At 36.4% G+C, this 288,358-nt stretch overlaps 3 protein-coding genes and 1 long non-coding RNA gene across 14 annotated transcripts; 2 read left to right on the top strand and 2 right to left on the bottom strand.

Annotated features, from left to right (window-relative positions):
• Window positions 1–96,851: 96,851 nt before the first annotated feature.
• On the top strand, window positions 96,852–167,488 carry STEAP3 (STEAP3 metalloreductase). 3 transcript variants are annotated; one of them, XM_074301838.1, is made up of 5 exons: window positions 96,852–97,440; window positions 150,812–151,311; window positions 153,507–154,034; window positions 156,502–156,666; window positions 164,521–167,488. In XM_074301838.1, exons 1-5 carry the CDS (start codon window positions 97,323–97,325, stop codon window positions 164,791–164,793), a joined length of 1,584 nt encoding a protein of 527 aa, XP_074157939.1. In that variant the 5' UTR covers window positions 96,852–97,322; the 3' UTR covers window positions 164,794–167,488. The 3 variants fall into 3 exon arrangements, with proteins under 3 accessions (XP_074157939.1, XP_074157941.1, XP_074157942.1); XM_074301840.1 differs by lacking the exon at window positions 96,852–97,440 and adding an exon at window positions 109,632–109,829; XM_074301841.1 differs by lacking the exon at window positions 96,852–97,440 and adding an exon at window positions 109,836–109,972.
• LOC141561794 (uncharacterized) lies at window positions 135,132–146,461 on the bottom strand. Its single transcript, XR_012488162.1, has 2 exons — window positions 145,729–146,461; window positions 135,132–136,041 (listed from the first exon to the last, which is right to left on the bottom strand). It is a non-coding gene; the product is annotated as an uncharacterized LOC141561794 (long non-coding RNA).
• An 11,738-nt stretch (window positions 167,489–179,226) lies between the features above and the next one.
• On the bottom strand, window positions 179,227–262,568 carry C3H2orf76 (chromosome 3 C2orf76 homolog). 9 transcript variants are annotated; one of them, XM_074301828.1, is made up of 7 exons: window positions 262,337–262,568; window positions 238,477–238,631; window positions 230,241–230,291; window positions 216,383–216,420; window positions 210,193–210,286; window positions 195,061–195,171; window positions 179,227–180,991 (listed from the first exon to the last, which is right to left on the bottom strand). In XM_074301828.1, exons 1-6 carry the CDS (start codon window positions 262,561–262,563, stop codon window positions 195,095–195,097), a joined length of 642 nt encoding a protein of 213 aa, XP_074157929.1. In that variant the 5' UTR covers window positions 262,564–262,568; the 3' UTR covers window positions 179,227–180,991; window positions 195,061–195,094. The 9 variants fall into 9 exon arrangements, with proteins under 9 accessions (XP_074157929.1, XP_074157934.1, XP_074157931.1 ...); XM_074301833.1 differs by having other exon boundaries at window positions 179,232–180,991; window positions 210,205–210,286; XM_074301830.1 differs by lacking the exon at window positions 179,227–180,991 and adding an exon at window positions 180,998–182,773.
• DBI (diazepam binding inhibitor, acyl-CoA binding protein) lies at window positions 262,550–268,702 on the top strand. Its single transcript, XM_074301837.1, has 4 exons — window positions 262,550–262,739; window positions 263,932–264,049; window positions 267,268–267,330; window positions 268,375–268,702. The coding sequence occupies exons 1-4, from the start codon at window positions 262,731–262,733 to the stop codon at window positions 268,446–268,448; spliced, it is 264 nt and encodes an 87-aa protein (XP_074157938.1). The 5' UTR covers window positions 262,550–262,730; the 3' UTR covers window positions 268,449–268,702.
• The last annotated feature ends 19,656 nt before the right edge of the window (window positions 268,703–288,358 follow it).

Raw genomic sequence — 288,358 nt, 5'->3', positions numbered from 1 at the left:
ATGACCAGCATGCTAGATGGAAGGGGAGAAAGAAGGGTTTCCAGGACAGCCAAGGGTTTCCCCTTGATATCCAAGAGAGCTATCAAGATAGAATTATTTCTATCTGCCAATCCTCTGAGCCAAAGGCATAACAGGGTCAACACAAATGCTACTTTTCTGGTCACTCTTCAGGGGGAAGGTAGCCCTTTCTCAAAGTTCTCTCTCTCCACCAAATAATGGTTACACAAAGAACAATAATAACTAATAATGAACAAGTAATAATTAGAGAAATTCCACTAATTAGAATAAACCAAAGAATATACCAATGAATAAAATAAGGTCTCAGCCTTAGGAGAGAGGAGAGAGGAAAAAGGACCAGAGAATGTTCAGTTCACAGAAATCTATCAAATCTCAAACAAGTCCTGGGATGTGATGGGGTTGACTTCCCTATGCACATCACTCATGCTAAATAAAGTCTTTCTCTCTTTCCCCTACCTCCCCAGAGCTCCATAAGTGTCTGGAATCAGTCACTAGCACAGGCAGTCAGTATCACACTCCATATTTTCTCTGCCTATTAGGAGTCACAAGTCTCTTTGCCTTTTCAACAAATAACACTGGGAAGTATTACCCCTACCCCATCCAGGTGAGTACCAGGTCATAGAAATAATATATAACAAAAGACCTGCAGCACAATTCTGATCCCACACTTTGCAACCACTTTCCAGACCCAGGGAGTACATGAGTTGTTCAGAACCACAGTTTGGGAAAGCACACTGTCAATTGTGTTTGGTGCCCAAAGCCACTTCAGATGTGACTAGATAGAGGAGTGTACTCAGCTCAGAAAGTGACCCACAAACACAGGAGGGTCAGTCTTTAGAGGAAAACTCAGGAATACAGGACCTGAGATCTGAAGGATTTATTAAGAGACAGAGGTCACACAGAGGACGTAGGAGAAGTCAAAACTCCCCCTGACATCTTGTCCCATCTCTGTCAAAGACCCCTTGCAACTTCTCAGTACTTACAACTTGCCAAATAAGGAAAAGTGATCTCAATGACTGGCCCAGAGAAGTAGGGACCTGTTGATGCTATGCTGCTGTGACGTCTCTCTAACCCTGGCACCTCTCTTATGATGATCAATTCTGATGGACATGGCTCTTTTCAACAATGAGATGATTCAGGCCAGTTCCATTGGTTTTGTGATGGAGAGAGCCATCTGTACACAAAGAGAGGACTGTGAGAACTAAGTATCACAACACATTATTTTCACCTTTTTGTTGTTTACTGCATTTTATTTTGTTTTTCTCATTTTTTTCCTTTTGATCTGATTTTTTTGTGCAGAATGATATTTGTGGAAATATGTATAGAGGAATTGCACATGTTTAACACATATTGGATTACTTGCCATCTAGAGGAGGGAGTGCCATCTAGGAGGGGAAGAGAGAAAGGAAAAAAATTTGGAATATAAGGTTTTGCAATTATGAATATTGAAAGTTATCTATGCATATATTTTGAAAATAAAAAGTTTTAATAATAAATAAATAAAAAGAAATATAGGTTTAAAAAAAGAACATATTCAGAATTGAACTAGCCTAGCACTCAAGATCTAGTGTTTTCTCCATACCCAATCAATCTATTCATCTGTTCAAAGAATCTTAGCTCTCAAAGCTGAAAGGAACCTTAGAGAAACCTTTTTTCTCACTTTGGTCCAGTCCCTGTGCATTAGCTAAGTAAGATATAATTATCTCCTTCTTAAAAATGCAGCCCTTGAGTGCTTAAGAAGGCTCAGTTGCTACCCTCAAGATGTTTACAGAGTAATACTCATGGAACAAGTAGAGAACAGTACAAGACAGAATGTTATCAAATGTCCTAATGAGTAAATAGTATAGATGTTTTCTGAATTAAGAGCATGGAGTGAGCAGATGTAGATGGTAATAGTCAGAGAAGACTTCATAGAAACCAAATGATAAATAAGTGCCTTGCAAACTTTAAAGTATTGCATAAATGTAGGTCACACTTGATATTATCATCTCCCCTTGATATTATAATTATCTAGTCCTTTGCTGCTTTCATGACTTAACTCACATGATCTATATGCCTTCTTTAGAGGCATTTAGTGGCACAGTAGACAGAGCACCCCGCCCAGAGTAAGAACTGAGTTCAAATCTGTCCTCAAGACATTTACTGGCTGTGTGAACCTGGGCAAGTCACTTACTCTGCATCTGCCTCAGTTTTCTCAACTGTAAAATGGCTATAATAATAGCAGCTTACCTCCCAAAGTGGATGTGAAAATTAAATGTGAAGGTATGTGTAAGGCATTTAGCAGGTGATATATAAATATTGATTCCTTTAGCTTTCTCCATACCCAGAAGCATTTTTCATTCTTTCCTCAAGATCCACCTCAGATATAAAGTCTTCTCTAAAGCTTTACCTGCTTCTTGAAGGGGGACAATTCATCTTTATATTCCCAGTCCTTGGCATTGTGTTTATAATAGGCATTTAATCACTGTAAAGCAGTACTCCCATACTCCTTCTGAACTTTGGGCTTGTTTCATCTTCATGAGAAAGGGCCAATTAGGATGGTAGCCTCAGACTCTTACCTTGGTCCTAGGCTTGGCAGTCTGTACTTCTTTCTACCTTCTTATTAATATAGGAGAAGAAAAAGGCTTGGGGCGTGAAAACTAGAGATGTCCAAACTCCAGAACTGTAAGGTAGTTTTAAGTAATAGTCATTACCTGGTTTACAGCCTATCCTTTAAAGACTGAAAATTGGGATTCATTTAGAATGCTCACCAAAAGCTAGAAGGAGGTGCCTGAGCAGGAAGGGCAAAGGAAGAAGGAAAGTATGCGTTCCTGGATCAGGAAAAGAAATCCTAAGAAAAGACTCTGAGAGCCTCAGCCACCTGGAAGGACCCTATTCCCTGTTCTAAAGAATAAAGACTCTTCTGCTAAGGAGATGAGAGACCACAACAACCAAGATCCTTAGAAACAAAAGAAGTAAGATTTTTTGTTGGTTCCTAGGCAAGCATTTCCTTTCCTTTCTAAGAAAACATCTGGCTACAAGTTGATAGAGGCTGAACGCTCCTGCTCTTTCCTTGAGGAAAAGAAAGCCACGAATTTCAGCAACAGACAGTCTAGCAAAGCAGAGTCTGGCAGAGACTGAGTTCTGTGAGGCAGCAAAGGGCAGCTACCTAGCCTGGCATAGTATGCATTGGAGACTGCCAACAAGGCAGACCAGTAGGGAGCAGGCTCAGTGGAGGCGTTATTATCCCTAGATATCAAAAGCCCTGTGATGTGGAAGCATGAGTTTCTTCTCTATGCGGGCTCTTGGCCATAAATCCTCCCTATATGGCATGTATATTTGTAGGAGAGCAAAGGATTTATGAGGGAAATATTTCATTATCATTTTTATACCCTACCATTTCTTTAAATATATTTGCTTTTAATTAATTATATCCTCTGACTATTAAAAGTGAAAACAGGAGTGGGAAAAGGGAGGAAAGCTCATAAGCCATGGTTTTAGGGGATGTTTACCTACAAATAGCCTTGAACCTGGTATAATCATCTCCTAGAGGACCCACCAGGAGATTTGAAGGGTTCCCCAGGCAATATATAAGTGTTTATTGAATTAGGTTGTATTACATGTAAATGAATGGAAGAGATATGTCCTGAGTCATGAAGGCTAGCATGATATCAATTGGCAGACTAGACAGCAGAAGGCATGAGCAAGGGTAGAGAAGCAGAAATGAAAATGGAGTATAGTGTGATGGCATGTAAGGGGGACAGTGAGGAGACAGACCTGACTGGAACAGAGAATGAGGCAGCTGGGCAGGAGGGGGAGAGAGACAAGGGAACAGTAGGGGATCAGGCTGTCTAGGTCAAACTGTCTAGGTCAGGTTGGCCACACTGTGAAGGGCTTTGGACTAATTGCTTACTCAGTCAAGAGGAAGAAAGGAAATAGCTAATGTGACCAAAGCCAAGAAACGAATGAGCCTCAGTGAGCCTTTGTCAAATTCAGGGTGAATCCTTGCCCTCATTAACAATGGAACATGGAGATGAACCTCTGCAGAAGAGAGTGGAAGATTTCATGCTCAGGAAAACTTTGCCTGGCTAATCTGGTAACCTTTCAGTCCAAAGAAACATTCATACTTCAGCAGGTTTAGTGAGTGGAGTTATTGGAGTTGTGAGTTTGAAGGTGGGAAGATGAAGAAGAAACAAACATATGCAATATGCTTGGCAATGTGGTAAACACTTTGCAAATATCTCTTTAATTTTCACAATTTTGGTAGGTAGATACTATTATTATCCCTACTTTATAGTTTAAAAAACTGCAGCAGATAGAGTGACCTGTTTAGGGGCTAGTAAATGTCTAATGCCAGATTTAGAGTCAGGTCTTCCTAGCTTCTAGCCCAACACTCTATCCACTATGCCACCTGGCTGAGAAAGAGGTGAGCCATTCAGATCCATGGACAGATTAATGAGGGGGTAGCATGCCCTCATTGGTAGTCTTATAGCTTGCATGCTATTAATCTGAAGTTCCCAGGGGTTCACATTTCAGACACAAAGGCAAAAACATTACAAAGAATATTAGCCTGCATTTTTGTGCTTTGTATTTTCACTCTTACTATTGAATTTCAATTTTATAACTCATCTTTAACATGGCCTATATCATGGGTTCTTAAATGGGAATACACAGACCTCCAAGATATCTGTGGATAGATTTCAGGGAGTCCAGGAACTTGGATGGGGAAAAAAATGACATTTTTATTTTCATTAACTTCTAGCAAAAACTTAACATCTCTTTCAATTATGATTTTTAAAGTATTTTGAGAAGTATAAGAATAAATTGCCAAAGCAATTCATGACACAAAAAAGGTCAAGAAATGTCCTAAGATGACCTCCACAAGTTTCAAGTTATGATAGTCTATCCTTAGATGTGAATCAATTTGACAAATGCAGAAAACTAAGGTCTGAAGAAATAAAAGATATTTATTCTACCTGGAAAATCATCTGGCCCAACTTCCTTACTTAAGAGATGAAAAAACTAAGGTCCAAAGAAATTATCAATTTGCCCAAAGTCACATGGATCATAGATATCATTGATGATTAGAATTCAGGTTTTCTGATTCGAAAATTAAAGCTTTCCTTTATATCATGCTGACTCCTGCCAAATTCCCAGTCTAGTGATACTCTGAGATATCAAAGCCTACATCCCCGTATTCACCTCCCAATCTCCATTCTTTTTTATCTTCCCTAGAAGATCTCTTAAATATGATAGACTTTTGAGTGTTCCCTCTCTGGAATAGACTCGTTTCTGGGATCAGGGACCTTTGGATCTTTCCCTCCATGTTATACTGCTATCATCATTTTTCTGAACTTGCCTCCACTCTCCCTTAGGCAAGGTTTCTTTCCTCCTCTCTCTCTCCTGATTCTGCCTATTTACAGAAGGTTCCATGAATGGAAAACTCTTCTCTGTCCCCAAGTTCATTCCCTGATAGCCAGTTGTTACAAATCCAGTTTTGTTTCTTATGAGATAGACACCTTCTGACTTATACCATAGGGCTTTACCCAAAAGCTTCTTTTGCAAGTGATCAGAGAGGATAGGCATTGGATGGAATCCAGGTAATTCTACTTATGTAACGTGGAGGTTGGGACTATGAGGAAGGCATGGACATCGAATAGGGGCCCAAGGGATCTCTTCAGAGAAGTAGTGGAGAGAACCTGACAGCACAGGTTAATCTTGGTTTAACCAGTTATGACTTAAAAATACAGTTTGCCTATGCTCAAAAAGTTATCGGACTCTTTGACCCAGCAGTGTTACTACTGGGCTTATATCCCAAAGAGATCTTAAAGAAGGGAAAGGGACCTGTATGTGCAAGAATGTTTGTGGCAGCCCTCTTTGTGGTGTCCAGAAACTGGAAACTGGGTGGATGCCCCTCAATTGGAGATTGGCTGAAAAAATTGTGGTATATGAATATTATGGAATATTATTGTTCTGTAAGAAATGACCAGCAGGATGATTTCAGAAAGTCCTGGAGAGACTTACATGAACTGATGCTGAGTGAAATGAGCAGGACCAGGAGATCATTATATACTTCAACAACAGTACTATATGAGGATCAATTCTGATGGACGTGGCCATCTCCAACAATGAGATGAACCAAATCAGTTCCAATAGAGCAGTAATGAACTGAACCAGCTACACCCAGCGAAAGAACTCTGGGAGTTGACTATGAACCACTACATAGAATTCCCAATCCCTCTATTTTTTGTCTGCCTACATTTTTTATTTCCTTCACAGGCTAATTGAACACTATTTCAAAGTCCAATTCCTTTTGTATAGCAAAACAACTGTTTGAACATGTATACATATATTGTATTTAATTTAATTTATACTTTATACTTTAACATATTTAACATTGGCCAACCTGCCATGGGGGGGGGGGGAAGAAGGGAAAAAATTAGAACAAAAGGTATGACAATTGTCAATGTTGTAAAATTACCCATGCATATATGGTAAATAAAAACTATTAATAAAAAAAGAGGAAGTTTAAAAAAAAATACAGTTCACCCCTACAGATAAATTGGGTGGGCAAGTCTTGTCTTTAGAGAAGGATTTTTCATTTTGCAAAGGAATTTGCAACATAGTTCCTTTAAATAAAAAGTACCTTCATTCAATTAAAACAGACGACTTCTAAAAATGTGATTTTTCCAGAACACACTTCTATGGAATCATAAGTAGTTGAAACTGGAAAAGACTTTATTATAATTTTTTAAAATTTTTAGCTTATACATGTACATTTATTCTTTACATATTTCCATATGAATCATGGTGAGAGAGAGAAATCATAATAAAAAAGAAAAACTAGGAGAAAAATACAGAAGGGGAGAAAAGATGAAAATAGTATGCTTCAACAAGAATTCAGTTTCCATAGTTCTTTCTTTGGATAGGATGGCATTTTCCATCCAAAGTTTATTGGAATTTTCTTGGATCACTGAATTAATGAAAAGAGCTAAATCTATTATAGCTAATTATCATACAATCTTGCTGTTATTGTGTATAATATTTTCCTGGTTCTGTTCAATTCATATAAAACTTTTCAGGCTTTTCTAAAATCAGTCTGTTCATTATTTCTTTTTTTTTTTTTTTTAAATAATAGCTTGTAGATACAAAATTAGTTTTCAGCACTCATCCTTGAAAAACCTTGTATTTCAATTTTTTTTCCCCCTTGAGGCTGGGGTTAAGTGACTTGCCCAGGGTCACACAGCTAGGAAGTGTTAAGTGTCTGAGACCACATTTGAACTCAGGTCCTCCTGAATTCAGGGCTGGTGTTCTATCCGCTATGCCACCTAGCAGCTCTGTGTTTCAACTTTTTTTTCCAACCTCCTTACCTTTCCTCTCTCCTAGACAGCAAGTCTAGGATTATAGATTAAACATGTGCAGTGCTTCTAAACATTTTTCCACGTATCATGCAGCACAAGAAAAATCGGGTTAAAAGGGGAAAAAATGAGAAAGAAAACAAACAAGCAAGCAAACAACAACAAAGATGAAAATACTATGTTCTGCTCCACATTCAGTTTCCATAGTTATCTTTCTGGATATAGATATTTCTATCACAAGTCAACATAGAGCATTGTTTGTGTCGTGGACTTCTGACAGTCTGATGAAGTCTATGAAACCCTTTTCATAATAATGCATAACATAAAATACAGGATTACAAAGGAAACCAATTAGATCGAAATAGTGTTCTAATTTTCCCCATCCAAGTTCACACACCTCCTGAAATGTATCCAAAGACTCCTTCCTCCACAGGTCTCAGATTAAGAACCCCCAATTTAGTCTAATCCCCTTCCCAAAATAGTAATCTCTATTATGACATCCTTGACAAATAGTCACCTGTTAGGATTACTAGGTGAGAACTCAGGTTGTCTGGACAGTGACAAGATGAGAATTCAGATTGTCTGGACAATTACAAGGTGAGAACTCAGGTTGACTTGACAGTTCTCTGGCTCAGACCTTTGGTTTGGGCCTTTAAAGGGAATTTACACCTTAGGAATTCTAAGAGGAGCAAGCTCATTGGTTGGAGTACTTCTTCCCAGAAGCCCTTGCATTATCCCATGCCCATTCTCTGGGAGGATAAAAAAGGACAGCACTCCAGAGATAGGAGAAGTCTCTGCTCTACATCAGGCTTGACGGGGCTCTCTGCAGGAAGGGAAGTCACTTCTCTGGACAAGAGTTAACGGCAACTGCCTGGAGACAACGGTTCTCTACAGGAAGAAGAATCTGTCTGAGAGATTTGAGTAGACACAGCAGATCTCTTCCCAGAGAGCCATCCGGCAGCTTCTGGAGACGACAGCTCGCTACAGATATATGCATAAAGATGCTATCTGCATCCTGAGAAAGAATTGATAAAAATATGCATAGCATAATTTTATTCACACACATTAAGGAAGAAAAAAAAGAAATTTAGGTAATAAAATTTAAGTGATAATTGTGTTGTATATTTAAAAGGAATAGCAAGTTATGCATAGTAGATTTGCATTTCATATGCAATCATTTTTATTATGCTATTATGGAATGTCACCCAGTCTGTTTCTTGTACCTGTGGTGGGAAACTCACTATTTAACAAGGCAATTGTGGTCATTGTTTGAAAGACACATTATTATCTTTTTTTACTCTGAGCTGAAATTTGCTTCCCAGTTACTTCTATGTAGTTCTTGAAGGTTGAATAATTTGGGACTATTTATGACCCCATTTGAGGTTTTATTGGCAAAAATACTAGAGTGGTTTGTCATTTCCTTCTCTAGCTCATTTTACACATGAGGAACTGAGCACAACAGGATCAAGTGACTTGTTCAAGGTCATACAACCAGTTAGAGTCTGAGACCAAATTTGAACTCAAGAATATGAGTGCTTGACTTCAGGCTCAGTACGTTTACGTTTCATCACCTAGGTGTTTCCATGCATTAGTCTTAATTCTGCTACTTAGAATAAATCTAATTTCTTTCCTATATTACAGGTCTTCCAACATGCAACCATGTCTTCTCTTCTCCAAATGAAACATCTCTAATTCTTCCATTCATTCTTCATACAAGTGATCTAGATCTTTTAGTGTCCTCATCTCTCTTTAGTCGCACACATATAGAAATTGAAACTGATTGTGGAAATGACTTTTGAAAGAAGCTACTCTTTCTAGGAACATAAGCAAAATCAGAGTCAGAAAACATGAAATTTCCTCATTTTATCTCCTTTGTGGCTACTACATGACCAGTGTTGTAGTTGTCACATGAGAAAAAGCCAGAAGATTTCAAAATGTTAGATCAAACATTTCTATTATTATATAACCGTAAATTCCCATTAGTTTACTTCACTTCTCCCATTAGATTGTAAATTTCTTGAGAGTATGGACTTTTTTGCCTCTTTTTGTGTCCTTAATGCATAGTACAGTGCCTAGAACATAGTAAGCACTAAAAAGTATATTTATTGATTGACTGACTTTTAAATTAAGTGCCCAGCCCAGAATCTCTGTTATGCTTTGACTTTTACTATACATATGATCCCTTTAGATCTGGATTCAGTCCCTGAAATGTTAGCAAGTAAAATAATCATTCCCTATGTCCATAATTCCCAATGTTTTTATGCCTTTTAAAATAAATAATGTTATGAATCCCCAGGGTAATTTAATATACTATTCATATATTCTGCAATTATTTATTACTTAAGGTGCCATTATAGAATTTTCAGCTCAAACCCCTTGAATTATCACCATGAAGCTCCAAAAGGGTCTCTAAAGCCTAAATGTGAGCCACTGCTCTTCAACCAATGTCTTTCTTCAACTCTGAAGCAGAGGTAAGACCAGTCTTCAGAAAATTTGTATCTTCCCACCTCTCAGATTAACTAAAATGACAGAAAAAGATAACAATAAATGTTGAAGGGGATGTGAGAAAACTGGGACACAGATACATTGTTGGTGGAGTTGTGAACTGATCCAACCATTCTGAAGAACAATTTGGGATTATGCCCAAAGAGCTATCAAATTGTGCATACCCTTTGATCTAGCCATTTCTCCAGTGGGCCTATATCCCAAAGAGCTCACAAAAAAGGGAAAAGGACCCACATGAGCAAAAATGTTTGTGGCAACTCTTTTTGTAGTGGCAAGGAATTGGAAACTGAGGGGATGCCCATCAACTGGAGAATAGCTGAATAAATTGTGGTATATGAATATAATGGAATATTATTGTTCTGTAAGAAAGAATCAGCAAGATGATTTCAGAAAGGCCTGGAGAGACTTACATAAGTTACACAAACTGATGCTAAATGAAGTGAGTAGTGAGAAGAGAACACTGTACACATCAACAAGAAGTGTATGTAATGATCAACTCTGATGGACTTGGCTCTTTTCAGCAACAAGGTGATTCAAGCCAATTCCTATAGAATGGATTTCCTGCCTCTGCTACTAGTTCTTGTGTAATTTTGGGCCAATCATTTCATTACTGTGGTTTTCAACTTCTTCGTTTGGAAAAAAGAAGGGTTAGACTAAATGACCACTTCTAAAGCCCCTTCCAGGTCTAAGTTTAAGTATAATCCAATAATTGACTTTAGCTGCTGGTGAGAAGTGGAACAACAGGTTGAAATCAGTCCCTCACCACAACCATCAACCATTGTCTTTGTAATTTTGTAAAGTCCCCAGGAAGATTTGAAAGGATATAGAGGAATCATTAGGAGTAAAAATATTTTTTGTTTGTCCTTTTTTGGCAGAGGGGATATTTGTTTTGTTTTTGCTTTGTTTTGCACCATTGCTCAAATAATTATTTATATTGCAAAATTCCAAAAATGCAAAAAAAAAAAAAAAAAAAAAAAAGTAGTTAGAAAGATAGACTAATTTGCTGACTTAGTAAAGTTCACTAGAGTCCTTGAAATTTTCTCTACTCCCCACTAGGGACCAAAATCACTATACTCCTTTCTTCTCTCCCCCAGAGTGTCTTCAGTCTGCCCATGAAAGTCCTGCAAGGAGTGAATATCTCATCAATTCAATGAACATAGGATATAGAACTTAGAGCAGCTAGGTAGTACAATGCATAGAGCATCTGCCTAAAGTTGGGAAACTCATCTTCCTGAATTCAAATCTTAACCCTCTTTGCCACTTCTCATCTGTAAAATGAACTGGAGAAGAAAACAGCAAATAGCAAACTCCTCCAGTATCTTTGCCAATGAAAATCCCAAATAAGAGTCGACAAGACTATATACAACCAAACAACAAAGGATAAGATACTTTTCATAATTCAAGGCTTCCACAGTCTTTCAGAATGGATACTCCCTCAACCAGGGCAGATCCTCTCATCAATCCACATCATCTCATCATGAAAAGCAATATTTCTTCATATATTTCCAGAAATTCAAAAACTCTCCATGTGAGTACTGAGAAGTGTTTACAGGTGGTCTAAAAATGATATCAATCTACAAACAATTTAAAATCTCTGCTTTGTGTCAAACACTGTGTGATTCCTACAGAGGATGCAAAGTGAAATAGTTTCAGCTCTGGAAAAGCTTATACTCTAATAAGGAGATGTTTTATATGTAAATAGGTATATACACAACACATACTAACCAATTACAAGGTAACTTTAAAGGAAAAAGTACTATTAGATGGGATAGGAAAGGCATAAGCATTTATTAAGTGCCTACTGTGTGCTGGGCACTGTGCTAAAAATTTTACAAATATTACCCACAATCTTGAGAGGTGAATGCTTTTATTGTTCCCATTTTGTAGTCAAGGATACTGAGACAGACCAGGTTTGATTGAACTGTCAGTATCACACAGCTAGTAGATGTCTGAAGCTATATTTGAACTCAAGTCTTTCTGGCTCCAAGCCCAGTATTCTACCCATAGGACCACCTTGCTGTCTCACATGAGGGACTATGAGATGCCTCAGGTGGAATTTGAATTGATCCTAAAAGGAAAAGAGGAATTCTAAAAAATGAAGAGTGAAAATATTCCAGACATGGGATCCATGACGAAGATATGGAGTTGGGAAATGGAAGGTTATACATGAGAAAGCACAGTTGTGCCAGAATAGCAAGATAATAGAGTTCACAGAGAAGAATAATGTATAAAGTGACAGGGAAGGTAAGAAGAAGCCATTTTAAAAAGAAATGTTTTAAATGTCAAACAAAGGAGTTTCTATTTGATCCTAGGTAATAGGGAGGCACTGGAGCTTATTGGTGGGAGGAGAGTCATCTGTATTTAGATCTGTATCTAGTATTTAGAAATTACTGATCTGTATTTTTAAAAATCATTTTGGCAGCTGCATAGAGGATGAATTAGAGTGGGCAGAAATTTGAGGCAATGAGACAAATTAGGGGGCTATTGAAATATTCTAGGAGAGAGGTTATAAGGGTCTGAACTACCAGGCTGCATGAATAAGTGGGAAGAAGGGGAATGTATGTATTATAGAGATAGAAAGGATAAAATTTGGTGATGATTACATAAGTGTGTTGAGGAGAAGCCAGATGACTCAGTGGATAGAGCAATGGCCCTGGAATTGGAGGGACAAGTCAGGGATGTCACCTAGGTTTGAAAGCTTGAGGAAGTTTGGAAGAAAGTTAGAGGTGAGAAAGAAATAAATTCTATATTTGCCGTGTTAGATTTGAAATGTACACAGGATGTCCAGTTCAAAATGTCCCTTAGGCAGTTGAAAATGTAGGCTTGGAGCTCAGAAGAGAATGGAGATGGATATGTAAAACTGGGAGTCATCTGCATAAAGAGGATAATTGAACCCTTGGGATCTGATGAGGTCACACCAAGTGAGAGAGAAGAAGGGCTCCAGACCATGTGATTCTCAGCTCCCTTTGCCCCCTTTTCTGTCACTCACTCATCATTGCTGCAGAAATGGAAGACTCTCACAAAAACAAGGGCCATTTTGTAAGCCTTTCACAACCTCATTCCAATCTACTTTTCCAGTCTTGGTAACTATTACTCCCCTTCTCCTACTTTACAATCTATCCAAATTGACTTCCTTGCTGTTCCTCACTCAGGATATTCAATTTCTTATCATCAGCCTTTTTTGCAAGGTTCCTCATCACCAAAGTTAGAATATAGTTCCCCCCTCTACTTCTTAGTATCTTTAGTCTCCTTGAAAGCACAACTTAAATAATACCTCCTGCTTAAGGTCTCTCCTGATCACACCCTCTCCCACCAGATCCTTATTGTTCATTCCTGTTTGACTCTTCATGACTCCATTTAAGGTTTTCTATGCAAAGATAACTGGAATAGTTTGCCATTTCCTTCTCCAGTTCATTTTACAGATGAAGAAATTGAGACAAACAGAGCTAAATAACTTGTCCAGGATCACACAGCTAATATATTTATTTTGTTTGTATTTTGTTATATTTGTATGTGTACACATGTGCAGATTGCCAGGCATATAATAAGGATTCGATAAAATGCTTTTTGATTGTGATATTCATGCATTGCCTTGGCCAAAAAATTCCTCACTTAATAGTTAGCTTCCTTTAAATGAATATACCCACATTTAGCTACAGGTATGATCTGTTGCCAAGAGCATATTTAAAGCCTTTGCAGGTTAACAAAAACTATCAGAGTTTATATATACTTTGCTAGTATGAGCTTTAAAAACATAGGATCACTTAGAGATTTTTGGAAATGTGCACAGATGTAGGGCATGGGATTTGAGCAAGTGAATTCATTGGCATAGGGAACTCCCATACAAAGAAACTCTAATAGACTTGAGAAAGCAGTGTTAAATTTTCAGTGTGAGTATTTACAACTCAGAAATCAGCAATCTCTATAAATCAAAGGATTGATTTATGGTTTTGTTGATTATCTAAACTCAAGAAAAATATTAATAATATAGATTAAACTCAGAATTATTTATATGGATCAGCAGGATGATTTCAGAAAAGCCTGGAGAGATTTACATGATCTGATGCTAAGTGAAGTGAGTAGAACCAGGAGATCATTATACATGGCAACAGCAAGATTATATGATGATCAGTTCTGATGGATGTGGCTCTTTTTAATGTTTTGTGATGAAGAGAGCCATCTGAACCCAGGGAGAGGACTGTGGGAACTGAGTATAGATCACAACATAATATTTTCACTTTTTTGTTGTTGTTTGCTTTCATTTTGTTTTCTTTCTCATTTTTTTTCTTCTTGATCTGATTTTTCTTGTGCAGAATAATTGTGAAAATATGTATAGAAGAATTGCACATGTCACTTTCCTGGAGGGGGCACAGCCAAGATGACAGAGAGGACAATGTTTATTTCTGACTTTCTCCTAAAAGCCTTAGACTAATTAGCAAATCCAGCCTCTGAATTAGTTCTGGACTGGCAGAATCCAGGAATATTAAGAGTGCAACAAATTACTCACAGAAGACAATTTCAAAGATCACCAGGAAAGGTCTGTTTTAATCAGGCACAGAGGGAGGTGGACCAAGAGCAAACGGGCTGAGCACACTCCAAGTGCAGGCAGTGCAGAGTCCCAGCTCAGTGTGGACTCTATGTGGTAGAGAATCTATAGGGAGAAATCTATAGCAATGTTGATTAATCTGAACTGGTTGCAAGCCAGTAGATCAGCAGAGAAGTTAGAAAACATCCAACACAAACACAAAAGAACAATAGTGAACCCCCAAATGCCACAATCTCACAGGATTGGTCACACTCATCCAGTACTGGGAGTGAGTCAGCAGGGACTCAGTGAAGCCACAGCCACTTGTAGAGAAATCTTGGAAAACCACTCCTGCCCTAAAAGCAGATCTTAATTTTTTTTAATGAGTAAAAAGGCAAAGAGAACTCTGACCATAGATAGTTTTTACAGTGAAAGAGAAGAACAGATTTCAAATCCTGAGGAGACTAAAAGCAGATTGTCTCCAGATGAAGCCCCAAAAGATGATATAAACTGGTCCCCATCACACAAGGCTCTCCTAGAAGAAATTAAAAAGGATCTTAAAAGAGAACTAGAAAAAAAAAATGGAGAAAGGAAATGAGAACTTTACAAGAGGGTTTGGAAAAGGCAACACAGAAATTATTTGAAGAAAATCACTACAAAATAGTTGAAATGGAAAAAAAAACATATAACTTCTTTTTTAAAAAATAGGTTTAACAAAATGGAAAAAGAAAACAACCCCCAGAAAAATAGGATTTGTGAAAAGAAAAAAAAATAACTCCTTAAAAAACAGAATTTGTGAAATGGGAAAAAAAATTCCATAGCATTGAACAAATACAAAAAGAAGTTAAAAAAAAAAAAAGTAAATGAAGAAAACAATTTATTAAAAATCAGAACTGAACAAATTGAAATGAATGACTCAATAAGACATCAAGAATCAATCAAGCAAAATTTTTTTAAAAAATGAAAAAATAGAAAAAATGTAAAATACCTATTTGGGAAAACAACTGACCTGGAAAACAGATAAAGATTATTGGACTTCCAGAAAACTATGATAAAAAAAAAAAGAGAGAGCCTAGCACTATTTTCCAGGAAATCATCACAGAGAACAGCCCTAATATCATAGAATGAGAAAGTAAAATAGCCACTGAAAAAATTCAAACTATAATAGTGGGAGATTTCAGCCGTGCTCTCTCAAAACTAAATAAATCAAACCACAAAATAAATAAGAAAGAAGCTAAAGAGGTAAATAGAATATTAGAAAAGTTAGGTATGATACATCTTTAGAAAAAATTTAATGGAGACAGAAAGGAGTACACTTTCTTCTCAGCAGTTCATGGAACCTATACAAAAATTGGTTATATATTAGGATATAAAGACCTCCAAATCAAATGCTGGAAGGCAGAAATAGTAAATGCATTTTTCAGACCTTGATGCAATAAAAATTACATTCAATAAAAGGTCAGGAGAAAATAGACCAAAAAGTAATTGGAAACTAAATGATGTTATCCTAAAGAATGAATGGGTGAAACAGCAAATCATAGACACAATTAATAATTTCATCCAAGAAAATGAAAATAATGAGACAACATACCAAAATTTGTGGGATGCAGCCAAAGTAGTGATAAGGGGAAATTTTATACCTCTAGATGCTTATTTGCATAAAATAGAGAAAGAGAAGATCAATGAATTGGGTTTGCAACTAAAAAGCTAGAAAAAGAGCAAATTAAAACCCCCCAATCAAGTACCAAACTTGAAATTCTAAAAATAAAAGGAGAGATCAATAAAATTGAAAGTTAAAAAAAAACTATTGAATTAATAAATAAAACTAAGAGTTGGTTTTATAAAAAAAAAACAACAAAATAGATAAACCTTTAGTTAATTTGATGAGAAAAAGGAAAAATGGAAATCAAATTGTTAAATTCAAAAATGAAAAGGGAGAACTTTCCATCAATAAAAACGAAATTAGAGAAATAATTAGGAATTACTTCACCCAACTTTAAGCCAATAAATTTGATAGCCTAAGTGAAATTGAGGAATGCCTACAAAAATATAGATTGCCCAGATTAACAAAAAAGGAAATAAATTACTTAAATAGTCCAAATTTAGAAAAGAAATAGAACAAACTATTAATCAACTCCCTAAGAAAAAATTCCCAGGTCCAGATGGATTTACATGTGAATTCTACCAAACATTTAAAGAACAATTAACTCCAATGCTATATAAATTATTTGAAAAAATAGGGAACAAAGGACTCCTACCAAATTCCTTTTACGACACAGACATGGTACTGATACCTACCAGGTAGGATGAAAACAGAGAAAGAAAATTATAGCCTAATCTCCCTAATGAATATTGTTGCAAAAAATCTTAAATAAAATAAAAGAGATTACAGAAAATCATCCCGCAGATAATACACCATGACAAAGTAGGATTTATACCAGAAATGCCGGGCTGGTTCAAATATTGGAAAACTATTAGCATAATTGACTATATCAATAACCAAATTAACAAAAAAAACATATGATTATCTCCATAGAAGCAGAAAAACCATTTGATAAAATCTAGTATCCTTTACTACTAAAAACACTAAATGGACTTTTCCTTAAAATAGTAGCATCTATTTAAAACCATCAGCAAGCATCATATATAATGAGGATAAACTGGAACCATTCCCAATAAGATCAGGGGTGAAATAAGGTTGCCTACTATCACTGTTACTATTCAATATTGTATTAGAAATGCTAGCTTTGGCAATAAGAGGGAAAAAAAGATTAAAGGTATTAGAGTAGGTAATGAGGAAACCAAATTATCACTCTTTGTAGATGATATGATGGTATATTTAGAGAACCCTAGAAATCAACTAAAAAAACTGTTAGAAATATCCCACAACTTTAGCAAAGTTTCAGGATACAAAAAATTTCCACATAAATCATCAGCATTTTTATATATCACTAACAAAATTCAAAGGCGAAAGATACAAGGAGAAATTCCATTTAAAATAATTGTCCATAGTATAAAATATTTGGGAATCTATCTACCAAGGGAGGTCAGGAACTGTATGAGCAAAACTACAAAAGACTTTCCATACAAATAAAGTCAGATCTAAACAATTCAGAAAATATCAAGTACTCTTGGATAGGTCAAGTGAATATAATAAAAATGACAATATTACCTAAACTAATCTATTTATTTAGTGCTATTCCAATCAAACTCCCAAGAAACCATTTTACTGATCTAGAAAAAATAACAACAAAATTCATGTGGAAAAATAAAAGGTCAAGTATTTCAAGGGAATTAATGAAAAAAAAAAAAAAAAGTAAATGAAGGTGGCCTAGCTGTACCAGATCTAACACTATATTATAAAGCAGCAGTCATCAAAATCACTTGATACTGGCAAAGAAATAAACTAGTTGATTAGTGGAATAAGTTAGGTTCACAGGACAAAATAGTCAATAACTATATCAATCTAGTGTTTGACAAACTCAAAGATCCCAGCTTTTGGGATAAGAATTCATTATTTGAATGAGCAGGATCAGGAGATCATTATATACTTCAACAACAATACTATATGATAATCAATTCTGATGAATGAGGCCCTCTTCAACAATGAGATGAACCAAATCAGCTCCAATAGAGCAGTAAAGAATTGAACCAGCTACACCCACTGAAAGAACTCTAGGAGATGACTATGAACCACTACATAGAATTCCCAATCCCTCTTCCTTTGTCTGCCTGCATTTTTTATTTCTTTCACAGGCTAATTATACACTATTTCAAAGTCCAATTCTTTTTGAACAGCAAAATAACTGTTTGGACATGTATACTAATATTGAATTAACATATTTAGCATGTATTGGTCAACCTGCCATCTGGGGGAGGGGGTGGGGGGAAGGAGGGGAAAAATTGGAACAAAAGGTTTGGCAATTGTCAATGCTGTAAAATTACCCATGCATATAACTTGTAAATAAAAAGCTATAATAAATTAAAAAAAAAAAAAAAGAATTCACTATTTGACCCAAACTTCTGGGAAAATTGGAAACTAGTGTGGCAAAAACTAGGCATTGACCCACCCTTACCCCCATATACATGTAAGGTCAATAGATTCATGATCTAGACATAAAGAATGATATTATAAACAAATTAGAAGAACATAGTTTATCTCCAGACCTGTGGAGGAGGAAGGAATTTGTGGCCAAAGAAGATCACTATTGACCACAAAATAGATAATTTTGATTATATTAAGTTAAAAAGATTTTGTACAAACAAAACTAATGCAGACAAGATTAGAAGGGAAGCAATAAACTGGGAAAACATTTTTACATTCAAAGCTTCTGATAAAGGCATCATTTCTAAAATATATAGAGAATTTACTCAAATTTATAAGAAATCAAGTCATTCTCCAATTTATAAATGGTCAAAAGATATGAACAGACAATTTTCAGATGAAGAAACTGAAACTATTTGTCGCCATATGAAAAAGTGTTCCAAATCACTATTGATCAGAGAAATGCAAATTAAGACAACTCTGAGATACCACTACACACCTGTCAGATTGGCTAAGATGACAGGAAAAGATATTGATGAATGTTGGAGGGGAGGTGGGAAAACTAGGACACTGATACCTTGTTGGTAGAACTGTGAACAGATCCAACCATTCTGGAGAGTTATTTGTAACTATGCTCAAAAAGTTATCAAACTGTGCATACCCTTTGACCCAGCAGTATTTCTATCAGGCTTTTATCCCAGGGAGATATTAAAGGGGGAAAGGGACCCACATGTGCAAAAATGTTTGTGGCAGCCCTCTTTGTAGTGGCAAGAAACTGGAAACTAAATGGATGCCCATCAATTGGAGAATGGCTGAATAAATTGTGGTATATGAATGTTATGGAATATTATTGTTCTGTAAGAAATGACCAACAGGATGATTTCAGAGAGGCCTGGAGAGACTTATATGAACTGATGTTCAGTGAAGTGAGCAGAATCAGATCATTATACATGGCAACAAGAAGACTATACAGTCATCAACTCTGATGGACATGGCTTTCTTCAACAATGAGATTCTTCAAACCAGTTCCAATTATTCAGTAATGAAGAGAGCCATCTACACCCAGAGAGAAGACTATGATTGTGGAACTGAGTGTGGTTCACAACTTAGCATTTTCATTCTTTCTATTGTTGTTTGCTTGCATTTTGTTTTCTTTCTCAGGTTTTTTTTTCCTTCTTGATCCGATTTTTCTTGTGCAGCAAGATAATAATAAATATGTTTATATGTATATATATATATATATATATATGTTGGATTTAACATATTTAACATGTACTGGATTACCTGACATCTAGGTGAGGGGGTGGAGGAAGGAGGGAAAAATTTGGAACAGAAGTGATTGCAAGGGTCAATGTTGGAAAAAATTACCCATGCATATGCTTTGTAAATAAAAAAGCTTTAATTTTAAAAAAAAGTATTTGTATACATTTTCCTCTCAACTTCCTGAGCCTAACTGTTAAACATTTTTTCTGCACATTCCTGATGAAGGCCTGAACAGTTATGCTGGATATATAAATGGAGAGAGGGGGATTTTTATTCACTGGATTGCATATACTACAAACACTACTTGAATTCCAGAAGAATGCATGCAGTAGAAGACTCAGGGAATGAAGTCATCATCATCAGACTCAAGGCCTGATTACTATAGGCTAAGAATAAGAATAATTACTAGCATTTCTATAGAACTTTTACATTTGCAAAGTGCTTTATATCCATTATGTCATTTGATGCTCACAACAGCCCAAGGAAATTCTAGGAAAGCAGATGTCCAGAGCACTTAGAAGTTAAATGATTTACCCTGTTCATGCAGCCTTTATGTATGTATTGGAGCAACTAGTTGCTATAGTGGATAGAGCACCAGCCCTGAAGTCAGGAGGACCTAAGTTCAAATCTGACCAGAGACACTTAACACTTCCTAGCTGTGTGACCCTGGGCAAGTCACTTAACCCCAATTGCCTAAGCATTAAAAAAAAAAAAAAAAATAGGTGAGATTTGATCCTAGATCGTCCTAGCTTGGAAACTGGTTCTTTATTACTTCTGTGACAGTAGTAGTTAAATATATTTCCCATCACAGAAAGTTCTTACATTTCAGGAAGACAAATGAAAGAAGCCATTCTTAAGCAAAAGATTGACTAGCCAATAATTTAGGAGTATAAGTATCAGCATTTAGGAGAGATATTTGGAGGCAGAAACAAAAGAATAGGCTTTTCTAGCACCCTTGTAATCACATAGATAACTGCCTACTTTATTTACACAGAAGGCTGGCTCTGTGTATGTTTATAAGGATAATTCCTTTGGAGAAGGTCACAAGTATTGAGTTTCTCCCAAGGAACAGCTTAAAAAATCAGTAAGCCACTAACAATCATATTCACTTAAATTTAGATCAGGAAGTCTTTTTGATGGGAAGGATGGAAAGAGAAACAACAAGCTTATAGATGTAGAATTGAAGGGACCTTAGTCCAAGCCCTTTATTTTATAGATAAATTTTATATAGTTTTATAATAAGGAAATCAAGACAGAGAGAGGTTAAATGATTTACCAGGATCATTTAACAGCTAGTAAGTGCCCGAGGCAGAATATGAATCTATAGTCTTCCTGACCCCAAAGCTAGTACCCTACTCTCTATGCATGTTGTCTTTCTCTCCTTCTTCCATGTCATTGTTCTCTGGCCCTCATCCAAGTGCTATCCTTTAGAGAAGTGGTTTTTCCTTGAGTCATTAGAAACCACAAGCCTCTCCTTTGAATGCTCTCTTTGGATGGGATTCTGAGTGAGATTAGTGAGTGACACAGTCAAATTCTCAGGCCTCTAACCAAAGTTCCAGCTGATAAAAATAAGTTGACAAATGGGAATGTGTATAATTCTTTGAGTGGTGGCATTTGTTTGACTTTTCCTGAGCTTGAAAACCAATAAATGTTTATGCAATAGCCCAGCCCTGTGCAAGATGCTGCAGGGAATACAAGAAAGATGAAAAACAGAGTCCCTGACTTCAAGTAATATAAATAGGTTTTTGGTGCCTTTTGGTTCAAGGGATGCTTAGGAAATAGTCAGCCCAAGGTGCAGAGACAGAGCACAAGAGTAGTACTAATACTAACTTCCATTTGCTTCTATAGAAGTATAGGATTAAAAACTAAAATACAAAGTCCTAATGCAAAGTTCCTTTGTTATAGATAAGGTCCAAAGAGATTTAAATCATTTACCCAGGATCACACAAGTAGCAAATCTTGATTTCCATTTCCATTTACACACACACACACACACACACACACACACACACACACACATTATACTTAAAGTTCTAAGGGAACAAATGTAGAATCAACAGGATTTGGCAACCAAATACATATAAGGAGGGAAGAAGAGGTGAGAGCCAAAGATGATTTTGATCTCTAGTAAGTGGGGCTGCCTGGCAGTTCAGAGGGAATAGTTGAAGTGGATGTTATATGCAAATGCAATCTCTCAAAAAGCCTTAAATAGTCCTTGTTGGAAATTATTTAAAAGGACATGGAAAAAGGCATTTTACAGCATATTAAAAGATAATGATTATCAAAACTCTCTAGTGCTAAATTTTAAAAAGAGAAAAAGTGATTTGTGAAACAAATAAAAACATCCAGAAATAGAACAAAAGTTATACAACAGCCTAGCATCTGATAGATTTAAAAATTTGAAACAATAAGAAAAAAATTACAAGATTGGACCTAGAGTTAGGAAGTTCTGGGTTCAATTTTTCCCTTAGATCCTTATACCTATATACAAGCAAGTCACTTAACCTCTCTGTGCTTCAATTTCCTCCTCTGAAATTTGAATGGACTTGATAGCCTCCAAATTCTAAATATATGATCCTATGAAGTTATTATTTATTATTTAATTTAAAATTTGAGAAAATTCTATCACAACATAATGGACACCTACCAAAAGGAAAAGAACTTGCTATCCCAGAGAAGCAGTCCATGAAAGAAGAGGTAGATTCAGCCTTCACAGAGTATGAGTAGACTCAAGTTCACGCATATTATCAGGACTTCCCCTTTTGCTACTATAAGTTTTGTTTTTGTTGCACCAGAGAAAAACTAAAAGTCGAAGAAGGTACTATTCCCTTGCTTCCTAGGGTCTTCTTTGCATGCTCTGTAATACATTTGATTTATGATCCATTGTTTATTTACAGGGAATGATTGTGTATCCCTAAAAGAATGCTAAAATGAGCCAAATTCAAAGTCTGTTCTCAGAAAGACTTCAAATAGGAGCCATAATAATTGATATTATAAGGAGGTTTCTCAATATTAAATTCAATGCATATGACAAGAATAAAAGGGTTCCAGGAACTCTACTTGTCATAGGAGTTGTAAAACTATGTAGAACTACAACCAAAAAAATGAGATTAGAGCCACATCTCATACCATACACCATAATAAATTTCAAGTAGATTATTGATATAAATATTTTTCAAATCAAAAAAGAAGATAATTGAATGCCATCTATCATAATTTTGAACAGGTGAACAATTCTTATCTATTCAACAAATGGAAAAAATTATAAGATTATTGAAAAACATGAATAATCCTCTTTCAGCTTTAACATCATCTTATTGGTTCCCCTTTGACAGGAAAGGCAAGTGCAGGAATAATTGGATGCTCAGAATAAAGCTTAAGAAATAAAAAATGAGGTAGAAATCCAAACAGATTGATTTTGATAATGCAGAAACCATAGGAGCAGAAATATAGGATGCTAGACCGCTGAACACACTGATTGAAGCTTTTAGACATAATGTTACCTGCTTAAGAACTATGCAATCTCTATTCCTGAAACAGGTGGGGTTCATTCTTACAATCCAAAATAGGACTCATTCCACCTTAGTTATTTGAATCCTCCCTTCTACAGGACATTTCATCTTTTAAACTTACTCATTTGAGGCCAAAAATCAATTCCTGTAACAATTGCAGAACAAGCAGTCCCCTGACATTCTGGACTGTCTGTTTTATTTGTCTGAAATAATGAGCTCTCTTTTTTTTTCTTAAAAGAAAAAAAAGCTATAGGAAACTAAGTAGATGAATTTAATTATAGACAAATATAGAGCTTTTATGTGACAAAATCAATGCTTCCAAGACAAAGAAGAAAGAAATAGATTGAGAAAAATCTTTGTATCAGCATTTTTGGAGAAAAAAAATTGGTTATCCAAAATCTATTGGGAATTTATATAGATTATAAGGATAAAATCCATTTCCCAAAGTCTAAGTTTATAAAACATACTCTAGTGGTTTGAGTTATAATACTAAAGAACTGGAAACATCCTAGAACACAAAGACTAAAAAGAATGTCTGAACAAATTATGGTAGATGAGTGTGACATCATGTTATTGTGCCTTAAGAAATGACAAAGACAGAGAATGTAAGGAAATATAGAAATGATACGGAGTAAAGAAAGATGGATCAAAAATTTATATATATATATATATATATATATATATATATATATATATATACTTATTCATTGTTGTTATTCAGTTATTCAGTTGGGTCTTCCTCTATGTGACTGGAGTAGTTTGCCATTATCTTCTTCAGCTCATTTTACATATGAGGAAACTGAGGCAAACAGGGTTATGTAACTTGCCCATGGACTTACATAGTGTCTGAATCCAAATTTGAACTCAGGAAAATACATCTTCCTGCTTTCAGGCCTGGCTATTGCTCCAACAAGCTGCCCCTATATGAACTGATTAGTAAGGAAACACATAATTAAGTAAAATATTTTTATTATCACATTGTTAGAATAATTTGTACACTTTTGTTGAACAAACCATTTTGGGGTAATATAAACTGTGAAATTTAGACTCAGAGGACTTGGAAAATTTTTGTGACACTGAACTAGTCTCTTAGGTCCCCAAGTATCAGTCTCCTCATCTGTAAAATTTACAGTTTGAACTAGGTGACTTCTCAGATAGCTTATCTTTCAGATCTAAATCTGTGATTCTATGACTCCAAAGATGAAAGTTTCTAATTTCACCTAAAATCATTTTAATTGTTTTTGTTGCTTTATTTTGGTTTGTGTAATTAAAAATTGGGTTTGTTGAGGCCTGAGTTTATAATAAAATTATTTTTATTTTTAGAAATAATAAAAATCTTTTATTGAATTATCAGAACTGTTGAGAATGGAGCCATAATGTCTAGATTTTCTGATGGATCCTTTGGGGCTTCTTTAGTCCCTTGGGCCTCCACACTCGGCAAGAGCTGGTTGGGCTGGGGCTCTCATTAAGCTTTACTAGACTCTCTTACCTGCTCAAGAAGGGATGACATCATCACTCTCCAAGTCACAAAATCACACTCATTTTTGTCTCCATCATCTCTTACCTATATCTAACCAGCTGCCACGTCTTTTTGCTTTATCTCCTTCCCAGGTAACTTAGTACAGTGAAAAGAGCACTAATCCCAGCTCAGGGACTTGCTCCTTCTGTGACATCACCCAATATAATCTCTCTGGACCTCAGTTTCTTCATTTGTTAAATAAGGAGGTGGAAGCTTGAACTAAATAATCTTTTAAATACTTTATATTCCTAGTGCCGCCACCAGAGTGCAGTCCTTCGTTACCTCTCTTTTGGACCATTGTAATACTCTCCTAAATCCTCTCCCTTTTTTCTTTCCTACCTGTCTCATCAACCATTGTCAGAGTCCAAAACTCATTATGCCAACTGAGTGAAGTTAAAACTAATTGCCCTGACATTCAATATCATTCACAAACTAATGCTAATCTACTAACCGCATCTCACAGTATCCCCTTTCTCATTCTTTATGGTTTGACCAAACTAGATTATTCACTGTTTTCTGAACATATTCTTTGCTCTCACCATCAGCTAGCCCTGGAAATCCTGTCCATCCTTTTAAAAATCAGGACAAATGTCACCTCCTCTATGAAGCCTTTTTAAAATCTTTCTCACTCCCAAACTAGAAATGTTTTGCCCATCTTGGAACTTTTCTGGGAACCCAATACCCAATACTATAATTTCTGTTTATGTCAAAGATCCATAAGGACAGGGAGAACAAGTAGCCATATTTTAATTTTCTTTTTATCCATCTCAGTACCTTAAACATAGTATGTACTAGGTTTTTTTTCCCAAATATAATAATAGCAAGCATTTGTATAATGCTTTTAAGTTTTACACAGCCTTTTTAAATGTTTTTAAGTTTTATAAAAAAAAAAAAAAAAAAAGCATTTTACATGTTATCTCATTTAACTCTCACAAACAAGAGCATAATTGATTTTTCCGAGGTCACATAGTTACCAAAGATTTAGAAAGGAATCACTGAGATCTTCCTGTCCAATATTCCTTCCCCTGTGATACCTAACTGCCTAGAGGCAGAATTCTATGTAGGAATAAAGAAGTTTTATATATGTTCCCAGATTATTCTGAGTGTTTAAGAACTATAAACATTCTGATTATTTCTTTAGGACTGAACAATTCTATTCTACTATTCTATAAAATCTATACACTATTTTTTAAAAATGCCACTCCATAAAAATCTGTAAGGTGAACATATTCAGGAAAATAAACAAAAAATACTATGCACTTAAAAATTAATGTCATTTGTTTTATCATTATCTCAACTTCCTCTTCCTTGTCCTCACCTGGTCTACCTGGACCTTCACAGTTCTGAGATGCTGGCAATCTGTGCCTCTTTCTGAATCACTAGCTGTGTTCACACATTTACTGGGTCTGGTTATGTTTGAACATTAAACCCCTTCTAGGTTATTTCCCAATTTGTACTTGAATTTTAAGTTTGAGGGGCAGCTAGGTGGCACAGTGGATAGAGCACTAGCTTTGAATTCAGGAGGACCTGAGTTCAAATCTGGTCTCAGACACTTAATACTTCCTAGCTGTGTGACCCTGGGCAAGTCACTTAACCCCAGCCTCAGAAAGAAAAAAAAAAGAAAGAATTTTGAGTTTGAGTAACCCAGTTCCCCCTAACACTATATTTCATAAACCCTACTGGTGTGCTTCTCTTTAACACTCCCCCCTATAGATACAATTAGTTTTTAGCAAAGGCATTTATTAAGACAATATAGTAAGAACATAAACAGAGGGATTAAACATACAAATAGCTTCCTTGGGAAAAGTGGATTCCATTTTAGAGTACATGGTAACAAGAAACACTTCAAAAATCCAGGAAGACCTTAACCCTAACCCTAATCCCAGAGTTCCTTAACTCTTCATAGAGTTTTCAGGCAGTTCTATGCCTTGACTCCTTCAACTACTCCTGGTTCAGTTATTTTAAAGCTCCCAAGGTAAGCCTAATTTGTTTTCTCAGTGAACTATTTTTTCACCTTTTTTACTCATTCAAAGAACTAATTCATTCCTAAGAGAGAGAATTTCTGGCACTTCATCTCCTGCTTTCCTTTATATCAATCTTCCTCAAAACTGTTATTTTCGAAACAGATTCCCCCCTCCAAAAAAGTGAGCCTCAGAGCACTGGACTAGAATCAGAAAAATTCTTCATAAATTCAAATGCAGCCTCAGACAGTTACTAACTGTGTGATGCCCCAGCTAAGCATTTAACCCTAGTGATCTTGATTTCCTCATCTATAAAATAAGCTGGAGAAGGAAACTCTTACTATCCTTGCCAAGAAAACCCCAAATGGGGTCACAGATAATCAGACATGACTGAAATAAGCCCAAAACAATGAAATAAATAGGATCATAGAATTAAAGTTGAAAGTCATTTTTGACATCACCTAATCTCTTATTTTACAGAGAATCATAGTTGTAGTAATAGAATAGGTTTTAGAAATCCTCTAATCCAGGTTTTCTTAACTCTTACTTTGTCATAGTTGTCAAGTTAATGAAATCTAAGACTGGATCACTTCTAAGAATAAGATATGAAAAAATATATATATGATTACAAAGAAATGAAAGGTTAATGAAAATAAAGATGCAACTTTTTTCCATCCAAATTTATAAATTCCTTCTAGTCTAGGCCAATCCCCTCATTTTATAGTAGAGAAAACCAAATCTCAGAAAGAGAATGTTCCTTGCCCAAAGTCATACAAGTAGAATATTAGATTTACAGATTGCTTGCTGTCTTAGGGAAAACAGAGGAAGAAGGGAGAGAAATTTGGAGTACAAGGTTTTGCAAAGGTAAATATTAAAAACTATCTTTGCATGTATTTAGAAAAATTAAATAATGATTAAATAAATATATATGTATATAACTTCCATGAAGCAAAAACTATGCTTTATTTTTTAAAAATTTGTATCCACAAGACTTAATATTATATTATATAAATAGTAATAAATCAATAATGTGCTTTTTATTTTTTAAAAATTAGATTAAGATCTGAAAAGTTTCTCAGAATCCATCTATACCAACCCACTCATTTCATGAGGAAGTTAATGCCCTGAGTAGTGAAATAACTTGCCCGAATTCACAAAGGAAGTTAGGCATTCCCCTCCTTCCACTGGGGAATTTCTCTCACAATCTCCATTTTGAGGAAGTATCCAGAATAGTCATTCTTTCACTCCCCTCCAAGCTCCACTCTTAACTCAGGACTTCACCATCACACCTTTGTTGGCAGACCAACAAAATCCCAAATTGAAATAATTTAGAAAGAAGTTTATTAAGTCATCCAACAGAGGAGAGTGTCAATAGAGGGCCTCTCTCTCCTGAGAGTAAGTTATAGGATTCAAAGAACAAGGTAACAATAGCTGACTGACCAGCACGGAGGGCGTTTCCAGAGAAGACAGGTGGGTTGCTTGAACTATATAGAGGGAAAAAACTCCTTACATCAGAATTCAAATTTGCCCCTTAGGACTTGCTAGAGTAAAAGCATTAAACAAATCTGGTCTCTAAGCAATAAGTCTGGTTTTTCAGCCATGCAGGGTTAGGTTCAAACAATGCCATAGTTTTCCCACACCCTCAAGTGGATATCTTCCCCTAATTCCCCTCCCTAAAGCTCCCTTTTAAGGCATGTCTTCAGCTGTTAGAATGCAAAATTCTTTGAGGTAGGGACTATTTGTCTTTTTGTTTGCATTTATATTTCCAGCACTTAACATAATGTCTGGCATATAGTAAGCCCTCTGTGATTTGAATTGATTGGTGATAGAACTGAGGACTCTGTCCCTAAATCTAGCAGTCTAGCAGTCTATGCTGAAATTAAAAACTAAATCTCCCCTAACTCCAAGAGCACTGGTCATCCCACATGGCAGAAGTGCCCAGCTTCTCTCTCCAGCTCATGTCACAATCCATGTCCTTCCACACATGATTCTCCCACCCCCATCACATGCCCATTCTAGGCAATGCAGGAGCAGCTCAGGAACCAGGACACCAGGGGTAGTTTCCATTCTCACGCATTAATTTGTGTAAACTTATATAGTAAATCATTTTCCCACTTAACCTTTTCCCTTTTTCTCTATCAGTAAAATGATCTAGATTGAAAGTTACTTTAGACATCACCTAATATCTTACTTTACAGAGAATCATAGTTGTAGCAATAGAAGAGACTTTAGAAATCCTAATTGCTAAGGTCTTTTCTAGGACTTATAGTCTCTTGCTCCATGACTTTAGTGGTCAATTCCCTCTCTGAGCCTCAGTTTCTCCATCTGGAAAATGGCAGTGATTATGAGGTTAATAACAGGGACCTACTTCCCAGGATAACTGACTCCCTCCCTCCATTGGTCCTGGTCACTCATCAGTTCTATTCAGCCTCAACTCTGGAGTTTCTAGGTAAGTCACCTTTCACATCAGTCACAACTTTTTCCTAATCCCAAAGAACATTGAATTCAAATCTAATCTGGGAGAAAGTCTCAGCACAAGTCCAAGAAATAATAGGGAAGAATAGGGAAAGAAAAACAAAAACTTGGCAGTCTCAACTTGGGAGACAAAATTTTTTTCCAACTGTTTTTAATCCATCCTAGTCACAAATACTCCTTATCCTGCTCCCCACTCAGGAATCCCAGGGAATCCCAAATAACTAACTCTCACCTGAAAGCTTCTCTGCCTTTCTGAAGGTGGGAGGCTGCTTTCTGGAGGATGGAAAGCAGAGATCCCTAGCTCTCAATACCGTATCTCTGTTCTGTGGGTGGCAGCTGTCTCAGCCCATCAGGGCTCTTTGCCACAAGCCTGCTTGCTTGCCCCTGGGCCACCAGGACTCCCCCAGGTGATTCGACCACAGCAGCTCAACCTCCATCTCTGAACCCACCTCCCCTCAGTGCCAGTGGCAGGGCTGGAAGGAGAGGCCTGAACTGATTCTGTCAGGAAGGCTTTGTCTTGTCTCCAGGGCTCATTGGGTGAAAGAGGAAAAGATAAATGCATCTGGACAGCTTGGATTCTTAGCATTATCTGTCAAATATACCGGCCAGCAGTTGAGCAACAAATTTCCCCAGGACAATAATGCAGGCAGCCCCTCTTAATCGTGGTTTAATCAGGAAAAGAAGGTCTCAGTGTTCTGAAGGCATTGTAAGGGGTGGGTGGGAGGAGAAGGAAAAGGAAGAGGAAAAAGAGACTGATCTCTAAAATTCTAAGGATCACATGCTTCTGAGGCCCAAGAACTAAGGCTCTTCCCCATATTATGCTTCTAAAACTAAACTGAAATCTTCCACCCAATAGCAGCCTACACACAGGCAGACTTCCCCACAAAATGTGACTGAAGGAACACTGAACCATATGTCTGTCACCAAATATCTCCCCAAGAAGCCTACAATTCCACAAATTCTTACTATTATCCATTCCTTTGGGTTAAATTGAAGACTTCCATTAAAATGTAAATATGTGTTCTGGGAGTTCTCACATATTAAGTCTTCTTTAAATTTAAAGTTGAAGGGACAGCTTGATGGCACAGTGGATAAAATGCCATCCCTGAAGTCAAGAGAACTTGAATTCAAATCCAGCCTCAGTTACTTAACACTTCCTAGCTGTGTGACCCTGAGCAAGTCAATTAACTCCAACTGCCTTGGCAAAAATAAATAAAATTTAAAGTAAAGAACTATTTTCTGGGTTGTTGAATTTGTTGTTTGCATTTATATCCCCAATGCCTAAGACAGGGCTTTGTATATAGTAGGTACTTTATAAATATTTGTAGAATTGAATTAATATAGTGTATTACTTCCTATTCTATAATTGAGACCTGAGGTGATGGGATATAAAAGAGGTGTATATAATGATGAGGATGGGAGGAGTGAAGAGGAAGGAAAAGGTTGAAAGCAGTCTGTGAGAGGTCCAGCCTGGTTAAGTATGAGTTGAGTGGGCTGGGGCCTGAAACCTAGGAAAGGCATAAGGCAATATAGATATCAACAATAAGCAAAACTACTTTGTAAGTTTTCCTTTCCTGAGTCTTTCTCTACAAAGATGGTTCCAACTTGTTTCCCCAGTAATCAGGATAGATTGAGCCAGCCTTATTGTCTTTCCCATTCACCTCTGTGACTAAAGGCATGATTCTACTAAACTATTGGCCAAAGTAGAGTCTGTGTCCATGGTCTAATATAGTAGGGCATGGATATGTAGAGGTGAATAATGTATAAAAAGACTGGAAAAAATGGAAGGAGCCATGTTGTGAATGACTTTCTGGAGGGAGTTGCATTTGAACCTAGAAATGATGAGGTATGACTGGAGTTTATTGATTAGGAAAGAGACATCAGATCTGCATTTTAGTAAAAGTCACTTTGCCCATTGTGTGGAAGATAGTTTGAATAGCTTGTCAATATGTGTTTATTAAGCACGTACCATAAGCACGTACCATAAGCACGTACCAGCCAGTGGGCTAACCACTATGGATGCAAATATAAAAAAGAAGGGCATTTATTGCCCTCAAGGATCTAACAATCTAATGGAAAAAGACAACAAATAAAGGAAACTGAAGGGCAATGGGGGAGAAGGTACTCAAAGTAAGAGCATGAGGGAAAATTCCAAATGGGAAATAAAAGATTTTTTTTCTTCAAGAATAGAGAATTCTTCCATTACCCTCTAGACAGAGAAAGTACAGAGTACTGAGGGTACTTCTGAGGTATAAAGTAACAAGGGTGATGACAAAGTCACTGAGAACCAGAGACAAACAAGATACCTTAGGCTTGAACATCAATCACGGAGGAGAGATGATGAGGGCATGGAGTAGGGTCATGTGTAATAGGAGAGAGACATACTTGAAAGAGAGGGTAATGAAAGAAATTGAAACTTTTTGTTCACTGCCCATACAAAAATCAACCAAAAGTCTCCCCCAATCCCATGTAAGTTCCTTGAAGCAGAGACTTGTTTTGGCTCAGTTAGATTTTCTCTTTGTATTCCCAATCTTAGCCCATTATCTTGAACTAGTAGAAGCTGATATATAAATTCTTATTGGGTTGAGTTGGATTGGCTTGGAAACTCTAGACTGCTGCATCCCAACCCATGGAGCTGCATTGTCCCTTCTCCTTTTCTGCCAAGGAATGGGAAGGAAGATGAGGACAATCCTTTTATAACCTTTACAGCTGTATAGTCTACAGCATGATAATTCTCAAGAAACCCTAAGATAATATCACAGACTAATCACATGCAGGATGGAGATGGGCAAGGCTGATTCTGGCATTAAATTACATTGGCCTAGGTTGGATCAAAGGCATTTCTCAGACTAATGTATTTCCCACATTGAGCTTAAGTGAAGCCTCTTTGGAGCTCTTATTCCTATTCTTGCGCTGTTGATTAGTGCCTGGAGACTTCACTAACTGATGATGCTGGGAGGCTCACTGTTGTAAATAAGATGTCAATAGAACACAGTCTAGTACAAAGAAATGAAGTTTATTGTCAGGCTCAAAGGTCCTACAGCTTTCACTGATTGAGGTCAGAGAGTGAAGCTAAAGAAACTTTTTTTTATTATTTTTAAATAATAGCTTTTTATTTTCAAAATATATGCAAAGATAACTTTTAATATTCATCCCTGCAAAATCTTGTGTTCCTCCTTTCCCCTCCTCAAGCAATCCAATATATGTTAAACATGTGCAATTCTTCTATGCATATTTCCACATTTATCATGCTGCATAAGAAAAATCAGATCAAAAAGGAAAAAAAATAAGAAAAAAACAAAATGAAAGCAAAAAATAACAAAAAAGTGAAAATACTATGTTGTGACCCACTGTCCTCTTTCTGGATGCAGATGGCTCTTAAAGAGACAAATTTTAAAGCCCAAAGTGGGGCAGCTAGTTGGTGCAGTAGCTAGAGCATCAGTCCTGGAGTCAGGAGTACCTGAGTTCAAATCTGGCCTCAGACCTGTACTAGCTGTGAGACTCTGGGCAAGTCACTTAACCCCATTGCAACAAGAATCAATTCTGATGGACGAGGCTCTCTTTAACAATGAGGTGATTCAAACCAGTTCCAATTATTTAGTGATGAAGAGAGCCATCTACACACAAAGAGAGGACTATGGGAACTGAGTGTGGTTCACAACATAGCATTTTTCCTCTTTTTGATGTTGTTTGCTTGCATTTTATTTTGCTTCTTTTTTTTTTTACTGGTTTTGTTATGCCACAGTTCTCTTTTATTGTCCTGACTCAGTTTCCCTAATTATCTGACCCAGTCCTGCCTCGGTTTCCCTGCTTCTCAGTTCTGCAAAACCTCCTCTCCCTCTTTATCAGGATACTTGATAAGGATAAAAGATCTTAGGTTTTAGAATATCAGAATACCTCTCCCCATCTCAAGCTATCAGAATGTCAAATACTGTCTTATCAAGATGCCTCTCCCCAAGTCTGAGGTGTCTCCCTCTATTATGTCATCTCATCTCCCACCCTGTCCTACCCGTTCCCAATCTCAGTACCCTGACTCTGCCCCTGCCTCAGTTTACCCCCTGAGTCTGAGCCACATGTATATATGTCATTGAGAACTTGTATTGTTTGCTGGATTCTTGGGGACAATAGTCTCGTTCAGTCCTGGGACCAATCATGGATCCATTTGGTCCCAGTAAATCTCTCCATTTAATAAATTATTAAATACTCTCTAATCTCTATCTTGCTCAGTTTCTCCAGCCCTACAGCCTGATTTGATTTTTCTTGTGCAGCACAATGATTGTATAAATATATATGCATACATTAGATTTAACATATATTTCTACCATGTTTAACATATATTGGACTTTTGACATCTAGGGAAGGATGTGGGGGAAGGGGAGAAAATTGGAACATAAGGTTTTGCAAGGGCTAATGTTGAAGAATTGTCCACGCATGTTTTGAAAAATAAAAAGCTTTGATATAAAAAAATAAAAACCTAAAAAAAAAAAAAAAAGAAAGAAAGAAAGAAACCTCTTTCAGTCTACTTAATGCTGGCATTCTATCTGGCATTGCTTCCAATATATTCTATATTTTTCTTGTTTGTTCATAGTAGTTTGAATGTTTGTCTCTCACATTAGAACTTGGGCTCATTTTGAAGAAAGGACTGTTTTGGCCATTCTTTGTATCTCCAGCACAACACAGAGCGTGGTACATAGTAGGTGCTTAATAAATGCATTATGGTTTAATTTGACAGGGGAAGTGTCTATGTAGAGCTGGTTTCATCTCACTACCTCTATTGTTTTTCCCAAAGATTAATAGAGTTTGTACTATCAAAAACTGAGTGCTACCTTCTCCAGTCATCAGGGACAATATCACTGTCAGCATTTCTCTGAAAGTCTTCTTCCTTAATCCTCTTTGTTTCATTTTGGGATAAGAGTAGAGGAAAGGTAAAGGGACAGAAAAGATGGAGACTAAAGGTGTAAGATTTCAGAAATGGCAGAGATCTTTTTCTCTGGATACATTCAGTGACAAAAAGTAAGAGGATGTATCAGAAAAAGTTCTCATGGACAATGTTTGATATCAGAAAACCCAGATTTAAGCCCAGTCCCTAATGGAGTGACCTAAAGAAAGACATTTCTACCTCAGTTTCCTCATCTGAAAAGATTAGATTCTGATCTCCAAGGATCCTTTCAGCTCTGAAACTCCTCATGATACCTTAGTGAGTCACAACTTCTCAGAACCCAATGTTTTCATCTACAAGATGGGGAGAAAAATATATTATGTAGATTACAAGGATTTTGTGAGAATTCACAATGTATTCACTTCAATTCAATAATGTATTTATTTATCATTATATACATATGAAATGTGAAGCTTATGATGATCTCTTCAGGTTGGCTCTAAACTCTATTTCTCCAACAGACACAGGGGTAAGAAAATTTGCTGTTGCTGCAACACTCCCCACCCCAACCAGATTTCAAAAGATCGCCTCATGGAAGAGCTAAGGACTGATGCTGTCTTGGTTGGTAAGAGCCCATTATAGTTATTTTGTTTGTTTGGTTTTATATATGTATCCCCAGAACTTACACTACTGTCTGACACACACTAAGTGCTCTTCCATTCATCAAGATCTGGTGTGCAAGCTAAATTAGAAACAAAGTTAGATTATCCCAGCAAAGCAGGTCATTCCAGTTAGTTTTACCTACTCTGCTTGATAGTTTATGAACATAAAACTTCTTAGTCTTCCAAGTTTACAGCCTCTTACAGTCTCACAACAAAGGGGAAAGAGAGTCTGCCACTAAGCTCACTATTAATCTTTCAAATGAAACAGGGATCAGGATCTCTGGACTTTTCAATTCAAAACCCTGGCTTGGCTAAGAAAGCCCAAGAAAGCATAAAAATTTCTAAGAGGGTGGAATGCTATTTCCCAGTCTATTTCTCACAATCACTCACTTTCACCCTTCCAGAGGGATGACCCAACCAGAGTCTGGGCCATTTCTAAACAGAATGCCAGAAAATAAATCTGAATGGCATCCAGGCTTCAATCTGTCTGGGCAGCAGCCAGGTGGAAAATCATTTCACTAATCATCAGCCTTCAGAGCCAGGTTCACTGACTCAGCCTTTAGATACAAAGAATGAATGCTTCTGGGCTCAGGGGAGGCTTGCCTTCCTACTTTGGGCTCATCCCAAGAGGATCAAAAAAATTATATATCTGAGGGTTCCTGAGAAATAGTTTGAAAGTAACTCTAATCACTTGCTTCACCTTAGGAGAGGCCAAAAAGTGCAAATGGTCTGAGAAAATAAAGACTACCAGAGTAATCTTCAGGAGACATGGGTTCAGAGGAGTGCTGGTAAATATTTAACAACCAGCTCTCAGGAAAAGAAAAGTATTAACATTTTCCCATAATTCTCTTGAGTGTAGGAATTCAGTAAAACAAGCCTTGTTTCTCAGTGTCTGCCCATTTCTGAGATATAAATGCTCACATTTGAAAATTTAACAATTGGCTTTTCTCAGTCCATTGAACTAGCATATTCCTGACTAGGTTTGAGTCCCAGCTTTTCCATTTACTAACTGTGTGACTTAGGAATCATGGAAATATAATGAGAAGAACTACAGGCTCTGAAATCAGAGGAGCTATGTTCTAATTTTGCCTCTGATATTTATCCTTTAAGTGACCTTGGGAAAATAATTGTCAGCTGACTGGGCCTCCATTCTTTGATCTATAAAATGAGATGGGGTAGACTAACTTGTCTCTGAGGGTCTCTCCAAATCCAAGATCTATAACCCTAAGATATTTCATTTCTCTGAAGTTTTCATCTTCAAATGGGGATAATACAGCTGCCCTCTTTCATTGTCAGAGGGTTTGTAAAGACTTTTGTGTTTCCCATAATACATGGCATTTAATAAATGTTCATTGAATCAAGTAGATGTGAAAGCTCTCAGAAAAATAAAAATAGATATAAGTATAAAGTGTTACTATTGTTACAATTATTACCAGATATACCAGCTTCATGCCTGCAATTCTCACGAGTTTCCTCTGCCACAATTTTTTTAGCCACTGATGAAGGAGAGAATAAAGTTGGGCTTAGTATCCACCCCGGCTGCTAGAAACACAAGGGAAATCATGAGATTTAGGGAAATCATCCTACTCCCCTGGAATCAGGCTTGTTCTTAGAGCCAATTCTAACCACTTGGATTGGCAAATTTTCAGTATGAGGATTCTCACCTCAGAAATCTGCAAACATTGTAAATCAGGGCTTAACATTGTTTTGTTGGTTGCCTAGACTTAAGAATGTGTTGGATAAAATGTTAAAAATGCAGATTAAACTTAAAAGCGTTTTCTTCCAGTTTGGAACTATGCTCAAAAAGTTGTCAAACTGTGCATACCTTTGATCCAGGAGTGTTACTACTGGGCTTATATCCCAAAGAAATACTAAAGAAGGGAAAGGCTCCTATATGTGCAAGAATGTTTGTGGCAGCCCTTTTCATAGTGGCTAGAAACTGGAAACTGAGTGGATGCCCCTCAATTGGAGAATGGCTAATAAATTGTGGTATATAAATATTATGGAATATTATTGTTCTGTAAGAAATGACCAGCAGGATGATTTCAGAAAGGCCTGGAGAGACTTACATGAGCTGATGCTGAGTGAGATGAGCAGCACCAGGAGATCATTATATGTTTCAACAACAATATATATTGATTAATTCTGATGGATGTGGCCGTCTTCAACAGTGAGATGAACCAAATCAGTTCCAATAGAGCAGTAATGAACCGAACCAGCTACACCCAACGAAAGAACTCTGGGAGATGACTATGAACCACTACATAGAATTCCAATCCCTCTATTTTTGTGCCTGCATTTTTTATTTCTTTCACAGGCTAAATGTACACTATTTCAAAGTACGCTTCTTCTTGTGCAGCAAAACAACTTTTTGGACATGTATACATATATTGTATTTAACATGTATGTAACATATTTAACATGTATTGGTCAACCTGCCATCTAGGGGAGGGAGTGGGGGGAAGGAGGGAAAAAGTTAGAACAAAAAGTTTTGCAATTGTCAATGCTGTAAAATTACCCATGCATATATCTGGTAAATAAAAAGCTATAATAAAAAAAAGTGTTTTCTTCATTCCCCCCAAAACTGTCTTCCCCCCCCCAGAAAGTTAGTTATTAAACTATTACCACTGTACTCTTGGCTGGAATTCAAGTAATTAAAAAAAAACAAAACCCACTAGTCTTAACATCAGAAGGCAAAGATTTGAGTATAGGTTCTACTAATTATTTAGCCATCAAGAAATTCACTTAATCTTTCTGTAGAATGGGCACACTATATCTATTTTTCACACAAGATTTGTAAAAATATTTGTAAAATATAAGTCATTAGATAATTATGAACCATTATAATAAAGTTAAAATTATTATAATGAAGGCATTATTTTACATATATTTTGTTTTCTTCTGTTTTTCTGTAATCTATATTTCCTAACTTCTCTCTCACTTCTCCCCTTCCTGGTCTCTGAGTTAAGAAATATCTCTACAAAGCACTTCTACTGTGCTAAGGAGGAAAAGAAAGGCAAAATAAAACCCCTGCTCTCAAGATCAGAGTCTAGTGAGGTCGACCACATATAAACAACTAGGTAGAAATAAGCCACATACAGGATAAATTAGAGACAATTCCATATAACAAAGAATAAAAGTGAAGGGAGAACATTTCACAAAACTAACCAATGGAATGTTCTACCTTTGCAAAGAGATGGGGGTTGGGGAATGGAAGGGGAGGAGCTTTATAACAACTATTACTCTAAGAATATATAACAATTTTCTAGTTAACTTATAGAAATAGAAATGAAAAGGCACCTCCTCTCTACCCTTAGTCCTCGAATCCTTCTTTAACCATTTTCAAGTCAGGCTCTGTCTCTCACCCCAATTCTCTTCTCTGCCCCCCCTTCCTCTGTCTCTCCCTGTCTTTGTCTCTCCCTCCCTCTTCCTCCCTTCTCCCCCACTCTCTCTCTAGGTCTCTCTCTGTCTCTGTCTCTGTCTCTCTCTGTTTCTTTGTCTCTGTTGTAATGCCAGAGAAACTGAGGCAAGATAGAGATTAGAGAGTATTTAATAATTTATTAAATGGAGAGATATCCTGGGACCAAATGGATCCATGGTTTGGTCCTAGGACTGAATGAGACTATCTTCTCCAAGAGTCTAGCAAACAATGAGACTTCTCAATGACCTACATACACATACGTGGCTCAGACTCAGGGGGTAAATGAAGTCAGAGACGGTGTCAGGGTGCTGAGATCGGAACGGGACTCTGACGGAGTGGGGTGAGCTACTGGAGAGGGGGGGAGGCACTGATGTGGGGAGAGGCATCTTTATAAGAGGGTATCTGATATTCTGATGGCTTGGGATGGGGAGAGGCATTCTGATATTCTAAAACATAAGATCTTTTATCCTTATCAAATATTCTGATAAGGGAGGGGAGGTTTTGCCTGAGCTTTGACTGAAGCAGAGAAAGTGAATCAGGATAATTAGGGAAACTGAGTCAGGACAATAAAAGAGAACTGTGGCATAACACTGTCTCTCTGTCTCTCTATCTCTCTCTGTTTCTCTTTCTTTTTCTGTTTCTGTGTGTCTCTGTCTCTTTCTCTCTCTCTCTTCTTTCTCATCTCTTTCTCTGTCTCTGTCTTTCTCTGCGTGTGTGTGTGTGTGTGTGTGTGTGTGTGTTTCTTTCTCTCTGTTTCTCTCTGTGTGTCTATGTCTCTGTGTTATGTGTCTCTCTCTCTGGCTCTCTCTGTTTCTTTCTGTCTGTCTCTGTGTCTCTTGTGTCTCTGTCTCTCTCTCTCTGTGTCTCTGTCTCTGTCTCTCTGTCTCTTTTCTCTCTCTCTGTCTCTCTCTCTCTTTCTCTGTCTCTCTCCCTCTTTTCTCTCCCTCTGTCTCTCTCTCTCTTTTCTCTCTCTCTGTCTCTCTCTGTCTCTGTCTCTCTCTGTCTCTCTCTCAATCTCTCTCTCTGTCTCTCAATCTCTCTCTCTTTTCTCTCTGTCTCTCTCTCTTTTCTCTCTCTTTTTCTCTGTCTCTCTCTCTGTGTCTCTGTCTCTCTCTGTGTGTCTCTGTCTCTCAATCTCTCTCTCTTTTCTCTCTCTCTCTCTCTGTCTCTCTCTCTGTCTCTCTGTCTCTCTCTTTTCTCTCTCTCTGTCTCTCTCTTTTCTCTCTCTCTCTGTCTTTGTCTCTGTCTCTCAATCTCTCTCTCTTCTCTCTCTCTCTCTCTCTCTCTCTCTCTGTCTTTGTCTCTGTCTCTCAATCTCTCTCTCTTTTCTCTCTCTCTCTCTCTCTGTCTCTGTCTCTTTTCTCTCTCTCTGTCTCTCTCTTTTCTCTCTCTCTCTGTCTTTGTCTCTGTCTCTCAATCTCTCTCTTTTCTCTCTCTCTCTCTCTCTCTCTCTCTGTCTCTCAATCTCTCTCTCTTTTCTCTCTCTCTCTCTCTCTCTCTCTCTCTGTGTGTGTGTGTGTCTTTGTCTCTGTCTCTCAATCTCTCTCTCTTTTCTCTCTCTCTGTCTCTCTCTCTTTTCTCTCTCTCTCTGTCTCTCTGTCTCTCTCTCTTTTCTCTCTCTCTCTCTTTTCTCTCTCTCTCTGTCTTTGTCTCTGTCTCTCAATCTCTCTCTCTTTTCTCTCTCTCTCTCTCTCTGTCTTTGTCTCTGTCTCTCAATCTCTCTCTCTTTTCTCTCTCTCTCTCTCTCTCTCTCTCTCTCTCTCTCTCTCTCTGTCTTTGTCTCTGTCTCTCAATCTCTCTCTCTCTTCTCTCTCTCTCTCTCTCTCTCTCTCTCTCTCTCTCTCTGTCTTTGTCTCTGTCTCTCAATCTCTCTCTCTTTTCTCTCTCTCTCTCTCTCTCTCTCTCTCTCTCTCTCTCTCTCTCTCTCTCTGTCTTTGTCTCTGTCTCTCAATCTCTCTCTTTTCTCTCTCTCTCTCTGTCTTTGTCTCTGTCTCTCAATCTCTCTCTCTTTTCTCTCTCTCTCTGTCTTTGTCTCTGTCTCTCAATCTCTCTCTCTCTCTCTCTCTCTCTCTCTCTCTCTCTCTCTCTCTCTCTCTCTCTCTCTCTCTCTCTGTCTTTGTCTCTGTCTCTCAATCTCTCTCTCTTTTCTCTCTCTCTCTGTCTCTCTCTTCTCTCTCTCTCTCTCTCTCTCTCTCTCTCTCTCTCTCTCTCTCTCTCACACACACACACACACACACACACACACACACACACACACACACAAATACACACAATATTTCTCCTACATTGAATTCTAGCCCCCTAATGCCTGACAATTTTACTGCAATTTGAAATCTAAGCTAAATAAAGGGATTTTTTTTTTCTTTCTATCCAAGTGTGAGGAGCTAACTACCAGGTTAGAAAGTCTGATACAGATTACATGTCTGTAATGTGTAATCATAGGGAGTTGTCTCTAATGCTCAGAGGTTAAATGATTTGCCTTGCGTCATTTGTCCATAATTGGTCAAGTCACTATCCGGCTATTATTATTATTCTTTCCTTACCTGTTTATTCCTCAGAAACTTGCAAAACCCAGTGCTCCTTCCTGTGCTGCCTAAATTCCCTAAACTTCAAAAGCAAAAGTTTTCCAGCAGTTTTCTTGTGAGTCCAAAAAACAGGGTATTTTAAGGCTTAAAGAAAAGCTCTGAAAAGCTTTAAGAGATTAAAATTGAACTAAGACTTTTGGGACATCCTGCATGAGTCCAACATTTCTTGATAAAATGTAGGCACCTCTGAAAACCTCCTCGTACTGGTAGCAACCCTTAGGGCATTCTACATATTAACAATGCCCTTGAGTTGTCAGGGTTTTAACTTTTTTTACAGTACCATAGTTAAGAATGTTATTAGCAGATACCACACTATTACTGGTGACTGAGATCCGTCCAAGGGGTACTTCTCTTGGCAATAAGGTTTTCAAAGAATTGTCCAGAGGTGGGCCACCTAATATCTACAGGCATTTCACTCTATCACATCCCCAAACTCAGATTTAATTAGACTCAAGGGCATATGCTTCTGGCATAAAGAGAAAGAAAATTCATCTATGAGGGCAAAACCTAATTTTAATTAGGGGAAAACCCACTTTTAATTGGTGTTAATCTGTCTACTCCCTTGGGACCAGAGGAGAGTTCTAGACTGACAATAAGATTGATTAGAAGGACAGCCTTAAGGGAAAGATGAAATGACAACTTGCTTTTATTTGCAGCAGTCCTCCCTGCTTCCACAATTCAAGATTCCAAGAAAAAGCCATTGTTTCCACCTGAACAGAGAAGTCTCTTAAAAAAAAAAAAAAAAAAAAAAAAGCCTGTTATCCATGCAAAACATACTAGCAAATAGAAAGATCATGCAGTTCCTGCTCCAGAATCACTGTTCTGTATCCAGCCTATATTGAGGATTAAGGAGAAAAACAAAAAACTCATTACAAATAGTATTTGCGAAACTCATCTCTCAGTCGTGGGGAAGAAAAGAGTTGGCCCTGCTTACTGGGTGACAGCCTCACTAAGTTGAAACTGAGTGGTGTCAGGGGAAGAGCTGTGGTTTGGAAGCCTAAGGAAAGAATCCCAGCTCCTTAGTATCAACATGATTTGGAGCAAGTCAAATGACTTTGCTAGGCCTCTGCATCTTCATCTGTGCAAGGAAGAGATTTTAAGGTAACTTCCAGCTCTGAGATCACAGAATGATCTGCTGAGAAAATTCACAGCCTGTGCTAACATATTTATTTATTCCCAGATCTAGCAAAAAAGGGAAGCTGTGGCTTTTTAACTTTATATATGCATTTATTACATATTGATTACTAATAAATTATTATTTATTATCCAGAAGAAAGGAATAGTCCTTTGTCAAATTGATAGACTTGGCAAAATTTATTCTGAGCATCCTGCACCTCCCTTGTCAGGATCCTTATTTCCCTCCCTCTCTTTTTTATGGACTTCTCCTCTGACCAAAATATTATCCTTCCCCGTATATGAGAAATAAATGGTAGATAATTCACACTAAATTGTAAATTTTCCCTCTTTAACATCCCTCACATTGTGTTTTATTTTTGACACTGATTTTCCCTATCTCACCTGGAAATGCAGGAGCCACTCACTTGCCTTACCTCCATCCTGGACAGCACAAAAACTGGTCTGCTACATTTCTGATCTGGGCTAAATGTTCCCTCTGTAGGCAGCCAGTCATCAGTTACCATTCCTGCCTCCCACCTCTACCTCCAAAGCTCACCATAATTGGTACAGGACATACTTGATTCACATTAGACTTATTGTTGCTTAAAACTCCCAAACTCAATTGATCTAGCAGCCAGAGCCTCTCCAGTAACAGGGACTACAAGGGAGTCTTAATGGTCATTCCCCACGTTAAGGGGGAAAAAAGGATTCCAGTACTTAATGCAAAGGAATTCATAACGGGATAGCGCCTTGGCGATGAGTTTTTTTAAAGCCTCTCCACTCAAATCTTGCCATGTTCTACCTTCTCTGGCTTCCTTTAAAGCTGACCAGAGTTGTATAGAACATTTTCAGTCCTTCAAGCAGCTAGTACTTTCCCTTTTCAGATTACCTTCACCTCTTCTCAATGGCACAGTAGATATTGCACAAGATTTAGAATCAGGGAAACTCATCTTCCTAAAATCAAATTTGTATGATTCTGGGCAAGTGCCTTACTCTTATTTATCTCAGTTTCTCATCTATAAAATGAGCTGGAGAAGGAAATGGCAAAGCACTGCAGTATACTAACTAAGAAAACACCTAAATGGGGTTCCAAATAAGTAGACACTAAACACTGAGACCTAGAATGCTCCCCCATGCCCTCCTCCCAAACTCTTCTTGTTAAAGCCTTCCTGATTTCTGCCTCATCCCATTCTGCCTACCCAGTAAGAAATAAAGGGTTTTTCTTTCTTGTCCCTCAAATGGTACTTTATCTCTCTCTTACATTTTCATCATGCTCTATTCAGTATTATAACTATTGACAGACATAGTTTTTGCCCTCAAGGAAGTTATATTCTAATGGGGAAATAACATTTCATAAATATATATGAGCCCATGCAGCAAAGATGGAAAGTAACTTTAGAGGAGTAACTACTGACAGCTGGAAAAACTAGAAAAAAGTTCCTGTAGAGGGAATTTGAGCTCAATCTTAAAGGATAACAGATTCTTGAAGTTGGATATGAGGCGGTAGAGCATTCTCCATGAAAAACAGCAAACAGGTCAATATGACTGAACAATTCAGGGCATGGAGGAAAATAGAATGTAAGATTAGTGACAACTTTAAATGCCAAACAGAAAAATTTATATGTGATCCTAGAGATAATAGAGAGCCACTGGAGTTTATTAAGTAGAGGGAAAACATAATCAGGGATACTTTAAGAAAATTATTTTGAGATGACAGGAAAAGGTAATGATGAATGTTGGAGAGGATGTGAGAAAACTGGGATGCTAATACATTGTTGGTGGAGTTGTGAACTGATCCAACTATTCTGGAGAGCAATTTGGAATTATGCCCAAAGGGCTACCAAACTGTGCATACCCTTTGATCCAGCAGTGTTTTCACTGGGCTTATATCCTAAGGAGATCATAAAGGAGGGAAAGGGACCCACTTGTGCAAAAATGTAGTGCCCAACCTTTTTGTAGTGGCAAGAAAGTGGAAACTGAGTGGATGCCCATCAGTTGGAGAATAATTAAATAAATGATTAAATAAGTTATGGTATATGAATGTTATGGAATATTATTATTCAAAAGAAATGATCAGCTGAATGATTTCAGAGAGGCCTGAAGGGACTTACATGAACTGATGCTGAGTGAAATGAGCAGAACCAGAAGATCATCGTACACAGCAACAATAATATTATATGAAGATAAATTCTGATTGACATGGCTCTTTTCAACAATAAAAAACAATGACTGAGGCCAGTTCCACTACCAGTTTCTGGTAATGAGGAGAGCCATCTACACTCAGAGAGGACTGAGGGAACTGAGTGTGAATCACAACATAGCATTTTCCCTCTTGCATTTTGTTTTCTTTCTCATTTTTTACTTTTTGAATTGATTTTTCTTATTCAGCATGATATTTGTATAAGTTGTATACATTGTATAATTGTGTAAATTGTATAGTAATAGTATAATTGTATCAATTGTATAAATGTGTATACATATATTGGATTTAACATATATTTTTAATATGTTTAACATCTATTGCCATCTAGGGGAAGGGGTGAAGGGAAGTGGGGGAAAATTTGGAGCACAAGGTTTTTCAAGAGTCAATGCTGAAAAATTATCCATGCATATGCTTTGAAAATAAAAAGAAATTTTTAAAAAGAACTGCAAGAAGGAAAGATGGAAGGAAGGAAGGAAGGAAGGAAGGAAGGAAGGAAGGAAGGAAGGAAGGAAGGAAGGAAGGAAGGAAGGAAGGAAGGAAAGAAGGAAGGAAGGAAGGAAGGAAGGAAGGAAGGGAGGTTAGGAGGGAGGGAGGGAGGGAGGGAGGAAGGAAGGGAGGAAGGAAGGGAGGAAGGGAGGGAGGAAGGAAGGAAGGAAGGAAAGAAGGAAGGAAGGAAGGAAGGAAGGAAGGAAGGAAGGAAGGAAGGAAGGAAGGAAGGAAGGAAGGAAGGAAGGAAGGAAGGAAGGAAGGGAGAGAGGTTAGGAGGGAGGGAGGGAGGGAGGGAGGGAGGAAGGAAGGGAGGAAGGAAGAGAGGAAGGAAGGGAGGGAGGGAGGGAGGGCACTTTGACTTGTGATGGAAACAGCCATGTATATCCAGAGATGTTGTTATTGTTGTTGTTTTGTTTGCTTGGTTTTTGTTTTTTCTTTCTCACTTTTACTCCTTTTAATCTGATTTTTTGTGCATAACATGATAAATATAGAAATATGTTTAGAAGAAGTGCACATGTTTAACCTATATTGGATTACTTGCTGTCAAGGGAGAGGGGGAGGAAGAGAGGGAGGGAGAAAAATTTGAAACACAAGGTTTTGCAAGAGTGAATGTTGGAAACTATCTTTGAGTGTATTTTGAAAAATTAAAAGCCATTATTACAAGAAAAAATTCCAAATATTCTCACACACACACACACACACACAAATCACTTTGTCAGCTGGGCATTAGTTTGTCATGAGTTCCATGGCATTCAAGGAGATGATATGCAAGTGAACTGGATTTGAGTGAGGGAGGCTATGCAAGGTCACCTACCTCACTTTCCCCTCCAGAGCCATCTGGGTCAAGTGAGCAGATACATATCAGGACAGGAGATGGCTCTGGATTCAATGGGAGACCTTTTTAAGCTAAAATCTTTCATAGATCTCGGTGCTCTCCAATGTAATAACCAAATTCAGAAGTTTTGAACATGTTGAGTTTCAGATGCCTATGAGGCATCTCATTCAAAATGTCCAATAAGTATTTAGTGATATGGGGTTTAAAACTAAGGAAAGAGGTTGAAGCTGGAAGATAAAGATTTGGAGATTTCCTGATGAATATGGTCATTGCATTCATAAGAACTTATGAGATCACCAAAGGAGAGAGGACAGTTCTCTCTTCCAAGTCTGGGGAGTATAGGAGCACAATGCCCCCAGCATCTGAAAAACCTGTGGGTTTTGGCCCATCTTTGTAGAGAAGAAGTCTGATTTTTTTCTTTTTCCTTTATGGAATGTTTATAGAACCTTATTGTAAAATTTGGGCTATTTGGTCATAGGCTCTGTGTCATTTGTAGCTTCCAGAAAACTCCCCCAAAAATTCCCATTTAATTTCTTATGCCAATCCTGGATATATCAAAATGATGAGAGAAAAAGTCACAGTGTGGAAGTGATGACTGGGATAAAGGAAAAAAGAGAAGAGAAACTAGAAGAACACCTTGGTGATATATCCCTAAGTAAGTGAGTCAGTCAATAAACATTTATTAAGCATCTGCTATATGCCTGAGTTACAAAAAACAACAAAACAGTAAAAAAAAATTCCTGCTCTCAAGGAGATCATAATCTAATAGGTGAAGATAACACATAAAGTGAAGAGGGGAAGGCATCTATTATGGGACATGATGAAATCTTGAGATCTTTTAGCCAAGCAGGAAATGATGTAATTGTTGCATTGGGTGCCAATGGAAGATTTGGCAGAAAATCTCTCCAAACTCCACCCTCCACCTTTCTCAACCAGAGGGCAGGGAGTAATGAGGTGGTTAATGTGATCTTGCAGAAATAAAAGTTTCAAGAGACAGTGATTAAGTTTAGAAGAGCACCAGGAGAGAAATGAAGTAAGTATGACATGGATTAAGATCTAACAAAGGTGACCGAGAAGCATAAAAATGATATTAAAAAAAAAAGAAGAGCCAACATTTATATAAAACTTCCTATGTATCAGGTACTTTGCTAAGTGCTTTACAAATATAATTTCATTTGATCCTCACAACAATCCTGAGAAGTAAGTGCTATTACCCATTTTACAGTTGAGGAAACTGAGACAAATGGAGGTTATTAAGTGGCTTGGACAAGATCACAAGGTATCTAAAGCCAAATTTTCACTTAGATCTTCCTGACTCCAAGCCCAGGGCTCTATCTACTGTGCCATCTAACTGAAAACCAAAAAAGAAGAGAAGAAAACCCAGAAAAAAGAGAATATCTAGGAAGTAAATGTGAACCAATTGTGTCAAATGCTGCAAAGGCTTCAAGAAGGATGAGAAATGAGAAAAAGGGTATTAGTCTTGGCAATTAAAAAGTAATTGATAGCTTTGGAAAGGTCAGTTTTAACTGAATGATGGGGTCAGAAGTCAGATTACAAAGCCTTTTAAAGAGATTAATGCACATTTGTATGTATTGTATCAATTTTGATTGGATTAAATTGAATTATACTTCAGTTAAAACCTATGAGATCAGGAAGTCTATCCTCATTATCTTTACATAATCCCTGGCATCTAACATAGTGTTTTGCATATTCATCAAAGCCATCTGGAATTCTAAGTGAAATCATGGATTTTGATTAAAATCAAATTAAAAGGCAGTTTGTATAAATGTGCCAATTCTAACTATAACAATAATCCTTTGTAGAAGGAGGAGCCAAAATGATGGAATGATAGAAAATAATACATCAAGTTCTCCTTCACAAAACTCTTCCAAAAAGATCTAGAAAATGCACCAAACCCAATCCTGAGGGGGAATCCAGAAAAAATTCTAGTTAATTGTTTGTCTAGTCCAGTTTGACATAGTGAGATAGACAGTGAAGTCTGTGAACACTGAGAACTGGGTCAGACCAGGAGCACCCTGGGGTGCCTCTAGATCCATATTGGGACACTGCAATGAGAACAGACATGAACTGGGAGCTTTGTCACTTCCTATTTGGCTCCGAGTCAGAGATCCACAGTAGACTAAGGAAAGGATATATGCATAGGAGTAATGTTCCCCAAATAGGTCCTAGGTGATAAAGGAAGAATTTCAGAAGTCAACTACAGCTACAGTCATAGCCTAATGGGGCCCAAACCCTAAGTATGGAGCAAGGTCTCATTTTCAGCATCTAGCTTAGTCTGCATAAGAACAATCATGGCAAGAATCCCAAATAAAGGGATTCTGAATGCCTCCCTGAAGAACAATCATGGCAAGAATCCCAAATAAAGGGATCCTGAATGCCTCCCTGAACTAACAGTGATAAGAGTTAAGTCTAAAAGTAAACTACTCTTGTCCATTTCCAAACCCAAGTCAGGAACTTACAGAGCTCAGATGGGATGAAGGGACAGTAATCAGATCTTTCCATGGATCAGAACTCTTTAGAAACATGAAACTTTGCAAGTTCTTATCCAGAGCTGTCTCTGAAATCCTGATATAACATAACACTCAATACCCAAAGAAAGCAGTGAGAGGACCAGCCCCAATTTCCCTTCAGAAATACCACAGAGCCCAGTGCTACCATCAAGGACAAAGTCAGGAAGTAGTCTAGAAGAATAACCACCCCTCCCCCCAAAAAAATCCCACCATAAGAGCTATTATGGTGGCAAGGAGACTAAAGATTCATTGGGGGGGGGGGGGGAGTGGAGACAACTCTAACGTATCTACAAGCAAAGTCTCAGAATAAAATATATCTTGGGAAGAAGCTAAACCAATATGACAGAGCAAAGGCAGCAGCTGGCCCTATCTCTACCCCAAATCCCTCCAAAAACTTAAAATAATGCCATTATCCATTCCTAAAGTAGCACAACCCACAAAAGAACAGGATGAAATAATTTTCCAGCCAAAGACAATTTAAAAGGTCAGCAAATCTGTCATACCTTTGTAAGAGTGGAACACAGTCTAACACAGACTATACCAGCACAGACCCAGCCCCAGAAAACCAGGAGCAAGCCTTAGGAGCCATGGAATTGCCAATGGCAGCAGATGATTCCAGAGTTCTCAGCCCACAGATGGTAAGGTGATCAAACAACTGGCCAGGAGGAAACTATAAGGCTCTCTCTCTTCTAGCCCGGGGACAAGACTCTGTGGCTTTGTCTACAGTTGGATTCAAGTCACAGTCCTAGTGGCAATCCTAGAACAAGGAGGAATAGTAGCACACCAAAGCTTATAGCCACAGTGGAGCAGACACACTCCTCACAAGGCAGAAAGGAGAGCTTGTGGTCACTCATGGACCAGAGCACAGGTGAGGAAAGTAGAAAACACACCTCTCCTTAGATCATACCTTCTTCAAAGAAGTGAAAACATACAAGTTCCTAGAAGTATCTCTGAAAAAGCTACACAAAATCTTTAAAACTTGGGACAGTGTGCCTACCACCTTGGAAGCAGAATTTTACTTTAACAGAGTTAAAAATTAAGAAATAGACTGGAAAAATAAGCAAACAACAGAAAAAAATTCTGACTGTGGAAAATTAATATGGTGGGAAAAAAGAGGAGGAAGAAGAGAGAGGAGGAAGAGGAGGAGGAGGAACAATGTGAAATACCTCATTGGAAAAACAACTAAAAACCTAAAAAACTAAAGACCTAAAAAATTAGATCCAGGGGGCAACTAATTGGTGTAGTGGATAGAGCACCAGCCCTGAAGTCAGGAGGACCTGAGTTCAAATGTAGCCTCAGACACTTAATACTTCCTGGCTGTGTGACCATATGCAAGTCACTTAACCCCAATTGCCTCAGGAAAAAGAAAAGAAAAGAAAAGAAAGAGATCCAGGAGAAATCATTTAAAAATTCTTGGACTACCTGAAAGCCATGATCCAAAAAAAAAAAAAAAACCAAAACAACAACACTTAGACATCATCTTTCAAAAAAATTGTCAGTTGTCCTGATATTCTAGAACCAGTGGGTAAAATAGACATTGAAAGAATCCACCAAACACCTCCTAAAAGAGATCCCCAAATGAAAATTCCCAGGAATATCATAACCAAATTCCAAAGTTCCCAGGTCAAGGAGAAAATATTGTAGACATGCATTAAAAAGCTAATCCAATTATCGAGCCACAATCAGGATAACACAGGATTTAACAGCTTCTATATTAAAGGAACTTGAAATGATATTCTGGAGGTCAAGGAGCTAGGATTACACTCAAGAATCACCTCCTCAGCAAAACTGATTATAATCCATCAGAGAAGAATATTGATTTTCAATGAATTAGAGGACTTTTAAACATTCTTGATGGAAAGACCAAAGCTGAATAGAAAATTAAACTTTAAAATAGAAAATTCAAAGGAAACATAAAAAGGTAAACAGGAAAGGAAAATCATAAGGGACTTAATAAGATTAAACTGTTTACAATCCTACATGGGAAGATGATACTTGTAACTTATAAGAACTTTCCCATCATTAAGGTAGTTAGAAAGAGCATATATAGACAGAAGACATAGGTATGAGTTGAATAACATCTAAAAAAATTAAGTTAAGGGGTGAGAGAAGAATGCTTTTGGAGAAAAGGAAAGGTAGAAGTAGAATTGATCTCACTAAAAGATGTAAGGAAAAACTTTTACAATGGAGGGGAAGAGCAGGGAAATGTATGGAAGTGAATGAGCCTTACTCTCATCAGAACTGACTCAAAAAAGGAACAAATGTACACTTAATTGAGCATAGAAATCTATCTTACTACTCTACAGGAAAGTAGAAGGGGAAAAGGTTGTAAAGGGGAAGGGGTGATAGAAGGGAAAACAGTTTGGGGGAAAAGGTAGTAAGAAGCAAAACACTTGAGAAGGAATAGGGTGAAGGGAGAGAGAAAATAGAATAAACAGGATGGGTAGGAAGGGAGTACAGTTAGCAATAATAACTGAAAAAATGGAAGCAGCTTTCTTTGATAAAGAATTCATTTCTCAGACATCTAAAATATTAAGTCAAATTTATAAAAATAAGAATCATTTTTATATGAACTGATGCTAAGTGATGTGAGTAAGACCAAGAGAATGTATACAGCAACAACAAAATTATGCAATGATCAATTCTGATGGACATGGCTCTTTTAAAAAAATAAGTAATTCAGGCTAATTTCAATAGACTTGTGATGGAGAGAGCCATCTGCATCCAGAAAGAGGACTGCAGGCATTGAATGTGGATCATAACATAGTATTTTCACCTTTTTTGTTATTATTTGCTTGCTTTTTGTTTTCTTTCTCATTTTTTTCATTTTTGATTTGATTTTTTCCTGTAATATGATAATTGTGGATATATATATATATATATATATATATATATATATATATATATATATATATATATATATATATATATATATAAAAGAATTGCACATGTTTAACATATTTTGGATTACTTACTGTTTAGGGGAAAGGTAGGGGGGAAGAGAGGAAGAAAAAATTTGGAACACAAGGTTTTGCAAGGGTGAATGTTGAAAACTACTTATGCATATATTTTTTTAAAGTTTTTTCATTTTCATAAAGAAAGAATTTAACCTCTAAAGAACCACAGAAAAATCAAGTTTGGAATCCAATATTCTAGAAGAAAGAGGATACAGAATCATAGCCAATAATAATTTATCTAGCAAAACTAAGTAAAATGGTGAAAAAATAAAAATTGATCTTTAATGAACTAGAGAACTTTTGGCCTTTCCTAATGGAAAGATCGGAGCTGTGCAGAAACAAATTCAAACACAGGAGAGAAGAGAAATAAAAAGTGGTATATATGAATGAATAACAAAGAATAAAGAAAAAAATTATTTATATTCAAATATAGGGAGATAATATATTTGCTCCTGTAGAACTCATCAGAGTTCACAGAGGAAATGTAATTAGATGTTCTGGGCAATGTTCTGTTGTGTATGTTCATAAGACAGAAAGAGAGAGAGGTACCCTGAGGAGAAGGAGAAAGAAATATAGGGGAAATTATTTCATATGATTAGAATGTAAAGTAGAAATATATACAAACAACTAACAACTGATACTTGATCCTCACTCTGATCTGAACAAGTCAAAAGAAGGAAGGATTTAAGCACACACATGTAGCAGCATGGTTCAGAAATACATTTCATGAGGCAGCTCAGTGGCTCAGTGGATAGAGCACCAGCCCTGAAGTCAGGAGGATCTGAGTTCAAATTTGGCCTCAGATACTTAACACTACCTAGCTGTGTGACCCTGGGCAAGTCACTTAGCTCCAATTGCCTCAGAAAAAAAAAATTATATATATATATATATATATATATATATATATATATATATATATATATATATATATATATATATATATATATATATATATATATATATATATATAATTCCCCTCACAGGGAAACAGGAGGAAATAGAAATGGGAAGTAGAGGGAGGATAAATTAAAAGAGGAGTTCATCCTAAGCAAAATAAATTATAAAAACAAACAAAATATTTATAGCTCCTTTTGAGATGACAAAGAATAGGAATCTGAGGATATACATGAATGGTTGAATGAATAAACAAATTATGGTACATAAACATATTGGAATACTATTATGTGAACTCTCATCAGGGTGATGGCCAATTAGTATTCCAGAAAAATATTATTATTATATTACATGTGTTTATTATTATAAAAACATGCTACCCAGCTCCTAACAGAATTGAAGAGCTCAGAATGCAGAATAAGACTTTTTTTTTTGGACGTGGCTAATGTGGACAGTTATTTTCGTTAACTATACATGCTTGTAATGGGTTGTGTTTTTCTTGTGATCATAGGGAGGGAGATACTGAGAGGAAGAATGTGATTTTGGCTAATTAAAGCAATTAAAAAAAATTTTTAAAGAACGAATAATCCCTTATTATACCATGCCACTTTACAAAGGTATTTCAGAAATTGTTTACATATTACATATTTACAATTCTTCCCCAACTTACCACTAAACCTAGAAAAATTTGCACAAACACTATCACATTTCCATTAAAAATAAAGTAAATGTGAATACTCATTCACTTTCTTTTTCCTTCCTCTAACTTTTTTTTCCTAAGTCTTCTCTGGACTTCATCCAGGATATTCATATCCTGATGTTACTCTTTCACTCTACCCCTTTAGAAATCCTAGTTTTCTAAATAGTTAAACTGAAACACTACCTCCTACAAGAAGCCTTTTAAAACAGGGGTTGTCTTTTGCCTCTTTTTGAGTGCATAAACATATAGTAGGTGCTTAATAAATGTTGATTGATTGAATTGGTACATGCGTGTCTTATCTTTTACTTTTTCTTTGTATTCCCAACACTTAGAACAGTGCCTGGAACAGAGTAAATGGTTGCTATGGATTCATTTGTTAATTGACTGATGAGTGGAAAGTATTTGATGCCAAATCTTTGGCCTGCTCTTTCTGTTACACACTCCTATTATCCACGTTCCAATACATACTTTCCACTTTGTCACAATCCTACTCTGACCTACACTCTTACTACTAAACTAAACTGAGGCTTCTGAGGTTTAATTTAAAAATTGAATAACCTTGCAGTCATAGATGTACATACAGGAAAACTTGAAAATTAGAAGTAAAATAGAGAAACTTGAACTGCTAGGTGGCACAGTGGATAGAGCAATGGACTTTGAATCAGAAAAACTCACGTTCATGAGTTTAAATCTAACCTCAGACACTAGCTGTATGAGCCTGGGCAAGTCACTTATCCCCATTTTCCTCGATTTCCTCATCTGTAAAATGAGTCAGAAAAGGGAATGGCAAACCACTCTAGTATCTTTGCCAAGAAAACCCCACATAAAATCACAAAAAGTCAGACATGATGGAAACAACTGAATAACAAGAGAAACCTTAAAATGTTGCCTTTCATCATTAACTGGGTGAGGATTAGAGTAAAAAGGAAAGTATAACCATGAGAAACATTATATTTTAGTGGCAAATGATCTGAATCTGGAATTTATTTTAGAAGCAAGAGATTTGGGTCTAAATTTTAGTCTAGCTACTAAATACTAAGTAATGTTGGGCAAGCATACTGTGAGCTTTCTCCCCAGTTTTTAGTTTTCCCTACTTGTCAAATGAGGCATTGGGGAATGCCCTAAACATGTCTAAGAGCCCGGCTCTAAAGCCTATTACAATTGCCTTAAGGCTAATCACAGGCTTTTGGATTTAGGGAGTCCCTCCATTCAGCCTCAAATTTTGTTCATTTCATTCTTTTCCCTCCCCTCTGGCCCTATAAATATTTATTTTATTTGTTGGATTTTTTTTTTTTACTTCTGTTGAAAAGACAAAACCTTTTTTACATTCTACAGTAATTTCAGGTTCTTTTCAATGGGACTTTTTCATCAAATGCAGCCTATCTCTCATTTTCCATTTTCCCCAGCCTTTACCCATTACTCAAAAAAAAAAAAAAAAAAAGCACAGAACAATGACTGACTTCTAGAACAAATCCCCATCTTCCCAGCAGGAATGCATTTTCCAATTATTTATTTATTCCATTTGCTTAATGACTAAATCCACTGCTATTCCACACTTCTCAGCAAATAAGAACAGACATATTCTGTGGGGAAATGATTTCATCCTGTGCTTTAAATGAGGATGGATGAGGAGTGCTCTTATCACAGACCAAGTGTGATAATAGTGCGCTGAGTTCAGAGTAAGAAGACCTGGGTTCAAATTTGTTTTCCTACTTTTATCCTGTGACTTCTGATAAGTCAGTTAACTGATCTGGGATTCAATATCCTCATCTGTAAAATGCCTGGATTAAACTAAATGGCTTCTGAAAGTCATCTTCTTGCTGTAATTCTGGGACCCAGCTTCTTAGATTGGAAGAGTCTGTAGGAGGTAATTTCATTCATTTCTCCTTCCTTTAAAAGAGAACAAGGATGGACCCACACTTAACACCATATACCAAGATGAGATCAAAATGGGTCCATGATTTAGGCATAAAGAATGAGATCATAAATAGATTAGAGGAACAGAGAATAGTCTACCTCTCAGACCTGTGGAGGAGGAAGGAATTTATGACCAGAGGAGAACTAGAGATCATTATTGATTACAAAATAGAAGATTTTGATTACATCAAACTAAAAAGTTTCTGCACAAACATTACTAATTCAAACAAGATTAGAAGGGAAGTAACAAATTGGGAAAATATTTTTATACTTAAAGGTTCTGATAAAGGTCTCATTTCCAAAATATACAGAGAACTGACCCTAATTTATAAGAAATCAAACCATTCTTTAATTGATAAATGGTCAAAGGATATGAACAAACAATTCTCAGATAATGAAATTGAAACTATATCCACTCATATGAAAGAGTGTTCCAAATCACTACTGATCAGAGAAATGCAAATTAAGACAACTCTGAGATACCACTATACACCTGTCAGATTGGCTAAGATGACAGGAACAAATAATGATGAATGTTGGAGGGGATGTGGGAAAACTGGGACACAATACATTGTTGGTGGAGTTGTGAGTGAATCCAGCCATTCTGGAGAGCAATTTGGAACTATGCCCAAAAAGTTATCAAACTGTGCATACCCTTTGATCCAACAGTACTACTACTGGGCTTATATCCCAAAGAAATACTAAAGAGGGGAAAGGGACCTGTGTGTGCCAAAATGTTTGTGGCAGCTCTTTTAGTTGTAGCTAGAAACTGGAAGTTGAATGGATGTCCATCAATTGGAGAATGGTTGGGTAAATTATGGTATATGAATGTTATGGAATATTATTGTTCTGTAAGAAATGACCAGCAGGAGGAATACAGAGAGGCTTGGAGAGACTTACATGAACTGATGCTGAGTGAAATGAGCAGAACCAGAAGATCACTATACACTTCAAGAACAATACTGTATGAAGATATATTCTGATGGAAGTGGAAATCTTCCACATAAAGAAGATTCAACTCACTTCCAGCTGATCAATGATGGACAGAAACAGCTACACCCAGAGAAGGAACACTGGGAATTGAATGTAAAATATTAGCACTACTGTCTATCTACCCAGGTTACTTATGCCTTCGGAATCTAATATTTAACGTGCAACAAGAAAATTGGATTTACACACATATGTTGTATACACACATATGTTACATACATATCTAGGTTATACTGTAACACATGTAAAATGTATGAGATTGCCTGTCATCTATGGAAGGGAGTAGAAGGAGGGAGGGGAAAATCTGGAAAAATGAATACAAGGGATAATGTTATAAAAAAATTACTCATGCATATATACTGTCAAAAGTGTATAATTATAAAATTAATAAAATAAAATAAAATAAAAAATAAAAGAGAACAAGGAACTGTAGTGGAAGCAGATCCCCATGCTCTAATCTCCCATGCTTTACCACCATAAATAAAACCTTAGGCTTGAAGTTGGAAAGTCAGCCTCAGATATTTGCTAGTTATTTGACTCTGAACAAAATTACTTAAACTCTTGTAATGTCACTGATAATCTCTGAGATAGAAGGACAAACAAGTGTAAATACACAGAATAATAGCATCTACCTCCCACAGTTGTTGTGAAGACAAAAGAAATGATATTTTTTAAATACTTAGCACAATATCGGATACATAGTAGATACTTAATAAATGTTTCTTTTTTTCCTTCTAATGTTATGCCACAGTTCTCTTTTATTGTCTTGACTCAGTTGTCAGTAATTGTCCTGACTCAGTAATTGTCCCTAATTATCCTGACTCAGTCCTGCCTCGGTTTCTCTGTTTCTCAGTTCTGCAAAACCTCCCCTCCCTCTTTATCAAAGGATAAGGATAAAAGACCTTAGGTTTTAGAATATCAGAATACTTCTCCCCATCCCAAGCTATTGGAATGTCAGATACCATCTTAGCAAGATGCCTCTCCCCATGTCTGGTGTCTCCCCCATTTTGTCATCTCATCTCTGGAGGCTCACTCCACCCTGTCAGAGCCCCATTCCTGCTCTCAGTACCCTGACTCTGCCCCTGCCTCAGTCTACCCTCCGAATCTGAGCCATGTGTATATTTGTCATTGAGAACTCTGTTTGCTGGATTCTTGGAGATAGTAGCCTCATTCAGCCCTAGGACCAAACCATGGATTCATTTGAGTCCAGTATATCTCTCCATTTAATAAACTATTAAATACTCACTAATCTCTATCTTGCTAAGTTTCTCTGGCATTATACTAAGGCTTAAGAACCAATCTAGCCTGAGAGCAAAGTATTTTACCAATTCATTCCTTTATTGGCTCAAAGATTCAGGAGGAAGTCTGAGCTAAAAGTTCACCCTAAATTCTCAGAAGTTTATTTTATGATTATACTCCATGGCTAAATAATTTGGCATCTGTGGTTTGGGAAAGAAATAGAAGAGAAACTTTTCTCCAGATGTGGAATTCACCATTCATGATGAAACAAAAAGGATATGCAAACTTTTGATAACGAAAGACAAGAGGAATTGGAAATTGAGTGGATGCCCATCAGTTGGGAAATGGCTGAATAGCATAGTATATGAATGTAATACAGGATGAACAAACTGATTTCAGAAAACCTGGGAAAATTTACTTGAATTGAAGCTGAGTAAAGTGAGCAGAACCAAGAGAACATTGTACATAGTAACAAGATTATGTGATTAACTTGTCTCTTCTCAGTAATGTAATGATCCAAGACAATTCCAATAGACTTGGACTGGAAAATGCCATTTGCATCAAGAGAGAGAATTATAAAGACAAAACACAGAATTTTCACCTTTTTTGTTTTCTTTTCCTTTCTCATGGTTCTCTCCCTTTTGGTCTGATTTTTTTCTTGCACATCAGGACAAATATAGAAATATGTTTAAAAGATTTGCACATTTAACTTATATGAGATTATTTGCTGTGTTAGGGAGAGGGGAGGGAAAGGAGAGAGAAAATTTGGAGCACAAAGTCTTACAAAAATCAATTTTGAAAATTATCTTTATATGTATTTGGGAAAAAAATACTATTGTGAAAAAAAAAAGAAAGAAAAAAGAAAGACAAGAGCATTTGGCTCCAAATGACTGATCCTTTATCATGCAGAGTCAAGGACCAATAGAACAATTTCCTCCAGACCCAGATTAGATGCAACTATATAGAACAGGGAAATTTAATTTAGTTTTACAAGGGAAACCAAATTATAATGAAAATAAAGATTGGAGGGGGGCATCCCAGGTCAGGTACCCATGTTAAGAGCCCTTGATATAAAGGTTCAAAGTTCATTTCTGGGAATGGGATGGGGAAGAAATAGTCTACCATCATTCCTTCCCCCCCCCAAAAAAAATATCCCCAAAGCACTCTTATTTATCTCTTCCAGCATCCAATACCACTTCCCTTTAAAAAATTACTTTCTGTGTGAGCTAGATCTATCCTGCTTTTGATTATAATATATTTTTCTTAGTTGGATCCTTTTTAGACCTAAAAATTATTGGTTATATCACCATTGTATAATAACCCTTCAGGAACTTAATGATCCTTGATACTTCACATCCCACCCTCCCTAATAAGATCTATAAATAAGAGATACTTGAAGTCATTAAAAGAAAACAATACATTGAGAAGGTTAGGAATATAAAATTAAGAGTCTATCGTCTATGGTGCTGTATGTAGATCACAACATAGTATTTTTATCTTTTTTGTTGTTGTTTGCTTTTTTTCTTTTTTTTTCCTTTTTAATCTGATTTTTCTTGTGCAACATAATAAATGCAGAACTGTTTAGAAGAATTACACATGTTTAATGTATATTGGATTACTTGCTGTCAAGGGGAGAGGGAAGGAGAAAAATTTGGAACACAAGGTTTTGCAAGGGTGAATGTTTAAAAAAAGTGACTCTTTCAAATGCCTCTTCACCCTTCTCTGGACAATTATCACTGAGAATAGCTCCATGCAGGGTAGAATTTCTAGGAATTGGAGACAGCATTTACAACTAGAAAGGGACTTTTCCAGATATGGAAACCAAAATTGAGAATCATTAAGTGACTTGCCCTAAATCCTATAGTAAAAATCTGAATCCAGGTCCTTTGACTCTTGTCTCCTATCTCCTTTTGATCTCATCTTTTTGTATTCTATTCTTTCACATTTGCTGGCTTAGTAAATTAAACTAATTCTGAGCTATGCTAAAGCTCTTAAAAAGTGTGATGCTTCAGAGGTTTTGTTTTCATTTTTGTTTAATTTTTCAATTTAATTCCAGCTTTTAAAGACTGAAACACCCTCTGGACCAGAAGAATTTCAAGTACCATAAGACAAAGTGGGAGAAATATTCTGGATAAGGGTGTGCCCTTCCTAGATCCCTTGAATCACACTAGGGAGGCAAACAATGAATCTGCTCAAGAATAAAGTGGTCCTGCCATTTAGCATTGTTTTTACTTGGGTAAGCTCTGAGAGGAGATTGAACCATAGGAAAAATCCATCAAGAGGTTTGTGTTCCTCCTGCCCCCCCAGCCTTGGGAACTCTGATGTCATTCTCTCCACAACCTCAGTCCTCAGCCCAGGCACCTTGGTGGGAAAATAAAACCATTTAATCCTCAGGTTTTTCTTTTTTAGTTTCTCTTTTCCCCATCTTTTAATCAAAGTCTACCTACCTCTTTCTCATGCAGACAAGTCCTGGTATTCAAGTCTCATTTGATTTAATCTCCTTTTTCAATTAAATTTCCTCTCCCTTGAGTTTCCTCACCCCCTTGCTTAGCAACTTTTGTCTGCTTTGCTTCTACCCCCTTTGGAGGAGATTTCTGTCTCCTATCACACTTCTGTTCTAAAGTCTCTTAATAAAACCATTAGGGCACTCTATAGTCCTTAAATACCAGGGGAATTTGGACAAAATAGGTAAAGGAGATTGTTTAGGGAGCCAAAGTCTCAGTAAATACTGGCCTCTGGTTCTACTTCAGCCAGTAACAAGCAAAGTAAGCTCTAGTGAGTAATATATCCACTAGGGTGGCTTAAGCAAGTGACTGAAACCTATCAAGGAAGATATGAATTCAAATCCTGACTTCCATATTAACATGTGACTCTAGCTGAATTACATAACCTCTCAAATAATAATAGCCCCTACCTCAGGGTTCTGTGAGAATCCAATTAGTTAGCAAAAGAAAAACACTTTGCAAACCTTAAAGTTCAAAAATGAATGCTAGCTATCATTAATAGTATTATCATTACTGTTATTATGATTAGGCAGAGCCCTAAACTCACTGGAGCATTTAAAGGCATTGTCGCATTTGAGAATGCTTAGTTTAGCACAAGATGGTAGCACAGTGAATAGAGTATTGGGCCTGGAGTCAGGAAGATTCATCTCCCTGAGTTCAAATGTGGCCTCAGATCCTTAATAGCTGTTGTGTGATCCTGGGCAAGTCACTTAACCCAATTGCCCTCAGTTTCCTCATCTGTAAAATGAGTTAGAGAAGGAAATGGCAAAGTGCTCCAGTATGTTTGCCATGAAAACTCCAGAAAGGGTCAAAAGTGTCAGACTGGTCTGGATAACAATAACTAGTACATAATAGAAGCTTAGTAAATGCCTAATGACTCACTGTTTTCCATCTTCACTTTGGTGAAAATGCTCTCTCCTTAACATCTTGCAATCTTTAGATCACTTTAAGACGCAGCTCAAAGGCTACCTTCTAAAAGAAATCGTTTCTGATTCTCTAGTTGTTTGCACACACACACACACACACACACACACACACACACACACACACACACAGAGTATTTAACTTTTACAGGTTTTTACTAATCTTATTCCCCATTAGAATATAAACTCATTGAGGAGAGGGACATTTTTCTTGTTGTCTTTGTGTCTAGAGTGCATAGCATAGTACCTGACACCCAGTAGGTGCTTAATAAGTTTGTCAAATCAAATTGAGTTGAATATAGAGGAAAGGAACCCCAGCTTGCTACTTGTTATCCATGAAAATTTTCTTTTCTCTGAACTTGATTTTCTTCATCTACAAAATAAGAGGGGTTATCATCTCTCAGCTCTCTTAAGCAGCTAGGTGGCTCAGTGAATAGACCATTAGATGAAATAAAGAAGACCTCAAATATTTATTAGCTGTGAGATCCTGGGCAAGTCACTTGACCTATATTTGCCTTAATCCACTAGAAAAGGAAATGGCAACACAATCAAGTTTCTTTGTCAAGAAAACCCCATGGACAGTATGGGCCATGAAAATTGCTTGTCCAACACCTCATGCTATAAAAACAGGACCAGGGAGAAAGACATCACATAGGCAAGTGAGCATCTGAGGAAAGATTGAAAATCTGGTATTTTCACTCCAAATGCATTGTACACAGAATCAGCATCCCTCCAAGGTGAGGGTAAGATCCTGTAGGAAAGGATGGGCAGATTAACCAGGAAGACAAAATTCCAAAGGTTCAAAAAGAAATTCAGTAACATGTTTAGCAACAAAAATCTCCCCACAGACACCCCCAACCTAATAATATACTGCTCTGAAAAGATCTGTCCTTATTGCTGGCTGGTCACATTGCCCTCATGTGGCTCAAATCATCATCCTATATTTTCAGGCTTTCAAAGGACATGCTACTACCTATACACAGTCACAACAGCAGAGCAATTCATGGTATTATCTTTGAGGAGGGGGTACTTCATACAGGTCTATGGATTAATAGGCTCTGCTGTAGCATTAGGGCAGGTTGTGGATGAACAAATTATTTCATTCCTTGGATAGAAGAAGCATTGGTTAAAAAAAAAAAAAAAATCTGGCCAATGAAGCTGAAAAAAATGGAGGGATGGATTGAGACTATGATTTCATTGGCTTAAGCAATCTTTCATTATCAAACTCCTATTTTCAATGCAGATCAGAAGCTTATTTTGCAATTTATACTAATGCAAAAGTTACCTAGACCACTGAAAGGTTAAGTGACTTGGTATAAAAAAAAAAAGCTTACAGTAAGAAACTCCTTCTAGGATTTGGTATTAGGAAAGACTCTAGTTACGAATTATTCCAATATCCTCATTTGACAGATGTGGAGAGAAGCTGTCATGCACCCAGAGTCTCTCAGAATCCTGGTGTAGTGGTTATGACATTTCACTTTATTGCAGGAATTAGTCATTGTTTTAGATCCCATGATTAGGAAGTTTCCTGGGTTTCTCATTTTTTTATTGGTTGGTTGAGTACTATGAAGAGCAGGGAGGGGAATATAGGTGCATATGTATGTATATACATGTATACCAGACATAAATATAGACACACATATACATAGGCATGTACACACGCATATGCCCAACTCCCTGTGCCAAAACTATCCATCTCTAAAGGAAGGGGTGAACAGTTTCTTTTTAATTTACAAAATAAGTCTAAGGTATTTTCTTCTTCTCAAAGTATTTCCCTACTGTTTCTGGCATTTGCTTGATGACAACTATCAGAGGCTAAATAGCTTGTAAAATAGTAAATATATGTCTTCTCTTTTTTCCCTTTTATTTTTTCTATCCCATTCATTCACACCAAGAAAATACCACCCACTTGGGATTTCCACAAACTCTGATTTTAGTGAATCTGAAAGTTTCACTCAACTCAATTCATTAAGTAAGAGACACGACCTTAGGTAAAGGACTTGTATTGGGGACTAATAAAAAATGTCTTAGAAAATCAACAAGGGAGAACCTTGAATGCTAACTCAAAAAATTTGTGCTTGATCAAGTAAGGAATATGAAGATGTTGGGCTCTTGATCAACAGAATATTAGCCGATGAAAATACTTATAACAGCACTGTTTTCTGAATCTTGTTGGGAGGCAGGAGAAAGAAGGCTGGCTTTCACTTACTATTCTGCTCTTTACTGCTATAGTTTGGATCTGCATAGAAAAGTGTCAATCCTGATGTATCCTTCAAATGCCTCTACCCACAAATGAGGATGGTAAGGAGGGGTCCTTCTTACTGTTTATTGTTCAGTTGTGTCTGATTCTTTGTGAACTCATTGGGATTTTCTTGACAAGTTTGCTATCTTCTTCTTCAGCCCATTTTACAGATGAGGAAACTGAAGCAAAGAGAGTTAAGTGATTTGCCCAGAGACTAGATTTAAACTGAGGTCTTCCAGACTCCAGAACCAACACTATATCCACAAGGACACCTGGTTGCTCTAGATCTCACCCTATTCCTTCCTTTTTCTATGAAAAGTATTCCCAATTGGCTGGAAGACAGAATAAATAAGAAAAAAAGTATGAAAGAAACCAAATTCTTATGGGGCCTTGTATACCAAGAACAGAAGTCTACATTTTATTTAATAAGCAACAGGAAGTCAAGGTTTTGGAGTGAAGCAGACTTAAATGTGTATTTCCTGGGGGCTCATCAAAGACTTATTTCATGCAGGGATTTGCATTTTGGCAAAGAGCCTTTGACAAAGCCTAAGAAAAATAACATTTAAGGTAACTGATTTCCTAACTCCCTCACTCAAAAAGCTTCCTGTCCAGTGAGCAATGGAAGTCATTGGTAATTGGGACTAAGTACTGCAAATTTAAAGATGCAATGGAAGTGACCCATTATGCTGCTTTTTCCCCTCACTGATGTCATCCTTGCCATCAGTTATGGCATGAATGAATGAAGGAAAGAATGAATGAATGAATGAAAGCCTTCCTAATAAATTGTGCATTGGAAAAGAAAAATCTTGGCAAAGGAGGGAGATGCTCAAATGCTTTGCATTTTTAAGGAAAAATTAATGATTATAATATGAGCAGTGAATTGTGAGAATAGCTCCCTGCTCAACCCCCCGAGATTCTGCCTTATGAATTCCATCTAAGAAGAAAGAGCTTTACAGCTGATCCCCCCCACGAAAAAAAAAGTCATATATGTAGTAAGTGTAGAAAGTACTTTGTATGTGATTTCACAAATGAATCTTCTTGTTCCCTCAAATAATGCTTCTCTCACCTAGAAGAGTGCTGGTGAATATTTAACAACTTGGTCTCCAAAAATATTTTAAAATTGTATACATGACACACTTTTAAGCTTAATCTATATTAACATTTTCCCATCGCACTCTTAAATCTAGCAGAATTTGCAATTTCTGAATTATAAATTCTCACACTGAAAATTTAATAATTTCTTGAAAGTCTGTTGAATTCTGGCCTACCATATCCCTGCTCCCATTCATGCTATATAATATGATTTCACATTGTTTTCAAAGCTGCTCAACTTTTCTTAGCTTCTTATTGGTTTTCTTTTGTTCTCTTCTATATACTTTTTACTTTATTTTTTCCCTTCCCTCAACCCACCACTATCCTAAAGAAGGCTACAGCTAAGTATGGACATATATATATATATATATATATATATATATTTATACACATACATCGATATCTACAAACATATATATATACATACACCCATACACATATATAAAGATCAAACTATGCTTATTTCTTCCTATCCTATCTGTTTGTCAGAAGGTGGATAGCATCTTCCTTCATATATCTAAAATTTTCCATATTTTTCTAAATCAAACAGCTCACCATTTCCTACACCATAGCAATATTCCAACCCATTCTATCTGAGAGATTCACTATGAAAGATTCCCCCCCCCCAATTTTCTGTATTTTTTCTGTTCTTGGCTACATAGGTTTTATTTATACAAGAAAAATTTAATTTAAAGTAATAAAATTATACTTTTTACATTTCTCCAATGTTCTCATATTGTAATATAATTTAAAGCCTGATACTGGTAAATCTACTTCCTTTATATTTTTTTCCCTAGTATCCTTGAAATTCCTGACCCTTTGTTCTTCCAAATGAACTTTGTTACTATTTTTTTCTACTTTAATAAGTTTTTAGTAATTTAATTGGAATGACATTTAATAAAGAGATTAATTAGGCAAAATTGTCATTTTAAAAATTATATTGACTTTACCTACCCATGAACAATAAATATTACTTCAATTATTTAGAGTTTATTTATATGAAAAGTGATTTATGCTTATGTTCATATAGTTTTTGTGTCTATTTTGGCAGATATACATACACTCAGGTATTTTATATTGTCCAGATGTTTTAGATGTTCTAAAATAATATTGAATAACATTACTGACACAATGTAGTTTCTCTATTTTTAAACTTTTGATTATATCTATTTTAACTTTAATTTTTGTCTGCAATCATGTTTATGATCCATGCTTTTTTTACATACTAAAATATACTTCTGTCCTTTTTTATCCTTGTGTGTCTCTTATTTTTTATAATGTTTCCAGAAAGCAACATATTGTTGAATTCAAAATTTTAATCTACTATCCATTTCCATTTTATGAGTAAATTTATCCTTTTCACACTGTTACAATTACTTGTTGTGTATTTTTCTCCTTCCTATTTTTCCTTATTATCCTTCTCATTCTATGTAACCTATCCCTCTTCACTCTTCTGCTTTACTTTTACCACTACTTTGCCCTCCTTAACCAATCCACCCCTCTAAGAATCCCTCTTTTATAATCTTTCCTAACACTATTCCCTTGCCCTCTTATTTCTCTCTGAATTTAGAAGACTTTCATATCCTTCTAGTTTTTTTTTTGTTGTTCCTTCTTTAACTCTTATTGATGAGAATAAGGTCCCATCACTACTCTCTCTCCCTACTAGTAGCTTCTGTATTTGTTTTTTTCCTTTTATGACTCATTTGTATGAAATAATTAACTATTCTTTAATCTCTCTCTACAACTTCTTGTTGTTTTTAAGAATCACCACATCATATTCTGATGGAAGTGGATATCTTCAACATAAAGAAGATCCAACTCACTTCCAGTTGATCAATGATGGACAGAAATAACTACACCCAGAGAAGGAACACTGGGAAGTGAATGTAAATTGTTAGCACTACTGTCTATCTACCCAGGTTACTTATACCTTCGGAATCTAATACTTAATGTGCAACAAGAAAATGGTATTTACACACATATATTGTATCTAGGTTATATTGTAACACATGTAAAATGTATGGGATTGCCTGTCATCAAGGGGAGGGAGTAGAGGGAGGGAGGGGATAATTTGGAAAAATTAATACAAGGGATAATGTTATTTTAAAAAATTATTACTCATGCATATATATTGTCAAAAAATTATAAATAAAAAATTTTTAAATGATAAAAAAAAAAGAATCACCCCATCATACTCAGCTCAGCCCATGTCTTTCTTTCAAACTCAGAACTACCGTAAACACTTTGTGGAAGCAGTGAGATGTTTTAAGTGCATAAAGTATCAGTTTTGGAGTCAGGAAAATCAAAGTTCAAATCCAGCCTTAGACACTTACTGACTTAGTTACTGTAGTCAAATCAGATTTGTTGTTATTGTCAGTTGTATTCAATGTTTCATGACCACATTTGGGGTTTTCATGACAGGATACTGGAATGATTTGCCATTTCTTTCTCTAGCTCATTAAAAATAAGGAAACTAAAGTCTACAAAATTAAGTGATTTGCCCAGGGTCACAGAGCTCTTAAATCTCTGAGGTCAGATTTGAATTTAGGAAGATGAGTCTTCATGACATCAGGCTTGGCACTCTATGCACTGAACCACCTAACTGCCCAAGTAAATCACTACCCTTCTCTGAACCTGAATTTTCTCTCCTGTAACTAATAACTGGAGGAGCTACATTCCATTGTTAATATGAGGCTTAAATGAGGTAATAGATGTATAATGCTTTGCAAACTTTAGAGTACTATATAAATGTCAGTCATTATTAAAATTTTGAAGATTCTATTTACATGCAGTATCTCAATCACTCCTCTGTTGTGTAAATGAAAGCACCTATAGCAGGCATCTAACTGAGAGCTTGTTTGGTGGGTTGAAAGAGAAGAAAGATTCTTAATTCTTTATTACCAAATTCCAGGTTTCATCTGCCAGATGCAAGTGGATTAATATCCTGCTCTTAGCAAACTATAACTGCTCAGAGAAATTTCCTAAGAGAAGCAGATGGTTTATTCCCAGTTAATTTCAAAACCATATTCATATTAATCTGTGCAAATTTTCATGACCCAGACCAAATGCTCAAAGAAAGGTTCAGGAAAATTCATGGCTAAAACATCCTTAAGATTAGAAATGGAAGAACATAAGATCATCTAATTTGACATATACAACAAGAATCCCTTTTTAAATATATTGACAAAGATCTTCAAGCCTTCCCTTACAGACTCCTAATGAGAGGGAAACCACTCCCTTCCAAGGCAGTTGTTTGGAAACATTATTGGAAATTTCTTTCTTATATCAAACCTACCCCTGCTTCTCTTGCAACTAGTTCTACAGGAGAAATCTAATTCTTCTTCTAAGAGACAGCATTTCAAAATAGAGCTATTATATCCCATCAGAGCCTTCTCTTCCTGGCTAAAAATCCTCAGACCTCATATAAAAAGATCTCAAGGTCATTTGCTAGCCTGTTCATTCTCTAAATCAAAGCTTCTTAAACTATGGGGTCACATAACTGCAAATGAAGGTTGTGAAAAATTTGGCAACAGAAAAAAGTATCAATTATTCTTCCAATATTTAATTCTTATTTTCTTAAATTTTATTTTATAAATTATTTAAAAATTTGTAAATTTTATTTAAAGATGAAAACCATCTTTACATGTAATTGGAAAAATAATATAATAGTATCTACATACATATATATATGTAATTATATAATATATAATGGTATAATAAAATAATATAATAGTATATCATTTTTCCAATTACATGTAAAGATAATTTTCAACTTTTATTTTTGTAAGGTCTTGAAACCCATTTTTTCTCCTTTCTTCCCATATCTCCCTCATCACAATGCTAGCAAACAATCTGATATAGGTTATATATATACATTTACTTTTTTTTCTTTTTTTAATTTTATTTTTTATTATAGCTTTTTATATACAAAACATATGCATGGGTAATTTTTCAATATTGACCATTGCAAAACCTTCTGTTCCAACTTTTCCCCTCTTTCCCCCCACCCTCTCCCCTAGATGTCAGGTAGTCCCATACATGTTAAATATGTTAAAGTATATGTTAAATGCAATATATGTATACATAGTTATACAGTTATCTTGTTGCACAGGAAAGATTGGATTTAGAAAGAAGGTAAAAATAACCTGAGAAGAAAAACCAAAAATGCAAGCAAACATTAACAGAAAGAGTGGAAATGTTATGTTGTGGTCCACACTCATTTCCCAGTGTTCTTTCTCTGGGTGTAGCTGGTTCTGTTCATTATTGATCAATTGGAACTGATTTGGATCCTCTCATTGTTGAAGAGGGCCACATCCATTGATCATCATGTAGTATTGTTGTTGAAGTGTATAATGATCTCCTGGTTCTGCTCATTTCATTTAGCATCAGTTCATGTAAGTCTCTCCAAGCCTCTCTGTATTCATCCCGATTGTCATTTCTTACAGAACAATAATATTCCATAATATTCATATACCACAATTTATTCAGCCATTCTCCAATTGATGGGCATCCACTCAGTTTCCAGTTTCTAGCCACTACAAAAAGGGCTGCCACATACATTTTTGCACATACGGGTCCCTTTCCTTGCTTTAATATCTCTTTGGGATATAAGTCCAATAGTAACACTGCTGGATCAAAGGGTATGCACAATTTGACAACTTTTTGAGTATAATTCCAAATTGCTCTCCTTATGTACATTTGCTTTTAACAAAAAAAATTAGAACAAAAGAGGAAAACCATGAGAGAAAAAAAGGGAGGAAAAAAGGTGAATATAGTATGCTTCATTCCATGTTTAGTCTCCATAGTTCTCTTTCTGGATATAGATGGCATTTTCCATCCAAAGTGTATTAGAATTGACTTGGATGATTGAATCGCTGAGAAGAGTTAATTCTGTCATAGTTGATCTTCACACAATCTTCTTGTTGCTATGTATAATGTTTTCTTGATTCTACTCGTTTCACTTAGCATCAGTTCATATAGATATCTCAAGGACTTTCTGAAATCATTCTGCTGATCGTTTCTTACAGAACAATAATATTCCATAACATTCATATACCACGACTTATTCAGCCATTCTCCAGCTTATGAGCATCCACTCAGTTTCCAGTTTCTTGCTACTACAAAAAGGGACACCACAAGCATTTTTGCACATGTATGTCCCTTTTCCTCCTTTATGATCTCTTTGGGATACAGGCCCAGTAGAAACACTGCTGAATCAAAGGGATGCACAGTTTGATAGCCCTTTGGGCATAGTTCCAAATTGCTCTCCAGAATGGTTGAATCAGTTCACAACTTCACCAACAATGTATGTGTCCCAGTTTTCCCACTTCCCCTCCAACATTTATCATTCTCTTTTCCTGTTGTCTTAGCCAATCTGAGAGGTATGAGATCGTACCTCTGAGTTGCTTTAATTTGCATTTCTCTAATCAAAAGTGATTTAGAGCATTTTTTCATATCACTATAGATGGCTTTAATTTCTGCATCTGAAAATTGTCTGTTCATATCCTTCAACCATTTATCAATTGAGAAATGACTTGTATTCTTATAAATTTGGCCCGGTTTTCCATATATTTTATGAATGATGCTGTCAAAAAAAAATCCCAGCTTTCTGTTTTCCTTCTAATGTTGTCTGCATTGATTTTATTTTTGCAAAAACTTTTTAATTTACATAATCAAAATTATCAATTTTGCATTTTAAAATGTTTTGTAGTTCTTTTTTGGTCATAAATTTCTCCCTTTTGCAAAGATCTGACAGATAGAGTATCCCTTATTCTCCTAATTTGCTTATAATATCAACCTTTATGTCTAAATCATTTACTCATTTCAACTTTATCTTGGTATAGGGTATGAGATGTTGGTCTATGCCTACTTCCTAGCATACTATTTTCCAATATTCCCAACAATTTTTGTCTAAATAGTGAATTCTTATTCGAGAAGCTAGAATTTATCAAACACTTCATTACTATAGTCATTAACTATTGTGTCTTTTGTACCTAACCTATCTATTCTACTGATCCACCATTCTATTTCTTAGCAAATACCATATGGTTTTGATGGCTGCCACTTTATAATACATTTTTAGGTCTGGCACAGTTAGGCTACTTTCCTTTGCAATTTTTTTCATTAATTCCCTTGACATTCTTAACCTTTTTTTTTTTCAGATGAATTTTATAATTATTTTTTCTAGCTCTATAAAATAATTTTGGGCAGTTTGGTATAGCACTGAATAAATAGATTAATTTAGGTAGAATTATCATTTTTTTTATATTATCTTGATTTATCCATGAGCAATTAGTATTTTTCCAATTGTTTAGATTTGACTATATTTGTGTGGAAAGCATTTTGTAATTATGTTCATATACTTCCTGGGTTTTCTTGGTAAGCTCCCAAATATTTTATATTGTCTACAGTTATTTTAAATAAAATTTTTCTTTTTGTCTCTTGATGCTGGATTTTTTGGTAGCATGTTGAGATGCTGATGATTTTTGATGAGTTGAGGTTTATTTTATATCCTGCATGTGTACTAAAATTGTTTATTGTTTCAAGTAGTTTTTTGGTTTTTGGTTTTGTTTTTTTGCTAAGGCAATTGAGGTTAAGTGACTTGCCCAGGGTCACACAGCTAGGAAGTGTTAAGTGTCTGAGATCAGATTTGAACTCAGGTCCTCCTGACTTCAGGGCTCTATTCACTGTGTCACCTAGCTGCCCCTGTTTCAAGTAATTTTTTGATTGATTTTCTAGGACTCTCTAAGTATATCATCATATCACCTGCAAGGAATGATAATTTTATTTCCTCATTGACTATTCTAATGCCTTCAATTTCTTTTTTTCTTATTGCTAAAGCCAATAATCATCATTATAACCACTATTATTCGATATTGTATTGTAATTATACAATATTGAATAGTAGTGGTTATAATGATGATTATTTCACCCCTAACCTTACTGGGAATGCTTCTAGTTTATCCCTGTTACATATAATGCTTACTTATAGTTTTAGATAGATGCTACTTATCATTTTAAGGAAAACTCCATTTATTTCTACATTCTTTGGTGTTTTTAATAGGAATAGGTGTCAAAAGCTTTTTCTTCATCTATTGAGATAAAAATGATTTCTGTTGATTTTGTTATTAATATGACATTAATATGACTGGCATAAATCCCAGTTGGTCATAGTATATTGACCTGGTGCTAACTTGCTGTAATCTCTTTGCTAATATTTTCTTTTAAAATTTTGCATTGATATTCATTAGGGAGATTGGTCTATAATTTTCTTTTTCTTTTTTGGCTCTTTCTAGTTTGAGTATCAGCACCATATTTGCTATCATAAAAGAAATTTGGCAGAACTCCATTTTCCCCTATTTTTCCAAATAACTAATTGTTCTTTAAATGTTTAGTAGAATTCATTTGCAAATCCATTTGCCTTGGAAATTTTTTCTTAGGAGGTTCATTGATGACTTGTTTAATGTCTTTTTTCTAAAATGAGGTTACGCTATTCTGGAGAGCAATTTGGAATTATACCCAAAGGAGTATAAAATTCTGTATACCCTTTGATCCAGCAATATCTCTAGTTGGTCTATATCTCAAAGAGATTATGAAAAAGGGAAAAGGACCCACATGTCCAGAAATGTTTGTGGCAGCTCTTTTTGTAGTGACAAGGAACTGAAAACTGAGTGGATGCCCAGAAGTTGAGGAATGGCTGAATAACTTATGGTATATGAATATAATGTAATATTATTGGTTTATTAGAAATGATTAGCAAGCTGACTTCAGAAAGGCTTTGGAGAGACTTTTGTGAACTGATGCTAAGTGAATAGAGCCAAGAGAATGTTGTACAAAGTAACAAGAAGATTATGTGATAAATCAATTGTGATGAACTTGGCTCTTTTCAACAGTGAGGTTTTCAGGCCAATTTCAATAGACTTGTGATGGAGAGAGCCATCTGCATCTAAAGAGAGGACCATGGGGATTGAATGTGGATCACAACACAGTATTTTCAACTTTTTGTTGTTTGCTTATTTGTTTTTTTTTTCTTTCTTATTTTTTTTTTTATTTTGATCTGATTTTTCTTGTTTAGCATGATAAATGTGGAAACATGTTTAGAAGAATCACAGATAAGTAACCTATACTGGATTACTTGCTATCTAGAGAAGGGGGGAAAGGAGGGGGACAGAGAAAAAAAAATGGAACCTAAGGTTTTGTGAAGATGAATGTTGAAAAGTTTTTATGTATTTTGAAAAATAAAAGACTATTATTATTTAAAAAATAAAATAAGATTAAGTCTTTTATTTCCTCTTCTGTTAATCCAAGCTGTTTATATCTCTGTAAATATGCATCCGTTTCAGTTAGATTGTCAGATTTGTTGGCATATAATTAAGCAAAATAGCTTCTAATTATTGCCTTCATTTCTTCTTCATTGATGATAAATTCACCCTTTTAGTTTTTGAAACTGGTAATTTGGGTTTTTTTCCCCTTTTCTCTTTCTAATCAAATGAACCAAAGGTGTTTTTTTGTTTTGTTTTGTTTTTATATAAAAGTATTTGTTTTATTTATTAGTTCAATAGTTTTCTTACTTTCAATTTTATTAATCTCTCCTTTGATTTTTCAGAATTTTTTATTTGATATTTAATTGGGGGTTACTCTTTTTCTAAATTTTTAGTTGTATACTCAATTCATTGATCTTTTCTTTCTCTATTTTATTCATGTAAGAATTTAAAGATAGAAAATTTCCCCTAAGAACTGCTTTGGCCGCATCCCATAAGTTTTGGTATGTTACCATAATTGTCATTCTCTTGAATGAACTTATTGTTTCTAGGAGTTGTTGTTTGACCTCACTAAATTGTTTGATTTCCAAATAGTTTTTGCCTATCTTTCCATGGTCCTTTATTGAATGTAATTTTTAACTTACTATAGTTCAAAAAAAGATGCATTGACAATTTCTGCCTTTCTGTATTTGATTATGAGGTTTTTATGCCCTAGTACATGGTCAGTTTTTGTACTATTGAGAAGGTATATTCCTTTTTATCTCTACTCAGTTTTCTCCAGAGGTCTATCATATTTAAGTTTTCTAAAATTCTGTTCACTTCTTTAATTATTTATTTATTTATTTTGTAGTTAGATATATAATTCTGAGAGGGAGAGATTGAGTTCCCCCACTAGTATTGTTTTTCTGTCTACTTCCTGTAACTGAAAACTTCATTTCTAAGAATTTGATTCTGTCCCCCTTGATGCATATATATTTAGTACTGATATTATTTCATTGTCTATGATACTTTTTAGCAGAATGTAGTTTTGCTTTCTCTGAGATCAGAATTGCTACCCCTGCTTTTTTTTTACTTCAGCTGAAGCATATTATATTCTGTTCCAGTCTGTTACCTTTGTTCTGTCTGTTTTAAATGTGTTTCTTATAAACAATATATTGTAGGATTTTGGGTTTTAATACATTCTGTAACCACTTCTGTTTTATGGGAGAGTTCATCCCATTCACATACACAGTTATGATTACCACCTCTGTATTTCCTCCACCCCATCCTATTTTCTCCCATGTTTAGACTTTTTTCTCTTTTCACCTTGTCTCTCTTCTTCAGTGTTTTGTTTCTGACCAGCCCTCCCCTCAGCCTGCTCTCCTTTTTATAACACCTCCTCCCTTTTCTTACCTACCATTTTTGCCCTCCCTCTATCCAGCCTGTCTCTTTTCTTTCCTCTTTCTCCTCTACTTCCCTATAATGTAAGATATATTTCTATACTCAACTGAATATGCATTGAGCCATATCTGATGAGAGTAAACTTCAAACAATACTTGTTCCCTTTTCTTTCCCTCTACTATAATAGGTTTTTGTGCTTCTTTATAGGATCTAATTTACCCCATTTTACCTCACCTTTCCTCTTCCCCAGTACAATCCTTTTTCCACCCCTTAATGCCTTTTTAAATTTCATCACCTCAAAATCAATTTATATCCACACCCTCTATCTATGTATACCCTTTCTAGCTGCCATAGTAAAAGATACAGTTCTCAAGAATTAGAAGTATCATCTTTCCATGTAAAGAAAGACTTCATCTTCATAGGATAGTGGTTACAGGTCTTTGGTGATTGAGCCTATAACCTTAGGGCTATTTAGATCTTATGAATCAGATCAAATAGCCATACTTAGCCAGCATGATTAGAATATCTTAAGTAGAAACTATAGCAATATTTATTCTGACCTGCCTGGTATTTGGATTAATATGAGTAAATTATTTTCAAGGCCTGTCAAACCCTACTATCTAACATTAGTGCCACATAGATTGCCCTGGAGTTTTGCTTAGCGAGACTAGAGGGTGAAAAACAAAATTAGAAACCTTTATCCTGCAGCTAAATTGCTACTCTCTATACCTAAGTTTATAAGATTTTTTAAAAATTGATTATATCTTGCCTTTTATTGTTCTTTAACTGTTCATTGTTTATCAGGCTTCTTTTTCACTTTATGGAAGGCAAACTCCTTGGAGGCACAGGTCCTGTCTATTACTTCTTCATTTCTTTGTAGCACTGAAAATAGCACTGTAGGGACTTGGGAAATAATTATTCATTGGTTGCTTGCACCATCTTCACAAACAAGTAAAATATGATCCTTCTTTTGAAGCTGGGAGGGACCTTAGAGATTATCTACAATATTTTAAAGATCACAAGATCAGGATTTAAATCCAGATTCTCTGACTCAAAATCCAGCATTTTCCTCTGCTTCACAAAGCCACACATCTTGTTGAGTTCAAAAAGGAAAGAAAACGAAAAACATTTCCTTGTAAAAATGACTAAATGTAATGGCTTCTCCTAGAGAGGTTCCAAAACAGTATGGTCAGTAAGACACTTCTGATCATCAATGCACTCCTAGAATATATCTAAGACAGTTAAAGGCAGTTGACTCATCTTGGATCCATCATTCCTTCATGGTCTTCTACCCTAGAAGATGCAGGAAGAGTGCAGTTATAAAAACTTCTACCAGTTTCAAACGAGGGATGCAGAAGCTAGCAATCTCTTCACTGCAAATCTGGAAAGATCCACCCAGGATCCAAATTGTACTTGTACTCAAACAGCCTTGGGGATTATATCCCCATATTAAAATGGTTCTTGTATTTTAGCATTTTTTACAGGAAAATGGACTTTTTTCCTTTTTTTTCATTTTTCAATCCAGCAAGATATGTAACTTTATGAAATAGTGTTTCATCTCAAGTAAGAAGAACTGGTCCTATGAATTTAGATAATCTATAAAATATAGTAGGTGCTCTCTAGGGTCCCTCCCTGCTTTAAATATGACCAACATTTTACCCAACAGGAATGAATATAACTTTGTATAGTAGAATATTGTGCTATAGAACACACACTTTAGAGGGAGCAGTGACTTTTCTCTTGCATGTTAGCATTTTGTGTGAGTGTGTGTGTGTGCGTGTAAATGTGTGTGTGTTCTTATGTTTATATGAATGTGTGGGAGACACAGAGACAGATACAGAAACAAAAAAAGAGGGAAGGAGGAAAGAGAAGAGAGACAGACAGAGAGAGGGAGAGACAGAGACAGAGAGAGATAGAGACAGAGACAGAAACTGTGAGAGACAGACAGATGAGGGTGAGGGGAAAAAGAGAGAGAAAGAGAGAGAGAGAAATTCCTTTCTTTTCATTTTAATTTATGTCATTCCTTTACTTGCCATAGAGGGGAGGGGATGGGGGAAGGAGGGAAAAATTTTGCAAGGGTTAATATTGAAGAATTATCCATGCATATATTTTGAAAAATAAAAGGCTTTAATAAAGAAAAAAATTGTCATTCCCAAAGGTATAATAAAAATAAACTAGCAATAAGAGATGAATAAATCTGCATGTCATCTTTCTCTACTGAGCAGCAAGTCTTCTTAGTAGTTAACTATCAACTTAAAAACTTTCTCTTAGAGCACACAATGAAAGTTTCCTCAGTACCCAGAAATTCTCTTATCTTTTTCATCTTCTGCCTCCTTTATTTTATAAGATGCCTCCAGTCCTTTCATTTTTGTTCCACATTCCCTCTCCATTACACTATCTTAAAAAAAAAATCATGACAGAGTTTACTCTTTACTACTAAACAGGTCCCTAGATCTGAATGAGGGATCCTGGCCAGATTGAGGTCACACTATCTCAGTTTTTCTGGCTCTTTGGGGCTTCTCCTCAATGTAAGGCACTTAAAGCTTTAATTTGCTAACATCTAAAGTTTCCCCAGAAGGGAATGGAAAGGTACAATGTCCAGTGAGATAGGACAGCTATTTATTTCCTCCATATAAAACACAAAAGTCTCATAAGCAAATATTGACTGACTTAAAATATAATACAGTAACCCACAAATACTGTTATATCCTTCCATGAAGTTGATGCTTTCTAAAAATATAAATTTTTTAATAAACAAAAACCTACCTTTTCTCCTCTCCTACCTCAATTTCCACATTGTGAAAGAAAAAAACACCCTTGTAATAAAAAATATATAGTCAAGTTGTAATAAAAATATATAGTCAAGTAAAACAAATTCCCTTATTGGCCATGAAGTAGATAGGCAGATGGACAGCCAGATATATACATACAAAACACATATATGCATATGTACACACACATACCACATTGTATGTATATGTATAGAACACATGTGTGCACACACATAGTTGTACATATGCATGTGTATGGGTGTGCATATGTGTGTTTATATGTGTGCACATATGCACTGTGTGCACATACTTATCCATATAGATGTACCTCTGTGTGTATGTGTATTCCTGAGTGTCTGTACCTTGACCTCTCTTTTAGTAGATAAGTGGCGTGTTTCATCATAAAATCTAGGAGGTTGACACAAAAAACATTAAAACTAGAGACTTTAGTCAGCCTGTTGAGCAAGCATTTCACCTTCACCTTAATTCTGTCCTGTCCAAACAAACCCCTGATTTCTGGCCACCCAGACCAGGGCTTGATGGTCTACTCTAGAAAGGTGCAATTGCAGAAATTCTTACCAGTCAGTTCCAAATGAAGGACCCTTAGCAGCCTCTTAACATACCAGGTTGCCTCCAAAGTTAGTAAGGTCCATCTCAGGATCATAATTGTATTTAAGCTTAAGGAAAGAAATGCAAAAAAGACAGAAAAGTCAGAGGCCCCAAACTCTGGTAATACATGGTCTAGTGGCAATGTATAAGTCTGCCGCCTTAGGTTCCAGTGGGACTAGGAGTTCTCTCCCACATTTATAGGAAATTCCAAAGTGTTTCATAAGACACAAACCAGGAATAGAAAAAAGAGAGTGAGAAGAGAATCTGTCTTTTCCTTTAAAGTCTACTGGGCAACTCTTCCTGGCTCAATGGCCAGTGATCTCTCCCTGTATCTCCCTTTTCCTGACATCATCAAATAGATCAGAGTATTTTATCATCCTCAAAGAGCAAACCCTATGTCATTACATGAGCTACCAAAAGTAGTCCAGTATTCTGCAAAGCTAATAAAAATACTCCCATTACAAAAGGAAGAAAAAAGAAAATCTGAGTTTATCTTTAGATGCCGTCACTCCCCATCAGCTCTCTGCAATTCTGTGGTTCTGATCTCCCTCTGGAGGCTACAGAACATTTGGAGGACAAGAAGAAAAGCCAGAGAGCAGGAAAGCAAATCCTGCTCAACAATTGACAAGATGCAAAATACAAAGCCATCAAATTCCCCACCCCCTTATTTTACAAAGGAGGAAACCAGGGACCAGAGAAGGGTAATAGCTTGCCTAGAGTCTTGGATAGGACAATCTACCCTTTTTTTTATTCCTCCTCCAGAGTTTTTATTAGATGCATTATAGCCTTGAAAGGACTGAGGTAGAAACAAGAACAGTTAGAAATCGCTAGCATATGTTATGGCACTAGATCTCATTCTTTTATCCAGTTATCATAATAACCCAGTAATTTAGGGAAGATATAATGTATCTTCAAAATCAATCAATAAGTTTCAAATATATAAATATGTATTTACAGAAAGATAAAGAAACTGAAAGGCTTAGATAAAGTATCACCTTGCCCTTAAGGTTAACCAACAGGTTCCTAATAAAATTGATCAGATTTTAAATGATGTTTCTTCTAATCTTATGCTTTTCCCCATTATGGTAGGATACCTGGCCAGTGAATGTTCTTTGCTAAAATAAAATCTGCCCTCATGAGAATCCTTTAGTTCAGAAGAACCTTCCATGACCCCGGCTTCCAATAAAATTCAAACTAGTAAACGCCAAACACCATCTTTGGATTCTTCCTACATATAAACATCATAAAAGGCCACTGTGATGAAAGGGACCAAATCAAGAGGATTAGTCAACATGAGCTTCTTGGATGTGGCGAGTTTCTAAGTCAGAATTCTGAAGTGAGAAGCCCAAAGAGGCTGCAGCATCTCTCCAGACTCCCTCCTATTGCTCATCTCCCCATATCTCCCTCCCTCCAGGGACACTGCACAAAGGACAGCATCTGTGCCAGATTTGTATTCTGCCTGTATCCTACAACTTGTCTTTCTCTTTTTTTTTTCTCTGAAAGATAAACATCTCCCCCTCTTCCCCCTCATCAACCTCCTCAGGCCTACAGCTCCCTATTTGTGTACCTGATGGTGCTATCCACTCTAAAATGCATTACTGCAGGCCCATGGTTAATTTTTCAGCAGCCTCCCACCACATTAATAGTAATGGGGTTCTGGTTCATCCAGTCACAGCCTAAGTGAGTTTAACTCCCTCTCTCCACTTCAAGCATCCCTCTACAGAGATGCTAACAAGTGAAATCAGATTTGGCTTTCCCCACCTGGAACCCTACCCCCTTTGTGGTCTGCTTCTTCTCCCTTTTCTAGCAATGTCATGTGAATTTTGAATCCCTGTTTCACCTGAGGTATATTGTTTAATTTATTGGTGGGTCTCTGGGCCCCAAAGAGATGGAATCTTTTCCCACTCAGCTCCAATAAAATTCTCTAGCAAATATTGAGCTAAAATGACTTCATGGGATTTTTAGTGGTGGGGTTTGGAGAAGAGAAGGAAGGGAGAGCAGCTCCTACATTCCCAAAGGAATGTTTTTTTGTAATCCTAGATTGTTTTGGTTTTAAGAAAACATCAGATCCAAAGAAAATGGGAGCCCTAAGGTTCCTCCTCCTGAGGTCCTACAGGATACTGCTGCTATTTACCCTAGTTTGGAGGAGATTGCTTTGGGCTCCTTCCTTCTTCCTTCAGTGAACTGTTCTTATCGCTTAGGAATCCTTCCAGTACCTCTAGGCATTTCCTTTTTAATATTTTCCTTCAAAATGTCTCCAAAAATCACTTCCTAAAAAGAGCTGTTTCTTCTAACTTTCCTTCTATCTGTTCCTTAACAATCAATAGCACAACATGTTTAACCTATACTGGATTACTTGATGTATAGGGGAGAGGGAAAGTGAGGAGGGAGGGAGAAAAATTTGGAACATAAGATTTTGCAAGGGTGGATGTTGAAAACAATCTTGCATTGCATATATTTTGAAAAATAAAAAGCTACTATTTAAAAAAAAAAACAATCAATAGCACACAACTTCTATCTGATATGTGCAGCAAGGACCAGGAGATAAAAAATTTTAATGTAAGCAAACAACACAGAAAATGACAACACAATTTGAGCTTTTTCTATAAATATCATCTAATATGATCCACAAAACAACTTTGTGAGGTAGATAGTAAGAGTATAATGACTATAATCATTTTACAGACATGGAAGCGGATTCTCCACTCCTACAGTCAAATGACTTATCCAGGGTTATAGCAAGGACAAAGGCAACATTTGAACCCAAACCATTTCATCTCAAATTCTAAGCCTTTTTCATGATGTCATGTTATTTCTTAAATTTACATCACAAAGCTATTTAGCCTTACTTATAGGAAAGTCCTTTGAGACCTCATTCAGAGCCTATTGATTTTGGGGTCATACACTGTTCTGGAAATGTTGATTATCTGTTTTCCAAAGCCATAACAAATTGAATACAACAACTTAGAAGGAGGAAAAAGACTGTAGAGACAAAATTTATTGAAGGTAGCAATAAGGGATAATTGGCAGCCTTAACTGACAGATAAGGGTGCTGGTGGGAGGACAGAAAAATAACAAAGTATATACAAGAATTCAAAAAGCACAGTAATCTGAGACCACTGAATACAGATAGAGATCAAGTCTCATATACCAGAGTAGATACAGAGGGTTTCATTATATTATGGCACAGGCTAATCATTGATGTTCATAATGACCTCCTTTAATCAATGGGAAAAATCAATGAAATTGTTATATTTGATTATTGTTTATTATTTCATTTATGTTATTACATTATTGCAATATGTTGTTTAGGTAGATTGGCAATTTTTAGAAACAATCAACAAAACAATAAACCAAATCCTGCTTTGTAGTGCTTGCCGATTTCCCAGGTATGAAAGTTCTTACTGAAAACTTAATAATTAGTTCTATGTTGGAACTGACTCCAACACATCCCCGTCACTCAACTACTGTTACCAGATCCTTCTGATTCCATGGCTAATTCTGTACACCACACTCTAAGTACAGACACTATGGATAGAGATTTAAACGGCTGCATAGACATGGATGTATTTTCCAATTGCCATACGGTTTGTACTTGCTCTTAAAGGTCAATCTCCTGTGTGTGTTTGTGTTTTCTCCCTTCAATGAGATCAGAAATTTCTCTAAGACTGAAATTAGTGATTTTCTTTCATTCCTTCCATTTCCCAGAACTCCAACAGGGCCCACAGTAGATATTGAACCGCTCCTGTTGACTACCTAACTACATCCCGAAGCCAGACGGGCCTGCTGGGGAGTCTGCAGATGCTGGGGAGCCCCCAAGCTTCTTCTTGGAAATTCCTCACAGGCCTCAGGGCAGAGGAGAGGTGGGAGGGCAGAAGGAGTGCCCTGTCCCCACCAGCTGTCTTCCATCCTAAGGCGAACTCCTTTGCATATCATTTGCATAAATTTACATTCCACTTCCAGGAGACCCTAAAATCCAAATATGTACAACAAGAAAAATAATTTCATTCATGCTGACTCTTATAAGTCCATCCTCAGCATATGTGAAATCAACACATTTCTCCAAACATCAAGAGGGATGGGGGGGAGGGGGAAAGCACCAGCTCTATATATAGGAAAAATAAGTTCTCCTATATAGTATACAGTTACAGTTAAGATAAGCAAACCTCCCATCCTCAGAAATTTTTCGCTAGCCTACCTTTTCTCTTCCTCTCCTTCTCCCTCTCCCTTTCCCTCCCTTCTTCTTCTTCTTCTCTCTCTCTCTCTCTCCCTCTCTTTCTCTTTCCATTTCTGTCTCTGTCTCTCTCTGTGTGTGTTTCTCTGAATCTCTCTAACTTTCTCTCTCACTCTTTCTTTCCCCCTTCCTCTTTCCCTCTCTCTCTCCTCCCTCCACCTTCTTCCTTTCCCCTCTCCCTCTCCTACAATTCCTCACCTAGTGGTCCATCCTTTCAGTTATACAAAAAAAGTGGCAGATAATTATATCTAACATGTGTAGCAAGAAGGAAGGAAATAGGCATTTATGTAGTACCTATAGTGTTTCAGAAACTTGTTAAATATTATACAAATATTATCTCATAATTGCACATTTAACATATATTGGATTACTTGCCATCTCGAGGAGGGAGTGGGAGGAAGTGAGAGAGAAAAAAAATTGGAACACAAGGATTTGCAAGGATAAATGTTGAAACTTATCTATGCATATGTTTTGAAAATAAAATGCTTTACATTTAAAAAAAAAACAAATATTAGCTCATTTGATCCCCACAATCCTGGAAGGTAGATGCTATTGTTATATCACAATTTACAGCTGAGGCAAACAGAGGTTCAACACCTTGCCTGGGATCACACAGTTAGTAAGAGTCTGAGGCTGATTTGAACTCGTCTTCAGCCAACACTGTCCACAGCACCCTCTAGTTACTAATGGTGGGAGGGCTCCAAGAGATGTCATCTCACTCTCTTTCATCAATTAATTTAATTCCAAGAATCAGTTATGCGTCACCTTAGAAGGCAAAAAGAACCCTATCCTAAGACTGAGGCACAGGAAAAGACTGTTATGATGGATTTGCTAGGAGACAATTAAACAAAGCTTAGCAGCAGTCTGGTGATCCAGATCTGAAAGTGGGTTCAATGCAATAGGAGCTATGTATCTGTATCTGATGAAAAGGGGCAGTAACTTCTCTTGAATGGACTCTGAAGCTGGACATGGGGTGGGGATGATGAAGAGCAGTGGGTAGAATCAGGGATGCAGGAATGCACTGATCTGGAACCATAAGCCACAGAGAAGGGGAAAATGGAGGAGCAACTACCATTCCCAGCCTTGTACCCTGTACTGAATGATGCTTATCATTCTCCATTATTCTGGCTATGTCTGTCTCATTTGTTCTGCCCTCCCTTTGTCTCACTCCCCCCCCCCAAATTCTTTTCATTTGTCTTTGAAATGCTTTTTTTGTCTTTTTTTTTTATTTTTGGTTTTATAGAGGGGTGAAGAAGCTTCTACTTTATTATTAATGCCATTGCATTAATAATGTATAAATTGTACATTGTACCTTCTACCAGCCTCACCTGAATGAGTGCTGAGGGTTAACAACTTGCTATTTTAAAAATGTTTTGAGGACCTTGTGAGAAAAGTGAACACATCCTCAGCCCTCTTGTATGAGGAAAGCTTATGTCTCTAATGGAATAAGTGCCCACTTCTCTCTCCAACAGATGAGACAGTTTCCCCATTGGGACTAGATTCAGTGAGTTAGATCATAGACTTTAGAGATAAAAGAAATATTAGATATCACCCAGTCCAACCTACATGTGAGAAAATTGAAGCTCAGAGAGAATTTTCCAGCTTAATAAAGGTCCTCAAAATCCATGCTTCCTGATTCCCAAATGTGCATTCCAGGCAGTGTTGCAAGGAAAAGAAAGGGGGAAAAAAGGGTAAGTGAAGAGAATAGGATCTTTTAAGTCTGAACACATATATCTGAAGTTTTCTTCTTATTCTGCTTTGAAAGATGTTTTATACGTCAACTTTCCAAGAATCAAGACCTTTTATATAGGTAGCTTTCTCTGAAGGAACTGAGAGATAACTGTTATTTGGTGTGACAGATGTTTCTGATTGTTTTAAATATTTTTACAAGTGCACAGTGGCATGACACAATGGAGTTGCAAGAAGTGAGTTCCTGCACTGGAAGTTTTTAGAATTTTTTTTTAATATAAATAGCATAAGTCTCACTGAGACAGCTAGATGGCAGAGTGAGTACTAAACCTGCAGTCAGGAAGAACTGAGTTCTAGTTGTGTGATCCTAAGCAAGTCATTTAACTTTTATTTGCCTCAATTTTTTCATCTTTAAAATGAGAATAATGATAGCATCTACCTCCCAGGGTTGTAGTGAGGATCAAATGAGATAATAATTTCAAAGTGTTTAGTATAATGCTTGACCCATAGTACATGACATATAAATGCTATCATTGTCATTATTATTATTATTATTATTATTATTATTATTATTATTACAACCATTTAGAACATCAAATTCAATGTGAGATGTTGGATAATAATAATTAGGCAAATTCAGCATAACTTTTATTATAGATAAGGTAAAAGCCACATATTCAATAGCAAAATATTTAATTAAGACATAGAGGAAGCTGTATCACAAGGGAAAATGATCAAATAGAGGCATATTCAAAGTCTTCATATATAACCTTTTGGGGCTCAAAAGGGATTACAATCAATCCCTTTTTTATCTCCATTAATCTTTAATATTATTATTAGCTAATAATATAAATTTATTATTATATAAGATATATAATATTAATTATAATAAAATAAATAATTAATAATATTAATTAGTAATAAAAATATAATTAATTAAGGGGAAGGGAAAGAATAATTTCTAAAATTGCATGTATAGTAGAACATGCTTTTTTTTTTTTTTTACTAAAGGCTTTTTTGCTAAAAGCCTTCCAGTAGAACTGTACCTCCAGTTTGCTTCTTCCTATATCTACCAAAAAACACCCCATACCTTTTAAACCTAATATCCAGAAAGTTCCCCTCTGATCAGTATTCTTACATCAAGATGCAAACACTCAATAACCTAGGATTTACCTTTTCTGCCTTCAGACATTATAGGAGATGTTATTGGGGATGTATACACATATATATGATGGTGCAAAATTAGAGTTATCCTACATTAATTCAAGACTCATTCATTCGGATGTGATAATTAAAGAAGAATATATGAAATGAGATTTAATTTAATACTATCTGATTCCCTATCTGTCCTCATGTGCATTGATTCTCTCTCTCTCTCTAACTGCTATTTAATCTCTTTGAGAGCTTGGACTTCTTCTATCTCCCCCAAAGGGCCTAGCATGCTGCTGAGCACATGGTAAACACTTGGTGGATTAAAATAAATTTGTTATTACAAAACGAAGCTCAATCTGTCGCTTCTTCCTTTGCATTCTAATGGGCACTCAGCCTTAGAACTAAGAGTATTTTTCTGGCACAGTAATTTGAACATGACTCTTCTGAGAGGATTCAGAACTCAGGGAGGGAAAAGGAGGAGGGGCAGTATTGAGGGTGGTGCTATAGCCATGTGGTTAGAGACTGATATACAATCAACGCCCATCATCCCCATAGGATGCCCTCCTTAGCCTGCCCTTTGGAAGACTGCCTAAACAGCTATTTGCACATCCAGATATCATTACTGACTGCCTCGTCTTCTTAGAAAGTGTCCCCCAAACATTAATTAGGGTTCCAGGATAGAACTGAACCTTCTGACATTGCTGGTTTCCTGATAGACCACAGTCAAGAATTTGAAGTTAGTCATCTTTGCCCCCTTTTCTTTTTGATAACCCTTCCTCTCTCTCCATCCCTTCCTGGGGAAGTTTGTTTTCTAACTCGTGGAGTTTGTCTCTTTTCTGCCTATATTCCTACACCATAATTTCTTTCTCTTCAGAAATCTCAATGAAGCTTCTTTTTTTCTTGTGCTTTATGCTTGTTATAGGGTTCATTCATTTTATTCATTCAAAAATATTTATTAAGCACCAATTGTATACAGGTCTAGATACTGGATGAGAAAGTTTAAATAGTTTATAATGGAGTTTATAATCTGATCACAAGATAAGGAACAAATGCTAACAACTAAACTATGCAACATTACATGGAGATTCACAATCATTCTTCAGAAAACGTCCACCAATCATTATGGGGTTTTCAATGAACAAGTATGAAGCTTAAGGGGAAGGGACAAAGCTTAGAGCAAGTCTTTAATAGAGGACTTCAATGAGAAGCCTGGACTAGGAGAATTGGGACCTAATTCCTACTCTTCAACTGATTCAGTAATTGTAGGCAAATAATTGAGCTCCAATTCTCCTCATCTGTAAAACGGGGATAATTGTGCCCTAACTCCATCACATTGTAAAGATATTCTTTTGTAAAAAATAAATAATGAAATGAAATAAAAATTTAAAAATAAGTTTTAAAAAAATTTAAATATATAGTTTTGTAAGTCTTAAGTACTAAAGAAATGTAATTAATCTTTATAGTAAGTGAATGATACCATATTTAGCCAATTGTTTCCCATGGATGGATTTGGAAAGTAACCAAAAGATGAGAACAGGAAGAACTGAGAAGGAGGGATGGTCCATCCCTTTTCTCCACTGGCACATGTAAAAGAATCTCCCTTCCCTTGCTTGGTAGGATAATGGGACTGAATATTCCTGTGCCTTGATAGAGGAAATTCCTCACCACCTTAGTAAAAATTATTTCATTAAGGAACAAATAAACAAATGCACATTATTTTATGTTATTTTACTTGTATTGTCGAAATTACCAATCATGTAAATGGTCAAAGGATATGAACAGACAATTTTCAGATGATGAAAATGAAACTATTTCCACTCATATGAAAAAGTGTTCCAAATCACTACTGATCAGAGAAATGCAAATTAATACAACTCTGAGATATCATTACACACCTGTCAGATTGGCTAAGATGACAGGAACAAATAACGATGAATGTTGGAGGGGCTGTGGGAAAACTGGGATACTGATCCATTGTTGATGGAATTGTGAAAGAATCCAACCATTCTGGAGAGCATCTGGAATTATGCCCAAAAAGTTATCAAACTGTGCATACCCTTTGATCCAGCAGTGCTACTACTGGGCTTATATTCCAAAGAAATACTGAAGAGGGGAAAGGGACCTGTATGTGCCGAAATGTTTGTAGCAGCCCTTTTTGTAGTGGCTAGAAACTGGAAAATGAACAGATGCCCATCAATTGGAAAATGGTTGGGTAAATTATGGTATATAAATGTTATGGAATATGATTGTTCTGTAAGAAATGACCAGCAGGATGTATACAGAAAGGCTTGGAGAGACTTACATCAACTGATGCTGAGTGAAATGAGCAGAACTAGGAGATCATTATACACTTCAACAATGATACTGTGTGAGGATGTATTCTGATGGAAGTGGATATCTTCAACATGGAAAACAGCTAATCCAATTCTAATTGATCAATGATGGACAGAATCAGCTATACCCAGAGAAAGAACACTTGGAAATGAGTGTAAACTGTTGGCATTTTTTTTTTGTTTTTCTCCCCAGGATATTTTTACCTTCCAAATCCAATTCTTCCTTTGCAACAACAACAACAACAACAAAATTCAGTTCTGCACATATATATTGTACCTAAGATATACTATAACATATTTAATATGTATGAGAATGCCTGCCATCTAGGGGAGGGGATGGAGGGAAGGAGGGGAAAAATTCCGAATAGAAGGGAGTGCAAGGGATAATGTTGTAAAAAATGTTATAATTATAAAATTAATTTTAAAAATAAAATTAAATTAAGTTAAATTAAATTTAAAAAAGAAATCACCCATCATGAATTATTATGACAATAAACTATTATGTAGTCAATCTAGAAAAAGTCTCATTAATGGTCAGTCAACAAACATTTATTAAGTATCTACTACATGCAAGACCCTGTGCTAAACAAGGCAGATATAAAGAAAGACAAAATATAGTCCTAGTTCTCAAGGGACTCACAACCTAAAAGAAGAAACAATGTGGAAACTACTAGGTACAACAGGATTTATACAGGAAAAAATGGCGGTAATAGCAGAGGGGAAGGAACTAACAGTAAAAGAAATCAGGATGGTGAGAATTACCAGTAGATGGAATTCTCAACTTGGCAAATTGATCAGATTAGAAAGAATAAATCAGCCTTAAATAGCTGAGAGAAACTAATGTATGGAGTAATTGGTACATGTAAGGTTTTCTGAAGGCAAGATTTCAGGGCCAAAAGATAGCCAATCCAAAAAATATTTATTTGACACATGATAAGCCAAGACAATGTGCTAGGAGCTGAAGCTATAAAAACAAATACCTACCTTCAAGGAGATTACATTCTTTGAAGGAGGAAGGAGGGTTACAATATGCAAACATAAATAAAATATAAATTTAAAAATGGAAGGCACTTCAGAGATCATCTAGTCCAACTTACTGATGGGGAAACAGATTCAGAGAATCAACTGACTTAAGGATGAGTAAGTAAAAGAGCTGAAATGAAAACCTAGGATCTCTAATCTAAATGCATCATTCTTTATACAATAACATAAGAAAGAATACAAGAATATATGTTGCTTTCCCTGATAGAATGGAAACTCCTTGAGAACAGGGATTGTTTCATTTTTGTCTTTCTCTTTGTTGCCATAAGCACTGTAACTAGAGCAAAATAGTGTGGATTTTTTAAAAAAAATGAGTGTGGGTGTAATTGAGGAAAAATACTTTTTAGAAATGGATTAGTAATTATTATTATATAATATTATTTTATATTAATTTCATTATATCATATTAATTTCAATGACTAATATTTAAGGAAAAGGTTCCTGAACTTTCATTCCATGTATCTGAACTCTGTGTATTATTTTTTTATCAGTCTTTCCCCTTTGGCTCCTAATAAAATCCTTTTAAGGTGGGAGGGGGAACTTAGTCTTTCTCTTTGGATTGAACCAAGGGGCAAGAAGGAAGTCCAGCACCAGGTTAGGCATAAGATGGTATTAGCAATAGATAGATAGATAGATAGATAGATAGATAGATAGATAGATAGATAGATTAGAGACTCATGAGCATGTATAGATTTTTTAATTAAAGTTTTTTAATTTTCAAAAGATATTCATGAATAATTTTTCAACAGTGCTCTTGCAAAACCTTGTGTTCCAATTTCCCCCATTTTCCCAACTCCCTCCCCTAGATAGCAAATAATCCACTATATGTTAAACATGGTAAAATATATATTAAATCCAATATATGCATTCATATTTATACAATTATCTTGCTGCACAAGAAAAATCAAATAAAAAAGAAAAAATGAGAAAGAAAAAAATTGCAAATAAACAACAACAAAAAGAGTGAGAATGCTATATTGTGATCCACACTCATTTCCTACAATCTTTTCTCTGGGTCTCCATCATAAGACGATTGGAACTGGTCTGAATCATCTCATTGTTAAAAAACAGCCACATCCATCAGAATTGATCATCATATAATCTTGTTACTGCTGCATTCAATGATCTCTTGGTTCTGCTCATTTCATTTAGCATCAGTTCATGTAAGTCTCTCCAGGCCTCTCTAAAATCATCCTGTTGATCATTTCTTACAGAGCAATAGTATTACATAACATTCATATATCATAACTTATTCAGCTATTCCCCAACTGATGGGCATCCATTCAGTTTCTAGTTTTTTGACACTACAAAAAGGGCTTCTACAAACATTTTTGCACCTGCGTCCCTTTCCCTCCTTTAAGATTTCTTGGGGGGGGGGGACAGCTAGGTGGCACAGTAGATAGCACACCAGCCCTGAAGTCAGGAGGACCTGAGTTCAAATTTGACCTCAGATACTTAACACTTTCTAGCTGTGTGACCCTAGGCAAGTCATTTAACCCCAGTTGTCTCAGCAAGAAAAAAAAAAAATCTCTGATAGAATCACTGCTGGGTCAAAGGGTATGTACAGTTTGATAACTTTTTGAGCATAGTTCCAAATTAATCTCCAGAATTGTTAGAGCAGTTCACAACTCCACCAACAATGTATCAGTGTCCCAGTTTTCCCACATCCCCTGCAACATTTGTCATTGTCTTAATTTGCATTTCTCAGTAGTGATTTAGAGCACCTTTTCAGCATATATAGATTTTTTTAAAGTAACTTTCTAACAATTTCATGAAGCAATGTAGTGGATAGAATATTGAACTTGGATTCAAGAAGAACTGAGTTCAGATCTTATGAAGAACTTACTAACTGTATAACTGTATGTCACAACTTTGGGGGGGCTCAGTTTCCTCATCTGTAGATAAGAAGAAAGTAAAGAGTAATGAGCAACAGCACCTATATCATAGTATTGCAGTGAGAATCTATCTAGATGATAGACAGATACACATATGTATATCTATATGTATGTATATGAATATACACATGAAAAAGTTGTACATTTTAAAGTGTTGTATAAATGCAAAATACTTTAAAGAAGGAGAAACTAAGGCTCAGAGGAATAAATTGTTCATGGACCCTTAAATAATAAGTGGATCAGGGAGTATTTCTACTCAGCTCTTGGTTCTCCTACATCATTACACCATAATTTCAACAACCAGAAAGTGCTGTTAACTAGAATTTAAGCAGACAGAATAAAGGATGACTAGAACCCTAGGTTGGATGTTAAACTGTCTGGTCCTTTTCCAATCTTGAATCCTGTTTTCTGAATGCATCCATCTCTGATGTTAGTCTTATTTTGGGCTAGACAAAGACAAGGAAAATATAAAGCAAAGCCCTTCCGTTCCTTAAGAAGTATACAATCCATTTAAGGCTACAACATATACACATGAAATAAACTGTCATAACTATGATGGACTATCCAAAGTTTTGTGTTAGGGACTTTCACTCCTACTAAGTTTGGAGTATTAAGCCTCAAGGTCTCTTCTGTAGAAGGCTGCAGATAGTGGAGGGAATCTGGGTAAGATATAAGACCCTTCAGCGCAGAGGGAACCTTCTGACAATGTCTGATTTGGCTCCCTATCTCCCTTTGGTGCTCTAACTCTTCTTGAGAAGTCAAGGAGGGCATGACCACCTGTATTCTATTTGAAGCAAGGGATACTTACAGTAAAGAGATACATTTACATATCAATAGCAGGGTGCTTATAGTTAGCTCTTTCTGAGTGTGATATACATACTTAGTGTGCTATAATGATGTAATCATACCAAGGTATTTAAGAACTGAGAGGACTTGAAATAACTATTACAATGGCTGTAAAATCTCACGAGTTTCCCAAGTCTAAGATAGGAGCACTATTATTATTTCCATTTTTCAGATAAGGTCCAGAGATCCAGAAGAAAGAAATAAGCTACCTATTCACCTAGCTAATAAATGTCAAAAGTTAAAACTGAAACCAAGTTGACTTTGAGGCTTATATTTTTTTCACTCTGCCAGTGATCTCCAAATTTTTCTGATCACTTATCCCCTAAATTTTTTTAAGTAAACACAAACATATGTATATTTATTTATATATTGGATAGGTTTATATATTAGATAGATAAATATATATCACATGTTTATATGTATATTAAATATAGATATAAATATATTATTTCTACTTTAGCTACATATGCCAGTGTAATAAGACTAGAAAGGTAGGTTGAGGTCAGGAACTGAACTTTTGATTTCATTGGCATAGGAATTTTCATTTCCCAAAGTGGACTGGCATCTTCTCTGCAATTTATAAACTTAAAATGCTGCTTTGAGAGGACTACAAAAGAAGGCAACAATGTGGAAAACAAGCATTTAAGTGTCTACTATATAAGGACTGGTGATGAAAAATGCTATCCACCTTCAGAGAAAGAACTAATGGAGTCTAAAGGCAGATCAAAGCAAATTTTTAAACTTTCCTTAAGACCTAGTCTTAGTTTTTTTTTTTTTATCTGTGTTTTCTTTCACATATGATTAATAATGAAACATGTTTTACATGACTCTACATATATAATCTATATCAAATTGCTTGCCTTCTCAGTGAGGATGGGGAGGAAGAGAGAGGGAAGAATTTGGAACTCAGATTTTAAAAAAAGAATATTAAAAGAAATTATTATGTAATTGGAAAAAGAATATTTAAAAAAAGAAAAATGTGGTTTTGAGAGAAATATGATGCAATGAGATTTGTGAGGCAAATCTAACCATTTCTGCTTGTCTTGCTGCCTTATGTAGCTCTATCCTACATAAAATGAAAGGGGGTTGCAAATGAGCCTTACTGGTTACTATGTCAGTGCACAGAGATTAACTTTTAAAGTATGTCCACTACAGTCACAATATGATGTGGGGATGGAAAGTGGGAATTGCCTATGTTGGTGCATGAGTGGTTGTACTAGTGGCAAATGTGCAGCTGCTGCTGTCAATGCCCAGGTCAGAGTTAGGTTATAACTGTACAGAGATAGGTTATAACTGTAGATACAAAGACAAGAAAGAAAAAATTTCTGCTTTCAGGGAGTTTATATTCTTCTGAGGCAATTAATGAAAATCAGAGTGGCCCAAGCAAGCCCCATTTGTTCATAGTTTGGGTCCTGATGAACTCAGATTAAATGTAAATAGTCATTTCTACTTTGGCCAGAAACCCCAAGGGTCTTTCCCTCAGAGATTTATTTAATTTAGATTTTTTTTTTGATTGGGTGAAAGTGGAGATTTTTTGCTCCAATTTATTACCTAACCTTAATCATTGAACTGTTCAGGCTTCAGTCAAACAGAGACCAGTTGAAGCCCTTAACTTTAAAAGGTCAAAGTCTTCCCATTGCATCTAGGGCTATCTCCTGATCTATATCTTGCCACTGGACCCAGATAGCTCTGGAAGGGAAAGTGAAACTGGTGATCTTCCTTCCCTGAAATCCAATTCAAGTGTATGTCATGCTATCACCTTCCCAGTACTGTGGAAGGAAGGACAAAAACCAACATTCTGCTGGGGTATGAGGTATAGCAAAGATAATGGTGGAAAGAGAAAGGATAATGGTGGAAGGAGAGAACCCTAGGAAAAGCTTCTTGGAGGAAGTAGGAACCTGTGATGAACTCTGAAAAAGAGAGTAAATTCCAAGAGGTAAATGAGGAGGGAAGGCATTCCAGTAACCGAGAAAATTTTTTGAAATAATAATGTTCAGAGTGAATGCAAATGGCAATTGTTTCTGATTTGGTCAGAAACCATGAGGTTTCTTCCTCCCAGAATGAATTTTTTTTCTGACTAGGAAAAGAGGTCATTTTTTGCTTCATTCTTACCTAGCCTTAATTTCTGAATGGGCATTGCCTCAAACAAACAGAGACCTGGGACCTAGTTTTTAAAAATTAAGATCTCCCATAGCATCCAGGTCATCTCCAATTGTCCTGATCTATATCTTGCCACTGGACCCACATGATTCTGGAGGAGAGCAAGGCTAGTATTGGCTGGAATCTTCACACAGCCTCCCTCACTTAAAATCAATTCACTTGCAAGTCATCACCTTTCTTATGTCATTGGTCCTCTATGAGAACAAAGGACAAACAATAACAACAAACATGTATTAGATATTTTAACATTTGCACTAGATTTTACAAATATTATATCATTTTTATCCTTAGGATCCCAGAAGTAGGTGCTATTATTATTCCTATTTTATAGATGAAGGATGTTGGATCAAACAGAATTTAAATGATTTACAAGAAAGAAGTAGAATTTAGGGAACAACTATCAGTACTAGTACAATTTGTAGAGTTCATGACGGGAAAGTATGAAATGCCAGAAAGGAGCCAGACTGTGTGGATGCATGGATGGTACTCTCCCTCATAAATAATGTTCTCTCTCTCTCTCTCTCTCTCTCTCTCTCTCTCTCTCTCTCTCTCTCTCTCTCTCTCTCTCTCTGTTTCTCTCTTTTTTCTCTCTCTTTCTCTGTACAGTCATGTATGTATGTGTAGATACATACATACATGTATATTATAAATATGGTTCATATGTATAGATTATATGTGTGTGTATATATATATATCTTATAGGCTGCTATATCTATAGATATACAGATTTAGATACAAGTCATATTCACATATATATCTGTTTCTATAGATATAGCAATCTATGGGTTACTAAAGACTTAAAAAAAAAAGACATAGTCAGACCTGTGCTTCAGGAAAATTATTTTGGCATTTAAATGGAAGAGAAATTGGCAAGGGATGAAATTGGAGGTAGGAGGGCCTAATATAAGGCCATTACATAGTAGTTCAAGAGAGAAGGTACCTCAAAGGAGCTGATGACTGTTGGAGTGGCAACAGGAGAATGAGTGAGAGAGGTCTGAAGGTGTAGAACTAGATTTATTTGCTTAATTGGCATCATGAGGGGGAAGGGGGTGAATTAGGGGGAAAAATCATGGATAAATCCAAGGTTGCAAACCTAAATATCCAGGAGAATGGAAGAAACAGAAAAGTTTGAAGGCATAGTTTGGTAGGAGATAAGCTCTGCTTTGGACATCATGAAACAATTAGAAGTAGCCATCCAGCAAGCAGATGGTATGTTTAAATGGAATTGAGGGCAGAAGATTAAAAAGTTAGAAGTCAGCATCAGAGAGATGATAATTTAGCCCATGGAAACTGATGAGGATAGGAAGACAGGAGAGAAGCATATTTAAGAGTATTTAAATGATGAAGTCCTGAATAGTACATATGATTGGCAGGGAGAAACTGAAGCATTGATAAAAATTGTTCTCTGGGACAGGCAGAGAGAAGGCTCTGATTATTAGTTTATCTCTGAGGAGGTGGTCCACTAAGAAATCCAAGTTATGTCAAACTCCTGAGGTCCAGAGGTCCTGGGCAGCCCAGTTATGTCCTGTCAGAAATCCTAGTCATGTCCCTGAGATAAAAATTTCCTTATAAATCTACTTATGGCCCATGCCATGTTTACTGCAGAGTTTTGAATCAGTCTGCATGACATTCTAACTCAGTGTCCTTCCCCTCACCCCCCCCCATGCCATATGGTATCCTCCCTGACTAGGCCTTATGGTGTCTCAAACCCCATTTCTTCTTCTTATAGACAACTCTTTTAGGATGTTAAATCCCTTTTAGGATTTTGCCTGCCAGCTAAGGGAATGCCCCAACCTCATGGAGTATTTCCTTTCCTCTGATAAATGGCAAGTGCCACTAGGGAACTTGCCTTTTCCATCATTAATTATTAAAATCCCTTTTCTCTGTGGGTGCTGTTCCACTCTGTTTCATATTTATCACTCCTAGTGTCTATTTTATCTCTTCATTTTTGTCTATAGCCTCTTCTCCTAAAAAACCTAGCTTTTGCCAAAGAGAATGGCCACTGAATTCTTCACAGGACTGAGCCACAATACTTGGTGCCCACTGTCCTCTGGTGTCTGACATCATTTGGTGCTACATCTGCCATATCATTAAACTTTGGATAATGAAACAGGTGTAACAGATGGTAGTTTTTCAAAGAAAACTGAGGGTCACCCACGTAGAAGAGAACTGGAAGAAGCAAATGCACAAAAACTAAGTGAGGAGGAATATGTCCAGTATACTCTGCTTTTTTCTTCTCCCCTTCCCCCTTTCCTCCCTCCCTCTCATCCCCTATAATATCGGCAATTATGGGGTTTATTTGAAGAAAGAGCCAGCAATGTTTCATTGTTCTTTAGGTACATTAAAGTCCCTCCCATTTAGAAGTAGCAGAAGTACACCTGTACTTCCCATGGATTAGCAACCATGCTTGGTTCCCCCCACCCCATACTTATTATTGCTTGCCCTGTTATTGCTAGCAGATTTGGATTTCTTGACTTCTGCACTAAGTGCCTAAATGACACTGGCACTTGTAATACTAAGTACACAAAGTACATAATGAAACATACTTTCTGGAATAAACACAATCAGAAGCTAAACAATAGCTAAAGACAAATGCACTTAGATAAAAGAAGCTTAGAATACAGCTGTAGAAACAGAAGGGGGAAAGGAAGAGAGAGTATCTTGGCCATGCACTCTCTTCCCCGAGAAACTTGCAACTGGAAATCTGATTTACTCAAGTTGAACATTAGCTCTCTGCCTCCTCTGTCTCCTCTCTTCAAGTTACTTCACTGACCACAAAACAGAGATGCCTTTATTTCTACCCAAAGTCAGGATTTGAAGGTCTTAAATTCTAGTCCACAAAGGTTTTTCTTCCTAGACTAGCCCTAGTCCTTTTTTAAAGTTGCCTTTTAAAATTTGTTTTATTGATATAATTTGTCTTTAATTACATTCTTTTCCAAATATCTTCCTCCCATTCTACTAGTCTGAGAGCCCTAGAACAAAGGGGAAAAAAAGAAATGGAGAAAGGAAAGTAATTCAGCAAAACTAATCAACATATCAACTCAATCTGAGAGTATGTGTAATGTTCTATATCCATAGTCTAGCACCTCTCTAAAGAAGAGAGGAATATGAATGTTTTCATTTTCTGTTTGGGGTCAAGTTTAGTCATTATAATTACCCAAGGTTTGGTTTGCTATTTTTTGCTGTTTTTTCCATTTACAAGATTATGTATATTGTTTCCCTAGTTATTAACTTCATTTTGTATCTGTTCATGTAAGTCCCCCCCAAGCTTCTCTGTGCTCTGCATTTTTATTATTTCTTACAGTTCTGTAATATTCCATTATATTCATGCATCATAATTTCTTTGGCCATACATCAATCTATGAGCACTTACATTTTCTGGTCCTATTCCTAAAGCACAGAATTAAATGGAGCTTGAGGACTTTTTTAATACAATCAAAAGAATTGAAAAGGCAACTCAGAAAACTGAAAGAAGCAAAATTTGAAGAAAAACCGGGCCCAGGATTGACTGGGGTGAAGGAACTTGGGATAAATGGTATGTCTTATCAGCTTGCATAGTCTTATCCAGATAGACAGTCTCTGTACTTGAATATGGTCATCTTGATCACTATCATCAATAAAACATATTGAAACCCTATTACTATGACAAGTTTGTGAAGAGTAAATATAAGACGTAGGCCCTGTCCATGGGCACTTTGCATTGCATTGTAGTTGGAGAGTTCACCATATATTGTCTTCCATGGATAATAATAGCCAAAGGAATAAATGGCACATACTGCTGTTGAAATATAAAAATGGGCAATATTGCTGAGGGCTAGGATGATCAAGAAGACTTTCTGAAGAAAACTGGAATTTCAAAACCTAGGAGGATTCAATCAAAGGCAGTTAAGTTCAGTTACTGAAGGGGAAATTCCAAGCTAAACATTCACCAAGTGACCTTTTGCTCCTTTTTTTCTCCACCTATTGATGAACTGATGTAAATATTTATCTGCTTGGCACTTACAATTTTTATTCTTATCTATTGAATTATTCCCTTGTTCCTAGTCCATGAAATATTTTAATCCATTCCTTTCTACTTTTCTAAATTCTGCTCATTTTTCATATTCAGATTCAAGACTCACTGCCTCTAAACAGTGCTTCCCAAACCCCTCCAGTCCACAGTGATCTCTCCCTCCTCTCTGTCTCTCTCTATGTGTATTTCTTTTTCTTTCTATCTCTGTCTCTATTTCTTTCTCTCTGTCTTTGCCTGTGTCTCTTTTTCTTTGTTTTATTGATATAATTTGTCTTTAATTACATTCTTTTCCAAATATCTTCCTCCCATTCTACTAGTCTGAGAGCCCTAGAACAAAGGGGAAAAAAAGGAATGGAGAAAGGAAAGTAATTCAGCAAAACTAATCAACACATCAACTCAATCTGAGAGTATGTGTAATGTTCTATATCCATAGTCTAGCACTGTCTCTGCCTCTTTTGTCTGTCTCTTTTTGTATGTCTACTTCTTTCCTTGTCTCTGTTTCTGTCTCTCTGTCTTTCTGTCTCTCTCTCAGTCCACTTCTATATTTTAAAAAACTGCCTGTTGGACTTTTTTTCTCACCATAGCTGGAAGGAATCTTAAAGGCTTCATTTATCAATGGGGAAATGGAAACCCAAAGAGGTTGAGTCATAGTTCAAGGTCACACAGGTATTAAGTGAAATGGACTGACAGAGATAGACAGCTTGGACCAGATTATTCAATTTAAAGCATCATTTATTAGTTGGCTGGTGACTGATGTCACTAGACAGGCTAGTAGAGATCAGCCCCGAACCTTTAGAGAGGTACACTTTTAAGCACGTTTGCCACATCCTGGTACAGCCTTGTGGGTTACAAATTTTGGGAATCACTGACAGAGTTTCTCGGTTACAATGGGGAAATGTCTGGATATGAGTGAGCATACAACGGAACCTGTCGACATGTTTTGCAATGTTGTCCTGACTCTGTTAGATACACACTTCTCGGAAAGTACAGGGTCTCATGAATTGGGGGATGGGCAAAACACTTCCCTTAATTTAGGTTAAGCAACACTTTCCTATAATCCTGAGGCCCCTTGACCCAGGGATGAAGAGGCCAGTCTTTTGTCCATTTCAGTAAGTAACATAGGTTCTTTGACTTAGAACTCTATTATAGAATGGATGGTAACAATAATAAGGATAAAGGAATTAGAGAAGAGGATGATCACTATAAGCTGGAGTAGTTGAGAACGGCTCTACTCCAGTAGTTGGGCTGAACTTTGAAGACTGAAAATAGAACTTGGACAAAATTCCTCTTTTGAGCTCTTGAATCTCACCAATCATCCTGGAATTGAAACAACAGGAAAAGCAGGGGCCAGGAGGAAAGAGAATTGAACAGAGGTGGAATCTAGATCCCTAAGAGCTTATCTTTGGCTGCTTACGGCTTTGCAGCTTAAGAGTCAATCAACTTTGTAGATAATGAGTCCTTATCTCCACCTACGTATTTGCAGATGACCCCAGGGACAGTGACTTTGCTTTTGGGAACTGGACTTCCACTGTCCCCAGACTTCTGCTTGAGTTAGTCTCTAGCCCAAGTACCCTGTGAATTCAACGTCTGTTCCCTGGAGATGAAGTCAATGAGATCCCTTGCCATGGCAAATGGAAACCAGCTGGGACAAAAGTGCTGCCCCGCTGGCAAGAGCTGTGACAATCATGGCGAAGGCTGCCCTTCTCAGCAGAAATCAGGTGACTAATGGTTAACATGGGGAGGGGGGTCTCAGCGGGAATTACTTTCCTCACTATTGTTCTGGTGGAATAATAGAGGGAGGCCAAGGGTGACATTGAATGGAAGTCAGGGTGACCACTTTGCAGACCTTATTGTTTTCTATAAAGGCTAACTCTTCATTTAATTCCTGTTACTTGCTGTGAAATCTTTCTCATTTTCCTTTTCTTACATACCATACAGTATCCAGATGAAGCTTTCTTTCCACTCCTATCCTCTCCACTTTAATTCTGCATCGCTTTTTTTTAGGGTACATTATATAACAGGTTACTTACTCAGTACATTTGTCCAGTTCAAGAATCAATTCAATTCTTTGGTTCAAATCTTTTCTCTTAATTAGTCTTATTCTTACACAAACCATTCCTATGGTTTTCATTTTCATATTCATATTCAAGCCTACTTGCTTACATTATTAAGGGATTAGGGCAAATCACTTGACTTTTATAGGACTCAATTTCTTTATCTACAAATAATGGAGCTTTCCTGTGACCACAATATTTTAGTTGGGTATTTAGGTTGCCAGTCCTAGAGACTAGGGTGAAAAGTCCAGCAGGGTAAGGACCACTCTCTAAATTTAATTTTACTTTATACTTGTCTAATTATGTCTGGGCTTTATTCCCAGGGATGGAGAATTATCAACCTCAGGCAAACCTAGTCATTCGTTTCACAGGAGTAATCAAACCCCAATATACCTCTCTTTTCCCCTTTATTCCCCACCTTAGCTTTGTTATCTGTCTCCCCCCATTCAACTTTTTGTATACTTCTAATAGCAAGTGGCATTATCACTCCTTAACTCCTGAACATCAATAACTAACCCTTCATCCTAAATCTTTTGGTGTTATACACCCATCTGCAATGTGAGAGACATCAGGCAAGCACAACATGGATGGAGAGGGACATAGAACCTCTTTGTCACTTTTCATCTAGGTTTCTCCAGTATCCAAAATGATTAATTGAAGAGCTGGGCTATGGCTCCATGCAGAATTCAACTGTTCTGTCCAGTAAAATTTGGTTCTGCACTTATTCTCTTCCCTTACTCCCCAGGTTCCACTTTTATTCTTCAGGCGGAAGAAGCCAGAGAATAATGAGTGGGGAAGGATTTATTCCCCCTCCCTCATAGCTTTCTTCCACAGACCTACTTGAACTTTTTCCTAAATCCTGCCTTTCCTCAGTCTAATGTAATATTTATGATACCAAATGTTTTTTTGGGGGAATAGAAATGCATTTTCTGACTTTGTGGCCTTTTTATTGTAGCTACTATGGGGGTCTTTGTTGCATCCCCTTCCCTTTTTAGGCAATTATAATTTTGAATTTCATTCCTTTTCTTACTACGTCACTATAAATTACTAAACCTGAAAAAAAAGGAGCTAAAAAAAAGAGTTAATTATATTTTTTTATCTGAGCCTAATAATAATCCTATGAAGTAGGTACTATAAGTATCTCTATTTTATAAATGAAACAAACTATGGTTCAGAAAGCTTAGGTCACTTGTACATGGTAGCCCAGATAGGTTGTGTCCAACAGAATATGCTTTAAGTAATCTCATTCTACCACAATGAGAGGATTGGGTCAAAGTTACCAAAAAAGCTGTAACATTCTACCAGTTATGATGCTCTTTATCCATGTCCTATGTTTCTCCTCTTTTTGCCTCTTGAACAAACAAAGATGTCCCTCAATCCTGGCCACCACCAGAATCTGGGTCAAGCATTAGTTCTCTGGATATGATCAATCTTCCTTGAACTTTATTTAGTCTCTATAAAATCAGACTCTAAAGACTCTTCATTTATAATTTAAAATACAAATCTGTTCTAATTAAGCATCATATTCTGTAACACCACATTTTAAGAAGAGCATTATCAAGCTGTAGCTCATCTATAGGAAGATGACTATTGAGACTAGAGAACATGTCAACTGGATTGTGTAACCTGAAAAAGAGAAGACTGGAGGGTGAGGGGAGAGGGGAAATATGTTATCTTGTCTTCAAGTATTAAAGGGGTATCTGCTGGAAGAGACATTAATTATATGTATACTTCTTGGCCACACAGAATAGAAAAGCAATAGGTGAAAATTACAGGGAGGAAGATTTCAGGTTGCCATAAGGAAAAACTTTATAATACTCATAGTGATCACAGGGATTGAAGATTTAGAGCCAGGAGAGATCCTTGTTGTTATCCATTTGTGTCAGTTGTGTGCTACTCTTCATGACCCCATTTAGGGTTTTCTTGGCAAAAATATTGGAGTAGTTTGCCTCTTTTCCTTCTCCAGATCATTCTACAGATAAGGATACTGAGACAAATAGATTCAGTGATCTGAGGGAGGTCACATTGCTATGATTGATTTGAACTCTACATAAAGCTTCCATTGCAGCACCTAGTTGCCCCAGAAAAGAGCCTATGGATCATTTACTCCAACAGATAAAGAAACTGAAGTTCAAAGAGAGTAAATGATTTTTTCAAGTGGCAGAATCACTATTTGAAAATGAACTCACTAGCTTAAATCAAAGATTCTTTACATAGCTCTATGCTATATAAAAATGGACTAACTGCTATGAAAAGTATTGTTGTTTGGTGCATAAACAATGCATTTATAGGAGTTGTGTTTTTCAGTTTTTTTCTCTTTTTTTTTTTTTTTTAAGACAATTGGGGTTAAGTGACTTGCCCAGGGTCACACAGCTAGAAAGTGTAAAGTGTTTGAGACCAAGTTTGAATTCAAGTCCTCCTGATTGCAAGGCTCTAGCCACTATACCATCTAACTGTCCTAATTTATAGGAAGTCATATTTAAAATACAACTTGTTGCTCACACTCTTGTGAGTGTTGTTCCCTGTGTGACTGCAGACATTACCTTAGTTCTGCCTCTAAATTGGCCATTCCTTTAGGTAATGAATATGTGTACACGTATTTACATGCATATATAGATATATATGTATGTTCATGGATATATATGCATTGTGGTTATTATTTGTCCTTCTCTTCTCAAAGAAGACCTAGACATCTGGAAGGTGAAGCCTTGACATATACATGAATTGGATTTAAGTAAGATTGGGTTGTGCAAGGTCACTATCCCCTCCAGAACCATTTGAGTTCTATGGCCAGATGGATCAGGATTTCTGGAGATGGCCCTGGATGCCATGCGAGACCTTTTTAAGGTAAGGTCTTCAACAGGTCTCTGGTGACTGAGGCAGTACGCATTCAGTGATTTAGGCTAGATAGCAATTGAGACAAAGAATTTCTACTTTCATCTAAATTAAATAAATAAACATGGATGGGGAGAGAGAGAGAAAGACCTTTAAGGTTTCTGGAAGAAGCAGAAATTATGCTATTTACATTTAATCTGAGTCAATTGGGATCCAAACTATGACTTTATGGAACTTGACCTGTCTCTGTTACAGGAAGTCTTCAAACAAGAGCTACACGGCTTCTGAGGAACATTTCAGCATTAGGATTCTGTTGATGATGATTCTATTACTTGTGTGCCCCTAATCTCACTTTATCTGAGATCCTTAGGGGGAGGCGGGAATCTAGTTTATCTTTCTATTTTTCATAGTAATGCAGTCCTTTACATATAATAGGTCTTCAATAAGTTTCATTCAATGAACAAATGAATGAATAAGGGAAAAATATTTTCTGGAGGAGGAGGAGGAGGAGGATCAAGCCTACCACTCTCCTCTGTGTCCTTCATTTTTGACAACATAGAATGGACTCCCTATTTGACATGAACACTGTTAGATGGGGTAAGAAAGAGCTGGAAATATATAAATGAAAGAGATGACCTCTGAGACACCAACTTATTTGGTTGACAGCTGACAACATGGTGGCTTCTTTCCATTACCTTTTCCCTACTTGTTTTATCCCATTGCCAACCTTCTTCACTCTCCTGCTCTCTGGAGGTCAATCATTCCAATGCTAGTAAAGCAAGAGATTTGAGGATAGGGAAAAGCTTAATTAAAAACTTATGTGGAAGTGATAGACTTTGGCAGAATCTTCAGACCACACCATATAGAAAACTATCTATTCTGCCTCTACAGCACACTAGTTCTATTCAAGAATCAACTATGGCTACAAGTTTAAATTATAGGCCCCAAGAAAAACTAATAAAGTCTGCACCATATGCTTTAAACCTAGGCACCCAGAAATGTTCTCAGAAAATGCTGTAGTGTGTGTGTGTGTGTGTGTGTGTGTGTGTGTGTGTGTGTGTGTTTCATTTCTCCTTTCATGAAAATTCGGAAGGATTTTCATCTATACTTTCTGGTTTCATTCAATTAGAGAAAGCTCTCCTTCCTGCTCCCCTTAGATTCCCAAAGTAAGCTAACAAGTGAACCTCTTTAGGTATAGGCAGCATTATCCTGCATACCCTATCAAAGGATAAAAGGAGAGGGCCAGAGAAACAAAATGACTTTCCTAAAGTCACACAGAAATTAGTAGCAAAGGCAGGAATAAAGCCAAGGCCTCTTGGCTGCTGGCCGATAAAGGTAGATCATATTGCTTCTCCTTACTCTGTCCTTTTAAATTCTTAATTAAAGCATTTATTTTGCATCTCTTAAAGTGGATCCTACATGTCTCAGCCTATAAATGTTAGGCCAATCTGAGTAGCTGAAAATGAACATCACTACTTTTCTACTAAGTCTAATATCCTTTGCTGCCTAAAGGCAAATTGATAATGATATTATCTCTTATATCCAAGTAGTCTCAATAAAGAGGCTGGGTTCTATATGGGAAAAAAAGACATCCCCCTAGTCTAGCATCCTCAGAAACCCTATACACTTGTCTAATCCCATGTGGAAAAAAAGGGGAGCATTTCTATTTCATGTCAATAAATGAGGTCAACAAATATTTATTGTATGCCTATTGTATACCACTGTATGGTACACTAGAGATATTTTTAAAATATGATTCTCTTTGTCCAAAGAGAAATATAGTTGATTGAGCACCTGGCTTTTCATGGATATTTATTGAATAAATGAATGAATGCACATATGCATGCATATATGCTTGAATGAATGAATGAAATATTGAGGGGACCTACAATAAGTATATGAAACAACTAGACAATGAAATAAGACAGTATCACTAACTACCACTATCTTTGGATGAGTTACCTTCCCTTTTTGGGCCTCATTCATAAAATGAAATTGGAGTAGATTTATTTAATTTTTTGTTTGTTTGTTTTATTGATTTTTCTTTGTATCATAGTTGTTCCTCTGACACTCCTTTGAATCCTGTCTTGTGGCACAGGAAAATAATGAACACAAAATCTGATACAAAAAGCTTATCTGACAATGTATATAATATTCTATTCTCCAGCTTATTAAAGTGTGGTTTGAGACCCCATATGTGGTCTTATAAGTGAATGTGTGACATTATGATTTATTATCAGTAAATGTTTGATTTGTATTGGTCTTTCATAAATTTATATACCTAAGGTCATGTAAAAATTTGGTGAAAAGGAGTCATGAGTGGAAAAAGTTTAAGAAGCTGTTGGAGTAGTCCCCCTTTGCTTTAGAGGGGGATATATATTGCATTCTCTCTTCTCCAGGGTTTTTCATTGGTTTTTCCATTGCTCAGAGTTTAACTTTTCAGTTGACCTTAAAACTAATCTGTATTGACATATTTTTTGCTATTTATATCATCTACACTTCCCATCTTATCCCCCTCCCATATAGAAAGCCATCCCTTAAAATAGAATTTTTAAAATGAGGCAAGGAAAAAGCAGTTTGGCAAAATCAACCCAACACTTTAATTGAGTCTGATTGGATATTGTAGGTTTCCCACATTATGAGGGCTATTTTCTTATCCTTCCTCGTATGGGGGGCAGCCAGGATAGTTCTGGTGCAGTGGATAGTCCTGAGCCTGGAGTCAGAAAAATGAGTATTCTGAGTTCAAATCTGACTTCAATCATTTTCTAGCTGTAGAACCCTACAAAAGTCACTTAATAGTATTGGCCTCAGTCTCCTCATCTGCAAAATGGAGCTGGAGAAGGAAATAACAAACCACTTGGCCAAGAAAACCCTAAATAGGCTCACAACTAAGCAATATCTTTTTTTAAATTCAAATTACATACAAAAATAGTTTTCAACATTCAATCTTGCAAAACGTTGTTCCAAATTTTTCTCCCTCCCCTCTCTCCTAGAAGGCAAGTAATCCAATATATATGTTAAACATGTGCAATTCGTCTAAACATATTTCCACATTTATGCTGCACAAGAAATCAGATCAAAAAGGGAAAAAATTAGAAAGAAAAAAACAAGCAGGCAAACAACAAAAAAGGTGAAAATACTATGCTTTTATCCACATTCAGTCTCCATAGTCTTCTTTGTGGATGCAGATGGCTCTTTCTAACATAATGCTGTTGGAATTGTCTTGAATCACCTTTTATTGTTGAAAAGAACCACATCCATCAGAATTGATTATCACATAATCTTGTTGTGTACAATGTTGTCAGTTTTACTCACTTTCATGTAAGTCTCTCCATACCTTTCTGAAATCATCCTGCTGATTGTGTCTTATAGAACAATAATGGAATATTATATAATATATACCATAACTTTTATTCAGCCATTCTCCACTTAGTTTCCAGTTTCTGGCCACTACAAACATTTTTTCACATGTGGGTCCCTTTCCCTTTTTTGTGATCTCTTTGGATACAGTACAGTAGAAATACTGTTGGATCAAAAGTTTGATAGCCCTTTGAGCATAGTTCCAAATTGCTCTCCAGAGCATAACATCTTAACACTCAGATTCTCTTTTGTTTATTGTATTGTAATAATTGGCCTTGCCATTTCCATGGTTCTATTTCCTTCTTTTTACATCAATTGTTTGAGCTTTTCATGTAGACTGTAAGGGCCATGTTTTTTAAGCTGTTTCTTTTGCTTGATGTGGAACAGGTGATCTTGAAACTCCCTTACAACTCTGATAGTCTGATTCTAGATACTGATTTGTGTGGTACCAACTCTAAGCCCTAGAAGAGGTCTCTGGAACCCAGTTTCCTCATCTTTAAAAATGGGACTTGAAGAATCTGTATAGGGCAAGTGCTCACATTGTCATTAGAAAAAGTGATATGGACCCACATTTAATATCACATACTAAGATAAGATCAAAATGGGTCCAAGATTTAGACATAAAGAACAAGATCATAAATAAATTAGAAGAACATAGGATAGTCTACCTCTCAGACTTGTGGAGGAGGAAGGAATTTGTATCCAAAGGAGAACTAGAGATCATTATTGATCACAAAATAGAAAATTTTGATTACATCAAAATAAAAAGTTTCTGCACAAACAAAACTAATGCAAACAAGATTAGAAGGGAAGTAACAAATTGGGAAAACATTTTTACAGTTAAAGGTTCTGATAAAGGCCTCATCTCCAAAATATACAGAGAATTGACTTTAATTTATAAGAAATCAAGCCATTCTCCAATTGAAAAATGGTCAAAGGATATGAACAGCCAATTTTCAGATGATGAAATTAAAACTATTTCCACTCATATGAAAGAGTGTTCCAAATCACTAATGATCAGAGAAATGCAAATTAAGACAACTCTGAGATACCATTACACACCTGTCAGATTGGCTAAGATGACAGGAACAAATAATGATGAATGTTGGAGGGGATGTGGGAAAACTGGGACACTGATGCATTGTTGGTGGAGTTGTGAAAGAATCCAACCATTCTGGAGAGCAATCTGGAATTATGCCCAAAAAGTTATCAAACTGTGCATACCCTTTGATCCAGCAGTGCTACTACTGGGCTTATATCCCAGGAAATACTAAAGAAGGGAAAGGGACCTGTATGTGCCAAAATGTTTGTGGCAGCCCTTTTTGTAGTGGCTAGAAAATGAACGAATGCCCATCAATTGGAGAATGGTTGGGTAAATTATGGTATATGAATGTTAGAAATGACCAGCAGGAGGAATACAGAGAGGCTTGGAGAGACTTACGTCAACTGATGCTGAGTGAAATGAGCAGAACTAGGAGATCATTATAAACGTCAACCATGATACTGTATGAGGATGTATTCTGACGGAAGTGGATATCTTCAACATAGAGAAGAGCTAATCCAATTCCAATTGATCAGTGATGGACAGAATCAGCCACACCCAGAAAAGGAACACTGGGAAATGAGGGTAAACTGTGAGCATTTTTTTTTGTTTGTTTTTCTTCCCAGATTATTTTTACCTTCTGAATACAATTCTTCCTAACAACAACAACAAAATTTGGTTCTGCACATATATATTGTACCAAGCATATACTATAAGATATTTAATATGTATGGGAATGCCTGCCATCTAGAGGAGGGGGTAGAGGGAAGGAGGGGAAAAATTCGGAACAGAAGGGAGTGCAAGGGATAATGTTATAAAAAAAATTACTTATGTGTATGTACTGTCAAAAAAAAGTTATAATTATAAAATTAATAAAATATATATATATATATAATTAATTGATTATTTAATTAATTTAAAAAAAAAAAGATAGAAAAAGTGATATATGAACACTCTCAAGATCTCTCAAGAGATTAGTTGCATGACATGGGAGACACTTGACCCAGGACTGCCCAGCATGGCGTGTCCTAAGAAAAGGTGTGGTGTTCTATGAATAAAGCAGAATTGACCTAGCTCAAATAAAATAGGATTTTTGCAAAGTTAGGGCATTCACCCCAATGTTCATATGGACTATTTGTGTCCTGTCTGTGGCAGATCGTTCTGAGCTCATATTGGTCTGATCAGCCACAGTTGGACACACATGAACCCACGGTAATTTGACTCATACATAGTGATATCATTTAATGAACGATGACAACAAAAGGGGGACTTCTATTAGATGATCCCTCTGGATCCTAGTCCTGTGATTGTTGTTGGCTTTGGGAATCAGGAAAGGCTTCAAAGGGCTGAGAATGGATCTAGGTCTTGGAAAATATGAAAAGGGTCATTCCTTCTTCCCACCTTGACCTGGCAAAGAAAACCCATTCCAATCCTTGTGGAAGAGATAATCTAGTACTGATGGTAGACTGCTGATTCTCAAGAATGTGAAGAAGGGCATGATGCTCTCTTTTCCAATCCTTTTTTCATGACTACCTTCCCTAGTGGTGTGCTGGTAAATTTTATTTCTCTGAAAAACACAACATTTTAAAATTTAACAGTTTTATGTTTAAAATTTTTCCCATTACTTTCAGCCAACAAAACAATGAATCAAGCCCTGACCTATAATTTTTTTTTTCCAAGACATAAATGATCACACTGGAAAAAAAAAAAAAAAAAAAACAACCCTCTGCTTTCTCCACTTAGAGCTGGTTCCAGCACACCTCTGAGCTCTACTAGGCTCTTCTCAGTAGTTTCTTCCCTACACTCACCAGTGTACTTAGTAGATTTTTTTTTTTTTTTTTTTTTTGGTCAGGAGGCTCATTTTTCTAGCCATTTACTATTTATCATCTTCTCTCCCCACTCCAGTTCTAACTACAAGATGAGGCGTCACAAGGGACATGACAAATTGAGCACAGAAAGAACATAATCTAGAATCCATTTTCGAAGCTTCATTTATCAATAATAGTACAGACCTGCTGATTCATGTTAAGGGCATGGAGAAAAAGCCAAGGAATTTTCATCAACATCCACAAAACCCTTAGATAGGATCTAAACCCAAATAGATCATCTCTACAAAACATTCTTGTGGGAAGTACTGTACAAAAGCTGCAGAGGGATCAGTTTGTCTGTCTTCTAAAGGCTTCCAATCTAATTCAATATAGGATTTATGTGTGCAAAGATTAACAGCTTTAGGCAATGCAGGCTAAGTGACTACTGAAAGGTGTGGTCAGTAATTGCTACAAAAGATTAGAAGTCTGGAGTGAGTTTGTCAGGGCTTTTTGGTAAAGCTGAAACGAACTAGGCTTTGAAAGATAGGATTGAAATAAGCAGAGAATATGTAGTAAAATATTTGAGATGTGAAGAATGGTGTGATCAAAGGTAGGAGGTAGGAGATGGGGTTAATTCTGAGAATGAGAGGGCTGGAATGGTGGATTAGAAGAGTTAAGAGATGAGTTTAGAGAGATTCCTTCTGGAGGTGGGATCCTCACCTCTCCTTTTTTTTAAGTGACAACTCTTCCAGTGTGGAATGGAACACAAGCCCCAGAGGGGAAAGTTTCTTGTTTGTCCTTTCTTGGGTGCGGTATTAGGGAATTAACAACTTGAATTATCAAATACTGTCCAGATACCTCAATTCCCTGAAATCATCCTGATCTGAAGAGGTCAGTCTGCTCTGTTACACAACTTCCAAAATGTTCAGATAAAGCTTCTCTACCTCAATTTGCTTATCTCCCTGACACAAACTGACCTATCTTACATGTAGTTTGGGGGGTTTTCCTTCTTGATTTAGAAAAAGAGGCCCCTGGAATTCAAATATGTAACCAGGGTTCTGTTCCCCCAAGATAATAATGCATTTAAATTTTAATAGGTGGAAGAGGGAGGAAGTTCTGATCTATGATTTTGTCAAAGTTAAGAAATTCTGATATGGAAACTTCCTAGGTCAACACAGATGGCCACTCTTATTCAACTTAGTTTTAAAGAGTCATCCATGCTACTGAGGTCACATAGCTAGGCAGATGTAGAGTTTGGGTTGTACTTCTGATAAAACTGCAAAAGTGCCTTGGATTCCTCCATATCAATGAATACCTTCATCCATGTAGATCACAGCCCTCGAGTATCTTCAAGCACTTTCAAGCGTTTCTGTGGTCTATCCTCCATGTGATCCTCTCCAGACTTATTTAGGATGCTTCTCGGAGGATGTATATTCATTGCTGGGCCTGTACTCAAAGCTCTCCCAACACATCGACTCACCAAAGTTGGCACTTAATTGTCAACTAGGGTTTCAGCACTAGTGTAGGACTTTAATGGAGGAAACTGATAATAACTAAAGCCAAGCCTGGGCCATATGCACAGAGGCTTACTGCTACTCACTGGTTTATTTTCTAGAGAAAACTTTCTCTTTCAGAATTCCTGAATTTATTTAAGATGAGGAAGGTCTGGGAATCCATGACTGAACAGTGGGAGATAGCAAAGGAGTAGTATGAGCACAGTACAGACTCTGAAAGGGTCTGGACGGGATTCCCTTCACTTCTAGCGCTAAGGATTCTAAGGAATCAAAGACCATCTCAAAGGAACCTGAAGAGTGATGAGGACTGAGAACAGGTAGGGGAAGGAAAGAAATGGTTTGCTTCAGGGATAATTCTTAAAGGAACATAGAATTCCACCCACTACCCTGTGGAAGAATTTAACTTGAAACATACTTTGTGTTGAAGACTCTAAATTAAAATTAAATTCATTTGTGAATCAGATGTCCTCAAAATGGTATGGCTTCTCATAGCATCAGTAACAGAGGACTGTAGAGCTGCAAGGCACCATAGAGATTGATCATCTGAGAGGTTCTCAAACTATGCTGAGATCCGTTTATGGTGGGCGGGGTTATGGCAAATGGGCTGAAGAGTGCAGACAGAGTGTGAGTTTTTGTTTTTACTATAGTCCGGCCCTCCGGCAGTCAGAGAGACAGTGAACTGACCCCCTAGTTAAAAAGTTTGAGGACCACTGGCTCTGGACCAACTCTTTCATTTTCCAAATGAGGAAACTGAGGCTGGAGAAAGGAAAGGGAGGTTTCCAAGGTTACATGATGAGGTAAAGAGCAGACTGATTCCAAGGCTCCAGCCAGTGCCATTAGTCCATTTACATTAGAAAAGAAGAGGGGAAAACGGGAGAACCTCACTCTTCCCCAAAGCCATTCCATCACTTTATGTGGAGAAAAGCCTTAACAAATACTCCCCCGGTTCTTGATGCTTGGGCTTTTAGACACCCACCTCTCTGACTCTTGCACCGCCGAAGGTGACCTCATCCGGGCTGCTTAAAGAGTTCCCCCCTCCCGTGGTCTCTCTCCTCCCTCCCCCTCCCCCGCCTTCATCCCAGACTTTAATCTTTAGGAGAGGGAGGCTGCAAGTAGGCCATGCGGCCCAGGAGATAGCTAGAGCCTCTGGCCCAGGGGAGCGAACAGGTGGGGCCGGGCGCAGCCTGAGTCCTCCCCAGCGCGAAGCCCCCCTCCTCATCCCAGACTGAGCTGCCGGTGCGGAGAAGGTGGGCGCAGTTCCCAGCCTAACCCTGCTCCTGGCGCGCTCCGACTGCCCCGCGCGAGTGGTGGCCGTCTCCTGGTGGGCCTCTCGGATAAGAGAGGGGCGGCCTCACCCCGCCCGCCCTCTTCTCCGCCCACGCACCAGGCGGGGCGGGGAAGGCGACGCGAGGAGGAAGAGGAGAAGGAGCTGCAGCCCGGCACGCCGCAGACTTACAGCTGCTGCCGCGCGGAGGGGCCTGGCCGCAGGGAGAGGTGAGTGGCACCCGCGGCTGCTCCGGCTCGGCTGCATCGGGGCTCGGCCCAAACCGGGAGTCCGTCCCCACCGCGGCCGCGCCCACCCCGGCACCATCCCACCTCCGCGCTCGGGAGCCGCAGAGTGTCCGGACGCGAGGCCGGTGGGTGAGGTGTACAAATGGACCGGGGAGGAGGGCTGGGTGTCCCTCTAAATCTCCCCTTCCCACCCCACCCCCGCCTCGGTCCCTGCCTTTCCCTTCTGAAGCCATGTGCGCCTTTACCGAAAGTAAAGGGTAGGGGGCGGGGTTTGGGTCTCCCTGGAACTGACCAGCTTTCGGAAAACTGACACTTGCCCTTAAGAATTCTGGAAGGGTATCAGTGCCCCTCTAGTCTCTTAGATGCCTCCTGTGTTGCAGGTGACTGAAAACCCTTGGACTGGACAGGGAAGCCAGGGTCCGTTGTCCCTTTCCAAGGCCCGAGATTTTGCCCTAGTCTACTTACTAGATCTAATTCCTCACCCCCATACGAGACGTGCAGCCCCCTCCTCTGTGTGTGTTGCTCCGGGGTAGGATGGAATTGAGGGGAGGGCCTTCCAGTCCCTGATGGTCCTGCCTGCTCCCAGATGCTGCAGGCTACTTGAGGAAATGATGGGGAGGAGGGAAGCGGGGCTGCCTAAGTGTCTCCTATCACAACTGGAGGTTCAGCGAATAGCAGTTGCAGCAGACTAGCGTTTCCTTCCCACACCTTTCCCAGAAGTTTGGGAGGAAAGCACCCAGAGGACACGTTGTTGATTTTGGCTTCCCTGTGGAGTTTGGGGCTTTGGAAGAAGAAGATTCTTTTGTGGGCTTATGGGATGAGAGCCAATAAGGAAACGCAGATAAATGGAAAACACCCTACCCACAATAGTACTGAGAGACCTTTCAACCTCTCTGGGAAAATCAAAGGAGACTTTTGTTGTGATCCTGAGCCTGGCAATTCTCATTAAGAAATGATTTTCAATCAGTATGTATTTATGGAATGCCGACACTGTGCCAATCCTGAAGGGGTACAAAGAGCCTAAAATGCCACCTCTGCCCTCAGGGAGCTTACTGTTGACCACACACCAGTAAAGAAGGGAAATAAATGATGCCAGTGGGTGTATGCTAAGTACCTGATGAATGATTCAGCTTTTAAATTCTGGAGGAGGTCGGGGCAGAGCACTGTGGGTGGTTTAGGAAATTTGTGAGTAAACCTGACTGTGGCAGGAGCAGAAGAATTTAAATGGAGAGCAGTGGGAAGAGATATGGCTGGATAGATAGGTTTGGGCCAGGTTGTGGAGGACCTAGAATGCCAGGCTACAGGAATGGAACCTGAACCTGCAATTTTGGTGCTGAACAGGAAGTTTGGTTTTCCTATATTGCGACTTTATTTCTATCCCTTCTCTAGGTCAGCCTTTAGAACCTTAGCTTCTAGATTCGGTGGTTCGCAGGGAAGGTTGGGTGGAAGGGGTTTCTAAGGACTAATAACTGGGGTGGGGGAGGAGAAAAGGTAGTTTGCAACCTTTTGGAAAGGACCCTAGAACTTAAAGTATATGTTCCATTGAAAGTTTGGTATTGGCATCCTTCATAAATATTCTGTTTAGCCCTAACCTTCTAATTCTCTTCCCCTGGCTACCAATGCTAAGGAAAATCAGTTAATCATAAAATATTAGGTGGAAGCATTATGCTAATAAGGACTAAGAAGCCCAAAGACTTGTAATGTAAGCACCTGCTGTGTATAGAAAACATTGATCTAGGTATTGAGCTAGAAATTAAAAGTTTAAACATAGGCCCAGCCCTCATAGAGTTAATAAGACATAGGAGGAATAAGACACAAACACAGATAACTAATAAGTACTATTTCATACATGCATCAGAAAAGTCCACAATAAAATGATGAAGTTTGAGCAGTTTTAGTTATCACTGAAGGGAAGGAGAAGAATCAAGTTTTCATGATGTAGCTGTATTAAGGGGTGGTATCTGATTTGGTCTTTAAAGAACAGATCAGAAGTCCAAAAGCCAAGAAGATAAATGAGGTATAGAGAAGAGTGTGAAGAAAGCAAATGGTGTTGGGAACCAGCGTAGCTGGGTTGTAGGGTGCATTGAGGGGAGCAAAATGCAGTAGAGCTGAAAAAGTGGAGTATCACTAGATCATTGGCAAACCCTGAATGCTAGACAAAGAGTTTAAACTTGAGGAAGCAGAAAGTCTTTGAAGAATTTTGAAGGCAGCAGTAATGTGACCAGATCTTCACTTGAGAAAGATTATCCTGAATAGTATGAAGAATGGTTTGGAAGAAGGAGAAAAGGAAAGTAGCAAAACCTATTGGGCAGACATTGTAATAGGGCAAGTAGGTGGTAAGAGAATGTGATATCAAGAATAGAAATAATATATATTCCCTCTTTCAAGGAGTTTACAGTATAGTTGGGGCGAATAGAACTTGTAAGTAAAAGATATTTTGGGAAGTCAGTAAAATTTGAGTAGATAAAACAAGTAAAAAAGAAATATTGTATAGCATAATATAGGTGACACTGGGTCAGGGTCTGAGTGCAGCACAACATTCACAAGTGCTGTCCCAACCAGATTAAAATGTAATTAAGAAATATTTGACAAAATAAATTAAAATATAAAGCATAGAGTTTGATAAGCGTTCACAAGAGGATGAGATCATTATATGCAGTAATAACCAGAGAAGAGCTTATGAAGGGGATGAATGCTCTTTGGGTTGGTCGTCTGAGTAAGAAAACAAACAGAATTCCCTTCTTAGAACCTGAATAAGTAATTTTGAATATTAAAAATATCAAAAATCCCAAACAAGAACTGATAAATATATATGTATATGAACACACATCTCTTTAGGTGGGAAGAAAAAAAATTTACATGAAAAATTTTGTTGTATTATTTTAAAGGAATAGCAAGTGTGCAGAAAAAATTTACTGTTCTATATACAATCACCTTTTTTATTATACTGTGTTATAAAAATGCTTGTTTATTCCATAAATTTAAAAAGATCTGCCAAAACTTGGGTATGCCTTAACCAGGAAACCTCTTGGGGAGGGGATAGGGCTTCCCACTAAAGTGTGAATAGGTTAATCCATTCTCAAATGTTGACAATTTTAGAATGAACGATCTCTAATGTCATTTGGCCAGATGCCAACTGCAAAGAGGAACCCAACACTTACACTGGGGAGGGGCATCCTGAATCTTCAGAACCATGGGAATTGCCTATGGCAGAAATCTTCAAGCTACCTGGCAGCCCCAAGGAAAGGGAGGGAAGGACTTCTACTCCAGGTTTGGCAAATAGCTCATCATAGCATTTGGGTTCCTGGAGCCTGTTCAGGAAAAGGCAAGTAGCCTGAACCTATTTTAAGGAGACCAGGTTGGGCAGTGTGTCATAAGTAGAGCCAATGTCATACTCTCTCCCAACCTGAGAGAGTTCAAGCAAAGCAGGTTTCTTTATCTACTTTGGGGCACCAATTCCACTTTTCTATCAGAGAGCCCATCTCCTTATTTATCTAAAACCTGTGAGATCAAAGGCAAGTTTCCCAGCAATTAGGAAGTAAAAGTATCTTTTGAAATCCAAAGACCTAAATCTTGAGCAATATGTGGGAGTTGGATGTTCAGCGTGTCTGACTTTACATGACCCCACCAGTTTTCTTGCCAAAGGTACTGGAGTGGTTTGCATTTCCTTCTCCAGCTCATTTTACAGATTAGAAAACTTGAGGGAGATAAATGGGTGTGTGTGTGTGGTGTGGGTAGAATTATATTACTTTATTTCTATTAGTTCTTTCTCTGGATTCAGATAGCATTTTTCTTCATATGTCCTTTATATAGGACATATACATGTATATGTATATATATAATTTGGATATTTATAAATTGTTTTGCACAGGAAATTCTGAGGCTAGTTAACTCAAGTCTTCCTAACTCCAGGCCCCATCACCATCTAACTGCCCCTAATAAATGGGAGGTATCCAGGCTTAGTAGATGTAGTTAGGAAGAGTAGAATCAAAATTTGGCTACAATTTTTAGTACAGTGAATGTGTCTTAGTAGAGACCAATGAACAGCATGACTTTCACTTCTTTTATGAACTGAGGCTGCCAAATCCCTAGAAAGTCAAAACCCAAATCATTTTATCTCTTTGAATGTTTCCTTCTTTGTAAAATGGAGTACCTGCAAAACATACCTCCAAAGAGTCCTTTGCAAAACTTAAAGCCTATATGTAAAAATGGTGAGGATGACAATGATTACTCTATAGGCACTAACTGCATGGAGCATGTAGGGATTTGATTAAAAAAAAAAATTCAGAGTTCTTGAACTCATAGATTCTGAGAATATGTGACTTGGTAGAACCCTACAAATCATTTCATCTTTAGATTAAGATCTCTAGGGAGGCTGAGGATAGATTTTAGAGAATCCCTTATCTTAGGTAGGGGAAAAAATACATTTTTATTTTCATTAACCTCTAACTGAAACTTAGTATTTCCTTCCATTATGAATCTAAAAAAACATGTTAAGAATCCATTCATGAACTTCACTAGAGGCCAAAGGTATCTCTCACATACACATCCATATACATATGATAGAGGGAGATGGAGAGAGAGAGAGAGAGAGAGAGAGAGAGAGAGAGAGAGAGAGAGAGAGAGAGAGAGAGAGAGAGAGCTAGAGCTAGCATGCGCACAAGAGCTCTTTAATTTTGCAAAGGAAGCCCAGAAATCCTTAGCAAATCAGTGAGAGTCAGGATTAGAATCCATCTCTTTACTCCCCCTGAAGTGTGTTTTCCCTTTAATGCAGCTTAAACTCCCATGCCACTCCTCCAGCCCTCAATCTGGGACTTGAATGCTATTTTGGTAGGATTGTATTTGTCTAATTTCTTGGCAAAGAAGACCAAATGAAAAGAACTTTGCCAGCTGGTATGAATTTTCAGGCATGTGAGACCTGGTGGTGGGGATGTGCGAGAGAAGGAGAAAGATTGGGAGGATTTGGCTGACTCAGTTCACACAAGTAGTAGAAGCTATGTGGTTCCATGGTCTTCATTCAGAGACCCCTGTGCTATCCTGAGGAAGTACAAATATGAAGCTTGTAGTGGAGGAGAATTGGAACCTGGCAAGGGACAGCTGGCACATGAAAAATGGTCTCCTTGTCTCTGGCTGGAAGAGACTACTAGGGGACAAGATTTCTAAAAATAAGACTGCTACGTTACATGAATTTGTCATAGGTACCAAAGACTTTCCTTGCAAAAATTCTTGTAGGTTAATGGACCCAAGTATTGGTACCCTCAAATTATAGAGAAGGAAACCATCTGCAAACAGGAAGGTAGCTCTTCTGACCCTGATCCCAGGATACTTCTTCCCACCCCACTCCATCCTAACAAAACAAACAATGACTTCAGAGAGGCAGTAGCATGGGCTGTACCCACAGTGTGGTGGGAGGAGAATGGAGCCCCATTGGTCCAGTCAGTGGCTATAGAGGCAAGCTGATTAAGTTAAGCACTTAGTGAAATTGCTTTCTAGTATCTGAACAGGGAATGAGATTCTTTATTTAAAGTGAGACAGCTGCCGGCCTAAGTGGTTATTAAAAGCTAAGGTCAAGGCTCATTGTGTATTGGGGCAGGAAAAGCTTTTTTTTTTTTTTTTTCCCTTCACACTGAGGGGTTGTGGGAATATAGAAATGGGGGAGGTGAGCAGCAGAATAAGAAAAGAAACTTGAAGTAAAAAAATGACTGGAAATGTTATGCTTGCTATGTATATATAAAATCTAAACCCCTTTTGCTGGCCATCGGGACCCTTCCTAATCTGACCCATAGGCTTCTCTCTCACCAATCCTCTGTACCTGTTTTCTAGTGCATCTTGTTATCTCATTGAATACATCTCCAATTTTCCCAATGGTCATTTTATCATTCCCACCTTCCAGATTCCCCAGAATGCACTTAACCTCTTCTCACTGCCTATTCAAATCCTACCTATATTCCAGAGCCTAGTTAGTTATCCACATCCTCCATGAAGCTCTACCTGATGACTCCAAGACCCCTCACTCATCTCCGACTGCCCTAAATATACATGTGTGGTCACATTATCATTTAGTTTAGCATCTAAAATAAGTCTGACCAAGTGCATTTAGTAACCCCAGACATCGCAATTTCCTCAGATTCCACTCTTGCTCTCTAAGGGCCACAAACTAATCCCTTAACATCCTAAAATATGCAGAGACAATTATAGAGATGGCTGTTTGTCCCTTTGTTCTCTAAGAGGATCCTGACAACAGGGAGGTGATGCTATAACATGCACTTCAATTAAATTTGAGTGAAGGAGGGCTGTGCAAAGTCACCAGTCTCACTTTCCCCTCCAGAACTATCTGTAATCAGTGGTCAGATATAGATAGATCAGGATGACTGAAGATAACCTTCATAAAGATTTCCGGCAAAAAGAAGGGGAAGGGGGAGGACCTAAAGTCAAAAAGAGGACATTTTTGCTGTTTGCTTGTTTTCTTTTCTTTTTATTTGTTTTTCAACCTGCCTGAAGGGTTTGGGGAGAATTAGGAGATTACCTAAAGAGGGAATGGCCAAATGGCTCTAACCCCTTTAGATTCCTTTAGACTAGAGGTCATACTCAAGATTTCACAGTCAACATACTGTAGTGAAACAGGGGCCTTGAAAGGGCTTGCACTTAGAAGCAGTGTGTACTTTAATTAGTGTTCTTCTCCCTTGCTTCTCAAAACTGGCTTCTACTGCATGGTAGAAAGGATATCAGCATTTCTGTGAGTAACTCTAATTCATGGGAGGACCTAGACAATTAAGGTGATTGTTGAAAGAACCACATTTAAGCTGTTTAATTTTCAAAACATATGCATGGATAATTTTTCAACATTAACCTTTGCAAAACCTTGTGTTCCAATTCTCCTCCCCATTCTCCCCTCCCCAGATAGCAAGTGATCCAATACATGTTAAACATGGTAAAAAATATTTGTCAAATTATATATGTATATATATATATATATATATACATATATATATACACATACATATTGCTGCACAAGAAAAATCAAATCAAAAAGAAAAAAATGAGAAAGAAAACAAAATGCAAGCAAACAACAACAAAAAGAGTGAAAATGCTAAGTTGTGGTCCACACTCAATTTCCACAGTCCTCTCTCAGGGTGCAAATGGCTCTTTTCATCACAAAAATCATTGGAACTGGTCTGAATCATCTCATTGTTGAGGAGAGCTACATCCATCAGAATTGATCATCTTATAATCTTCTTGTTGCTGTGTACAATGATCTTCTGGTCCTACTCATTTCACTTAGCATCAGTTCATATAAGTCTCTTCAAGCCTCTCTGAAATCATCCTCTTAATCATTTCTTATAGAACAATAATATTCCATAAGTTTCATATAACATAACTTATTCACCCATTCTCCAACTGATGGACATCCAATCAGTTTCCAGTTTCTTGCCACTACAAAAGGACTGACACAGACATTTTTGCACATGTGGATTCCTTTCCCTGCTTTATGATCTTTTTGGGACACAGACCCAGTAGAGACACTGATGGGTCAAAAGGTATACGTAGTTTTAAAATCCTTTGAGCATAGTTCCAAATTGCTCTCCAGAATAGTTGGATCTGTTCACAATTCCACCAACAATGTATTAGTGTCCCAGTTTTCCCACATCCTCTCCAATTTGTATTATTGTCTTTTCCTGTCATTTTAGCCAATCTGAGAGATGTATAGTGGTATGAAAGGACCACATTTTAGAAAGATCATTTCCAAATTGACTAAGTAACAAGGGAAGATGATATGAGGACTAAAAGAAAGCATGAAGAGAACATAACGTACAATGATTTTTTGGAAAAAAAGAAAAAAGAAAAACCTGGACGGGGCAGCCAAATAGAGTAATGGATAGAGTATTGGCCTTGGAGTCAGAAAGACCTGAATTCAAATACAGCCTCTGACATGACACTCTTTAGCATTTCCTCTGGGCAAATCACTTAACTCCATTGCCTTAAATTCTGGGGCCTATGGAAGAGTAGATTTGGGGGATTAGGGATAGGGATGTTCTTTGACTTCAAATAAAGTGAATAGAGCACTGGAATTTCAAGAAGCAAATTTAGGTAGACCTTATTCAAAATGTCTGGGCTCAAAATCTGACTGTTACTTTTTAAGGCTTGTCACTTTTTCTCAGTTTCTTCATTTGTAAATATCCTTAAATTCTGTGATCCTAGGATCATTATACTCAATTCTGCATTCCCTAATTATAAGCATTTTATTAATTCTTTGATTAATTCAATAAGAATTATGAGTGTGATTTTTGGATTTGTGGACCTATTATCAAATATGATACCTGGTATAGCATAGGAAATTAATAAATGCTTGCTGAATTGAATTAAGCCTCTACTCTAGGTTTGGGAATATAAAGAAAAATCAGAACACTGCCCTTAAAGAGCTGATGTTTTGGGGGGCCACATCTTCGGGGGGGGGGGGTCTATGTAAGGCACAGGGATGGCATTCAGCAAAAGAGCACTGGTTAGAACAAATTTTTCACTGTATTCCTGTGTGGTACATGGAAATGACCACTGGCTTAGCAACCAAAGGACAGCCAGGTAGTTCAGCAGATAAAGTGTCAGGCCTGGAGTCAGGAAAACTCATTTTCCTGAATTCAAACCTGACCTCAGATACTGGCTGTGAGACCCTGAGCAAGTCCCTTAAACTGTTTGCCTCAATTTCCTCAGCATTCCAACTTCTTTACCAAGAAAATCCTAAAAATGGTCATGAAGAATTGGACACAACTGAAAACTAGTAAACAATAATACCAGTCATCAAAAGATCTAGATTCAAATTCCACCTCTGATATTTTCTGTTACTGTATAAATATAAGTGAGTCACTTTAATCTGCTTTAGCTCCAATTTCCTCATTTGCAATATGAGACAGTTGGATGGACACCTGAGGTTCCTTTGAGTTTGTATCTATGATCTGTGTATATATATGAGCTAAGTATATAGTAATATATAGCAAGATACACAAAGGATTTTTCTTCTTAAATTTGGTCAACTCTCTATAAAGACCTTCCAAGAGGAAGAAGATACTTGTTATTATGGAAATGAAACAGTTCATCTAAAAAATAACCAAGCACCGAACTCTTACTAATTAATGTGTCTTTAGAAATTATGGCAGTCATCTATTTCTACAAAATTGGTGCTGATAGTTTTCCAAACTCCCCTAGCTGACTCCAGGTGCTTTACCAATTGATCTTTTGCTAATGAGAGACAGATGAGTCCCTAAATTATAGAAAAACAGCAACAAAGCCCCTGCCATCTTTAAGCCATTATTATGTAGCAGATGGGTTATGAATATGATGTCATGGAAAATATTCCAAGACTGTGGAACTATTCTGAGGTGTACAAAGTTGGGGAACAGGAAGAGGGTTTAAGTATTTTGCCAATTATCTTTCAAAACTGGAATTGTCAAGACTAGCTCCATTTTTTATTTAAGAGAAGTATTCAAAAGTGCTATAATAGAAGTAAGGCAAAAGACCACAGTTTAAATCCTGATTATTTTGCCATTTGCCATTTTTGCAGTCCTAGGAGTCATCCTACTGCTTTTTTTCTTGTCTATAAAGTGAGAGTTATTATACTTGCACTATTTACTTCACAGAATTATTGAGATAGGCCTGGAAGTTTTGTATTCAATTAGGCAAATTCAGTAAACATTTATTAAGCACTTGCTCGGTTCTAGGCCATTGAGATACAGACAAATATGAAATAGACCCTACCCTCAAAGTGCTTTCATTCTGTAGGAGAATAATTATGAGGCTCCCTAGCTCCCTATTTACTAGTTGTGTATGAAAATAAGCATCACTCTCAGTGGCTCTGGGAGTGAGATGCATTTATGGCATGGATCAGCATGCCTCCAAATAACAGGGAGTGTGTAGCACAAATATTCCATACTTTATTTATAACAAGCAAGGCTTTTTTTTTTTTTTTTCCTCATAGCATGAGGAAACATCACTTTTTTCCCAGAATAGTTAGGAATATTAGGGATGAGACTAACATTAGATATTAGAGATAAATGGATAGACTAACACTCTAGCTTTCCAGAGATAACTAGAAGTTATCCAGAATGTGTCCAAAGTCTTCAACCAGCTTGCACTAAGATTTTTAGAACATTGTATACTGGTTTAAAGTTTCCAAGTCACTCTGTATTCATCTCATTTGACTGTATCTTGTGAAAATAGATACTATGTATTATTTTCCCCATCTTACACATGAGAAAACGAAGACTGGGAAAAGTTGTATGCCTTCTTCATGGTCAAAAAGCTAATGTCAAGAGTTGATTCCAGGTACAGCACAGTGACACTGACCTGGGGTGGGTGTGGATTATTCTTGAGAATCAGGAGATTTGCTTCTCTTTCCTATTACCAAATAGCCAAATACTTAGCTCTCTTGCTGTGGCTTTAGTGAGTAAATCCCACCCATACCTCTGCCTCAGGGCAGGACCACATCCAGTCTGTGTTTTGTTCTTTTCAAAACCTGAACTCTGTCAACTTTCCTGGTCATTTTCCTCCCAAGTTGACTGTTTGGATGATTTGAACACCACTCCCTTTACTTTTCCATCTGCTCATTAGTTTAAAGAACTGTGTTAAAATTCAGTTCCTGGTAAACCCAAAGTGATTTATAAGAATTCATTCATTCACTCAGTGAGTATCTTTAAGTTTTTCAGTTGTGTCCAACTCTTGATACCATTTGAGGATTTTTGTGGCAAAAATGACAGTGGTTTGCCTTTTTTTTTTTTCTCCAGCTCAGAAAAAGAAACTGAGGTAAACAGGGTGAAGTGACTTGCCCAGAGTGACACACCTAGTAAGTGCCTAAGGCCATTTCTGAACTCTGGAATATGTATTTTCTGATCCTGCACTTTAATCCACTGATCTTCTTTTAAGTGAGTAGCCCAGTGATTCAGCACTGTTAGGTGTTGTTAAACTCAATGAGATAGTTGATAAAAAATACTTTTCAAACCTTATAGGACTATATAATTGCCAATTATTATTCTAGTGTAGTGATGACTTTATTCTCTGAGTTTTTTACCCCTTGCCTGCCTGGGGAGATAAGCGCGTTTATTGAGCTGTGGGATGGGAGGTGCTGAGAGGGGGGTTGCTGGTAAATGTTTAACAATTAGGCTGGAAGGGAGGGTGTTGTTAGAATATATGTGCAAATATTAACACTAAACAATCGACAAAATAATAAACCAAAAATTGATTTGTCCAGATTGCTAATTTCTGAGGTGTGAATTCCCTAAAAATTTGACTATGGTCTCTTGAGAATCCTTCCCAACTGACTCTAGCATGCCAGTAGATTTGTAAAATAAAACCTTTCCTCAAGGACTTTAAAGTCAGTCTCATTGGAGAAAAGCTTTTTGAGGGGAGAGATTGTTTTGTCTTTGTATTTCTCATGCCTATCACTGTGTGAGACGGTTAGTACAGACGTGTGTTCTTTTATACTTCACTTTATTGCACTATGCTTTTTACAAGTTAAAGTTTTGTAGCAACCCTTTCTCAAGCAAGCTATAAATTCCATTTTTCCAACTGCTTGTGCTCATGTTGTGTCCCTGTGTTATATTTTGGTAATTCTTGCAATGTTTCAAACTTTTTCATTATTATTATATCTGTTGTAATCTGTGATGCGCACACACACACACACACACACACACACACACACCTTTTTGGGGGAGTATCATGTAAGAAAATTATAAATGTTATATGTGCTTCGATTGCTATACTGACAATATCAAAATTAGGCCAAGTAATAACCCTTCAGTAGCTGCTAAATGTTCAAGAGAAAGGAAGTTAACCAATGTGACAAACTTTATTGTCTTATTTTTTTAAATTGTCCTAGCTCTTATATCCCAAAGAGATCATAAAGGAGGGAAAGGGACCCACATGTGCAAAAATGTTTGTGGAAGCCCTCTTTGTAGTGGCAAGAAACTGGAAACTGAATGTTTGTCCATCAATTGGAGAATGACTGAATAAGTTATGGTTTATGAATGTTATGGAATATTATTGTTCTATAAGAAACAACCAGCAGCATGATTTCAGAGGGGCCTGCAGAGACTTACATGAACTGATGCTAAGTGAAATGAGCAGAACCAGGATATCATTATACATGGCAACAAGATTATATGATGATCAATTCTGATGGACATACCTCTTTTCAACAATGAGATGATTCAAGCCAGTTCCAATGATCTTGTGATGAAGAGAGCTATCAACATCCAGAGAGAGGACTGTGGGAACTGAATGTAGATCACAACATAGTATTTTCACTCTTTTTGTTGTTGTTTGCTTACATTGTGTTTTCCTTTTTTATCTGATTTTTCTTGTGCAGCAAGATAATTATATGTATATATATATATACATATATTGGATTTAACATATGTTTTTAACATGTTTAACATGGGATTACTTGCCATATAGAGGAAGGAGAAAGGAGAGGGGAAATTTGGAACACAAAGCTTTGCAAGGATCAGTGTTGAAAAATTATCCATGCATATTTTTTTTGTTTTGTTTTATTTTGTTTTGCTGAGGCAATTGGGCCATGCATATATTTTAAAAATAAAAAGCTTTAATAAAATAATAATATTGTTTAATAAAAAATTGCCACATCTGCCCTAAGGCTTTAGTAACCACCACCCTGCAATCATCAACATCAGGACAACACCCTCCACCAGCATAAAGATTATAACTTTATGAAGGTTCAGTTGATGGTTAACATTTTTAAACAGTAAAGTATCTTAAATTAAGGAATATTCATTTTTAATCATAATATTATTAGATTATAGTATAGTGTAAGCATAACTTTTACATAGACAAAAAAACTAAAAAATTGTAAACATAACTTTTATGGGGACCAGGGAACCAGAAAATTTTATGTGACTCACTATATGGCAATATTCACTTTATTGTGGTGGTCTGAAACTGAATCCACAGTATCTCTGAGGTATTTCTGTTGGTGCTTAATAAATTTTTCTTAATGCATTGCTTGATAAATGTATAAAACACTTAAATGAGAAGAAGAATAAATATAAAATGTATACATGCTACATGCATGTGATAATGTGCCAAGTGAGTAGAATGGGAAACAAATACAATGAACTCAGAGTAGGAAAAGATTGCTAGGATTAGAGATGGCAGAAAATAATCAATGGTTGTGATGCAACTTGGATTGGGCTGGAAAGCCAGAAAAAGAGATATGATCTGGATAGATAGAAGAGAGGAAAACATTTCAAATGGGGGGAATTGCATAAGCATAAGAATTATATATAATTGTTGTTCTTCCAGATACAACAAATAGCCCTATCAAATGTTTGCATTTCTATAGTACTTTGTATCTTAAATTGTAAAGGGCCAAAAGTTAAGAGTCCATTTCAGGTTTTGAAATTTAGAGTAATTTGGCTCACCAATTTCCCTTCCAGTAAACAATAGCAAAGACTGAGCTGTTTAATATATTGATAAAATCCTGGTGTCTAAAGCAAAATGCAAACTCTAAGAGATCAAAGACACACCTTTAAACTTAAAACTGGAAAAGCAGTCCACAATGGAGACCAAAGTCATTTGAGAGAAATGTACTTGAAGACTTTGGTATGATAATTTTGCTCTGATGTGTTATCACAACTGTTTACAATTCTGTTGAAGTGGCCAAAATCTGGGCCTAACCATTTGCATCTCAGTGGACTAGGTTTGTTACAGCGGATAAAGGAATCTCAAAGAGTGTACTATGTATTAGCTCTATAAGCATTGGAACTATATATATTTGTCTCTCTGACCAATAAATTTGAAGATTGCATAAGACATTCTTTCATCTGGCCCTCTGTTTTCACACCCTTTATCATTACTGGAGAAAGACTCCAACATTATGTCTGTCATTCACTGAGCTGTATGCTCTGGGGAAAACTGCTTTCTTTCTCAAGCCTAAGTTTCCTCATCTATAAAATGAAAAGGTTGTACAGCAAAACTTCTAAGAGTCCTTTCAGATAACCTGTAATCTTATGAACTAATTAATTATTGTTATTGTTGCTCTCATTATGAATTAGCGGGCAGGTCTTATGGAGACTTTGTGATGTGTCCAACCCTATGCTAGGGAGAAGGAAACAAAAGGAGTGTCAAATGAGGCATATGTGTGCCCTTTTTCAACCTTGGAAATCTTCTGCAGCACTCCCTCCCATGTTGTGTGTGAACCCACAGTTGAGTTCACTGTGAGATATTACTTGAAGGCACAGAATTAATATTATTAGAGAGTAGAATTTGTTGAGATTCTTAATTTCAAGATCAGAACCAGGTCACGACTTCCACTAGTAATGCACCAAGCTTCTATTAGTTCAGAATGGGTAAGGAATATAATGATCATGTTAAGCAGATCAATATTACCTAAGTTGCATCCATCAAACATGGATTCTTGAATTTTAAACAATGAGCCCCCATTTATTTCTCTTTAATATCTAATTTTTCCTCAATTACATATAAAACAATTTTTAAAATTTGGGTTTTTTAAAAATTTGAGTCCCAAATTGTCTCTATCCCTTTCAACTTCCCCACCCTCTCCCAATGGGAAAATAAACAATTTGATGTAGATTATAATGTGCAGTCATGTCATACATACATCATATTAATCATGTTGGAACACTCATTATGAAAGCTTATCAAAAAATCCTTATTACTAAAATGGGGATCCATATAGTAAGATAGTTCTTTGATCACTGGGAATGTACTTTGGGCCGTGGGCTCCCACTATAAAAATCTGTCATCATCACATAACCATTCTGGGCAACTAAACTTTGCTAGTCGGTTGGACTAGGGATAAATAGATGTTTACTCTAAGCATGCCTGGATTCTTGTAAGCCAGGTGCTTACAAAATGCCGTTTTATTTTTGTTGTTGTTGTTGTTGTTGTTGTTTGTTTGTTTTTTGTTTTGTTTTTGTTTTACTCCAGTGTCTTATAGCTAACTTCCTGAATGGAAGAGCAAGAAAGTCTGGGTGGAAGCTGGGGTCTGTCTCTCTCGTGGCTGTCTCTCCACTGGCTGGGATCAGCAAATAGAGATGACAATGAATTCACAAAAAGCTTCAGAAATAATCATCAGATAATGAAGGCTGGGGTGACTAATGTAGACTTCCTCCCCTGACAGTTGACAGATTGCCACTTTCAGCTGGATCATTATACTCGGTTTTCTATCCTGAAGATCAAACACAGGCTCTTGAAACATATAGCTCATTTCTTGGATAGAAAAGTTGGGGGATAATACACTGAGTGACTTACATAATGGTCCCCTGGCCCAGTCTTCTATATCTAAGACTGTAATTAGCAGGAACAAGGTTTCCTCACCAAACAGGAAATATATACACAGAAACACATTGCCTAACAGTGCACTCTCCAACCGTGCATCATTCACCAGTCGACACTTCTCCATTGTGTGGTCTGGCATCCGGAGCCCAAGCTGATAAAATACTTGGATCCCATCTCTGCCCCTTGCCTTTGGTGAGTGGCTCTGGTCTTGCCAGCAGTCCCAGTCTAGACCATCAAATTCATCTAATGGAATCATTTAGACTGGGCTTAAAAAAACAAAATTTAGATTGGGCCTAAAAGAAATCAGATCTGAAGCCTGAAGGGAAATGAAAGGATCCCAGCCAGCTATAAGATTAAATAGAAGTTAGAATTCTTTTGGATAGACTAGCTGAAACACCACTCAATTACTGGTAAATGTGCAGAGGGGCCAGAGCCATCTGAGGACATAGAACACTTCTGTTTGAAATTAGAGGGTTAAAATAGCTGTTCTGCTTCTTATTACATATATGATCTTGGCAAAAATCTCTTTATCTCTCTCTGGACCCTATTTTTCTCATCTGCAAAATAGAACTAAATTATATCCAAAGATCTTTCCACCTTAAATCTGATTTCTGATCCTCAAATCTTTGAAATGACATCACCTCATTAGGTATAGGTCCTTGTCAACTCATTTTCTGGCCCTCATTTATTCATTATGCCTTACCTCCTCCTCTTGCTGATTGAGCAATATTTTTTCCCATGCATGTATATGAGTATGTGAACTCTGGGGGTGTCTCTTGTAGGGAAGACACTGTGACTTGGTGATTAGAATAGAAGATTTGAGATCAGCAAGATCTGGATTTAAATCTTATCCTAACATTCATTAGAAGTGTTGCTTTATGAAATATAACTTCCCTGAGTCTCATTTTCCTTATCTATAAAATGGGGATACTGTTTACATCTACCTCACAGGGTTGTCATGAGGCTCACATGTGATAATGATGAGGTCTAGCTAGATAAGGTATACCTAAATAAAATTAGGATTAATTAAGGTCTAGTGGCAGGTTTGGGGTACAGGGAGTCAAATGGATCTCCCCTGTAACCCCTTTGGATTCGGTGCAAGGATACAAAGTTAAATGTGTTCTAGTGGTGGCGCAAAGTCCCCTGTAAAGGAATTTACAGGCCCGAAAACCTAGATTGATTAAAAAAAAAAAAAAAAAAAAAAAAAAAGGTTTATTGTAGGGTTAGGAAGTAAGGTAAAGTCTAAAGGTATTAGGTAGAGAAAAGAATACACCATAAGTGGTGGACAGAGAGTCTGTGATGCAAGCATGGTGCTAGCATGTTTCGATCCTCTGCTAAGAGATGATTCCAGCTTGGCTCTTTTATTTGGTAAAAGGGACTTATGGGTGGAGTCTCATGTTGGTTGCTTCTGAACCCAGCCTGGGCCAGAACTGGCCAGGTGGGGTTAGGAAACCTGAGCAGATGCAAAAGGGTGCTTTTGATCAGGTTTTGTAAATCAAAGATCAGTTATGGGGGTTGGGGATCAGAAAGGAATCTTAAAGGGGATGGGAGTCGAGAATGAGAAAGGAATCTTAAAGGGGATGAGGGTTGAGAATCAGAAAGGAATCTTAAAGGGGCTACCGCCAGCATCAATAACAAGCCTTTTGCAAATTTTAAAGTGCTCTTCAAATGTTGCTTTTTATTGTTGTTATACAGCAGAACTAAGCGATTTAGACTCTTCTCATTTGGAGACATTGGTGTTACTGGTTTTTTTTTTTTTTTTTTTTTTTTTTTTTTGCCAAATAAAAAGTTAGCCATCATTTGTACTTTTGAATTTTAGAGGCCCTCTTCACGTATGAGAAAGAGTCTGATAGTGAATTTTTAATATCAGGGCTTAAGGATACAATAACCTACAAGGTGTGGGTCCAGCATTTAATATGATTATTAGAGGGTTTTAAAAATCTCTGATGCTGTCATATCATGCAGCCCAATTCTGAATTTTAAATTTTTTATTAACTTAATTCATTTCAGTTCTTCATACCTGCTCTACAAAATAGTTGAGAATTCAGATTTTTTTCCCATCCCCTTCTAGTATTCTTTTTTTTTAAATAATATTTCGGTTTTTTCCTAATTATATGTTAAAACTTTTTTTTGAGTTACTATGCTTGACTACACAAGCCTATGAATTGTGAATTTACATAGTATTTTTCTCATTCAGTAGTGGTATGAGCATTTCTTTTTCCCCTGTCTAACCAAATTTAGGATTTGCATGTTGACAAATGGATACCTCTGTCATTTGCATTCTATTCTTTTGTAGAAACCTTTCAGACTTTGGAGAAAAGGGAAAGATAATGACTTTATTTTCATGGCATCTACATAACAATTCCAGGCAGCTTTACTACTGCCTAACCACAGAAAATGTTTATTAGAACCTCTTTGAAAGGTAGAAATGGTCCAGGAGAAAATAGAAGTGCCAAAGCTAATGTGTTTGTGGAAAGAACATAGCTTTTAAAACCTGATTTGAGATCCGCTTCTTGCTTTCTCTCTTATCCCATCTCTGGTTGACAGCATAATTGTGGGAAAGGGGGAAGGCAGCAGCCTGCTGGGGAATAATTGGAGGAAAGGACAGTATAGCATTAATTAGGCCCCTCCTTTCTTGGAAGGAACTGTCCTCTGCTGGAGAGGGGCAAAGGAAGAGTCCAGAGGGATATGGGAACAGAGAGCAAAGTATTAGCCATTCTTGGGTTGGCTTGCCTGGTAGGCCTAGCAAAGAAATAATATTTCCATGACTGATTGTGAGAAGAGAATCTGGTCTGGGTCAGAGAGTGCCTTGACCCATGAGTAGGTGAATTTTTAAATAACTCAGACCCTTCTGCTTGGCATGGAAAAGACTGAGGGTGAGTAAAGTCAAGATTCTGTTACTCATCATCCACCCAGACCTTCCCTTTTCCCTTCCTCTTTCATCCCCCTGCTTTGGAATACAGCTAAAATATACAATCTGGGGAGACCTGGAGGTAAGGAAACCCAGATCAACCATTAAATAGCTGGACCAGCCATTTTCATTGGGCTTTGGTTTGCTCATGGTAAATAGGGATAATAATCCCTTCCACACTTAAACTTGGGGTCCCTTTTTTTCCTGAGAAATTTGTATGTGATCCTGGGTATGTAGGTATATAAAATAAGTAGATAAGTCAAACATTTACTGATAAACATAATTTTGTGATTCCCATATTCAATTACAAGACCGCATGTGGGGTCACAAGTCCCACTTAAAGAGCTGCACTATAGCCTAACCCCCCCAAAGCATGAATCCCCCTCTTTAATATTCCCAACAAATTGTCATACAGCCTTAACTTGAAGACCTCCATTAAGAGGGAATAGACTTTCTACTAAAACGCCCCATCTCCTTTTTTGTACAGTTCTAATTATTAGTAATTATATTGAGCCATTAAATTCCCTATAACTTCCACCCATTGTCAGTTAGTCAGTCACTAAATATTAAGCAGCTATTCTGTGTCAAGCACTGTGCTAAGCCTGGAATAGGAGTACAAAGAAAAGTGAAAGACAGTCCTTACAACCTGAGGAATTCAAAATTCATTTTTTAAAAGTTTTTTATTTTCAAAACCTATGCATAGGTAGTTTTCAACATTCACCCTTGGGTTCCAAATTTTTCCCCTCCCTTTCACCCACCTCTCCCCTAAACAGCAAATAATCCAATATATATTAAACATGTGCAATTCTTTATACATATTTTCACAATTATCATGCTGCACAAGAAAAATCAGATCAAAAGGGAAAAAAGTGAGAAAGAAAAACAAACAACAGCAAAGGTGAAAAAACTCAGTCCCTGTAGCCCTCTCTCTGGATGCAGATGGCTCTCTCCACCACAAGCCTATTAGAGGCATTTTAATTTTTAAAGAAGTCTCTTCAGTATAAAAAATTCTTTAGGACTGAAAAAGAATAAAACTACAATGAACAAATGGCAGATTGATAGTTCGTTCTGGGACTACTTATGTCCTGCTTAGTAAAGATGTCCCTGAGTACAGTGGCCATGGTTGTAATGGGGAACACCGTGAGATGGGGAAGGGAAGGAGGGAGAATGCTAACTGAACCTTTCTTCCCTCTTATCTTCCCTTTTTTTCTTGGTTGTCCTTTTGGTTGCTAGATTCAGAGTGCCTGGGCTCTCTGGGTTGTCCCCAATTACAAAAAGCGCCAGCAGGCACTATTAAGACCTCTTCATGTCACTGTGACTTCTCAGTTATCTCTCTTCAAAAATACTACCTGCCAGTGCGGGAAGAAGTAAATAATAGGACTTTTCATGCCTCTGAAAGGCTTATAATCTCTTGTTTAGTAGTGCCACCTTCTGAATAGATAGTAAAGCAAAACAGAGTCCCAGGTCCCTTAGATGAATAACTAAAATACATGAAATCAATTCAAACACCAAAATGCCTGATGTCACACTAACATGTTTGTACAGACAGAATTTTGCAATTTGCAAAGCACTTTCCCCTCTACAAGCCTAAACTTTTACTTGGTTTATAGTTGATTTTGCATAATCACATGATCCATAAGGGTAGAACTGGGTTCCATCCAAAATCTTTAGAGGATTTTTAAGGTAATAGATTTAGAACTAGAACTTCAAAACTTTCTTAAGGATCTTTAAGGTCATTCAGTCCAAACCCTTCATTTTGCTGTCTGAGGCATTTGCCAACTTGCCCAAGGCCACACAAACACTATGACAGACTCAGGAATTCACCCCAAGACCTCTGTTTCTAAATACAGTGATCTTTCCACTGAATCTTGTGGCATCAGATTTTGAAGCCAATAGTCCTTGATTTTTGCTAATTGAGCCCCAGAGTAGTAGATTCTGGAAGTGGGAAGGAACCTTAGAAATCATCTAATCCAGAACATCATTGGGATTTAACAAAACAAATAAAAATAAAATGCAATACAGAATGTTAATTTGTAGTTTTCTAAATTGGTATGCAACCTGCAGAGATCTATTTCTATTTTTTTTAGTTTGGCACCATCCACCTAATCCAATCCAACCTTTCCATTTTTTGAGATGAGAAAACTGAGATCCAGAGGGGGATTTCAGTAATTTGGCCAGAATTACAATCCTGTGTTTTTTCCACAACAGATTTTTGATTCTAATTGTTTTTTGTTTTTGTTTTTTATTATATATTTACTAGCATATAGCGTCATAGTTTAGTGGAAATAATGCTGTACTTGGAATCAAGAGACCTGGGTTTGGAGTGATCAAAGACAATGTGTCTGTTGATAGAGAGTTTAATCTCACTGAGCCCCAATTTCCTCATCTATGAAATGGTGATAATAATACCTATAGTTATCCACCTTACAAGATGTTTATGAGGCTTAAATGAGACAATGCTTGTTTCACAAATCTCAGAGCACAATAGAAACATCTGCTATTGTTATATTGTCATTCTACTCATTTGATCAAGCAGAAGGGGATTCAATCTATTACACTTGTCATCATTTAGATGGGACATTTTTATTAGAATTTTTGGTCTGAATCTTTGATTTCTTCAAGATTGGGAATTATATTGAAGAAACTCTTCCTTAACAAGGTGCACTAGTACTTGGATTGTAAATTATCTTAGAATATTCTTGCAGGATCACATAGGTAGTATATAGCAGAGACAGAATTTGAATCTTGACTTCAAAAATGGACTCTGTTCACTATACTATGTTGTCTTGAGTAGTGTGTCAGGGGATAATTCTTCTTATTAGTATCATAGAGTTACTGAGATTGGATGGAAGCCAAGTCTATGGATCCAGGATAGCCCAGTTCTTTATTAGTGTTAGTGTCGTTAAACTTGACAAAGCCAAAATTCAAACTGTCAGTTTGCTCTTTAAGCCTCAGTTCCTTCATCTGAAAAATGAGAAGATCAGACCAGATGATCTCTAAGGTCCTTTCTAGTTCTAATTCATAAATTTATATAGCCTACATATTTCATCATTCCATTTTCTAAAGTGAGCTTTCCAGGTTTTGTGACACTGAGCAAATATTTAGGGCTTTTAAAGTATATTCTATGTTAGGTGCTGTATGGGTACAGTATGATATATTTTCCTTGCCCTTTGGGAGTTTACTTTCTAGTGGGACAGACAGGTGAGACACACACACGCGCACACACACACACACATGAAACAATGAGGCAGTAAATGAAACTTAAAATGAGTGCTACTGATTCTAATTGCTGGGGATGTAGAGGTTCAAAGGAGGGAAAGGTCATTGTGGTCAAGAGCGATTTGGAAAGGTTTACTGAAGTAGGCTTGAGTTGGCCCACTAAAAACAAAACAAAACTGGGAGCTTGTGTCCCTGAGCTAATCATACTAAATCCAGGAATAGCAAGCACATGAGAAAAACCAGCTCCCTGGGGCTCCATGTCACATTTGATCTTCTGCAAAAATCCTCTGAACAGGGAGTGCTTTGTCTTTCATGTCTCACCTCCCAGACTGTCTTCTGCCTGATCTAGACAGCAAAAGGATTGAGCTGGTGGTAGGGTTCACTTGCCTCGGAAAATCCTACATTGTTGCTGAAGATGATTGGGGACAGCAATAGGGTGTAGCTTTTAACCATTTAGGACTTGATAGTCCTAAAACTCTTGATCTTTCCTTTAAAAAACGAAGTACCTGGAGGAAAGGAGTTTGGGGAAATTGTTGAGGGAGTGTGTGGGTGTGTTAGGGAGGGTATAGGTGTATACAAAAGAAGGTAAATGGAGGACTTAGGTGAAAGATGGGTAAAATAGTTGGCTCAATATAGTAGGACACTTTTGAGGTATTTACCAATCTGGAGCTCAGGAGCTCTAAGCTTGGGGAGGTATGGAGAGTGGGGGGAGGGGACAGAAGAAGAGATGTCCAGAAAGTGAAAAGGCTAAATCCTCCAGGGCATTGTTTCTGTCAAGATGTTGGAGGGAAATGGCAGATATCTATAGCATTCAGGATTTCCTAGTTGGGAAGTAAATTAGTGGGGTTTTAGAGTTGAAGAGGACCTTGGAGATCTTATAGTCCAACTCATTTTGTTTTAAAGATTTAGGAAACCTAAAGTCCAGAGAGGTAGACTAATTTAGCCAGGATCACACAGCTAGTTAGTAGTAGATCTGGGACTCATATCCTTCTGCTTTTTCCATTACATAGAAAACTGAAGAATATCTCAGCACCATGATGCCTGAGTTTGACACCTGGTTGAAAAAATGCCTCTTAAAGGCTACTATCAACATATTTCCCACTCTCTCCAGCCTCCAAACAGAAAAGCATTTTTTGTTCATTGTCTGGAAGGGAAGTACACACTACCTCCGGGCCATTATCTTACAGACCATTTTTAGAATTTTCAGTATTTCCATTCGGCAGACAACACAGCATATTGATTTAGCTGCATCTATTTCTGCTTTTCACAGAAGAAAAGTAAAAAAGAAAAAGAAAGAAAAGAAAGAAAAAAAGTGAGTCCCAGCTGACTAGTAATTAACTGGATAAGAGCAATGGAGCCAAGGAGGGACCCCAAGAGAAGGCAATAGCACCCACGTGGTACTTAAGTACAGTCTTTCATGCTCTTAGCAAAGATCTATTTGAGCCTCTTGCAAAGACAGCAGAAACACATTATTTGCCCTGAAAATCAGCTGCAATTTTTTTTAGGAGACAATGTGGAATGATGGGAAGAGAACTACTTTTGAAGTCAGGGGACCTTTATTTGAGCCTTACTTCTGCTACTTCCTAGCTTTGTAAGCATGGTTAATGACATGGCTACCTTTCTGAGCCTCAGTTCATTTAATTTCTCTGGGTCTCAGTTTTCGCCTTGATAAAAATGAGAGTGCCAAAATAAGAGAACCTGACCTTTGACATAAAAACATTGTATTAATCATTAAATGTTGTATAAATGTGAGTTGTTGTCATTAGGAAGTTGAATCATTTTTCAAGATTTTACTAGGTTTTTTCTAATACCGGGCTTGGACTTTTGTTCCCTTATTTTACATTTCTTCTCCCAATAAGCCCCAGGCCTTTTTAGTTTTCTGGAAGAATCTTTTTCCCAAACCCCGCATCCTTGGTAAAACCATCCTGAGAAAATCCCCTGAGCTTGACTATCTCAGTGCTAAGAAGAAAGGGCTTGAAACAAGCTGCTAAACCAGAGGCATCAAACCCATTTACATGAAACAAACCCAAACAATACATTTTAACCAAGCGTTGAATTAATCTGAGTTTTTGCTTGAGCCATAACCAAAATAATGAGTTTTCTAAAAATGATCGTACCTGAACAAGATATTTTCCAAATTGAACCAATGAGGTTCTTTCCAGTTCTCAGGTTAAAGATTCCAAACATGTAAAGGATTTATCCTAGAGAAATCAGCAGATAGCTGGAGGAAAAAAGGAAGGAAATACACTGGAAGAGACAGACAGAGAGAAGAAGAGAAAGACAGAGAAATTGAGAGAAGGGAAAGGGAAGGACAGAGAAGGGAAAAAAAGAAGAGGAAGAAAGAAAGAGCAAGAAAGGGAGAGGAGAGAAGGAAAGAAGGAAGGTGGGAGGGAGGAGGGTGTGAGGGGAGAGGAAAGAAAGAAGGAGGGGGGAAGGGAAGGAGAGAGAGGAGGGTGTGTGTGTGTGTGTGTGTGTGTGTGTGTGTGTGTGTGTGTGTGTGTGTGTGTGTGTGTGTAGTGGGGGGAGGGGAAGAGAAGACTACGGGAGAACAGACCAACAGGTAAATTATTTGGGGAATTGCTGTGGCATGATTTGGCAAGCATGAATACTCATGCTTCTGACAGTTTATATTGATAGTAATCCTAGGATAATGGGAAAGGATTAGGGATAAAATGGTAAATGTGGGAGGAGAGAAACTGAACAATAGCTAGAAGCAATTTTACATAATCTAACCCTCTCCTTTTACAGATAAGGATACTGTAGCTCTGAAAGATCATGTGACTCCTCAAGGTCAGTGGAGAGCCAAGATTAGAGTTCACAGGTTTATTATCTATGTGACCTTAAACTGCTTCCTCTCTTTGAATCTCATTTTCTTAATTTGTAAAAATAAGGGTGTTGAATTAGATGGAGCATTTTTAACTTGGGGGGGTCTGTGAATATATAACATTGTAGCCCTGAGATTACTATGTGTTTTCTATGAGTTATTCTGTGTCCAGTGCTTCTGCCTGGGAAGGTAAGTCAGAGAAAACAAACACATTAAATTTCAAGGATTCCCACAACATACATATATGGCTATATATCTATATATAATATACACACATTTTTAATAACTGCATTTCAATATATTTGATTGCCTTTATAATCTTATATATTTTATGCATTTAAAATTGTTAATTTTGAGAGTCCACAGAGAGTCTGTGACAGAAAAGGCAGGCAGGCAGCTAGAACTTAAATGCCTACTATCTGCTATGCACTTAGGATACAAAGAAAGGCTAAAAAACAAAAATAGTCTCTCTGTTCTCAAGGTAAAACATCACTGCCCTAGAAAATCCCTAAGCTGCTTTCCAATTAAAAAATCCTATGAAATCACTTATAAAGTTTCCTTATTCCTAGTTGATGTGCTTCTTCAGGTTCCCATCTTTCCTGATCCGCCTTAATGTTAGTGTCTTGCCCCCACTGGTTCTTTGTAGTCCATGTTCTATTTTTTTTTTTTTTTTTTTTTTTTGCCTTAAATTAACCTAAAGTATAATCCCTTCTCTTTCCTGTACTTTCAGTCCATTCTTTCTTCAGTGACCTCTATGATTGGAGGAGAGGTCCAGACTCTTTACACTCTCCTTGTTTTCCCCCTATTGTTTCTTCTATTTGAAAAGGGATGAATGGATTACCACAATATGGCAGGGAAGAAGGAGTAGTTGACAACAGGTGAAAGTAGAAGGATACAGCCATAGGGAATGGATTTAGAAACTGAACAAATTTGATGGACCATTTACAAATTTACAAAGACCAGGCTTTCCTAGAGAAAAGAAAAATCTCAGCTCAAGGTTTAAAAATGCAGTCAATTACAAAAACACTTTTATTGAGGTGTTAATATTTATTTATTCAATTTAAGATTTATACCTTTCCTTCAAAAGTATTGTTTTAAACTTTATTTTATGGATACATTCTATTTTAACTTCTGTCAAAAGACACAAGCCTTCAAATATATAACAACCAAAGAAAAAGAATTCAAGGGAAATCTTAGGCAAGAACAATAAAAAATAAAATGGCAATTTTCCTTCTCCCCATCACCAAAAAGATTCCAAATCATTATACCCTGTGCTTTTAACAAGAAAGATAATACCCAACATTAGCCACGATACATATATACCATAAGGTTTGTTGCTTTTTTGATGTATTATTGAACAGTTATATTCACAGCTCCTTTGGGATCTGCTTTTTTCAATTTGTATTACTGCCTATAAGTCGTTCCATATTTGTCATTCCATATAATTAAATAATAATCCATTATGTTCATGTATCATAGAACATTTAGCCATTCTTTCATTGTTGGGCACACGCCAAGTTGGGTTTCTAGTTTCCTGCTTTGGCAAATAGTGCTACCGTGAGTATTTTTGTACAGATTAACCCTTTTCTTCCTTTTACTTGCCTCCTTAGGGCATAAACTTACAATTGGGCTTGCTGAATCAAAGAGCCTAAACATTTTTGTAACTTTTATTATGTAATATCATATTCTTCAAAATGTCTGAACTACTGTTCAGATCCTTCAGTTATCACTGCATTTTAAAAAATGTAAATGATAAAACTATTGGCTTTATTAACTCAATGGGTTTAGGTCTTCCTTTCTTCTTCCTTTTTTCTTTACTTTTCCTCTTCCTTTCCTTTACTCCTTTCTTTTTTTTCCAAGTCCATGTCTCCCATATAATATGGAACTGTATCTCCCACCAAGTTCTTGATTTATAAGTAGATACTTCATGAATGTGTCTGTTGGGTGAATGACAAATACAAGAAGTTATAGTTGTTTCTTCAGCTTTTAAAAAAATTCATAATTTTCAACTCATTTAACATTTATTGAGAGGTTCACTATTGTGATGCAATAGTGAATCAAGCCAGGTTCCTGCATTCATGGAGTTCTAGTCTGGTGAAGGGGAGAAGGCATGTAGGTAGACACTGATAATATAAGGCAGAATGTGATAGATGTAATATTGAGATGTAATCTCTCATTTGATTCCTTATAGTATATTGTTTATATCTCAATATACTATATATATAGTATATTGTTTATATCTCAATATACTATAAGGAATCAAATGAGAGATTACATCTGGCTGGGGAGAATCAGGAGGGTTTCAAGAAGGGGATTGTCATCTAGATGGAGCCATGAAAGACTAATGGGGTACAAGGTGCACTCTGGGGTAGGGTTCTAACAAACTGAGTGGAGAATAGTGAGTAATCCATTTGGCTAGAACTATTATTGTTGTTATTTATCCATTCATGAGTGCTTGATTTGTTTCTAGTTTGGGGTTATATAAATGAGGCTATAAATATTTTGGCATAGGACTTTTTCTAGCTTTGACCTCCTTGAAATAAAAAGTGATAATGTTAGGTCAAAGGATATAAAGTCAACTTTCACATCTAGTTCTGTGTTAATTCATAGGATAATCTACAATATATTAGTGGGACATATTTCCCTAGTCACTACAACATTGACTCCTCCTTTCCATCACTTATCATCATTACTGTTTAGATGGCTCTACACTGAAACCTCAGAATTTTAATTGATATTTTCCTCATTGTTAGTGATTTGAAATTTTTTTTATATTTTTTTAAAAATTAATTTTATAATTATAACTTTTTTTTTTTATAGTACATATGCATGGGTCATTTTTTACAACATTATCCCTTGCACTCACTTCTATTCCAAATTTTCCCCTCCTTCCTTCCACCCCCTCCCCTAGATGGCAGGCAGTCCCATACATGTTAAATGTGTTATAGCATATCCTAGATACAATATATGTGTGCAGAACTGAATTTCTTGTTGCACAGGAAGAATTGGATTCAGAAGATAAAAATAACCTGGGAAGAAAAAACAAAAAATGCAAACAGTTTACACTCATTTCTCAGTGTTCCTTTTCTGGGTGTAGCTGATTCTGTCCATCATTGATCAGTTGGAACTGAATTAGATTTTCTCTTTGTTGAAGATATCCACTTCCATCAGAATACATCCTCATACACTATCGTTGTTGAAGTGTATAATGATCTCCTGGTTCTGCTCATTTCACGATTTGAAACTTTTTTAAACATTGTGATAACATGACCTTAATGGAAATGTCTTGCATGATTACACATGTATAACTTATATTGAATTGCTTACATGCTTAGTGTGGGTGAGAGGGGACAAAAGTGAAGGGAAGAAGAGAGAATCTGAAACTCAGAGTTTTAAAAATGTTAAAAATTGTATTTATATGTAATTGGGAAAATCAAAAATACAGTACATAAGCATTTTAAAAATAAACATGGTGGTAAGAGTATTTGTATCTGTTCTGAAAACTTCTGTTCATATCCTTTGATCACTTATCTTTTGTGGAATGGTTCTAGGTCTTATGTTTACTATCATATCAATTCTTTGTATGCCTTATAGCAAACCATTAGAGATTGGATGTAAAGCTTTTTCCGGAAAATATAATTTTTAAAATTCTAATTACATTGGTTTTGCTTGTACAAAAGGTTTTTAGTTTCATGTAATCAAAACAGCCTATTTTCTCCTTTTATAATATCAAGAGTCTTCATTTTCTGAGGTAGTAGATGCCATGCTGTGCCCTGCCCCACCTCACTCCTCCCCAATACAAAGTGGATAAGCTTCCTTTAGTACCTTCAGAACAAGATAAGCCCTTGTCTCTGGTCTGCCTCCAAAGGAAACCTGCCACTTTTTACAGGCATCTTTGACTTCCCCTGTGGTTATACTGAAAGATCAAATATATCTTTGAGGTCACTTACTCAAACCTCCTTATTTCACAGATGAGAAAACAGGGAAGTTAAGTGACATGCCCAATGTCATATTAGGTAAGTGGGGGATTCAAATTCAGGTCCTTGAAGACCGAATCTAGCTCTTTCCACTACGCTCATTTCCACTTCTCAACTGCCTCAGCACAGTTTCACTCCCTCGCATTCCAAAAAGAAGCTGTCTGGCTACTGCTGGCATTTTTCGTAAAGATTATTTTAAAATAAAAATCACATCAGGCAATGAAGACATTTGCAGTGAGTGCTAGTTTCCTCCCATCCCCAAGGAGGGCCTGGTTTGTTTTTATCTTCTTCCAGGTTCTTGTGATAGACTTACATAATGGTCTGCTCTGTTCCATGTGGTTAGGAAATTATTTCTTTTTTCTGCCATGACTCCTTCTGTGCCCATGTCAGCACCTGATTCAAAGACCTTAAATTGGAAAGCAAAATCAACCTCCAAATATTGGGACTCCAAGTGCTATGAATGAAACAAAACCATGTCAAACACAGCCCCCTTTTCCTTGGAGCCCTTGTAAATGGGGGATGACTTAAACAGTACAAGGAAGGCTATGTCTGCTAAATGCCAAATGTGGGCACAGACAATGCTCCAGATGGAAGCAGATCCCCTCCAGCTGGGGTGGTCAGAGTTTATAAAGTGCAATAACCCTATGAGGTGGTTTTACATATCACCTTTGAGTCACGTTCCTTGTTTCTCAAATGTCTCTTTCCTAACAAAAATTATACAGTGATATTGACACTACAGAGCAGGAGGTTTTAACCCAGGAATCATGATTTAAAAAAAAAAAAAATTAAGTTATTTAAAAAATATTTTAAATTATTTTGATCACTATTTTAATATAATTAATTTTCTTTGTAATTCTATATATTTTTATATATGGATATATACATATACCATTCTGAGGAGTTTTATCAGATTTTCAGAAGTACCCAAGAAAGGTTAAGAACCGCAACTTTTTGCATGAGGAGAGAGGATCCTCTGGCTCATAATCCTGGTTATTTGGCTGTAGTTTTCTGCTTAAAGTTTCTTGGGGAATTTCACTCTCAGGATCATCACCATATAACAATATTAATAGCATCACAATACTTCCATTTTCTGGCAGCCCAGATATGAACCAAAAAAAAAAAAAAAAAAAAAAAAAAGGTCTCTATCCCAAGCAACCAAAATAAAGTCCCTGCATGGAGCTCTCAATTAACTCATAGTAGAATCATGAAAAACCTGTAGGTTATTTTCTGCTGTGTACTTTTTGCTTAATCCTTTTTTTAATCCCTTTCATCCTTCCATCTCTCCTTAAGCAGGATATGTGCATACTTGAGCACACATACCCACTCAAAAAAAAAAAAAATATATATATATATATATATACACACACACATATATATACATACATACACACACATATATATGTATGCACACATACACATGTACACACACCTACATGCTTATATACATACCTACATATGTATACATACATCTAAAACAATATTAACATGGCTGATATATAATGTAGATTTCTCTTGTGATTGAAACTTTGACTTTCTCTGAAATCAATGATTATTAGCCCTACTTTTTTTTTTTCTTTGTAATAAATTCTACTCTTGATTCTTGTTATTGTTTGGATATATCTCCTATATATTTCCTATCCCTGCTAACTCCTACTTTAGTTCTACTCCTTACTTGCTTTGCTATTATTTTACCTCCCCCCACCCACTGATTCTTCCCTTATCTTCTCTTCCTATTCTTTTTTTCCTTCTTTATCTCATTCCCATTATCCCCTTATCCCCTAATCTGAACCCCTAATCTGAACACCTTTCTGAATTCCACTTTATTTCCCAGTAAATCTTTACACCCTTCCATACTCCACTTAATCCTATTTTTTGCCCCTTTATTTCTTTATAGATTTTGGAGGGTTCTATACTCTTCATGGTATATTTATGCATTGTTCTCTATATAACCCATTCGTGTTGTAAGTAGGTTTTCAGAACTACTAGCTTTCCTACCCTCATCTAATATTTCTGTGTCAGTTTTTCTTCTGCATCTCATTCACATAGTATAATTACTAGTTTTAACTTTTCCTAAATGATTTTCCATTTTAGAGTCAGATCATATTTAGCTCTGCCCCAATCTTTCTACCCAATTACTGATGTCAATCTTAGATATATGTAAATATATCTACATATAAAACATAAAAGTTATTTGTCCCATTTGATCCCTTGAAATTAATCTTTGATGTTGACTCTTGCATGTTAAATTTTCTGTTGAGGTTTGGTTGAGACAAAATCCTGAGAAATCTACAAGTTCATTGAAGTTTTTGTTTAACATAATGTTTAATTTTGCTGGATATAATTTTTTTTGGCCACAGATATAGTTGTTTTGATTATCAAAATATAATACTGCAGGGATTTCAGTCTTTTATTATAACTATTGATAAATCCTGTACAATTCTAATTGTAGCTCCAGAATATTTGAATTTTGTTGTTTGTTTCTTGCAAAATTTTCTTTGGGGGGGAAAGTTTTGAAATTTAGCAATAATATTTCTATGTGTTTTCCTTATAGGATTTCTTTGAGGTGGTGATTGGTGGATTTTTTCTATTATTACTTTCCTCTTGTTCTATCACTCCCAGACAATTTTCTTAGATTATTTCTTGTAATATTGTGTCAAGGTTTGTTTTTTTTTGGTGGGGGGAGGGCTTCGAGTAGTCCAATTGTTTTTATGCTTTCTCCTAATCTGTTCTCCAGATCTGTTGTTTTTCTTATGTTTCACATTTTCTTTTTCTTTTTTTTTTCATTATTTATATTTTGTTCTGTTATTTCTTGGTAATTGCTTCACTAATTTCTCCTTGCCCAGTAATTTTTGAAGAATGATTTTAAAACTTTGGATCTCCATTTGCATTTAATTGACTATCTTTTCATATTCTTCTTGTTTTTCTTGTATGGTTCATAATTATTTTTTAGCTTTTCTTCCGTCTCTCATTTGATTTTTGTTTTGTTTTCTTGACAGTATTTTATTTTTTCAAATATGAAGATAGTTTCCAACATTCATTTTTGTAAGATTTTGTGTTCCAAATTTTTCTCTCTCCCTTCCTTCCCTCTCCCCTCCTAATGCTAACAAACAATCTGATACAGGTTATCCATGTATAAGTCCTTTTAAACATCTTTCCATATTTGTCATGATATACAAGAAAAATCAGACCAAAAGGGGAAAAATCATGAGAAACAAAAGGCAAACAAACAAAACAAACCCCCCCAAAAAGGAGAAAATATTTGCTTCAGTCCATTCAGTCTCCATAGTTCTCTCTCTGCATGTGGATGGCATTTTCCATTCCAAGTCTATTGGAATTGTCTTGGATCGCTGAATTGCTGAGAAGAGCTAAGTCAATCATAATCTATCATCATATAATCTTGTTGTTAATGTATATAATGTTCTCCCAGTTCTGCTGACTTCACCTAGCATTAGTTCATATAAGTCTTACAAGATTTTCTGAAATCAGCTTGTTTATTATTTCTTATAGAGCAGTAACATAACATTCAACTGTTCCACAAATGATAGGCATTTACTCATTTTTCAATTCCTTACCCCTACAAAAAGAGCTGCTGCAATCATTTTTGCATATGTGGGTCCTTTTCCCTCTTTTATGATCTTTTTTGGAATATAGCCCCAGTAGTGAATCAAAGGTTATACACAGGTTTATAGCATCATAGGAATAGTTCCAAATTGCTCTCCAGAATGGTTGGGTCAATTCACAACTCCACTAATAGTGCATTAATCTGTGTGGAAATACCTTCTTATAGGACTTTCAGTGCCTATCATTGGCTACAAAATAGGGAAAATGAAAGTAGCTTAAAGCATACTTGATTTAGTGTATGCTTTAAGAAATCACCTCTTCTGCAGTCACATTGCAGATTTCCTGTAATCAGTATTTTAGTGCTGAGTTATCTACTTTGCCCCTACCTTAATCCCTGGCTAGCTTGCAGTTTGCAGGCTCTCAGAAATCACAAATTCTCTTAAATTTTAGCCTAAGTCAAATGAATTGGACTACAAGATTCCTGAAATTTCTTCCAACTCAGAATGGGATTCTATGAAAAAAATTTTCTGGTCATTTGCAACTTTGACTCATCCATTCCCCAGTTCTCTTATTATTCTAGCTGACTGAGAATTGAGTGAAGTGATAAACTAGGACACATATCAAAGGGTGGGTTCCAAGTGGCATTTCAAGCCATCAGAAGAAAGAGACATTGTGTCATCTATGCCAGGAAGCATTATTCATAAGGGGCAGAGACATGCTTGCAACATGGTGAGTTTTAGAATTGCAGTTACAATGTCAATTAGTCATCAGGTCTCTGAACCGTCATGTGCTCAGACATATGATAAAATAAATAATAATAATAATAAGAGGGTTCTTCAGGTCTATATTCACAATATACTCTCTGACTGAGTATGCAATAGAATACCTCCCCTAGCTCTCATCCCCATAAATCTGTATATCATCTGTATATTCAAAATCCACAAGTAAATATGCACATTAATGTAATAGATTCTTAGAGATCTTTGCAAGTCATCATGTCAAACTCCTTGCCTTAATAGGTAATTTCATGCATAGGTTTTTAAAGTTTGCAAAATGCTTATATATTTTTTTCATGAATTTCACATTCACATTTAAGCCTCCCAATACCTCTGAGATTTGTAAACTAAGGTTTAGTAATTGACCTATGATTACACAGCTAGTGACTGGGACAGGATAGGGAGCAGATGAATGGGGTTCAAACTCCAAATCTTCCTCTCTCTCAAATCCTATTCACAATGCCATAGTGTCTACTGGGAGCCTAGTTTTATGTTGGTATATGTTGGAAGGGGTAGGGAGAGCAAGAGAAGTTTAAGACTTGGACTCTACTCTCACATAAAACAAAAAAAAATCAAATGCTGAATTATCTACTTGTGAGAGAGTTCAGAGAAGAAAATGTGATCCAAAAGAGTCAGGAAAGGGCTCCGATTTGAGATGAGCTAAGCCAAAAGGAGTGTTCTGCATCTCAGTGACTTTGGATGTCTATTCATTCCTCTTGATAAAGCCAATGTTTTTCCCCACTAAAGATCATTGAGTTTTCTTAGAATCATAAAATATGACATATTGACGTTAACTTGAGAGATCATCTCACCTAAACTTACTATTTTGCAGATGAGGAAGCTGTGGTTCAGAGAGCTGAAGTCACTTACCCAGCTAATTAGAGGCAAAGACAATTATTCAGGCTTCCAGACTTTATACCTACTAGGTCACTCTGTCTTTTTTCACATATAAAAAGTTCAAAACTGGTCCAGAATAACACCTCCCAGGGTTAATTAGGTCTTGTGATTTTATTCTTGGGGTTATATTTGTGTCAGATGAAAAATCTTATTTTTTCATTCTTGCCAGCTTTAGGGATTTGATTTGAAGGATATCTACACTATTTTTGGTTTATAGGATAACAGAATCTCCCGAGTTGGAAAAGACCTCAGAGGCCATCTAGTCCAACATACCAGAATATGAATATTCTCTACAATATCCCTAACAATTCCTCTCCAGCCTTTGTCAGAAGAGTTTCAGGGTGGGGAGAACCCAAAGGCCATAAGCTACTGAGTTGGAAGGCGTGGGATCAAGTATTGCTTCAGATATTTACTAGCCTGGTGATCTTGTGCAAGTCATCTAACTTTTTTGAAGCTGTTTCCTCATTTGTAAAAATGAACAGACCAAAAAAAAAAAAAAAAAAAAAATCAGTGCTTCCTTTCAACCCTCAATTTATGATCCCATAAGTGTTTCCCTCCATCAAAACTACATCTCTCTGAAACTTCTACCTATTGCTCTTGTTCTACTCTCTGGGGCTAAGTGGAACAAATCTTTTCTATATAAGGGATTAGACAGTATGAATTGTCACTAATGTCAGCTTGGAAGGGAGTTGCTAGTGGAATGCCTCAGGGATCTGCCCTTGGCCCTATTATTAACTTTTTTTTATCAGTGACTGGGGAATAAAGTCATAGATGGCATGCTTATCATATTTGCAAATGGAAACAAAACTAAGAAGGATAACTGACATTTGAGATGACAAAATTGAAGAAGAACCTGACTGGTTAAAACATTTCACTAAATCTAATATGATGATATACTATCTATGTTATATGTTATAACATAGATAACTATAAAGTTTTGCACTTGGGGAGGTCAAAAGAATCAACTTTATGGGTTGTTTTTTTTTTTTCCAAGATTCCTCTGAAATATTGCCTCCTTCTTGAAGTTTTCTCCTAATTCCTCTAATTTAAAATATACCTTCTCAAAACCTGCATAAAATTATGTTTATTCTTTCATGTGGCATTATATCACACTCTACCAGTTTTATTGTTTAGCTGGTCTTTAAATTCCTCTTAAGAGAAAGGGTTATGTGTTATTCTGTCTTCCTGACAGTGTCCTACTTATAAAATAAATTGATGCACAGTGTCTTCTACATATCTTACTAAACATTTGCGATTGAATTGGAGAGAACTTAGATTTGAATTAGAATCAGAAGTCCTAGGTTCAAATGCCATTTCTTGGTTAAGACCTCTCTCAGCCTCAGTTTCTTCATCTGTAAAATAAAAGGACTGGAACTACTCTCCAATAGCCCTTCCGTCTGTGTCATTCTGCCTGTGGTGACCTTACTACCTTCTATTCTTGGTGAAAACTGTAGAAAAGGGAAACTACTATGAAGGAGGTTAAGAACACTTCAAGTCAGGTCTTCAAGGTCATCAGTGAAGTCCACCTGTTTGAGTCACTGAGCCAGAACCTTCAACCTGGTATTCTGTGATAATGAGCTAAGGGAGGATTTGTGGGAAGGCATAGGAGTAAGGTCCATACATTTTATCTCATAAATCAGAGCTATCCCTAGATATTTACCTAAACTTTCTTGAACCTTTTTTTTTTAATTTTAAATCAAAATCTGTCTTCTGAGTTGCTCCCTGGACTGTATATTTGTGTCTCTGATACTAGGCAAGGCTAACCCATAGATAACACAGAAGATAATTGTGGATTTTAAGAGAATCAAGAAAACTCCCAATATGTAACAAAAATATTTCCCCCACTGGTCTCCCATAGGACCAGGTAACCTAAAATCTACCACTAGTAACTAAAGTCTCTGAGGAGAAATGTTGTCTTCAAACTTCTCACATAAAATCCAAATGACAAGGTAAAACTTACCTAATCATTCACACTCAAGTTTGAATAAATAAATTAAATGACTAACCTTGAGAGTTTCCTCATTTGTAAAATGAGAAGGAAATGGCAAATCACTCCAATATCTTTGCCAAGAAACCTCCAAATGGGGTCATGAAAAATTGGACATGAATAAAAATGACTGAACAGCAACAACATCCTTGATAGAGAGGTTAGGGCACTGTAAGGTTTTGGAGGTGAAGTTAAAGACCACTTATAGAATGGGAAAGTGAAGAAAAGGGAGGGAAGAAGACAGACTTGGGATAACCTCCAAGTTTTGCCAGTGGTTAGTTAGTATCTTGGGAGTTGTAAAGCTCCCAATGAATCATTTAGGGTAGAAGATTAGCGTTTTGGAGAGAAAGAACTCAGAGATAGGATACTTCTTACTGACATTTCCATCCTTCTCATCCTATTTGAGGGGCAGAGACACAGACTTACCTCACAACTTTTGACTGGGAGATGATCTTCACTCCTTCATTCCTCTCTTGGTGGGGCTTACTCCTGTCTTTCCAGGTCTCCTTCTACATACATTTCCATCAGCCTCCTCATCTCGGAAAATCCTTCCACCCCGAAGTCCTTTCCTCTGATTGGTTCTTTTCTCCTGGAACCTCCAGTTTCAGGAAGGGTCCCTATGCCAGCCATGTTCATTCTTTACTTCCTAACTCTTTAGAGTTTCTTCTTCAGCATACTCCCCTTCCCCAGCTTTCTTTTATGTGTTGTTATCCCCTATCAAAATACAAGCTTCTGAAAGGGCAGAGACTGTCTTTTTTTTGCTCCTATTTATATGATTCTTCACTTGATTTGACTTGCTGAGCCAGCAGTGCAGGAGGGGACAGACATTTTTTTCAGACAAGGCCAGTATTTCATAGAATCATAGAATCTTTGATTTGTTCTTCTATATTTACGTGTTACAAGGAAGGATTTTTATTTGACAGCAGGGAAAGGGAGAATTAGTAATGACCTAGATGAATTATAAAAGGAAAGATTGGTCATCAATAAAACATTAAAAATATACAAGGAAAAGTTCAGAAGGAGACATAAACAAAGCAAATGTGTTACTACTGTCTTATAATATACATTTATTGAAAACAAATGATGGTTTTACAAGAAATGATCAACAGAATGATTTCAGAAAGGCTTGGAGAGACTTACATGAACTGATGTTAAGTGAAGTGAGTAGAACCAGGAGAGCATTGTACACAGCAATAGCAAGATTATAAACTGATCAATTCTGATGCATGCGACTTTTTAACAGTGAGGTGACTTAGATCAATTCCAATGGTCTTGTGATGGAGAGAATCATCTGCACCCAGAAAGGGAGGACTGTGGGGACTAAGTGTGAATCACAACATAGTATTTTTATTTCTTCTTTTGTGTTTTGCTTGCTTTTTGTTTTCCTTTTTGTTAATCTGATTTTGCTGATTGTGTAATATCATAATTATGGAAGTATGTACAGAAGAACTGCACATGTGTAACATATATTGGATTACTTGCCATCTAGGGGAGGAGGAGGGGGGAGGGGAAGGAAAAAAAATTAGAACACAAGGTTTTGCAAGAGTAAATGTTGAAAATTATCTATGCAATATGTTTTAAAAATTAAAAGCTTTAATATAAAAAACAAATGATGTATACAACAGAAGTTTATGATTTTATATACAATCCTTTTTTAAAAAATAAATCTAGGGGCAGCTAGGTGGCGCAGTGGATAGAGCATCAGCCCTGAATTCAGGAGGACCCGAGTTCAAATTTGGTCTCAGATACTTAATACTTCCTAGCTGTGTGACCCTGGGCAAGTCACTTAACTCCAGCCTCAAAAAACAAACAAACAAACAAACAATTAAATAAATCTAGAAGTAGAGAGTCCTTAGAAGTCATCTGGATCTCTTCCTTTTCTTTTTTTTTTTTTTTTTAATAATATTTTTCCCCCAAATACATGCAAAGATCGTTTTCAACATTCTCATTTGCAAAACCTTGCATTCCAAATTTTTCTCCCTTTCCTCTCCACTCTCCAAGATAGCAATCAATATGATATATGTTATATAGGTTAAATATGTAGAATTCTTCTAAACATATTTCCATATTTGTCATGCTGCACAAGAAAAACCAGATCAAAAGTGAAAAAACACAAGAAACAAAAAAGAAAACAACAGCAACAACAACAAAAAGGTAAAAATATTATGCTGTGATCCACATTTAGTCTCTGAAGTTCTCTCTCTAAAAATGTAGATGGCTCTTTCCATTACAGCTCTATCGGAGTTGCCTTGAATCAGCTCATTGTTGAGAAGAACCATGTCCATTATAGTTGATCATTATATAATCTTGCTGTTGTGTACAGTGTTCTCTTGATTCTGCTTAATTCACTCAGCATCAGTTCATGTGAATCTTGCCAGGCTTTCCTGACATCATCCTGATAATCATTGCTTATACAACAATAATATTTCATTATATTCATATAACTTATAATCATAACTTATTCAGATGAGCATCTACTCAATTCCTTGACATTACAAAAAGAGCTGCTGTAAATATTTTTGCACATGTGGGTCCTTTTCTCTCTTTTAAGATTTCTTTGGGATACAGACCCAGTAGAGACCTTGCTGGATCAAAGGGTATGCACAGTTTGATAGCCCTTTGGGCATAGCTCTAAATTGCTCTCCAGAATGGTTGAATCATCTCAAAACTCCACCAATAATGCATTAGTGTTCCAGTTTTTCCACATCTACTCCAACATTTTTCATTATCTTTTCCATTATTTTAGCTAAACTGAGAGATGTGAAGTGGCACCTCAAAGTTGTCTTAATTTGTATTTCTCTAATCAATAGTGATTTAGAGCATTTCATATGATTAGAAATGACGTTGATTTCTTTATTTGAAAATTCTCTTTATATCCTTTGATGTGATCCTCATTTATCAATTAGAATGGCTTGTATATACAATCCTTTTTAAAAAAAAAATTACATATTGAAATGTTTTTGTTTGTGGTTGATTTTGTTCATAATTTGAAATGAAAAATTTAAGCAAGGAATGAAAGAATCCTTTCCTAGAAACAAAGCCAGATAGGGTTGTCTAAGGCATAACCATTCTGGTGTTTAATCATGCTCAGTCATTTGACTTTTATGACCTTATTTGGAGTTTTCTTGCCAGAAATACTGGAGTGGTTTGCCATTTCCTTCTCCAGCTCATTTTACAGATGAGGAGACTGAGGCAAATGGAAAGTGACTTGCCTAGTCACACAGCTAATAAGTGTCTGAGGCCAGATTTGAATTCAGGAATTTGAATTTTCCTTGCTCTAGATCCAGCATTCATATATTCTCTGCCCTACTTAGCTGCCCTTCTAAGCTCAAGTTTTCTCATCAATAAAATGGGGATAATCCATGAATCTGTTTCACAGGGTTGTTATGTTTCTAACAAAGCACTTTCTCCCCATTAACAGTCTATGAAGTAGATAGGTATTATTGTTCCATTTTCTACAGATGAGGAATCCAGAGTTAAGAAAAATCATTAGTATCTAAAAAATTCATTATTAGCAAGCAGCCTAGCAAGGATTTGAACCCAGCTTCACCCTGCAAGTCCAGTGTTCGTTGCTTTTGACCTTCTAAGTTGTCTTTAGCTGGAAAATTGTTTCATTCCATTTTTTTTTTGTATATTCTGATGCTCTAAAATTTGTTTAGAATCATTATTTAAAGAAATTGGAAGCATTTGAGGGAGAATTTGGGCAAGTTCCTGTCTTTACCCCTCCATCTTGGCTCTGCCTGCAAGTTCAGTGTTCTTTCCGTGAAACAAAGTTTGCCTGTACTGTCCCCTTCCCCTTTTTCTATCTTTTCATCTATTCAGTGTTGCCTCCTTTCCACTTCCAGTCAGGTACAGTTTCTTCTCATTCCTCTAATAAAAATCCACCCTCAGGATCTTTTCCTTGAGAGTCAAAGACAAAGTCATTTAAGTGAGACAAAGAAGGAACAAAGAGAGTCATAAACTTAAAACTGGAAGGAACTTTAGACTGCAAAGATTTTGTTTTGCAGGTAAGGAAACTGAGGTCCCCTGGGGTAAAGTGATCAGGCCTTAGGTCACATAAAGAATAAGCTATCTATTCTGCTTCTTCATAAAAAGACCAGCTTTGTCTGCTGTTAGAAGATGATGGTCCCATCAACACACATGGATACATCGAGGGTAGAGGCTGAACTGTATTAATTACATTTATTTTAGGCCCTGGGGCCATGGCCATGGGCTAATATAATGGCATTCTTATGTAGTTCTGTCACCCCAAACTTCTCTGTGACAGATATTATCCAGGAAGGTAGAGAGCCATGAGAGAATGGGAACGGGACACTAAACTTGGGTTCTAGCTCTGGCTTTACTACTAGATAGATAGGATTTTGGAAAAGTTTCCTTATTTAGTTTTCAGTTTCTGTCTCATAAGTGAAGTGATCAGCCTGGATATCTCTAAAGACCCATTTCAGCCTTTACATTCTGTGAATGTATGTGGTATTGATCTGGGGAAAAGGGAAAGCAGGTATAGCATATATAAGTATGTGTATATGTAAAAAAAAAAAAAAGATGGGCAATAAATAAGACTGAGTGAAAGAAGACTAGTTTAGGAATCCTCAGATCTGGGTTCTATCACTAATCTAATCCTTAAGTTTATTCTCTAAATATAGAATCATAGCAATGAGATGATTCAGGCTAATTCCAATAGACTTGTGATGGAAAGAGCCATCTGCAGCCAGAAAGAGGATTGTGGGGACTGAAAGTGGATCACAATATAGTATTTTCTTTTTTAAAAATTTTCTTTATTTATTTTTATTAATTTTATAATTATAATTTTTTGACAGTACATATGCATGGGTAATTTTTTTTACAACATTATCCCTTGTATTCATTTTTCCAAATTTTCCCTTCCCTCCCTCTACACAATATAATATTTTCACCTTTTTTTGTTGTTGTTTGGTTGCATTGTGTTTACTTTCTCATTTCCCCTCTTTTGATCTGATTTTTCTTGTGCAGCATAATTGTGGAAATTCTATAGAAGAATTCCACATGTTTAATATATTGAATTACTCGTGAGGGGAGGGGGTAAGGAGAAGGAAGGGAGAAAAATTTGGAACACAAGATTTTGCAAGGGTAAATGTTAAAAACTTTTTGGGGGCAGCTAGGTGGTGCAGTGGATGGTGCACCAGCCCTGAAGTCAGGAGGACCTGAGTTCAAATCTGGCCTCAGACACTTAATACTTCCTAGCTATATAACCCTGAGCAAGTCACTTAACCCCAGTTGCCTCAGGGAGAAAAACTTTTTGCATATATTTTGAATATAAAAAGCTATTATTTTTTAAAAAGTAATTAAGAAATGTTTAGCAAAATAAAAATACAATTTAACTCTTTGTAACTCCATTTGGAGTTTTTTGGCACAGGTTAAAAAATAAATAAACATAGAATCATGTCATTCAGCAGCACCACTCTTTCACATATATATATATATATATGCGCATGTACATATACAGCTACAGCTGCTTGTTTTTTCATTTCAGCTGAAAAAATGTCTGGAGACATGGACAAGCCCCTAATTTCTCGTCAGCTTATGGAGAGCAACCCCAACCTCACAGAGATTCCCAGCCAGTCCCAGACTGTGGGCATCCTGGGCAGTGGTGACTTTGCCCGTTCTTTGGCCACACGCCTAGTGGGCTCAGGCTACAGAGTCATTGTTGGGAGCCGCAACCCAAAAAGAACAGCAGGGTTGTTTCCTGCTGCAGCCCAGGTAATCTTGCAAGCAGAGGCTGTGAGCACACCTGAAATCATCTTTGTGGCCATGTATCGAGAGCACTACTCTACTCTCAGTAGCTTGAGTGACCTGCTAGTGGGCAAGATCCTTGTGGATGTAAGCAATAGCACGGAGAAGGAGCACCTCCAGCAGCGTGAGTCTAATGCTGAACACCTTGCTTCCCTCTTCCCTAGCTGCACGGTTGTCAAGGCCTTCAATGTCATCTCTGCCTGGTCCCTGCAGTCTGGTCCAAAAGATGGGAACAAACAGGTAGGTTTGTGGGAGAAACAGAATGGAATGAAGTGCTTCTGGAGGAGGAGAGGAAAAGACAGAGAAATACCTTTCAGACTTGAATACAGAATTCTAATTCAGAATGGTTGCTAAGCTAAGAGAGAGAAATGGTGTGATAAGCAGTATTTAATGGTATTTGGAACTCAGGCTAGAGAAGAGAGTAGTTTCATGCAAAACAATAGTCTGAGAAAGAAGATATAGGCCCATATACAAAGAATTCCTATCAATCATTAATATAAGTAATTGTTTAGTGCTTAATATATACACAGTCCTATATTCTGGTATAAGGAATATAGAAAAAAGGGCATGGGCTTTGCCTTCAGAGAGGATGACTGTGTAGTTGATGAGAAGATTATAAATGCATGGCTAATGTGACAATGTAGAATAACTTCCTAATTTGAGAAAGGCTAGGAACACAGAAGAAAAAGTACAGTAGGATTTGAAGTAGAAAAGTAAAGTTGCTTTGGGTGGAGTAAAGTTTGGATGAATAGAAGAGGAAAGGAATAGTATTTCAAATGGGGGGACATTAGGAATAAAAATTAAGAAACATTTATTAAGTATTTACTATGTGCCATGGATACAAATAGAAAAACCTGTCCTTGAGAAATGTACAGTTTTAACAGACACACACAAAAGGAAGTTAAAATCAGAGCAGGAGAGTGGGCGGTGGAAGAGTTAGAGACTAGTGATGAAGTAGAGGACTGAGGCTGATTGGAACTGAATCTAGAAGGTAGAATATTTATGTATGTCTGGTGGAAAATAAGTCCACTATAGCTCAAAGGAAGTGTTCATGTAGGGAAGTAATGAGAAGTCCATTGGAATCCTTGACATTATTTTATGTCTTTTTTCTTAAAAGTAAAGCAGAGCTTGTACCTTATTTGGTGGGCAGCAGGAAGCCACAGAAAGAGATCTTGTTGGCACGGTATATAATTCAGAAAAGAAATTGAAAGTATAGAGTCCAAGTCTCAAACAAAATTTATAAAGACACTTCGTATAGATGGTAGACTGCAAAAGCACTGCTGCCAAGCACCTGGGGCAATGAAAGATGGGGTAGGAGACAGTCTATTATAGATGTTTCAACCATACACAAATTACCTGGGAATATATTATGTGTATGACTAATGAAGTGACAGAACATTCAAAGGTAGCCCTAATTGCTAAAGTCTGTACAATAGACCTGGAGTTAGGAAGATTCATCCTCCTGGCTTCAAATTTAGCCTCAAATACTTATTAGCTATGTGATCCTGGACAAGTCACCTAACCCTGTTTGCCTCAGTTTCCTCATCTGTAAAATGGGCTGGAGAAGGAAATAGCAAATCTTAACTGTATCTTTGCCAGGAAAACCCCAAATGAGATCACAGGGTCCAACACAACTGAAAAACAACTTAACAACAACATAGCAAGCATTCTGAACTTCTAGTTTCTCAGTTGAAATTCCTAGTTATTAGAGATAGATTCCTCTAAAATCAGTCCAAGTCTCCAAGCACTTATTAAGTACTTACCCTGGGCCAGGGACTATACTAAGCACTGGTGATATGAGCAAAAAAAGGGCAGTCCTTGTCCTCGAGGAACTTAAATACACAAAAGGAGCCTGAAAAGGAAGTGGGATGGGGAGAAGGTACCTCCCTAGGGGAGGGAGGTGAAACCTAGAGTGTTAAGGATTGTGATTCTGGAAGGAATTCGCCAAGGCAAGAAGTGAGCCACAGAGATGGAGGTAAAAGACAGCTGAAGCATTTTGGCAAGTGAAGAAGATTTCTAACCGTATAGCCCAGAGGCCAGGAAGCAGCATGTTGTACAAGAAAGAATGCTAGTTTTAGACTCAGGGAAACAGAATGGTAATCCTAACCCTTCCACTAATTCACTCTGTGATTTTAACTTTAATCCCTGACATGGGGTTAATAATATCTGAAATGATTAATGGATATTGGTACCCTCTGAAAATTATAAAGCTTTCTCCAATTATGTTTTTCACCAGGATTCTTCCTTCTAACGATTGCCATCAGCAAGGGGGTGAAAAGCACACATGTCACAACAAGAAAGTAGCAGGGGAGGGCATGGAATGGGACTGGCGTCTGATTGAACTAAGAGATCGCCAAGATTCCTCCCAGTTCTAACTTTCTATGATCTGATTGCCCTTTTACAAGCTTGTTTCCTGGTATTAATTTTCTATTTAGGTGCTAATTTCCGGAGATCAGCAGGAAGCAAAATATAAAGTCTCAGAGATAGCCCGAGCCATGGGCTTCAGCCCGGTAGACATGGGGTCACTGGTATATGCCAAGGAGATTGAGGCTATCCCCCTCCGACTTCTCCCCGAGTGGAAGATTCCAGCAATCTTGGCCCTCGGGCTCTTCATCTGCTTCTACACGTATAACTTCATCCGGGATGTATTACAACCATATATCCAAGAGCGCAAGAACAAGTTCTATAAACTCCCTCTCTCTGTGGTCAATACCACCTTGCCCTGCGTGGCGTACGTCATGCTGTCCCTGGTGTACCTTCCTGGGGTCCTGGCCGCTGCCCTGCAGCTCTACCGGGGCACCAAATACAGCCGATTTCCTGACTGGCTTGACCACTGGCTCCAGCACCGCAAACAGATCGGCCTCCTCAGTTTTTTCTGTGCCTCTCTGCATGCCGTCTACAGCTTCTGCCTGCCTCTGCGACGCTCCAGTCGTTACCTGATTATCAACGAAGCTGTCAAGCAGGTATTCTCGCCTTGAGACTTAGGACACTCAGTGGGTCATATGATATTCCTGGGGAGGGGGACAGATAAGTTCTTCCTTGGTTTCTTAAGCCCTGATATATTTATTATTGGGCCAGACCTCTTGAAGTGTGGTATGGGGGGGGAACAAAGGAAAAACAATAAAAAAAAAACATTTAATGTGGAATCAGGAACTATATTCTAGCCCCAGTTCTGTCCCTACCTGGCTATTTGATCTTAAGCCAGTCATTTTCCTCATCTGATCTTCAGTTTCCTTGTTTTATTGGATCAGATTTTCTCTAAGGATCTTCCCAGCCCCAACATTCCAGGCATTAACTACTGACATCAAAGAAATATTTTTTACCTATTTGTACATATTCAACAGCATAACTATGCTGTCAGATTTTTAAGCGGCCCAGTATTGCTTTGTATAGCCATAGGTACAGGTAAGTTCATGCATTCAATGCTCTTTCTCTTTTCATTCCCCACAACTCCCCTACAAGGACTTGGATTACCCAAAAGATAACTGAGCAAAGCTCAGCAAGCCTTTAGGGCTATCCTCTGTAGGATCTGGGACATTCAGACACTTTGTTGAGAGGCAGCATAGAATAATGGATGACCCTAAACAGAATGAGTCTGATCCCTCTTCCCTACAATAGCAGCTCCTGAAATATCTAGAGAAAGCTGTCATGCCTCCTATGAGTCTCTTCTCCAAGATAAACATCTCCAATTCCTTCTGTTGATCCATATATATATGTGATACACTATCCATATATGAGATATTATTTATTTAATATTTTGTGTTTTCTGGCTGGAAAGATTAGGTCTTGTGAAAGCTGGTCATTAGGCCTAACACTGACTAACAGAACACTCATCTTCCATCCCTTTCAGGACAAACTAAATTTGCTGTTTAAATACTGTTTACTTCTGGATGTAACAAACATTCTTTACTAAAATTGGAGAAAGGGAGAGAGTTAAAAATTCAGAGATTAATGAAGGTGACTGATTGACTAAAACCCAGACTCTCACATGCATTTTCTCTTTCTGCCAACCCCAATCTTTCCTTTTGAAGTAAAAATATCAAAAGAGAAAAAAAGGGAAATTGCATGAGAATGTATGTAGTCAAAGCTCTAGTTTTCATCATCATTGGGTAGTTTTAATATTACCCAGTTATGATTGCCTCTTAGACCTAGAAAGAACATCCCAAAAAATCAACATCCATTTAATTAGCATCATTAAAGTCCAATAGGTGTTAGCACATTGAGTGTGGATGACACCTTCTTATGTGTAATTAAGGAGAAAATTTGCACTATTCTTTGTGAGAGTGTAGCTAAAGCTACCTTTTTCTGGCTAATGTTGATTTTTTTTTTTTTAAACAATGTTACACTTATATAATAAGAATTGAGGGTTGAATAGGATAGAATCATTCACCTAATCCTAGCAAATAAAGAAACTGAGACCCAGAGAATGATAAATATCTTGGCCAAGGTCACACAGCTTGTTTGTTAGTAGCAGAATTGGAGAATTTAGACCTCCAAACTCTGTAAACTTTTACATGTTTAAAGGGAATTGTGGCTAATGGGAATGTTCATCTGTGTATGCAGACATGATAGTGATGAGAGTTAGGGAAGGGGGACCCCCCCTTTTGGGTTGGCGCAAAGATAGTCGCGTGATGGTGCAGAGTCCCCTGTAAAAGGAATTTACAGACCCTAAAACCTAGATTGATAAAAAAAGGTTTATTGTAGGATTTGGAAGTAAAGTTAAAGGTAGAAAGACGCCAGGGCCAGAGGTGGTCGCTGGGTGGGCAGGAACCCTTACATGGCTGGAAGGATACCATGTTTGGGGGGAAGAGCTCCTGCCAAGAGAGAGCTCCAGTTTGGCTCTTTTATACCTAAAAGTGCTTGTGGGTGGAGTCCCAGGCTCCTGGCGGGCTTTCAGCCAGGGTCAGCTTTGAATAGAATTCAGTGGGTTTAAACTGTGGGGGTTGGGAAAACCCAACTTAGCTCAGATCTGGTGAGGGATGGGGAAAGCCCACTGACCAGGATTTGTAAATCAAAGGTCAGCCAGGGGGACCTCAACCCCCATCAATAGAGCTAATATACTCCCCTGGTATGTGCATGATATCTTTTGGCTTGCAATCCCAGGTGTTATCTGTCACTCATGTCCATCCCAGAATTATAGTTAGGAGAAGTATCTTCCACTCCAATGAATCCTATTTGGAAAGATCTCCAAGGAAGAATAATTCACTTCCTCTCTGAGTGGTTAACAACTTAATGTGTTCTTCTTTATGTCAGTTCTAAATTCTATATCTGTGCCTCTCCCCTACCCCACCCTTACCTTGATAGCCTTTAAAGCCTACTTATTTCTAGGTTCTCAGGGAAAAAAAATCTAATCATACTATCCTCAGCTGTTGATAGTGTATTTCTTGATTTTTTTTTTTTTGTTGTTGTTGTTGTTTTTGTCTGTGACAGGTCTTGGCAAACAAGAGCAATATATGGAATGAGGAGGAAGTCTGGAGAATGGAGATTTATATCTCACTGGGAATCCTAGCCCTAGGCATTCTGTCACTGCTGGCCATCACCTCATTGCCTTCTATCTCAAATTCCCTCAACTGGAGGGAATTCACTTTTGTTCAGGTAAAAAAAAAAAAAAAAAAAAAAAAAAAAAAAACAGTCATTTCCTAGAAAGTGTAGACCTAGACTATAGTTTAAGCTCATGCCTCGGACTGTCACAAATACATCTGTTCCTTTTCTGTGATATGACTCAGTTTTCCTAGTCTATAAGCATGGGCTAGCAAATGGCATCTAGGGGGCACAGTGGATAGAACCTTAGGCCTGAAGTCAGGAAATGATGAGTTCAAATCCAGTCTCAAAGATACTTCTCACAGTCTATTTCTTTAAATGTAAAATAGAAATAATTATATCTATTGTGAGGATCTAATAATGAAATAACTTATTTACCATTTCTGTGTCACAGAACTGTTTAGCAACCTGGCAAAAACTACAGACTCCTTCTGAGAAACATTTTTAAATACATAAAATAAAAAACATAGGATTAGAGAGAAAAGCAATTATATTAAGATAACAATTCTCAAAAAAAAAAAAAAAGCTTAAGGCAAATTCAGAGATTCTAGGCAAAAATTTCCTATGCTTATTAATCAAAACATATAATTAATAAGAACATCCTATTCTCCTTCAAAATTTGATAAATGGGAACTCCTTGTACTATATAGGGATAAAAAGGCAAGATTTGGAGTAGAATTGTTTCTGCTGTAAGAAATGGGATTGATTACAGTTCTATAAAGTGTTATAAGTTGCTCCAAGAGAAGGAATGACTAGGCTACAGATACAGACTAAAAAAGCCAGTTAGAAAGACAAGAGAAATGTACACATGAAATAATTTGTGAAAAAAGACAGCATTATGAACGATAGTATTATGTATGGTTTAAAATATAATGCTTGACAAATTGTAGCCATTGTAGAAAGAATGGTGTTTCATCCAAAATTCTTTGGAGTCATAGCCACACATTATCAATAGGGTGCAGAGCATCATGAAATGCCACTATTAGTGTCCTAACAATGTTTGTGAAACTAAACTATACTTTATAATAATAATATAATAATACTTTATAATAAAGTTATAAACTATAACTTTATAATAGAATTATAAAGGAACTTTATAATAAGTTCCTTTGACTATCCCAATTATCATGCTTATGCATTATCTACCTTTCAATGTACAATTCAGGACCCCTAACTCCAGGAAGATGCTTATCTGTTCAGTTTATACTGATTCTTCTCTTCCCAAACTCCTTTGAAACATTATGCTCCATCATTAGAACATTAATTCTATATTGAAAACTACACTGCACAATTAAAACCTTGCACATACTTCCCTTTCATGTTGGCTGAAGCTCTTTTGGTCATTGCTGTGGCAACTATATGATGGAAGAAAATAGTGGAAGAAATATAGAAGAAATAATGACAGTCATATCATTACTTTTATCCATTTCTCACTTTTCAATGTCAACAGCTTGTTTACATAGGTCAAATTGGAGCTGTTGTCATTGCACAGAGTTTTCATTGTATTGTGGGAAATTAGTAGAGTACTGGATTTGGAGCCAGAGGATTTAAATTCAAATTTTAGTTCTACTATTTACTGCTATTGTGATCTTAGCCAAGTCATTACTTTCTCTGGACCTCAAGTTCTGCATTTGTATGTAAAATGAAGAATTGGGCAAAATTACCTCTGAGGTCTCTAAATCTTGGTTCGTATCATTTGACATTAATCTTGACCTTTGCTCTAACAAGTCACTGGTCAGCTTTTAATAGAGAACTCATTTAGAAATGACACAATTCTGGCCAATAAAAAGCCCTAGTTTAAATTTTTTAATGTTGTTTATCACTCATAATTTCTAATGTGAAGTCCTTAAGGTCAATTTGGTCTCTTTTATTTATTAATGTTGAATCATATTTTCTAGTTGTTTTCCATTATTCTCCTCTGCATGAGATCATTTGTTCATGTACCAGAGGCAGAGTTCAGGTTCAAGGGCAATAGAGGGCTAAGGAAGATGACCACATTACAGGAGAAATAATTTCGTAATCTTCGTGAGAATGATTTATACACATTTTAAAGATATATCTATCTAATGAAACTGAATGAATAAAAGAATTGAATGCATGAAAAATCATTTGTTAATTTGTCATGCTGAAGTATTAGAGCTTCAGAGTAAACATTTGGTCTTAAGTCTCTCTGCACGTATCTAGGTCACTCCAAAGGTATCATCCTCATAATCTACACAGGAAAAACTAAGTGGATGAAGAATGCACATTGTCCAGATTATTATTCATTTTAAGCAAACAGCCCATTAATTTGGTCTGTCATTACATACATTTTAGATAGACACACTACAAATGAACAACGAACTAAACCCAGATTTAACTGGAAGAAGAGAATGTCTTAGATAATTTGATAAAAACACACTTTCAGTGACTTTAAACTGTTCCCTGACCTAAAAGCTTATACTTTATTTTCAAAATACATGCAAAGATAAGTTTTCAACATTCATCCTTGCAAAATCTTGTGTTCCACATTTTTCTCCCTCCCTTCCTTCAGCCTCTACCCTAAACAGCAAGCAAACAATCCATTCTGTTAACGTGTGCAATTCTTCTATACATATTTTCACATATTCTATACATGTTTACATTTATGCTGCACAAGAAAAATCAGTTCAAAAAGGAAAAAAATAAGAAAGGAAAACAAAAGCAAGGATTATTTTTATTTTTTAACTGAAGCAATTGGGATAAGGTGACTTGCCCAGGGTCATACAGCTAGGAAGTATTAAGTGTCTAAAACCAGATTTGAACTCAAGTCTTCCTAATTTAAGGGCTGGTGCTCTATATACTGAGCCATCTAACTGCCCCCAAGGCTTATTTTTTAATAAAAATATTCTCCTTGGGTTTTAAAGCACCTCATAAGTTTAATTACTAATGATATCATGTATGCAAGAAGTGGTATTATCTAGAAACTTTCTAATTTAAAAAAAAAGAGGTTGTCTAGTCTTTCTTTAAGGTAACAAGGAATAACATAAATTGTGCTGTAGTAGTACCAACAAAATGTTAAAAGATTTAAAGAAGGTCTTGGGTAAATAATCTGTGGTAAACTTATACTAGGGAGATATATGAATAATGCAAGATAGATTGTAATCTGCACTGTTACAGGTAAGCCTTTCTGTAAGATACATCTAAAGTAACCCTGTTCTCTAGTTGTCTATAAGGTAATGAGTATTATTATTACAATTTATAAAAAAAGCTTTCTTCAACAATCCTATAAAATAAGTACTACAATTATTATTATCTCCATTTCATAGATGAGTGAGTTGGCTCATAGAAATGAAATAACTTGCCAAGAACACATAGCAAGCAAGTGGTAAAAAGAATATTTGAATCCAGATACCTTTATTTGTCCAATGCTCTTCCTATTACTTCACGTACCACCTTATTATATCAACATGAAATGCAAATGTTTAAAATATAATATTGTTCTCTAACCGTTTCATTTGTTTCAGAATACATTGTCTCCCTGGCTAGACAGTGAGATTGCTTTGGCAGGGATCTTTTTTTCTTTGGAGAGCACCCAAAATGTACTTTTCCAGGAATACAATCTGTTATATTATATGGCTGCAGTGGCACCACAAATAGAATCATCATCATGGTCAACAAATGATGGTTGGGTACCAACTGGGCACTATGGACACCCAAGAGAAACAAGTTATAGTATTCTAAGCAAAATAATCAGTATCTAGTTAATGACTCTTAATTTTACTTTTTAGAACAAAGTAAATTCAATAATTTAAAATGATTTCTAGAACTCTTCGACTTCTATCCAGCAGGCAATAACTTGCTTCCTCCAGTTCGAATCTCTAAAGAAGCTCTCAGAGCTGTGACATTTGCTAGTTTAAGAACTAAGAGGGCAGAAAGAATTTTATTTATCTGTCACTAATCCTTCTCTCTCCAACCTGACTCTAGGATTTTTCTGTCTCAGATTGTAGTATCCTATGGTACATGATTTACCCACAATTAAAATAGACTGCAGATTCCTCCCCATACAGATAGTTGTTTCACTAAGCAGAAATAGATTACATATCCTGGACTGGTGCTGCTGAAAAAAGCCGAAGGATTTGATTCTCTGAGCAAAAACCAGCTGCCAGATTGTACTGTGCATATTGAAAAGGGTGAATAATAAAATTTCAGCACTAGCAGGGAGAGACATTTGCAAGGAGGGCATGGAAAATTTTTATCTTTACTTTTAAGGAATAAAAAATGAGTGCCCTGTCACTGATGAGTGTCGACCTGGGCCACAGGATTTCTGCATAAGCCCCTGGGTACTTCAACATCACATACTGTGGTAAATCAAGAGCTAAACAAACTGATTTGAGTTCAGTTATATTTATTTCTTCTGCCCATCCAATGGTGCCATATCACACAATAAAATGTTCAAAAAAAGAGAAAGCAAATAGTTTGTATCTAAAGCATTTTTAGGTTTACAAAGGAGTTTCATCATAACTTCCCCAAAATTAAGCATCCCTGATGATTGGGATCAGGCAGACCTGACTTCAAATTCCATCCTAGACAACTAATTAGCTTGTGTGATTCTTTTTAGTTCAGTTGTGTTTGATATTTTGTGACCTCATTTGGGGTTTTCTTGGCAAAGATATTGGAGTGGTTTGCCTTTTCCTTCTTCTGTCTCATTTTACAGATGTGGAAACTGAGGCAAACAGAATAAAGTGACTTGCTCAGAGTCATACAGCTAGTAAGTGTCTGAAGTTGGATTTGAACTCAAGAAGTTGAGTCTTTTTGACTCCACACTCTGTGTTCTATCCATTGCACCACCTAGCCATCTCCAATTCTTACTTAAGTTTAAATGGGGAGGGGGGCAGCTAGGTGGCGCAATGGATAGAGCACCAACCTTGAATTCAGGAGGACCAGAGTTCAAATCTGGTCTCAGACACTTAACACTTCCTAGCTGTGTGACCCTGAGCAAGTCACTTAACCCCAGGCTGGGGGGGGGGGGGGGTGTTAAATGGGCCTGGACTTGGTCTCAGAGGAGTTCTCTACATTTTATAACTCTCAATTTCTATAATTTCTCAGAAGAAACTGAGATGCATAAAAAGTAATTTGTCAAAGAGTTACATGTTTGATATACGTATCAGAGATAAATATTCTCTCTGAAACCTGAATAAAAATTCTCTCTCTTTCCATGATGCTAACTACTTAAATATCTTGTTTTCTGTTCAATAAGTACTGTTTGAAACCTGCTCCATGCCAGGTGTTATGCTAGACATTGAAAGTATCAACACAACATAAAGCAGTCTCTTCCCTCAAGGAACTTCCATTCTAAAGGGGAAAACATGTACCATGGGTATTGTGAGTGTGTACATACACAATAAATACAAAGTGACTTTGGAAGAGGGTTGGGGGTAACAGAATACTTAAAAAGTATACAGAACAGTTAAGGTCTCTTACAGGAGGTGGGACCAAAGGTATACTTTGAAGGAAACAAAATCTTTGCACATGAATATGGCTGATATCCATCTATAGCAAAAAGTCCCCATTTTCCTGGGGTGACATTCCACATTGATAATGAATAAAGATAAATAATAAAGTAATAAAATAAAATAAAGATAAATAAAACATTCATTTTTACATGACAACTTTGTATTCTTTAGGAACTGTTAAGATGTCAGAACATTGGGTTATGTTAAAATAATCTGTGCTTATATTTATCCTTTTGTTCCCTGGGCTATTTGACCTTTTAATTAGATCATTTAAGCTAATCATGAACCAGTGTAGTTTGAACAGGAATGGCAACATGTTATCCCAGTGCTTGTGAAATAGAAACAATTGTAACCATCTCTGCAAAGTTCAAGGAGTTCTCACTTCACCCTTTCAGCCACCAGGCTTCAATAATGACAGAGAATGATCACAAACCCCAGTTGTTGTTTTAAACAAATTGTCCCAAGCACTGGAGTGTCAGTTCATTTGCCCTTGTGTTTCTTTTTTTAATAAAACTTAATAAAAATAGCCTGAATGTGTTAAAGTGTTATTAATTTTCTCATAGCACATCTTCTCTTTACTCGGTCTCCTTTGGCTATTTTAGTATTTTTACATTGTTACAAGGAAGGAAACAAACTCCAGAAAAATGAGATGTGCAGAAACAAATTACTCAGGCTTTATGTTGTATTTTAAAAGTAAAGACACTACTTTCACTAATATGGGATATTATTACATTAGAAGCCAGGAACATTTCCTAGTCATACCATTTCTGTGAACAATTAGTAATGAACTGACATTTCCAGCCATCTTTCTCTGTGGGACCTCCATCTGAAAGCTCGTAGACACTTCATATATGAACCAAGAGAGGCTAGTAGGCAGTTTGCAGCTAGTAGGCAGTTTTTCTGTGTCCCATCTTAGTCTAATTTTTCATTTTACAAATGAGGAACTCAAAATGGTTACTTAACTTTAGGCTGAAAATGTATTGAACTCAGGAATTTAAATCAAAGGGCAGGGAACTAAAAAAATGATTAAAGCAAGTGTGCTCAATTAGGCTTAGCCTATAACATGTGATTAAGCTCATAAAAATCTAGCATACGTATTTAAAATATATTTAGTATTAATAGCTATACTTAACATTTCCATAGCTCCTTAAGGTTTGCAAAAGCACTGTACCTGGTATCTTGAGTCAAACAACCACTCCATGAAGTACATGCTTTTATCACCATTTTACAAATGGCAAGAGGTTGTAACTTGCCCATAGTCACAGTGTCTGAGGAAAGAATTGAACTTAAGTTTTCCTTCTACATAATGGAACTGGATAATTTTAATCTATTTCATTAAGTCTAGACAGGGGCTCTCCAAAATCCACTCCTTTGTATAGAATAATTTTAGATTTGTTTCTCTCCTAATGTCAAATAAACTAACATTTAATCTACTTCTCAGGGAATGAGAATCTATTTTGTAATAAGCATCATATTTCACTTGGGGCCAAAATGTTTTCCTTGATAACATCTCACAATTATAATTACGTTGATGTCTCATGGAGGAGGTACACCCACATTAATAGTTACACTAGTGTGACTAGAAGGCCCTTCCAGTCTGAATGGACTAGGTGAGAATCAGATACATAGAAATTCAGAAAACCTGGAAGCTGTGAAACAAACCCAAGTCAAGAATGAATTAAACAAGATTTAAACAGAAATTTACAAGGCCAAAAAAAAAAAATAAAATTGACTAATTTCTGAAAATCAAAGATCTTTCCAAATCTTAGGTTTCTGATATTACAAATTCTGTTTCACATGATATGGCTGTTAAAATGTAATATTTTAAATTATATAGTCGGGGTATTGGGGAGAACATTTTAAGTTGCATGCTACTATTGGTAAATTAATGTTCCTTCTCATTTCATTTACTGCAATATACCTTATACTTAGATATGGGGGACTTATATTTTGAAAAATTCATTCACAAAAATTCTCACTTTATTCTAGTCCATACCCCCATGAGATATCTACGACAGTTATCATTCTCATTTTTACAGATGAAAATATTGCTAGTGAGATAAAGCAACTTATTTAAAATCACAGTTATTTTCAGTAGTGAAACTAAAACCGACATCTCTTAGGCTATTGATCTTTGCATTGTCCATGTAGACTAGGTACAGGCACTAGCAGGATGGATAATTATCCTGGGTTTTATAATAGTAGCATATTACACTTCTTGATCTCTTCAGTTGTTAGAATGAATGAGTCCACATTCCCTGTATACTATGAACCAATTCTGGGGAGAGGAATGGCACAGAAACATGGACCTATAAGCAGGCCAGATCCTAGAAGGCTATTAAACCAAACAGAGTTGTCATTCATCATAGCAAAGGAAAGAAGCATTGGAAATGTTTCCAACCATCTGACATATATTTTTTTTATTTCCCACCAGTCCACCCTTGGATTCCTGGCCCTTGTTGTTAGTACCTTTCACACGCTAACCTATGGCTGGACAAGAGCCTTTGCTGAGAGCCGCTACTTACCTCCCACCTTCACACTTACACTGCTGGTGCCATGTGTGGTTATCCTGGCCAAAGGGCTATTTCTCTTGCCCTGTCTACGCCATCGACTGGCACGGATCAGAAGAGGTTGGGAGAAGAAAACAACAGTCAAGTTTGTGTTGCCTACTGACTACCCCCACACTGAAAAAACAAGCCACGTGTAAATCTCGTGTTCTCTATGGGACAAACCTGTGATACTTAATGCACTATGAATACCTTAGGGCTTTTTTTCCCCTTAATTGTGCAATTTGATAAAATTGTGGATAAATATGAATTTTGTTTTGAATTCCCAGGTAATTTTTATGCAGTAATAGTCAAGATGTGAATATATATGTATATATGGAACTTGTTAGAATTATGTTTAGCAAAAACAAAAAAGTAAAGCCACTGAGATGTTAAAATATCTAGCTTTAAAAATTCCAGATGCTAGCAGGACAACAGATCATAATACTCTTATGACTGTATATGCAGAAAAATAAAAAATGTAGGCATATACATACATATATATATATATATACATGCATATATATATATATATATATATATATATATATATATATATATATTGCAAAAGCAGGAAGGTAAAATGTCTATACACAATTATTGCTCTGATCAATTTGGTTTATTGCCTCCCCTGCTCCCAAAAGCTTTACCTTTTACCTTAAGTTGTAAAAATAACATGCCTAAAACACGATTAAAACGGTATTGTTAGCTGCAGTTCTCCCTAGTATGGCTTCAAACATGTAGGATCAAAATTATAAACCAATTAGTGAACATCTCAGAATGCTACTTTTCTAGGCTCATGCAGTATGAGGCATGAAGAAAAGTGCTATTGACTCTTCACAGTCCTCTCCCCAGAAAATCGTCTTCAGCTAATAAAGGGATGCTGACAGGAGATGACTGTGGGTAAACTGGAGAGAAGAGAAACATCATCCTTTGCTCCAGGGGTGGGGGATTTGGAACTGGAGTTGCTCTATCTAATCCTGGCTGGGGAAGATTTCTTCCTAAAAGTCAGAAATCACCATTGGCAGCTGCAAATTGATTATCATGCAGAAGTGTGAAGTCTTTCCCTTAACACAGCAGCTAATGAACACAATTCTGAGTAGAAGCATAATTTCCTTTCCTTCCTCTAAGTTTCTGGTGACCATTGTGCCTTCTCACTTTTGAGAACATTATTTTGATTCTCTCTCAAGAAGATATAAAAACACCCATCTGGAAACTCAGGTCCGGGGTGGGGGGAGTGGTCCCAACTTTGGAGTTAAGCCTTTTTCAAAGCCCTTTAGTTATTTTTCTCCACTATATTGGTCATGTGTGCACCCGCATGCACATATGCACACACATATTGAGTGAGTTCCACAAAGTGATCGGTGTTACAGCTGTACAGAGTAGCTGCTGTATAACAAAATAACTGTTGGTAAAAACTGCTGGCAAACCACACTTGCTGATTTTCTTCTAATGGGAGAACTTTTTTTTTTTTTTCAAATTGCTAGAAGGATGTTTTTTTTCTGCCAGGGTTCCAAATGTGAAGTGTTGTGCCTAAAAGTACAAGAGCTGTGCACAAGGTTTGGAACATTGCCCAGGGCTGTAGGATATTTACCATCAAATCATATGCCATCTCTTATGGGTTAGTATTAAAAAGCTTCTTCATATTCCCACTAGAGGAAAAGGAAGAAGAGGTGGGGGAGGAGGGTAGAGATAAGGAGAAAAGTGTTTTTTTAGAAGCCAAGCTCTCCCCCCTTTGACAGTCAACAAATTTCCCATCAGGAAAACATGATTTTTGAACAGAAAGGGAAAAAACCTGTAGTATCAGAAGCAAAGGAATCAGTATTCTACCATACTGATGGGAGATATATGGTCCTGGTATGTTGCCTGAGTCTGTGGAGGCAGGCTCAAGTTTATGGCCTTTATGAGAAAGAAAACCACAGACTTATTAGTGGCCAAAAGTGTAGAAAACTCTGTCCAATTTATTGGAACATCCCCATCATGAGGAAGGGCACCATTTCCAAACTACCCTGTGAAACAAGTAAGACATTATCTTCTCTCACTCTTGTGATTTCACAACTATGTAGTGTATTATAATCCTTAGGAAAAAGAAAACTAGTAATCTGATTAGGCCAGTTATCATGATGAAAGAGGAAGTCGTTGCAAAGTTATTCTCTACTTCTTGCCAAATAATTGAACATCTGCTAGCACTGGGCTAAGAGGTAGAAATAAATCTGCCTCAAGATGACTTCCACTCTGATAGATGTATCAGTGAATGATGACTAAATGACAAGTTTTATCATTTGCTTGGTGTAGTCAGGAACCATCAACTCCATGTTAATAAGGTTCAGGGAGAACATAGAAACATGAAATCTACCAATAATCTGAAAAGCTCATTAGACACTGTTTTTATGTTTTTCACCTTTAAAAAAAATTGCTGACAAGAAGCAGAATGATTTATACTTCCTCCCCCTAACACTTCTTGCAATAGGTGCTAATGTGCAATGAAATCCCTGAAAGGTAAGCAGTGGTGGGGAAACAAGCAAAGAACCAGGAAAATCCACAATTTAAATAATCAGCTTTTGAACAATAGACTTGGCTATTTGTTTATTCTTGGCCTTTGTCTACTGCTCTTTTTCCCTACCTCACCAGGAAACTGATTATATCATTGCCAAGACAGCAAGTCACCTCAGTTAACAGCCTCATCTTTTCTATGTGCCTATAGGTAAAAAATGTGCCTGAATAAGCTCCTGAAATCCTAAATGTCACAAATTAAGGTTTACTTTTCAAATCTATGCTATTTAAAGTCTGTACTTTGTTTTTACTTTGTAGAAAACATTTAAGAAGCAGTGACAATAAACAAAAGATTCTGATGAATGTGGGTTCCTTATTTCTCCTCTTTGAGAAGGATTCAGAGAGATTGCATTTTCTCAAATAGAATTAGCAGAGGGTTGTTTCCCAGTGTGATATAATATATAAAAATGTTTTGTCCTGAAAACGGTTTCTTGCATATCAGGCACTAGGCAAAACTAATAAACCAAAACAAATTGATGAAAGAGAGAATGTCATTGTTACCAGAGCCATGGCAGTACCCTATGGCAAAGCTTCTTAAACTGTGGGCCTCCATCTCTAATGGGGTCACAAAACTGCATGTGGGAGTTGTGAAATTATAATTCTCATCAGTAATATGTCTATTTTATATACCTATTTGTCCAGGGTCAGGTAAAAATTTCTCTAGCAAAAAAAAGTGAAAGTTAAAAAAACTATTTTAAATTACTGCCCTATGCTACTGTGGACTGACTCCAATGGGTATTTGGTCATTCTATGAGTAAGGTAGACAAACAACTTCCATGGGACTTTTAATGATAATGGGACTATCTCTAAAACAACCACACCTACCCTTATTCCCCCAAGACTCCTTAACTCTACTCCTGTTCCTGTGCAAACTCCCAATTTTTGTCATCTCAGGCAAGGCATTTATAAGCTAAACTAATCTCAACAGTTAAGAGGTTAAACTAATCATAACCCATACCAATAGCATAGGTGTCTCTGGGATCCTTCCCAGTCTGTGCTCAGCCTTTAAATCACCTTTGGGCTTCAGGAGGGAATGGGGCAAGAGCAAGCTCTTCTTGGGGTCAGGACCCATGAGTAGTAGAGTGCTGCCTCAGAAAAACTTGAGTTCAAATCTGACCTCAGACACTAGCTATGTGACTGTGGGCAAGTCATTTGTCTCAGTTTCTTCAACTATAAAATGGGGGTGATAGCAAACACCTACCTAACAGGATTATTGTGATGATCAAATGAGATAATTACAAGAAAATGCATGCTTAATAAATACCTGTTCCATTGTTCCCTTTCCCCTTTGTCTGTTTCCCCTTTTAATTTTAGATTGGACAAAGAGAATAAATGTGGATAGACTGTTATCTGGATCTTAGTATCATTACATTATTTTTCTCCCCTTAGTCCATCCATCTTCCAAATTTCCCTGTTACTGTCTAGGGCACCACAAAGGTTCTCACAACCTTGGGATCCTCATTTCTCTTCACCAGATCTTTATCTGGCTCATTTTGTTTGGCTCATTTCCAGCTATTGTTAGTTGTTTGTCTCTATCTCATACCTATCTTACTTAGTCTATTCACACAATCCTAGTTCAGGTAACCATCGCCTGTTCATGTACACTACACTACCACAGTCTTCTAATTGATCTTCCAAACACAGTTCTTATTTTCCCTTTTTCATTCTACCTTCTACACCAATGGTATCAAGCTCCAATAGAAATGGGGCCTTCAAACTGTAGGGGCATTTTGATTTTTGTTTTCAGTCTTACTCCTCCTGACCTCACTTGGGGTATAGTTGGCAAAGATAAAGGAATGGTTTGCTATTTCCTTCTCCAGCTTATTTTACAGATGAGAAAACTGAGGCAAAGAGGGTTAAGTGACTTGCCCAGGGTCATACAGCTAGCAAGTGTCTGAGACCATATTTGAACTTCCTGACTCCAATGTACCACTTAGCTGCCCATCTTGACTTAGAAAATCACATAATTAACATTATCAGTGCTCTATTGTGATTTTATATTGTTAAACATTTCCCAACTGCATTTTAATCTTGTTCAGCCACCTGGGAGTGTCGTCCGGTATGTAATACCTCTGATCTACCTGTGTGGTACGGAAATGGTGAAGGGTCACCATTTAATAAAAAAGCTGGAGAGAGCTCTAGAGAAAAGCAAAGTTTATTGTACATTCTCGCGAGAAGGGCGTCCCACTCTTAGAGAGGAAGCGCCTCCTGTGGGCAGGACAGCACCTTTAATCCCTAAGGCAAAACGCCCCCTCCCACCACTGACCCTCATCCTCATTGGCTGAGAGTCTTACATTCTAAACACGAGATCTACCCATGAAATTGAACTTGACCAATAAGTACATAGTTGCCCATATTTGGATGAAATAGGGAGATATCATAGGAGGGGAAGGCAATGCCCTTCAGAGTCCTTCAGGCCTACTCGAACTCTGAAGTAGATGAAGCCTTACTCAATTTTCACAACTGTCTTGAAAGATCTCACCTCATCTCATTCAGTCCCTCCTCTTATTTTGTACACTGAGATCTCTTCAAATTTTTGTAACATAATTTCACATTCCCTATTAATTCCTCACTTCCTTCTGGTTTCTGTTGGCCTTGGGCCACCGGCTCCACCCTTACCCTTTTAACAGCATCTATTTAACAGACCCTTCAGCTTTCTCTTCCAACCTGATCATTCCAGATGATGAGTTTTGGACAATTCTGGTTATTAATCTGATCAAACAAGGGATGTAGATAGGGAATAATATAACACCACTAAAAGCTATAAGGCCCAACCAAAGGAGCTGCTTCCACCAGCTTCCCAAACCAGGACCATCAAGAAGTATTGAACAGTGAGGTCCAAGTCTGTACAGGAACATGAGCAAGTTTCCTAATGTTCTTAGTGATTTCCTTCACTAGATTACCATTGTTACCAATCTTTATACAACATGTGGATAAATTTAGTTTAGCACAAACTCTCCCTTCCTCAGCCAACAAGTAATCCAGCACAAGTCTATGTTGTAAAATAGCCTCTCTGGTTTGAGTAGCTTCATCAGCCAAAAGATGTAGTGCCTCAGCTGTCTGATTGGTGATAATCTCTACAACTGCCTGAAGCCTAATTATCCTGTTCAACATGTATATTGGAGTTCTATATCCCCAACTTCGATCTTGAGCCCAGGTCGCTGGCCCATACTCTTTGACTATTCTTTCTGGAGGCCAGGCCTCACCCCAACCATTTGCATCTCCAGTCCAAGTGATGGAGGTATCTAAACTCCGTTTCTCCCTTCCCAAATTATCATACAACTGAATCCCTAAATATTGGTTTGCCTGTTCGGGAAGAAAGAAAACTTTTGGCCTTATTAGTCCAATATAACAATTCCCTGTCCAATTAAGAGGCAGATGAGTATAGGCAGTTAAACCACAGATCCAATAATGACCGTTTAGAGCAGGTTGTTCCCTTGGAAATATGTCTGAGCTATTCCTTGTAAAAGGGTAATATTGTTGGTCTCTCATCCCTAGGGGGCTTCCCCCACAAAGGGGTCATACTGGCATTTTCATAAACCTTGCTCTTTTCTCCAACTACAATTGGCAACTGGCCACTGGCCTGTTAGATTAGAGGTACTCCAAAATGTGGAAAACAGAGTCCCATGTTGCCCGGGTGTCCCTGGGGTGACATTATACCAACCCCATTGGTAACTGTACCCAATGTATATGTTCCCTTTCCTCTTATTCTCTTTTATACATCTCAATACATCCCATTCTACTTCACTACACTCAGCAGTAGTGACTTGTTGATAGCAATATCCCTGCTCTCCTATTTCTGGGAGAACATCCAAGGTACAGTCTTTCTAGTCCTTCCCACACTTCAATTGAGGATTCCTCCCCGTATCCCGCCAATATTTAGACATTTTTGTACAGTCAATTGTCTTTGGCCTCAGGTCTGTTCTCGAATAGGTCCACTCACAAACACTATTTCCCAGCTTCAAACCTCGTCCTGTCTGATTTAAGCAGTATTTCCCTTTCCTATCTTTGGTCAATGACCACTGATGTTTCTCTTCTAAATTCCAGAAACCGGTCCCATTATGAATTTGGGATCTGTTGCTAAGGATCCAGGCTGGGCTTAAGGGGACAGGTACCCATGGCCATTGGTTCAATTGTTGGGATCCACCACAGATCCAACAATTCGATAAGTTAAATGTCCTCCCTATATTCTGCATGAGCAGGAGAAATTGGTTCTCATCTCTAGAAGGTCATAAGGAAATAGATAAACCCAAAGCTTAGGGAGAGCCTCATAATGTTCAACTATTATAACACTGTGAAGTTAAGGTGAACTTCCCAAAGGAAAATATATCAAATCACAAACAGGCAAAGATACCCAAAGTAAGAAAAGTCATACAGTTACAATTCCCATTCAGTGGAGGTCCCCTCCTCTTATGTAATTGGAGTTCTCCCCTGTCTTCAACTGTCCACTCTGATAAAGGTGGCGCCACAGGTCCTTTTGTCCTGGTGTGTTGTGTCCAGCCTCGTTCCTGGGTGCGAATCGCAGTGTCTGAAGTCAGTATCACTTGGTAGGGTCCGTCCCAGCACGGAGTCAGCTTCTTGGATCAGCACCCAATCACCAACCTGAATTCTATGAACAGGGAAACCTAGAGGAGTCTGAGCTATTAGCCCTTTTTGTTGAAGTCCTTGCAAATGTTCCAGCAATGATTTCACATATCTCTTAACAAACAAATCCTTAGTTTCTAAAATAGGGTCCCAGTCTCCCTTAGGATAAGCCTGGAAAGCATGACCATACAATAATTCATAAGGTGAAAGCCCAATATCTCTACGTGGCTTGGTCCTGATTCTAACCAGAGCGAGAGGAAGGCATTTCGTCCAAGGTAGTTGGGTCTCTAAAGAAAACTTAGTCAACTGCCGTTTTATTTCTTGGTTCATCCTTTCTACGTTCCCAGAAGAGGGAGGATGCCAAGGGGTATGGAGATCCCAAGTGATTTCTAAGGCCCTAATCAGACTCTGCAATACCTGGGCAGAAAAATGTGTTCCCTGATCCTAGTCTATCCTCTCCACCATTCCGTACCTAGGAATAATTTGTTCTAATAAGACCTTACTTACTGTCGAGGCAGTTGCTCGGCCTGACGGGAATGCCTCCACCCATGAGGTCCGATGGTCCACTATGACCAGCAAGAACTCGACCCACTGGTGGCAGCTCAGTAAAGTCCACCTGGATGCTTTGGAATAGTCTGATTCCAGGAGGTCGTCCCCCTTTTGGAAGCTGGCGTTGGGCAGCCCTGTTAGTCCTTCGACAAACAAGACAACCGTCCACCAGTTGTCGAGCCATAGTATATAGGCCGGGGGAAACATACCTTGTCAGTATAGCATCACACAGGTTTTGGACATCCCAATGACTGCCCTGGTGCAGTTGCTGAAGGACTTGCCTCATACTTGCTTTGGTCAGTACCTCTCTGCCGTCAGGTAAGAGCCATCATCCTTCCGAGTTCTCAACTGCTTTCTCTTTTTCCTCCTGAGTAAAACTAGGAGAGGGTAGACTAGGGGGAAGTACAGGTATCAAAGCCATTATATGAGAGATTTCCTGATCTCCGGCTCCCTTGGCCTCCCGGTCTGCTAATCTATTTCCCTTTACCTCAAAAGAATTTCCCATCTGATGTCTCTTTACATGTATTACTGCTATATTCCTAGGAGTCAGAATATTTTCTAGTATCTCTCTGACTAGTGTATGATGAACCAGTTCTTTACCTTTACTGTTTACATATCCTCTTTCCTCCCAAATCCATGCACCACACCCCAGGCATATTTAGAATCAGTATATATATTCCCATCTTGGTCACGCAATAATTTTAACGCTTGATTTAAAGCATACAATTCACAGCAATTCACAAGTTTGAGCCAACTATGGGCAGGTAGACTGCCCTTGGTAACAGTGGAAGTTCTAACAAACCCATTTCTTTTCCCATTTACCATCCTAGAAGAACCATACATAAATTCTAAACAAATATTTATCATAACCTTGTGTTGATAACAATAAGGAATTTGTCCCAATGAGTTTATATCCAAGTAGATCTTTCATAAGTGAACATTATTCATACAAATCAGTTTGTTTTTAAAAACATCCAATGCAAATACAATCATATACAGAATGTCTAATGACACACAAGAGAATTCAAGAAGTTTTGATAAGAGATTCCCATTAACTTGTAATGGGAGAGACATTCTGCTATTCTGAAACATAAGGTCTTATCAAGTATTCTGATAAAGAGGCAGCAGGGGGGGAGGTTTGCAAAACTAAGAGGCAGGGAAACTGAGGCAGGACTGAGTCAGGACAATAATTCAAAGTTAAAACATAAGCCAGCCAATCATAGTCTAGCAAATTTTCAGCTAGAGTCCCCTGTAAAGGCCTTTTGTCTCTGCAGCCTTCTCCAAACCCCGCATCTGCTAAAATCAGGTGTGTCTAGCTAGTGGACAGGTAAAGAGCTTTTTCAATTTTTTGCAGCCTCTCCCTTATCTGTAGAGACAAGAGAGGGAGACAAAAGGAGACCTTTCGTCAATCGCAGCAATTCTTAAAAGAATTGTGCCGAGCATAGAGCTCTAACAACGATCCAGGCCAGAAGCAGCCTGGATGTCCGCTGCAAAAAAGAAAAAAAATCTTTTACCTTTTCCAGAGTTCCATTCAGTACCCAAATTATGTCTATTTTCGAGGTCCTTCATCAGGGAACCAAAATGATGAGGTAAGCAAAGAGTAAGTAGTTTCCAATTAAGCCTGAACTGAAATAAGACATCAGTTTTTCCCAATTTTCTGACCAGTTGAAATCTCAGTTTCCCTTCCCCCCCCTGTTTACAGAAATTATCAGATTATACACAACAGACTAGTAAATTTCCCAAAATAGCAATAGTCATACAGTTTTATACAGCAATAGTTCTGTTCTCCAGGGGACAAAAAGGAAGCAGGATTAAAATTTTTGCAAATAACCCTATCAAATTATCAGATCAGATTAAAATAATCTTTAAACAAGGAGACTATCACGCATGTAAATAAATATTGAATAACTTGTTTTCAGAAAACTTCAGTTCCAACTCCTTAGAACAGTTATAGACTTGAAAAATAAAAATAAAACATTCAGTTATCAACACCATATAAATGTAGGCTTTTCCTTTAAACAGTAGAAATAATTAATATCTAAATCAGCAAGGAGGTGCAGTTATTAAAAACAAAAAACCCCACTATACTTAATGGGAGGGACCTCTCCACGTGGTCACCCTTCCCCCACACCACCATGCTTCCCGACCCAATATATCATAGCTCCATTTAAACTATTAATTACTTTTACAAATCAATCTTTCCTGTCCCATCTTTAAGTAAATATATATGTATATATTTTTAAACTTTACACTTCAATGTTTGCACATAACTGACCCAAATTTCATAAAAGTTAATACATGCCCAACAGAGCTGACAAACACTTAAGGCATAGCTCAGTTACAAATTACCCAATACCTCTAGCAAACATACCATCGAAGTAGGGAGATACAACCACAACCTCCCCTAAGTAAAAAACCTATGTTTTAACTTAAAATCCCAATCACAGCTTTAAATTCCCAATAATATAAAACTACTTTGCCATCATATTTAAAACAATGAACTTCACTAAATAGCAGTTTCTTTCCCCCGGCCCACGTGGCCCTGCTGCAGTCAGGACTCGTGGGAGGAAGAGGAAGGAAGCCACCATCTTCACTGGCTCAATCCCACAAACTTCCCCATGTACAGGGTTTCTGATCCCAAATGGGATTTACTAACAGCTATTTCTGGTCAGCTGGAAAGACCCCTGCTTCAAAAGACATAGTTCTCCTCCCCGCCCGAAGGCCCCTGGAAGAGCTAATGGAATTAAATCCTCTCAGGTCCTTCCTTTCAGGTACCATTTAATCCTTTTGGTACCACCAGTCTGCAACAAAACAACATTACCTTATCCACTTTTTCTTGCTTTTTTTAATTTTTCCTCATATTTTGGCAGTTTGTTCCAATTACTTAATTTATCTCCCAAGGGACTATCTACCGGTATTTTCTGATATTTTTCTCATTTCTCTCCGCGAGGGCTGGCTGGGACTAGGCCACACCCATTGAATTTGGAAGGAGTTTAACAGACTCCTAAACGCCCAAACACGCTAACAGTCGCCTGTTAACTCAGTCACCCAGGAAGGCCTAGCTCTCTTCCTGTCTACCGTCTACAGCCCCCTCCAGAACCTATAACTAGACTCAAGGGGCTTCACAGGACGCTTACCTCTGGGTTGCTGCGCAACAAATTACTTGACTGATCTGTCCTCCACCAACCGGTTGGGATTTTCACCGCGGAGTTTCCGTTGCTTTTCTCTGAGTTTCTCCACTTCGGGTCCACTCTACGTCAGGGAGCAAGGAGAAGCCCCTGGAAGCTGGCGGGCTGCCTAAATCAAGGCAGGGCGCCATCCCACTAGCACCCAGGAGTTCACTTACTCACCGAGTAAAGGATCCGGACTAGCCCCCAAACTGTGTGGTACGGAAATGGTGAAGGGTCACCATTTAATAAAAAAGCTGGAGAGAGCTCTAGAGAAAAGCAAAGTTTATTGTACATTCTCGCGAGAAGGGCGTCCCACTCTTCGAGTAGACTATCGAAGAGAGGAAGCGCCTCCTGTGGGCAGGACAGCACCTTTAATCCCTAACGCAAAACGCCCCCTCCCACCACTGACCCTCATCCTCATTGGCTGAGAGTCTTACATTCTAAACACGAGATCTACCCATGAAATTGAACTTGACCAATAAGTACATAGTTGCCCATATTTGGATGAAATAGGGAGATATCATAGGAGGGGAAGGCAATGCCCTTCAGAGTCCTTCAGGCCTACTCGAACTCTGAAGTAGATGAAGCCTTACTCAATTTTCACAACTGTCTTGAAAGATCTCACCTCATCTCATTCATACCCAAAGCAGGGGCCACAATTCCAAAATGAGGCCATATCTAATGCACCTATTTAATAAAATTCAGTGACCCCTTATTCATCCTGGGATATTTTATGTGATATTGGGATATGAGATATTTTCTTTTGAAAATAAAGAACAAACAATAATAACAAATATTTATCTGTTCCTTTAAAATTTTCTGTTTATGTAAAGTTTTATATGTATATAATTATGATTATACATATAATTTATAAATATATAAATGTACATATATTAAGAGCATATGCTCAAAATTTTTTACCAATAGAGGTGTCAAATCTAAAAAGCTGGAAGAATGCTGATCTAATTCAACCCATACCAGAAAAAGATTCCCTGTATATCATATCCATTAAGTAGTCATATAGTCTTTGACAAGAGAGAGAATTTCACAAAAAAATCTAGAGAGAAGAAAGTGATCAACAGTGTCAAAGAGGTCAATGAGAATTAAGAAAAGATCATTAGATTTTACAGTCAAGAGATTATTAGTAACTTGGGAGAAAGCAATTTCAGCTGAATGATGAAGTCTGAAGCCAAACTTCAGAGAGTTTAGAAGACAAGAAGTCACCTATTGTAGAGAACTTTCTACTCAAGTAATTTCATCAAGAAAAGAGGAAAAATACAGGACAACAGTTAGTGAGGACCAATGGATCAAGTGAGGGATTTGGGTTTTTTTGTTTGTTTTTTTAAAGGATAGGTGGACGTAGAAGTATTTGTTTGTCTGCAGGGAAGTAGACAGTAGACAGAGCTCAAAGATTAGTGAGAATGAGGATGATTGAGTGGGTAATCTGTACAAAGGGTAAATCTGAAGAGGTTTGTCCTGGGGGGGTGAGGGACATCTCACATAAAAAATTGTGAAGGATAAGTTAGTGGAGGAAGATATTTGAATGAGATGATGAGGAGGGGAGAAAAAGCACTTTGAATGTAAATTTTTTTTTTTTGAGTGTAAATTTTTTCATTGAAATATATGGCTAGATTCTCAACTGAAAAAGTAGAGAGAAGGTGGGGGAGTGAATTAATTCTGCTTTGTTGAAGTAAAATAACAACTTTGTAGTGCTCCCTCTCAGTAGAATCTCGTGATTTTCTTTATTAGCAATTCATGATAAGGAAACAAAGGCATAAGTTTGCTTGGATGTAACCCAAGGCAGCTGCTTAAAGGAATGGTTGATAAGACAGGGGAACCTATGGATTGTAAAGCATAATGTAGTGTAGAACTGGCTTATCAAGAAGTCATATAGCCATTTATAGCCGGTGCAGAGATGATGGCCTAGGAAACAACTGAGAGATGGAAAGATTGGAAGCTACAGTGGAGGATGTAAAACAGGATTAGAGATTGAAAGACAAAAAGAATAAAAAAATAAGGTAAGATAAAAGAAATCGCGAATGTGGAAGAAGAATACTTGTTAGTAATGATGAGATCAAGGGTTTAATCTTCGGTGTGTAGTTAGTTGAAATGGAGAACAGATCTTGGAAAACGAGTTAAGTTGCTTAATAGAGTGTTATCATGTATATCAAAGACTCCTAATATGAGGGCAAGAGCTGAGAAGGGAAAGAAAGATTGAACCAGGCACACATCTCATTGAGGAAAGAGTCTCCTAGGAACTGGCAAATAATAACTACCATAATCTTGATGAGTGATAAATATAGATTGAGTAAATCTCAAAAAAGGCAAAGTTACTGAATGATGATAGCAGTCAGAGTTTAAAAGGAGTAATATGAAACAAGCAGTATTCTGTTTCCTACACCCACTATCAATAAGTTAAGTCTGAATATTAGATGTCATATCATCAAGTCCTTGTGAGTGATGAGATTTAGAACTGGAAGAAACTCAAGAGGGTATGAAGTCTTTCTCATTTTATAAATGAAGAAACTAAAGTACAGAGAAATCAGAATTTGAAGCCAAATTCTAAGTACAATGTCTTCCCTTATCTACCATCTATTCTTCCTCTATTGATAGAGATTAGGCTCTACGGAAATATTCCCTCCTTCCTCCCCTTTTTTCCAGCTGAAACTGCTTTTCTATCTACATCTCACTAATTTTGTACTTATGAAACTGATTTTTTAGGACACCAAATTTGGTAAAGAAAGATATTTTTTCATGTTTTAAATTTCATTGTATTAAATTTGGCCCAATGTTCTAGCCTCATGGTTTCGATTCTGACTCTGTTATCCCATACATTAACTATTCATCTACATCTCTAATCTGTATCATCTGCAAAACTGATTAAGTATGACATTTACTTCTTTATTGGGAGAAAATGTTAAAACAGCATAGACCTAAGAACAGATTTCACTAAAGACTTTCCAAGGTGTTATCAAATCATTACTATTCTATAGATGCAGCTATTCAACCAGTTTTAAATTTATGTTCTTTAGCAAACTTTTCAATCACTAGCAGCCTATTGCAATAATTGAGGCATGAAGTGATGAGAACTTACATCAGAATCTACCAGAGCAGTGGCAGTATCATAGGAGAGAAGAGGGAGTAATAGAAGAAATGTTGCAACAGTGAAATCAAAAGGTACTGATAACTGATTGGACATGGAAAATGAGTAAGATGTACAACATGGCTTGTAGGTTACTGTGGCTGAAAAAATTTTCATCCTACTGCCCCTTGTGATGAGTCTGTCTAAACTGATCAGACAACAAATATAGAATTATTCTATCAATAAACCCATATACTGAAGCCTTTCTAATTTGTTGGGAACCAGTATCTCCTACAAGCTAAGAGGAAACATAAGCATTAACACTTTAGGGAAGATCCTACTTTTCCTTTAATTCAATGATGCAATTTAATAGTTTTGCATTCACTTTGATTCAACACAGAAAAAAACTGATTTAAACATTTATAGTTAGTCATGTATAAAATAAGATATACCAATAAATGTATTTTCTGAAAAATTATAAAATGCAATTTTATCTCTTTTAGGTGGATCTATAATGACTTCTAATATTTTGACTTTAAGTCTTCTGGCTCTCTGTTCAATAGTTAATAAGTCATAGAGGGAAGTATCAAAGGAAACCTAACACTGAATCCCTCTTTAAAGTGGAATATTCCCTTAAGTTATCTGTTCTATATATTGATTTTTTCCAAAGTGGGGACTTGAGCCTGGTTATATGTACAGTTCCCGTTTTCATATGTAAAGGGTTGCAGGTAGGTTAGTCAATGAGGCCCCAGTTCTGGGGACATGTGCCTTAGGAAAAATGTGCCTTCCTTTCTGGAAGTTTGTGATGTGAAAATTGAGAGGCCTGGCTTTCCACTTCAGCAAACCTGGGCCCCCACTGACCAGTCCTCCCAGATAATCAATCCCTATCATAACTATTTGGGGAAAAAAATCTAAACATAAGTGAAATTTTAATACTTCTTCCTCACTGCATCTTTAATCAGATCTTCTCACAGGTAGTTAGATGTAACAGGTTGAATTTCAACTCTCACCTTCACTCATTTCTCCTCTGGGAAAGGCACTAATAAGTGGCAAAATCACTGAGGGAAGTGACTGAAAAATAATGCTGGATTTTGGAATCAAAAGAGGCCTATCTGAATTCTGACTCTGCTCTTTATTTCCTGATTATTTCCTCTGGGCTTCCTCATGTGGCAAGAGAGACAAATGGAATTGACCTCTAAGGTTCCTTCTAGTTATAAAACTATATCCAATAACAATCACTGACCACAAAGTTCATTTTTTTTTTAATTATAGCCTTTTATTTACAAGATATATGCATAGGTAATTTTACAGCATTGACAATTGCCAAGCCTTTTGTTCCAATTTTTCCCCTCCTTCCCCACATCCCCCTCCCCCAGGTGGCAGATTGACCAATACATGTTAAATATGTTAAAGTATCAATTAGATACAATATATGTATGCATGTCAAAACAGTTATATTGCTATACCAAAAGAATTGGACTTTGAAATAGTGTCCAATTAGCCTGTGAAGGAAATCAAAAATGCAAGCCAACAAAAATAGGGATATTGAGAATTCTATGTAGGGTTTCATAGTCATCTCCCAGAGTTCCTTCACTGGGTTCAACTGGTTCAGTTCATTACTCCTCTACTGGAACTGATTTGGTTCATCTCATTGTTGAAGATGGCCACGTCCATCAGAATTGATCATCATACAGTATTGTTGTTGAAGTCTACAATGATCTCCTAGTCCTGCTCACCTCACCCAGCAGCAGCCCATGCAAGTCTCTCCAGGCCCCCCCGAAATCATCCTGTTGGTCATTTTCTACAGAACAATATGCCATAATATTAATATACCACAATTTATTCAACCACTCTCCAATTGATGGACATCCACTCAGTTTCCAGTCAGAAAATTCATTTTTGAATAATTATTTCAAACAAACAAACAAAAAAAACACATCTATAACAATTCTAGAATATAAACATTAGTTTACTAGGCCAATAAGAATCAGGAGCAGAAGAGTGCACTATAGCTACCGATTTCTTTTTGGACTGGGATTATAGGGAAAATGGTATTACTTTTTAAAATAGCCTCTTATTTTTCCAAATACATGCAGAGATAGTTTTCAACATTCACCTATGCAAACTTTGTGTCCAAATTTTTCTCCCTCCCTTTCCTTTACCCCTTCCAATAAATAACTTGCAATCCAATACAGGTTAAACATGTGCAATTCTTCTAAACATATGTTCATATTTGTCATACCACATAAGAAAATTAAGCTCAAAAGGTTAAAAAAAAAAAAAACACTAACAAACAAACAGCAGCAGCAGTAGAAGCAAAGTGAAAATACTATGCTTTGATTTACATTCAGTCTCCATATCTTCTCTCTGGATGCAGTTGGCACTTTCCATCTCACATCTATTGGAACTGCCTTGAATCACCTCATTGTTAAAAAAAAAAATCAAGTTAATCACAGTTGATCATCACATAATCTTGGTGAACAATGTTCTCTTGGTTCTATTCACTTCTTTTAGCATCAGTTCATACAAGTCTTTTCAGGCTGTTCTGAAATCAGCTTAGTTATCATGTCTTATAGAACACTAATATTCCATAACATTCATTTATACCATAACTTATTCAGCCATTCCTTAATTGATGAACATGCACTTAATTTCCAGTTCCTTGCTATTACAAAAAGTGCTGCTACAAACATTTTTACACAGGCGAATCTTTTTTCCTTTTTTATGATCTCTATGAGATATAGATCCAGTAGACACTGCTGGATCAAAAGGTAAGCAGTTTGATAGCCCTTAGGGCATAATTCCAAATTGCTTTCCAGAATACTTGAATTCACAACTCTACCCATCAGTAGTTCAATGCATTAGTTTTCCAGTTTTCTCACATCCCCTCCAACATTTATCATTATCTTTTCTTGTCATCTTAGCCAATCTAAGAGATGTTAAATGGTACTTCAAAGTTGTCTTGATTTGCATTTCTCTAATCAATAATGATTTTTAAAGCATTTTTTCATATGACTAGAAATGACATCATCTGAAAATTGTTCATATCCTTTGACCATATCAATTAGTGAATGGCCTATATTATTATAAATTTGAGTCAGTTCTCAATATATTCTAGAAATGACGCCTTTATAGGGGGCAGCTAGGTGGTACAGTGGATAGAGCACCAGCCTTGAATTCAGGAGGACCAGAGTTCAAATCTGATCTCAGACACTTAACACTTCCTAGCTGTGTGACCCTGGGCAAGTCACTTAACCCCAGCCTCAGGGGGGAAAAAAATTTGCATTTTATAATGTTCTTTAGTTCTTCTGAGGCCATAAATTCCCTCCTTCTCCACAGATCTGAGAAGTGGATTATTCTTGTTCTTTTAATTTGCTTCTAGTATCACCCTTTATGTCTAGATCATGAACTCATTTCGACCTTATCATGGTATAGTGTATAGATGTTGGTCAATGCCTAGTTTCAAAGTTTAAAAAAATAAATATCCTGTGCCATCATTTTCTAAGCAATGGTCCATAAAACAAAGAATTTTATCTATAGTTTTAAGAATACTGTCTGGTATATATCTGGGCCTAATGTCAAATGTCTAATCTCCTAGTCATCACTGCATTATACACTGAAGACTGAAGAGTTAGGGGAGTAAGAAGCAATAATAATTACATACAAATTTAAAATAGTGTCCACCCTTATAAACTTTGTTTAGTTTGAAGCTCCTTGTATTGGGAGTAACTTATTTTGAAGCAGGAATGGCAATGAAGAGAGTTTGTTAATGCTTTGAACGGAACTCTGATTTTGAACTACACTGATTGCTGCTGGGGTGGGCCTGTCACTCAGAAAAGCCCTCTGTGTCCTTGAGCTCTGGGTGTGATTCAGCTCTTCACAGTTATGTGATTCCAGGTGACAGCAAACAGCCAACTTTTGTTCTATTCTCTTTTATAGGTAGTGTCTAGACTTTCAAATGTGTGTGTATATATATATATATATATATATATATATATATATATTCTCCTCCCCCACCTCTACCTTCCACCCCTTAAAAACACCCATGTCATCTGAAATGCCTGGCTAGAGGGATGGGTGATGGATAATGGATACTTTTACCTCCAAGCTTCCTGTTCTGTGTAGTGCAGTTACAAAAGACTGTAAAATGTCAGTCTCAGCTAGGTCCTGATGGATAGGGGTGAGCACCTTTGTTACCTTTCCCTGGAAAAGAGGATTGAAAGGGATTTTGGAAATCACATCTTCATCCCTAATAGATGAAAGTCAGGAGAGAGAAATCAACAATAGAGTACTGAATAATCAGTTCAATAATCAGAACAACAAAAAAAGAAGGTAAGATTAAAAAAGAATCCAAATTTCACAGCATGGAAGAATATGGTAAAACAGAGAAGAGAATTAAAACATTAAGTCTGGTACTAAAATATAAAACTGCCATCCATTCCCATTTACTTAAAAGCTTATTAAAGGTGGTACTGGAAAATATTTAAAGGAGAATTCTAATATCTTTCTCCATTGTGTTTTTACTTCTTACTCAATTTTAGTAATTATCATTAGAACTTTGTTGTTTATGAGTGAACAGAATGGTAGGACTATAAAAGTCAGGGGACTTCCTTTTATGTGACAATTGATCATTTGCAGATCATTTGACAAACATTATGTTATTTGAAACAGCTCCTCTTTTAGGTGGATAGTATAAGTATTATTCCCATCTCATAAAGGAGAAAAATAGATTCAGAAGGGTCATGTATTTTGTTTAAGATTACCCACTAAGTGAACGATATAGTTGGGTCTTAAACCTGAATCTTCTGATTCCAAAATTAGAAATCTCTCCATTATTGCAATAAAGATTAATTTATCAGCAAGATGCAGATGTACATAGCCTTAGGTTGATCATCCCCAAATATGAAATGTTATCTCAGTGGAATCCTTAAAAGTAATTCTTGGGCTCCTGAGAAATATTGGCTACATATTTCTCAAGGCTCTGGGCCAGCCATTTGAGTTTGATTTTGCTATTACCTTTTGTTATTGCTCTTTTGGTCCTTAATTCTGATCCACTGAGTCTTGCAAGCACCAGAAGGCCCACTAGCCTCATCTCCCCATGCTTCAGGGAATCTCTGAGCTCTGAGGGACTCAGATCTGTAGGGGCTACTTTCTGATCTTTTCTATGAAGCTGTTCTTTCTAATCATAATCTCCTTTTCTTATCCACCTTCATTCCTCCAAAACCTAATTTTTATCTTCAGCACAACACAACCTATTATAATAGTTAGTTGTCTTCAAACTATTCTCTACAGAACTGCCAAAAAATCTTCCTAACCCACAGATCTGATATGTCAAACACCCTGTCCAAAATCTTCCATGGCTCTCTATTGCCTCTAAGATAAAATATTAATTTCTTAAGTTCTTGTCACCAGCTACATATTGAACATTCCCAACTATACATTACCTTAACATCTTAAACGCAAAATGTACCAAACACAAATGATGCCCAAATCCTCATGTCTTTCTTTTTTCTTTTTGCTGAGGCAATTGGGGTTAAGTGATTTGCCCTTCTTTTTCTATTTGATGACATCATCCTTCCAGTCACCCAGATTTGCAACTTTACAGGCAATATCAACTTTTCAACAATATCAACTTCCATTTCACATTAGTTCCCAAAACTTTTTTGATCTTATCTTCACATCTCACATCTGTTCCCTTTCTCTACACTTTCACCATAATCTAAGCTTCATATTCTCCCACAAGGACTACTGAAATAATTTCCTAATTGGATTCCCTGCAACAATTTCTCTCTTCTACAATATCTCCTCTATACATCTTCCAAGATGATCTTTCTAAACATAAACTCCACTCCTCAAAAAGTTCTAGTGATCACCTCAAAAATAAAATATAATCTAGTCTGCTTTGCTCCTAACGTCCTTAATAATCTGGCTTCAGCCCACTTTTCCATAAAGCTCTGACCTCTTTATTTATGTTTTAGCTATGGCATTCTCACCACCATCCTCTTTGTCTCTCCAAAGGCTATTCCCTATCCCTAGTTTATACTTCTCTTTATCTCTGCCTCTCAAATTTTCTCTATAAGATAGAAAAATTCCATTTAAAGTAATTACAGAAAATATAAAAATGGGTGACAGTCTACCGGCCAAGACACACAAGAATTATACAAATACAATCAGAACAATCTCCCCACAAATAAAGACATTTAATATTGGAGAAATATTAATTGCTCATGGATAGGCTGAGCCAATATAATAAAAACTGCAATGCTACATAAATTAATTTACATATTCAGTGGCATATCAATCAAATCACAAAAAAAACCTGCTTTATAGAGTTGGAAAAATAATAATGAAATTAATCTAAGGAACAAAAGTTCAAGAATATTACGAGAATCAATGGGAAAAATATTGCTCTATGCTCTTCTCTGCGTCTGCCTCAGAGATTCAATCTCTAGCTTCCTTCAAAGTTCAATTCATTAGTACCTTTTTCAAGAAGCCTGCCCTGTAAGCTCTATCCCTATCAATAATTTATTTTGTATATTTTAATTTTTTCTTGTTTAGCCAATAAAATGTATACTTCTTGAAGGAAAATCTTTCAATTCTTTATCAAACCTAATATGGTGCCTTGCCCAAAGTAGCTGCTTAATAAATGTTCAACTGAACTGAATTGTTAAATTAGCCTAGCCTTTGGGCTCTATTATCTGGCTTCAATCTGCCTTTCTGCCTATCTTATTTCATATTATTTTCTTTCACAAATACTGCTGAACCAAGATGTTCCCCCAAAGTGATGGTCCATCTCCCATTGCAATGCATCCACAAATGACATTCCTGATGCCTAGAATATATCTGCTTGCCTCATTTCTGCCTTTCAAATTGCCTATATTCCTTCAAAGACTAATCACTTTTTCCCTGAAACCAGCCTTGGCAAATATAAGTATTGCTTTCCCTTTCCTCAAATATTTCTTGAACAACTTTTCTGATCTTTTCATTGTTTTCTTTATTTCCTAACATGTGTACGGAGCTATATATAGTTCTTCTCTCCTCAATAGAACATAAGCTCCCTGAGGTTGGAGACATTTCATTTTGTTTTAAAATTTCACTGTAGGCACTTACATGCCATTAAAAAATGAATTCTTTTATATCCCAAGGATAGGACCAGGAAACCAAAAGAAAGCCTCCATGGTCATCATATAATCATGTGGCAGACTTTTTTTTTTTTAAACCTGTCATACAAAAGTTTTGTAATTTCAAATACTATTGTATTTTTGTTTCTAGATCATCAAAAAAAAACCAAAACAAAACAACCTAGAAACAAAAACACAATGGTATTTGAAATTATCTAGGATGTCACTGCATTAAAATCACAAAGTTTTAGAGCTGGAAGGGGACTTAGAAAACTTCATCTATTGAGAAAGACAGAGGACAGTATAATGTTGCTTAGAGTGGCTTTATGACATAATTCCAGTTTTTATAAGATAGAAATTTTTTTTTACACTCAAACCTCTGAACACTGCTTTAAAATCTATCTTTTCATTTCCAAAAGGATACTTCCAAGCACCTCACACCAATCAAAATAAAAGGTGAATTTGATTCTAGATACTATGATTAAGCATCTTGCATTTTCTAAACAAAGGAAATAAGTAGCACACAATCAAAAGTGTACTTCAAATCTTCAGAAAGTGATCTACTTAATTTTTTTTATCTTATTCAATTATTAGAATTTTAAAAGAATTCCAATTGTGACATCTTATAAATTGTATATAACAATATGTGTAGCAGCAGTAGTAACAGCAATAAGATTTAAGCATCAATTGGAATACGTAAGTAGACAAAATTAAGCCAGACATCAAATGCAATAGTATATTGGACATCACATTATATTATCAAGATGAAATAGAGGTTATATTATTAATAAGAACACTTTTCCATTTCAATGCAACAACCAAAATTATTAACAAGCTAGAAGCTTTGAAATTTGGAAACACCACCTTACAAAATCCAATGCTAAACTTATAAATTAAACTTACCAACCTTGTCTATAAATCATTACCAGTTACAAGCAATTCAATATTTTCTTGACCAATCTCAAAATGCCTATGGAACAGACTATGCTGACACCTGGTGGTAATTAACACAAAAGAGAAGTAAAATGTTCTAGTGTCTTTCCATATTAACTACATTTTTTTGTTATTTTACCTAGGTTGGTTTTTTTGTTTGTTTCTGTTCTTGTTGTTGTTTTTTTTTTTTACTTTTTAATGAAATCATTTGATAGTGATTTTAGGAAGAAACTTATTTTCTTTTGGATATTCACTCTGCAATGCCACCCATAACATAATACAAAACTAAAAGGCTGAGCATGTATCTGGAAAACAGCCCTCAAAATTTACATTTTGGAAATATCTCTATCTGGCTGCCTAAAGACTAACCAGAAGACATTTAAAATTTTCCTCTTGATGCATTCTGATGGAAGTGGATATCTTCAACATAGAGAAGAGCTAATCCAAGTCCAATTGATCAATGATGGACAGAATCAGCTACATCCAGAAAAGGAACACTGGGAAATGAGTATAAACTGTGAGCACTGTTTTGTTTTGTTTTGTTTCTCTTCCCAGATTATTTTTAGCTTCCGAATACAATTCTTTCTTTGCAACAACAACAACAACAAAATTCGGTTCTGCACATATATATTGTACCTAGGATATACTATAAAATATTTAATATATATGGGAATGCCTGCCATCCAGGGGAGGGGGTGGAGGGAAGGAGGGGAAAAATTTGGAACAGAAGGGAGTACAACAGATAATGTTGTTAAAAAAAAAATTACCTATGAATATATACTGTCAAAGAAAATGTTATAATTATAAAAATTAATAAAAAAATAATAAAATAATAAAATTTCCTCTTTTAGAAGCAGCTTGTGTCCAGAATTTTCTGACAAAGTCTTCAGAAGCCTACATCATTCTTTCTTGTTCAGCTGATCTGACTATTCATAATCCCATAGACTATAGCAGGCTAACATAGTCTATGAGGTTTTCTGGGCAAAAATATTGTTGTGATTTGACATTTCCTTCTCCAATGGATGGGGCGAAGAGAAGTGATTTGCCCAGGTTCACACAGCTTAGTAAGTGTCTAAGGCAGGATTTGAACTAAGGTCCAAGGTTCTCTATCCACTGAACTACCTAATTGCTTCCAATCAATTATTAATTAGTGATAATTTGCAGAAAGCCTAAGGCCAAAGAAGGTATATAAAGGCATAGAAGGCAAAGAAGGCATAACTCAGTCAGTACTAAAGGACACATTTTGTCAAAAGTGAGGCAGAGTATTACATTAGGTGATAAAATATCCTAGAGAAAAGGATACTACTGTATTTAAAAGAGTCTCATGAGCATTCCAGTGGTGGATGTTAGGGTTGAAAAACAAGGATATGAATAGTATCCAAATGATAGCAAGAGCCCTGCATCTTACTACTCCATGTGTGCTCTGGGACAGTATGTTCTGGTATGAAGTCTAAGTTTTCCAATAACAATTAAAATAAAATTTCTATCTTTTGCCATGTGTGTCATGCAAATGTTATAATGAGTCAGTTATTTTTGCAAAGCTTTTTTGAGCTTCTAGGAAACTAGCATTATGGATATCAAGAAAACTCATTAATAACAGTAGCATCAATTATGAAAATACTGCAAATATGATATTAAGTAGCAGCACAGCATATATTGTTATCTACAAGCAACAGAAAAGGGTAAACAGCTTTAACATACTGAATGGTGTGCACCTTTTTCAGGTGATTTAATGTTAATGTCAGAACAAGCTCACTTCTAGGTCACTTTTAAAACAAGTAACTTGTTTTAACAGTAGGGAGGGATGGGGTTAGGAACATCATCATTTGTACAACAGCTGAATTTTCCCCTCTCTCTTTTAGCTTTCCAGGGACATTTCAAACAGAAACAAAAGACAATCTAGGACACTTATTGTGCCTATTGCTAATAACTACCACAGCATTTTCTTCCAGCTACAGAAAAAAAAAAAAAAAAAAGTACTCACTGAGGAGGCACCAGAATTGCCTCTAGGCATACAAAGGAACTGAATGGCAGAACAAAAATGTGTCAGCTGCATGAAAATGCAGGTGCCTGTAGAAACTAAACTCAAAACCAACTTTTAACAAGAATCAAAAAAAAAAAAATCTCATTCACTCGATTCTATTGCAAACACACCAGAATTCAGAACCACAGATCCAGTATCTCTGTACTCAATATAATTCAATCTGTGAACCAATTATCTAGTCTATCAAACTTCTGGATTCTGCCTTTCCACTGGTAACAGCCTTTTCTTCCAACTGCTTCCACTCATTTGTTGCCCACTTTATCTAGTTTCTCTCATCATCATCAATTTTTTCCTATACTCCCTGCTAGACTCTTTACCTGTAACGACTTGTTTCTTACTCAGAAAATTTTTCAATCTATTCACACTGAATTCATTTTGTAGGGATGGATTTTGCCATAAAAATTAATCTTAAAAAAGTTTTTGTTAAAATTGGAAGGCAAATCTCAAATAAGACTTTGTTCTTTCTTAAATAAAATATAGCAAAAATGAAAGGTTTCAAAATAACAGGCCTTAATGAGAAATGGAGGTGGAACAATCTAATCATCATAAATGTGACTTTGTCTTAGCTTGATTCAGACAGAGGACCTTTGGTACTAATATCTCATTCTTAACTGAACACTGGTTATTGAAAAGATCGTTTATTAAGGTATTGAGGTTCTTTAGATGCAAGAGCACACTCAACTTGTGATATGGACATCTATATGCTAGAAACTATTCTAAGAACAAAAACTCACTTCAACAACTCAGAGATATTAATTTTTTTCTATTTGCTTCAATGTAGACCTGCTCTGCATTAGCTAGAACAGGAAATGAACCTCTTTTTCATATTGATCTTCTTAACACTTGTGAGTGATTCTTTTTATAAAACTCATCAAATATCATATGCCAAGTTTTCTTAAACTTTTTCCACTTGCAACCCCTTTTTGCCACAGAAATTTTTACATGGCCCTGTATATATATATATATATATATATATATATATATATATATATATATATATATATATATATATATAGGTATGTAAAAGAGATAGGCAAATCAAACATTTTTAATAATAAATCATAATTTCATGACCCCCATATTATTATGAGACCTTATGTGGGGTCACAACTCACAGTTAAAGAAGCTAGGTCATATGCACAATTGGATCATTGTTCTATAGAAAATTAGATTCTAAGCCACCATTGACATGTTGCCAGTGCAATTCATGAATCCAATACACAATACCATAAGCTGATCAAAGATCTAGAGATCATTTCAGAACCAAAATTATCTGCATATTTCAATTAGTGAGTAATTTAGTATTTACTGAGCATTCATTGTGTACCAGTTACTGTAGTAATTCTTGAAAATTCAGAGGCAAAAAATAAAAGAGAAAATTAGAAGCATCCTGCAGGTGCCACTGAATTATCACTTAGCATATATAATAAACTTCCTATTGACAGAAAGGGAAAGAAAGTTATGCATTGAAGGGAGTTTAAGCTGAAGAGTACAGTGTACTAGGTTTAACATAGTAGGTGATTATGAAAGTTGGATATGAATCTGGGTAGAGTTGTGCTTTCCTAACCATGTAATGAAACAGAGGTATATTTTCTAATAGTAATATATTAGTCTAAATTGTGAATATAGATCTGTCTTCTAAAATTACTGTTATCTAGATGATTAAAACAATATCCACCAGTGCTCACTGTTAAAATATTCCACTATTTTCTAAAATAAATTAACAGTCTATTTGGGGTGAGATGGGGGAGAGATAATATCTTCTCTATAATCCTGTTCTCTGAAATTACCATTCCCAAGCACTATAACTTCTGAAATATGTTGAGTCATCAGTTTCATGCCTTCTTTCTTTACCCATCAATATGATAATTTATAGTATCTTCAAGGCTTGCATAGTGCATTTGCAGAGGGTATATTTCCTTGTGTATTTCAGGTATTTTTTTCATTCACAAATAAGGAAAGATTGAAAAAAGTGCAGTGTGCATTTATTTGTCCATTGTCACACAAATATCTCAGTTTTAAAATTATTGGTTTTTTTGTTTGTTTAAGTTAGGATTGCCAAGAATGCATTGTAAACTCCCTAGGGTAGGGGTTATTTTGGGGTTTTTTGTTTTTGTAATGATCCCAGCACCAGACAGTTTCAGGCATATTCTGGCACTTAATAAATGCTTGCTGAATAAATGATGTTGGTAGAAGGTTGACTTAAAGAAAAAAAAAATTGGTAATTTTAAAAAGATAAATAACCACTGCTTTTTGTATTTAATATCACCTCATATTATTTGACTCCATTCAACTAATTGAGTGCCTATTATGCACAACGTAGGTGCTTTGCAAGGAATAAATCCTAGGTGCAAGAGATACAATGATTAAAAATGAAAAAGGATTTTTGTCTTCGGGACTGAAGATTTTCTCTGAGGGACATAAAATGTACAGATAAAAAAAATTCAAAAGAAATAGAATGGACAAAAGGAGAAATGGAGCAGCACCATATACCAAGAAATAAACATTGGATGATATCCAGAAGAATGGGTGAAGAACATTTGGGTGAAAATGAATAGGGGGGAAAAAGTGATAGTTTAAGGGTAGCATGCTAAAGACTACTGAGAAGGATTACAAAAACACAAGGTATAAGATGGTAAGGAGGCATTGATGTAGTGTAGCTCCCAGGGAAAATGTAGCAATAACTCTAAAGCCACTAGGTCTTGGGAATGATATAGTTGGAAAAAATGTATTTCTCCTCTTACACTATCCTGCCCCAATTTATTCTATATAACCACAATGCTAAGGCCACAAATATTCCTGGCTGTCAGATAACAGCCTGTTGGTCAGTTTCTAAGGCAATAATAATGAGGGTTAACCCAGGTGCAGAACAAAATTGGATGCCCACCACTAGACCTAGTGATGTTTCAGGCCAAAAAACACCACTGGAAGCCGCCCTCACCCCTGCCCAGAGAATTATGTGTACTGTATCTTTGCACAAGGTCAGAATCAGCTCACTCCTCAACTCCACCTATAAGCCATAAAACTAGCATACCAGTGACATGAAGCACCTGGTTTCACTACTTTTCCCTATAAATTTATCTTTTTTGTTCCTGGTTCTTTGCTATCTTCTTTTGGAACTTAGCCTGCTTTAATTGGTGTTACAATTATAATAAACTTTGCTCCCTGACTTGGAGATGGGTCTGAGCCTGCAAATTCTTTTGAGACACCTCGCAATGTTGCTCTGGAACCCCAACATTTTTTGGTTCCTGAGTCCCAACAGCATGATAGTGTAATCAACTATTTTGCCATACGCTGGACTATTTTATCATAAAGAGACCAAATGATAAATCTAGAACTTTGCCTTAATGATAATTTCACAAAAGCAGAGGATCTAAAAGCTGTAAAAGACCCCAAAGATTACTTCATCAAACGTGTACCTGAAAAAGAATCATTCTTTCAAAGATTCAGTTTTTCCTCCTCCCCCTCCCCCCAATTTGGAGGGAAGGAAGGAAGGAGATATATTAGGAGAAAACAATTTTTAAAATATTTATTATACACATATACACACACCTTTTTTATAAGTTACTTCTGTTAGTAGCTATATGAGACAACTCACTTAACAAAATTGTTTCTGAAATCTACATAACTCAAATTTTCATAATTAAAAGAATATATTTGAAATACACTGAGAGTTCAGTATTTTAAGGTGTCCCATGATGATTAACAAAGCAACAATATCAAAAAAAACATGTTGTGATGCAAAGTTTGGTTTCTAGTGCAGACCCATGATTTCATTGGTATAGAGAATTTTAGTTGTGAAAATACCCTCATTGATTGGCAACTTTTGTTATTTGTAGTTTTTGTGGGTTGCTTAATGAGAGTTTAAATGATTAGGGGCAGGATTTGGGAGTCGGACCTTGATATTGAAGTCAAAATAGAACAAATGTATTTGCCTGTGGCTTCAAAGAGCAATTATGAGCTTGACATCACACAGGGACCATTAGTTTTTGAACTAAGTCTCTTTTTAACTACTATTCTGTTGGTTTTCTACTGGAAAAATGTTCCCCCCCCCCCCCTCCAAAGTTATCAGTGATCTCAATTTTGAAATCTAATGACTTTTTTCCCATCTTTATCCTTTTTGACCTTCAGCAATAAATTCTGCTTGACCATTTTCTCTCCTCTTGGATACACTCTCTTCTCTGGCTTTTCTTGACCCTGTTTATTCTTAGTTCTTGCTTGCAACACTTGTTTGATGGCACATTTCAGGCCTCCTTTACTTCAGTCTCATTTATGTCATGATCCTTCACTAACATTTTATCCAGAGTCCTCTTCTTTCTGTACGTTCTCTCTGGGTGACCTCATCAATTCTTATGCATTATTTAATCATCTCTATTCAGATGAATTCCAAATCTATATATACTTGAGCTTTAGTTCCATTAAAAACAAAAACAAAAACAAAACCTTTTAGACACTTTCAACTGGATTTCTTGCATCCCTCTCAAACATGACATATCTAATAGGGAACTCAATAACTTTTTCCCCAAAACCCATTCCTTCATCAATTGTCACATAAACTATTATGACTTTCCTAACTCGTCTTCCTACATTTAGTTTCTCCTCTTTCTACCCATCCTTCATAATCCAGTAATAAGATAATCCTTTTTATGATTACTATTTTGATGTTTTGGGCTTCTTTAATTTTTTTTAAAGTTTTTTTTATTTTCAAAATATATGCATAGTTTTTCAACATTCACCTTTGCAAAACCTTATGTTCCAAATTTTCTTTCTTCCTCCCATCCTCTCTCCCTTTGACAGCAAATAATCAAATATATGTTAAACACGTGCAATTCTTTTATACGTATTTCCACAATTATCATGTTGTACAAGCAAAATAAGGAAAATCAGATCAAAAAGGAAAAAATGAGAAAGAAAACAAAAAGCGAACAACAAAAAAGGTGAAAATACTATGTTGTGATCCACACTCACATCCCACAGTCCTCTCTTTGGGTGCAGATGGCTCTCTCCATCACAAGTCTATTAGAACTGGCCTGAATCACTTCACTGTAAAAAGAGCCACAAGCATGAGTCTGATCCCCTTTCCCCCTCAGTAAATTCAAGCCCCACATTGCCTTTATGATCATATATAAATGCCCCTGTAGGTTTCAACTTACTCTTCCAGGTACAAAATACATTCCCTTCTTTATACTCTCTACATTCCAGCTTAATTTGTGATCTTGTTCCTCACATTCCATCTCTAATCTCCATGTTTTTGCATACACTGTCCCTAAGCCTGGAACACATTCCCCTTTTCATCACTGAGAATCCTGAGCTTCCTTCAAAGTTCAACTAAAGCACGATCTCCCCATAAGGGTTTTCCTGATAACCTCACTTTCCAGTTTCTTTCAGAAGAAACAGCCTGATATATTTACCCTGTATTTATTTTGTATGAATTTTCATCAATACATGTTGTTTGCCCCAAAAGAAAAGAAGCATCTAGGAGGTAGGAACATTTCTTTTTTGTCTTTGTTGCTCCAGCAACCAGAACAGTTCCCTGGCACACAGGAGGAGCTTATTGAGTTGATGATCTTGAATGAAAAAGCTGCTATAGTCTGAAAGATTTTATCTTCAAAGACGAACTTTATTAAAAAAAAAAAAAAAAAAAAATTTCTCTACCCAATACAGACACCAGTTCTCCCCCAAAGATGTGAATTTGGTTCCATTGTGTTTTACTCCTCAAGTCATCAGAAATCCAGCCATACTGTTTATGCTGACTAATGTATTTTTAAAAAGGAAAATGCATGACCCTTAGACATCACAAAATCTCTCTGGAATATGTAATGTTTATTTTCCCTTGTGTTTGTGTATTATACACTCAACAAACTAAAAAATGAATGAAATGATCACACTAGGCCTTCAACTCTTTAGGTGGAAAAATAAAATCATAGATAACTCCAATTAGAAACTATGGATAAAAGACAAAATGAAAGACTTTTTATAAATTCTATCAAGAACAATATAATATTAGCTAATCACCAGAAATTTTAAGGTTTTAAGAAAATGTTAATAGTAAAAATTATAGGGAAATCGAACAGTGGAACAATGCATGCTAATATTAGGCATATTACACTTGCCTTTTGGTTTCTATTACTTTTTTAAACTCTCGATTTTTTTTAATCCTAAAAAGAAATGTGACATTAATTTGCAGTGCCTAGATGATAAAACACAAAAGGGAAAAAGGAGGGGACATGTAAAGGCAGATATCACTACAGAGTTTGGATACAAATGGCAGACTATGAAAAGAAATTGTAATTCAGTATGGATTAATCTTTTAGGATTTATTTATCAGTTAAAAAAAAAAAAAAAAAAAAAAAAAACCCACAACCCTTTACTAAGCAAAACAAAGAGCTTACAATAGGTATGCAAAAAACAAGTTCCCAGACATCTTCACCAGGATGAAACAGGATTAGCTTTGTAGTTCTTATAATCTTCTTCACAGAAGAATGCAATTTCAGTTTCATTGGCTGAAAACAAAAAAGAAAAAACAATTTTGAAAAAATTTAATGAAGAGTTAAGTTTAAACCTAAAACTAGAATATAGATATACTAACTCAAAATTTTAGTTTCAAGGGCCCTTAACAAGTATATATTTTGCTAAACATAACGCAAAAAAAAAAAAAAAATGTTTTGGTTGAAGAAGCAGATGATGATAGAGCACTGGAGCTAGATTCAAATCCTGCATCAGTTATTTACTAGTTATATGAGAATGGGCAAGCCACTTAATCTCTCAGAAGTTGTTTCCTTTTTTATAAAATGAAGATAATAAAAACTGCTTTGTAAAATTGTTATCACAAATTTTATAAATCTTAAAGCACAACAGAGAATAAGTTATTTGTTTAAAATAATTTTTAGTTTATAAACATTAAAAAAATGAATAAAAAGAAAAAAAAATCACCCAAACTAGTTCAAACAAGAGACATAAGGCAATATGGATGTTTTTCAGAAAATCACCAGTTCATCATTTTCCTTATAGTTCTAGGATATAACGGACCTTGATTTTTCAAGTTCACTACTGAGTGAGAAGGGGGGGAAAAAGCCTTTCTTCTTCCCCCCCAAATTAGCCTGTAGGTATAATAATTTAATACTTAGAGGATCAGTAGAATATTTTACAGATCACTTTACATTCTCCCTCATGACCCATCAAAATATGTGTCTGAAGAAGTTAATTTTTTGCCCTGCTTATGATTAATTCATGAGGCTTCAACAATATGCAAAGTGAAAGACACAAATTGGCTTCTACAGCAATACCTTCAAATACCTCTAATTATTCACAGGGGATATGGCACAGCTACAGGACCCACAAAGGTTCAGAGCAGTCACAATTCTTTCAACCTAACAGGTCAAGGACTTCTTCTAAAACAATAAGTCAGCAACATTATTAATTCAGAACTGAGACAAATCTGATGGAAAGCCTTCACAATTATTAAACATGCAATTCTTTAAGGTGTGGAGCCAACAAGTTTCACAATCTCTTTTTAAATTAAGGCAGAAGTTAATACAGTCTTCTTGGTTATACAGAAAGGGCAAGAAGGTTTTCAGAATCTTGACTAGAAAACAGACAAGATTATTTGTAATGAATATTGAGTGCTTTATTAACATATATCTCCTACTCTAAAAAAGACATACAAAACTCTACCAATAAATACTAAAATAGTAACAGTAATTATTAAATAGAATCCTTAAGGAGAGTTAGCACTTTGGTCTCAAAATATGTGATTTTAGTGCCTTAGAATTTATCATTAAAAATATTGATAAGTAATTTCATTTGATTTTTTAAAAATAACATCCCAGGAATGAAATTTAATCAGAGTAGCTAAAAATCAGATTGCAAAGATCAAGTCACACTGGGTCTGTGGGTGGACTGCAGATAGAACTCAGAAATCAATGAAAGTATATTGGAGACAGGCTGAACTCATAGAAAATATTCCTAATTTAAAATGGGTTATGGCTTATAATGAAATAATTCCAAAAGAGTTCATACTTAGCATGAGAAAAATGTTGAAAAAGATGACCTTTACCTATTTAAAGAAATTTAATATTAAAAGAAAATAAAATATTTCAAAACTAATCTCAAAAGCATAAAAAGCATTTAGGACTTTTCCCTTCCCCAGACATGCCCAAAGGGTTAGCTTATATATAATTTGCAAGTGATTCTAATTAAACTTATAATGGAAAAAAGACTAGAGATTTTGCCTTGTTAATTATCATAAAGCAAGTTTTTACTAATACAATAGAGTATTATCACATGTAACATTTTATAAATATAACTTTGATCATAGCAATCCATTTAATAAATTTGTTGACTAGCACTACACATTTCTTTTATGGTGGTTAATGTTACCCTGCAGACCCTTCCAGGGGCAAAGACCTCATATTTTCACCATCAATTACAGGTGTAGATTGAGTTAATATATGGAAATAGTATGATGTTCTGCCATATAGCTTCTCTCTCAGATCTAAATAACTGATAAATAACCCCACTGTTTATTTAAGTATTTAAGTCCTTTCTAAGATATCAAATCAGAGTTATCTTGGGGAAAAGGGTAGATATTCCTGTTTTTAGGTGCTTCCATTTAACATATTAGAGTAATAGACAAGCTTTTCACAAGCTTCCAAGCTTCAAGACAATTTTTTCTCTATGACAATTTTTTTAGCTTGAAAAATTTTGGACACGAATTTTTATTATTTAGTGCGAGAGGTGGAGATTTACACCCCCCTCAGTAAACCCAACCAAAAAACATTTCAAAAGCCAAAAGAGCAATTATTTAAAATTTAGAATAATATGGTCCTCAACTGACAAGAGAATTAAACTTAAAAAATTTACATAATCATAATAAATTAACGTGAATTCCTATACATATTCTAGAAATTTACTCATTATATACATATATGTATATATATATTCCCCTTTAAAACCTACTCCCAAACTATCCTTATCCTTTCTACCATAATTCCTTGAATTCTAATTTCTTAGTACCTTTAAAAGTGGCTCCTAAAAGAACTGTGAGAAGCCTACTAGTGTGATGGTCCCCGAGGGCATCCGATTTTAAATTAAATGTGCTGTAGGCTGAAGTGCACTGAGGTGCACAAGCCCACGGCACGTGAATCTGAAATGAATGTGCAATCTAAAATCCAATAAATACATTGCCAGCTCTTCCCCTCGTCTTACTATCAAATAAAACCAAGAAAGGAAGAACCCCCAAATCCACTTACAGAATATTATAACAATGACTTTCAAGTTTAATTAGCTGAACTGAAATCAGGATATCCAAACTAATGGACCTAAAATAAATTATTCACAATACTATTTCCAAATGATACACATATTTTTCTTAATATTTAAAAATACTTCTGGGAACAATTTTTAGATTAGTTTTTTTAAAAATCAAATGTAAACAGGCTACTTAAGTCAACTTTTCTGTCAATTAATCAACTAAACAATAAGAATTCATTGAAGACATACTCTGTACCTAGCTCTATGTGAAAATTTTATGGGATACTAGATTCAAACACCATTGATATCCAGGAAGAAACTTAAAAGGTGTTGTTTATGGGGCATAGGAAATGAAAAAGGAACTATTGAGTAAAGGCAACCACAATGTGGGCTAAGATTTTTATACCGTACTTTCAGAAAAAAAGAAAGGAATCTCAACCCAAAGCAAATACACATCTGATCTCACAAAATTCAAATGTACAAGTCCCTCAAAGTTTGTTAACAAAAAAGCTCAGTCCTAGGTAGATCATTAACCTAAATTAAATAGACACCAACTACAGAGTTCAGTCCTTGATCCAAAATATGAAAATAAATAAAAAGCATGATCAAAACCTCAATTTTAACATTTACTATACTAGACAAATATTGAATGGACAGAGGAAGCACAATCTATGACAGTTCTCTTACATGTTTTTGTGAATTTATGAATATTTGCAAATTCCCCAATCCTAACATCTTACTTAACTGAGTATGTGGTTATATTAGTATTAAGGTGAGAAATAACTACCTAAATATATTAGAGGGAAAAGACAAGATAATCCTTTATGAACACAAATTAAGTATGATTTTCATCATGAATATAGGAACAATGCATAACTATCTTATTAGATACATAAGTAATAAGATTTTTAGGATGAAAAAAGGTTCTGGTAATGAGTAGAAGACTGAAATGGCATTCAAAATGAAAGCATACAACATGGGAGTTTTGGAATCATTATATTATAGAAATATAGCTCAAAGTGAACTCCCTTCCCCCCAAAAAAATTTTAAAAATCTTTCAGTTTAGCCTATAATATCTTGTTTTAAAATATTTCTAATGCAATATCAGGTCCTAACTGAAGTGAAAGTGCTATAATTTCTTTATCAAATTACAGAGAAAATCAATAGAGCTAATCACTTGCGAGAACACAGAATAATGGAAGTAAAATGTAACTGAATAAACTTTAAGTGGTTTTACATTTCAGTGTTAAAAAACCGAGACACCACGCAAACATTCTTTAAATCATAAATAACAATTCCTGGTCTATTTTCATGCAACCACAAAGTCAGGATGTGTGTGTGTGTGTGTGTGTGTGTGTGTGTGTGTGTGTGTGTGTGTGTGTGTGTGTGTGTGTGTGTGTGTTTTAAATACTCAATCCACATTCAAACACTACTGATGTCAAGTATAGAATATGCAATTGGGTTCTGCAGTGCAGATAAAAGGCCAGAGTATAAATTAGAAAATTTTGCCCTGAAAGTCAATCTTCAATAAGTATTTTTTCCCTCTCTCACAGCTCTTCTTTGCCTTTCATAGACCCTGCAGAAAAGTCATAATGATAAATTTGTAACATTGCTATCATTTCCATGGCAACTAGCTGTGATGTCAAACACAGAGTGACAGCTCTACTCTAAGATAAAGCAAGAAAAGGAATGGGCACTGATGACTTAGAATTTTCTTTCAACCTTTTTTACACACCTAAACTTAAGAAAAAAGGGGCTGAATAAGCCTCCCAAATACTTTTTTAAAATAATGAGCTTCAAGGATTTTTAAACATCTCTGTTCCCATTCATTATTCTCTACTATTCTCAAGGGACCAACTCTATTTCTCATGTATAATAGCATCCTTACTTCCAGAGTACAACAATGCTCTAGGCAATAGAGAAGGAAAGACCATGTAGGGGAAGAAATAACCACAAGAAAAGGAATGAACCTACCACTATCCTAAAATTTCCAAATCCTAACTGGACAAAATTTGGTTTGCCAGCCCAAAGACTTCATTCTTTTCTGTGACTACTGTCCTTTTGAAAAATACTATTACATAAAAAATAATGTATATACATTCTAAACATTCAACAACAGAGGGCTTTAGTCTAATACTCAAGAGATTTGAACCAATAACTTATATTTGATCAACAGCAACTCCCTAATACATATAAATGGACAAATAAAATGAATAATTTTCAATATTCACAAACAACAACCATAACCACAAACAACAACACAAAGAGTCAATAACATGAGAAAGGCACATTAAAACAACTCAGAGACTCCATTTTATGTCCATCAAATTGACAAAGGTGATAAGACTTGGAAATGGTCAGTGTTAAAGAGACTACAGTAGCACAAGTATAATAATGTATTGTTAATGAAAATGAACTGGTCCAACCATCTGGGAAAACAATTTAGAAATATATAAGAAAACTATTAAATTGTTCATAATGCTTACTGATCTAATGATCCCACAACAGGGTATATTATACAGACTGAAAAGTCCCATACATATCAAAACATTCATAAGAAGCACTCTATGTGTGTGGTAGGAAAACACTGGGAAAAAAAATAAGAGTTCTTCAATTAAGGAAGGTTATTTGAATGTACAAATTGTATTATTGAAAATGATGAATGTGAGGCATTCTGAGAAACAGGAAGCAGCTTATATGACCTACAGTAAAGGAAGTGGAACTGTGTGTGTGTGTGTGTGTGTGTGTGTGTGTGTGCGCGCATAATGAATTAACACACTTACATATACACGAACCACAGTAATATAAATGAAATAAAAAAGGCAGCTGAATTCAGCAATGTCTACTCCTAGTTCATGAAGACAAATAATGAAATGCACCATTTTCTTAGAAAGAAGTGATGCTGCTTTCAGTCAAACACAGTTGTTGTGTTTCTTGTTTTATGTGGAAAAGATACTAGAAATTGAGAAATATCTATAGAGTATAATTCTCTGCTCCTCATCATCACCTACACTTTATTTCTTTCTACCCAGGACTCTTTTCTAGTTATATAAAAATGAAAAGACTACATTTATTCATTTTCAATTTAAAAGAAAAATCCAACATATATAATCTCTTATATAGAAAAGTGTTATGCTATATGTGTGATAAGTTAAAAATAAGGTAACTTCCATAATATTTTGAGATTTTTTAAACATCGACAAATTAGCACCCCAAAAATTAATAACTCATATATGTGATTAAAGTATAGCACTATAGGATGTAAAAAATGCCCAAATATGAAGAACAAAAATAACAAAAACCATATGATCATTCTAAAAGATGAAAAAAAAAAAAAAAAGCTTGTATTCAAAACCCTAAGAAACAAAGACACAAAAGGTCCTTTTTTTTTTTTTTTAACATTATCAGAAGTTTATATTTAAATCCAAGAGGAAGCATTGTTTTCAATGGAGAAACATTAGAAGCATTCCCAGTGCAAATAGGAATAAATATGTCCTCCACTAGAATTTAATGTAGTCTAGAAGTTATAGCTATACCAATAACACAAGAAAACAAAATTTAAAATATATGAGCAAGAAAAGACAAAATTAACCCTATTTGCAATGATATAATGGTCTACTCAGAAAATCAGTAAGACAATCATTAGCGTCACGATAAAGCAGTAGAATACAAAATAAATAAAAGAGAAAATATCAGCAGTTCTATATAGGATTAATAAAAACATCAAGGAAGTAATGAGAACTACTATTCAAAATAAATTACAAAATATGTGAAATATCTGCATTTGAAATTACCAAAAAAAAAAAAACAAAAAAAAACACAAGAGTTACATAAATATTACTCCAAAGCATTCTCTTCAAAAATAAAGAGAAAAAAAAAATCACTAGATATTTCTGATACATGGTTGTACCAGGACAATACAGCATATATTTTAAACTGTTTAAATTAATTAACAGATTTGTACTCTCTCTCTTCTTCTTCCTCTCTCTCTCTCTCCCTCTTTCCCTCTTCTGTCTCCCTCCCTCCTTTTTTCTTCTCTTTTAACCTTCCTCCCTGCCTTCTTATATATCAATATATACATGTGTGTGTATGTGTATACACTCAATAAAATAATATTTCATTTGGCAACCACAAAAGCTCTAGAATCTCAAGGAAAAAGTGAGGGAAAAATACATGTAAAGAGGGCACAGCAGTAACAGCTGGTATAAAAGGAACCAAAGTACCTAGTATATGATAAACTCAAAAACAGAAATTATTGGAACTACCTTTTAGACAAGAAGTACTAGGAAAACTGAGACATTCAAACAGATAATAGATCCTAGGCTAACATCTTAACCCATACATGAAAAATTCAAAATGAAAATATAGCATGAATATCAAAGATATTGATAAAATTGATATTATATACAATACTCTACATAATATTAATACTATATATAAGTAATACATGATATGTATAATTTACATTGTAATCATGTGTATTTAAGAAGTCATTTATTATATCATATATTAGTATTATATATAATTTATTGATAATAAATCCAAAAGCATTTAAGTGCTTACTAAATGCCAGCCACTGTACTAAGCACAAGGGATACAAAGAAAAGCAAAAAATAGTCTGTTTTCAAGGAGCTCATGTTCTCATAAAGAGAAGCATACAAAAAAAAAAAATTTTACAAACAAGAAATACTTAAGGTGAACTGGAAGTAAATTTAGAATAGAATTCAGGAGCACTAGGAAAGGGTATTTGCATGAAGTGGGATTATAGCTTAACACAGGAGGCTGAGGTAAGGAGAGAGTCCAGGTATGAAAAACAGTCAATGCTCAGAAGAGCAAGGAGGCTAGAACATCAATAAACATGTGCAATAAACTGAGGTCCATAGAAAGGAGTAAAGTATAAGATCAGAAAGGTTAAAAGGGGATATGTTATGAAGGGCTTTAAAAGCTCAATACAGTGGCAGAAAGTAGGCATAAGCCCACATCTAACACCAAGATAAGGTTGAAATGGGTTCATGATCTAGACATAAAGAATGATATTTATAAACAAATTAGAAGAACATAGGATAGTTTACCTCTCAGATTTGTGGAGGAGGAAGGAATTTGTGACCAAAGAAAAACTAGAGATCATCACTGATCACAAAATAGATAATTTTGATTACATTAAGTTAAATTTTTGTACAAATAAAACTAATGTTGACAAGATTAGAAGGAAAACAATAAACTAGGAAAACATTTTTACATCCAAAGGATCTAAGGGTCTCATTTCTAAAATATATAGAGAATTGACTCAAATTTTAATAATTCAAGCCATTCTTCAATTGATAAATGGTCAAAGGATATGAACAATTTTCATTTGAAGAAATTGAAACTATTTGTAGTCACATGAAAAGGTGATCTAAATCACCAGTGATCAGAGAAATGCAAATTAAGACAACTCTGACATACCAGTACACACCTCTCAGATTGGCTAAAATGACAGGAAAAGATAATGATGAATGTTGGAGAAGATGTGGGAAAACTGGGATACTGATACATTGCTGGTGGAACTGTGTATGGATCCAACTGTTGCGGGCATAGCCCCTCTAAGATTCCTTGTCTGATCTACCTTTGATACAAGATCTGGTCAAACTAGTTTGGGCTTGTACCCAGCCCCCTCACCGGATCTGAGCTGGCTTGGATAACCCAACCCCCAACTATCTGAAAAGCCCACTAAAAATTAGGAATCCGCCCATTACTTCTTCAAGCAGATAAAAAGAGCAAAGCTAAAATCATCTTTGGTCAGAGATTTGAAAGATGCCAGCCAAGATGTTTGTATTAGAGATTCTCTGTCCTCGCCGCTTTTGGCGTATATCTTCCTCTATCTAATGCCTTTTACTAACCAGACCTTAACCTTGCTTCCAAACCTGGCAATAAACATCTTTTTACCCATCTAGGTTTCGGCCTGTAAATTCATTTACAGGGGACTCTTGATGCCACTAGACCTGATTTAACTTTGTATCCTTGCACCAAATCCTAAAGGGGTTGCAGAGGAGCTCCATGTGACTCCCTGTACCCTGAATCCTGCCACTAGATCTCACTTAATCCTATTGAGGCATATACCTCATTATTAGGTACTTACCGCATGATTTGGTTCCCATTTACCTCATCATTTTGGTTCATAGATACCTCATTACAACCATTCTGGAGAGCAGTTTGGAACTATGCTCAAAAAGTTATCAAACTGTGCACATCCTTTGATCCAGCAGTATTTCTACTGGGATTATATCCCAAAGAGATTTTAAAGGAGGGAAAGGAATAGGGACCCACATGTGCAAAAACGTTTGTGGCAGCTCTCTTTGTAGTAGCAAGAACCTGGAAATTGAGTGGATGCCCATCAACTGGAGAATGGATGAATAAATTATGGTATATAAATATTATAGTATATTATTGTTCTATAAGAAATGACCAGAGGCCTGGAAAGACCTACATGAACTGATGCTAAGTGAAGTGAGCAGAACCAGGAGATCATTATACATGGCAACAACAAGACGTGGCTCTCTTCAACAATGAGATGATTCAGATAAGTTCCAATTGTTCAGTGACTAAGAAAGCCATCTACACCCAGAGAGAGATAACCGTGGGAACAAAGTATGAAACAACATAGCATTCCCACTCTCTCTGTTGTTATTTGCTTACATTTTGTTTTCTTTCTGTTTTTCTTTTTCTTCCTTCTTGATCTGACTTTTCTTGTACAGCAAGATAACTGTATAAATATGTATACATATATTGGATTTAACATGTATTTCAACATATTTAATATGTATTAGACAGCTAGAGGAGGGGAGGGGGGAAAGGAGGTAAAAATTTGGAACAAAAGGTTTTGCAAGGGTCAATGTTGGAAAAATTACCCATGCATATGCTTTGTAAATAAAAAGCTTAAAAAAAAAAAAAAAAATCGCACTTTCCTGGAAATAAAATTAAACTTTGCAGTGACTGACATATTAAAAAACAAGCTCAATATAGGATTTTATATTTGATCCTGGAAATAAAAAACAGGAAGCCACTGCATTTACTGAGTAGGGAGATAACATGAGTTAGATCAACACTTTAATAAGATCACTTTGATAACTAAGTAAAAGAATGGACTGGAATGGGGAAAGACTTGAGGAAGGTCAAGCAGAAGGCTCTTGTCATACATCAAGCTTGAATTAACTTGGGCTCACAATAGGGTAGTGGCAGTGTCAGAAAAAAGAAGGGGGAATATGAGAGATGCTGGAAAGTAACAGAGTTCAGAAAAGAAAGAATTTAGGGGCCTGGGGAGATGAGTTCTTATTTGAAGATAGCTACTACTGGACATCCATTTTGAGATGCCCAATGGGCAGTTAGAGATGAGGGAATTTGGAGGTGAGGAGAGTGGTTAAAGCTAGATAAGTAGATCTGAGAATAATTTGCATAAAGACAATAAAATCATTATCAAGCAAGACAGTAAAGAGGGAAAAAAAAGAAGAGAGACCAGGACACAGTATTGGAAATCCTGCAAAGAGCTGTGGTCAGAAAGGAGAACCAAAACAGAATATAAGACAATATTAAGAAGAGGATAACTGTCAATTATCTACAGAGATCAGGAAGGACAAAGGTTTAGAAAAAGCCATTAGATTTCACAATTACGAGAGATCATTGGAGAGAGTAGTTTCAGCTGAATGAGGAAGTCAGAAGCCAGACCCCAGGTACTTAAGACAATGAGAGGAAAGGAATGGAGGCACCTTTGAAGACAGCATTCTTAAGGAGTTTAGCCACCCAAGAGAAGAGAAATACAAAACAACAGCTAGTAGGGATAGATGGATAGTAGGGATAGTGAGAATTGATCAAGTATAAGATTAGGTACCTTGCATAATTAAGGCAAGGAGGAGAATTCTTAACCAAACAAAAGATAAAAGAGATCATAAAAGACAAGAGACTATTTCATTACAAAATTTAAAAAAAAACAAAAACTTTTGCACAAATGAAGTCCAAAGAGGGAGTGGAACAAACAACATGAAACACTAAATGCCACTGACCAATAAATGATCAAAAGGTATGAATTGCTTTTGAAAGAAAAATTACATTCTATAAATGACCATTAGAAGAACAGGAAGAAAAACACATTAAAACCATCTTGAAGTTTTACCTCTTATACTCTATAAGCTGTAAAAGATGACCAAAAAAAAAAAAAATTCAGTGTTGGAGAGGTTGTAAGAAGACATACTAATAAACTGTTTGTGGAGTTGGATTGGTTCCAGCCTTTGGCTATCACTTTTGAATGACTTAAAAAAAGTAATTAAATCTTTCATAATTTTTATTTAAACCCAGAAATTCCACTATTGGACATATACAGACAAAAAAGTCCAAGAAAAACACAAAGATACTAGATACAACAAAGTATTAATACAATACTCTTTGTGCTAACAAAGAACTGGAAGTAAAGTGGGTGACTATTAGTTGGAGAAGGACTGAAAAATGGGTACCATATGTTCCTTTACATTCATATGATATGATTTGTTCAGTTGTTCACCAGTTAAGACTTCCTAATTTGTTTTCAGTTCTTAGCTACAGTATGGAGCACTGCCATAAATATTTTTGGCCTGATGGTGGTAGAGCTGTTGAAACAACTGTTCAGGAAAGTAACATGAGCTATACTCAAAAAGTGAGCAAACTGAGCAGATTCCTTAAGAAAAATATCACTAGAAGAATTTGTGAAAGACAGAGGAAAAAGCTCATTTGTGATAAAAGCTAACACTTGAAGGTCTGCAGAGGGCTTTGCATATGTTACTTAATTTTATCTTTATAACAATTCTGTGAGGCAAATTCTAATATTTTACATTTTATTGATGAGGAAACTAAATAGAGGCAGCTGATAGCACTCACTGTATCTGATGTAAGGAAGATCTCTGAATTCAAATCCATTCAGACACTTACTATCAAGTCACTTAATTTCTGCCTCAGTTTCCTCAACTATAAAATAGGGAAAATAACAGTACCTACCTCTCAAGGTTGTTGTGAGGATTAAATAAGATATTTATAAAGCACTTAGCATTGTTCCTGGTAGAATAGGACCTTAAAAAATATTTGTTTCCTTTCCCTTTGCCCATCCCACCTCTGCTAAGTGTGGGCATTCTCCAGGAAACTGAGGCTGAGTGGAGTTAAAAACCTTGCCCAGAATCACAAAACTTGTAGCTGAGGCAAATTCAAATTCAGGTCTTCCTTTGTCCAAATCTAACATTATGTCACACATTGCACCACTTAGCTGCCTTGATGTACAAAAAAGAATTATATAAAAATATTTATGGCAGTGCTCCATACTGTAGCTAAGAACTGAAAACAAATTAGGAAGCATCAACTGGTGAACAACTGATCAAATCATGGGATATGAATGTAAAGGATTATTATTGTACCATAAGAAATGACAAATATGATAAACAGTTAAGAACCAGGTTAGCAGGTTTAAGTGAATAGAATGAGAAGAAAATTTTATAGAAGGATCTCAATATTACCAAAAAAAATTATTTTGAAAGCTTCTTCAGATCTCTGAAGAGCAATGGACCAATCATGCCTGAAAAAGACTGATGATAATAAAACTTACCATATCTTAGCACAGAGGTGAAGTACATAGGTACAGAAAGAGGCTAACATTTATAGACAGAGCAAGGCCAAAGGACTGGCTTTGCCTGACTGTTCTTATTGATTATAGGCAAAGGTTATGTTGGAACCAGCTTCTATGAAAACTGTGGTCCAGTTTTCAGTGAACGTTTATGTTTTGTAAATAGGCAAATGCAACAAATCAGAGCTTAGTTTACTGTATCATTGATTATCTAGACTTCACAAAGTGAAAATGTTATTAATGCAGATAAATTTAAAACTGTCATGTGTATTTTTTTGTCCCCTGGCAAGTCAGTTGTTGAGCATTTGCCCACACCACGAAAGTGATTCTATTTTGGGACAGGGAAGGCTGAGAGTAATGACAGCAGTGCAAAAAACAAACAAAAAGAAATGAAAGAAAAAAAACAACAATGAAACATTTTAAGAATGCACAGAAGGAAACAGGAAGATCAGAAGGGGACTTAGAGAAGCAGAGCAGTTTTGTTATTACCACACAAATTAAAAACTATGTAACAAAAGTTTGGTTACACATAAAAACTTTTCTGTCTGTGTGGGATATAGAAGACCCTTACTCAAAATGACTACTCAGAGATCACTCAAAGCAGAAAGGTTGTTTATTAATCCTTATGAGGATGCTCTACCACAAGTAAGGGAAAGAGAAAGCTCTTGGTAGGAGGGCTAAAGAAGTAGTAAAGATACACAGCTTTTATAAAAGAGAGCATTGAGAAGGGTGGGGGAAGGCATCTAATTGGTTGTTGCTATCTGGAGAGATTGGAATGAAAACTTTCTGTTTCCCCAAGATCACCTTATTTCTAGGAAACAGAAAATCAGGCCTTTAGGCTTTAGATAATCAAGCAGACAGTGGTCAAGCTAATAGACTAAATATCGATAAATGTCAAATACTGATAAATGTCATCAGCTCAGGTTAAATAAATATGTTTATAGCTGGCCAAGGCTCAAGTAAATATGGGCCTGCACATAGAAATAATGAAAATAAAATACAGAAAAAGAATTCATACATTCCTGTAAGTTCTTCACCTTATCTCTCTATTCCACACATGTCCTTCTTTGCTTATTGGAATATTCAATGTACTGATATTTCTTAAATTTCCCCAAAATGGAAAAAAAAATTAAATATGATACATGACTTTAGTTGATTATTACTAAACAATAAAAAATAGGATATGAGGAATTCAGAAAAATATGGAAGATCTGTGGGAAATTCCTCAAGAGTCAAATAAAACAAGAAGATAGTGAGGACTATAATGCAAATGAAAAGAACACCTTTAAGAGGAAGCTAAGCTCCAAGTATTTAAAATATCAATGAAGATCTAGGTTACTGATCATAAAACTTTCAAATGATGTTGTTTGGATCTTGTCTCTGACTAGAATGCAAATTCCTTAAGAACAGTTCTAGTTTTGTTTTTTCCCAGTACCTGGCACATAGGAAGCACTTAATATATATGCTTGTTAATTGACTAAATGATGCATTTTCCCATCTTTCTCAGCAGAATTCAGAGATGACACTGGATGCTTTTGCCAAAATTGCTCTTTCTCACAAGGTGGGGTGGAAGGAATTCAATCTGGATGGAGTGAAAGGCTTTTCTCTCCAGAGATAATTGTTGTATAAAGACAAAATATATCAATAAAATGTATTAAAATCATATAAATTGTTAATAAGCCTCCCTAAAAAGATTATAGAATTCTAAATCTAGAGCTGGAAGGGACCTCAGAAGTAATCTATTATAAGCCCTCATTTCACTGATGAGAAAACTAAGAACCCAGGAAGATAAGTGACATCCCCAAAGTCAAGTCACTCAAGAATCAAGCATCAGAAATAATTCTAATCCCAGGTCCTCTGACTAGCATCAGTGTATCTTCTAATGAATTCAGACTTCCTGCTACAGGGAAAACCTAAATAATATGTTGTTCAATCACAACATCTAAAAGATTATAAAGAAAACATTCTATGTCAAAAACAGTTACTTTCATTACCAAAAAAAGATATCACATGGAAAACAATTAATAATCAGTTGTCTCTTCAAGTCTTCTATTATCAGATAATTTTTCAGGTCCAGGTATAAATAGAATTGCAGTGACATCTAATGGTCACAAAGCACGTCACATGTACAAATGTCCCAGTAGAATTTCTATTGAACATGAATATTCCAATGAGAAATGAAAAAATGAGACCATTTTTAAGTGATACACTATATTCAATTTTAAACTGTTATTTAAGCAGTCCAAAATGGCTTGAATGACTATCAGAAACCATGATCTACATTAAACAATCTCGTTTTATTACTCCATACTTGCCTGACTTCTTAAATTTCTATCCAAAACATCAGTTTAAATATTACTGATAAGACTAAATAAACATGGTACTAATAACCTGTCAATCATTTAAAATTACCCTCCACAAAATTCTGAGCATACCTTCTGAAAAACACAATTTGCATTCTGAACATCTGGAAAGCAGATACCTGTTGCCCTCAGTCCAATGTTCTGAATGTACATCATCTTTTCTCTCTTGCTTCCCTGAATAATTATTAGAGAGTGTAAAGAGCATCAGGGATAGCATTTACTTTTCAGCAAGCTATCCAAACATAATAAGCCAGTCATCAGCATAAAGGCAAGCAAAGTGAGTACCACCTTACATGCACTCTTACCAACTCCAGCTGCTTTCATAGTACAGTCTTCTCTTAACAAGAGTCTATCATCATCTTCTAAACTCAACACAAGCTCATTAGTCTAAAAGAGGAAAAAAAGGAAAAAAGTACATTAATTTTATCAGCATTTCTAGGACTCCGTATTCCATAATGAATTCTAGGACTCTCATACTAGATCTACGAAGCTAATAAGTATTGGGGATATTTCCATGAAAAGTTTAGTTTTAACTTTTCATGTACTTTTGTGAAATAATATTTACCAACATGTTAAAGTTCATTAACAAAGACTTCATTAATTAGTACCTTATGATAATTCAACTTCTATAATCTCCCAAGGAAAGATTTATCCTAAGTATATGGAAAATTTTAATTATCTCACAGAATAAATGGGAGCTTTAAGTGTTGTAGAAGAATTAAATCATTCCTTCATTCACACTATTTAGTGAGCAATAAATTTCCTATCTGTGGATAGGCTCAAGACAAATCAATTCTCTTCATTAAATCAAATTTTTTAATAGGATCATAAGATGACAAATGTGGAAAGGGATTTAGAATCCATCTAATCCAAACCTAATCCAAAAAAGAAGCTGAGGCCCAAGGAAATAAAGTGATTTACCCAAGAATACATAGGTATTATCAAAAGTAAAATGTGAACCCAAGACTTCTGTTATCAAATCCAGAACATTTTCTACTGCCTCCTCACTAACACCTTTTAACCTAACAACCTAATTGCATTTTTATTTATTTGAAAGGAATAAAATTGAATTTCTTTCAGTTATTTTATAACCCAAACTTTTAACCAATTGAGTCTGGTTGCATACCAATATGCAGCTTCCCCTGGCTCAGAATGCTCACTTATCTAAAAACTTTGCAGTTTTCAAAGCCCAACTCATGTCCTTCTTTATATAATTCTTTCCTAGCATGATTTCCCTTCTCTGACTTCCCTCTGAACCTCCAGTCAGTTCCACAGTTTATTATTTAACTGTTATCTAATTGCTTCACAACTTTCACCCCACTGGATTTTGGTTCTTTGAGCAACAGAGACCATGCTTTGTTTTGTTTTTAATATCTGCTATCATGCTTAACAAATTCTTATGAATACATAAGAAGCACTTTAATACTTTTTTTTTTTTGCCTGACGGCATGGAAACTTTTCCCACCAATGCTGATTAGCAACTCACTGAAATCTTAGGAGAGTTATTTGGTTGCACTGAATGACTAAAGGTTCTTGTTCAGGGATAAACAGTTACTGAATCAGAAACAGAACACAAAACAGGTCTTCTTGACCCCCATATCCAACATAATACAATGTCTCTCTATTAATTTATTAATACTTTAATAAATTATCTTATAAGATTTTTAAAGATTTATTCTACTACTGATTGAATCATCTCTTCCTCCCTAGTAAGGTCTGTACTTGATAGTACTTGTCAATGTTGAAAGGGCAAGAAGACCTGTGATCTTGGACTGATCATGTAACTCTTCAAGTTCCCCATGACAGTTCTCTAAGACTACTGCATTGGAAGATGTTCCTTGCTGGGAATTTCTAATATCAATAAAAACAAAGCTCTGGACTAATACCAACAAAAATGAAGACCTTGTCCATAAGTACTTAGTACATGTAAGCTAAAGTTTTCCACTGGATCCAGGATTGTCTCCAGTCATCTTAATCATTATCTTTCCAATGGATTCAAATGGTTCTGGAGGAGATGGTGAGGATGGTGACCTTGCATAACCTTCCCTCACTTAAGTCCAACTTACTTGCATGTTATGACATGCAACTACCCAATTTACAAACATCTCTCATATGTGAAAATAACCACAGACTCACTCTTTTGAAAGAATAATCTGTACTTTCCCTCCAAGCTATCACTGCTGCTAAGAAACTCTGCTGACCCAACTCTTTTGAAACTCAATACTCATTTTCCATAAAAATCACAGGAAATTAACAAATCATTGGTGCTACAATTCAAAGTATGAGTTTAATTATGAATTTAAACGGTTTCTATAATACACATTGGAAATTTGGAAATATAGTTCATTTGTAAATTGGGAAATGTTTGTAACGAGTATTAAAGATATTGCCTAATTTGGCACAAGCAGTTAAAACTTTACCTATCCAAAACTTGACTATCTCATAATAGTCAACCAGAATAAGGCTGAGATAAGCTAAAAGAATCTGTCAAAATAGATTTTACATAGTCCATTCATACTTACTACTTTATTTACTGAAGAACCTCTCAGATCCTCCTCACAAGTTGTTGTTATTTTATATATAATTCTAAAAACTTGGTTTCTGAGCAATTATAAAGGAAGAGAAATTACTATAGTTAGGTAGTCTGAAAACAGCAATTAGTGATAGAGAAGGGATAGAAAAGTTATAAAACAGATTAATTTTTTAAAATAGTATAGGAAGGAAATAGTTCTCATCAAGAAACTATAGGAGAATTCCTCGTATTAATGTGCAGAAATGATCATTGATGTACATAATCATGATCTCAAGTAGTTTAAATTATGGTATGCATACTTCAAGAACACAGGGACATATGTAATACATTTTTCAAAGATTTCTAACAAAATAGCTGACATTTAAAATTTTGCTTAATTATCAATAAGGTTTAAGTATCTAGAATGATTAGCAAACCAAGAATTTACAGATCAGAATTACAGAATTTGAGATCAACTAGTGCAACACCTTCAATTCATAGATAAAGTTACTACAGACAAAAGTGATTAGATGAATTGCCAAGAAGATAGAAAGGAACTTGAAGGGCAAAACTTGAACCCAGGTCTGTCCACATATTCTTTCCACATTACCAGCTGAACATTTATTGTTTATATTTCATATATAAAAACAGCTTATTAGGAAAGATTTGCAAACATTTATCTGTTTGTAACCATACTTTTTATGGAATACTCTGAGCAGGGGCAGCTAGGTGGCTCAGTGGATAGAGCACCAGCCTTGAATTCAGGAGGACCCGAGTTCAAACCTGATCTCAGACACTTAACACTTCCTAGCTGTGTGACCCTGGGCAAGTCACTTAACCCCAGCCTCAAAAAAAAAAAAAAAAAAAAAAAAAAAAGAATTCAGGAATACTCTGAGCAAAATTGAAGATAAAGGGCTCTAGATAACTGAGTTTCTAGATTTTGGAAGGTTAACCCTATAATAAAAGCAGCATAATAAATAGAGAAACATCCTTGGAGTCAGGAGTACCTGAATTTAATTTTTGTCTCTTTGAATAAATTATGGTCTATGAATGTTATGGCAGAATGATTTCAGAAAGGTCTGGAGAGACTTATATGAACTGATGCTAAATGAAGTGAGTAGAACCAGGAAGACATTGTACATAATAACAAGATTATACAATGATCAATTCTGATGGATGTGGTTCTTTTCAACAGTGAGGTGATTCAGGCCAGGTTCAATAGTTTTGTGATGGAGACAGCCATCTGTACCCAGAGAGAGGCCTGTGGGAACTGAGTGTGGATCACAATATAGTATTTTCACTTCTTTTTTGTTATTTGCTTACATCTTTCTCATTTTCTTTATCCTTTTTGGTCTGATTTTTCTGGTGTGGCATGATAACTGTGGAAATATGTATAGAAGAATTGTAATATATATGATAATTGTGGAAATATGTATAGAAGAATTGTTTATATATATATATATACACACTAGGATTGCTTACCATCTGAGAGAGGGGAGAGGGGATGGGAAAAGGAGAGAGAAAAAAATTTTGGAACACAGGGTTTTGCAGAGGTGGATATTGAGGACTATCTATGTATGTTTTGAAAATAAAAAGGTTAAAGAATTCTCTTAATTCTGTTTCAATATAAACATGTCAATCCATTCTCTTGCTTCACAGATAAAAGTGCTCCATCCTGTGGACTTTAAGGGTATTACTGCTAGATAAAAACAACAACAACAACAACAACAACAAAACCTTAGGCTGTGTTTTTGCAATTAAAATCATTAATACATCAAATTATCTTCTGCTGATCAATTTTTTCTAAGCCTCTATATCGCTAATTCCTTGAGAATTCTAGGAGCCAGAGAGGCAAGGTTTCACATTGTCTATGTGTGTGATATTCCATTATAGAAAGGTAACACTAAGATATGCTGCTGTTTTTCTACTAGTGCTAAAGGATGTTTTGATTTTTGCAAATTCTCATTGTATCATCCTTACAAGAACCAATAACTGGCACACACTGGTACAGGGCTAATTAGATTTAAGAATATGGTCTGTGACTAGAAAATAAAGTGATTGTTGTTGTCTAGAAGAGCTCCTTGTGTGATTCAAGAGAGTCTCTTCCCAACAATCAAAGTCACTATGCTCTCCATTAACATGTTCTGCATGATATTTACGTCACTATAAGCATATTCCTTTTACCTAACTCTGCTCCAGTCTCTCTGATAAGGAATCACAGCTGCAAAGCAATTAATGAGGGGCCAGAGGGATAATAAAATGGGTTTTTTGCAAATAACCTGGATGACCTAAATTCTGGAACTCTTGTCATATGGATTTGTTCTATAATACATACACACACACACACATACATGTATAAATATGTGCTTATTATATACATAAATGTATACATCAGAACTATTGTTTAAATTTCTATATTATGTTATGAAAAAATGAACTAAAAGGAAAAGACATATAATAAAATGTAAAAACAGTATGGTCCAATTTACATTCAGAGTCCATGGGTTAAGGGGCAACTAGATGGTGCAGTGGATAGAGCACCAACCCTGGAGTCAGGAGGACCTGAGTTCAAATCTGGTCTCAGATACTTAACACTTCTTAGCTGTGTGACCCAGGGCAATTCACTTAACCCCAATTGCCTTGCAAAAGCAAAAACAAAAACAAATCAGTCCATGGATTCTTTCTCTGGATATGGATTGCATTTTCTATCATGAATCCTTTGTAAGTGTCTTGGATTATTGTATGGCCAAGAAAAGCCAAGTCATTCATAGTTCATCATCACACAATATTACTATTATTGTGTACAATGGTTTCCTGGTTCTGCTCATTTCACTTTGAATTAGTTAACATATCTTTCCAGGTTTTTTTGAAATCTGCCTGCATATACCCTTTGACCCAGCCATACTACTACTGGGCTTACATCCCAAGGAAATACTAAAGAAGGGAAAGGGACCTGTATGTGCCAAAATGTTTGTGGCAGCCCTTTTCATAGTGGCTAGAAGCTGGAAGATGAATGGATGTCCATCAATTGGAGAATGGTTGGGTAAATTATGGTATATGAATGTTATGGAATATTATTGTTCTATAAGAAATGACCAACAGGAGAAATACAGAGAGGCTTGGAGAGACTTACATCAACTGATGCTAAGTGAAACGAGCAGAACCAGAAGATCATTATACACTTCAACAATGATACTGTACGAGGATGTATGCTGATGGAAGTGGATATCTTCAACATAGAGAAGAGCTAATCCAATTCCAATTGATTAATGATGGACAGAATCAGCTACATCCAGAAAAGGAACACTGGGAAATGAGTGTAAACTGTTATTTTTACCTTCTGAATCCAATTCTTCCTATGCAACAAAAAATTCGGTTCTACACACATATATTGTATCTAGAATATACTATAATATATTTAACATATATAAGACTGCCTGCCATCTGGGGGAGGGGGTTGGGGGAGGAAGGGAAAAAATCTGAATAGAAGTAAGTGCAAGGGATAATGTTGTAAAAAATTACCCATGCATATGTACTGTCAAAAAAAAAGTTATAATTATAAAATAAAATAAAAATTAAATTATTAAAAAAAAATCTGCCTGCATATCATTTCACTATACAATAGTATTCTATTACATTTATATACCACAGCTTGTTCAACCATTGATGGGCATTCCCTCAATTTCCAATTTTTTACCAACACAAAAATAGCAGCTATATTTTGTGAAGGAAGCCCTATTTGCCTTTTTTATGATCTCAGACTTAATAGTAAGCAGTATTACTAGATCAAAAGATATACAGTTTCATTGCCCTATACAGATAGATCTAAATTGCTCTCCAACTTATTGTTTTTCAAAAGAATTGCTCTAAGAAAGTTAAAAAAATAAAAAATCATTCTCATACTGTTACCTAAAATTTAGTATCACAAATAATAAATCTCAAGCATACATGTATGTGTATATCAAACATACCTTTGATTTGTGTGCCTGATGAATAATCTTCATTTTATCTGAAAGAATAAAGTCTTATAAATTATTGCAATAGATTTTTTTTCACTTTATTTTTCATTTTATTTCTAACAAGATCAGAAAACTGAGATATCTGTATGCTTGTCTTTTCTACAGAAAGCAAACAAAATTGGGAAAGAGCAATAAAAAAATGACAGATTTATTATAAAACTTAATACTCTGTATAAGACAAAATAACTTTTTCAACTGTTAGAATTTCATATCTAGAAAAGTATTTTATAAAGCTCTGCTGGATCACATATTTTTATCATGAACTATACCACAATTTTCAATTCTATGTACATTTTTTCTTTAGCATAAGAGATAAATAAATGACACCATGTATTCTTATGAGCAAAATCACAAAATACTCTTCACACAAATAAAGATCTTAATAATAAAAAAAGATCCTAGCATCTTTTTAAGGAAAATTATTTATTGGTTATATGGATAGGTTGAACTAACATAATAAAAATTAAAATCTGCCTAATTAATATACTTATTCAGTGCCATACCAATCAAACTACCAAATAATTATTTTGTAGAGGTTAAAAAAAAATGACAAAAAAATTCATCTGAAGGAATAAAAGGTCAAAAATATCAAGGGAAGCAATGAAAAAAAATGGAAGGAAAGTAGTAGCCACCAAATTATACTAATTATACTAAAAGTAGTAATCATCAAAATGATCTAGTATTAAATAAGAAATAGAATGGTTGATCAATAGATTAGATTAGGTACACAATATAAAGAGTAAATGAACACAGTTATCTCGTGTTTGATGAACCCAAAGATCTAAACTTTTGGGACAAGAATTCACTATTTGACAAAAACTGCTAAGAAAACAGAAAATAATCCTGTGGAAACTCGGCAAAGGCCAAAATCTTACATGATATATCAAGATAAAGTCAAGGGCAGCTAGCTTGTGCAGTAGAGAGAGCACCAGCCCCGAAGTCAAGAGGACCTGAGTTCAAATCTGGTCTCAGACGCTTAATACTACCTCCTAGCTGTGTGACCCTGGGCAAGCCACTTAACCCCAATTGCCTCAGAAAAAAAAAAAAAAAAGAAAAAAAAAAAGATAAAGCCAAAATGGGAATGTTGTTTAGCTATATAAGTTGATATAAGCAAATTAGGGGAACATAGGGAAAAAAGGATAGAGAAGATCACAGATGTTAAATAGATAATGCTGATTTTATAAGTTAAAAACATTTGCACAAACAAAATCAATATGGCCAAAATTAGAAGGAAGGTGGGAAAAACTACAGCAAGTTTCTCTGATAAACGTCTCACTTCTGAAATACATAAGAAACTAAAATTAATTTTATTAAAAAGAGCCATCCTCCAATCAGTAAATGTTCAAAGGAAATGAACAGACAGTTTTCAGAAAAAATCAAAGCTATCAATAATCATGAAAACAGTGACAGGAAATCTGTTTTGCATGACTTTTATATGTATAATATGTATTATATTTCTTGCTTTCTCAGTAGGTGTAAGAATACAAGCAATGAGAGAATTGGAAAAAATTAATTTTAAAAATAAATAAAAAATACATTACTACCACATTATTTTTAAATGCCAAATTCAGATATTAGAAAGAATAACTTCTAATTTCCATATGGCTTCAGAAAAGTACTAACTTCAATCTTGTGAAACATCAGTACAGCTCATGTTCACCAACATGCCTACATTGATACCTCTCCTATGTAATACAATTACACTTAAATTAAAGCAACAGTCCTTTTCCTCAGAAACATAAAAAAATACTACCTAAGTAAAATTAAAATTAAGGAAATAGATATTAATTTCTTTTTAATTTTATTTTTAAAATTAGCTCCTCTTCCCATCCCCCATTGGAAAGAAATGAGAAAACAAGAGGAAAAACAAAATTCCTGTTATAGTCATGCAAAACAAATTTCCATGTCGGCCACTTCCAAAAATACATATATAGTATATGTAAAATCTATTCTCTATATTAGGTCTTTCACCTATCTATTAGAAGATGGGTAGCATATTTCAAAATTAGCCCTCTGAAGTTGGAGTTAGCCATTACGCTACTTAAAATTCCTTTTTTCAAAGTTTTTTTTCTTTATTATTTTGTTGTCACTGTACAAAATGTTCTCTTGGATTTTCACTTCGCTCTGAATCAATAATATGGGTCTCACTAGGTTTCTCTGAAATCAATCTCTTCACTTCTTACAGTATAATATATTCCATCATATTTATAAACAAATTGTTTAGCTATTCCCCAATTTATGGGCACCCCCTCTCTCTCCTTCTCCCCCTCCCTTCCCTTCTTCTCCATCTCTCTAGCTGGAGGGGAGGAGAAGACACACACAACTATTTAAGCTCTCCCTTACCTTCAGACTACTTTTTTATGAAACAGTCTCGGAATTACTGCTTGACTGCCAAAACCCATTAATATTGGGAATACAACACATTACCAACAGAAGATAATCTCAAAATTCATCAAAAAAGGTCTGTTTTTGCTCTAGGGCGGGGCCAATTAGGCTAAGGGCAGAATTCAGGCAAGTAGGAAGTAAGAGCACGGTTGTTGTCATCTCTGCTGGTAGAAAATTTGCAGGGAGAATTTGACCACAGTGTGAGCTACTCTGCTCTGGCAGCAGGCCAGTAGATCAGCAGAGAAGCTATAAGCACAGTGGGTAAAGATCATAACCCCGAAATTCTAGAGTCTCTTTGGACCTGCCACACCCACCCAGTACCGGGAGGGACTCAGCATTGATCTTCAGAATGTAACTGCTGATCCCAGTGCAGCCATTGCTGTCCATTGGTGCTTCACTGCTACTTCTTGTTGTCTGTTGAGGAAGCTTGGTAACACCACACTGCCCCAAAAGCAGGACTACAGCTGGTTTTCTTGCTGTTTATGTTTTTTTTGTCAAAATGAGTAAAAAGGCAAAGTGGGCTCTAACTATAGATAGCTTCTATAACTGAAAAAAAGCAGACTTCAAACCCCAAGAAGATTTAAAAGCAGATTGTCTCCAAATGAAACCCACCACACAAGATTCTCATAAAAGAAATTAAAAAGACTCCTAAAAGAGAGGTAGAAGAAAAATGGGGAAAGGAAAGGAAAGCTTTGCAAGAGGGCCTGGATGAGTTCATCCTACTCATTTAAAGATAGAATGGATAAAGAAATCAAATGCCTGAAAAACAGAATTAGTGAATTGGAAAAAGAAAACAGCTCTCTAAAAAATCAAATTGGTGAAATGGAAAAAAATTCCATAGAACAAAGCAACTCATTTAAAAACTCAATTGGACAATTACAAAAAGAAATTTAAAAAGGAAATGAAGTAAATAATTCATTAAAAATCAAAATTGAACAAATGGAAATGAATGACTCAAGAAGACACCAAGAATCAGTCAAGCAAAAAAAAAAAAAAAAAGGAAAAATAGAAAAAATGTTAAATACCTACCTGGGAAAACAACAGACCTAGACAATAGACCTAGGAGAGATAATCTAAGGATTATTGGACTTCCTGAAAATCATGATGAAAAAAGAGCCTAGACACTATTTTTCAGAAAATCATCAAAGAGAACTGCCTAGATGTTATAGAAACCGAAGGTAAAATAGACATTGAAAGAATTCACAATCTCCTACTGAAAGAGATCCCAAAATCAAAACTCCAAGAAATATTGTGGCTAAATTCCAAACTACCAGACCAAAGCAAAAATACTATAAGCAGCTAAAAAAAAAACAATTCAAGTACAGAGGAGCCACAATAAAGATTACTCAGGATCTAGCAGCATCCACATTAAAGGATCAAAGGAATCTGATATTCTGAAAGGCTAAGGAACTTGGTATGCAGCCAAGAATAATTTACCCAACCAAAATAAGCATTTTCTTCCAGGAAAGAAGATGGACATTCAATGAAATAGGTAAATTCCATCTATTTCTGACAAAAAAATGGAACTAAACAAAAAGTTTGCCCTCCAAATATAGGACTCAAGAGAAGCATAAAAAGGTAAAAAGAAATCTTGGGAACTATATTTCTGTTATGAGTATACATAAAGAATACATGCATAATTTGGTTTTACTGTTATAATATAAAAAAAAAAAACTAGAGGCGGAAAGGAAATTGTACCAGAAAAAGGGAAAAGTGGAGGTACTACATCTCACGAAGAGGCAAAGGAAACCTATTTATCTGAGGGAAAGGTAAATCTTACTCTCATCAGAACTGGCTCAAAGAGAAAAATATTAAACATATTCCATTTATAGAAAAACTTCTCCCACCTCATTGAAAAGTGGGAAGAGGAAAGTAAAAAGGGAAGGAATAAGCTAAATAGAAGGGAATACAGAAATTGTAGGGAAAGTTTTAAGAGGAGGGACTCTAAGGGGGAGGAGGGATCCTAAAGAGGGAGGGCTGTGGTGCTCACAAGTAGAATCTCTCTTTCTCCCTACCCTCCTCTCCCCTTCCCCTCTCTTCCCCCTCCTTTCTTTCTCTCTCTGTCTCCTTATCTCTTTCTCTCTCCCATAATTTAAAACTTGAATAGAAAAAAAAAAATTTATTTAAAAAAACAGGAAAAAACCATTGCCATGTGCATAGCAGAACATTAGAAGATTCAAAATACTTAACAATAAATTTCCCTTTTAAGAAAGCCTATATAATAAATACTATACAATGAGTTCAGAACTATCCATCTTTTCTTTGCTTCCTTGTGGGTTTTCTTTTATTCTCTGCTGTGAACTTTTTACTCTATTCTTTTTTGCCCTTTCTTCCCTTAATTTACCCAAGGCTACAATTCAGTATGGATATATATATATATATACACACACACATACACGTATGTATGTATATATGTCTACATACATATATGTAGATATCTGTAATCACTTACACACATATTCAAATATATTTACATAAAGCCGTACTTCACTTGTTTGACCTGTTTCTTTGAAGGTAGAAAACATCAAGAACATCATCCTTCATAAGTCCAAATGTTTCCATATTTTTCTAAATCCACCAATTAATCATTTCCTATACTACAGTAATATTCCAACCTAAAACATTACACTAATTAATTTAAATGCTCTAAAACAATATTGATTAATGTGGCTGACATATACTATAGTTTCCCTACTTTTCCCTTTGACTAAATCCATTTTAGCTTTAATTTTGTCTGAAAGCAACAATTACTACCCTTTTTTCCTAATAAATTCTACTCCTGATTATTATGTTTTTTCCTAATCCTGCTGACTCCTCTGCTTTACTTCTACCCACTACTTGCCTTGTTGTTACTTAACCTATCCTACACCCTTCCAAGGATCCCTGCTTTATCCTCCACCCCTATTTTTCCCCTCCATCTTTATCCCATTTTTATTACTCTATATACCTTATCCTATTCCCACTAATTTAAACACCTTTCTATATCCCTCTTATACTATTCCCTTCCCTTATTTCTTTATAAAATCTAGAAGACTTTTATATGCACACATGCACACACATACATACCTACTGTTCCCTCTTTAACCCATTCCTAATTGTGAGTAGTATTTTAGAACTTCCAGTCCTCCTTCCCCCTTTTGTGTCAGTTCTTCTCATACCTCATTAATATAACATAGTGTTTTTAACCTTTTCCTAGTTTTGCTTTTTAGAATCATATCATTCTCAGCTCTACCTCAATCTTTCCTTAGATTTTCAGTAGTAATTGGTTAGTTCTATCAAAAAAGTAGACATATGTACAAAGATATATATGGTTTTGAGTCCTTTGAAATTTGTCTTTGATGTTTATCTTTTATTTCTTTTGTATCTTATATATCAAATTTTCTATTAAGTTCAGGTCTTTTTGTGAAAAAATTATGAAAGTCTGGCAATTCATTGAATATCCTTTTTTTTTTTTTTCCCCATTCAGGATTATGCTTAACTTTGCTAGTTCTTTTTCTCTTTGATAGTGTTCCAAGACTTGTGGTATTTTAATGCAGTTGCTGCTAACTAAGCCTTATATGATTCTAATTGCAGCTCCACCATATCTGAATTGTTTTTCCTAACTGATCTTAATATTTTCTCCTTGATCTGGGGATTTTAGAATTTAGTTATAATGCTCTTATAGATTTTCCTCATAGGATTTCTTTCAGATGGTGATCAGTGTTTTTTTTTAAATTTCTATTTTCCCTTCTTGTTTTAACAATTCAGGACAATTTTATTCATTCATTTATTTATTTATTGCTGAGGCATTTGGGGTTAAGTGACTTGCCCAGGGTCACAAAGCTAGGAAAAATGAAGTGTCTAAGATCAGATCTAAACTCAGGTCCTCCTGACTTCAGGGCTAGTGCTCTATCCACTGTGCCATCTAGCTGCCCCAACAATTTCTTTATTAGTTTCTTGTATTATTGCAACAAGATTTTTTTTTTTAATTGTAGTTTTCTGGCAGTTCAATTATTCTTGTTTTCTCTTTTTGATCTGTTTACCAGATCAGTTACTTATCTTGTGAATGACTCACATTTTCTTCTTCTTTTTTCATTCTTTATATATATAAAGAATGAAAAAAGAAGAAAATGTGAGTCATTCACAAGATAATGAAATGATTTCATATATATATATATATATATATATATATATATATATATAAATGAAATCATTTCATTATCAGCAGAGATTTCCTCAATCTTTTCCCAACTCAGACACACAACTCTCCACATGACCCCAAGAGTAAAAATTCCTGTGACTGTGGCTAAGGCTAAACCTAGCTTGCCTCAAGGTTCACTGCTTACTCTTTTAGCAAAGCTAGCCTAGAAGTGTTTATACTTCATATGGGCCAAACTTCCACTCTGGTATCTGGACTACTGTTCTGCCCCAACTCCTCTTTTTTTTTATTGCTCTACATTTGTCCTGAGATGCAATTTTATCTTACTTGTGGAGAACTTGGAATTTTCTGAACTACTCTGCCATCTTTTCTTTTGGGGGGTTTTTATCCTGAGTATCTTTGTAATGATAGTAACTCTTTATTATAAAGTTTGTTGTTATTTGCTTATTCTTTCTACTTCCTTACTTCCTGACTTCAGGTTTGTTAAAATCTGATCTTAACAGATCTGCACAATTTCTAGAGGGAAGGTTTACATTGGTCCTGTTGCTGCTTTCTTGAGATACTAAGTGATGTTATTCCAAATACTCAGAGAAGATTTTAATGTTCCAAAGTGATCTAATTCAGAGCAAAGTCTGATCACTGCTCCTCTGGTCTGAGCTCTGCAAATTCCTGACTTGGTTTTGGATTTGAGCAAGTAGTATATTGCAGTTGGATATAACCCCTTCAGCCAGTCAGGAAGCCCTACTGAGAATGACAGAACTATAACCTTCTCTTTGATCTGTAATTCCTGCCTTAGTTAGTCCACTAAAGGCTTTAGAATGGAATCTGAATTTGAGACCTTACTTGGTTCCAGGAATCCCATCTGAGCCACCAGGCTGATGTTTGCTTCTGAATTTGCTTGCTCCTCTCTTAGTACTCAGCTTAGGACTTTCAACCTAGTACTCTTTATTAGAATACAAATTCAGTGCACAAGATATGCTCCTCAGTCTTCTCTGAATCTTTGAATAGGAACTGGGAAGTATATACCACAGCTTTTGTGTAGTGCCCTAATATGAGTCTGGTCCTCTTTTTGCCTTCCTGAAGAGCTTATCCAAGGTATTAGTACTATTCCTAATACTCACAGACTTCTCAATCTGTCTCCCTATACAAACCTGGAATGGAAAAATTACTCACTGTTGTAATGTTCTGTTGTCTCCAGAAACTGCCGATCTCTCTCTGGGAGGAGATCTGCTGTCTCAACTCAATCTCCCGGCCAGACTCTTCTTCCTGTAGAGAGCCGTCCCAACTCTGATCTAGAGTAGACTCATTTCTCCAGGCCCAATGTTGTCTCTTTTATCCTCCCAGGGAAGGGGCGTGTGAGAACTCAAAGGCTTATGGGAAAATTACTTCAACCAATGAAGTCGCTCCTTTTAAAAGTTTTGTAAATTCCTTTTCATATGTAAACTCCTCCTCAGAAGTTCAAAGGGGTAAACTCCCCTTAAAAGCCGGAACTAGAGAATTGTTAAATACCAACTTAGCACTTAGTAAGAACCTAATAACTGTGACTCTTTTTTTTTTCTTTTTTTTTTTTTTAAGATTTCCACATTACGATTCAGGTTGGCATGTTTTCTATATTTGTTTGAAGGAGTTCTGAGGAGAAGAAAGGTTGCTCACTGTTACTGGTTCTTGATACTCCACAATCTTGGCTCCATATCCAATAGACATTAATTTCAATTCAATATTTCTGAAGAACCAAGTACAAATAAGACATAGTGCTAGGGGATGAAAAGAAAAATGAAAGAAAAATACATGCTACAGAATGACAATGAAAAACAATCATGCAATCTGACTGGACCAACAATAAATTTATGTTCTACAACCTTACTGATGCTGGGCAATTCTACTATACCTTCCCCATCAACTACTATTGTACCCTTCATGGCAATTCTTCCAAACTTTTATATTCTTCCTCAAACCTCCTATGAGTCTTTCTCCCTTTTGAGAAAAAACTGAGGCCATTCTAAGTTTCCTTTTATTATATCCTGTAAATGCTCTTTGCCACTATCTCCTCCTCCAATCCTGTTTCACATGATAAGTGTCCTTACTCAGGCTAACTCCTTTACCTGCTCAAATGATCTCATTCTATCCCATCTCCTCCAAAAGATTGTGGCTTGCCATCTCCCACCTTATCACTATCTTGAAAGTCTTCTTATCTAGTCTCTCACTTTCTGTCTACAACTATGTCTCCTCAGTCTCAAAAAGCCTTCACTTGACCTTTCTATCCCAGCTAATTATCTTCCTTTATCTCTGCTTTTTCTGGCTAAATTCCTTAAAAAGACTATCTATAAGAGATACTTTCACTTTCTCTCCTCTCCCTCTCTTCTGAACCTCAGACAATTCAATTTCTGACCTCCGGATTCCACTAAAACTGTTCTCTCCAAAGTTACCAGTGGTTTCTTAAATTCAAAATTCAATGCCCTTTTCTTAATCTTCATTCTTCTCAAAGTCTCCACAGCCTTTAATGCTGATGACCACTTTCTCATCCTTGATACTCTCTTCTCTCTAGGTTTTCAGAATACCACTCTCTCTTGTTTTTCCTCCTACCTATCTGGATGTTCCTTTTCTTATTCAGATTATAACTTCTAACCATTGGTGTCCCACTTCTTCTTTTATACTATTTCACTTGGTGATCTAATTATCTCCCATGGATTTAATTACTATCTATAGGTAATTCTCAAATCTGCCTATTTACCCCTATCCTCTCTGCTGACCTCCAATCTTGCATCTCCATCTGATTCTCAGATATCTTGAATTATTTCCAAAACAAAACTCATTATTTTCCTTTTGCAAAAGGACACTTTTCAAAATCATCCTCCTAATACTTGGGTTCACAACTTAGGTGCTATTCTTGATTTCTTACTATTTCTCACCCCTCAAATTCAATCTGTTGCCAAGGCCTGTTTGCAACATTTCTTGAATACACACCCTTCTTTCCTCTGATGTTGCTCCCACTCTAATGCAAACCCTTATCACCTCACACCTGGACTATTGCCATAGTCTACTGGTGGGTCTGCCTACCTCAACCCTTTCTCTGTTCCAATCTATCTTTCATTCAGCCTCATTTAGCCCACCAAACTGATTTTGCTAAAGCACAGGTCCAACTATGTAAGCCCCTACTCAATAGACTCTAGTTGTTCCCAATTACCTCCCGGATTAAAGCCAAAATTCTTGCTTAGTATTCAAAGCCTACTCTACCCATGTTAGCATGTATTTTTTACCATGTTTAACATATATTATTTTACTTGCCATCTAGAGGAAGGGCTGGAAAGAAAGGGAGGAAAAATTGGAACACAATGTTTTTCAAGGGTCAGTGTTGAAAAATCATCCCTGCATATGCTTTGAAAATAAAAATTTTAATTAAAAAAGAAGAAGAAAATCACTGCACAAACTGTTTGGAGAATGAACTGGAGAAGATTGAATTGGATATAGTGAAGCCAAATAGAAAGCCATCCCTACAGTCCTGATGAGAGATGATGAGGGCCTAAAAAAATGTCCTAGTCATGTGAATGGAATAAAAGAAAAATTTGTAAAAGCAGAACCAACAAGATTTGTCAATTGAATGAATATATGCAGTGAGTGAAGTTAAATCCAGAGAAGCTAGAGTACACAAGAAGACAGAATAATCAGCAGAGCTGGAGAGTCAGAGAGATAGAACAGTGCAGGCATCCCTGAGCCTGAAGTCACAAAGACTTATGTTCAAATCCAGCCTTAGACACTAACTACTCATATAACCTTAGGCAGGTTACTTAACCTTTCTCTGCCTCAGTTTCTTCAATCATAAAATGGGAATTATAACAGCACCTAACTCAAATGATTGTTGGGAGGATCCAAGGAGATAATATTTGTAAAGCACTTCCCACAATGCCAGCACAGAATGGGCCCTATACTTATTCCCCTCCCCTGACCTCCAATGCTTCAGAGAAGTTGAGAAGAACATAGATGGAAATAGAGCTAATTATTTTAGTAATTAAGAAATTATTGGTGACTTGTGAAAGAACAGTTTTTGCTCTCTCAAGTGAAGAAGCTTGGAGTCAGATTGTAAAGTGCTAGTTGAGAAGTGAATGAGAGAAGAAATGAGGGCAACAAGTTATTAAAGCTCCCTGGACAGTCATTTCCTCATCTGTAAGGAGACTAAATTAAATGACCACTGATGTTCCTTCTAGTTCTACATCTATGGCCCTATGATCTTAAATGTTAATAGTTTTTCCTAGAGGTTTGACTGCGAAAAGCAGAAAACATAAAGTGACAGTGTGTGGTGATTGTAGGTCAAGTAAAGGTTTTAAGGATGAGGGAAACCTGAGCATATCTGTTACAGAAGAGAAGAAACTAGTAGATAAAGTTTAAAAAAGAAAAAAGAATATCTTTGGGGGCAATAAGCTGGAAAATATATGAGAGGATAAGGATAATCAAATTTAGCTAAAAATGGAAGAGTATGTGAAGGACAATAATACAATAAAAAGGATTATGTGTATGTACATTTGTTAGATGTGTATATTTATTGTATACATGTATGTGTACAGACTTCTTAGAAATGACCACCATGCATTTTTTATTTTTCTGAATCATACATTTTTGTTATGAGAGTGTCTCTGTTCAGGGAGAAAGGTTGAGGTAGCATATTAGTAAGTAGTAACAGGCAAACACACACAAAAAAGGATCCTCAATAACATATATTTCAATGCACAGAATACAAGAAAACAATGCAAAAGGGGGTAGACACAAACAAATAAGGCAGTTCTGTTACTCTCTTATTAATTACTAAATTTAATACATGTATTTCTACAAGCTACAGAACAGCAATTCAATTTTTTATACAAGTCTTTCTTTTCCTTTTTTTAAATACTGAAATACTTGTTTACTAATGATTAATTTAATAGTAAAAAAAAAAAAAAAAGAAAAGAAAAAAGAAAATTTTAAAATAAAAGATGTAAAACCAGAACCAGAAATAAAGAGGCAAGAAGAAAGCCAGAAAGCACAATGCAACAGTTGCAAGAGAAGATATCAAGAAGGAAGGAGGGGAGTCAACAGTGCCCATACTACCAAAATGTCACAAAGGATAAAAATGAAGGGAAAGACACTAAATTTATCAACAGAATGGTCACTAGTGACCTTGAAAAGGGCTGTTCATGAAAACCATGATAAAATGAAATTTAAAGTAAATAACTGAGGCTTGTTTTTGCCTACAACTTTCTTTGTCAGTATAGGAAACTCCCCCAATCAATGGAGATCAGAAAATGCTCTATGACTTATAATTGTAAAGGTGCCTGGAGCACTGAAATATAAAATAATGTGTCAGTTTTGTCAAAAAAGATCATGCTATGATCATTTGCTACTTTTAATCATCCATTCTGCTCTAATAGAACAGATTAAAAACTAATGAGTTTATTGTTTCCCCTATTTGTGGCATTTTAGATAAACTGGTAATTATTCTCTAATAAGGGGAATTCAAAAGCTGTTTGGAATGTAATCCCCTCAATTAATTAATCTCAAAATTTTGACTTGAAAACATCTATATGTTCTACAGATTTTGCTAGTGTTTCTTTAAATAGTAGTAATAATTTTTTGGTGTGCCTTAGTATATTTTGTAGCTACATGATAGGACTACATTTGTTGACTTTAAAAAACCTCTGATCACAAAAACTCACCAGATATTTTTAACCAATAGAATCTTGTATGAGAAGAGAAAGGGAATAAGAAGAAACAGTTAATTATAAAAAAGAAATAACTACAAGATCATTGCAACACTGTTCCCAGCTCATTGCAACATAATTTGTTTTTTCCTTCCTTCCTTTCTCTTTTAAGGGCATTTTTATAATAAATAGCAAAATACAGTCTTTATATGTGTTTTTGCTTCTCCTTGGAAAGCTAACTTCTTAGCAAAAACTTAAATTTATTAAATCTCATGATGTCTAATATAATACTCTTCTTCACAACAGATTTGATGATAATATAGCAGAAAGTTGAGAGTTGGGGATTTCTTCCTGAGCAAAAAGCAACAGATTTTAGATGTGTATTCACTTGGTTTGAGTGTTTTCAACATTCTATCACAATGCTACATTTCATCACCAGCAAGTAAGTATAGAGGTGCCAATCTGCCAATTTTTTTTAAAGTGTAAAACAATAGAGAAAAGAATATGAGTAAAGTAAAAAATAGTAAGTATATATTAGCTTCTACCGCGATATTTAACACAATGGCCATTTCAATGCATCTCTTTATCCAAAATTTATCAAAATTATGTATATGATATTTTTAAACTTTAAAGAATATATAAAGGGAAACTGTATGTGACAATAATAATTTGAAAATGTCTTTCCAATTGATTCAGGCTTAATATTGTATCTCAGACTATTTTATTTTGAAAGCCACATTTAAGAAATCTCATATTTATCTTAACCATGCTTTTCACTTCATTCTCTGATTTAATATTTATTATGTAAATTCTTTAAGAACACAAATCTAAGGATTTTCCACTCACTGCCTTCACCTCTTGCTTGACTACCCCTTGTGACCTCACAATTAGTCTCTAGATATTAAAATGCAAAAGCACGGAGAGAACTGTGATTTCAAAGTATTTGGGGTCATAAGTTGCTCTACACCAAACAGGAACAAAGTTAAAAGCCACTCAAAAATGATTTAAAGTAATAAAAAATTAATATTCTCAAATGACTCAACCAAATAAGAGAAATATTTGTTATATGCATCATAACCTTCAAGTGAATACTCACATTTTATGAACTGTAGCACTCCATATTTACTCCTGGAGCTGAAATCTAATTCCTTTCCCTACTTTTAATCACCAATTTATTATATCAAGCTCAACAGATAAATATCTTCAATTTTATTAAAAATTTCAAAACTATTAGGCAAACTCTTCTTAAACATTTTCCTTTCCTAATAACTTTATAATGAAGCTTTCTCCCCATATGTAATATTTTTAAAGAATTCTATTCAGAAATATCTGAAAATTTAGCACTCTATAAATCTTTTAACATTTCAACTAAGGTTTATGTAATATTGATATATGAAGTATAGATACATATATATATATAGATAGATAGATAGATAGATAGATATAGATATATATAGATACGGTTCTGTTTATAAATATTAACTTGATATCTGCAAACCACATACCTGAATTCAATTTAACTTAAAATTTGATTTGATATTTTTATCTTATTGATATTTATTTTATTATTTTATTGATTTTAATTTACATTTTTTAAGAATTAAGAAAATTTACATACCATATTTATAATGCTTGAATGGGGGTGGGAGGCCTGTCCTTAAAGGAACATCTACAAATGAAAAAGGTTAAAGAATAATTTTTTTTTTTTTTGCAAATACATTATCAGTGACTGAAAAACTTTTGAACAAGCAAAATCAATACAGCTAAAATAAAAAAGGCAAATGATAAGGAAAACATTTTTATATCAAATATCTCTAATGAGGTTCTGATATCTAAGAAATACATAGAGATAAAGAGATATATAATTAATACAAACATATTAAGAGTAAAATCTATTTCTTAATGAATGAATGGCTAAATTAATAAATAATTTTCAAAGAACTGCAAAATATTAAGTATCATATTAAAAACTGTTCCAAATAACTAATAATAAGAAAAATACAAATCAAAACTAACTCTGAAGTTTCACCTCACATCTAGCAATCTAGCAAACAGGACAGAAGACAGAAATTGTCAGTATTAGAAGAGTTATAAAAAAAACATTTAGTAGAGTCCAACTGTATTGGAAGCAATTTCCTATCCTACCTCCCACCCCCCAAAGCCCATGCAGAATAGGCTTTGTTTTTCCTTAAAAGGCAATGAAACCATCCTCAATATCTAACTGGTCTAGGGGCGATCAGGCCACTGACATCATTCACTAGTGGCCTGGTAACGAAATAACCATAGGAGCTCCTTGGCTACTTGGTCCATCTGCCAATCAGCCACTGGGGGTAAAGCGTTATGGAAACACAATAGGTACCCATCTTTTGGAAAATAAAGTAATTATGCTATATGAAGATAATAGAATATTATTATGCCAGTAAGCAAAGAAAAAATATGAAGAATTCAGAGAAGCCTGTGACAACTCACTATACAGATACAAAATGAAATAAAATGACTTGCCCATGGTCACATAACACATAAGAACCCGAGGTGAAATTTGAACTCAGGAATATTCTGACTTCAGGCCCAGTGCTCTCCATTGTGCTACCTAGCTGCCTGATAGTTTGCATAGTTTCTTGTATTTATAATATATTTTAACATATTTAACATGTATTGGTCTACCTGCCATCTGGGAGAGGGGGTGGGGGGAAGGAGGGAAAAAATTGTAACAGAAGGTTTTGCAAGGATCAATGCTGAAAAATCACCCATGCATATATATCTTGTAAATAAAAAGCTATTAAAAAAAAAAAAAAAAAAAAAAAAAAAAAAAAAAAGACTATCTCCTTTTCTAGTTGGTTAACTTTTTTTTTCCCATAATTTTCCTGTCTTTCTTGGATGTCTGATTGTGGGATTTTTTGGTTGTTTTTGCTTTTTAGTTTTTCTTTAAAGCCTCTAATTTTATTTTTTGCTGAGACAGTTGGGGTTAAGTGACTTGTTCAGGGTCACACAGGTAGAAAGCCTTAAGTATCTGAAGCCAAATCTGAACTCAGGTCCACCTGAGTTTAGGGCTGCTCTATCCACTGCACCACCTAGCTGCCCCTCTCATTTTATTTTTAAATGATTTTTTTGACTTCTATAAATTTTCTCTGGGCAGGGAGACAAAGATCTTTTTACTCCACTGTGCTCTTCTGAAAATGAACCTTAGTCTTCGCTATTCCCATAGTAAGTTTTTATGATTGGGTTCTTTCTTGTCAATTTTTTTTTTTTTTTTTTTTTTTTTGCTAAGGCAATTGGGGTTAAGTGACTTGCACAGGATCACACAGCTAGAAAGTGTTAAGTATCTGAGACCAAATTTGAACTCAGGTCTTCCTGTCTTCAGAGCTGGTGCTGATCCCTTTTTTTTTTTTTTCCCAAACCCAGCAAGCCCCAGTGCTTCCCAAGTGGTATTTCTGCAGAACCAAGGCCAGAGGTGTTTGTATTTCACACTGACTAATGCTCATCCTGGGATCTTTCTTTGATCTTCTTAGAATTGTACCTGGAGAACCCCTGTTCTGCCCCAAGTTTTCTTGATTTTTTTTCCATCAGTCTATGTTTACCCTGAAGACTTTGGAATTTACTGACCTACTTCACCATTTTCCTCTCCTTTTTCAGCAGTCTTTATGGAATAATAAGTTCTTATCCCAGAAGCTAGGGTTTATGAGCATTAGATTATAGTAATTGATTATTGTATCTTGTGTATCTAACCTATTCCACTGATCTCTCACTCCATTTCTTAGCCAGTACCATATGGTTTTGATGACTGCTGCTTTATAACAGAGTTTAGGTCTGGTACTGCTAGGCCCCTGTCCTTTATATAATTTTTTTCTCATTAATTCCCTTGAATGGCTGAATAAGTTATGGTGTTATGAATGTAATGGAATATAAGAATCTATCAACAGGATGATTTCAGAAAGGCCTGGAGAGACATGAACTGATGCTAAATGAAGTGAGTAGAACCAAGAGAACACTGTACACAGCAACAAGATTATGTGACGATCAACTATGATGAACTTGGCTCTTTTCAACAATGAAGTGATTGAGGGAAATTCCAATAGATCTGTGATAGAGAGAGCCATCTGCATCCAGAGAGGACAATGTGGATCACAAAATAGTATTTTAACCTTTTTTATTGTTGTTGTTTGTTTGCTTGTTTTTTTTCTTTCTTATTTTTTTTCCTTTTTGAACTGATTTTTTTTTTTAATGCAGCATGATAAATGTGGAAATATGTTTAGAAGAATAGGACATGTTTAATCTATATTGGATTACTTGTTGTCTTAGGGAAGGGAGGAAGAAAAATTTGGAACACAAGGATTTGCAAGGGTGAATATTGAAAACTATCTTTGCATGTATTTTTAAAAATACATTTAAAAAAATAAAAAGCTATTATTATCAAAATTAAAAAAATAATAACAAAATTTACATGATAAAACAAAGTCTAAACTATCAAAAGAATTTTTTTTAAAAAAAGGACTTTAGCAGTGCCAAATCTTGTACTAGATTATAAGACTAATTATCAAAACCATCTGGTAATAGCTAAGAAATTGAAAGATATTTAGTAAAAGAGAGTAGACATATAATATGCAATATTTACTACTGTAATGATTATAGTAACCTGTTTAATGAACATAAAGATTTATGGTTCTGAGATAAGAATTAACTATTTGGTAAAAATTATTGCAAAAACTAGAAAGAAGTCTGGCAGAAATTGGGTATAGGTTAATATTTTACACCATTTACCAAGAAAATGTTAATATGAACATATGATCTAGATATAAAGGGAAATATTACAAGTAAATTAGAAGAACATGCATTACCTATCAGATTTATGGAAAGGAGAAGAATTTATGAATAAAAAAGGGATAGACTTGTGGGATACAAAATTGATAATTTTGATTATGTTAAATTTAAACTTATTTTTAATAGCAATAAAACTAATGTAGCCAAGTAAAAGGAAAACAGAAAATTAAAGGAAATTTTATAGACAATTTTTGAGATAAAAACTTCATTCTCAAATATTTAGAAAACTTTGTCAAATTTCTAAGAATATAAGTCATTCTCCAGCTGATAAATGCTCAAAGGATATCAACAACTAGTTTTTTGATGAAAAAAGAAAAAAAAAATCAAAGCTACATAGTCATATGAAAAAATGCTCTAAATCATTATCATTGATTAGAAAAATAAACAATAAAACAAAATGGCATGTATTGGAGGGGATGTGGGAAAATTGTGATATTAATCAGTACTGGTGAAATTGTGAACTGATCCAACCATTTTGAAGAATAATCTGGAATTATGCCCAACATTATAAAACTGTATATACCAGTTGACCCAGCAATGCTACTATCAGTTTCTTTCTCAAGGTTTCTGAGGAAAAGAAGAAAAAGAACCTAGATCTAAAATATTTATAGCAGCTCTCTTTGTGGTAGATGGCAAAGAACTGGAAACTGAGGAGATGAACATCAAATAGGGAATGGCTAAACTACTTATGGTATATTATTACTACTGGATGGAATACTACTATTGTGCTGTAAGAAAAATATAGAAATGCTTCCATGAAATAATTTAAAGTGAAATGAGCAGAACCAAGAGACTGTTGTATACAGTAACAACAATATTATTTGAAGAATAATTGTGAACAACTAAGTATTCTGAGTATTACAAATATTCAAATCAACTACAAAGGATCTGTGAAGATATTATCCACCTCAGAAAATTAATCAAAAGAAGTATACACAGTATGGTTTTTCTGTGTGTGTGTGTGTGTGTGTGTGTGTGTGTGTATTTGTGTCAAATGGTGGTTTCTAGTGCATGGTAAGGAGGAAGAGAAGAAGACAGTTCAAAACTTAAAATCTAAACAAAAAAAAACTTTATAAAAAAAGAAATTTCTTTCTAGCCACATTTTTCCATATCCTGTAATTTACAGTGTTAATTTTTTAAACTAAAATACAGAACCTTATATTTATATCTGTTAAACTAATTAAGTAGTCTATTTGATAGATTAAACTGTGGTGTATCTGAGTTCTAATTTTGCCACGTGATGAACTGGGTACTCCAACCCCCCAGCTTTCCATTATTTGAAAATCTGTTGCATTTTCCCTTTGCATATGTCTTAATTTCATTACAAAAAAGGTTTAACAGAACATAAGTTGGGCAATAATCATCCCATATTCTATTTAAAAGACTTTCTTCCAAATTGCTATCAACCCTCTAAGAATAGTCATTCAGCCAATTATGAATTGCTCAAACTTTAATACTTTTCATATCACATTTTTGCATCTTTTTGAGATTAGCACAAAAAACTGTAAAATGCTTTGCTGAAGTCAAAAAATATCAGAGGTATAATAATCCCCTTGTTTAACCTGTCAAAAAGAGGAAAGAGGGGAATGAAGCACAATATGCTGAGTGAATCCATACTGGCTATACTTCTCATATCATGATTAATTTTAATTTTTTGCTTGTGAACAGCATAAAGCCCATTACCCTATAATGGTACCCTATATTCCTATACATACATTATTAAAGTTAAAATATATTTTTAGTTATACCTAGCAATCCCCTCCTGAGTTTTCCCAAGTATAATATAAATCACTTGAAGGTAGATACTCTTTCATGTTTCTCTTCATAACCTAGCACTTCTTATGGTACATGCACTCTTTGGTCACTCAATAAGGATTCACACTTGATACATGGAATACCAATATTGGAAAAGTTTTAAATAACTCAATTGGCAACAAAAACCCATATGATATGCAGGAGTAGGCTGCAGGATATTAAAATCAGGGAATTTCAGTGGAAAACATAAAAATATTGTCAAAGAAATCTATGATTGGTGATGAATATTGGTTCTATGTTCCAAGCAATACCATGAAATCCAGAAGGCCCAGCATGTTGATGGACAGATGACTCATGGAAGCTGTATAGGAAAATATGAAGTCCAAGCAATCATTTCAAAAATAGAGACTCAGATTATTATGAGCCAGAACTTGAAACAAGGTGCTAAGTCACTGATAGAGATAATGCTCATGTACTTAGTTCACACCTTTAAAGGAGTTCACACCTTTAGAGAGCATATATAACTAGGAGATTCACAAGTTGGGCAGAAATATAAGCAAGAAGCTCTCAGGGACAAGCCCACTCTTGGACTTCTGGGAGATTCACAAGTCAGAAACCCACAAGCCCACTCTGGGAGGAGTCAAGAGTCATTCCAATTTTCACCTTTGTGCTGGCTGGAGACATTCAGAGGGAGCTCTCGGAACCAAGGAAAGAGATAGGCCTCTAAGAAAGCTAACCAGGCCCAGGAAAAGAGACAAGCCTTTGAAGGAGAAAATAAAGGATCTAGACTTTAACTACTGGTTGCATTTGGGAACATTGAACTGAATTGAAACAAAGGCTGCCTCCAGAAGCTCCCCAAGAAATCTGCTCCCAGAAAACATTATAATTTAGAGAAGAGAACATTACATCAGATTAAAAAGCAGGGAAGAAAAGAGAAGTAAGGAGAGGAGACAATTAAAAGGGAGACAGGAACTTGATGGTGCAAGATGATATACGAATAAGAACCAAAGATATTTCTCCTAGTTCTGGTTCCCTAGGTGCTGTTCTTCATTTCTTACTTTGACCTAAAGTAGTGGCCTTCCTCTTTCTCTTGCCATTACCACCTCTACTGCTTTCAAATAGGAGTTCCTCTCTTCTTTCAAGCAGAACATAAAAGCTTTCCATCCCATTTCAGGTATTAGTTTCATCATACTCTAGTTTAATACCTCAGAGAAATATAAAGTCAGGGCTGGGTTAGTAATTAGGATAAGAGAACTATCAAAATGAATATAAAAGCTAGAATAAAAAGCAGGATGAACCTTTTTTTTTTAAATTAAAATATTAACAAATAAGTTCAAAGATAATAACAGTTTTTGAAAACGGATACTATCCTATTTTCCTTCACAATGCAACTAATTTTCTTTCTGAATGCAAACCAGATTATATAAAATTATGATACTATCCTCATAATATTTCCGCACCATCAATGCGCCTACTATGTGCCAAGCTTTATGCTATGTGCTAGAGAAAAAAAAAAAAAAAAAAGCAAAATATTTCCTATCTTAAAGAAGCTTACATTCTAACAAAGGAAGCCATATGTGTATTTATTTCTCTGTGTGTCTGTATTGTAAATTTCAAGCACATATATATGAGATATATAAATCAAAGTATTTTGTGTTTTAAAAAAATTACTTCAAAAGCCACATAGAAGAGATATGGAAATGGAGATGTGAGTCAAGAGGCTATTACAACACAGTTACTTAGTTATGAGGGGTCCTGACCGGGGGGTGGGGGGGGGGGCTGCATGAGTGAAAAGAAGGTGATAAATGTGAACATGTGGAGACAAAAACACAGGATGTAGCATGCCGCATGACTGGCTATGTGAGGAATGAAAGGAAGAAGTCGGTGATAATTTCACTGAATCACCAGAAGATGATGGTGCTCTGGACAACATTAGGGAAGTTCAGAGGAGTTTTAAGTTTGGTGGTGGACTGCAAAAGACTCAAATATCAAACAGAGGAATAGAGAGTGGTGATTTAAAGGAGTAAGAAGTCACTAAAACTTCTTGAACTATGATAAGGGCTACACTTTGAGAATTTATCAAGAAAAATTAGAAGTGAAGGATGACTACAAAGTGACAGTACCTAAATCCCGTTTAATTCTAAATTCTTTGATAGTTCCCAACTTACCAAGAGGTAGTCCCTAAAAATCTCCTAATCACAATGAAAAGAATGATACTTTTGATGCATTTGAGGTTTAGCACCAAATTATAAGATTGATGTAGGCACCAAATGTTGAGATTCTGTCATGGGAAGAAAGTGTCATGTCATGTCAAGAAGAATGTCATGTCATTTTCTTTGGCAAAAGGTAGCTTTATTTAGGAGAAGAGATTACAGACAAAATGAAGGGGGTATAATAGACACAGGAGAGGTAAATATGAAATAGAGTTGGGAAAGCATATAGTTTGAGGAATGGAAAGGAGATGGATTAAGCAGAGAGAATATCTTGAAGCCTGGTGGAGGGGATGAGAAGACAATTCACAATTCACAGGGAAGTGTTGAAGAGAAAGACTCCAGGAGGCAGAATCCCAGAGTCGGCTTAACCCATCAGCAAAGATGGCCTGGGCCACAGACAGATTTATGTCCTTGGGGATTTGAAATACCTTGGATTTCTGACTGGACACAGCAAGGCCAGGCTGCCTAAGACCCCCCCACCCAGGGGATGGTGCTGTAAGGCTAAGTGATCACCTCAGGGCCCTCTCCTGCCTGCCACTGGGGGTAATCTTCTCAGTACTTTAGACTGCCTCTGCCAAGCCTACCCAATGACCCAGGCCCTCATCATCATCTTCCCTTAACTATCTTTAACTCAAAAATGTCAAACTGAGTGAAACAGTATTGAGATAGGATGTTGAGGATGAAGAACACAAAGGAATATTTGGGCTCTCTAAAGGATAATGCATATAAATCATCAACTTGCAGGGGAGGGGGGGAGGCAGAAACTACAAAGAATGTCATCATGTTGTAAAAATGCAACTATCCCTAATATCATATTAGCATCCTTGGTGAATAGCATCTATTAATGCCAGCAACTAGAATGCTTTTTATACATGCTATATCTATGCCACAAAGAGAATCTAAAGAACATGAAGTTTCTGTGAACAAACTAATAACACAAACTAGCTTAGCTTGGAATCTACATTAAGACCCATATTGAGAAACACGATTATTAGTAATAATTGTTTTAGTAAAACAATAATTGAGCTAATTGTTAAAGTGCTAATAAAAAGACTTTAAAAATCATACCTTTTTTTAGGAACACAATAAATTCTTTTACAGTCTGGTCCAAATTAACTTCATGGTAAACAAGAGGCTTGAAATTGCGATGCTCAAAAGAACGAATGAGACGAACTGTAATTGTTGCTTTCTCAGAAGACATGTGAGAAAATTTCCAGGGCCAGCTAAATATAGAAAAAACATACTTAAAAATAAATAAATCATGATTAATTCAGACAAAATTAGCTACATCTTGCCAATTATCTATCTCATTGAGTTCCAAGGCCATCTTCTCTGGGATATGAAACCAGACTAACTTTCCTAAAGCTGGGCCAAATTCCCAATCTTTCCAATAATGTCAAAGGCTCTCTGACCCAACTGCAAGGTGCTCCTGGTTCTGCTACCTCAGAAAATTCTAGCAGAAAAGAAGAAACATAAGTGAAAAGGAAAATGAGAACCAAGAATGAGTGACATGTAACCCATGGATATGAATTTTCAAATGATTTATTTTAAATTATTTATGCTAATGCTTCCTTCCACTGCCAAAAAAAGTTAACTACAAATTCAATTTTCATACACCAAGTTATTTCATTAAATGTGACAATATTTACCAAAAATACTAATAAAATTTAAATAGTACTATAAACAACTTTTAAATAGTACTATATGCAAAATCTCTTTCCCCCCATAACTGCTCACAGGGGACACATGCATAACCATTCACCCTCAAAAATATTGATATAGAGATAGATATTTTTAAACAGAGCAAACAAGAGGCAGCTAGGCGGTGAAATGGATAGAGCCACTAGCCCTAAAGTCAGGAGGACCTGAGTTAAAATTCGGCCTCAGACACTTAATACTTCCTAGCTGTGTGACTCTGGGCAAGTCATTTGACCCCAATTGCCTCAGCAAAATAAATAAATAAAATTAAATAAAGCAAACAATCCATTTATTACCAGCATCTCAAAATACAATTTGTATGATATACTCTTTATAAGAATGATGATGAAGCAATATAATAAAACACAAAAAGTATTAGCTTTGGAGTAAGAGAACCTGGCTTGAAATCTCTGTTTTGTTCGTTTATGACCTGGTATGACCTCAACTGAGTCAACTACCAAGTTTCTTGGTTCAAAACCTGTTCCTCTATTCCTCCAGGATATAGTACTATGGATTATTCTCTTATCTTCATATTTTCCTATCCATAAGCTCTTTAGATACTACCCATCAGATCTCCCTCATTCCTAACAAAACTTTCACTTGATCCTACTAAACCAATCAAGATTTCAGCTTTTCTCTAGATTCCTTTTCACTATTAAACTTCTAGAAAAAATCAGCCCTACAATACTGCTTTTACAATCTTACTCCATTAAATCTCCATCCCTTATGTAGTCTTTTTCTGATCTTTCTGATCTGATCTCCCTCCCATCCTATTCCAACTTAGTGTTCTCTCATATTTCTATTTATTTGTATATTCTACCCCTTATGTTATATTTCTTCAGCAGAATACAAGCACCCTGAGGGCAGGGGCTATGCAAGCATTTCTTTTTGGTCTTAAAATTCTTAATATATAGCATAGTATATTGTAAAAATACTTTTTGATAAATGAATCTAATTAATTTAAAGATGTCTGAAGCTATTTAAATCTGTTTCACCTTTTGCAAGTACCCCAAAATTTCTACTTCTATTTATTTCATTTTCAATTTGAAAATCCACATATATTTTAATGTCTGCCTAATCTTGATCAAAACAAGCACTTACACTTCCCTGAATCAAAACATTTTTACAAAAAGGAAAAAAACAAAACACATATTTCATAATAGTTGGTTATAAAATAAGATTTATCATGCCTTAGGGAGGGTATATAAACAAGCTGTGCTTGGGGTAATAAAAAGAAAAGATTAGAAAAGATAGGAATGCAGACATCAGATTGCAGAATTAAACAATGTGTGTTGATCTGACTTATTTTAAAACCTAAATTGTTTCATTTTGAAAACTGTATTCAAAGCGGGTTACTAATTGAAGAAAACAAAAATACAATATTGAATAAAAGGAAAATCTGTAATAGGAAAACAAATTCTTGATTATGTGGGCCAGTTGAGTTCTATTTGATACTCTGTTGATAATCCATGATAGTGTTGCATGACTATAAAATGGAGAGTACAAGAATCAAGATGAGTGGTTCTCTATTTACTTCTAAGAAAAAATATGCAATTCTTAGGCTTTCAAAATCCTTCATAACCTAGCCTCACATCCATCTTTACTATTTTCTCAAACCTTATACCTCCCACATACTCTGATTCAGTAACAATGGAAGCATTTGTATCACTGACAGAATCTGCTTAAAGTATTAAAAAATCCTGATACCACAAATTATTGGGTTTTTTAAGAAAAAGAAAATTTCTGTGGCTGGAAAAGAAAACTGGACTTGGGATAGGAGGGCCGGGTTTTGAATCCCAACTCTACCATTTACCAGTACAGCCTTCAGAAAGTCACAATACCTATCTACTAATGAGGTGAAGTCTAGTTTTGGGGGTTCCCAGTCAAGGAACCAAAAATATGATGAGGTTTAGATTTAGGGAACCAAAATGAGATTAGGGTATGTGGTGGTCAGAGTTAAATGATAAGATCTAGTGGCAGATTCGGGGTTCAGGGAACCAAATAGAGAGGTTTGACTCCCCTGCACCCGCTTGGGATTGGGCACAAGGGTAGGGAGTTTTGGGGAACCCCCTTATGGAGGCGTAGAGATTCTCTATAAAGGAATTTACAAAACCGAAAACGTAGATTGATAAAAGAAGTTTATTATAGGGATTGGGAAGTAAGGTTAGAACTCCTGACAGAGTAGCATAAAGTCTGGTTAGGGAAATAGGTGAGGATAAAGCACTGGAAAAGAATATTATTCCAGTGGGTAGAGGCTTCCCTGGCATAGCCTGGCATGTTTGGAACCTGTGCAAAGAAAGGATTTTAGATTGGCTTTTTTATAATAGGAGCTTTGGCTACAACCTAAAGGGGGCTAGTGGGTGGAGTTCCAAGTTGGCTCTATCTACAAACTAGGTTTCATTTTGAGCTGAAATTTGAGTAGAATTGAATGAGTTTCTTTAATTGAATAGGGTTGGAATTCTTTTAGCTCAGGACAGAACCAACCCCACCTAGATTACAGAATGAAGCTGTTTATATTGTTTCCCTCGGGCAGGATCCCACACTGAGGCAGTCTAAGGAGAATTTCTCCTTCAAGAAGTTTTAGAGTTTCAGGGTCCCTTCTTTACTACCAGTTTCCTCATCTGTAAAAATGAGGACATTTGACAAAGTGATTTTTAAGATTCTGTACAATTCTAAATCCTTTGGACATATGACTGGCCAACAGACATCTCCATATGCAACATACTCTGCTTGCTGCCAAACCACAGAGAGATTTAGCAAGCCTGCTTCTGGACACTGACTGGCCAAAGTAGTAGTACTGCTAGATCAAAGAAAGGGTTTACATTGTCTTAAGCTTTTGGGCATAGTTCCAATTGCTCTCCAGAATGGTTATCCCTTGGTCTTCTAATTTGCTTATAGCATTTAAGATTTACTTTCTTTCTTTTTTTCCCCTGAGGCTGGGGTTAGCTGACTTGCCCAAGGTCACACAGCTAGGAGGTGTTAAGTGTCAGAGACCACATTTGAACTCAGGTCCTCCTGAATTCAGGGCTGGTATCTGCTGTGCCACCTAGCTGCCCCAAGATTTACTTTCAAAAGAAAATGGCCCAAGTTTCCTTTCAGAGATTCACAGAATCCTGTCATTTTGCATAGGCTAAAGTTCCTTAGAGGGCTTAGTTCTATCAAAGAAATCTTTTGTATGCATTCTCAGTCTTATTTCTGTAGTCAATCCAAAACTTAATTATGTTTAGAAATAGAGAGCTGGAACCTGTAATCAACAATCTCAATTTTCTAATTATAGTGTTGTATGACTGTAAAATGGAGAGAAGAAGAATCAAGGCAAAGTGTTGAACTGGTAGTTCCCTATTTGCCTCTAGGAAAAAATATGCAATCCTTTCTTAGGTTTTCAAAACCCTTCATAACCTAACCTCATATCCATCTTTCCTGTTTTCTCAAACCTTTTATCTCCCACATGTCCTTTAATTCAATAATAGTTGGCCTCTATTGCTATTCCATGAAAGAGATATACCATCTTTTGGCTTCAGGCATTTTTTCTGGCTAACCTTCAGTTGTGCCACAGTTCTCTTTTAATGTCCTGACTCAGTTTCCCTAATTGTCCTATTCAGTTACTCTGCCTCAGGTTAAAAAAATTACCTCTTAATATTAAGATAAAGGTCTTATTCTTAGACCTTAGGCTATAGTCATTCTCTCTTAATGTTTGATGGGATAAAGGTCTTTATGCATTTTAGACATCATTTGAATATCAGGAACCTCTCCAGCACCTCCCTCCCTTATGCCTCCCTTCATTATGTCATCCTCATCCTAGGTTCCTCCCCCCATTAGGTCATCCCCATTCAGGTACCTCCCCCATTATGTCATCGGTCTTGTAACCCTATAAAAGAATCTCGTATTCAGGGCTGGATTCTTTGAAATGATAGTCTCGTTCAGCCCTGGGACCAAACCATGGATCCATTTGGTCCCAGTATTTCTCTCCATCTAATAAATTATTAAATACTCTCTAATCTCTATCTTGCCCAGTTTCTCCAGCATCACATTTTATGCCTGGAATACTCCTCCTCTTAATCTGTTTTTTGGCTTCCCAAACAAAAAGTTTTAATCAGAATTATTTTTAGAACACAAAAAAAAGTAAAATCCCATGGCAGATGAATAGGAACACAGATAATTTTAAAAGCCTCCTTTCATATAATCCAGTTGAAAACATATAGTTTCATCATGAATTTGTATTAAAGATTTTATTTCATCCACTCACATGATGACATGCTGGTATACTATTTAGCATAAACTATGGCAAACCCTATCAAAGTATACTGTTTTTGAATTCTCTATAGCGTCAATTCAGGACCAACCCAAGTAAGTTCGGAAGGTTGCACAAGGGGATTTTTGGCTAGAGTAATTCATGAAATTATCTACTCAAAACATGGAGGAACAGCCTTACATACTGAGAATTACCCTACCAATTAAATAAAAAAGCTTATGATGTAATGAAGTTTTATGTACAGGGACACCAAAATATTTTTTCACATGGCATATGCTTCCTCACTTTCTTCTTCTATTATCCACAACTTTCAGTCATTTTTACTGAATGTAAAGACATAGACCAATGGGAAAAAATGCTTACAAAAACCTGCCTGTTTCTAATATTCTCATTAAGGATGTCCCAAATATGACAAGACTATCATAAAAATTTTATGTAGATAGAAAAGCAGGCAGGTAAGGTGAGTAGTTGTCAATATTTTTTCAGTTGTTTTCTGTTTAATTGGCAGCTGATTGATATAATGAGTAATGTAATATATGGAGTCAAGTTCAAATCTAAGCTCAGTCACTGTTACCCCAAGCAAGTCACAACCTTTGACTCAGTTTCCCTCACCTGTAAAGCAGTAATAATATATAGCACCTACATTACAGAATTATGAAAATCAAATAAGATAATTCTAAAACATACAGCACAATGCTTGGAATACAATAAGCCTATATTAGTTATTAATACAGTTAAAAAATTTTCTAAACGCTTTTGGAATCTTCCTTTTTCAAATAACTTATAAATCAATCTTTTAAAGGTCTCCTAACTGTTACACTCAGTAGGGATCTCCTTTATGAATTCTAGATCTAATCCAGCAGTTTTTCTAAGCGTTCTTTTAGTGAAATTTTTTAAAGCTCTTCTTTATGATATTCAGAATTGTGACGCTCAGATCATAGGATTGCAGATCTAAAACTAGAATGGTTCTTCAAAGCCAATTAGTCTCCGTTATGCTTACAGCAATTGTAGATGAGTAAACTGAGGCTACAGACATTAGGTAATATTCCCAAAGTCACAAAATGATTAAACATCAGTCCAAGTATAATGGTTCTGCTGTCCTTCATGATGAAGTCTGGTACATAAATCTTTTACAGGTCTTTTCCCCTTTTCTGTTATGCCCCCTCTGTCCATGCTCCTCAGTTGTTTTCAGATTAGTTTGCTTACTGAAGGATCTTTAAACCAGTTTTACACTTCACTGTTTCTGTATTCTTTTTGAGATGATGTTGCTCATAATTTTCCATTATTCTTATTCCTAGGATTTTCTATGCAAGTTTAGACCAACAATCGGTAAGCTTTTATTAAAGAGCTCAGATATTTGGCTAACAGATCATGCAACTCAGGCATGTTAGTATCACTCAACTAAATCACTCTAGCATTGTCAAAGTATATCCTTATTAAATACTCTCCTGTTATGATTCATCAGCACACTTCTATGTGTGAACTTAAATGAGAACAAAAATATCAAGCATACATCTCTACTAGACCTATTTATGAACATTTTCATCATCCCTCAAGCCACCCTTGAGAGAAAAAGAAGAAAAATTTGATACCACAATAACTGAAAAAGAATTAGCATTTTATTCTGAAGTTGTCACTGTGTGGGAAAAAAAAAAAAAAAGCTTACTATAAACATCAAGTACATTGAAAGTGGTATAGTGGTAAAGCATGGAACAGACACAGGTTACAGCCAGATACTAAGGAACTATTCTCACACTTATTAATCAAATGTTTTGTGTTTTGTTGCTTGTATGTTGTCTTTCCCATTAGACTGTGAATTCCTTCCCTTGTGGCAAAAATTTCACTGGTCCCATGATGTCACTGGTGTAAATCCTCTCTCAACAAAAATAGATTATAATCCCTCCATATCTTGTCCATGTCTTTCCATAAATTCTCAACAGGGAACATTAATTTTGTATACTTATATACTAGAAGCTTTTCTCTACTATTTTTTTTTTTAATATTTTTGTGGACATACATTCACAAAAAAGCAAACATTTACTTACTATCTACTATATAATGGGTAGAATGCCTAAACTGATTCTGCCTCTGGTTACCATTTCTCTGTTTGACAAATCAAGTGTTTGATAAATAAGGTACATTTTAGTCTCATTGTAGCAACTGGTTAAACTTTTGTATGAAATCATTATAATCAATGTTGCTATTTAACATTCATTACCAATTTTTAGGATCAATAATTTTAGATAAAGATTGCTTGAATTATTTCAATTGCATGTCAGATGTTTTCTTCATTAATATTCTTCTAGCTTTAGACCGATAATTTCAGCATTCAGAGGTCTCATTGGATATAGAGAGATGACTCAGGGGTGATTTCCACATCTATAAAAATTCTTTGCCTGTTAAACATAACAAATTTCATTTTTGTGATGTTATTCAGTGATTCAGTTATTCAGCATATCTAAAACTTACCAATTCTTTTCTTTAAAAAATTTATTATTAGATACATGAAACTTCTGTTTGGCTCTTCCATTTCTTATTCTTATCCCACCTTTGCACTGAGTCACTAAGTATCAAAGTGTATGTTGATTTAAAACAAAAGTTTATGGATTCCTTCATAGAATTCCTATAGAAAGCTATAATTATTTCCATAGAAGTCTTTTTGCAAACATTTAGTAAGTAGCATTACTGAGCTAGGAAGTACTGAAGTTAAGTATTTGCCAAAAAAAAAAAAAAAAGAAAGAAAGAAAGAAAAAGAAAACTACAATGAAAATGTTGAGGGAGTCCCTGAAGTTTATTGAATAGGGGAATGAAGTCAGATCTGCCCTTCAAAAAAATCTTGTTAGCAGCGGTGTAGGTTATAGATTAGAGTGGGGAGAGACTAATATAGGGAGATGAAGTAGAAGGTAATAATAGGTAAGATATGTGAGGATATGCAGTTAAATATTGAAAAGGTAGAAAAAATATTTGACAACTGATTAGATATATGGAATTAATGAGTCAAGATTATCATCAAGGTTGTGAATTTATATGAACAAAATGATGGTGGTGTTCTAAAAAGAAATAGACAAGTCTGAGAAGTATATTTTGGTTATTAAGATGATTTCTGATTTCGAATTTGAGATGCCTAGAGAACACAGTAGGAAATGTGTGAGATAAGACAGAAGCTCAGGAAACCATGTCTAGATACATAGATTTTGACATCATCTGCATAGAAAAGATAACTTAGTTCCTGGTCAAAGATCCAGGCTAGAGTGGCAGTCCAAGTGTGAAAGTAGCAGTGGTATGGCTCAGATCCCAGGTACAGAGAAGGCTTTCACTTAAAACATTTAGCCCAGCTTGTAAAGGAATAACCAAAATAGGAATCCTAGACCTACAGTTCTGCTACTCTGAGTCCAAAACACTCCCTAGGTGGCTGATCCATGCTGAGTTCAGTATTCTACTTTTGAACAGACCCAAAATCAGGTCAGGAAATTACAGAGCTCAGACCATGGGGATGTCAATCAGATTTTGTCCCACAATCAGACTATTTTATTAACATTGAAAGTTTGCATGTCTCTAGCCTGTTTTTGAATTCCCAAAATAACACAACACTCAATACCTAAAGAAAGCAACAACAGGACTAGTCCAAAATTTAAAAAGTCAAAACAAAAAAATCAGAAGTAGGCTGGAAGGGCAAACAAAAAAGGAACTACATCATAATGAATTATTATAGGGGCAGAAATGCTTGAGACAGAAGAGAATGATTAAAAGAGCTAAACCAGTGCCTCAGAAGAAAACATGACTTGGGCTCAAATGCAACTAATGTACTTGGAAAAGATGAGTCAAAGGGGGTTTGTTTGATGATGAGTTTCATTCTAAGTAGAATAAGAACACCAGAAGAGAAAGGAATTAGTTTGGCACAGGAAAAGTTTGTACAAGCAATAAATTCCCCCCAAATTAGAATGGACCATATAGAAACTAAGGATTTCAAGAGACAAAAAGAAATAAAAAGATGAAAATTTAAGAAAATGCTGGCTATCTCATAGCAAAAACAACTGCTTTTAAAAAATAGATCAGAAGGGGAAAAAAATTAAGAATTAGATTACTACATACCTCTCAGATTGGGCTAAGATGACAGGAAAAGATGATGATAAATGCTGATGGGGATATGGGAAAACTAAGATGCTAATACATTGTTGTAATTACACTGACGTTGAACTGATCTGACCATCCTGGAGAGTAATTTGGAACTATGCCCAAAGGGCTATCAAACTGTGCATACCCTTTGATCCAGTAGTGTCTCTACTGTGTCTGTATCCCAAAGAGACCTTAAAAAAGAGAAAAGGATCAATTCTGATGGACGAGGCCCTCTCCAACAATGAGATGAGCCAAATCAGTTCCAATAGAGCAGTAATGAACTGAACCAGCTATATACCCAGCGAAAGAACTCTGGGAGTTGACTATGAACTACTACATAGAATTCCCAATCCCTATATTTTTGTCTGCCTACATTTTTGACTTCCTTCACAGGCTAATTGTACACTGTTTCAAAGTCCGATTCTTTTTGTACAGCAAAATAACTATTTGGACATGTATACATATATTGTATTTAACTTATACTTTCACATATTTAACATGTATTGGTTAACCTGCCATCTGGGGGAAGGAGAGGAAAAGTTGAAACAAAAGGTTTTGCAATTGTCAATGCTGGAAAATTACCTATGCATAAAATTTTTGTAAAAATAAAAAAATTAAAATTAAAATTTAAAAAAAAGATTAGAAGGGAAGCAATAAACTGGGAAAACATTTTTACATTCAAAAAGAAATTTTGTTATGAGATTTATATCTAAGATCCCTCAGAAAAATTATCTCATGACAGACTGATGAAGTACTAAGAAATGAACTTCATACACAGTCACAAGAAGATTATGTGATGATTAGTAGTGATGGACTTGGCTCTTCTCAACAATGCAATGATTCAAAGCAAGTCCCTTTGACTTGGGATGAAAAATGTCATCCACATCCAAAGAAAGAATTGTGGAGACTGAATATGTAGAATAAACTAAGGATAAGAATTATAAGCTACTAAGTAAGAAATTAATTTAGCATATTTTCTCAAATATTTATTCAGAAATAAAAGAAGTAAAAGACTTGAGGAAGCAGTAATCAAAGCTAAATAAAAGCATGTGGAGGACAAAACCAAAACAAAACAAACAAAAAAAAAAAAAGTCTTAGGAATATCAATTTCCTTAAAGTTTTACTTCTCCAGCAGCAAAGCAGCAATATCCTATTTATGGGAGAGGGGGAGTTTATTAGGAAGATCAATTTTCTTCAAATTTCATTTCTCCCACAATAAATATCACATATCATTTTTATAGAATTCTAAATTTTTAATATGTAAATTTTAACAAGTAATATAAGTTTCAAGATCTCTCCTTCTTTCCTTTCAGTAGACACTTCCCTATGCTTCTTGCTGGCATGTGCTAGAGAATAGAAAATCATTTTAGTATTAAAATAAGTTAAAGTGTAACTAAAGATAGATTTTATTGTCCTTAATTCATAACATGACAGGAAAATCCCCTAATGTTTCTAGGTCTCAGTTTTTTCATGTGAAAATAAGATAGTTGGATTGAATGATCTCTGAGGTCCTTTTCTACTCTAAAATCTTGTTATGGCTATGCTTAAGAAAATGTTTTTGCTATTTTTGTATGTTCCACTAAATATTCCCTTCTATTAAGAGTTCGAAGATTTTCATTTGTGTGTGTATGTGTATGTGCTGTGTGTGTTTTTATCAAAAAAAAGAAAAAAATGATCATGCTGTCTATCCTGAAACCAGTAAAATGTTTGGTCTCAAAAAAAAAAAAAGGGGGGGGGGCAGCTAGAGGGTTCAGTGGATAGAGCACCAGCCTTGAATTCAGGAGGACCCAAGTTCAAATCTGGTCTCAGACACTTAACACTTCCTAGCTGTGTGACCCTGGGCAAGTCACTTAACCCCAGCCTCAGGGAAAAAAAAAAATAATAAGAAAAAGAAAAAAATGTTAAAGAGAGAGAGAGAGAGAGAGAGAGAGAGAGAGAGAGAGAGAGAGAGAGAGAGAGAGAGAGAGAAAAGGACCCACATGTACAAAAATGTTTATAGCAGCCCTTTTTTGTAGGAACAAGGAACTGAAAACTGAGTGGATGCTCATCAGTTGGAGAATGGCTAAATAAGTTATGGTATATGAAGGTAATGGAATATTATTGTTATATAAGAAGCTATCAAAAGGATGTTTTAGAAAGGCCTGGAGAGACTCCCATGAACTGATCCTAAAAGGAATAGAACCAAGAGAACATTGTACACAGCAACAAGATTATATGATGATCAACTGTAATGGACTTTGCTGTTTTCATCTGTGAGGTGGTTAGGCCAGTTCCCATAGACTTGTGATGGAGAGAGCCATCTACATCCAAGTCCCCAGTGGAGACTTGTAAGGGTCCTTTAAATAGGCGGGCAGAGCGCAACAGAAGTAATCTCTGTGGATATAGGACTGCCCTGTGGGTGGGATCCTGGCCATATTGAGATAGCTTTGTAATGGGTGATGGCTCTCTCACTGGTTGGCTGTGTGTGTGACCTCACAGGCCCTTTATAAGCCCACTGCAGACAGCAATCGCTCTCTTTAACCTGGCTCCCTAGCCTGGGGTAGCTGAGCCAAGCTGATGGGGCCGTGAGAGGTAAGAAGTTAACAAGTAAGGGCATCAAGTCAGGGCATTATGGGAGTAGGTATAATAAAGGCTTTTAAGATTACATGTGGCCATTCTTGAGTGCGCTATCGGTTATTAAACTATAGATTCAAGAAATCATGGCCAGAGACCTTTTGAAGGCCTCAAGAGGAGGCGAGCCGGGTAGAGTTGACACTGCAAAGGTCAGTGGTCAAAGGTACTCTGTTGGGCATAGGATAGACTAGTAATTGTAACTGCCAGGAAGGCATGTTACAAATGGCGCCTCAACGTGAGGCATCAGAAATTATCAGGTTTTGAAAATTAATATTTAATATTCAGAACTAAGATTCTGAAAGATCCGGTAGAATTGCCACTTAGGAGGGAAGGCAGGCAATATGGACCCAGATAACTCCGGGATCAGGCTCAAGGATACAGCTGAACATAATGCTTATATAAATAGTTTAAAGAGCCAGATGGAAGATCTTTTAACAAATATCACCACTGAAGAACAGCAGGAAGCTTGTAATCAAGCTCCCAGAAGGCTATCCCCACACCCATTAAATATAGCTCGAAAAGGGAGCAACCCTAGAGCTAATGTGTTTGTATGACAGTATAGAGTATAAAATGCGACAATTAGAGGTTGAGTTAAAAATAGATCGACAAACAATTAAAAAAGAGTTACTGGAATTGCAGGTTAAATTACAGATTGAGATAAGAGAAAGAAGAAAAAGCTAGGTTACTACAGTTAGAACAGGAAGAGTTCAAAACCAGTGGCTGAAGCGAAGGAGGGAAATAAACGAACCACATGGATTTCAGTTGGAAAAATTCTTAGCGTTTTGTTGGTTTACCTTGTGTATTACTGTCTTAAGGAATTTATTGATTACTCTTCCATTGAGAAGAAGTTTAGTTCTTTTTATGTGCAAAGCTCGGGTTGGATTTTAAATCAGCTTTTGGGGAATTTTCCAATTCCTCTTCCCTCAGCCCTACCTTCGTGGGCCTAGGGAGAAGGAGGAAAAGGAAGGGCAATAATATCATCAGCACTGCTCATTAATCCATTCAAAACTCCTGTGTCTTCCTTCATTTCAAAAGACAGGAGTAGGCTTTATGGCCCAAGGCAAAAAGGAATTGTGGTGTATTGACTATAATATTCAGGAAAAAATTTTTAAATACAGTTCAGTTAATTTCTAAGAAACCTTACAAGGATAAGACCTTGCAGTTAGAGAGAATGGAGTTTTATACTTGTAAAACTGCTAGGATAGTCTTTGGAGAGTTGGAACTCCCCGTTTCTCATGGATTTTCTACTTCCACAGGTGGGCTTGATTTCCCAACCCCATACGAGTATTTTTAGAATGGTTTGGAAAATTGCTGTTTTAGTCACTAGAATAGACAGTGTGTGATCTTTGACCCAGGAGGAGAAGTAACATCAGATGTACTGATTTTTCTTATGCAGCATGATAAATGTAGACATATGTACAAAATTACATGTTTAACATATATTGGATTACTTGCTATCTAGGAAAGAGAGATAGGGGGAAGAGAGGGAGAAAAACTTGCAACATAAGGTTTTGCAAGGATGAATGCTGAAAATTATCTTTATATATATTTTGAAAATAAAAAGCTATTTAAAAATTTTTAAAAGAATTACTGAAATACATGAATGCCATGACTTTAAAAATAGCCTAGACATATTTCAAAAAATCTTAAAAACAAAATTGCCCAGATATTTTACACCCAGAGAGCAAAGTGGAATTAAGGAAGAATACACTAAAAACCTAAAAGAAACGCCAAAATTAAAATTCCAAAGAATATCACAGCCAAAATCTAATTTCCAGATCAAAACAAAAATAATGTAAGCAGCCAAAATAAAAGAATTCAGGTAATAGTCAAAATCACACACGATTTAGCAGCCACACTCTCAAAGAGCAAAAAGTTTGGAATATTATATTCCAGAAGACAAAGAATATGAATTTAAAACCAAGAACAACAACATGCCCAGCAAAACTGAGTATACTACCACAGTGGAAAAAAATCCTTAATGAAATAGAGGAATAATAAGCATTCTTGAGGAAAAGACCAGAGCTTGGAGAAACCTGAAGCTTGAGCACAGAACAGATGTATAAAAAAGTAAACATAAACAAGGTACCAAACCTTTCCACTTCTCATGGCCTCTTCTCCTTCCTGAAGCACTCGACTATTTTCAAAGTCTTCCTTTATAGAGAGCAGATCTGGACTTTCCAACTCATTCCAATGTTCACCTACAGTTCTACTTGGATTCAATTTCATGGAATAAAATTTGCCCCAGCCTGAGTTTCCCCTTTTCCACTTTCCAACTTCCTTTTATATATTATTTCCCCCATTGTAAACTTCTTGAGGGAAAGGACTATTTTTCTTTTTCTTATTTGTATCCTAAGCACTTAGCACAATGCCTGGCACATAGAAGGCACTTTATTGAATTGAATAAAGAAAACAAAAGAAAAATTTCTTGCAATGAAATATAGGGAAATGATACATGTTTTTCCTCTCAATCCTATCATCAGGTTTCAAAGAAGAAATCCAATTAAACCAGGCCAGGGAAAAGTTCTATTATGTCTCAATCAAAAGAATAGAGAGGGAAAGGAGAATACACTGGAGAGGAGAGGGGAAGGAAGGAAAAGGGGAAAGTATGTCAGTTAAATAGGGTACATAATTAGATATCTCTATAAATAAAGAGCAAGGGATGAGTCTATGAATAGCTAGTATTTGAACATCATTCTCATTTAAACAGGGTTGAGAAGAGAGGAGGCAAAATTACAGGAAGAGATTAAAGGAGGGATGAGTTCTAAACAAAACAAAGAATATATAAAAATATTTACAACTTTTTTTGAATTGACAAAGGATGGGAGTCTGAAGGGGTACTCACAAATTCTGGAATGGATAAATAAGTGGTGATATATAAATAGAATTCTACTGGAATTCTGTGTGTGACTCTTAGCAAAATGAGCCAAAATTCTAGTGGATTAATGATAAAACAAGGTGGGCTCAAAATAAAGAATATGACAATTTTTTTTACCTAACCAATGGGGAAAATTGTTTTGACTATATATTAGTGAGGGACTTTTGTTTTTCTTCTCATATTTTCTTCTAGGGAGGGGGAAGAAGGGTACTCTGGCCATAATCCTTATTATCTCCTTCACAACTAAAACTATGACTTCTGTCCCTGAGACACTATTAGATGGGCTTTCAAATTACTTTCCTTAGAACCAGGCCTCTATTGTACTTTTTCTACATATTGTAAGTTTCACCTCTCTCCTCTTTCCAGCTGCCCTTCATTCGTTCTGTTCTCCCATGAGAGCATACTGTTCTTGTTTGTCTTTGCAATCCCACCACTTAGCACAGTATTTGGTACACTGTAAGTAGAAATCAATCCTTAACATTCTCAAGTTTAACTTTTGCAACTTCAAGCAATGATTTTATTAGTACAATTTATTAGAACAATTAGTAAACTCATTGTTCTTGACTATATTCTGGATAATTGAGTCATATTATTTAAACAGAGATAGAAATTAGCAAATAATTTTTGATATTGTGATTTTTAGGTGTCAACACTGTTTACAAAAGCAGGCTACAGATCTAACACAACGTATTAAGGAATATAATTACTAGTGCAATCCAGTACCAGAATGAGTTACCACTAGATCTCTTTAGAGATTAAATGCTTATTTAGCTATGTGATCACAAGGCTAACCTTTTCTGAATCTGTTTTCTCATTTAAATCTGTTTTCTCATTTATTAAAAAAAAAAAAATAACACTTCCATTGTATGCCTCACAAGGGCTTATATCTATCTATCTATCTATCTATATATATATATATATCTGTATATAGATATAGATATAGATATAGATATAGATATATATATATATATATATATATATATATATATATAGAGAGAGAGAGAGAGAGAGAGAGAGAGAGAGAGAGAATATACTTCATAAATTTTAATCATGATATGAGGATATCACTACTTTAGATGAAAATCTCCTTCAATTCTGCCTCAGTGAGGGACTCTGCCTGAGGGACAAACAGTTTCACCCTTGTTATCTGAGTGGGCTTGGCTCAGTCCTGAAACTCAAAGAATTAAATTCAAATTCTAGCTCAAGCTGAAACCCATGGAGGAGCCAACTTGGGACTCCACCCATGGCCCTCTTCAGCTAAATCTCTCATAAAAAAGAGCCAAAACTAAAACTCTCTCTTTACAGAGGTTCCAAATGTGACAGCTCTATGCTTGGCATGCTAAGGGCCTCTGTCCACTAGAATACTCTTTCCAATATCATCCTCTCTTTATCCTCACCTATTTCCCTAACCAGACTTTGCTTCTCTGTCAGGATTTCTAACCTTATTTCCAATCCCCATAATAAACCCTTTTATCAATCTAGGTTTTCAGGTCTGTAAATTCTTTTACAGAGAACCTCTGTGTCACCAGAAGGGAGTCCCCAAAAATCCCTACCTTTGTGCCAAATCTCAAGGGGTTACAGGGGAGACAAATCTCTCCATTTGGTCCCCTGAACCCCGAACCTGCCACTAGACCTTATCATTTAATTCCCTGACCACCAGAAACCTTAATTGCATTTTGGTTTACTAAATCTAAACCTCATCAAAAGGATCCATAACACACATAGAAAAAAAGCTTGAGTCAGCCACTATATATAGCTGCAAAGACGTAACAATTGAAAGCACCGATTTGTTTTGGCTCAGCCTGTGATTTCATTGCTTTTGGTGCAAAAACTCTTACCAAATCAGCCTGGCAGCATTAAAACTTACAGATTTAGGGAGCTGCCTAGTGACAGGAATCAGTGGTTTTGTTTGGAGTACAGCCTAAACAGACACAAAGGCAGCGCAACAGATCTGTGCTATTCACAATTGGTAATTATTAACTCAAAAAATAATATAAAACATGCTTTAAAAAAAATTAGGAAACTCAATGTAATAAAATTTTATTATGCTGTAAGAAATAAACTTATGTGACCTGTTACATAAAATGAGTAGAATCAGAAGGGCAATTTCTACTATGACTATTACACAAAGGAAAACAACTTTGAAAAACTTAAAAAGTAGGATTAATGCAATGATCGATTACGAATCCAGAAAACTGATGATGAATCATGTATTTCTTGGCATAGTTGACAAACCAGAAGTACTGAATAAAATATGCACATTCAGACACAGCCAATGTGTAGATAATTTTGTTTAACTATATGTGCTTGTCACAAATTATGGATCCTTGTTGGCAAAAGGAGGAAGAGACTGGAAATAATGACTGATGCCAAAAACAAAAACTTTTTAGCAGAACTGCATCATGTCAAAAGGTAGTGACAGACAGAGACAGAAAAAGAGAGAGAGAGGGAAGGAAGTAGAGGGACGAAGGGAGAGGCACTGAAGCTGAGTATTAGAAGACACTTGGATTTATAGTGACAAGTCCCAAGTTTGCATTCTACTTCTGCCACTTACTACCTAGGCTGCTAGGTGGCACAACAGATAAGAGAGTGTTTGGTCTAGTTAGGAAGACCAGATAGACTTAATTAGCTGTGTGACCATGGGTAAGTTATTTAAACTATGTCTGCTGCAGTTTTTTCAGTCTCTTAAATGAGGATATAAAACAGCATCTATTTCCCAAGGGCATTATAGACACAAAACAAAATATTTGTAAAGTTATTTGCAAACCTTAAAGCTGTCATTATTATTGTTACCTGGACCTTGGGAAAATCACTTAGCCTCTCAGGGCCTCAGTTTTTTATCATTAGGACTGAATGAAGGATCTAAATGTAAGACCACATCATGTAGAATAGTTAGCACCAGAAAAGTTAGTATGATCCCATAAAGGAAAATATACTGCCCAATCAGAATCAAAAATATTGAGCTAGAAGGCACCTTAAGACTTAATCCTAAACCATCCCAAAATTTACAGGTGAAAAACTGAGGTTTAGGAGTATATAAAAATAATCAATAAGTAATAGACCAGTATTTTGAACCTAAGTCCTGTCATTTAATCCCATAAAATCACCATTATAATCCACCAATATTGAGTAAATTAAAACTTCTTACTAATTTCTTCATCTGAAAATAATATTAACACTTAACTACCTAAGTTACATATTTCCATTTAAGATTATTTTAGAGGTTGAAGGAACTTGAGCTATCAGGCAACCTAACTCCCTCATTTTTACAGATAAGGAAATTAAGAATGTCTTCATCCAGAGGGGAATGTAGAACATGAAAGAAGAAAGGCTTATATTATCAATAAGTACAACCCTTATTCTACAACCCAAGTGTTCAATCTAATTTGATCAACTTGTAATAGAAGTACTCAAAGATTTGTGCTTCCTCCCTAGATTGAAGCTAGATCTAGTTCCTTCAATCTACCTCAGGATAAATGCCCATATATAATTTACCTATCAGATCTTTGGAGAAGGGAACAATTTATGACCAAAGAAAAACTAGAGAACATTATGAAAGGCAAAATGGACAGCTTCAATTACATTAAGTTAAAAAGGTTTCATACTAAAAAAAAAAAAAAAAACAGAAAAAAGATTAAAAAGGAAATACAAAGCTGGGAAAAAATCTTTACAGCCAGTATTTCTGACAAAGGTCTCATTTCTAATATATATAAAAAACTGTGTCAAATTTTTAATACTGTTGTGCCCACATTAGTACCCTGGAGATCTTAGAATCAGCTAGAGTCAGGATAAGCAAAAGTCTTTATTCTTGGTCTTTTGGGGTCACTTCTCTCTCCACCCCCCAAGAATGATCCTGCTTCTCCAACTCCACCCTTTGACCTTCCCACCCCTCCTCTTCTATGTCTACACCCACAGATCGAGCCAGCACAGAGTTGAGTAGGGTCATCCTCCAAGCATAAGTTAATAGAGAATTGTCCAGTGGGTATTTAACCTCAAGCGCTAGGTTATCTTGCATTAAGTGCATCTGCTCAGTTCTAGCCCTTTACATCTCTGGCTTTCTTGTTTTAGAATGTGATCACACCCTCCCTGAGAATACAAGTCATTTCCCAATCCCATTTCTGTCAAAGGATAAGAATAATTTTCAGATGATGAAATCAAAGCCTTTTATAGTCATATGAAAAAAGTGCTCTAAAATCAGAAATGCAAATTAAAATAACTCTAAGGTACCACCTCACACCTCTCAGAAAGGCTAATATGACCATTCTGGAATTATGTCAAAAGGGCTATAAAATGTGCATATCTTTTGACCTAGCAGTGTCATTACAGTAGAGGGTGTTAGCCCCTTGATATTCCTAGTTTGATCTCCAACTTCCTTTGGGACTTGGACCTTTGATACAAGATGTGGTCAAACTAGTTTGGGCTATCTGAGCTGGCTGGGGTTTTATAGCCCCCCCTTCTAATCTGCTCAAACAGACCAAATGGCATCAGGAAATTCCTTTTTGGGAAGAGACTTCTGTCTGTCCCCAAAAGATAACAAGAGAGTCCTTATCTTATTTACATCACTCTCAGGCTTAATGATTGTGCTCTTGTATAAAAGAGAACTCAAAAATCTACTCTTTGCAAAATGGGCCTTGTACCATGCAGCCATTTTGCCCACCGGCTCTCCGGTGTTTCCATTATAATCAATAAAGACTATGTTTCCATACAGCATTAAGTAGCAAATTCCTTTGCTGCCGAAACAGCCCTTAGTTACTTTGGGGAAGGAAGGAGAGAGAGAAAAGGAACCAACCCATTTCGTCATCATTTACTCCTCATCAATTACTGAGTCTGTATCCCAAGGAAATCATAAACGAGGGAAAAGGACCCACATGTGCAAAAATGTTTGTAGCAGCCTTTGTTGTGGTAGCAAAGAATTGGAAAAGAAGTGGATGCCAATCAACTGGAGAATGGCTAAAAAAGTTGTAGTACATGAAGGTAATGAAATGTTGTTCTATAAAAAATGAACAAGCTGATTATAGAAAGGCCTGGAAAGATTTACATAAACTGATACTAAGTGAAACAAGCAGAACCAGGAATACATTATACACAATAACAACAAGAATGTGAGATGATCAACTATGAAAGACTTGGTTCTGCTCAGTAGTTCAGTGATCCAAAGGAATTCTAATAGACTTTGGACAGAAAATGCCATCTGCATTCAGAAAAAAAACTAAGGAGACTGAATGCAAATCAACACGTTACGTTCACTTCTTTTTTGTTTTTTTATCTCTCCTATAGTTTTTCTTTTTTGCTCTGATTTTTCTCCCAACATGATTCATAAAGCAATGCGTATTAAAAATAAACTTAGAGTTTAAAAAAAAGGTAAAAGCCCTTAGCACCACATCTTCAGACATTCACAACACTTCAGTGGTAGGCAACCTAAGATAGGTTGCTAAATAGCACTGGCTATTAGAATTCAGCTATGCAAGGTATTTTATAAAATACAACTTGGGAGGCATCAGACATCTTGTAGTCTTCCTGTACAAATGGCCTTGACTGCTCATTTGGTTTGTATTATCAATAAATGTTGGGCTGGATTAAGTATCTTTGACATTCTAAATTAATAACTGTCATATAGTTAGGTAATATGGGTAGCAAAACTAAGAATACAGATCTACTACTGAATCCAATGTTCTTTTCTACTGTATCAAGTGTGCTCTATGGCAATAAAACAGAAATGTTTAGTGTATGGCAATAAAATAGAAATGCTTAAAAGTTTTTTCCTACTGCAGATTAGATTTAATTAGGATGGAACACTGCATAAAAAATGCATTTGAAAGTTGCTTTCAGAGCTACTGTAATTCTAGGACTCTGTGAGTCCAGGTTTTTTTAAACTAATTTTTACTCAAATGGACATTGAGCTCTTCAATTTGGCTATTTCTTCCAACTATGTAAATCCCAACTGATCTTTGTTTATCTATTACGTACAACTGCCAATCACATCCACCCTCCCAAAAATTTGGCAGAAGGTCCACCTAACATGCTCCCAGAGACTTTCTTCAATTTCCCCAATCAACAGGTTACCAATACAGTAGGCAAATGTCAACCTGTTATTCCTCACCCTCTTTAAGTGACTAGACCACTTAAATATCATTCCTATTGTTCAAAGTTCCTCATTTGTTCTATTTCTAAACCCATCCATACTTACTACAAACATTTCTATTGTCCTCTGTTACTCATTTCTAATTCCTCAGAGGCTATTGTGTTCCATGTCCCCTAAGTAATAGCAATAAAATACTGGTGTTAAAAAGATGAACTTTTTATTTCTGTGTTAAATCTGGGGTCATTAATTGAGCATGGCAATTTTCTGCAGGCAATCCAAACTATTCTGTTCTGATAGGGGGAAGGGCGGTTTAATCTCAATCCATATCACTGCTATAATCTATATAATCTATTATTTATAATTAGCTAAAATGCACTTTTTAAATTACAAATGTTAATGTGCACTTAAAAATTCAACAGAATAATGTTATTTTCAATGCAAAGATTTCAAGCATGCCGATTAAAAGACCAGAGCTAAACAGGAACTCTGAAACAGTTTTCCTGATAGCCTTTACTTGTTTCTATTTCATTCTACTGATGTAAAATTGAATCGTATGCCTAATCAATAGCTTAGCTGGTATTAAAAAAAAAAAAATCAAGTTTACATTCAACTGTTTCCAGATCAACCATTTCATATACATATACTGATTCAAGCTGTTTTTTAGATATCCTGAATCAGTTTCTAATTACAATTCTTTTAAGGTATTGTACTTTACTACTAACGTAAAGGTTTTTTTAATTCTGAACTTTAAAAATTTGTATTTCTATAGACAAAGAAAAACATGATTTTCAAAAACCATGAATTTTTGCTCCATCCCGCTTTCTTTTTTAAAGTCTGTAATACAAATCACTATTGATCAGAGAAATGCAAATTAAGACAACTCTGAGGTATCATTACACACCTGTCAGATTGGCTAAGATGACAGGAACAAATAATGATGAATGTTGGAGGGGCTGTGGGAAAACTGGGACACTGATGCATTGTTGGTGGAGTTGTGAAAGAATCCAACCATTCTGGAGAGCAATCTGGAATTATGCCCAAAAAGTTATCAAAATGTGCATACCCTTTGACCCAGCCATACTACTACTGGGCTTATACCCCAAGGAACTACTAGAGAAGGGAAAGGGTCCTGTATGTGCCAAAATGTTTGTGGCAGCCCTTTTCATAGTGGCTAGAAGCTGGAAGATGAATGGATGTCCATCAATTGGAGAATGGTTGGGTAAACTATGGTATATGAATGTTATGGAATATTATTGTTCTATAAGAAATGACCAACAGGAGAAATACAGAGAGGCTTGGAGAGACTTACATCAACTGATGCTGAGTGAAACGAGCAGAACCAGAAGATCATTATACACTTCAACAATGATACTGTACGAGGATGTATGCTGATGGAAGTGGATTTCTTCAACATAGAGAAGAGCTAATCCAATTCCAATTGATTAATGATGGACAGAACCAGCTACACCCAGAAAAGGAACACTGGGAAATGAGTGTAAACTGTTATTTTTACCTTCTGAATCCAATTCTTCCTGTGCAACAAAAAATTCGGTTCTACACACATATATTGTCTCTAAATTATACTGTAATATATTTAACATATATAAGACTGCTTGCCATCTGGGGGAGGGGGTTGGGGGAGGAAGGGAAAAAATCTGAATAGAAGTAAGTGCAAGGGATAATGTTGTAAAAAATTACCCATGCATATGTACTGTCAAAAATGTTATAATTATAAAATTAAAAAAAAAAAGTCTGTAATATAATGTGTTATACTATCAGAATTGTCATGTTTAGGCAGAGGTTCCTAACATGGCAGGCAGCCTTACACCTGGCATGCCAAGGATCTCTGTCCACTGGAATCCTATTTCCGATGCCCTTTTACCTCTACCTTCACTTTTCACTAACTAGACTTTAACTTTACTTCCAAACCCCAAAATAAACCTCCTTTAAAAATTGTCATATTTATTCCACACTTCCTTCTTTTCCCTAAACTTTAAAAAGATGTCTAAATGGCTCTTCTAAAAATTTTCTTCCTTTCCTTTGGTGTCACTATAACAAACCCAACTATTCTCCAAAACGCCCCTATCTCAATTAAAAAGAATGAAAAAAGTATTCACAAGGCCATGTCCAAAAAGCTCTTCCATCAGGGTACACAGTGACTCATCATAGTTCCTCAGGAGAGATTTAGATGCATTAAGACAAATGGAGTCCAAGAAAACGTTAATGACAGATTCAACAAGTGAGGTAAATACTCTTCGTGTGTTTAAAATTTTGCCAAGGTTAGGAATCAAACTAAGGAAATGAAACAGATGCCGTGAGTTGCCAGGGTAAACACACCTAAGTGAACAGATCGTTCACTGGCACAGCTGTGCCCGCAAGGAAAGCAAACCACCTTAGGAAATCACAGAAAATCTCCCCCAGCCCAGACCCGCCCACCCAGACTTTTCCTAGTTCTCAGAGAGCAGAGAAAATGCTTTTTACAGACTACTGCTTATCTCGGTCACAACACTTTGTAGCCCGGTTAGTACCGGAAGAGGGCGAAGGGAGGAGCGAGGGAATGTTAAGCCACAGATCTCTTTTATAGTCCTGACTCAGTTTCCCAGCTTCTCGGTCCCCCAAAACCTCCCCTCCCTCTTAATCAGAATACTTGATAAGGGTAAAAGAGCTTATGTTTTAAAATATCAGAACGCCTCTCCCATCCCTAGCTATCGGAAGGTCGGACACCGTCTCTTCTAGCTGCCCCTCCCACGTCCGGGGTTCCTCCCCCCACCCTGTAAGGACCCGACTGCCCGCCCCGTTCGCGCCCTCAGCACCCTAACTCCGCCCCCGCCTCAGTCTACCCCAGTATCTGAGCCACGTGAATGTAGGTCATTGAGAACTCTCACAGCTGGGTTCTCGGAGACCATAGTCTCATTCAGAGCTAGGACCAAAGCACGGGCCCATTTGGTCCCTGTAAATCTCTCCCATTAAATAAATTAGATACTCTCTAATCTCTCTCCCGCCGCAGTTTCTCCGGGACTACAGTAAGAGGGAGCTCAGGTACGTCTCCTCTGGGGTGGGCTCCTCTCTTCCTCGAGCCCCAGGAAGTAGCCCAAGCCTTCAATCAACTACCGCCCCCGGCCAATGTGCGGACCAGCTGACGACAAAAATTAGCTTCCGGCTCTTTTCTGCCATTCCACCGCTCACAGGGAGAGAAAACTACAGTCTCCTATTCCATAACCCTAATGCCCGCACGCGGCTCTGCCAACGGCTCTACAAGGGAAACCCCTCCTCCACTCCTTTTCCTTACTGTGAGCAGCGCGCGCCACTTCCACTTCCGCCACCACCTCCCAGCGTCCAGTTCGGTTCCCGGGCTCCTCCTCCTCCTCCTCCCCTCCGGCCTCTAACCGCAGGCACGCTCCGGCTTCCCAGAGCCAGCCAAAAATCCCGGAGCTGGAGACCAGGGAGGAGGGAGGGGCGCCGAGGGAAGAGGGGAGGAGTATCCCTCCTGGAGCCAGCTAGACCACGCCCCTCCATGGAAAGGTGGGCCAGCCTCTGATTGGCTGCACGGAAGTCGCCTGAGCTGGGCCAAGATTAGAGTCGGCCCGGAGGCGGGGAGCTGGCTGAGTCCTGCCTGCTTTGGTTAGAGTGCCGTGTTCGGAAGCAGCTCTCGCTTGATCCTCCCCGCCCGCTAAGCCAGCAGCATGTCTCAGGTACTAGGCATCCAGCCAGGCTGGGAATCCGGGGATCCGCGAGGGACGGTGGAAGGGAAGGAGGGACCGGGCAAAAGAGGCTCAATGCAAACGGGCGAAGTGCCGGCTGTCCGCTCCCCCCAAGGACTGCAGTGGGGGCATTGCCGCCACCCTTCTCCTCCCCCCCCCCCGGCCGTCCTCGCCTTCTCTTTCTGACGGTCAGCCCGAGTAGTTTTGTTCCCCTGAGGCAGTGGAAACGCTCTGGGGAGGGAGGGAAGAAAACCTTTAAAAACTGGAGAAGTCCAGCCCTCGCAGTTTATACTTGTGGGTCCTGAAAAGGGAATCCACGCGCTGTCACACAGCAAGTGACAGAACGAGGCTCCGGGCTCCGAAAGCCGAATTAAACGGCGCCCCGAGGGTCCCCGGGAGGGTTAGAGAGGAGAGCTGGGAAGTGGGAGGCGGGGAGGCGCCCGGAGAGCTGCAAAAACTCCATGTCCCGGAATGTCCGGGCAGTGATGCAAGAGGCCCGATGTGCTGGTGTGAGGGGCAAAAGGGCTCGGTTTTGCCTAAAAGAAAGGGAGTGGTGCTGCTGTGGAGGCGGCAGTCATGAAAAGTCGGGCGGGCAGCTGTCCTGGGACGGGGGACCCACACTGCGGGAGTCGGACATCGGAGGCTCGGAGTCCGCTCTTCCCCGGGCCGGGCCCTCTGGGGCAGTAGGACAAAGTTCAGCTGCGCTCTTTGCCCGACCGGCCTTAGTCGAGGGAGGGCCGATTCCCCCTCTCAGCCCTTGTGTCTAGAGTCTTCCTCTTGAAACTTCTGGGCTCCCCTCCCGTAAATGAGCACTTTCTGTGTTGAAATGTGAAGCGTTCCCCTGTTCTGGATCAAGAGCTAGAAAGGACTTCTACAGCTCCGTCCTTTTACAGATAGGGTAATTTTGTCCAAAGATTTATCCTAGATCGTCTGCAGCAAAACTGAGGTCAAAATTCAGGTTCTCTTACTTTGAATCCAGCGCTCTTTCTACTACACACACTTCCCCCCTCAAGATTTGTAAAACATTTTACAAAGAGCTCATTTTGAACACGAGACTTTTCTTGGAAACAGAGGCGCTTGTTTTCACTTTGTATTTGAACTTTCTGGATTCTAAGTTCACCTGGTGCTCGGGGCTTTGCACTTTTTCACAGACTTCATTCTCTCCATCCTTTCTGCCAATCAGGCTGAATTTGAACGAGCTGCAGAAGAAGTCAAAAACTTGAAGTCCAAACCGAATGATGAGGAGATGTTGTTCATCTATAGTCACTACAAACAAGCCACGGTGGGAGATATAAACACAGGTACTGGTGGGCATCATTGGGCAGTTTTGCATTAAGAAAAGTTGGTTATTAACCAATATGGTAATTTTGAATTAATAATGGAAAAACTTACTGTCCAGATGATCTTGTTCTTTTCAAAAGTAATTGCTAGCCCTTAAGACTGTACTATCCTGTAAAAAGCTAAATCAATGTCTCCATGGCAAAAGTAGTATAGAAATGATAGGGGTGGGAAAGGATCCCGCTTCATTTGCCATTGATCTCATCTGTACATCTCATACTTAATTCCTAAGAAACTAGACGTTCCAGGAAAGCAAACTACCTTGCCCAAGATCGCACAACTAGATACTGAAGGCACGAAGCCAAAAGGACTAGCCCTTGTAGTTCCAGAATTGGGACAATCAAACAGTAAACATTTATTTAAAACTTAGAATATGTCAGGCACTGTGCTAAGCTGATAAAAAAACAAGGCAAAAGGTGGTCCTTGCCTTCAAGGGGCTTACAGTCTGACACAGGATATAATATGTAAATAAATATATACAAAACAAGCCATGCACTACATAAAAAGAAATGATTGAGGATTTAAGAGAGAGATAAAATTATGGAGGTTGGGGAAGGCTTTTAGATGCAAAGCTCTAGTGGGAGCGGTTGATCACTGATAAAATCTACTCTTGTGTGTGGGATGGGTCAGGTGCTAGATTAATCAGATACTAACCAGATACAAAGAGAAAACATTTACTTAATCCCTGCAGGAGAGGCCCAGACATACACACTTGGGAGCCATCCTGTCTTCCCTGGCTCTGCCATATGCTCCTGGAACCTGCTTCCCCCATGTCTAGGGTTTAAAAGGCATTGGTCAATCAATCCCATTCACTTGGGAACCAACAAGAGCTCTTTTTTTTTAATCTTGGCTATAGAATTAGAGATTTAGATCTGGAAGGGATTTGGAAGATTCTGTAATTTTATGAGGAAACTGAGCAAACCGGAGAAGCAGGATTTGGACCCACATTTGACTCAATCCAATATTTTCTACATTACTGTCCCCTGAGAGTTAAGCTGTAGCAAGAGAAACAGAAAGGCCAAATTATCCACTTTGTGAGACTTAAATTTAAACTCCTCGGAGAATTGAATGTTTTAAAATTCCAGAGTAGGGGAAAAAGGGAGTGCTACAGAACAACTTTTTCTGATACATCTCACTACTTTTATCATCTTCTTTTAACCTTCAGCAATGCCCTGATTTGTCCTTTTCATGTTTTTTAGCAGATATGTGACCAAAAAAGATTATAAGGAAGAATTAGGCATCAAAAATCCTATTCCTGGCAATGTTTACAAAATATCAGAATGGTCTTTAAACTGTTATATTTTGGCTGGTGAAGTCTTGGAATTTGTTTGACTTTATAGCATGAAATAGCCAAGTTTGGTTTTTTGTTTTGTTTTGTTTTATAAGACCTTTGCCTTGAGCAATCTTGATTTACTCCTAAATCCTTCCCAGCCCTTCCTTTATTAGTAGGTGCTATTTCAACAAAGTTGCCATTCTATAGCAAGGAAACTTAGTAATAAATACAGTTTGGGTAGTCTAGACAATTTAGGAGAGGACATTGAGCAGCAGCACTTGAGTCTGGGTAATTTCCTCTTATTAGAGAAACTACTAGTAAATTTTATTTGAATATCTACTATATTTTTTACCATTGTGCAAGGTACAAGGGAGAAAACACAAGAAGGAAAAAATGTAGTCATTACTTTTAAAAACCTTACAGTCCAGTTGGAGACATAGACAAAAAATAAAAACAGAAGACCTGGCTTCATATTCTGCACAGCTACTTCCTAACTGTAACCTCAATCACATAATTTTTCAAAATCTCAGTTTCTTCATTCTTTAAAATGTAAATATTTGCACAACTAAGGATAAAATAAGATAATGTACAAATAAAAGATCCCTCCTAACCTTAAATAACATGATAAAATAGAATTTTTTTTTAATAATAGCTTTTTATTTTCAAAATGTATGCAAAGATAGTTTTCAACATTCACCCTTGCAAAACTTTGTGTTCCAAATTTTTTCTCCCTTCCCTAGGGAGAAAGCAAGTAATTCAATATATGTAAAATATGTGCAATTCTTCTATACATATTTCTACAATTAGCATCTTGCACAAGAAAAAAGATGAGAAAGAAAACAAAAAGCAAACAAACAATAGCAAAAAAGATGACAGTACTGAATTGATTATCACATATTCTTGTTGCTGTGCATAGTGTTCTCTTAGTTCTACTCACTTCACTTAGCATTAGTTCCTGCAAGTCTCTCCAGGCCTTTCTGAAATAATCCTGCTGATCGTTTCTTATAGAACAATAATATTCTATAACATTTATATACCATAATTTATTCAACCATCCTTCAACTGATGGGCATCCGCTCAGTTTCCACACTGGATGTTTTAAAAGCCCTAGTGTGGGTACTAGTCTCTGTACAAGTCTGTTTTCTTTAGCTATGGTTGAAGAGTATGACTCTGTGTCAGCCTGAAATTGCCCAGTCTTTATTCCTTCCAAAATATGAGCTATGCTTTGAGGTACAGCATTTGGTTGTCCCACTTCTCCTGGCATTTATACTGTCCATTGATCAAGAATTCCTTTGATCAACAGGGAAATGAAAACTTAAGAAAATACTTGAATTTCTGTAGTGTCCAGACTAGCTCTCTGGAGGATCTTGGGACCAGCCTTGATCTTAGTGGAGGAATGCAGGAGGCAGGAGAGCCACCAGGAGAAGGGTCAAAGATGGAATGTCATTTCCAGTCTTCTCAGCCCTTAAAATACCTCAGTGTGATTACATCATTACAACACACTGAGTTATGTGTGAACTAGAGAACTATTATCTCATCAATTACATTGAATAAATACCCTGTTGTAAGTATCCTTGTTTCAAGTATACTTTTCCAGAGTTCTGGCCCACTACAAATTTCTTGTGTACAATCTACTAGCATAAAGTCCGGATTCACTTCAAAAAAACCTTGGAATTTATATTTGGAAACGGTTTTCCCCCCTTTTTTCCGATTTGTAAATGAGTAGTTGAAATACACTTGAGAGCCTTAAGATTGGAGTAGACTCAAAGTATGAGTTTCCTTTTTATCAAGAAAGTTGCAGAAAGCCTTAGCTCAATTCAGTAAGCACTTATTAATTATGTAGTGTGCACCTTTTGGATCAAAATCCTTCCTCAGGTATTTAACTTGCTTTTCCCCCCTTATTTTAAGAACGCCCGGGTATGATGGACTTCAAAGGCAAAGCTAAGTGGGATGCCTGGAACTCTTTGAAAGGTAATCATTTATATTTAAATCTTGCTTAATTCAGTCCTTTTCTAAAAGGGAAATTTCATTAGGTGATATAGATCAATGCTTAAAAAGAGCATAAGCAAAGAAAGTGAATTATGAGATAAGACTTGACCCATAGCTGTTCAAAGAATAAACAAATCACTAACTTCCTGTAATAACTTTCCCTGGTGTGATAAAAGGAGAAGGAAGCTGGGACACTAGAATATGTTGATAATAGCAGAGCTAGTGCTGTCCACTTGTCTTTCCATATTTCTTTCCCAGGAAGTAGCATTCAAAGTAAGGAGGTGAGCTTCCAATTGGACCCAAGGTGGATATATTCTCATTATTCTCTTAGAACCACCCTACTACCACTACTGTCACTATCTGTGACAAGACTTACATAACAGCACAGACAAGGAAGTGTCCTGACTTCTGCTTAATTATATGACAATTAGAAAGCTGGCAGAGTGCTAATTTGGCATTGAAGTTCCTGTTGGCTCCTTCCAGATTGCTGTCTCTATCTTCATACGATTGAGAAAGAAGCCCTTGAGCTCAAGAAAAATATCCCTAGAATTTTCAAGAAAGTGAAAAATAAATAATAACCTTCTCCATTATTTCCTGCTTCTCTTCCACTACCAGTGTGCTCCCCTACTCCACCCAGACTTTCTGGAGAAAGTATCTTCCATTTACAAGTGTGATCCTTGACCACATAGTTTTCTAACTGCTGGAGTGGAAATACAAAAGATCTGCCTAATCTGGGCCTAAGAACTGGTTGCTTTTGCCTGAGAGGTTGGACTAGAGCCAGCTTCCATGGAGGAGTAAACTATTAGCTTTCACTGTCTACTCCCAAATTGTGAGAGTCTGAGAGCTCAGCCCACTAGACTAAACTATGGGAACTTTGGGGGTGGGGGTGGGAATTAGTCACTTACTTCTTTTGGATTTTATTACCTGAATGAAGCTCCCTTATCTTCCGGCTATTTAGAAGGCATGCTTAATCAGTTTGCTTTTGTTTTTTCAGTATCTGACAAATTATCTATTGGTAATTTGCAGGAAAATCCAAAGAAGATGCCATGAAAGCTTACATTGCAAAAGTGGAAGAACTGAAAAAAAAATACGGAATATAAAAGAAACTGGATTCAAACAATCAGCAATCAGCCATGCACTTGGAAGTTAAATTAAAATAATGCTTTGATTTCCTAATTCTGTGGTCAAAATCAAACCCATGTAAATAATGTGCAGCAGTGAGAGTTGGCATGGCTACTCTAGGCCCATCAGGTTACACAGCTGTCTAGCTGTTGAATTGAAAAGTGAAACAGTTACTAATCTTGGCTCAGTAGCTTTAACTGGTAAATCAATAAAGTGCATTTGTTACTTTAAACCCTGTGAGTCACTCATAAATTAAGGAAATTTCACTGTGTCTATCCTTCATACTTCAATTTATGCCTTTATTAGGAACTAAAGAAGAAATCAAGCTCTTGTTCAGAAAACATTTGAGCACTTATACATGCCAGAGTCTCTGACAGTGTTTGCCTTTAAAGTTTTATTACTATTTAATGGGAATAAAAGGTAATGTGAAATATCTTATAGAACCAGGTCTTACATAGAGCCTTAAGGGTTGAAGAGGTCTTTGCAAATAGATCATGATCTCAAAACAACCGTTCCCAAGGTGATGTTATTTCCCAGTTGGAGAAATTGAGGCAGACAGCAGTTATATGGCTTGCTTAGAGTTGTATCGATGCTAAGTGTCAGAGGCTGGGTTTTAACATAGGCAGGTCTTACTGACTCCAAGTCCAACACTTTATCTACTGGGGTATTAACAAATTAGTAGAAGAGATAATGTTCAGGGAATTGAATAAAATGTTGTGTTATGTACCAGGTGCTGGGCTAAGCACCAAGGCAGCAAAAAAAAAAAAATAAAAGAAAAATATGACTTTGTCCTTAAGGAGTTTATGTTTTAGTAGAGAACACTGTATACATAAGTATAGACATACCAAATGAGTACAAAGTTCTTGAGGCAAATAGTAACACTAGTGGCAAGAAGTAATTGATACATGCAGAAATTAGCATCTGAGCAACTCTTAAAAGAAGCCAGATTTTATAAAAGTGTTGAAGTGAGGAGAGAGTACACTCCAGGCATGCTAATAATGCAAAGGCTTGGAATGAAATGTTCTTTGTGAAGAAAAGTAAGCCAATTTAGGTTTATTTGAGAGTACTCCAGGAAGAATTATGTGTTAGAAAACTGGGAAAGTGAGAAGGGAATGTAAAACTAAAGGAAGAAATGCCAAATGGAGTTAGTGTGTGGTCTTAAGGACCATAAGTACCACTGGAGTTTAATGAGCAAAAGGATGACAATCTGCTGTAGTAAAAGTCAAAAGGTGGAAGGAAGAACCTTGAGATGCTTTTGCAAAAAAAAAAAACAAAAACAAAAAAACGGGTGGTTATTATGAGAGGAGGGCAGGTTTGTTAGGTGATTGCACATGTGGAGAGACTTGAGAAGCAGCAAGGAGTAACTTCAGAAAAACCCAGAGAAGAAAATATCAAAAAGGAAGTTTGAAATGCTGCAGAAGGGTTACAGTCACCAAAGAAGTCATTAGATTTTTGTTAAAAACAACCAAGTTTAAAAATCGCAGACTAGATTTTGGAGAAAGGAAGGAATATAAAACTAATTCAGATGGTGGGATCTAGGAAAGGTTATTTTAAGGATAGGAGAGACTTGGTCATTTGTAGGCAGTAGGGAGAGTTGTCAAAGTTTATGGAAAGGGGAGACAAGTGTTTGGGGAAGGGAGTCTCTTAGACTAGATAAGAGGAATAAAAGAACCTTGTTGAAAAGAATTCCTTTTTCATCAGAAATAAGTAAAAAGGTGTGGGATTACTTAGTAAAAAGATTGAGATTAAAAGGAAAAGATGCCTGGTGGAGAGAAGAGGGAGTTCTTGGTAAATTGATTTTTTTTTTTCCATAGCATGAGGCCAGACCAGTTTGAGAAAGGGAATGCTATTGAAGTATTGAATTGAGAAACATTTCAAAACAGGCTCTAGGAATTTGGGATTGAGAAAAATCAAGGATTGATTGCCTTACAGTAAAGATCAATCCTAGTTTAGATAGAAATTTGCAATGTACCACATTAAGCAGGGTTTCCAGACTTTGCCTTTGTTCACCAGTACAGAAATAGAAAGAGGTAGATGGTGGGAGTGATCCAGAGTAAAGGTTTGGTAAGTCTCTTAAGACCTGGAAGCAAGGAAATGGAGAGCAGAGAATAAAGTGGCATTGGACTAATTTACCAAGGAGTCCAAATCAGGAAAAAAAAAAAATGCAGCCAGAGCAAGATTGATGTGTAAGAGCCCTTTAAATGGGCAGCGCCACAGCGCATCGGGAGATTGAGGCCTGGAAATATTTTCTGTGGATATTAGGACTGCCTTGTAGGTGGGATCCTTTCCATTTTGAGATAGCTTCGTAATGGGTGACTCTCGCTGATTGGCTGTGTGTGTGACCTCACAGGCCCTATGTAAGCCCACTGCAGGCAGCAGTTGCTCTCTTTAACCTGGCGCTCTTCACCCTGGCTCCCTAGCCTGGGTGGCCAAGCCAAGATGGGTAGCCAAAAGAGGTAAGGATTTTGGTAGTGAACACGTGGGTCTTCTGACCAGGTGTTCACTCGGGAACCAACAAGTCAGGGCATTATGTGAGTATGTATAATAAAGGCTTTTAAGATTACAAGTGGCTGTTCTTGAGCACGCTACCGGTTATTAAGCTATAGATTCAAGAGATTGTGGCCAGAGACCTTTGAAGGCCTCAGAGGAGGCGAGCCGGGTAGAGTTCACACTGCTAAGCACAGTGGTCAAACGTACTCTGGTAGGTCTAGGACAGACTAGTAATTGTAACTGCCAGGAGAGCACGTTACACTGATGCCCTGGCAGAATGAAAATGGGTAGAGAGAAGAGGTCATGGCTGAGTATAAAAGTTTAAGAGGAAGAAATAATGATAGTAATTTTTATTATGGACATAGAGTTCCTATGGGATGATAGGAAGATAAGGCTTATGACCATCCTCATGTGTAACAAGATGGAATGGGGGGAGAAGATTGTGAAAATAGAATAGATTGAATTGAACTGTTTGGGACAACATCAATATGAATGTTTAAATCTTTTTAGGAGGAGAGTAGAAGTTGGGGGTAATAGTGCTGGATACATTGAAAAGGGAGAAAATATGTTCTGGAACTTAGTAGATAACAGCTAACCAGGATCTAAATTGTCCCATTTATATATATAGTCTATATTGTTAAGGACCATGCCTAGGAGAAGGGACAGGTCAATTCTCCGAGAGCCTCCACAGCTGTGGATCATTGCATCTGAAGGAGTTGCAAGGTTGCCTTTGCTGACACAGGTGTTGTGGGTGGGAATGTGATAAATTGGAGGCAGAGGGAAGAGGAGAGGTCAGACAATGCAACAGCCTCTCAGTGTCCTTGTATCATTCTCTCACAAGAGGAGATCCATTCTGGGTTGGATCTCCAGTAACCACTGTCATGTGGCTCCTGTATATTCCAACAAATTGGAATAAAGTAAACTTCAAAGGAGGCACCTACTCTAGAAGATGGTGTTTGTGGTAGGAATTGAGAAGGCAGCATAATAGGGGATCAGGAAACTAGAGTCCTGACCTTGATTTTTTCCACTATCTGAATGTGAGCAGTCTTTTGACCTCTCATTAAATGAACAGTTTTGAGCTAGTTTATCTCTTCTGCATCTAAAATTCCAAAGTTTGAATTCATATTTAAAGTTTTCACTGTGACATCTTCCACTAAAGCTTTAAATTAGAGCTCATTAATGCATCTCCCTTATTTGCCTCTCACAGGTACCCTCACATAGCTGGATTTGGAGTCAAAGGACATGAGTTCAATTTTTGGACTCACCCTTGACTATATGTGTGACTTTGAACAAAAATTGTAATTTCTTTGGATCTTCATTTTCTCAAATGTAAAGTGAAGAGGTTCCACTGAATGATGTTTAAGGTCCTCCCAACTCCAAAACTGTATCTTATGGCTGGCTAGGTGACAGTGTCAGCATAAATTGATAAACAGACCATGGAAATGTCCTGGAGGAGTCAATGAAGAAGTTGGAGTGATCACCCAAAAAACTTGGGCTTAATTCCTAACCTGGGGACTATAGGCATGACACTAAATCATTTAATCTATTTTCTTCAACCCTGGTCTGGTTTTAGGAATTGTAGATTATTGATTGATAGATTATTGCAGTTGTGAATAATATACATAGAAGTGTGTTAAGACAAATCATAATCACATCTAATTAGAGTAACATCTGTCCAGCTAGGTGGCACAGATATGCAAACACTACCCTTCGCTTGCCTGTCCCCAACTTACCTCATAGGCGTATTGTTCAGGAACAACAAAAATAAGAGTTTTCACTTTTGTGGCACATAAATTATTTTATTTGATCTTCACAACAATCGTTTTTGATAGTACAGATTTTTTCCATATTTTTAAAGTAAAAAAACAAGTTCAGGAATGTTACAACTTGCCTGAAGTTAAACAACTGATAAATATCCGAACTGGGAATCAGTCCAACTTTCTGACTTTTTTTTCTATATCACAACGCAATGAAAAATTACAAGTCTATGCAAATGTAAGGTAGCACAATACAAGCATGATATAAGCTATATATATAGCTTATATATAAGGTCTATAGGTACAAAGAAGTAATCCCTACTCCCAAAGAACTAACATTCTAAGAGGGGAGACAGGTATGCATATACTTTACATATGTACATGTGTATATACATATACATAAACAGCATATAAAAGTGAATAAATATAAATACAATTGGCTGTTAAATACAAGGGAGTATGGAAGAGAAGGTACTTGCAGATTAGAAGATCAGGAAAAGCCTTATGTATAAGATGGTCAAATCCTTCAAAAGAGTGGAAAATGCCTTTTTAATTGAAAAACTAGAAGTCCAGGCTGTGCTAGATGTGTAACATTAAACAAATCACTTTTTAAGAGTCATAGATTTCAAGATCGCAAGATTATAGACCAAATTTGGAAGGGATCTTCAAGTTCAAATCTACCCCTTTCATAATCTAGAAAAAGAAAATTATCTTCTCTGATGCAGTTTTTCCTTTAATTACAGGAACCAACCCAAATCTCTTGAACAACTTCTTTAGTTATATTTTTAAGAATATTGCTCCTCTCTATGTCCTCCTATCTCTAGCACCATGATCTTAAGCAAGACCCTCTAAGAAAAGGAGGAAAGGAAAAGGGAGAAGGGTAAAAAGAGATACAGATTAGACTAATAGGTATGAGATGAGGAATATGGGAGGGAGTCATAAAGATGATTGGAGGTGGAAGGGAGGCCCAGGAGAGGTTTCTGAAGATCAAGTTGAGATGTGTTTTAGCCAGGGTATTGGAAAGATTATAAGAGCTGTTGAAAATGCCAAGGTTAATGGGAAATTTTGAATTAGTTACAAATCAGGTGCTAAAGTAACCTGGAAGATTATGATAAGAAAGGCCTCAGGGCCCCCTTAATCATTGATTTGTTTAAGGTCAAAAGATGACTTCATTCTGTGATTTGATTTTATCAAAGAAGAAACAGCCAACAATGAAAAGGGTTGTTTTTTTTGTGTATGGGGGTAAAATAAAACCAATGAGTATGAAGGAGGCTTGAACAATCAGAACTCCAACCTGGAAAACGACCAAGGGAGAATGATCAAGCAATAAATGGAATGAAGAGGGTTGAAATACCGATTCTTCCTACTAATACCAAATAGCCTTGACATGACAAAAGTGCTGTTGTTCAGTTGTATCTGACTTTCTGTGGCCCTATTTGGGAATTTCTTGGCAAAGCTACTTGGTTTGCTGTTTCCTTCTTCAATTTATTTTACAGAAGAGGAAACTAAAATAAGCCGAGTTAAATGACTGAGCCAGAATCATACAGCTAAAAAAGGACCTGAGGTCATAATTGAATTCAGGTCTTTCTGACTCCAGGCCAGTGCTCTATACTAACATTCCTTAAAGCATGAGGAGTTGTGGAACCAAATGTGGAGGTCATAAATTTATGATTTGTTACCAGCAAATATTTGATTTGTATACCTATTTTACATGTATCTGTATTCCCAGGGTCACATAAAAATTCCTCAGGCAAAAAAATGAAGTCACAAGTGGAAAAAGTTTAAGAAGTCATCCTCAATAGCTTAAGCAAGCCACCTAGCTATCCCCTCAGTAAAATTAGTATTGCTCAATAAGAGGTGATAGCCTCTAGAAGCCATAAACAAGAAGCACCTTAAAGGTAGCCATCATAGACAACTTCAACATCATTATACTTTACCTCCAGACTTAAAGTCCAATTTCCTGAGGCCTGAATTTGCACATGAAGAAATTTTATGAGGAGATACTAATAAGCAATTGACCCAATCCACATACTAAAATGTTTTCCCATTGCCCTCCTTGAACAGGATTTCAATAGAAACTCTTTAAAGTCCAATGCACTTGCCATCTCCTTCTTACCTCAGAAAGTCACTCCATCCCTCAATGATGTCCATTTCTTTACTTTTGTGCATTTATCATGTCATCTATTCAAGTCAACAAGCATTTATTAAAGGCTTACTATGTTCCCAGAATTGATACAACTCAAAACAAAAAATAAGACAGCTGTCCTTGAGGGACTTAGAGTGAAATGGTGAAGGTACATAAAAGGGAGTTGAAAGGGGCACATTAAGGTTGGAAATAAGACACTAATGCAGGGGCATTATAGAGAAAGAAGTAAGAGTCAGAAAGAGGGTCAGAGAGGAAAGAGTGAATATGGGGGCAGCTAGGTGATGCAGTGGATAGAGCACCAACCCTGAAGTCAGGAGGACCTGAGTTCAAATCTGACCTCAGACACTTAACACTTGCTAGCTGTGTGACTGGGTAAGTCATTTAACTTCAATTGCCTCAGCAAGAAAAAATAAAGAGTGATTATGTCTGGCCTGGTTGTTCAGAGAGGAAATGACTAATCAGGAAAAGGGGCTTCATATACTGTTTTGAATTTAAGTTATTTGTACATGTATCTTATCAACCTGCTTGATAACTTCCATTGATACAATGCTTTAAAGTTTTCAAAGTGCTTTACGAATATCCCATTTGACCTTCACAATAAACCTATAATACATGATCTGTAACTATTATTATTCCAATGTAAAGTATAAGGAAACATACTCAGTGTTTAAGTAATCTGCCCATGATCACACTGTTTGTAAACGTCAGAAACAGGCAGGATTTGAACTCATCACCCTAATTCCAAGGTCAGTACAATATACATATTCTTCTATCCCTTTCTAGACCAAACCATAAATTTCATCTGAGTTGGGACCATATCTTATCTGTACTAAATATATAAACGAATAAAATGGGTATCTCCATTGTATGATTTTATGAGTGCCAGGTAAATCTTCCAAAATGTAGTCAGCTATTAGTCATTAACTCCTCAGCATGAGTAATTTATTAATTATCCAACAAGATTTCTAAAGAGAATAAATTTGTCTAGAAGTGGGAGGGAGGTAGATCCTGAGTAGGTAGAGGTAGAGGCCATCATGAGGGTACCAGCTATCTATGGTAGAGAAGGAAAATTTACATTAGAGAAGTGGGAGGAACTAAAAGGAAAGGTTAAAAAAAAAAAAAAAAAAAGATTCTCAATAGGTAATTATAGGGTACACATATAAAAATCAATAGGTTTGGCCCCTTATCTGACCTCAGGCACTGGTAGAGAAGTAGAGAAGTTAGGTCTTAGGGAAAAAAAAGAAGGGACACTTTGTCCTCAAAAGCAGAAGAGAAGGAAGATAAAAACTAGGGAAGTTTGAGGGTTAAATGTCAGTGGTAGATTACTCTCTCAATGAAAATGCCATGTATGATCACTATAAAACCACTCAGAAAACTTAGTACTCCGTTCTTTTTGTCTTTCTGAGAGGGCTATCATATTTTTTTCCCTTTTTGTTAATATATAATATATAAGCCCTGCTTGTTATATAGGGTGTGGGAAAAATCTACCCATTCCAACACCTATCCAATATTATCTGCCACTGCTACCCTGTGTAATCATTATTCCAGCCAGACTAGCTATGACTAGACTGGTCATAACCCCATAACAGTCATTTCAGCCAGTTGACCCTTAACATTTACCAGTCTTCTCTTCTGCTACATTATCATTTTAAAGTATATTCCTGTTTATCAAAAGCTCTACCTAACTGGAAAGGCTTCAGGATTAGAATTTTGAAAGATAAGAACTGACCAATACAATGACCAACCACAATTCCAAAGGACTCATGATACAACATTCTATCAAACTCCAGATAGAACTCCAGATGGAGTCAGAGTACACATTTAACATATTTCTTTTTTTCCCCCTCTTTCACTCCCTCCCATCTCCCTACTCTTCTCCCTCACACACCTTTTTTGGACACGACTAATAAAGGTATTTGTTTGGCTTGACTATTAGAGGTTTTGCTTTTCTTACATAAGTGTCTTCTTATGGGTGAGAGAGGGACAGGTGGAAGGAAGAAAATTCATCACTGAAAATAAATTTGAATTTTAAAAAACAAAGAAATACTTCAAGTTTGAGTCAGGTATAGTCAGTCATAACATGACCATCTCAGCAAAGTTCAGAGGCTCACCAGAGGGCAGATATTAGATATTTTGGGACCACAGCAAGTCATTAAACTATTGACCAAGATAGATGTAACCTATGATTTTGGAGGGTGTTACCCAGAGGAAATGGCCAAATCCTTAAAGTATTATATCTTTTATCTTCACATCTAATCTCTGTAAATAAACCATAATCTCCTGGAGGGTATTGGCTCCTACATTTCTGTGTGGGATGAAATGTCCTCTTATGTAAAGGCAGATTTCAGTTAGTAGAAGCATTGTAAGAGGAGCAGATAAGGAATGAAAGGGATGGGACAATTAGAATTATAGGCTAGAGAGAAAATAGGGAAGGATGGGAGAGAGAAAAAGAAAATATTCAAAGTCATACAAATTACTTAGAATAAATTAATAAAAACTGATGAACACTGGTATAAGAATCGTAGAGTAAGTGTCCAACATGGGGCTCAAAGGCCAAATGTGTCCATCTAACCCCAAAGATTATGGACTTCATAATTTTAAAAGAAAAAAAGTTTTTCCTAATTAGCTAGCATGTATGAATTAATAGGGCAGTACAGGGTAATCATCTGCAACATTATTGTGTAATTAGCTACGGAAAGTGTCTTGCTAGTAACCTTGGATTAGTTAGTAATTATAACAAATTCATAAATCCCACGTTGTTATTATTAGTCCTTCATTCTCAATGAAGATCAATGGCATAATGAGGATAATGTGTAAAGTTACCTGAAGTGGTGTTAATTAGGAGAGGGAAAAGCTCTTTGGGAGCTAGTCTCAGGTAAATCTGAATATAGTTCCTTACTTGGTCCACTAGGGGGATCTCTAAAGTCTAGTATTACATTATTAGCATCAAGTGGGACTTCAGTCTGAGTGCCAGGCAAATGAACATAGAGGAAAGCTTTTTTTTTTTTTTTAATCATTAATTTGATTGCTTGTCAGTTGCTGCCTTGAGAGATGTTCAGATCTGGACCTCGGCAAAAGCAAAATTATGATTGCCTTCAGGGAGACTATGTGATACAATGGGAAAAAAGCTTTGCCTCTGGAATCTGAGAATTTATTTTCAAATTCCACCTCAGATGCTTATTTCTTGGGCAAATCGTTTTAAACTCCCCAAACCTCATTTTCTTCACTTGTAAAATGAGATTATGGGATTAAATAGCCCCTGTGGTCCCTTATGGCTCTAAATCTATGACAGCTTCCCATCTTTCCCCATCCTAATTAAGCTGAAGACTCCCTTTTCTGAATTTTTTTTTCTTTTCTAAGTCACAAAATGTTACAAAGAAAAAAAGAAAGCACCCAATTGCTAACCTTCCCAGGGAAGGAAAAAGAGACCCCTCCCTCAGCATCTCCTCTTTTTGCAAGGAGAGGATAGTCAAGTTACCACTTTAAAAAGTCATATAATTATGACTTGAACATGTCAAAAAAGTTAGCTATCCAGCTTCTTCCATCTTAAACAAATCATAGTCTTGTTTTGTTGTTCACTAGACCTATGATTCCACCAGTACTGGACTCCTATTGAGGATACTCCTACCAGTTCAGATGGACACTTCCCATGCAATTCACAACCTCAGAATCTCTGAATTTGCTCAGGGTGCATAGTCCCAAACTCAATCAAGCTCCTACTGGTATACTTTCTTGAACCTGGTTTACAGAATAAAATGAAATGATTGTAAAGTATTTTGCAAATCTCAAAGCACTAAATCAATCCTAGCTCTTAATTATTAATTTATAAGATCATAGATTAAAGCTGAAAGGGACCTCAGAAGCTATTTAGGCCAAACTCTTTTTTTTTTGCAAATGAGGACAATGAATCTTTGACCTTCGAACAACTACAGCTTTCAAGTGACTGCTAAATTTCTGGAGATGTCACAGAGGCATTCAATATCCCTGAGGAATATAAATAGATTTGATCACTTTATTGAGAATCTAAAAGTAGATGATTGGGAGGACTGGGGGGGGGGAGGCGGAGAGAAGGAGGCAAGTTTGTCTAGGGAAGGATGGCTGTGATTTCACTATTATAGGAAATTTCCACAGAGGAAACTTCCTTTACCAACAAGATCAGCAGCAGTGCAATGTTCTGAGACATTGAGAAATAAAGTTATTTTCCTAGGGTCACACAGACTGTGTATGTATCAGAAACAGTACTTAAACCCAGGTCTTCTAGACCCATAGGGCTGGTCTCTACTGTGTCAGGCTGCTTCTCAAAATTATTTATTGATTATGAAATATTGAGGAAAATTTTAGAAGATATAATTTGTTGAATTATATGAACTTACTGCTTAGATTGTCTGTGATTAAAAATAATTTGCTTTATAGGTTTTGCTTGGTTATTCTTAAAAGAGTTATCTGGTCCCACGAAGCAACATTCATGTCCTTTGTCCTTCCTATTCTCCCTTTCAGTCTTTATTTACAGTTTTTTTTCCTCCCTCCCATCCTTTATATTTTTTATTTTGGAGTCAATTGGGGTTAAATAATTTGTCCAGTTAGTAAATATCTGAGACTGGATTTGAACTCACAGACTCTGAACTCTAGAGATGGTGTTCTTATCTACTATGCTACTTAGCTGATTTTCACTGTCTTCTTCTACTGTGGGTTGGGGGTCAAAATTCATGGGTCACTCCTTCCTTTTTCAACCTTGTTCAAGTGTGAGTGAATTCATAGACCAAATAGTATAGTTGGCTGGATCAGAAGACCAAAGAGTATAGTTGGCTGGATCAGAAGACCAAAGAGATCAGGTCCCTGGGACTTGATCCTCAAATGGACTAGTTGAATACATTTTTCACACTAGACCAGAAGTATCTAAAGAGCAAGGGAAGCAGATCTCACCTTGGGACAAAGGGAACAGAAACACAGACAAACACAGGATATCTAAGCTCTGAGTCAGGAGGCCAAGCAAGTAATAGATATCAAAGAATTCATAAATACCAACAGACACGAGTCAGATGAACTTTCCAAAGTCCACATAATCAGCAGCTAAAGGCTCAAGCTATACAGCAACTGAAAAAGGAGAGCAAAGCTGATGGTGCAGCCAGGAGGGCCACAGGAACTTTTGAGGTCTAAGGCAGGAAACAAGAACTCCAAATGAGTGCCAAAGGAAAACCTTGACTCTAAAGCAGGCTGTTCTCTTGACCACATTTCTTTGTATTTTTTTTCCACAGTGGTGAGAATTATTCTTTTTGATTTTAGCCTGGTTTTGGCCATCCATCTCCAAATTGATAATTTTTTTTTGTATTTTTGCTTGTTTGTTTTTCACTTTTACAAAGACACAGAAAGCATCTCAAGGAAAGAATACAGAGGAGAGGAAGGTGCACACTCTCCTATACTACCTTGGTCCTTGGGGAAAATGAGTACAAAGCATTTGCCCACCAAATTCACTCCCAAATATGTCCTGGCCAAACGATAAATTATCATCATTGCTACTTCCTACTTCTGGGGTGAGTCAAATAGGGCCTTCTTCACTGGGCTTTAACCTCATGAGTACCTGGCCTTTAGCAAATCTCAGGCTAGAATTCAACTCCCAGATTTTTAGTAATAATAATAATGGCTGGGGCAGCTAGGCGGCGAAGTGGATAGAGCACCAGCCTTGAATTCAGGAGGCCCTGAGTTCAAATCTGGTCTCAGACACTTAACACTTCCTAGCTGTGTGATCCTGGGCAAGTCACTTAACCCAGCCTGGGGGGGGGGGAAATAATAATGGCTAACATTTATATCACATTTACCATGTGCCATGCACTGTCCTAATGCTTTACAATTATTGTCTCATTTGATTCCTACAACCACCCTAAGCAAGGGCTATTTTACCCCCATTTTACAGGTAAGACAGGTTAAATGACTTGTCCAGGTCACACTGCCACTAAGTATCTGAGATTATATCTGAATTTAAGTCTTCCTAATTCCAGGCCTACCACTTTATCCACTACACACACCATCTAATTGCTTGTTGATGGCTCCCTAATCCATTCTTTTGAAGTTCACAAGATTGGAGGCCTTTTCAATACCTCATTTCATCTAAAAACAAGAAAGAATAAATGCAAAGAGATTTTCAAGCCATGTGCCAGCCTTACATGATGACGGATCTTAAGACCTCTCCCACCTAGAGGCTGACAGTCTCTTTCTCTACAGATTTGATATAACCAAATTGTTTTCCAGTGGTATTATTCTAGGAAATAGGGTTCATCTAATACAATCCATTCCTACTCTCAGAAAAACAAATCAAGTCCCATACCATTGTTGAAAGTGGGTCAAAATCATCTTTATGTATAAAGAAGAGATTTTGCCCAACCAAGTATTTACCAGAGTGGTTGCATATGTATATCCTATAACAATTCTTTTTTTTAGTTCTTCTTCCATATGGCTGTTTGGCTCAGAAAATCTTTTTTTCAGACATCTGGAACTCGCACCTATTTTGTGCTGGATTCTGTGCTGTGAGCTGGGGATGTGAATAAGGGGAAAAAAAAGGCAGTCCCTGACTTCACAATCTAATGGAGCAAGACAATACACCCAAGGCTGCCAAATTGTTCCAGGCACAAGGTCATGATGTTGGAGTTGAAACCAGGCAGAGCAACTAACCTGTTTGTCATGGCACTGACTCCCTGGTCCTCTTCTTGCTGTTTGGAGTTTCAAATAATGGTAAGAATTGATAGAGGAGATAGTCTAATATAATGGAAAGACATTCCAACTCAGTCTCTGATAGATATGGGACTGGAAGGGGCAGTAGGCCTTCCTAGGCCTTAGTTTCCTCATCTGTAAAATGAGATATTAGTCTCTGAGATCCCTTCTACTCTCTGTTGATAATTTTGCAATCTCTGAGGTCCCTTCCAGCTCTAAAAGACTAAATCCACGAGCTCATCTTTGGTTTTTTTGACACATATACACATCCAGATAGTGAAACTAGAATTGGGGAGAATCTGGTTTGAATTATGCCTCAGATATTGACCAGCTAAGAGCTCTGACTAACCTTTCTCTTTATAACATTTTTTATTTATAAAATTATTTCTAAAAATGAACCTAAGAACACCTACTTGATAGGGTTATTATAAGGCTCAAGTAAGATAATGTAAACTGCTCCATAAACTTCAAGGCACTATATAAATGCTAGTTATTACTATCTTGGTCTTCTGGTCCTCATCATTAATTTTTTATTATTTGTGTATTATGTATCTATAACTAGTGGTCAAATAGTCTCAGTTTAAATCCAGCTGCAGGCATTTACTAGCTGTGCCATCATGGGAAAATCACTTTACTATCTATCTCAGTTTCCTTATCTGTAAAATGAGGATAATCATAGAACTTATAATTCCCAGGATTGTTGTGAGGATAATATATGTAAAGTACTTTGTAAATCTGATTATTGTTATTTCTGTAGCTATTATTTCTATAAGTCCTTACAATTTATGTCATATTTAAGTATTCAATCAATATTAAGTCTTTTTAAAGTAAATTTTTACTGCCTTTTTTTTTTTTTTTTTTGCTTTTCACCTACCTTTCTCTATATCTTCCTTTCTTCTTTCCTTACCAGAGAAGCATCCCTTATACCAAAGAATAAAAAAGAGAGAAGGAAAATCATCTTAATACTTATAATCTCTCAGTTCTATAAAGAAGGATGGAGGAGAAGGAGATATACCTTCTTATACCTCTTCTTTGAGATCAAATGTGGTCATTGTACTTTCACAGAATTCAATTTTGTGGTGGTGTGATTCTTTCCATTTGCATTATCTTAGACATTGTGTAGACTGTTCTACCTACTGTTATAGGTAATTAGTTTCATAATTTTATGTAGTTTATTAATAGTTGCATAGCTTATCTTCAATTTATCAGTTCTAAGATAACAACATAAGAGAAGGCTAAGATTGTTTGAATCAATAGGATCAATGCTCTCTGGGGTAGTGCCAGTCTGGCTCAGTCATGCCCTGAGGAGTTGAATCTTCCATTTGACCCCTCATGACTGCTCTCTTCGGTTGCCTCTCCACAGAATCCCGGGTGCAGAGTGCTGCCCCCACACAATAGGTGTCCCTCCCACTTCTCCCACGCCTTAAGTAGGCACCCTCCTTCCTTTCCTGAATAGTTCTTTAACAGCCTCTACATCCTCAACATTGAAAGCAGAGGTTGTGGCTTGCCAGCCTGTACTGTCAGCATTGGGATACCAGCCAGATGGCTCTTCACTATATGGATGAATACTGTCCCTGGGTACCTTCCCTCCTGATCCTTTGGGTCACATTCTCATCCTCTCCACTGATGTGCTCCTCTATCATTCAGCTGGAAGAGTTTGCCTATCACACTTTTAGGGCTAGAGAGTAGGGAAGGAATAATGAGGGGAAAGAGGAGAAGAGTATTCTTTAGGGGGTCATACAGCTAATAAGAGTCAGAGGCTGGATTTGAAGTCTGGTCTTCCTGACTTCAGTTCCTCTATCCATTTCAATCCTTTGTTGACTAAGAAGTTCCTTAGTGCCCTCAGCAAAGGAATGTTCTCTTTCATCAAAGGAACTACACAATTCTCTGTGGTACCTTAGGTTTGTGGATCACATAGGATGCCCAGCTTCATGAAACTATCAGTCACATTCATATATACTCCATGACTTAGGTCACCATTTGTCACCTCACCAGGCACTATATTCCTAAATCAGAACTAGAAGGAACTGAGAAAGCAGGCCTTCAGTAAGATATAGTTAAGGAAATCTGATTAGCTGCCTCTCATCATTGCTCTCCTTATGATGGTATAAACATGGTGGGGGGTGGGGAAGGGGTGATGTTCGAAGTGGGTTTATTATCTTTTGAAGACAAAACTGACCCAAATAGGTATCTGAGCTAAGTGCTCTTGTATGTTCTTACAAAATTGAAACAAAATGAGATACTCAAACACCATTAAACCATTAACAATAGATGGTTAACACTCAATAGAACATGCAATAATAAGAACATACAATAAGTATATATAATAACATTTGGCTGAGATAAATAGTATCCCTTCAGGAAAGGGACCTGTATGTGCAAGAATGTTTATGGCAGCCCTCTTTATAGTGGCCAGAAACTGGAAACTGAGTGGATGCCCCTCAAATGGAGAATGGTTGGGTAAATTATGGTATATGAATGTTATGGCATATTATTGTTCTGTAAGAAATGTCCAGCAGGATGATTTCAAAAAGGCCTGGAGAGACTTACATGAACTGATGCTGAGTGAAATGAGCAAGACTAGGAGATCATTATACACTTCAACAACAATACTGTATGATGATCAATTCTGATGGATGTGGCCATCCTCAATAATGAGATGAACCAAATCAGTTCCAATAGAGCAGTCATGAACTGAACCAGCTACACCCAGGGAAAGAACTCTGGGAGATGACTAAAACCACTGCATAGAATTCCGAATCCCTCTATTTTTGTCCGCCTGCATTTTTTATTTCCTTCACAGTCTAATTGTACACTATTTCAAAGTCCGATTCTTTTTGTACATATATTTTATTTAATTTACATTTTAACACATTTAACATGTATTGGTCAACCTGCTATCTGGGGGGGGAAGGAGGGGAAAAATTAGAACAAAAGGTTTGGCAATTGTCAATGCTGTAAAATTGCCCATGCATATATCTGGTAAATAAAAAGCCATATATTAAAAAAAATTGTGATACAATTCTAATATTAAAAAATCAGATTGTGATAAAGAAAAAAAAAATAGTACCCTTTCACATCCACTGGAAAACTCATGTATTCAACAAGACAAGATATAAGTACTTGACTTCAGTCTTCAGATATTGGCCAAGTCTTAAAGGTCCTAACCCTAGATGAGTGCCTTAGGTAACAAGATACTCATTTCAATCTGGCCAGAAGATACTAGGAAGGCGATCAAAAGAAATACACCTATAACCTTATACTCTGGGTCAATCAAGTCCCTAAGACAGCACTATCAGCTTTTCAATGGAAAAACAAAAACTACACTAAGTCATGTTTTAAAGGAAGTAGGAGAGGGAACTCTGGTAGATAATGGCAATTATCATGTTCCAGCATTCACCACTTCTGTAGCTTGTAAAATTCTTCAAAATTTTAACACATCCTTTTATTTGATTTAATCCCCTTTAATCAAATCTCTCCAATCTGGTGGGGTAGCTTATTCATCACAATTCATCACCTATTCCCACCCTACTTTTTGCACATAGTCTCTTTCTCTCAGACCAGGACTTAATGTACATGTAACACCTAGCCCACATCATATACACTATACATAAAAACAGTTCTCAATAAGTTCAGGCTTGCCCTGGTACTCACTAAAATTCTCACCCTCCCACTCGCCTACTCTTTCCAATCAACACATCACCAATCTGTACCAAGTTCCTGCTTACTCTTCTCATACTATTGTCTCCCTCAGTCCATAAAGATTAGCTCTCCATCTATGTCCTTTCTTTCATTTCCTCCAGGGCAATCTCTCTCCATTCTATTGCTATATCCCAGCCTTGAAACAACTTTTCCAAGCTTTAAATAAATTGGAAGAATCCTAAGACAGTTGAGTCCCCATACGATCTTGGTGACACAGCTGTTTCTTTTGTTTGAATGATCTCAGAACATCCTACTATTCTGATAATTAGGGAGGCAGTAGGGACTGATATCTCCTGCATGGTACAATTTACTTGGCTCCAAAAGATTATCCAGGAGATAAATGTTTAAGGTTTAGCTTTTCCCCTAATGTTAAATGGGTATCTTTATGCAGGTCACTTTATAGTAATAGTAGCTAGCATTTATATAGCATTTTAAGAATGTCAATGCAAGCACTTTACAAATAGCTTGTTTTGTCCTCTCAACATCCCCGGAAGTAATTGCTATGATTATCCCTATTTTACATAAGAAAAATTATTCTGAGAAAGGTTAAATGACTTATCAGGTTCATACATCTAGTAATGTCTGAGACAGGATTTGAGCTCAACTCAAGTATTTCAACTGCATGGTCAGTATTCTATCCATTGTACCATCTAGCTTCCATTATCTCTTGGAGTCTCATGTTCCTCATCCATAAAAGAAGGGAACAGAACAACCTGTGATTTCTAAGGTCTCTACAAACAGATCTTCTGAATGCTCCAGCTCTTTCCCAACATCCAATACTTAATCTGCTATACATCATCTCTTGCTACTATTACAAGAAAGTCATACCCTCTGTGGAGTTGGGACTTTGAACGTTCTAATAAGTCTACAAAAATAAGATAAGATAGGCTTGGCTGGGGTTTTTCAAACCATAACAAGTCTAGAGAACATAAGCAGAGATTCCCATCTCAGGGCCAAAGGTTTGCAGTTTATTACTTCTTTCAAGGTAAACTAGGCTCTTTTACAAGACTTTCAGGGAGCTCTGTGGTGCTACACACAAGGTTGAACTGATTCCAAACCAACCCAGACTGTAGTAATAAAAATCAGTTCATCTTTTTCTCTTAACTCTTCCTGTGAAATCATCAAATCATCCTATTTTCTTATCACTCTAAAAATATTTTAAATTTTTAAAAACTTGAATAACATCTATTCTCGCAATACAATGATCTAAGACAATTCTAAAAAGCTCATGTTGAAAAATGCTATCCACCTCCAGAGAAAGGACTGATAGAATCTGAATAGAGATAGAAGTATAACAATTTTTACTTTCTTTATTTTTTTTATTTTTTTGAGGGGGTCTATATTATTAAGTACCATCCCTAGGTGAAGGGACAGGTCAATTCTCTGAGAGCTTCCACAACTATGGATTATAACATCTGAAGGAGTTGCAAAGCAGCCTTTGCTGACACAGGTGTTGTTTGTGGACTGGGAATGAAACAAATTGGAGGCAAAGGGAAGAGGAGAGGTCAGACAATGCAACAGCCTCTCATCAGAGAATAACAACCGCCTCTCAGTCTCCTTGTATCATCATCCTCTCACATGAAGAGATGCATTCTATAGGTCTGAGTTAGACCTCCAGCACCCACTGGCAGATGGCTCCCATATCACAACACTATATTGTCAGTTACAATATGACTATTATGAAAATATGTATATAACCTATATCAAATTGCTTGCTATTTCAATGAGAGTAATGAGAAGAGAAGGAAGGAGAGAATTTTGAACTTAAATTTTTAAAAAAATCATTGTTTAAAAAATTTACATGTAATTGTAAAAAATAATTTAAAAAAATGAAGAGCAGGATGGTTTCTGAAAAACCTGGGAAGACTTAAATGAACTGATGTAAAGTGAAATGAGTAGAACAGGATAATATTATGCACAGTATCAGCAATATTGTACAATGATCTACTGTGAATGACATATATTAAGGGGGGAGGACTAATCTATATTTAAAGCTTCATATTGTCAGTTTTAAAAAGTGATATTTTCGGTCTTAATTGTATTTTTATTTCCTGTTATATTTTAGTCTGGTTCTGGTTAACTAGGGAATGTCTTGGGCTAGTTGGGAAAGTATTGAGAACCATATGTGAACCAAAAGATGTTTGACATCTCTGTAAAGCAGTTAAGGCAATGGATTTGGACTAAGAAAAAAACTGAATTCAAATCCTGCCTCAGACACTTACTAGCTGTGTGATCCTAAGCAAGTCACTTTACCTCTAAGTACTTCAGTTTCCCTAATCTATAAAATAAGATTAGAATCAATGACTGCTTTCCCAGTTGTAAACCTATGATCCTATGATTTTTTATTGTTTCTCTGAATTCATTTTCATAATTTCTCACTAGATAATAATATTTGATAACAAAGTTAGCACTATTTGTTTAATTCGCCCCACAGGTAGGAACTTACTTCGTTACCACAAAATTACTATTCTATTAGACCTTTGTTTTTGTTTATTTTTTTATGTCACTAAGGTATATTCCCAATAATGGGCCTACTTGGTTAAAGGCTTAATACAAGTGATTTCTCAGGTCTGTCAGAAACTAAGGAAGTGACTTTGTTATGTGTCATGAGTCATCATTAGAAATAACAGAAGATGCACCCTATATCAATAAAGATGAGCCCTATATCAATATAAGGTCAAAATGATTTCATCATTTAGACATAAAGGGTGATACTATAAATAAATTAGGAGAACAAAGGATAGTCTGCTTCTGAGATCTGTAAAAAAGGGAATAACTTATGACCAATGAAGACCTTGAGAATATCATGAAATGCAAAATGGATATTTTTTATTCCATTAAATTTAAAAGTTTTTTGCACAAACAAAACCAATGAAGCCAAGATTAAAAGGGAAGCAGAAAAGCTGGGGGGAACTTTTAAAGCCACCATTTCTGATAAAGGCCTCAATTCTAAAACAGAGAGAATTGACTCAAATTTATAAGAATATAAGCCATTCCCCAACTGATAAATGGTCAAAGAATATGAACAGATAATTTTCAGATGAAGAAATTAAAGCCACTCCTAAACATATGAAAAAATGCTCTAAAT

The sequence above is a fragment of the Sminthopsis crassicaudata genome, chromosome 3 (genome assembly GCF_048593235.1).
Source record: "Sminthopsis crassicaudata isolate SCR6 chromosome 3, ASM4859323v1, whole genome shotgun sequence".
Lineage (NCBI taxonomy): Eukaryota > Metazoa > Chordata > Mammalia > Dasyuromorphia > Dasyuridae > Sminthopsis > Sminthopsis crassicaudata.
Note: the sequence above shows the minus strand (reverse complement) of the source record. Positions and strands in the feature narration are given on the sequence as shown.

Excerpts from the sequence above, each read along its gene's own strand:
- STEAP3 (XM_074301838.1), top strand. The coding sequence starts at position 97,323 with ATGAAGTCAATGAGATCCCTTGCCATGGCAAATGGAAACCAGCTGGGA. Across the intron at positions 154,035-156,501 it reads TCAACGAAGCTGTCAAGCAG|GTCTTGGCAAACAAGAGCAA; the intron begins GTATTCTCGCCT and ends TGTCTGTGACAG. Across the intron at positions 156,667-164,520 it reads GGGAATTCACTTTTGTTCAG|TCCACCCTTGGATTCCTGGC; the intron begins GTAAAAAAAAAA and ends ATTTCCCACCAG.
- C3H2orf76 (XM_074301828.1), bottom strand. The coding sequence starts at position 262,563 with ATGGAGGGGCGTGGTCTAGCTGGCTCCAGGAGGGATACTCCTCCCCTC. Across the intron at positions 238,632-262,336 it reads AGTGGCGCGCGCTGCTCACA|CTGGCCCTGGAAATTTTCTC; the intron begins GTAAGGAAAAGG and ends TTCTATATTTAG. Across the intron at positions 195,172-210,192 it reads TGGAGTTGGTAAGAGTGCAT|CCAATGAAACTGAAATTGCA; the intron begins GTAAGGTGGTAC and ends TTTTGTTTTCAG.
- DBI (XM_074301837.1), top strand. Across the intron at positions 264,050-267,267 it reads GGTGGGAGATATAAACACAG|AACGCCCGGGTATGATGGAC; the intron begins GTACTGGTGGGC and ends CCTTATTTTAAG. Across the intron at positions 267,331-268,374 it reads TGCCTGGAACTCTTTGAAAG|GAAAATCCAAAGAAGATGCC; the intron begins GTAATCATTTAT and ends GGTAATTTGCAG.